This window comes from Condylostylus longicornis, unplaced genomic scaffold (genome assembly GCF_029603195.1).
Source record: "Condylostylus longicornis isolate FDR11 unplaced genomic scaffold, ASM2960319v2 ptg000018l, whole genome shotgun sequence".
Lineage (NCBI taxonomy): Eukaryota > Metazoa > Arthropoda > Insecta > Diptera > Dolichopodidae > Condylostylus > Condylostylus longicornis.
In genome coordinates this window covers 4,038,849-4,327,206 of record NW_026577987.1, presented here as the reverse complement: position 1 = coordinate 4,327,206, position 288,358 = coordinate 4,038,849, and the positions used below count along the sequence as shown (strand labels likewise).

Here is a 288,358-nt window from a genome sequence, read left to right as displayed (position 1 = left end):
TAAGCGACAGGGAAAACGTTGACCGTTTGCTTTTTAAGCATTCCAGCGTCGCAACTGTGTCTAGCTGCCACCAAGTGCTCATTATACCTCCACGTGGTGGCCCCCGGGCAACTGAACAGATTTCAGGCTAAATAATGAGTGCGTCTCGTAGCGTCTGTCCTACAATAGGCGGCTACAAACAGCGTCTGTTTCCTTAAAGGACGGCTGATTTTTAAGATGGAAAACTTTTAAACCCTTCAGAAGGCAACGGGAAACCACTGAAGTAACTTCCCTAGAAAAATCATATGACAAGTACAAAAGAAACACGGCCCTCAGTCTCCGGCAAAAAGAGGGTGCTAAGAATCCCCGGAGGTAAAACAAAAACAACACTCAAAATAGGTACTTGGAATGTCAACAGCTTATTTGAATCAGGTAAATTAGCAAATACGGTACAAGAAATGCAACGTTAAAAAATAGATATCTTGGGCATTAGTGAAACATGGTGGCCAGATAAGGGTGAATGCCGAGTAGAAGGAGCAAAATTTTATTACTCAGGAAACAATACCTCAACTCATCGTAATGGCGTTGGCATTATAGTTACGGATAAAATTATAGATTATGTAACAGAATGTGTATCGTATTCAGACAGAATCATGCTAATGAAAATAAATGCTAAACCAGTAAAACTCAACATCATTCAAATATACGCCCCTACTGCTGATTCATCTGAAGACGAGATAGAAGAACTCTACGAGCAAATTAATTATCTGCTCGTGGACATCACCCCAGCATAGCAGAGGAAACATTATTCGTAACCAAATTGATTACATATTAATAAACAAACGCTTTAGTTCATCTGTAAAGTCGGTCTGTACATATCCAGGAGCCGATGTTCCATCAGACCATAATCTTTTAGTAGCTAAAATAAACATCAAACTAGCTAGAACTAGAAGAGAACTTCGTCAACCCAAAATAGATGTGGAAAAACTAAATAATACGGATATTAAGAATCAATTGGCTACTGAAATTAACAACCAACTAAGATCTGTTATGGAAGAAAGCGAAAATATTTGGGTCATGTAAAATTAGTTCTAAAAGACACTTCAAAAAATATATTGGGTCACAAGAAGTACGTCGCAAAACAAAAATGGATGACACTAGAAATATTGCAGATGATGGAAAAAAGACGTACTTTCAAAAACAAAAACTCTGCAGAATATAGAAGTATTCATCACCAAATAAGATCTTCAATCAAAAAGGCAAAAACAGATTGGCTCAGTAAGGAATGTAGTGAAATCGAAAGACTTCAACAAAATCACAACGATTTTAACTTACATAAAAAAGTTAAAGAAGTATCTGGAGTGTATAGAAGATCACATACAACCACACTTCGTAACGAAAATGGGCAAATCATTATTGAAAGTGATGAAATAAAGAAGGAGTGGGAAAAATACATTAAGAACTTATTCTCAGATACCTCAAGAGATTTACACCCAACTGAAACATTCAATTTGTTATCAGAAGTCCCAATAACGATAGATGAAATTAAAAAAGCAATAAAATCCATGAAAAAGAACAAAACGCCTGGACCCGACGAAATACCATCGGAAATAATTAAGCTAATAGATGATTCAAATCTTAATCTGCTTAAAAGAATTTTCAATAGTATTTTTGAAACAGGAAATTATCCAGAAGATTGGCTGAATTCTACTTTCATTCCGCTCCCCAAGAAGTTCAATTCCAAAACATGTGATGATCACCGGTTAATAAGCCTAATGAGCCATTCTTTGAAAATATTTTTGAAGGTGCTACATAATCGCATATACACGAAATGTGAACCACATATGGGCAAAACACAATTTGGTTTCACAAAGGGGACAGGTACCAGAGAGGCTCTGTTTGGCATTCAGGTACTTGTGCAAAATTGTCGTGATGTGCACAAGGATGTCTTCTTATGTTTCGTCGATTATGAGAAGGCTTTTGATAAAGTTAACCATAATAAGCTAATGGAGATATTACGAAGAATAGGAATTGATGAAAATATTATGCTATGTATAGAAAATCTGTACTGGAAACAATCAGCAAGTATAAGAACTAAGTATGGCATGACCAACACCATACTAATACAAAAAGGAGTTCGACAAGGATGCATACTATCCCCTTTACTTTTTAACATCTATGCAGAGGCCATTTTCGAAGAAGCAGTTAACGACGTTGATGTAGGGATAAAAGTCAACGGCACTTTTTTAAACAATATTAGATACGCGGATGATACAGTGATTATTGCAGACAACTTAGAAGACCTACAACATATAGTCGACAAAATAAACCACCATAGCAAAACATTCGGATTAAAAATGAATACATCTAAAACGAAGTACATGATCGTAAGTAGAACAAGAACGCCGTACACAGCGGCCAGGATTGAGATCGACAACATTCCAATCGAACGCGTAAAATGTTATAAATACCTTGGATGCTGGTTAAACGAAGACTGGAATTGCGAAATGGAAATAAAATGTCGTATTGAAATGGCAAGAAATGCTTTTATGAAATATAAAAAGATTTTGTGTAACAGGCAGTTAAATTTGAACTTACGCTTACGATTCATGAAGTGCTATGTGTGGTCAGTACTCCTGTATGGAGTGGAAGCATGGACCTTGAAAATCAAAGACATCAATAAAATAGAGGCGTTTGAAATGTGGACGTTTAGAAGAATGTTAAGAATCTCATGGATGGATCGCGTTACAAACGAAGCGGTTCTACAGAGAATGAATACAAAACGTGAACTATTCCTGAGTTTAAAACGTCGCAAAATGTCTTACTTTGGCCATGTAATTCGCGGAACAAAATATGAGCTTCTTCAACTAATAATGCAGGGGAAGATTGAAGGCAGAAGAGGAGTAGGGAGGAAGCAGTTGTCGTGGCTGCGAAACATCAAAAACTGGTCCGGAATCAACAACATCGGAGATCTGGTACATGCGGCAGCAGAAACATCTTCCGTGATCTGGTCGCATCGATTCAATAGCTATTGACTGTATAAATATGATCGCCAACATCTGGAAACGGATAGGCAGCAGAAGAAGATGAACACTTCGCATTTGCAATTTGAATTTCACATTTAACACTTCGCATTTGAATAATGTGGTATCTATTGTCAATATGACGAACATACCAAAAATTTAGGAGAAAAATTGTTCTAAAAGTAAAATCTACTTGCTCTTCGATTAATATTACTTAGCATCTCCTAGTAAAACTTTTACGTTTCTAAAAACTATAGTTCGTTTTAATTTTCAATTTTTTCCTAAAATTATGCAACGAATGGGTATTAAACAATTAAATGATAAGAATTTTAAATTTTTTATTTCGCAGTGAACATGTTTACGATTCTTTCAGTTCTTCTGAACAAGTTCTGTAAAATTTTCGACCATTTTATAATCTATTAAACTTCCTAATAAATATAATCACTTTTGAGAATTCAAATACCAAGAAAAGGATTGAATTTTTTTACAAGCAATTAAATAATTTCATTAACTGCAATTTCATCGGAACTAAATTATTGTTTAGTCTTGTTTTGTTTTTAAAACTGAGAGGGTAGGGTTTCTAGCTATTGCTTTAATTTAAATAGATATTTTTCGATAACATTACCTTTTTATGTCATCCATTCTTTCACAGAATGTTTCATGAAGCTAAAAAATAAACTAACAGAATGGTATGTAGTTTTAAATGCAAAGATGTCTATACAAAACAAAAAAAATATTTCAAATTTCTAGAATTTTATCTGATTTCTAAGGAAAATCAATCAGAACGCATGATTTTCTTATATTCAGTAATCATTCACTTTTAAATAATAATTTTTTTTTAAACAAAATGCTTCAAGGTATTTTTTTTTTACTTACATATTTACATAAGATTGTTATATTGTAATATAAAAGACATCCTCCTTACTTTTTTATGCTCATACACCACAACTTACTTTTAAATTCTGTAAAATAATGTTTGAGAATTCTTCATATTCATGTACATTATAAATAATCGCCCATCTTAAAACATACTAAATGAAAAGAAAAAATAAAAGACATGATTTAAAATAAAGTTTTCCTGTCATGTTTAACAAGGATCATAAGAAAGATAATGTCAGTGGTAATTCTTATATATTTATATATATATATATATATAAATTTTATTTTTGTGTACTTATGTACGTATGTAGTTAAAAATCTCAAATTACTTTTAATTTATGAAAACCAAAATATGAAAAATTCCCTAATAATGTAAAACTTCCCTCCAGTTACACATGTTCTTGAAAGATAAACCCTTTGTTTTTTTTCGTTATTTTTTTTTCCTTAATTTTGTTTTATGTGTGTATTTGTATCAAGTTCCATCTTCTAGAGAATCTTTTGCGTTTTGTTATTATAAATGTATATATAGAATGAGCCGTAAGTATAAGAAAAATAAAGGACAAAGAAAAAATGAAGATAAACTTTCACTTCTTGGAAAGTTTTTCTTATACAAAATTACCATTTAGGACCCAACTATATTATATATTTGTACTACTTCCTTTAGTATTATTTACCCATATATACGAATATGTTATGTTATTCATAGATATATTGCGCACTATATATTCTTTTCCATGTCAGTTTATGAGTGCTATTATGAAGGATTTTATAAAAATTTTGATTTGTTTGCTCTTCAAAATGTTAAAGAATAATTTTTCATTTCTTATTTTTCCATATTTTATCGTCATCTTATACACGCAATATGTAGATACGTTATATACTTACAAAAAACACATAAAACAAAACCACAAATAAAGAAGAGTTTTTGGCCACCTTTTAAGAGTGTTTAATGTACTTTGGTGTTCATAAATTGTTGTAAATTTCATTTTTTTTTCTAATGCTTTGTCATTTTTGTTTGTTTTATTTTTTTGAATTAAGAAAATTTAAGGTTATCGTTAATCAAAATGATTTTGTTTCTTAAAACAAAATTTCCACTTCTCCTTGTGTGTTGCAAAAATTTACGTTAAATAATATTTGAGTTTCTTAATTCTTATGTGTTGATTATGTCATAGATATAGATTTTTTAAAATTTTAGAGATTGATTATGAGTCTTAGAGATTGATTATGAAACAGGTAAAATAGTTTTTAAAGGAAAGCGTGAAATTTGCAAAAACACTTTTTCCGTTATAGATTGTCGTAATAAATCCGTAAACCCATCAAAAATAATATTGAATTTGACCAAACGCTGAAAACCAAATTGAATAATGATAAAGTATTCAACTTTCGTTAATATGACCAAAAATATTTTTTAAAAATCACAGAAAAAGGTAAGTTGAAAAAACAGAAACTTCCCGCATTTGCTGAAATGCATAGCTTGCGACAACAAAATTTTCATAATGTTGAAAATATTTCTTCAAAAGAACACTAAGTCTTGGGTTGGCTCCATATTTATTTTGTCAAATCAATAAATGTACGATTTTATCAATATTAATGCTGTTCTTGAATCAACGATTTTGTTTCCTCGCATTCATTAAAGTTAAAGCTAAAATATGTTGGTTAACTTAATAAAATTAAATAAAACTTATATTTGAGTACAGCAAATATCGAATCCTATGAAAAATAAAATTATTGCATAGATTACTCCCATATCAAACACCACAAAACATAATTCACAGCTATATTCACTGACTTCTTTAAGGTTTTTTAAAGCCGTCATAAACTTCGAATACCCTATAATATTTTCATGCACATAATAAAAATTGTTAAGAAATTATAAAGTTTTCTTTAAATTTTTTTAAATTTTAATTTTGAACTTACCAGGATTTTATTTTCAGATAAAGTAACTTATTTATTTTTAAATTTTTCAATACATTTTTTAAAAAAGGAGCTACAAAGTATTCAACATGGTAGAAAACAACTTCTGGGATGCGAATGTAAAATAAGCTAAACTAAGTTATTGGAACGATTTGGAAGTGTTTCGTTTTCTGTGCCAAAATGCGCTCGTTATAATAATTAATGTTTGTCAGATTATATGAAAATTTGAGAGAGTTCAGAAATTGAAAAATAAATAAAACGAGAAAAAATAGAATTGGGCGTGTCAACTCTGTGATACCCGTACGAACATGTTATCCTGTGTGAATAAATATGTATGTCATAGCTGACAATGGGGAAGACTGTGACTTTAAGTTGTCGTATTACCATATTTATTTATGCAAAATTTAAGTAGCATATTTTCAATATTTTCTACTATTGAGGGTGTTATTACTATTAAAGTTGTATGGCAGCTACGACAAAATGCCATCGGCCCTACTAATACATATATTAGTAAAATAAATTGTTTGTGTAAATTTGGTGAACTTAGATCAATTAGTTTTTGTGTTATCGTTATGGACGGACGGACGGACAGAAAAAGCTAAATAAACTCAGAATTCGACGCTGATCAAAAACATACACCTGAGTCTATATCTCAGACCATTATTTCTTAGAGTTATCGACTTTGGTGTGTGATTTCTAGTTATTTCCTAAGTTGGAGGAAATTTCATTAGGGCATCGTATTTAATAAAGAAAAGAAAATTTTAATCTATTAACCATGTACCAGCTTTAAAAAGTGAGTCATACCCATATAGCAATTGAATTTTAATCAGTTTTGGTATTTAATTTTTAAAATGAAAAGTTTTAGGCAAAAATGTTTTGCCTATATTTTATAGGGTTTGCACTGTTTTTTTTTAGTATTTTGATTGCGTTTTTCTTTAAGGCTTATACAACTTTTAGCTAACTAATACGGTTATTATGGTAGGTGGTTTTAATTATTTTAATTTATAAAATGTACTTTATTGCTATTCTAAATAAGTTCTTCACCTCCTCACCCTAGTAATATTTTATATAACTAAATGGTAACACAGCAATTATGGTATTGAAAAACTCTAATCTTTTTCATTCTAGCAAAATGTTATTATCGATCAAGAATAAGTTTTTGCCTTGAAATTCCGTTACCTGAGGCTAAGTACCTTATATTATTTTTAATCAATATTTTTATATCTATGTAAAACCTTTTTTAACATATTTAATATTAGAGTACAAAATGGATCTTTTTAAATTCCCTTATTTTCTTATATTACATTTATGGTTAATATGAAATGTGGTTGTACAAAACATTTAAAATATCGAAGCAGCCTCTAGCGATCTTTGATTTAATTTTAATACTATGAACATTTTCTTGTTCTTTGCTCAAATTTATACAACGGAAAATCCAAAAATTTTAAAATTCTTAAAAATTTTTAAATTTTTTGTTAATTTCCTTTTTTAATTCTTAAGTATCTGAATGAAATTTTATTATTAATATTTGAGTTTTTTTTAGTTTTCTACAAAAATGTTATTTTAAAAAATTCTTTGGAAAATTATTGAATTATTTGGAATATAAATACTTATAAATAATAAGAATTCATAAATTTTTAAATAAAATATTTGAATTTATCATAAATCTTGACGAGGATATGATTAGGTTTAATATGTGAGAAGGATATTATCCAAAATTGGTATTCAACTTCAATCAACTGCCAATTTTTATTATAATGGTTATAAAACAGTAAATACATTCAATAATATTACTAATCTAAACAATATTTACGTCAATTACCAATAAAAATTTAATTAAAAAATTCATTTTTTTAAATACTTTTATCTTTGCTTATTATCAAGACCTTTTTCAGCGAAAACGCTGGATTTGGGGTAGTCTCAATATGCTTTTTCCCTCAAAAAATTAATTTTTATTCTTTTTTTTTAAATTCGTCTGCTAATCAAAAAATATAAGTGATGGGATTTGATTTATTAATTTTAATAATAAAGTAAAAAAATTTGGTGAGTTGAATACGACCGCATGTTTTTAATATTCCTAAAAAGTTGAAGAAAAAAGAAATGTATTCAAAAGTTTTTAAAATAGACACAAGAAACTTTCTGAGATTTTGTAAGTTTGTATATTGAGAAATGTTTAAAGTTTTTCATTCAAATAAAATATTTCCCAACACACGTATTAAAAATGTAGAACGAGTACATAATCAACATGCACCTGTACATATGAATTTTAATTCACGGGAATAAAAGTTTGACCATTAAAACAAAAACATATGCTTTACATAAAATTGTACAAAATAAAATTCTTAACATTATTAAAACGTGTTCCCTATGTTCTCTTCTGTTCGTATTTCTATAATTTAAAGTTTAGAACCAGTCATAATTATTTTTTTGTTTGTTTGTTTGTTTGTTTATTTGTAATCTCAATGAGCTGGTGAGCTCGCATAGAGTTTATAATACATATTTTGTTTTATATACAATATTTATGATATTATTTACAATTTAAGTTAATGTTAAAGTTATAAAAATTAAATTCAAGAAAAACAAAGAAAAAGCTAAAATTTGACTATATACAAAAAAATGTAAGCTGCAATGCAATTAATAAGATAAGAAATATTAAAATATACTATGGTACAAAGAATTTATGAAATGAAAAAAAATTAATAAGCAAAATAATCTAAAATCAATTATACAAAATACAAAATTGAATATAAAATAAAAGTTATAAGTTGTGGTTATACCTCTCTAAATAAATTTCTTTAATTTTCTTTCTAAATCTGGGTTTTGGCATATCTTTCAAGTGCATAGATAAATTGTTATACAGCATTATACCTGATACCGCAATTGGTGTGAGGCCATTTAAGCCACGACTAGTTATACATCTCAGTTCATTTGCTGCTCTAGTGCCGTAATTATGTATGTCACTGTTAGCTATAAGTGTGGTGTTTGATTTAATCTGGCTATTTTTAATATTATGGATATGACATAGTTGGTTCATTTCTTTATAATCCTGCAATTTTAGTATGTTGTATTTCTTGTGTATTTCATTAGTTGATGTTCTGTATGGTAAGCAAAAAAGATTTTTTATTGCCTTATTTTGTATTTTTTGTAAAGTATTTATATTTTTTAAAAACGTGTTACCCCAAATACCAATAGCATATGTTAAAACGCTATGAAAAAGACTATAGTATATTGATATTTTGATATTATGTGGCACACGCTCACCTAATTTTTTAAACAAGCCGGCAATTTTTCTCGTTTTACTAATAGTTTCATTAACATGTTGATTCCAATTTAAATCTTGATCGACAGTAACACCCAGATATCTGTACACTTTGACTTTATTTATTTTATTTCCGTTGAACTTGATATTAATTTCGGAGCTTTTAGAGTTAATAAGCATGTATTTAGTTTTGTTCACATTTACCGATAATTTATGCACACACATCCAATTATAAATAGCTTCCATATCTTGATTAATATTTTTTTGCATATTATCGAAAGTTCTTTCTTTATAAATTACAACGATATCATCTGCATATATTATCGGTTTACCGAGTAGTTTAATTTTAGAAAAGTCGTTAATATAATAAGCAAATAAAGCTGGTCCCAAGGAACTACCTTGAATGACACCATAATCAATAAAATTGATATTACTTTTTACAGTATCACACTCAGCATATTGTTTTCTATATTCCAAGTAATTTTTAAACCAAAAGTATTCTTTGCCTCTAACACCACATTCAAATAATTTGCGCAACATAATCTTACGATCCACAGAGTCAAATGCTTTACTCAAATCGAAGAAAACCAAACCGACCTTCTCATTTTTACATACAAGGCTTTGTACATAACTTACTACATCAAATAATGCAGTATTAGTATTTGATTGTTTAGTGAAACCATACTGTATTTCAGATAATAGATTGTTATTATATAAATATTCTGTAAATTGTTTATTTATGTATGTCTCAATTAATTTACTAAATACCGATGCAATAGAAATTGGTCTAAAATTATTTACATTATTTTTATCACCAATTCGCTTATATACTGGTATAACTTTAGTAATTTTTAATTCACCAGCGACACAGCATTCTTTTATAGAACAATTAATTAAATTGGTGATGGACTTTGCTAATTCTCCACTGCATTGTTTTATAATTATTGAATTTATATCATCTATCCCTGCACTATTTGTAGAAGAGAGTTTATTAATTAAATTTATTGTTTCTCTTTCATTAATTTCTGCAAAGTGAAGTCTGGTATTAGTTATTGTTTGTGGAACATATGTAGAATTAAACTTTGCAGCCATTACTTTACCTATATTACAATATGTGTCATTAAACTCATTAATTTTGTTCTTTTTCTCAGTTAAAGAGATAATGTTTGTAAAAAATTCATTCGTTTTTTTATGACTATCTGTGAGAATTTCATTAACTAAATTCCATGTTTTTTTTGGATTATTTAAACTTTTTTGAAAATTATGTGTGTCATATTGTTTACGTTTTTTTCTTTTTAGAGCAGTGAATTTATTGAGCCAGAAGTGATATTTTTCTTTAAAGTAAGTATTATTTGAATCTATACTATATTTGTGATACCAATAATTTCTAATTTTTATTAAGCGAATACATTCACTGTCTATCCACGGTTTGCTATATTTTAAATTTTTATTAATTTTTTTTTCAAATGTAGTAGATTCGAGACAGTTGTTCAAATTTTCAACAATTTGTTTATAAGCTACAGCGGTAACACTTGTTAAATTGTCAAACTTACAATTAGCCAGCTGATTCCTCAAAGCAACAATATTTGTTTTTCTTTTCACATATGTAATTTCTTTAGAGTTGTTTGTAAAATTATTTTCATCAATTTCTAATAGTAAAGCATTATGATCAGAAAAATTGGTTCTTAAATGTGTAATAATTATTTTATTTTTTAGATTGTTTTTGAGAATGTGGTCAATGCAGGTTCCAGAGCTGGGTCTTGTCACAGAATCATCACAAAAGAAAAATCCATTGGTTTCCACTATAGTTTTATATTGAGAAGTGTTTTTATCTTGTGAATCATGTAAATTAAAATTGAAGTCTCCTATAACTATTGAATCTTTATTTAAGTAATTTAATTGTGAATCTAACAGTGTGAAGAATTTATCAACAAAATTCTTATTGTTATTTGGAGGTCTGTAAATTGCAGAGATATTGAGGCTTTTGTTGTTTGTTATAATTTTTACTGAAACTATACTATTGTAGTCATCACAAAAAGTATCAAGAATTTCATACTTTATTGAATTATGAATAAACAGACCAACTCCACCTCCTCTTCTATTCTCGCGACAAGAAAAAACTTTATTATAACCTATTAATTGAATTAGGTCAATTTCATCTTGAAGAATCCAAGTTTCTGTGAAAAGAATCAAATGAACCGTCTGACTTAAGCTATCCAATAGGAAAGCTATTTCGTGCATTTTGAATTTGAGACTGCGTATGTTGAGATATAAGATTTTTAATGAGCAATTTTTTTCAAATATCATATCTTGTATTTTGGTAATTGTATTTATATGAACATTTAAAGGTAAAGTATCGTAATCTATACTATCATTAATTAGCATTACTCTTGGGTAAATTATTTATGGAAAAAATACGAATTATTTTTGACCTGTCATTTTCCCTTACGAATACTTTACCATGTTTAACCCAAGCATATTTTACCGCACCTGATCTTTTTAGATCTCTCGCCCTTTTATGTAACAACCCAAAATAAGGTGTTAGACGTTCATTAATAAATATAACGTCCGTATTGGTGCAATTACTTTCAGGTAAAATTTTGCTTGTTTTAAGTACTTTGTTCTTTCTTGCCTCAATAATTTTACTTTTCATTTCAATATTTCGGAGTTCTACTATAAGTTTGGCTGGCTCACCTGAATTTTTTGATGTTCTCCTTCCTACATATGCTTTTTTTATTTCATCAGCTATAATATTAACTCCCAATTCCTGGATAACTTTTACAGTAGTTTCAACAGGATTCATAACTTCTTTAATCCCAGATATTTCAAGATATTTTCTGTATCTTTTCTGCTTAAGCAGCTCGATTTCAACTTGGTTATGCTCAAGCTGGTCTCTAAGAACAACGTTATCATTGCGCAATTGAATGTTCTCTTCAACTAGAGAATCTAATGAGTCTTTAAATTCTCTAAGTTCATTTTGAAGTTGTGCTAATAAACCCTCCTGTGATAATTGTCTCGAAATGATCTCATCTAGTTTACTCACAACTTTAGAAGATTCACCTTGTGTTCCATTGGTTTTATTAGATCCACTCGGACTCGGCACATTGATAGTGTTATTTATTCCTAATGACTTGCGCTTGTTACGTTTTCCTCTACATGAAGGACAAAACCATAATTCATCGGTATTTCCTTCAAATTTCTTGAAATCTTCAATGTCCATATCAACACATTGTATATGGAACCATTTTTTGCAGTCACCATCACAATTTATAGCTTTTTCTTTTCTATAATTAATTAATTTATTGCAGTGTAAACAATTAACCTTACTCATTTTGACGTTTAAAATTTAAAATGTAGTTTTACGTGCTCTTTCACCTTGTAACAATCTTTAATTATTTTACTTTAGTTATCAAAATTTATGATCGTAATTAAAATTTATTCATTCAATTATTTTTACGCCTACTTCTTATTCTGAACTTTGAATTCTAAATTTTTGTTCAATTTAAAAATAAGACGGAAAAGATGAATTTTGCCTCAAGAGCAGAGTCTATTCACACAGCATCTATCATTCAGAATTAATTGTATGGGAATAAATATTATGTGGCTCAAAATGAATAATTTCAGCAGTAATATCAAGATACGCATCTGTTCCAAAATTTATCATATTTTAGTTTTAAGTACGAACACACAATATTTTGGAATATATTTAAATATTGTAGCCATTAGAAACTATATTACTCTTTTCTGAATACTTTTTTTTCGAAAGGTGAGAAGTTTAGCGTAAATTATTTTAGTTTAAAATTTGATTGAATATTCTAATTAATTTACCATACAGGCATCCTAGTAGCACTTCCTTTTCTCGTAGGATGCATATACAATTAAGCTTAGACTCAAATTTCTAAGTATAAAACTATAAATATAGAATAAATAGCGGTTTTTCCATAGATACTTGTATCCTTCGTTTTTTACACACACAACAACAACAACAAAAATAATTTTTTTAATGTATGAATCAATTATCGGATTAAAAGCTTCTTTTCACTTCAATGAAAATTTCGTATTACATTATCCCTTTTTACTGTGATTTCTTTGCTAATTCATTATTGTACGGATATCCTTTTTTTGATTTTTATTTTTTTTTTTGGGTTTTTATTTTATTTTATATATTTTGTTTATAAAAAATTCATTTTTTGTTCTGTGTTCTTTTTTAAATTTTCAGATTTTTCAGTTTTCTATAAAATAGATTTGTGATTATTCTCGTGCCCTACAGTTTTTCGTCTCTTTTACGCCTTACAACATTCATTTAACTTTGACGAAACCGTAAAAATAAGGATAACAAAACAAAAATCTTTACAAAATTTTTTGGTTTTCTTTTCCTATGATGGTTTATGCCCATTTTGTAAAAAAAAACCGATCTAATGCTTCAAATTTAAAAAAAAAATAAATCATTTACAAAAAATAGAAAATAATTTGCTATACAGACAAAAGCAAAAGAAAAGAAGATGAGACATAAGAAAATGGACTTCAAATTAGACGGGCTTAAAAAATCCAAGAAATGAGCGCAAACAAAAAAATAGTACATGAATTTTTACTTAAAAGGACATCCTAATCCTTTTGGAATTTAAAAGTGTTATAATATATGAACTGTAACCGTATACTGTTGTACATTATTTAACATGTAACATTAAATTTTAGTAAATAAATAAAATAACAGTACCCATTCTAAATAATTATTACGTACACATAACGAATTATTGCTTTTAAAGTGGAAAATCATTTTAAAAATGGTATTATGGAAAATTTAATTTCTTCTGTATTTCCCACAAAATATGAAGGGTAACTACTATGTTTGTTATCAAACTTTGTTAATTGCAGTTCCGATTGATATACAAATATAATTCGAAATATAATTCGAAAATAACTGATATATGCTTGCAACTTAAGCCTTCGCAAAATTTTTTGCACGAAAAAGGATAATAATAACGCCACCAGTCGAAAAGAGTTATTAAATAAAATGTTTCAGTTCTTATGTTAGCTCTCATATGACTTCAATAATAACTTATATATTCAAAATGTGGTGGTCAACATTAGAATGGTTTTTCGGGAAAACTGTACGTTTCAGCAAGAGGTTTCTGTCTTTTAGCAAGAATAGATTTATACGATACGGTCTATGCAAGTTTTAATTTCACTCAAATCTACTTATTTCAAGTCCCTGAACAGGGTATAAGGTTTTCGAATCCTATTGTATCTAATAGTTTCAAATGTAATGCAGACAACGAGGAGCTTTTCTTCAGCCTCTTGCTGGTTTAATTTGATAAAACGGCTCAGCATTAATATTTTAATTTGATTTTTTTATTTTTTATTTTACGGAATAAATAAAATTTGAAAAATATTAAATTCATTCATCGAAATTTCCAGCTTTAAGAACCCGACGTTAGCCAATTTAATTTAATTATTGCAATTTTAATCAAATCCCTTTATCACTCAAGATGAATCATTTTTTTTTTATATTTATACCGATGTGGTATAAAACTAAAAGAAATTTTCGCTCACCCTTTTCATGTGACAGATTATATTATCAAAAATTAAAATAACACAAAGAAATTATTAATGACAATAGAAAACCACAAAAACCAATATAGATGAAAAACCATTTAGTATCATCCCAGCCTATGTTAAGATCTAGATTTTTGTAATTTAATTTAATGAAAATTTTTATTGTTTAAAGGTTGTTTGAAAAAATCACATATACATATTATATAAAAAAAGTAAATACCGCCATTAAAAGCATTTGACTATTAATTGGTGTGTAAAAAACGGTTGTTTTTCCAACCTTAGGCTAGCATCTGTTTACATAAAGAAGTTTTTGTTGTTAAACCTCTTCTAACATTAATTTATTGATAGAACTTAACACTGTTTTCTCAAATATACTCAAACAACAATAACAAAGTGTCGACCACCTTCCCTTAGTCACTGATATAATTCGTCACCTTTATGTAACTTTGCACATATTTGTCACCTTTATTTGCCATAATCTATGAAGGACAGCACTTTCGTTGAGTATAAAACGGACTTAATTAAAAATTATTTGAAATATAAGAAATATTTTCTCCGATAAAATGAGAATGGGTCAAATTTGCAATGTCCTTTAAAACGCAATACCATTTAATGGCTTAATGTTGCGGTAAAAACAAAAATCAAGCGAAAAAAATTCCGGATTTGGAATTAATTTTCTTTCTCTTCTCTTTTTTTTTTTGGTTGAATAAAAAAGATTTTTCATTATTTTTCCTTTTTCGTTTAAAATGAAAAGATATTTTTTAATTTGTGTTGAAAGCTTTATAAGTCCTGCTTCTTCTTACATTATTTCTAAATTTTGAGAAAATTCGCAACAAGATATCATCGGTTTTTTTTTTGCATTTTTTCTTTTTTGTTTCCTTTCTCGTGGTCAAAGATGTTTATTTATAAAATATCTAAAATTTTTTAGTTAAAAAGCTGAAAGTAGCATATTTTAATTCAATTAAAAGGATTTAAATTTTTTGATTTTTTGTTATTTTTTATTATATTTTCAACCTTATATTTTTTAACTCAAATAATTTCTAAGGATCTTAGAAAAAATTACAAAAAAAAACAAAAATGGAACAGAGAAAATTTTCTTTTTCCCATTTTCTTCTTCTTTTTTTTCGTTCCTTTTTCTTATTTTATTTTGTGTGAAGATTTGATATTTTGTTGGAGATTTTGCGTTATCATTGTTTGTTGCTTTCTATGGTTAAATAAAAAGATTTTTCGGCTCGACTAAAAAGCTTTTAATGGTATTAAAATTAGGCTTTTAATAGAAAATTTTTTTGCCAAATTTTTGTTTTTATTTTAAGTAAAATTGAAAGAATTTTCAATAAAAAAATAAAATCTTCAATTATAATTTTCCCTCTTTCAGCAAAATTTTATTATCGTCTGTGCAGGATTTGATTTTGAAAATCAAAGATAAACAAATTTTTCATAGAATCACTTTGCAATAAAGATAATTAGACGAAGCTATTTGAGAGATTAACGAGTGATGTTCAATTACAAATTATAATTAATATTTTTTCTTTAATTTTAAATAAATTTCTATATAGTCGTATATTATGTAAAATTTAAAGATTTAAAATACCGGATACAATGGTCTACTTTAATTATGATTTATTTTTTTTGTGAATAAAATTAAAATTCCACTAACAAGTTTATTTTAATATTTTATTTCAGTTTTCTTCAATGCTTTATAATGTAATATATGTATAAATTGAGTTTGCAATATAACATATTAATTGACACTACATTACATTAAATCAACAGTCACAGTCATTGTTCAGAATGAACGAATTATTTCAATTCTTTTTCAACATGAATATTAATGCAAAGAAACCCTCTTCGTGAAGTTAAATCTAGTTGGTAGACATGATTACAAACTTACCAGAATATCAATCTGTATCAATAGTGTGGTTCCACTGTTAAGAACATGTAATTTGGTTTAAAAAATCGGAGAGGAAAGAAGCAAAATAAGAAAGAGGATTTATCTTATCTGATTTAGTTAATCAACTCTTAAATTGCCAAAAAAGACAAAAAGACAAGATTAAAAAGAATTTAAATTATGTGTTGTAAAAAAATCCTAATATTCATCCTAAGCATATGCAAAAATATGTAAAAAAATGTAATAAACAACATTTTAATTTTGTGTCTCCTTTATTTTTAAAGCTATCTGTCGAGCGTGTAAAAAATTTCATTTTTTACACGCTAGCTATGAAATTGAAATTCTAATCTATGGAAACGTTTTGTTGATATCTAAGAATAAACTTCATCAAATTACAATAATGAACTTATGAAATGATTTCTACATCTGACATGATTACAGTGTTATATTGAAATTGACTCTAAGTAGGTGTTTCTTCTTTTTTAATGCCATATGATTAAAGGTTTAATAAGTAGAACAAAATGTGTATTAAACAATTCTCTTTAGAAACATAAATATTAACACTTAACATATTTTTAACATATTACAACATGAGCAATTAAATGTTAATATCTCTAAAAAAAAAAGTATATATTTATTTAATGGAATTTTAATTTTACGATTTCAATATATTTAAACTTTTAAGTACAAATTGATTTTTATTCTTTTTTCCTTTTATATTACATTGTCTCTTAAAAACCTTCATTTAGCATATTTTTGACCTTCTTAAAAACTTTTAAATTTATTTAACATTCTACATATATTTTAAGATATTATTATATTGTTCTTATTCATGTTAAATAACACCTGTATTATAAAAATGATAAAATATTCACATATGTACACAAAAACCACTTGAAAATGTGAAAACTTTTTCTTCTTCAACTATCATTATGAAACCATTTTCTTATTTTTACCGTAATAAAATTTAAGACAACAATAAACAATATGTTCTTCATGCTTCGTGCCCCCTTATACTCGTATTACCCACAAAATATTCTTTACACAAAACAAAGAAAATTAACAAAAATATTATATTTTTCAATTTTTTAAAAACAGAAGTTTTTAAATGAACAAAACCAGTAAAAAGAAACTAAATAAACAAACAAAAAATAAAAAAAACATCAACATAACCTCAGAAATATCACCTTAACAGATAATTTTTCTCGCATTACACAAGTAAATACAAAGGTATACAATATATTTTATAAGGAAGTTTTACCGTTATGATTATAAATTTACAATATGAACCGAAAAAATAACAAAAAAGGAAACACACAAGAATGAGATGAAAGTAAATTATAAAACAAAAGTTATAAACGGTATTTTGTTATACTAGAGAACGAGCAACTCTTCTTAACTTCTGTGTGTTTCCTTTTTCTTTTCGTTTATAGCTCCCAGAAATTGTGTTGTTTCCAAAAAATATCACCTTTTCATATCAAGTGATTATAATTATACAATAAGATTACATAATATATTCATAGACGTATGAATGTGTGCATTTTCTTATAAATTATATTTTATAAACGTAACACCTTTTAAAAAATTTCTTACCTGAAAATGACTCCTTAAGAAACAAAAGAGGCAAAAGTGTATTATAAGTAGGTGTATACACAAATAAAACAAAGAAACCAAAAACAAATGGTGAACATAAGTAAACTTTATGTTTAGATAATTAATATACCAAAAAGAACATTAATTTTAATTCTTCATAAATAAACATACATACACATAAACAGAAATATAATGTACAGTTTACATTATACAAATACATAAATACTTTTTGAAGCAGGAATACCGTTATCTTTTGTTTTTCTTTATTAAAACAGTTTATACTCTTGTACCATATTGTTTTTTGAATATCATATAGAATTTTGGGTTTTCTAAAATATCCTGAGAAAAGCGTCAAAGAAAATGTATCCTTTAGCGATTAAAGGTGAATTAGGAAGAGTTTCTTAAAAAATGTAACTTGAATTAAGACCATAATGAATTGATTCTGACGAAACCAATGGTTTATAAAGAAGCAGTTTTTTCTTGAAAAAGTGAAAATCTCTTTTTTAAAAAAAATGTACTATCATTGTAAAAATCTTTCGATAATACTCCAAAACTTATGATGAGAACAGAAAAAAATCGAAGATGCTTCAACATAATGGTAGAAATCGGCGCTTATGTACTCGTAATAGAGTTAAAATAAATTACTGCTGTATGTTTTTTGACTGATGGAGCTCATGAATTTCTATTAAAGATGTTTTTTTCAGTTTCTTATCTTAAAAGATGTAAAAATTTTGTAAGCAAACACACGGACAGACGAACTGAGTGAAACTGGTAAGAACCTTGTTTTTCAATTTATTTTAGAGAAGTGCTATAAAAAGGACTATAAAATAAAAGAATATTAAGAAAAATTTTTAAAGAATATCCAGTAGGAGTAGCCTGTCCTCGAAATATATTATGACAAAAATTGTATCCACCACATAAGTTGTTACAATATCATTGTTATTTAGCAAATAATTTAAAACCTGTATTGTTTAATGGAAAAATAGTAGGATAATATTGACCCAACTTTATTTTAGTAAAATTTTGTTAAATTGCTATTTTAGCTTTATAATTCTGTCTACTTGTTTTCAGAATTTGTTAATCAGTACGGTTCAAACGTGACTGTATAACAACATCGTTTGCTCTACATCAGAAATGCTACTCCTGGAACTAGTGAAAAGGCTACAAACAATACCTTACAGATTTCCGATAATTTGTCAATTTGATTATGATTTGAAATATATCAAAAAATCACAATTTGTTAGAGATTATTTGATTCAGCTCAAAGTTTCAAAGAAAAAAATTGCTAAAAATTGGAAAAAGCTTTACCGTGGCAGACAGCTTTTCCATGAGAAAATTTAAGAGCCGAAAGAAAATAGAATTGAGATTTTGTTAAAGAAAAATATAAATATAACGTTCGAAAACACAGAAATAACGTTCGAAAATTGAAAATAATACATTTACATATTGCTCACAAGAATTTACTTCTACATATTATTTCAGGCTTTTACATCTGTACAAAAAAGTCTTGTAAACAGATGTACAACAGACAGAGTACAATTAACTGAAACATTATTTTAACATTTTATTAAAATATTTACTCAATATTAAGCTCTAAAAACTTTAGGGCTTTATGGCCGAGATTAAAATCCCAATAAAATCCCTGTATGCAAAGAAACAGTTTACGGAAATCATAAAACTTATATGCTCAAATCTGCACTGATTGAAAACTCAAGAGAACCGATAGCTTTTGTTCTGGAATTCAGTAAATTTTATGAAATAAATAAAAATTTTCGAAAATATTAATTTTTTCCTACTATATTGACCATATTTATCGATTCCAGTATTGCAGCAGCATTACACTTAAACTTTGATTGTTTATGCAACCATAGTTCCTTAATAGCATGCATAATAGTACATCTGTATTTCTAAAATAAAGATTGTATTACCAAGTTATGTTCAACTTATAAAATGTAATTGAATGTGATGCATTTTTTATAGTTTTGCTTTACACTAAAAAATGAAAATTTTTCTGTAAAATCATCAAAACTTTTTATAAAAATAAAAATAAAAATTCATAGTTTTTTGTAATAAAAGAATGAAAAAAAATTGGTTTTTTTGTTGTAGTAAGGAAAAAAAAGAAGGAAAATGTCCATAATATCGAGAGTACCGGAAAAACTTTTTTAATTTCATACAAAGTTTTTCTCCAACCTTAACTGATAAAAAAAACTCAATGTATAGAGTGAGACGAAAAATTGAATAGTTCTTTAAATTTTTTTTTTTATAGATTAATGAAATTCTTTTTTTAATATTATACGCTCTTCAGATATGAAAGAAGTGAACACTCGAAAATAAATTCTTCTACCTCATTATTATTAAGAATGAAGAGACGAAATATAAAATTTACTTAATAGTAAACAGGATACATATATAATATTATAATATGAACGAACACATTATATACTTACATACATACATAAATATTTACTGACTAAATATACTTGAGACCTATTAAGATAGTATAAAAATTTTGTTAAGAAACTTAAACTTTCTTGTATCTATGGTTTTCTTTTTCTTTTTTCGGTTTAATAATCAATGTTTGGTTATAGTTAATTGCTTTTGAGAGTCAAATTCGTTTTTTTTTTTCTTCTTCCTTTAAAAGAAACTAATGAAAAACTATACCATGTATTTAAAATATGAAATGATGAAATATGAAAGTTTAATAGGACCAAGAAATATAAACTAATAGATTTATTATAAAAAAAGAAAAAAGTTTTGCTCCTATAAGTTTTCTCAAGAGTTATTTCTGAATTTTTTAAGACGTAATTACTCTTGTACTCGTTTATTTAAGTTACAAAATTAAATAAGATATTTCTTATCTCCAAATATATTAAGAAAACTGAGAAACAAGTTATTTGCAGTAGATTCATAATTGTAGAACTTTTATATAACTTTCAAAAGTATATGGATAAGTTTAATTATCTATAATTGCAAAAACTAGAATAGTGAATGTTAATACTTTCTGTCGCATAGTGGGAATGATGGCGGTTTATTTCTCTACTTATGAACTCTGTTATCATTTGAAATTTATAGTCTAAAAAAATTAATTTGCGTAAATAAAAATTAAGGCACGCATACGTACTCGTACATTTATAATGAAATTGTTTTTATGCGGAATTACGGAACTTCCATACCATTATAGTTTTCTACTAATAGAATAGAAAAGGTCTAAATTAAAATTTATGACTTAAAATCTGATTCTTTGAAACAGATTTTTCGAACTCATTTAAAAATTTGACTGGAAAAAGCTTTACAAATCGATGTTAAATCACAGTGCTCAAAAAGAAAATTTTAAATATTTCAATTTTGCTTAAGATAATTTGCCCGTTATTTTCAAGATTTTAACTATGTTTCAAGTCAAAACATTTTAAATGAGGACTTTTGGTATTAACCTAGTTTTGTATAAAAAGTTCTGCACAAAAACTTCAATTCAACTAAAATGTAAACTTGCTAATTTTTGATAAAACTACAACAAACCTTGTTCGTTTTCTCATTTTATACAATAAATAAAAACAATTTTTTGGTTTTTTTAATAAATGTAAATTAAGTATGTGATTTAAAATTATTTATTGCATATATTTGGGATGGGAAACATTTTTATATGTTTTCTATTCCACACATAGTTTTCATTTTTTTTTGTAATAATTTAGACCGTCACTTATTTTTAAATACAAAAAGCACGATTAAAGTTTCCTTTTCAACATTCAAAGTCGAAATTTATAATACTTAGAATGTTATAAATGTTTCTTTCCGTTTAAGATACACACAAAGACAGCGTATATTTAAGCTAAACCGTATTTAAACTGATGTAACACTCCGTTATTTAGATATTGTAAGTATTGCCATTTTGATTGAATTTCCCACAGAAATATTAACCATTCAAAAATTTTATTGAAATTGTCAAAGTTCTTTCTGGATTATTGGTAAAATTTGTTTTCAAGAACATCAATTTCTATACTGTTAAATAAAAAACCTAGTAAGAAACTTAGTAAGTCAGCAAATAAGGAAATTAAATAAAGAGCTATTTTAAAAACAAATAGTTTTGTTTACAGCCACAGACTGATGTTGTTTGCCTAAAATAATCTTAAACCTTTTCAGACCAACTATGAAAATTATCGTTTTAAAAATTAAAATCAGTTTCCTCACAGAGAGGCAATTTTCTTTTGTTTGTTTTGTGGCCTAAATGACATACAATTTTACTTTGTACATAAATTAAGAAAATATTCTTTTCATTGCATGAGTCATGAGAACTTTTCATTTATTCCGGATTTTATTTTTTAATAATTGAAAACCTTAAGTTATGCCATAAAAATAAAAAATGTTGTCCCCTTACTAAATGTAAAACCAAAAAGAAAAAACAGTAACAAATGAAACGTTTAAAAAGTTGTTGACAAAAACTTAACTGCGCTGATTATTTTCCATTTTTTCATTAAACAGAAACAAAAGTTCTTGCATGCAATAGTAATCCTCGCTTTTGTTTTATTTCTGTTAATATTAAATAAAACAAAATTTTTTTCAATGAAAAAAAAATATTTAAAATCAAATAAATAATAATAAATTTAATAAAATAATAAACACAAAAAACAAAAAAAATAAAAATTAAAAGCCTTGGTTTCACAAAATAAAACTCTTGTTTCGAATAGATGCCATAATGGAAAAAAAAGGACCCATTCTTGATCTTTAATTTTTATTTTTATTTTTTCAGGAAGTTCATTTTGTTTGCCATTTTCCATAACTTTATTAATATAAAGTTTTTCCTTATGCTCTATGAAATAGCAAGCAAAAGAAAAAAAGGCTTAAAAAAAAACTCATTGTAAAGAAAATTTTCTACAAAAAAAAGGAAGAAAAAGGAAACTTCTCCATGCGATTTTTATTTGCCTTTAGTAAAAGCAATCAGTTAAAAAAAAAGTTTCGACTTTTTAAATTTTAAATAATTCAAAAAGGAAAATTATGTTTTCCCCGTCTTTTCCGGTATTTTTTCAATTGTTCTGTATTATTAATAAAAAAAAATTTTATAACAATGCTTTATGAATTGGTCAAAGAAAAGTGACCAGATTACAATATTCTTGAAATTGAAGAGAAAATAAGTGTTAGGAGGGAGGAGATTTTAGATATGGCAATGTCAATGAAAACATTCATATGCAAATGCAACCAGAAGTTGACACAAATTTCATATTGCGCACAAAAAAAAAACTTAAATAATTTCATCGGTGTACAATCGGTTTATATATGGAAATCTTTATAATAAATTTCATAACATTGTTTTATAAACACTGGGGAAGACGGGAGCTCCAATCAGGAACATTTTTAAAAGTTTTATATTAGATACTTGTTTCAGAACCTAAACTTGCGCATTATTTGAAATGTCGATTTACCTATTGGAAAAATGAACATCTGTGCCGAATTTGATGAGTTCATCGCATTTCATTAAAAGTCGGATGGGAGGAACATAAAACTTATTTTTGAGCATGATTATACATATATGCAGAATGGGATCGGAATAACGATGTGCTAGCAATAAGAGTAAATTGACTTTTTCGCCTTGTTTCAAACCCAACTATTTTGAGCAATAAGTAAACCCTAATATATTTTCTATAAGAAACGGTCTAATATTTTCTGAAGTGTTATTCTCTTATTCAATAACATCATTATCCTCAAACTTCGAGTTCTTTAAGCTCAAACTTTTAGTTTCTTAAAAAGCTCCTCAAAGTGAATCTAAAGTCGAATAAAAAATAATCTTATTGAAATACAAAATCTTATTGAAATACTGACGCGCTGAAATACCAAATTTTTCAAAATATACCAATATTCCGATTTTCACTATTTTATCTATTACAAATCATTCCCATTGTTTTTTGATAATTCCTATAAATATTAATTCAAAAGGATTTCTGCAACAACAACAAATTTGAAATAAATTTTTCTATTAATTTGATAGCCTATTGGTCACTTTTATAATTCCTTAGCCAGTTTTCAAATTTTAATAAAAAAACATTGCATGATGTGCGTTCAAATTTTCACTATGCATTTTCTTTTCAAAGATAAAGAAAACAAAAATAATTACATTAAGAAAAAGTCAAAGAGTTGTGGTCTCATTACATTAAAAAAAAATTTCTAGGGAAGTTTCTCGTTACTCGAATTAATTATATTAAAGTCAAATAAAAGAAAAAAATTTTAAAATTTAAAGAAAGACTTTCTAAAGGAAATCAAAATTTTCATTTTCTTATAATTATTTTTAATTAGAAAATCAAAAAAAAAATAAAAGAAAACGGGGGAAAAAAATCCTTCAACTTTCTGTCGCAAAAACTAATTTACAAAAAAGTTTTCCTCACATTTTCATATTAATTAATTTAAAATTTCTCCTCTAACAGAATTGATCTTTAAAAATTTGAAAATTTTATATACAATATGAATTATTCAAAATCTTTATGTTTGACTCACAACAATTTTAAAACTAGTAATAATGTCAGAAAATTGTCAAAACCGTTATATATACAGGGTGATTGTGAAAGGTATACAACAACATATTCTATTGGTTAGAGGATCGAAAATGGGTAAAACATTTGTTCCGGACTGGATGCCAAATCTCAAGGGTTCCCAGTCCCAGGGATTCTAACGAATTTTCACGAAATTTTTACTTATCCAAGTTTTTTTAATTATAACCTCCGTTCTGAAAAAGATGGGACTTAAAAGAAACAGTTTCTGAAAGGCTTAGTAAACGGTTTTAAATACACATGCTGCATGATTCTGTATGTTAAGTACCTTCGGAATAGTAAGCTTTCGAACCTTAGGGAAAATCAAATTAATTCATTGTTTTATTTTTTCAGCTTTTTCTAAGTAGATAATTTCGTAAGAAATTTTTTAAAAACTTGAAATTTTTTGTACAGAATTTTTTCCGAGCTGTTTAAACTTTAAAAAAATTAAAAAATTTTTATGTAACAGAAGTTGTAGTACAAAAACCACAAATATTGTGAGCCAATATTCAATTAAAATCGAACCTTGTCAAAAAATTTGGAAAATACAGATTCCTCAGCCAAAAATTTTTCGAATTTTTCAAAACGAACACCAAATTCTCCTATGAAATTCACCTAATTCGCTAAACATTTATAATTTTCTTCTTTCAAATATCTTTTTTTGCATCAACCGTACACCAATTTAAGTTTTTGTAGTCATTTGTCTATTACGAGTATCTAAATTTATAAATTAATTTAAATTATTTATTAACTTCATAATTTTAATACCCTATCATTTACATACTCCATTTTATGCAAAAAAATTAAATTCTCTAATTGAAAAAAAAAATTTTCTTTTAGAATAAATTTCAAAATTTGTATGGCATGTCTTTAAAAATTCGCTTCAGCTGGTTAATTTTAATGTCTTCAGATGCCAAATGGCGTCTAGATTTCGAAAATATTTTTTTTTAATTTTTAAATTGCACCCAATCTGAGAAAAATGCATTTAAAAATTCCAAACCATATAGGTACCATTTCTTACAAAAATTGGCAAAAATTAAAAACATACCAATTTTCTTTACCAAGAAAAGTTTCGAAAAAAATTTTTTGATTACTAGATTTTTTTTTTGTTTTTCCTAATAGAAAATTTTATTTTTTCTTTTCAAAATTTCAAATTTTTTAAAATCAATTTTTCTTTTTCCAAATAAAAAGTTTGTATAAAATTTCGTACCAATTTTTTTATTACTTGTTACATTTCAATAAAAACATTAAGATTCAGATTTTTATCAAAATAACGGCTTTTAAAAATGTCAGTTTCGAGTGACTCTTGTCATCCAAAATTAATGATAGTTGATAATTACAGCGCTTAAAATCAATAAAAATCAAAAATATTGAAAAATAGAGCCTTTAAAACCTTGGACTTAAGTTTGAGGACTTAAATTCAAGTTTAAGCAGCTAAGCAAAACCCTATAAAAAAATTTCTCACGAAATTATCTAGTTAGAAAAAGCTGAAAAAATAAAACAAGGGACTAATTTGATTTTTCCTAAAGTTCGAAAGATTACTATTCCGAAGCTACTTAACATACAGAATCAAGCAGCATGTCTATTTTAAGCCCTTTACTAGACCTTTCAGAAACTGTTTGTTTGAAGTTCCTATCCTCTTCAGAATGGAAGTTATAATCCAAATACCTTGAATAAGTAAAAATTTCGTAAAAATTCGTTAAAATCCCTGGAACTCGGAAACCCTTGAGATTTGGCACTCAGCCCGGAACAAATGTTCTATCCATTTTTGACTCTCTAACCAATGGTATATGTTGTTGTATATCTGTTTGAATCACCCTGTATGTATAAGTCATGTACAACATCATTTCATGGTGAGTATGAACATAACAATACTGAATCTTTATTTCTGAAGCTTTAAATAATATGTAATTGTCAAAATGTTGATTAAAATCTGCTACATTAAATTTTTAAGCTAAAAAATGTTGAGACTAACAAGGTTTTATATAAAAGAAATAAATGAAATAAGGTTTATTGATTTTTAAATAAATTAATTTGTTCTTACAGCTTATTGGCTAATTATATGATAGACAGAGTCTGAGACTCGGTGGTGGTTCCCACGTATCATAATAGAATGAATGGAGGCAAACATCGGAGAACTATAAAAAGAGTTATACTCATTTGAAAGCTCGTGGTATTTCCTTTTGAGGAATAAGAAAGGCAACCGAATTTTTTGGTTCGTTACACATTTTAGCGCTAAATCAAAACTTGTTGAAAATTTTACCAAGAACTTTTACGGTTATTTAATCATAATTATATATTACTAACCTATTGTGTAATTTTTTCCAGGTGTGGAAGCTGAATATCCAATCAACTTCATTTTTATCAAAAATGTTGACCAAAAATTTCCGAAATAACATCTAAATGAAACTACAAACTTAGATCAAATTATATTATTTCCTTGTTAATATTATATTGTGATTTTATTAAATATCAAAAAATACATTTTTCGAAATTCTATATAAAAGTACTGGGTAAGATATACTAACATTTCAAAAAAAATTTCTAGCCAGAATTGAAGTTCAAATTTTAGGCAATTCAAAGACCAAAACCTAGCTTTAAATTGTGCATTTTCAATAATTTTTTTTTAACATGAATCCTTGTTTTGCATTTTTATATTTTCAATTTATTTTCATTTCGTTCACTTTATTTTTTTCAATATTATAGTTTAATAGTTTAATATTTTAGTACTATGCAATTTATTTATCATCCTTTCATTGATTAAAAAAATTCCAATAAATTATTTTCCTTTATAAATTTTTTGTATGTGTACAAAGATTTAAAAATGTAAAAAATATTTCCACCAAAAGTCATATACAAAGTAAATTTTCTTGATTTTACAATATAAATTCAGCTAGCGACACTGATGGGATGCGATTTTTTTTATTTTATATTTAATTTTTTTTCATATCTATGCAGCTAGTTTTCACATACGTGTACACATATTTCGTTATGATTTCATGATATATTAAAATCGATTATAAACTTTTTTTTTATTTAATATTTATACCCATATTATATATTATATATGTATATTTGTGACGATGTGCATATACATATGTATGTAGTCATATAAGTGTTTCATCCACATTGCTGGTTATGTAAAATTTTTTTTGCACTCAATGAAATCATAAGATTTATCATTGCATTTTATCTTCCGCGATAAAATACATCTAACAAAAAAACCAAAAGGAAGAAATATTTAAAAAAAAAAACAAAACGATATATAAAATAAACAAAGTTTTAAAATATTTGCTTATTATAGCCATTAATACAAGTTTTACTATATTTTAAACTGTTTTCATTCAAATATGCGGCATGAGCGTAGTCGAAAAACTTATTTTTTTCTAAAGGAAATCCTTTAATTCTTGCTGAGATTAAAAAATTTTTAAATTTGAATATCGAACAATTTTCCATGCATCACTTACATTTCTTTTATATACTTATAAGTACGGTAAGACTTTTAGATGGTTTGTGTACACAATATTTCAACAATTTGTTATGATCAACTTCTGCGTAATAGGATTTTCAAAATACTTAAGATATTCTACGGATTATTGACCCAAATATTCAAAAGTATAGCCCAAAAATCAAAATGCGAAAATATAAATTAATTATAACTATTGCTATTTTATTCAGTAAAAAGTACTAAAAAAATTTCAAATTCTGGTAGATTTTTTGAATGTTTGATCACTGGTGACGCGAATGACATAAAACTACTCCTTCCCACATTTTAGTAGAAACTGGTGTGCTACAATTTTGTAACAAAGTAAATTGTCATGTATCAATAATCATACAAAAAAAAATAAAAATATAATAAAAAAACCCATAGTCCAATAATAAAATAAATTTTTCTCTCTAGAAATTTATGCTCATTTAACTCAATTTTTCCTTTAACTCCGATACGACCTAAATTCTCATTTAAGTCTATCCGTCCAGCTAGTCTTCTTATTAAACTATATTCAAATATTAAGAAATAATCTAAAATTTCAATAAGTGAACTTTCGTTCCTCCTAAAATAAAAATTCAGAAATCAAAATGGAAACTTTTACGTCATCAATATAAACTTAAAGCTTTTCAGAAGTGCTAACAAAACTTTGTATTTCAGTTTTAGATTGAAAAATGGTATTACCTTCTAAAGAGTCTTTCCTTGTCTAATGAATCTTGAAGAAAGATAATATACACATAGATTTTAGGTTGGGCTATTAATACTATTGCTTTTCTTTATATCTATTCTAATCTAGTTACAACTCTACGTTTATGATATACGAAGTTAAGATAATATTACGCTTAGAAAATGTGTAGTTTAGAGCGCTTCTTTTTCCACACTCATAATATATAAAAAAAGACAAAAAGGAAAAACAAAATTAATTTATGATGGTGACTTCTTTATTAAAGCATTACAAGATCGTTTTCTGGCTTATAATGCATGTACCATTCAATAGCTCAGTTTTTGCTTGCAATTAGGCAAAATGTAATTGGTTTTTATAGAGCAAAATTGTTTTGTTAGCATGGAATAAATATTATATGTTGATCTAATTTTGTTATTTGTTGAGGTTACACGAACAGCTGCAATACGATTTACATATTCGATACTCATATTCAAATAGCGTCACCAGTTCTAAAAAATATTTCTGGCAATCACCAGAAACCTAAGTTCGTTTATGTTCGAACTAAAGACAAAATCATTCTTAATTTATCAATACCTCAAATTTAGCAATTCAATTAATTCTTTTTTTAATTTTTCAGTTGAGGTTCGACCGAATCATAAAATACGACATCTCAGCTCAAAGTTATTTAACGTTTACAGTCAACAATTAACATAGTTTTTATTAGGTTCAAAAGTTTATCAAATCTCATTTACCGAATAACTCAACTGAATAATTTAAGAAAAAGAGAACGCGATCTGTGCACAATTTAGAAAAATAAAATAGCACCAACAGTAGAAAACTCAAAATAATTTCAGATTTTCTGCACCTATATTCACAAATCTACTAATACCGTTTAGATGTAATGGTAACCTCTATATTACTTCAATCCTCTTATAATTTTGAAATGTTTTCATTCATATCAAAGAGTTAGAATTTCATCGTCTATCATTACGATTTACTATTAAATGAACCAGAAATGAAAAAACAATATGAAATATAAAAAAAAAATATGAGAAACAGGACATCACGGTTTAAATTGGATTTCTCTAACAATAATTTTAAAAATTGTACTAAATTTAAAAAAAAGGGCAATTATAATAATTTGTGATCTCTACTATTTCCCAGTAGGGGCTTTTAAGAAGTCAATGTTAACAAATAACAGTATAGATTAGAGTTTGAAAAATTACGTAAGTATCACGAAATTAAATAATGAGGTAATGATTAAGAGCTCATATTAAAAAAGGCTTCTATATTTTCTTGAAGGCTTAAAAATTATATCAAATTTTCATTTGATCAGAATTTGACTATTAGTAAATTAATGGAAGATAGCGATGTTTAGCGACGTAAGTTCATTTTTTTACGTCAATCTAATCTTAACAGTGAATCTAATACTAAATTGTTGAAGCTCTAGCATTACCTACATATAAATAATGTTTTTTTGTAGCACATTAAATTTCAAGTCGGAAATTAAGTGTGCTATAAAAGTCTGATTCACTTTACAAAGTCATAGTCTATTATAAAACGAGAAATTTGTGATCCAGAACCTTTCCATAGAAAATTGCATACTTTCAGGCTAATCTTTTTAAAAATTTTCCTTCAGGAAATTCATACTCTTTATAAGGTATTTTAAGAAACCTTAGTTATTAATGCTAATTAAGTAATCAAATTTAGTTTGTAATTATAATATGAATGAAAAAAAAATAAGTTCTGGATGTCATAATTTATTTTACCGTAAGATCATGTTATATGAAAAAGTCAAACAATTTTTCTGCAAAAAATGTATAAAGTTCCTTAAAAATGGTTTTTTTTTAACAAATCTCAAGAACAAATAATAATAATCTAAAATAATTGAAAACGACCAAGGTAGGAATAAAAAATTAAGCACAATTTTTTCAAAAGAAATAATACAAATAACTAACAGAAATTTAATAAAACCGCATTGGAACCCACTTTAGTTCTAACAATTTGACATGTTAGTTGACATAACTATAAAATAAATTATTTTATTGAATGTTTTGTAGACTGTAGCAAAATCTACACAAAGTCGCAAACTATAATTTTCAAAAATGATAAAGAAAATCCGACTGGGCACTTGTTGTTTAACATGTGTACAAATAGTTAAGTTAATATATTGTATACATCACACATACACATGCTTAATATATTACATATATATAAGCATATATAACTGTACAGTATCACTTTTATCAACATCATCATTATTATTAGTATTACAAGTATGTTAGGGACAAATCACTGATGGGTGGTCTGAAAAATCTGTACAAGAAGTTCACATATTTTTTATTTATTTGTTTAATTTCTGCTTTTTTTTTTTAAAATGTGAATAACATAATATCAAAATCACCACCATATTATCATCGTTCAGTGGGAGAGAAAATATTTTTAAAATAAAATATAAAAGGTAAGTTAAAAGATAAACGCGTAGTTTGTTGTCTCTTAATTCCTTTATTTTTTTGTTGTTAATTTTATTTTTTGCTAGTATTCTCTTTTTTTTTATTTTGTACCAATTGGAGTTAAAAGATTCCAATTTATTAGGACCCATAGGGAGAAGTAATAAATTTTGTGCTTTTGCAATGCAATTCAATAGTCATTTTATATTTTTTTTAATACTTTATTTGTATTATTATTTTTCTCCTCTTTTTTCTTTACAAATAGTAAGTTAAGTTGCTCTTATTTCATGGCATATAAAAGATAGGAGAATAAAATTAAAACTGCAAAAAAAAAAGTAGTTAAAAAAGAGAAAAATTATATTGGCATGTAAGCGCACATATTACATGATTTAATCTAAATATTCACAAAATGCTGAATATAAAAGATGTAAGTGAAAATATCAGATATAAAAACGTTTTTGAATTATTTTCGATGCAATAAATTACTTAAAGATACCAACGCATTCAATAATTTCAATGTAAAATGTGAGATTGGGATTTAATGCCAATAATTTGTGTTTGATTTTTATATTTTAATATTTTTTGCATTCTATATTGACAATGTTAAACACAAATAAAAATATAATAAAAATTCTTCTTTTTAATTTAATTTAAAAAAAAAAGGAAAATTTTATTAAAAGTATTTCAAGATTTTGGAAAGCATCCGTGTTATTATTATAAAATTTAATAATAGAGAAAAAGTAAAATTGAAGTGACAAAACAAAATTACCTGTTTCTTTCCAAAATATTACGCACTTCGAACTCTAGAGCATTGTCTTTCACCAGAATTTGCTAAGGCAATTAAATAATGGTAATGAAATTCTGACTCTCTAGTAATTTCTCTTAAAGCGAAAATACGAGTTTTGGAATTTTTGGAAGTTTGTGTTGGGGATCTAAAATAGTTTTGATTATTTTTGAAAATAGACAAAATTTATTAATAATATTGTCTAATGTGGTATTGAAAAGCCTCATGTAGCATTTAAAATTGCAGTAAGGCTTACAAAGGAAATTAAAAACTAATTTTTAAGACTAATTATTATAAATATCAATGTTTTAATTTAGGTTTATATTTCCCAGGCGTGCGTAAATAGTTTTCTTTCTATATTGTATAGGAAACAAAAACTTAAAACAAACGGTAATCATTTGCTTATAGTTTTTCAAAAAAGAAACAACGGCAATCGTTTACAAAATTAAGCTTTTTGAGTCAAAAATATTTTGACTTTTCCAAGAAAAAAATTTTTTATATTGAAAATTAAAATTTCAATAAACTTTCAAAATGCTACTTCAGTAAAAAGAAGCATCTCTATAACGCTATAACACCATCTTTATAACGCTTTCTTTCGTTTTCTGAAATATAAACATTTTTTTTACAACTCCTACATCTCAAAAATTGCATACAGTACTATAAAATTCACAATTTCAAACTTCATTTCTTATATTTTTTTTAATTATTTATTTGATATTATCTTGAATGAGCGCCATTATCTCGAGTAGAGCCTACAGCTATGTCTGAACTATAGTTGACTTTGAACTTTAATCTCTTAAAACATTGGCTTTTAAAAGAATATATAGAATTTTATCCTTAATATTTTTCATCGAAAAAAAAATGCTAGAACGAAAATTGAGTACAATTAACATAAATTATATAAATTAATTTTAAACGTATGCTTATAAAAGCGCAAGCAAAATTATATTGAAAGCGAAAGCAATAATTAAGTAATAAAATTTACTAGACATATTCCATTTCACCCAGCAAAGACGTGACTAAATTACTTATCATTTTAAAATCGAAGTCTAGCAATTTTATTCAAAAAATGATGATTAACACATAATAAAAATTGGCTGATTCGTCTTACCTTGTTTTGCTCTTATAAATGTTATTAATATAGAGCACTAGGTGTTGGTTGCACAATATGCGATCAAAATAAATTATTTATTAAAACAATTTTATTCTCACACTTATTCAATTTTTCATGATTGGAAAAAATGAAACTATGCACAATGAGGTCAAATTTTGTAATTTCTGGCTACCTTTTTTTTCTTCACAATTTGTTATGCGGAAGCGATGAAAGAGCCATGAAAAGTTTATAAGCTTTCGAAATAAAACAAAAGAAATTATGCACTATATGTACATAAGCTTTTCTTATGTAAATAAATTTGATTATTATTGTAATCACGAGTAAATGCCATCGAATTCGAAGTAAATTTAAAATAATAAAATTTAACAATGTACACATTTATTTGTCTAAAAGAATATCGTAAACAATTATTTTCACCATTTACTTTGTTAGCGTATTAGTCACCATAATTTGCAAAGTATTTCAATAAATTTTATATTTTTGGAGCCTTTCGGTTATAAAATATTTTTACTCTCGTGCTACAGGATTAATATAAATTCTTTTAGATACAGTTTTAAACAAATTTATTAAATTAGAAAATAAATATTAAGAAACCTTGAAAATTCATTTTAAAAAACAAATTGCACTTATTCCAAGATTTACAGATGCACAAAAAAAAAAATAAAATTTATTTCTAGATTTATGCATAATGTGCATAATGCATATGGTTCTTCAAAATAAAATTTGCTGAAAACTGAGTGTTTTTTATACTTGTTCAAATAAAAAATTAACATAAAAGTTTTTTGAATACTGGCAGCGTATTTGAACTTCTTTGATGTATAGCTCTTCTTAGTTCGGGAATACAAAGCATCGCAACCCAAGAGGTCTAAAGCAATCCATCAAGGTTTATACCCCTTATAAATTCAATCCCTTAAGGTAACACTAAAACTACTCTCTTTCTCTAACTCACAACTTTCAGACCCAAGCATTCAAAATTGAAAATATCTACTTCTACAGTTTTTTCCTCCAAATTATTTAAACCGTTTTTTCCTCTTTTGCTTAATCCACTATTATTATTATACAAAATTCTAAACTCTTCTTTTGTTTTTATCCTTTATTGCAACTAATAAGCAAACCAATAAATTTCCTTCAATAATAATAATAATCAGATTTTTAATTATATCCAATAAATTTTATAGAAGCCCTCCTTATAATACAACAAAAATTTATAAATTTAAAACTTTTACTCTAATAATCAAAGAAAAATTGAGCGACAAACTCCACCAAAAAATTGCCATATGTCTACAAATTTTATACTGCAAAAAAATTGCAATAATAAAAATAACAATAAAAATATCTTTAGAAAGAATTGATAAAAAAATGCTCTGAAAAACTTAAGAGAGAAGGATATTCGCAAAGTAATAAATAAATTGACAAATAAATCTTTGATCGAGCATTTATACACCATAGCATCTGAAACATAAATATGGTGGTAACCTTTAATGTCAACATTATATTTTTCCACTATTATCAAGTTCAATTCTTTTCATCGGAGGAATTAAAAAAAAAACTAAACGTATTGCACATACAAACCCATTGTTTATAAAATGAACTCTTTTATTCTTATCGATGTTGTAAATTTCATTTTTTTATTTCCATTATATTAAGATATTTTAATTCAGTAAAATTCAGTTCTCTGATAATATAAACTGAAAATATTTGGCGGTTCGCCTTCATAAAAAACAAATAAAATCTTGAAGTGCTCAATTAAGGTACCGATTGTGACGTCAACAGATGATTCTTAGAAATTAAAATAAATTGTGTATTCAACAATGAACTTCTGACATTCAATTTATGGAAAACTACCCAAATCTCGAATAAATAAATTTCGAGCAACTTTTATTCTTTCGTTTATATCCTTGGAGGTACACTGTACCTCAAATTGATGACATATTTACCGAATACATATAGGAATAAAAGAGCTAAATTCGGATTATGGGTAAAGGTGATATGATGAATTTGAAATTTTGGTAGCAGTTTGTGTTTGAATTTAAATGATATTAAGACTCAGCGTCTTATATAATATACTTTTTTTTTCGCATAATGCTTTAACCAATGTAAATCGAAATTCATGCGCATATTTATAAAATTATTATAAGCAAAAAAATGTTAAATTAAGTTTTCGAATAACCTTTAGTCGTTAATGCAGATGGAAAACCCTCGCCAATCAGAAGAACAATTTCGATATCAATAAGAAATATTTTTGTTGTTCCTTTCTGTCGAACGATGAATACAAACAAGAAATAATAAAGTTGGGTCAAACCAATGGTTTGTATTGTAGCACTTTTCCCTTCAACAAGTGAAAATTCTGCTTTTAAATACAGTCTATGTATACCTATCACACTATTAAAATTATTTTCATTCATATACAAAGCTATTTCTAGGATTGCATATATTTAGGATGATGCATATATGCAGTCTTTAAAATAAAGCAAAAATTAATATAAAGAGGGGTTAACATAATCCTCGATTTTAAGGATTAATTGTGGAGTTTTGATCAAGTAGTCGTTGAGTACAGACGTGAAAACTAGAAGAAAAATTTAAACACATCACATACTTTTTAATTTAACTCTAATCGTTAGCTTATAAAAACATTAAAAAAAGAAGAAGTATATGTCCTATATACTTTAAAAAAATATTTATAACTTAATTTATTAGTTGTAATAAAGAACCATTTAGGAATTGTGCAATATACATTCTGATTGCATTTATGCAATCAGATTCAGCGCAAAGCTCTATAAAAAATAATATTGATAAAAATGTGACTGTAAGTGACATAATAAATGAAAAAATATATAAAATTGCTAATAAACCAAATTTAAAAACCATGTCACATGTGAAAAAAAAAGTACCAAAGGTGGTATCTAAAAAACAATATGATAATTTGGTAAATCAATATGACAAATTAAAAGTTGAATTTGAGAAACTTAAAAATTTTATACGTGCATCAAATAATAATAAAGGCGATTTGTCTGAGGACCACGTTGTGCAAAATACTTCACAGAACAAATTTCAACCTTTAATGGACATTGAAGGTGAAGAAGATCACATTGAAAGTATTAATATTGCTACAGAAGGCAATAATGATAAAAACGGTTTCACTAACTATATTGAAGTATTGAAACAAAAAAATAGAGAAAAAAAACAAAATAAAAAATCAAGCACTTCTGGTGTTGGCAATAATTTGAATGTTCATGAAAATTCCATTAATTCACTAAATTTAAATTACCAAAATGGTAATAATGTACCTAAAAACAATATTAATATCACAACAAACAATAATAAAAATGTATCACACTTAAATAAATCTAGAATGCCACCAATTAATTTATATAATACAGATGTGGTATACTTGAAAAAATCCATAAAAAATGATTTAAAAATTGATAATTTTCTGGTCAAAGAACTTAATGATAACCACGCGGTAATTTACACTAAAAGCTTAGTAGATTACAAAAACATTTGTGACATGCTTACAAAAACTGAGGCTAATTACTATACATATACACCTAAAGAAGAAAAAAAAATAACACTCATTCTTAAAGGTATTAATAAAAATTATAATTGTGATGATATTTTGCATTGCTTAAAAACAAAAGAGAATGAGAGTTTAAAGTTTGAAAAAGTTACCCAATTAGCAACTAAAAGATCAATCACACAAAATATTAGTTTACCATACTATATTGTACAGGCTTCGCCTAATAGTTCAATAAATGCTATTAAAAATATAAAAGAAATTGATAATAGTATTGTTACTTGGGAAAATATTAGAAGAAAACCTATACAACAATGTACAAGATGCCAGAGATTCTCTCACACAGCATCCAACTGCCACATGGACTATAGGTGTGTTAAATGTGGAGAGAGTCATAAAATTGGAGAGTGCAAAATTACAAGCGAAGACGGAAGAGACAAATTATATTGTACTCTGTGCAAACAGCATGGTCATCCATCATCATACAAAAACTGCACTGAGTATAAAAGGCGAATGCAAATTAAAGAAGAAATGAAAAATAGAATAAAACAAAACATTTCTCAGAGACACATGAGTTATAACAACTATGTACAAACAGGTATATCTTATTCTAATGCTGTTAGAAGCAATAATATAAATAATAATAATTATAACAACTATGTACAAACAGGTATATCTTATTCTAATGCTGCTAGAAGCAATAATGTAAATAATAATAATTTTGTTAGTAAAAGTTACAATGAAAATACTCGTAACATTAACAATATAGATAATAATAATTCTATTAATAAAATACTGGAAGAATTGCGAAATATGCAACAAAATTTTAATAAATTTGAAAAGCAATTGAGTGAACATTCCGTAATGATCGCTCAAATTATGAATTGGTATGGCATATTACCTAGTCATTAGTAATGGTTAATGGAAGTATGAATATTAATAGTATAAATTTAATTTCGATTAATGTTAATTCATTAGTATCATATAGTAAAAGATATTCTTTATTGCATTTTATAGAGAAAAATGACCCTGATATTTTGTGTTTAAATGAAACAAAATTACAATCAAAACATTATTTAGAAATAGATAATTACAATATAGTTAGAAGGGATCGTAAATACGATTCAAATGGTGGTGGTACAGCCATTTGTATTAAGAAAGGCTTAGCTTATGAAATTGTAGAAAATTTGAAATTTGATAGATTTGAATGCATAGAACCTTGCATAGTAAAACTTAATATAGGGAATAGAAAAAATCTGTACATTATAGCTATTTATGCCCCCAATGGTTCTAACAACAAATTTATTGAGGAGTTTGAAACTTTATTTTCTACGCTTAATTTAAATTGCTTAAATAATCTTTATGTTATTGCTGGTGATCTAAATGCTAAACATTCGTCTTGGCGTAATGAAAATATAAATAATAGAGGAACAAAATTACATAAATGGCTAAATTCAAATAAAATAATTTATAAATGTGCGCTTTACCATTCAGATACACCAACGTTTCCAAGATCAGGTGCTTTTATAGATTTAGTTTTTGCAGATGCTAGATTAAACACAATTAATCCTGATATGAATAGTTTAATAACAATACCGTACGATAGTGATCACAATGCTATCAAATTTAAATTTTCTGTAGCTATTCAAAGTATAGAGGTTGATACTAATAAGAGATATTGCTTTCACAAAACAAATTGGGAAAAGTTTCGCCAGTATCTAGATGTTAATTTTAACTTAGAATATATTGATAACATAAATAAAATAAGAGATAATATTAATATCGATATTTCAAATATTAATAATCATTTATTAGAAATTGAAAATATAATTAAAAAAACTATGAAAGAAGTAATCCCTTCAACCGTAAAGAAAAATCATTTAAAAAACTTTGAGTCAGTAAAATTAAAAAAGTTATGTAAAATGAAAAATAAATTATTAGGCGATATACATAGAATTTACAGCCAAAACCTAGATTTCACATCGTCAGAAATAACGTTATTAAGAAGTTTGTTACGAAACATAAAATGTCTGATTAAGCAGCAAATAAACATAGAAGTAGATAGGTATTGGACAAATAGGATACAAAATATTCAAACAAGTAACCGAAATATGTTTCCTGAAATTAAAAAAATTTTTTATTCTAAACAGGATCAGAAAATATCGAGTTTAAACATTGATACTGAGTCGTGCAATTTGCTTTACCAAAACAATATAGATATTAATTCACTTGAAAAAACTATTACAGATAAATATATAATTAGCACACCATTAAATATTTATAAGATTTTAGGATCTCATTTAGAAAATACCCATAAGAATATAGGCACTATTGATAATAATTTTCATAGAAGAGTTAAAGATCGCGTCAAAGAGTTTAAAGAAATCAAAGTTAGGAAACAAGATAACAACATTACTATTAGTAATTTTAATGATTCAAACAAATCTTCAGAACAAAATGATAGTGAGTATTTTATAACTTTTTCAGATTTAAATTCGAAATTAAGGAGTCTTAAAAATAAAACATCGTCAGGGATAGATGAAATACCTAATATAGTTTTAAAAAATTTAAGCCCGAAAATCATTTCACAATATGTTATTTTATTTAATAATGCATTGAACTACTGCTATTTTCCATCTATATGGAAAAAAGCGAAGGTTGTGATGCTAAAAAAACCAGGAAAAGACCCAAAGGATGTTAATAGTTATAGACCTATAAGTTTGCTTCCTAACATAAGTAAGATATATGAAATGATTATTAATGACAAGATCGTTCAAATTGTAGATGATAGGCGGCTTTTGCCCGAAAACCAATTTGGGTTTAGGCATAAGCATAGCACAGTTCATGCCATAACGAAACTAACATCTGATATATGTTGGTTCATAAACCAGAAGTATGGTGTAGGGGCTTGTCTGATAGACTTTGAAAAAGCATTTAACAATATCTGGATTGAAGGATTAATTTTTAAACTAATAGAATATGAATTTCCCGAGAGGCTTATTAGTATAATTGTCGATATGACATCTAATCATGAATTTGTAATAGCTAACGATTCGAATTTATGCAAACAAATTTTTAGGATAGAAAATGGACTGCAACAGGGCACCATAAACTCTCCTATTCTATTCTCAATCTACATAATTGAGTTGCTAGAAATGCTAGGACATGTAAAAGGAAATAGTTATTCACTAGCCTTTGCAGATGACATTATACTATATTCTGCAGATAATACGGTTGAGAAAATTCAAAATAGAGTTCAAAAAATGTTTAATCTAACAAAAGACTATAGCAAAGTATGGGCTCTAAAGATTAATTTTAATAAATGCGAAACTATACTTTTTCGCAACACAATTGATAAAGTTAATTTTAATATCAAGAAAAAATGGAAAAATTTTAGAATAAAAGTTGATAATAATAATTTATTAGAAAACAAAAAGACAGTTAAATATTTAGGCGTTCACCTACATCGAAATCTTAACTACATTGTTCATATAAAAAAAATAGTTGAAAAAGCAAATAAAGCATTTATGGCATCGAGGCGATTATTTTATTGCAAAAATGTTAGTAATAGAGTAAAAACTATTTCTTACCTTACATTAATCAGACCAATAATGACGTATGCTGCACCGATTTGGTATAATGTGAGCGCAAGTCTCATGGAAAAACTTAGAGTGTTCGAAAGAAAATGTATTAGGATTTGTATCGGGATAAATCGCAAACCTGAAACTGACTACCAGCACTATTTTTCTAATAAATATATTTATAAAGTAGCCAATATTAATAGGATAGATAATTTTTTAATAAAACTAATTCGAAGACATTTTGACAGGGCATTGAAAACTCCTGAAAATGGTCTAATATCAAATATATTTTACCACAATATGGAGTATATTAAAGAAAGTTTAATAACGGGTTTCATTGCGCCCGAACATTTTATATACTTAGACAATAAGGGTTATATCCAAGATAGCGCGCATGTCCCTATATTATATCATTATAATAGACGGGCTACATGCAAAACCATAGATTATAACCCATCCTGTTTGAGTTATAGTAATCTAAAATTTGATATGAGTATACCTATTAGGGATACGTTCATTAACAGGGGTTACTGGTGGCTAGAAGAACAACTTTAAACAATGAAATACTGTGTGCGAGACGTACTTCCAGTATTTTCTCTTTAATTTAAGCTTAGTTTAAGTTAGGATAGGGTTTTTATTTTATTAAAAAATAATTAATTTTAGGTTTTTTTACAAAAACAATTTTCCTAAAATAAAAAAAAAAAAGAAATTATTGTAATTAATAATCATTTTAATGAACTAACAATCCTCTAATACATTACAGAATACAACTAGCTACAAGAAAACAATAAGTTTTTAAGTTAGTTATACCAATTTTTTTTTTTATGTAAATAAATTTTTTTTTTTAAACTTTTTTGTTATATAGTTAATAAGAAGAAAATGGATTAAATAAAGTTTACAAACAAAAAAAAAAAAAAAAAAGGATTAATTGTGTGAGTTAAGAAAAATAATTATATTTTTAATTATAATAGAAAAATAAGAAATTTGAACAAGCTTGCGGTTTTGCAAATATAAATTGCCAAATATTTAAATTTTACAAATTTCGAGAGGCGATAACTCTTTATAAATGTTTAAAAGCTGTTAAAATTTCAGAATGGTACAACTTGGGGTTTAGGAGAAAAACGGCATCAAAAATTTGGAAAAAACGGATTTTAGATAACGGTAAATTTGAACGGGCATTTTGTTTTTTTAAAGTTCACATATAGTACGTTGCGATAGAAGAAGCAACCCACTGCTTTTCTGCGTTTGCAAAATGTAAAAAATGCTTATGGCAACAAATAGTTGAATAATGGTATTTTTAGGGTTTTGGGGGGATATAATTTTTAGAGGGGGGAGATAGGTAAAATTTTGTTCTACGGAAGTAAGTTTCTAGTAAAGATCTATGTACGTATTAAATTTCAGCTTTCTATCTTCAAGGGTGTAGAAGTTTTGTAAACAGACACACGAACAGACGGACGAATGGACGGACAGAGTGAAACTAATGAGCACTTATTTTCAAAAATTTTTTGGAAAATTGCTAAAACAAAGTTTTTAAAATATTTTAAGTTTTCTTGAACTTTAAATTTTTCTCATTTGTTTTTTTTTCTCATTATTTGCTCCTATTGTTTTACAATACAATTTTGGTTTTAGTTTTTTATAGCGTTCAATTACCATGTTTTGATCTTTTAATGTCTTTGATATGAATTTTAATAGTCGTAACTATGACTACACAATACACTATATTTCCAAATCAGGATTTATAGAACAATATATGTAAGTGAAATACTGGCCAGAAATTTGTATACAAGACAGCCGACTCTTAATTAACAAAGATAAATGAAGAAGATACATTTCAATCCCTTATAGTGCTACAATTTACAAAAAATAGTCAAATTAATTCCTTTATCAAATTGTATTGAAGCTTCAATCTTCTCAAATGAAATTAATGGCACATACTTATGAACATGGGCGCATTTTATTACTCGTATGTTGCATTATAGAAACCAATCTTTAAATTTCCGTATTTAAAGTAAACGTAACGAATATCAACCTACCTTTATCTTAAAGTTCATATATAGCCAAAGAAAAATTTGCAATAAGGTTCATAAATCAAATTAAATTGCAACATAATCCCATTTTTTAATTTTTTTTTATTTTTTGATTCAATAGATATAAGAAATATGAGTTTTGCCTTAAAACTATTAAAATTAATTTAAAAAATTTTCATATTTTATTTTATATTCAATAAAATCACTTCAATACTTAAAATATTATTCTATTGTTTATATAACACTCTATTATAGTTCATCCTTTCTCTTCAAGGATTTTCACAATTTAATAGTAAAACAATGTAACAATTATTTTAATAAATTTTTCTTATTTTTCTTTCAATTTTTATTTGAAATTTATGCTCATAAAATTTGAAACTTTCATCATCATATTTTTACATTTCGCTTTGTTATGCCTTACTATTACTGCTATGCTAATACTAAAACAAAAAAAAACAAGAAAAGAAAAAGAACAATTTAAGCAATCACAAACGATAACTTTTATACATTTAATTTTTTTTGTGTTTTTTTTTTCAATTTCCTTTAGCAGTGTTATCTTCTCTCTATCACTTAAAATGCTTTGCTACTATAATCATCATATGAAATATAGAAGTAATAATACCTTTTCTATAGAGAAAAAAAGTGAGAGCAAAAAAAATGTCTACCTATATTTTTTTCTGCATATAGAGGGTTATTTATTTGTCACTTATTATCCTAATTTAAGAAAATAAAATTTGAAAATCGAGTAAAAAATTTTTATATAACTGGAAAACAAATATAGAGTTAATAGTCACATTAAATTAAGAACAAAGGACGATATTTCCTTGAAAGAAATAAAAACTAACAACAAAAGGAAAGTATGTAGATTAAAATAGAAAGTTTTTATAGATAGCTATTTTTGCTATTTAAACTATTTAAATTTACTTCATATTGAAAATATTGTTAAAAGCAATACAGAAAACTACAAGGTCGGTCTTGAAAAATTCAATAAAGTTAAGAGAAATGAGGCAATAAGCTTAGATGAAATCATTGTGGAAAATTAAGGATATTCAATTTAAATAACAGATTTGCAAGATTCAATATACTTATAACATTTTAAATTTGAAAGATTCTCAAGAAAAAATGGAGAAAAAATGATCACGAACGCAACCTGATGAGTAAATTGCTACATCAAACAGCAATGTGTATCATTACTATATTTTTAATCCTATGTTCTTGCACCGACATGATATCGATTGATTATTATTTAATTTTCTTATGGCAGTCAAATAGTTTTACTTTCAAATTCATTCTAAATATTTAAATGCAATTAAATAACAAAGTGCGTTGTTGAGGATTTTTATGTGTACTGGTCACACACGAAACTAGAGCTGGATATCTACGGTATCATGCTTCTTAAAAATAGCAAAATAACTATTATACAAAATAATATTATACAAACCAATTCTGTTAAATGTGACCTTATATATTCTTTGATAGTTGAAAAACAGTCTAAAATTTTGAACTCCTTTTGATTTTATCTAGACTTTCAAAATACGTAAATATTAAAAACACTTCTCATAATTAATGTAAATACAGGAATACAAAAAGAAGTACAATGTGGACTTGCAAATCTTTTAAATGAAAATAACCAAAGTTTTTGAACTGAAGCCAATCACAATGATCTCAATATCAACGATCGCCCTATAAAGACAACAATATTTTTACTTTTTCCTTTTTTTTATCATTTTATTTGCTTTCTTTTTCTTCAATTTTCTTTCTCGTTTTTTCTTTTTCTGTTCTTTTTACCAACATTTTATCCTTTTTATTGTCCATAAATTCTGAAAAAAATTGCCAGCACAGGTGCTATCTATGGTTTTTCATTTTTATAAGATTGCCGCGATAAATATTTTTTTATTCGATAAAAAAAAGCAAAACAACAAAAGACAACAAAGGATATTTATAACAAAAAAAAAAACCAAGAAAAAAAAAATGATATTGTTTTTATCGTATTAATTTTTTATTGCTCTTTTTTTTTGTTTTTGTGTTTACTGAAGCTCTCGTTTGTTCTTATGTATAATATTCATGTATTAAAATTTCTCACATAAATTTACATCAGAATAACTTTAACTGCTACCGTACACAATGAATTTTTTCTTTTTTTTTTTACATAATCGAAAAAAAAAATGTTATAAAAAAATTTATGAATATTGAAGAAGAGTTTTTTCTGACAAAAAATGTATAAATTCTTTTAAATAAGCCGATTTTAACACGAGTTCTGTGAAAGTGACAATCCTTAATATTGTAAGTTTGTCAGTCAAATTGTAATTAAAACACACAATACATTTATCCTTATAATATTCGTGTACATATGTAGATATCTTATATATAGCATTCAATTATGTATACCTATAACATTTACATAAATTAAATGATTTTATCTTGTGGTATTTGCTCAATAATTGGTGTCACATTTGTGCATATTAAATTCAAATTATTTTACAATGAGGCTTGATAGTTATGAATGGCACAACAACATTAGAGTTTTTCTTGCCACTCGTAGCGTCCTACAGATTTTAGATTTCCCTATATGAATTTAAATGGATTTATTAAATTTATAAAAATTGACACTGAATTAATTTCCTAATGTTCTTTAAATTATATTGAGTAATAAGATTTTTAAATTATTTCTTTAAATTTCATATACAAAATTTTTGTAAAAAATTAAAAAATATTACGTGAAGCAGATCTGATGTTAAAGAAATCTTACTGTTATTTTGCCCCAAAAAAAGAACAACCTCGTTTTAAGTATACCTTGAAAAACACATTTTAAATTTCATTCTACATTTTGAAAATATACTCCAAATATTGTGTTCAGATTCAGCAACTTCGGTTTACACAAATTTATTGGTAAACTGAAAAATGATCGTGATAAATAATTGCAGCTCTTACAAGTGAAAATGCAGCTAATTTCAACAATTGCAGCGGATTTGCTTACTTAACTTATTTGATAATTTGAAATTCAAAAGGAAATTTAAAAATTTTTATACATACTTAATAAGTTTTATGCTATGCAATATATCCAAAAATATAAAAAAAAGTATTTTCCTCTTTCGATGCTAAAAGGCTTCCATTGTCAGTTTTTAGTTTTATTCATCATTTTCACTTTCCAATAGGAGAGCGACTAGCCTGCCATCTGTAGAATTTTGTAAAGTACGCTTTTTACGCGAAATTTCGTTGAAGATCATCGGCAATATGTTTTGAAAATTTTTCAGCAGCAAAGGGTATTTTAAATTTTAATGTTATGTTAGTGGATTTCTTTTGTATTCTAATGCATCACTCCTAGTGGTCGGAAGTTGACTTTTTTTTAATTTTGAAAAATTTATATGTTTTTTAATATTTAATTAAAATTTTTTAAATATATTTGAAGCAACGAAAATAAACTGTAGCTTCAAATCAATTATAAGCTTGTAAAATATCAGTCATTTAGTGTAACAGTGCACACTAGAAATTTAAATTTTGGTAAACGTTAACAAGCTTAACTTTTCATTCAGCTATAATGTTTAAAGATGAATATCTGAAACAAGATTTATTGCTTGTATAAGTAAATACATAATGTTTGTGTGCCTGTAAACGAAGAAACGATTCTTAGATAGCGACAATATTATTTATTTTTTATTTTTACTTTTTTTTATATTTTGCTCTTATTAAAAACTTTTGCTCTTATGGCATAGTGTCCTTATAATACAATTTAGTTCATAAATTTCTTTTTCATTTTGTATCATTTCTGTATTCCTCTTTCTGTTACTTATATTAGATTTTTGATAATCATATGTCCATGAAAAATTTCATAATAAAACACACATTCGTACACATATGATTATAAATGGTTATTCATGTAGACAAATCGTTCGGATGTCTTTCATTCTTTTCTTTAATTTTTTTGGACTAAAGACAATATTGCGATGGATATAATATGATAATGATCCATAGAGTATTTACAATGTGTAGATAGTGATGATGGTGATGAAAATGATTATAGTGAATAATCATAATGATGATTATGTTTATGGTTATTATTATGCTTTATAATAGTTACTGACGTGCCATTATAATGATTCCTAATATTGAAGAGATTAGAATTTGTATAAGATAATTTTGATTAGTAAATGATAACTGTTTTGAAGTTGTTTCAATTATGTTACAATGTTTAAGTTTTGCAACTTCTATGTATTTAAGGATTAAAAGTTCAGTTGTTTGGTTTTTGATAATATACGTACATACATACAGGGTGATTCTGATAAATTTGATAAATTAGTTATACTACAACATATATCACTGTTTAGAAGGTCGAGAATGGGAAAAACTTTTGTTCCGGACTGGGTACCAAATCTCAAGGGTTTCCGAGTTCCAAGGATTTTAACGAATTTTCACGAAATTTTTACTTACCCAGGTTTTTTTGATTGTAAAAAGGCTTAGTAAAGGACTTAAAATAGACGTGCTACTTGATTCTGTATTTTATGTACCTTCGGAATCCCAAGTATTCGAACTTTAAAGAAAATATAAAATCTTTCTCTTGATTTTTTCACTGTTTTCGTAAGAAATTTTTTAAAACCTTGAAATTTTTTTTATAGAATTTTGCCCAGCTGCTTGAGTCTTCAAACATTAGAAAAAATTTTTGTGGTACAGAAAATGTAGCACAAAAACCATTTCAATGTTAAGATTTTAAAGACCCTAAAGGTAAGAATTTTAAGTGTTGTAATTATCAACTTTCATTAATTTTTGGTGATAATAGCCAATCAAAAAAACAGTTGGCATTCTTAAGAGCCTTTATTTTGATAAAAAATCTGAATTTTAATGTTTTTATTGAAAAGTAACAAGTAATAAAAAAATTGGAACGAAATTTTATACAAACTTTTTATTTGGAAAAAGAAAAATTGATTTTAAAAAATTTGAAATTTTGAAAAGAAAAAACAAAAAAAAAATCTAGTAATCAAAAATTTTTTTTCGAAACTTTTCTTGGTAAAAAAAATGATAGGTTTTTAATTTTTGCCAATTTTTGTAAGAAATGGTACCTATATGGTTTGGAATTTTTAAATGCATTTTTCTCAGATTGGCTGCAATTTAAAAATTTGAAAAAAAATGTTTTTGAAATCTAGACACCATTTGGCATCTGAAGATATTAAAATTAACCAGCTGGAGCGAATTTTTGAAGACATGCCATACAAATTTTGGCATTTATTTTAATAGAAAAAATTTATTTTAATAGGAAAATTTAATTTTTTTGCGCGCAAAATGGAGTTGGTAGATGATATGGTATTAAAATTATGACGTCAATAATAATTTAAATGAATTTATAAATTTTAGACAAATGACTAATAAAACTTAAATTGGTGTACCGTTGAAGTTAAAAAAACATATTTGAAAGAAGAAAATTGAAAGAAGAATTTCATTAGAAATTTGGTGTTTGAAATTTGTAAGATTTTTGGCTGAGGAATCTGTATTTTCCAAATTTTTTGATAAGGGAATATTAAATTGAATTTAATTTTAGTTTTATCAACATCTGGTTTGATTTTAATTGGATTTGAAGCACTTAATATTTTTTTTTTTTTGTCTACATCTTCTACAACATATGTAAAAAATTTTTATGTTACAGAGCTGGGAAAAATTCTATGAAACTGAAAAAATAAAACAAGAGAAAAATTTGATTTTCCCTAAAGTTCGAATGCTTAGTATTCCGAAGGTACATAAACTGTTGAGATTTGTTACCCAGTCCCGAACAAAAGTTTTACCCATTTTCGATCTTTTTACCAATGGTATATATGTTGTTGAATAACTTTCAGAATCACCCTGTAATTTTATTTTTTTCGTATTTAGAAAAAATTTAGAATTTTCAGAAGTAGTTTTTCAGTAAACGCAGTCTTATAATATAATTCAGTAATAATTTTCATACTGCATAATTTACTAATGTTAAGGATGTGAAACAAAGATACAAAAATTTGCTTTGTCTAGATAGGCATAGGGTAGGAATTCGACTTTGTACATAAACCATCTTTTTAATTAAATTAAAGTTTGAAATAATTTTAACATGCGACAGAACCATTTTGGAATAAGATTTCGAAAATTTATTGAAAACTAAATTTTCGGCCAATGTTTTTTCTGAGTAGTTTGCTTCAATAAACTTTGACGAAAAGATCTCCTCATGCCAAAATACCTTATTCCAATTGAGCTGGCCATCTAACCATTATGTTAGTGCCAAATTTGTGAAATATTTTAATATTCTTCCGTAAATAACCAATCCCTAAAATATAAGAAAAGTTTTGCATTGTAAATATTGAAATTATGCTAATTTTTGATTTAAATTTTGAAAATGTGTCTACACTATTTCAGAAATTGTTCTTTAAATTCGATTAAATTGAAAATTGGTATCAGTTTTTCAACGATTATTGGTAATTTAATTTTTTATTTTACACCTATCGTAAAATATCACAATGTAATGCAAACTAGTTCATATTGTTGTTATTATTAGTTTTACTTTGTCCGGCAATTCATCTGTAAGCTTACAAAACTTTCACACTCTTTACCCTTAAAATATTATATATACGAAAATAGATCTTTACTAGAAACTTATTTCTTTAAAAGAAAATTTTTTTCTCTTGCACTTTTTGGAAGTTAATTGTATCGAAACCACGAACGTTTCTCTTACCAGGGTTATGTTAAAAGTAGTTACTTTTTTAAAGTCTGCTGCTTTATGTTATTTTTAATAGGAAAAATTAAACTATCATTTTTTTCATAGCCATTAATGTTGACTAAATTATACTAGAAGTCTGAAGTTCTAGCATAATTCAACTACTAACATATAAAATTTATTTAGTTTCATTTTTCTAATTCTAAATGTATAGAATAATTTGAAATACATGTTTTGTTTAATTAATGAAAGCAATTTAAATATCTTGCAGATATTTTTTAAAACAATTTTTACCTCTTTAAGAGAAAAGCGCTACTTTACTGAGCAATAGTTTCATCCGAATTTATTATCCAATTCATTTTATGTGTAAGTTTTAGTATAGGTTGTTTTTCTTTCAAATGTTAAGGTTGAAAGAGTTTCGAAATGAAGTTGAGCTTTGTTGAAAAAAGTTTTGTTTTTTATTACAGTCCAAAATACGAAATCTTTTACCTCTTCGAATCCCATATACCCGATGATTTCCGGTTTTGATAACATTCAAAGATGTTTTATATTTTAATGTACATAACATACAGTTGAAAATGGGCAAAACAATCAGTGGTCGGTTGCAATCGTTATTTTCGAAATTAATGGTGCTATTACATAGCTTAAGGTCACGAAGACAATTTAAAATTCTAAAAAATATTTCAAACGTCACTTTTATCAGAACGCGCGTTACGTGTGTAACAATTTGTATGTAATATTATTCAATAAAAAGCTTAAACTAAATTCCACTATAGTTTTCCAAGTTTAATGATTATTATTATAATTTTATGGTTATCGTTTATACCCTTCTACTACTTTCTAATTATTTTTTTCTTGATTAAAATTTATTACTATCAATTAAATACATTCAACAATAATTATTTATTCTGCAGTATACGAATAATGTATTATGATTATATGATCATATATACCTACAGCAGAATACATTCATTATAATTACATACTATAAATTGTTGCTTTTTTTTTTTGTAAGAGTCCATGGGCATTTCTTCGATATTAATTGACATACAAACACATTGTCTTATTGCCTTTTATTTTTATATCCTTATTTTAACCCCATTTTCTACAATAATAATGTATAACTGTAAAATACAACAATATAATAAAGGGATATTTCTCTATTATATACCACATAGTTTCTATTTAAAGATTGATATGTGATTATGACTTTAATAAATTGGCCGATATTTTAAAAATAAAATATACAATGATAACACACACCAAAAAATGAAATTCTATTTGAGTATAGCAATAACAATAAAAAAAATTGAATAACACACAAAAAAATGGACAAAGCTATTGGTTATATTCATAGTTACTCACAGACAGAGTGACACGAATAAATTGAATTAGTTAATTTAAATGTGCATTGGTATTCGACTTATTTAGAGTAAAAATTAAGTCATTCTTTGCTAAATTGTTGTCTATGGTGTTACAAGGAATTTCTTTATTATAATATTTTTAACGATCAATCAAAAGAGGCACTCAATTGTGAAATTTTGTACAGTTTATAAAAGTCTTAAATATTTTGAAAACAATAAAATAGAGAATTTTGTTATTCTAATAAAAGATCGAACGTTTGCTTTCATGAAATTTAAAGTAATGGCTAGTTCAATTTTAATACGTATTATCCTTTTGGTTGGTTGTTCAACAATCGCTATTCTATTAGAAATCTGCAAAGTTAAATTCATTATGAATATAATCAATATTTTCAAAATAATCCAAGATTCCAAAATGTTGTGTGCAATATTCAAGATTCCAAATAATGTGCAAATTATATCAAATATCAAAATAATATAATACCAAAACTCTTTATGCAAAAATTTATGATTCCATAGATAATTGGCGTACTATCAGTTTTCATCTATATCGTTCATCTATATTTGTGAATTTTTATCTAGTATGTGATTTTAAACGCATCTACAACGGATGTTAATTGATCACTATTTAAAAAAAAAACTATTTATTTTATTTGAAATTTTACTAATTTGACTAAGTACTTAAATGATCTAATTTAATTTGCCCACCCTGTATATTTGTGTATACATATACTAAAAAATAAACCAGAAATATAAAAAAATATATGGAGAAAACGTAAAGAAACAATTGACCCAGAAGAAAAACTTATACTTTGTGTGTATTCGTACGTATATGCATAGAAGTAAATATCAAAACCACAGATTAGGTTAATGCTATTACAATCGAATACACACACAAGTACACTTTACATAAAATATAATATTAAAGGTTTAAGTATTTTATACAAAAAGAAAAATGGAGGAAAACAAACAGTGGTTTAAAAAGTTCGAATGTTCGTTTTGTTATTTTATATCCCTTTTCCAATGGCTTCCGTTTCTTTAGCATATCATTTCACATCATTTAGATTAATTACGATTAATTTGTCTTAATTTAGTTAAAAAAAAGTACGATATGGCTTTTTTCGAATCAAATTACATTTTATTGGGTTTATTATATAGAGACGTTAATAATGCTTATACTTATAATGCCACAAAATGAACATATGAATACGGAAAAAACCTTATTTACTTTCAGAAAAGTCTGCAAATTTAAGTGAAAAGTTTTTTTGTTTTTTTTTTGTTATGATGTTTTTATAATATTATTGCGATTATTACGGTTTACTTGACACTCGATTAAAATTTCTTTGCAAAATACTAACGAATGTTGTATAGATTTTATATCTGTAAACAAACCGTTAAAAATATCTTAATTAGGTTAGTCAATTTAATAGACTTGAGAGTAATTACGTAATAAAGAGTAATTTTTTTTCAAAAACTACGCGTTCACCTGCGAACTTAAAATAGTAATCGCCTTTATCATTGATTTAACAACAAACCAGAATCAAAGTTTGAAAATTAAATAGATTATTATGAAAAGCTCTATTGCGTCTTCCATTTTCATTCGATTTTACACATTTTGTATTTTCTAAGCCGTTAGTTTCTCCAATTATTCACGGATTTTTTTTTTAAATTTTTAAAATGAAACATTGTCTCATTTCTTCAAATTAATGTAGATTAATTCAATAACTCCACTAATGTTATTAACTTTTAATCAGGAATTCGGGTTTAAAATAACTAGAAGTAGTCGTTTGTCTTAACCCTTTTTTGAAATTTCGACTAGTTACAAAATATCCGAGACTATAGCTTGCATCTTTTGGTTTACGTTTATATTCAAGTATTGTCGAACATGCTAAAAGATTTTCGTGCACAAAATACTCAAAGGCTGCAATATTTTATTACATAATATCAACAAAATTGGAATAAAAAAATCAAAAAATTTTATAAAAATATTTCTTTTATACAAGAAAAAAAATAAAAATTAATACAAAAAATATATTAGAATTCTTTAATAAATAATATTAAAAAAAAAAATAAAAAAATATCCTTTAAAAATTCACCATGCTTTAAAAAAAGCTCAAATATAAATTTTAAAAATTTCTACCTAAATTCTAGTAACACAATTACAACAAAATAATAACACAATTAAAATTATATAAAAAAAGAGAATAATTTACAAATAAAAAATACGAAATTTATTATTTTTCGAATTTCTAAATTTTACTGCTCTTTCCCTTTTATATGACATTGAACGTTGTTGTCTAACTGGTGAATGGCCTTTACCTATTTGTTTTATAAAATTCTCACCTCTATAACCATATCGTCTCTGGTAATAAGGACGCCAAGCATGCCCAAAATTTGGATCAAATTCTATTTTAACAACTTCATTATCCTGTGGTGTACCAAATAATAGGCGACCAAAATATTTTGCAACAGCTAATTTCTTTTGAAAATGCTGATCAATATGATCCCAAATATTTGCTTTCGGGTGTCGACTTAAATCAGGGAAATTTTTAAAAAATTTATGCTTTGATATATCTAAATTTGATAAATCAAAATCTGATTCATATAGAGTTGCTTGAACTAAGGGGAATCCCATGTACAGAAAGAGTAACAATATTATTGCAAAGAATACCTTAAAAGGATAAAATTAATTATAATATTGTAATAAATATAAATTAAAAATTACCTTAAAATTCAACATTTTTTATTTAATGTTATTTAAGGGTTTTAATATTTTTTTATTTTTTTTATATGGAAATTATTGTTAAATTATTCTCCTAACTTCTTCTAAATGTTTTTAACTACTAAATTATTTTTTATTAATGTACTTAATTCATATACTATTTGTACAAATTAAAAATAATTTTCATTTTCATTTTAATAAAAGCAACCGTAAAACACGAAAAAACCTGACCACTGTGTACATAATTTAATTAAAAAATTATTGTCGCAACTTTTATCCATATTATTGGCTATAACGGTTACTTGTCAAATATTTTAGAATATATACATATATTATATATGTTTTATAAATGCATGGTGGGTGTTTATATTATATTACTTAATTAAGAATTCATTGCACACACAATAAACCAAAGTTTTGAGTAAAATTTCATTTACTCATTCATTCATTTATTGCCAAAATACGAAATCATTGAGGTGATATTATTATTATAATTGTTATTTTGAATTCGGAAACAAAAGAAAGTGAAATAATAATAAAATTAATTTTCATGTATTACCTCCTATATATTATAATATAAGTGAATATATTATATACATTATTGTATAGGAAATATACCGATACTGTTATACGTATGTGTACCTGTACTATTTTGACCACGAATGGTTTTTGCTATCACACATGCATTTGTAAATAGGAAATTTTATAACAATGTCAATAAATATTACGTATGTATTTGGTGACATAATGATTTAATTTCTACACGTACAATATGAATGTATAACGTAAAAGTATGTTACAGAGTCTAGAAAATTACGTATAACGAGGCACGTGATTATTATGCTGAATACTTGCTGACTTCATAACAAATTATAATTATTATGTGCATTAAATTTTATTATTCTCAATTATTTTCATATATTTTTTTTGTTTGAGATTGTAGTTAATGTTTTTAATACTATGCACATACATTCATATACACAGTTATATGTATAACAATTAATTTGAAATCAATTTATAACAAATACATAATATTATAATTAATCGGTTACATAAGTTATTGAATATACCTGAATTGAATTTTTGACTGTAAATGACAGTTATTTATTGGATATTGTTATTGTGTTAATGTAAATTTTAACTACTGAACTAAATTTCAATTTATTTATGTTAAAAAAGACTTTTAATTTTATTTCTCTCTCTAGCATTGAATATAGTTCATTATACCTGTACAAAGGAATATTCGAAGGATGTTCTAAATTTACCAGTCCGTTTTTAACGCTAAAAAATAGATGTCCAACACGTAAACACAAGCATTTTTTTGTGTCATGATCAGTGTCGAATTTTGGGCTAATTCAGCAATGTCTGCCTGTCCGCTTGTTAGTACTGTGGCATCTCAAAAATAATTATTTAATTTAAGTTTAAACTACTTAATTTAGGGTTAAATCAAAGCAATAATTGGAATTGCCATACGCCTTTAAAAGAAATTAAAAAATATATCGGATTAAAAATTTAGTTGCGCTTGTTTAAGTCCTTCCTAAAGCTGTTATACAAAATATTAATATTTGATCTTATTTCGGGAACAGCAAAGCGTGTGGTATTCAAATGTTTTATAAATTAGTAGAATGGTAGCGCAACTCATTTTAATAAAATGTGATTGTTCCTATAATATCTGCCGTATGTTTATAAATAATTGGCATATAAACCATACAAATTGAAATATGTATGTTAAGCTTTCAAATAACTTTTCATTCGTACGAATATCTCAGAATTGACACGATCACCTTTTTTTTGCCTATTATCGACCGTATTGTGTATACAATAGGTAGGTTATGTGATGGCAACAAATTTTGCATATCCAGTTTTCGGTGGGAATGCACTTCTCCATAGTAGGGAGGTGTAAATAAAATATTTTTAGCAACCTGTCGGTCTGTCGGTCTGTCGGTCTGTATGTGCACGCGTGTATCTCAAGTTCTGCTGAATCGATTTTGATGAAATTTCATATGTATGTTTATTTCCACCATGGCACGGATCGATCAACTTTTGGGATATATCAGGCCTCGGGAACTGCACTTTTTAGCGGGCCTGTTTTACATTTTTGAACATTTTGAAGAAAATATTCAACCGATTTACTTGAAATTTCATATATGAGCTTTGCTCGACCGTCCGCGAAAATTCCTAACTTTTGGAACAAATCAGGCATCGGCAACTAGACGTTTACTACAGGCCAAAAATGCATTTTTGTGTATATAAGGAGAAATAATCAACCGATTTCATTGAAATGTAATATTTGAATTCCTCGTACTAAAACCATGAACATGTAAATTTTTGGAAAGATCAGGCATCGGCAACTAGACGTTTACTACGGGCCAAACATACACTTTTGTGTATATAAAGAGAAATAATCAACCGATTTTATTGAAATTTAATATATGAATTCCTCGTATTAAAACAATTTACATTTTTCACCATATCTACGGAACGAATTGATGGAATTTCTTGAAATTTGATATTTGAGTTCTGGTTGTTACCGAAACTAACTGGCGAGCATTTCAGGGAATTCGGGTAAAAACACAAAGCGAAACTCTATTAAGAGCCAAATTTACATTTTTCTAGGTATGTTAACTATAAGCTTACTAATGTCCTAGAAATTGGAAAGAAGTATTTAACAGACATTTTTATAATATTCTGTAACACTTTCACTTAATTAGACAATACACAATGCGGTTATGTGCTGACCACATCAGATTTTTTTTACTTTTGTTTTCAATACTCATTTTTTGCTGTACATTTTAAATTTTCAACTTCCTATATACATACATAATTATTAATTTCAAATTAGCAATTATCGAGCAGCACCCATATTCATAAGTCATACATGTTTATTATTAAAATCAATTAAATTGGTATTTATTAGTTAACACGACAGCTACTGGCACAATAGTAAATATTAAATTAATGTATTTTCGTAAGGTTATTATATCGTCGGTTAAAAAGCAGAAAGCACTAAGGGCATTTTTTGAGAATTCGGATTTCATAGATGAATTAAATCAGAATAATATAATCTTTGATGTGGCAAAAAATCATGCAAATCAAGAATGTAGTTTATAAATTTAGAAATTAAAGAGACCAATCCCATTGCACTAATTGATTAGTTTACGATTATGATTATTCAATTTTACGATTTTTTCAAATTGACTTTACTCAAAACACAGTTTCCTGACTTAATGCTTTCTGCTTTTTAACCGACGATATTTTGTACAGGAAAATATAAAAATGAAATAAATTATTTGAAATAATTTATTTTTTCAAGTAATTGCAAACTTGGTAAGCAAATGCATCGCGTAGAATAATAATGTCATGTTATGGGATTTTCCAAATTTCCTACAAAATGTTGAGGGCAATTAGAAAATTTTCATATCTTCAGGTGAGGCAGTTTATTAGAAAAAGATATTTATTTTAGAAACTATATCTTGAAAAAATTACAGACAAAGAAAATTAATTCAAAATGAGACAGTAAACGCTCAACAATTTCAGTTTTAGTAAAAACTCTAGTTATTTTTTTTTTACAGAAACGGAAGTGTTAAAGATATGGAAGCAACTATGAGCGCTCATTTCGTGTACGAATGGTAGTTATTTGCCATGTCTTCTTTTGCCTTTCTTATCCCTAGTGTATGTTTGCCTTTCTTTGCCCAAAACTAGTGTATGTACAGAGTGTTAGTTTAACAAAATATTAGATCACTGAATGAAATCAATATTTCTATACTAACGCAAGCATTTCGAAAGCTAGAGAACTGCCATTAAAATTTCTAAATTTAATTCCATTTATAAAGGGAATGATAAAAGCAAAAGCAGTAATTGGACATCAAACAGCAGGTAGTCAAAAAAATTGGATATAATAACATAAATATTTTTTTATTTTAAAAATGAACAACTATTAATTAAATGAAACAAATCGATGTCGGCGGCACGTTGCCGATTTCAAATATAATATTATATTGTGTAATTAATAAATTTAAGTAAAATATTAAAAAACCTAGTAACCTTCTATAGTTAAAATAATATCCAAAAATGTAAGCTTTGTCCTTAGTACAGATTCAACTTACAAAAACCGATTTCCTCGAAAAGTTTGTTGACAAGTTTCGTACATAAGCAGAAAAACTGACACTTAAAAAAATTGGTAAAATAGTTCATTTAATATGCTGATTCGAGTTCTTAGAACACTTTGCGATATTGTACTGCAAAGATTAATAACATTGAATTGTCGAACACAGTTTAAAATTTGAGAACTACGTTCAGCTTACGTACGAAATGTTACGTTTTTCTATCACGAAGTAATAAAATTTCGTTTAAAAAAACCGATACTTGATGCTGTCACATAATTATAACCTCCCTTATTATATGCAATAAGGTCAGTCAAAATGGTGGTTTGAATTTATTGAACAGCTCAATAGTTATCAAGATGGCGAAAATAATAAATCAAATAGGTAATAGGTATTCCCAAAATATTTCCAACTTTTTTGTACTGTCTAAAAGTTATCGGATTTCATAAGGACAAACCTCTTACTCTACAAGCCCTAAATTCAAATATAGAAAGTCAATTAAAATTCGTATTGCGTGGGAAGAAAATATTTTCTATATTTAGAAAATATAATTAAAATATTCAAACCAAAAGAATTTTTTTTCTTAAAATCTGTGTTTTTCTAAGTTATTTGTGCTCGTAAAAGTGACATTAAATATAAAAATTAATCTTTTTATTTTAAACCTAAATAATATCTTGTTATAATTATCACTCCATAATTATATTTTTCAATTAATTATTATCATTAATAGATGGATAAAATAATTGCAAATATTTCAAGTATTTTCACGTTATTATTCATGAAAAGAAATTTTAATATTCGAATCGCTAATCACCTGCAATATTCAACATTCTTTAAATGAATGTTTACATACATAATATATAATTATAATAATAACGGCATTAATTATCACAATTATTTTACTGATTACTATAAATGCTTTATTATTTCAAATATAATTTGTTAAATTACACATGTCAATTGAATAATACATTGTTATAAAGCAAGAAATTATTTTGCGTTTTATATTCATTTCGAAAAATTAACGATAATGATCAAAATATTTTCTAAAATCGTTAAAATTTTCCACATAATTTTATTGTAATAACTTTTAATGTCATCATAAATTTATTCTAGTCATCTATCTACACACATATACAGAAATATGTATATGCATATTTTTCAAAATTCTATATGAATTTTATTAAACTATAATTTATGTTTACTGCATATGTGATCAAATTAATTTTTATATTAATTATCGTAATGAAATCATCTCATAAAAAAATTGTTGTTAAAATAAGATAAAGATAAAAATAAATTTTTATATAATAATTAAATGCATGAAAACGTGTACGTAATCAAAAATTATATTAAAGGAACCGTATAGAAAACCAAACTACCTTTTGTGGCAATTTAATAGTTTTTCAGAATATCGGAATCCTTCTGTTTCTGTCACACAACAACATCACTGAAATTTGACTATAAGATGCTAGAAATCATTTGATTCTTGATTTTAGTTTATGACAAGCATCGACAACATTGATCAAAATTGGTAAATGAACAAGGTTTTTAAACGATAATCCATTTACGTTTGCAGGTTGCGAATTTATTAAAAAAGTTCATTAAGCATTATAAAAGGTTTCTTTATAAACTACTTATTCTAGCTCATAGCTCTTTAAAATAATTTTTAAAGGGTCCTGTTTAAAGTATTCAACATTGGTTAGCAAAATTTTTGTAAAATCAAAAATTTAAAAATAAAATTTTAAGATATTTGACAAAATTCCCGAAAGATATACCCAAATCGTAAATAGAAAGAATTCAAATTTTAATATATTTTAAATATTCTCAAATCTCACTTTCAATTGTACAGTACGAGATTTAAAATATATTGTTCCCTGTAAGTACCTACATACATGCAGTACAATCCAATAAGATGCAAAAAATAATAAAATGAGAATTTGTCAAAATTTCAATTAAAGTACACTATGTATGGAGAAGAAAAGGAGAAAAGAGAAAGTTAAATAAAGAAATTGTTATAAATCCATTTTACAATTTTACAATTTTAAATAAATTTTTTTATAAAGAGTTACACGAAATCATGAAAACATCTTTTTGTACACTTCTTTTGAAAAATTGTAAGTTGACATATTAAACTTCGACAAATTTAAATCAAATTTTTAACATATTGTTAACCCTTTTTGAAATTATCTTTCTTTTGCAATTGACGGTTCGAAAATAAAATTTTAAAAGAACTCTTTAATAATAAATATTTCAAAATCTAAAGTCAACTCTTAGTAAAAGATCAGTCCCTGGACTCTGATTCCCTCCAAAAACTTTTCAAACAAAAGATTTTGTTAATAAATTTGAACTCAACGATGTTTATATGAAAATTATAAAAATTCAAAACTAAAACCTTATAGCTTAAAATAAACGAGAGAGAGAGAGAGCGAGAGGGATATTATAGAGGAACTTAAAAAGGAAATAATGGGAACTCATGAATTAATTTCATATCTGATTTAATTTTCAGAAAATATTATCATAAATAGTGGAAATATTAGAAAATTAAAATTATTTTTGATCAAATTATTACGAGTATTAAAATTTTTATTATTATTTCTCACTATATTCAAATTAATTTTAACTTCATTTCCAGGAATAGCAACAGATTTATTAAAACTTTTTTTTTTATAATGCAATTCATAAAAAATTCATTTATTCAAATATGATTTCTACAATATTTTTTCAAATATAAAAACTTTTTATATTTTTTCTTAAAATGTACAAAAAATATAAGAAGTAAAAAATAAATTAAATTTATTAATGTACAAATAATTTTAAGAAAATTTTTACAAAATAAAAACAAATTTGGAAAATATTTTATTTTTCCTATGTTTGTTATCATTTAGTAGCCAGAAGGTGTTTAAAACTGTCGCCATATTATAACAGTTTAACATTGTTTTTATTTTCTTAAGGGTGGACTATTTTTCTTTTTCAAATTTATGTTGACAGTTTACTCCTTAAAATATGCAAAACTCATCAACAATAAACTTTTGTTACGAAATTTTCTCATTTCTATGTTTTTTGCTCTTTTTCTTGTTTATATTTTCACTCTTTTATTTTTTTTTCTTATTCTTATTATTTTATCATAAACAACTTTAGCTATGTCAAAATATAAAAATATAAAATCTATACATAAATAAGAGCTAAAAATATAGAAGATTTAAATGGAAACTGTATAAAGTCAAACTTTTTATAAGCTAAAAAAAAAAAATTTATATAGAATTATAAAGTTTGTGTACTAAAAACAGTAATAACCTTAAGTTTAAAATATGCAATACAAAAGAGAGAGCGTTAACAAAATAACAATGCTACAAATTTAAATTTAATTTTAGAAAATTATATTCGAATTAGCATAAAAAATAATTCACTATAAGAGTAACGTGTAACTGAAATTGTAATTTCTTTATTTTTTTTTTTCGATTTTTTAATTTTTTATTCATTCATTTCCATTTTATGGCATATAAGAATGCTTTTATTTTCGAATATAAAATCATAATAATAAGAACTTTTTTTTATAAATACCTAAAATTTATTACCTTTACACATATCTATAATATGTATACAGATAAGAAGTTAATAAATAAAAATAGACTTTACTTACTATGAGATTTAAAGGAGCACGCACACAAAATTCAACTGAAGTGAAATCGAAACCGGTGATGATGATAAATGTGAATAATCGTCCGAAATCTTAAGTTGCTATAAAAGGAAGAGAATTGTAGTATTTTGAGCATTTTTCTAAGTACTTCAAATACTCTTAATGTAAATTAAGACATATTAAAATTAATATGTTATTATCATTACAGAAACATTTTGTAAGGAAGACCATAATTCTTTGTCGGGCACAATAAATTTATATACCCAATATGATCTTTATAAATTTATTAATTTCTTATCTGAATTCATGGAAAAAATCATAACGTTCAGAAAGCACATTTCATTTAGAAGGTATGAAACAATTTTTACTCCATTTTTAACTTTTTATTTTGTATAACATAAATAACAGATTCTTAGCTCTTCAACAATATTCGCAAATGGGGTTCAGAATGAATGGAACAGGCGCCATGCTCTACATTTTTTATTTTTACCATAAGCATTGCCCACACATTCAATTATTTGAAAATTTCTATTTGTGTCATTACCTAAATAGTAAAGCTTAAACAATGCAATACTGTGGGTAAATATGGAGAAGAAAACATAAAAATCATTTTATAATTCTATAAAATTGAGTATCCTTTAAGTTCAAATTAGAAAATAGATTTGCCAATTTATTTTAACACAAAAACGAAAAAAAAAAACTGCAATGAGCTTCTAAAATTAATTTACCTCAATTTTCTAACAACAATTGAGCAGTAACTTTTATAACTCAGCTCTATACACATTATAACCTATTGATATGTACTTCTCCTTAAAGACACATTTTATAAGTTCCTCACAAATCTCCTATTGTACAGTAACTTATTGCGCACAGATTCTATTAACAGGACATTAACACAGTTATTAATATTATAGAAAAATAAAAATACATATAGGTACTGTAATAAAAGATGTTAGTCAAAGTTTTCCAATATTGAGATTACAAAAAATTGGAATACTACAAAGAATACTACAGCTTACCAATAATTTTTACAGCATTATAATTTTTATAGTCTTAAACTAGGCGAAAGTTTTAATAAATATGCAATTTGAATTTAGAATTTCAGAACATAAGCAACTATTTTGTTACACATTATAAAATTAATTGCATAAAATTCATCAAAACATAGTAAATTGGATATAAATTTCGAATAACTTTAAAATAAATTAAGATTATTGAACCACAACTTTGAACCAAATAAAAAGTTAGAAAATCTCTTTAAAATTCATTGCACCGTAAAGTTTTAAAAGTTAAGACATTGCTTAAATATTTTTCAATTAATAAAATTCATAATTTCATTTCTTAATGTCATATTTATTTTTATTTAATAGAATTTCTAACTAGGTTGCACCTTTAAAATTCTATCAGTATTAAAATTTAAATTCATTTATTGTGGTGTTTATTTCTTTACCCCCAATAAACCACAATACTATGATAGCAGAAAAAAAAACAATAGAAAGTATCAAAGTTACTTTTTCTCACTTAATATTTTCTTATTTTCCCCATTTCAGTTTGAATAAATTTATTCAAAAATACATAATTTTATCCTCTTTTATATTATATAATGAAACAAGAAATACCTAACTTTTACGAAAATGTAAAACTCATATATTTTGTATTATGGAGAACGAATACGAAACTGTTTTATACCACAACTGCTATTTGAAATGTATATAAGGATGCATAAATGGAATGAGATGTTTCGAAAATACCAGAAATTTAAATAAAAGAATAAGGATAATAGAATTATTTATAGAAGAAGAAAATAAAACGACTTTAGATATGGCTATGACAGAAGCTTTTCACCTTTTTATATTATGTTGTTACCAATTTTTAAATTTAAATAAACAAATAAATATAGAAATGAGAAACAATGTATAATTTTGTTTCATTTATATTCTCACAGGATTTTGTGCACAATATAATAAAGACCTTATAGTTCAATACTATTATTTTACATAACAATATTGTTGTTGTCTTTGCGTTTTCTTCAATACAAAATGAAATTTTTTTTTGCTGCAATGGAAAAATTGTTTTTAATGCAGGTATACAACAGAAATAACATTATTAACGATAACAGCATCCATTTCAATTTATTTTTTACTTTTTTTTTACATTTTGTACTGTGTTTTTTACTTCATGTCTCAACAACATTTACGTTGTCTTGTACTTTCTTCCTATACAACAGTAGTTATCTTCCAATCTTTGTATGTACCTGCATTAAGGTAAACAAATAACATTCAATAACAGAATTGTTTTATTCTTATCAGCATTTTAACATTAAAAAAGGGAATTGTAAAAATATGAAAAATTGCGAAAAATAAGAGTTAATTTGTAAATGGTTAAATATGAAATAGATCTAAAAATAAAATAGATACTTTCCTAACAAAATTTTTTTAAATGGAATAACATGAGTGATAATTTTTCTTTTTCCTCTTGTTGAGAAATGAATTTTTTTAATATTTTCGTAGCTAGTAAGAGCAAGAAAATATTTTTTGTTAATTTGTTAGTCATTTCCTATAAAACTATATTTTAGAAGATTTGATAATTTTTGTAAAACACTTATGTGGGAAAGCTGGTGTAAGACTTCCGCAAATAAATTGAAGACTCAAATATTATTCGTATACCATGAATTATCAAAAATTTTTAGTTTTATTAAAAAATGTTCATTAATGTTTGAGATTTTGAAATAGTGTGAAAACCTCTTACTTATACTCCATTACTTCAAACTACTTGTTGCGAATTTAAATCTCCACAGAATCAAATACTCATCCAAGAAATCATCTTAAATAAGGCCTTGTAGTTGATTATTATGACTTGACGTGATAAATCAAATAATATTAAAAAATTATGGACGAAATATTTGTTAAGTACGAACTGAAACTCTTAAATTCAATCCAGATCATCTAAATTTCAAATTGTTTTTTTTTTTTTTTAAAACATTCCGCATTTGGTAATTTCTGCAATTTAAAGTTCGCCTTTTCAGAACATTAACCTCAATAAAAATTCACTAGTTTTACTATATAAAAGAAATTGTTAATTCTGTGGAATAGATTTGCTTTTTTTCCTTACTCTGAGGGCATTGGGATCTTCTGCATTGAGTCACACAAGTTTCAGTTTCACATTAAAGATCACTAGATTAAAGATGCATTTTACTCTTCGCTGTGAGACATTCATTTTTTAACACGGTTGCTGTAAAAGAAATATGTTAATAATAGTCTAAAACCAAATTCTAATAATTCTTAAAAATTTTCCCATTTCCCATAATCATACAAAGAAAAAGTGATTTATTAGAGTACAAAGTGCTTTGTAATTGTACTATACTTAATTTTTTTTATAGTATAATTAAATTTTACATTGCAAAATTTTTGTTATATAATTAATTTAATTTACGCTTCAGGAAAATATTAACATTCTTCTTCATTTTATTTATTTTAATAATTTTAAATTTCCGTTAAAAATTTGTATCCATAATATTTCCGGTTCCCAAAAAACCAAAAGCATTTCCAAAAATTAAATAAATAATTTTAAGTTATTATGTTGAAAAAATTCTAAGTATTGTATTAAGCCAACAAACAAAAGAAAAAGTCAAATCCATTATTACGAGTACTACAAGATATAAATGAAATTTTTTTTCAAATTAACAAATCATTTCAAGAATTTCATAAAAATAAATATGTAGAAATATGCAAACACATACATATATACATATATTTACATCTTCCAACTTAATTTATTTTTGTTAGAAACGAGCAAAATTTTATAAAAACGAAGTAAAGAAATGGTTTGCACGTTTATAACATGAATGTTTTTATCATGAACAAAATTCTTATTTTTGGTTAAAATGTTGAAACACTTTCCAGACAATTAAAATTTTAGATAAATTAAATGGTATTTAACAGCTGCATGCTAAGCTACATGCTATCTATGCTTTGTCATTTTAAACATAACGTGTACAGGTTATTGTTAAATACGGCCTTTTAATCAAATTATGCAAATAATTGTGCTAATCATTAATTTTTTCGAAATCGTAAAATTTTACAAAGTCATAATTTCGGCCACACTTAAATTATTCACAAAATTATAGTTTTTCAGATGATTAAATTATTCGCCGTTCACAAAATAAAAACTTAGTTAGAGCAAATCAAACTTGTCTTCAAACTACAATAATTGGTATGTCCTTGTACATTTGTGAACATTTTACTGAAATATCGCCTTATAATCCATTTCAACGTTGCTTAAAAGTTTCAATTTTTACAGTTATCTTTTCTACTTATATTAAGAGTGTAAGAACAACAAAAATTACACAAATTTATAAGTATGTAAACGTTCACTCTATTGTAATAATATTATATGCATATTTATATAAAAACACTTCAAAAAAAAAAAAAAACTATAAGAAAACTTTACACTCTAGCCGTTTTCGGAAAATTTCAAACAGATTTTCTCATTATTATGTTAAAAATGTTTTCTTCATTTTTGTTGAATTCACTTTGTTTCCTCCAGTTTATATTTTCAATTTTTTCTATTTTTTTTTTCTCTTTCTCCTTCACACTATTATTTTATTATTTTTATGAAAAGAAAATAGGAAAATTACGTTATTTTCACTTCAAAAATTCATGAATTTCTAAGCTATTCCAAACAAAGAAAAAAGGTTAATAATATATGAGAAAGGAAAATGAAAAAAAACAAAATAAAAAAATAGTGGCAAACAAGCATTCCCTAAAAAGTCACAAAAAAAAAAACTTTTTTTTTACCATAAAACGAAGAAGGTACACAAAAAAAATCGAAACTAAATGGGTTTATGCAAAAACGGTTTAAAAAAAATAAGAATAATTTTTTTCTATAAAATTTTGTTATAAGTTACATGGATTGCCGAAAATGCCATGTAAGTGCCTTGAAATTCTCTAATACCAATAATAAACGGGAATTCCTTTATTAAATTTCTTGGTTGAAAAAATCAAAATAAATTAAATTGTAAGAACAAATATTTGACGCTATGTATGGATAGTAAATTTTTCGGAATTTAGGGAAAATTTTTGAGAATTCATTTAAATTTTTTGAAATTTGAACAGTTTATCTATGTGGAAATTAAGAACGAAGCTGTTAAAAAGTAAATTTTTTTTTCAAAAGTAAAATTCTAAATTCTAGTCTAATTTATATGAGAAATACGATCTTTCAAACTAATAAATTTTAATCGGACGGGCTAACGTACATTTCTAAATTAACACAAATTTTTACGCTGAGCAAGAATTATATAGATGTCCATATCACAGACAGCTTTCTACCTTTCCCAAATTTGAATTGCAGACTTTTAGGCAATTTTAAATAAAAATGGTTGAAACTACACTGATTAAATTAAAATTTAGAGATGTTCAATTGTACGAGTACTTATGTTAAAATGTCAATTTTTCAACGTACACAATTGGTAATTTTTAATGTGATTTAAAAAAAAACTTTATTAAAAATATTAGACACCCATATTTTGCCTCTTGCCAACTTTTTCGTTTGTATATCGCCAAAGAAGTGTAACAGTGAGAATACAAAATTATAATGAAGTGTAACAGTGAGAATACAAAATTATAATGTACTTAGCGTATCCCGCATTTTTGAAAAAGAATTTATTTTACTAGTGTTACCGTTTCCGTTTTATGTCTTTCTTTATTTTTGTTTATTAAAATATATGCAAAAATTATATTGTAATGCGAAGTACCAATATAAACAGCTACATTTAAATGAAAAACAACATGAAATTTTCAAAATTTTTACTGTAAAATAAAAGTTTTATAGTACATGATGTTATGCACGAGCAAACACAGACGTATTTGTGAAAAAACCCTAGAAAAAGACAAAATAAAAAACAGGAAAAGGAAAAAAATGGCATAAAGCAAACAAAATTAAAAAAAAAATCAACAAATAAATTTAAAGCAATTCAAAAAACGTAATAACTAGTCGCTTGTATTCCCACATATTTCAAGGCACTTAATTCCACATATCCTTAAAATCTTATATTCTCTATGAAATAGTTTTTCACTTAATTTTATAAAACTTTTTAAAGAGGATGTTATTCAGTTGATTCTTATTGAAATTGTAATTTATTGAGTAGGACTTGATATTTTTTTCTGATTCACCTTACACACATTAAATTCTTTACAGCTTAAATTCTAACAAAGTAAATCAATTGATTTAATTGCTAGATGATTATAAAAAAGGTTACAAAATTTTTGCAAAATTAACATTGATTGTATGAGATTGATAAATACCGTGCCCAGTTGTAACTTCCAACACGTAATCGAATATAGTAAAACAGCCAGACAAGAAAACTTATTTGACAAAACCAAAAAAGTGTTGTAAACATTTTCATCCCAAAACCATTCTTTTCTCAAAGAAAATTTTTAAAGATAGAAAATCTAATAAATTCACCGTAAACATATCAAGGATATTAAATACATTATTCAAAAGGAGAAGACACTAACATGAAAATAGAAAATCATAAAACAAAAATGGTTTCAAATCGCATATTCAATTACTGAAGTACTTAGTTGAGACTCATTTGACTTCTCTTTTAAGAGAATCGAGTTCAATTCTGTCTTTTGCATCTATTTTCTTTTTTTTACTTTTTTTTCTTCCTTACACTAAATTAGCTTATATACGTTAGCATAGCATGTGCATTTTAAAGCACAGAAAAAGATCAAATCTAATTTGTTTATTTCAAAAATAGTTTTACCAAAGGAGCTTTTCCGAATAGTTTTGCTGATTTTTCTTGTCCTTTTAGTGTATTAGATTAAGAAATTGGCTGAGTTTTTTATAGCCGTACGAACGTATGTTAGAAGGGTATACTAAATTTGCCTTACCGTTTGTAACGCAAAAAAATAATGGTCTGAGATATGGACTCAAGTGTTAGTTTTTGATCAGCGTTGAACTCTGAGTTGATTTAGCTTTGTCTATCCATCCGTCCCTCCGTCCGTCTAAACGATAAGTCAAAAACTAATTGAGCTACGTTCATCAAATTTTCACAAGTAATTTGTATTTATAAATGGCAGAAATTGGATATGACCTGAGTACTGGTTCGGGTAGTTGCAATACAACTTCAAAATTTATTTGACTATATTCAATAAATCGAATATAGTTATTGAAGAATATTTGACTATACAACTTCAATAGCAGTTTCGCCATATTTTAGAAATTAGTGAAAAGTACTGAAATTTTGTACACAAAAAGTACACAGTACTGAAATTTTGCATAAATTAATATGATAAAACGGCAACTTAAAGTCATAGTCTGTCTCATAGTCAGCTATGGGATATTAAACGCACATAGGATAAGAAATTCGTGCGGGTATCACAGAGTTGACACGGTCAACTCTATTTTTTCTCGTTTTCTTTTTATTTTTCGTAAAAGCTGAAAGCATAAAATTACTATGTATTATGTTTTTTCTATTTACAAGAAAATTTGAAATAGTATAAAGATGAGGATGAGAAAATTTCATAAATTAGAGGAAAATTGAGTGGAAATAATAATGATCCCGTGTACTGCTTAACGTTTAATTTGTTTCATTCATAAAATTTCTTTCATATACTTTTTTACTACTAGATCTGAACAAGTTGACAAAATTATTGAATTACAATGTTGCTTCAGAGAAAATTGAGGCTTACATGCAAATATGCTTTTAGTCCTTCCATCTATCTGTATCTGCATATACAAAAGTCTAATTAGAACTTTGTTCTCAACTAATAAACCACTTATCTGATCAATACAAAATTTTTAAAAGTTGTTAAGAACAATCACGCTATATTTTCTATATAAAAAAATTGTTAAAAAAGCTTCAAGTTCAAAAGTTGCAGCAAATTTTTCTAGACCTTTTAACCCCTATAAGTTGTACAAAAATTACGTTACAAGCCTTCAAGCTATATTTCATACGCGGTATTATAGGAAAGTTTTTGTCAAAATCCATAACTTCCTTTCGGTGAAAAATTTTGTTGCCACATCTCGAGAAAGGGTTTCTGAAGAAAAACATGTTAAATATATACATACGTATGTAATCAAATGCATAGTAAGTATTTTGTGTAACTCTTATTTAAAAATAGTGTTAAGAAAATTTTAAACAGAAGATCATTTGTGTTCACTGTTCACAGTATAGAACTTAAGCTCTCACAAACCTTTAACAAGAACAAACTTTGTGTATTATCATGTTGCATGCCAAAATCTCAATGCCTTTTGAGAAGCTTATCCAAGCACTAGAATAAATAAAAACTAATGCTACCACCTAACTTCCATGATCACAGCAATGCCCGATGGCTTAGCTAGTACCTTCATAAAAAAATATTGATTTATTATAAGTCGATTGAAAATTTTAGGGGCAATTCAATTAAATTTCTTCCAATATTTAAAAAAAATTAACCATCAATATTTTAAGAAAAATTGTTAAATTTTTTATTGATCATAAAAAATTTATAGATGTAATTAGATACAAAATATTATAATGTTGGAAATGCTGCTCTATTAAATCTAATACGTACAATTATTAATGTTTATAACCTATACAGAAAAGATTTGTGCTGCTTTCCGTTAACTAGTTCTCCGAACGCCGCCAAACGAAACAAGATTCAATTACTATAGGTTTCATTTAATAATTGAAAATTTTGTTCAGCGGATTTTTAAATTAGCGTGTGGACAAAAACATCAAGGATCTAACATGTACACAGATTATGTGCTGTCAAGCCAGATATTATTATATAAAGAAAAAAAATACTAATTATTAGCCTAAACTATTTACTAGAACTCATAACTCATAATTAAACGTAAAATAACTTTACATAGTTGTAAAAATTACTACATAAATTAAAATTTTTTGAAAATTGTTATTTTAACCAAATCGAAATAAGCAGTTAACAGAATGTTTACTAATTAACAGAATTAGTAATTTCATTTTTGCAAAGTTTTTTTAGATGCGCCTTACTATTCCGGGTCATTATATTATTGATCCTCCGAATTATAGTTTAATTTATTATAGAACAGAGTGACATTAGACAGAAGATTATCTATATCTGTCTAATGTTAGAATTCGCATTAATTAATTTAAAATGGTAATAATCGGACTCAAAGTTAAATACTTTTGAATAAATGTTAGGAACTAACAAAATGCGATCATTGAATAATTATAATCAAAATCTTAATCTTAAAGAATTTTTTCAAAATGAAATATTGTTTATGATTCTTTCGTTTCTTAAGATGTTCAATTTTCATACCTCTGCAGAGCTATAAAGAAGCAACTTCATAAAGCAAAGATAAATTTTCTTCGAAAAATCAAAATTTATTTACCTAGTTTCGTTATTTTCTCCTTAACTTAACTGAATCCTTGCAATATGAAACCGATGTAAACATAGTTAATCACTGGATTATCTGTGTACTTTCACTATGTATATATTTGAATAATACAGTAAAGATAGTAAAGGAATTTAAAATCAAGATTAAACTTCGTAATTTATTTTTTATTAGTTTGACAACTCCTCGGAATAAGAGAATTTGCAAATACGTTATAGTTAAATAAGTTTCCTTTTATTTTTCTTTAATATTTTCCTAATTTAAAACTTTCTCGTACCTACAAAGTTACCCACTCTTTGAAATAAAATTCCTTATTGATAGAAAAAAGTTGGATGTGCAACAGTGCTTTCAATATTGTCAGAATGCACTCTATGATTTTTAAACTTTTTCTTTTACACTTAAAAACAAATTTTTAAAAAATTGATGAGAAAAAACATTCAACGTCTTCTCAATTTATTTATGAAAAACATAACAACAAAAGGAGAAAAATTTCTGCTCCGATATCTACAAAAAAAAAATTCTTGTTTTTGTTTTTAATTCGCACCTTATTTTTGTATTCACCTTTACTTGCTTTTGTTTTGAACATTGGGTACGAAATACGAAAAATAATCTAATATGAACCTGCTACCACCTTTTCAATCTTATCGGATGAACAAGAATTACGGACGGAAATAAAAACAATGAAGTTAAAACTAAAATGGAAATCAGAAAAAAAAAATTAAAGTTAAAAAGTTTTCTCTCGTTCTTACTCATTTTATTCGGTGTTTCTCATATTGTGTTCCCGTTTTTGAAAGTTTTGCTCTTATTTTATACTCAACTATTTTTGTTTTTTGTTTTATCAAATTTTAACAATAATTTTCATCATCTGATATAATTAATCCAACAAAAAAGACGACAATGTGTACAACAAAATTAAAAAACTAAAGGATGAACAAATAAGATTAAATCAAAAAATGAATAAAAAAGGAGGAACAATATATTGTTCACACGTCAGGAAAATTGTACCAAAAAATTTAAAACATTTTCTTTGAACGCATAAAAAATTTAAGTAAAATACGTGTTAGACTCGTCAAAGTTCGACTTAATTCAGATTTTTTCAATTAACTTTCTTTAAATATACGCCAAAATTTAATAATTGCGTTAGGAACATCAGAACGTTTAGCAAAGTTTAAAATTAATTCCGAATTAAGTTTTATTTCTTAAAAAAAGTTCGAATTTTCTCGACAGAAAATCTAAATTGACGAACAATTCTACTAAGTTGAATGAATATTCTTAGATATATGTAGTAATGTGAGGTAATAACTAATCGTAGAAATAGCTAATTGTTAAAACGTTCCACAAATTTTTTATAAGCATTTTATTGTGTTGAAAAGGTCACCACTATAGTTTAAGTAAGAAAACATAAAAGCCAATGTCATGCACCAATATTACAAATGAAATCAGCATACACTTATGCATTTAGATCAACAAAGCAAATGAACAAAATTTTATACTGAAAAATAGGGAATTGTTTAAAGAGTTTTTATGTTTTCATAAAAAAAAACAAAAGAAAAAATAAAATAACAAACAAGGACGAAAATAAGAAGAAGGAAATTTGTCCCAAAGGAATATAATTGAAATGACAATCAAATTGATATTTTTGTCTTTGCTTCTTTCTCCATTATTGTTTTTTTTCTTTACTTTCTATTTTTTCTTTTTTTTTTTTTGAAAATGAAAAGTTTTTGTTTCCTATTTGATAATGTTTAAATATTTGAATTTAATCAAATGGAAATAAGACTACATGAAAGAGTTTCTTAAAGCTCATACTGTGAATTTTTAAAAACCGCTTCTATCTACAAAAATTATTTCAATTAGGTATATTGAATTTTAAGCTCCGAGTTTTCGAAGAAGAAATCATAAAAATAAATGACTAGATTTGATTAATTTTTGTAAATCATTGAATATAAATGAACTTATAAGATTTCTCATTGCATTTTAGTCAAAAGATTTAGGTAAATTTAATCACTGATTTAGATAAATTTAGTTTGTATTTTTAATAAGTAGGAATCCTCGTTCTATAAGAAATATCTACATACATAAATGAAAACTCGAATTAAATTTGAAAACAATAAAAAATTTGCAATATTTAAGTTAAAAAACTTAGAGATCTTCATAAAATCAGGATCATGTGTAAGTCAGGAAGAAGATCATCTCTTTCAAATTCTATTTCATCGGTGGTGAATTGTTAGGTTAATTGTGCAATAGTATATATAAAAATTAAAGATTTGGCATCGTCTGACTTTTGCATTTCTGCTCTAAGATTTAACGATTCATACTAGAAAAATCAAATGTGAATAAATAATTTCATGATATCCAAAAAATTATAGTAATTTTAAATTCACTTAAAAGTTTCGTTATTACAATTTATTAAGATGAAACTAAAATAAAAAGCAACTTCCGTCAATTTCCTCATCGAAAGCGAAAAGGTAAAATCTATCCGCAAAAAAACAATAAAAAAAAACAATGAAATAAAAAGATCCAACTTTGAACTGAAAAACGAACTTAGGTACTAAATTCTCTAAAAAAAAATAATACAAAAAAATTAAAATTGATTTGAAGGTTTTAAGACAAAATGAAAAGGAATGACATTTAAGGATTTTCTTTCTAACGTTAAGGAATAAAACAAAAAAAATATACTCACTCACTCTTGCAAAAGTAGCAATGAAAACCCAAATCAGAGAAGTCAAAACAAAGAAAAAATTTATTTAGAAAATGGTTATTCATCTAAAAAGAGAGATATTAGGCGGATAACTTTAAAATTAGTGAAGATTAGAAGACATTACTTTACTTTTCAAAGTTTACTTTTCAGTTATATTTTTTTCCTTTATTTCACTTTAAAGGATAATACATAAAGCAATTATTCAAGACTTAAATTCGCTGGCAGGACTTTCAGGTGAAATCATGAAAGTTGTAATAAAAAAAAAATAAACGTAGAAAAAGGTTAGAATAGAAACATAAAAATTTTTGTTCACTCTTCTATACATTAATTTTCAGAAGATTAATTTTATCGTCAAAAGTAAAAAGAAAAGGTCTTAAAATAACTACATTGAAAATTGGAAACAGGATATTTTTTAAATTATTATTAGAAAAACAACAAGTATAATAAATTGACATTTGGAATGATGATAATGCGGTTTTATAGTTGAAAAAGACTTCAAATAAAAAATAAAATCTATTAAGTGAGAATTTGTTCACATGAAGTTTATACAAAATGAAAAAATTTAAAAAATTTTGGAGTAGATTTGTAAGGAAAGCGGAAACTTAAAAGTAGAGACTACATAATATAATTAAAGTTAAGTTTAATTGAGTATTGAAGTTGGTCTTGAGTTTATTATAAAACCAATATGATCTATACGTTAATAAACGCTATGCTATAAAATTTTAGTGTTATACATACTCGTATGTGTTACTTACACAACAAGCAATGCTCTATGTAACATGAAGTATTGAATTTTCTTCACATTATGGCGCATAATAAAAATTTCTTTCTTTATAGATTTTCCCTCAAAGAAGTAATATAATTTTTCCTCATTTCAACTAAATCTCTTGACGAATGCTATTGATTATTCATGAAAATTTATTTTGCATAACAAAATTAAATATCAATTCATTTTGTTAATAAAAATAATTTTCTTCAGTAGAAACTCAGAATCTTAAATATATTTGTATACAATTTCCGCATAGATTCAATTCATAACGTTCTCACTAAGTCGCTGTTATCGTGTTTACAAATTTCAAAATTAATTTCAATAAAGTTGCTTCGAACCAGAGGTTTGCGGTGTAACACTTTTCCCTTTAGCGATGTACACATAACTACATTATTAAAATTATTTTCATTCAAATTCGAATATATGTATTTCAAAAATTGCATATATTCAGGATGAGCAATGTATGGAGTCATTGAAGTAAACCAAAACAAAAAAAATTAAAAAAGCCGTCGATACAATGCTCAAATTTAAGGGTTGATTTATAGAAACCAACCCTTATGAATTTAAGGGTCTGCATTTATAGAAATTTGGAAAAGCTTAGAGTTTCGGAAATTTAAGGAACCAAATATTCGAATTTTTACAAATTTCAAGAAACGATAAATGGAAACGGGGTTGAGATGAAAAAAAATTTTCTTCTAACGAAATGTGCTGCTTATTGGTATCTAAAAACTGCTACATTTTCAGACTAATAAACCTTACGGTCTGGAAGGAAAACGATATCAAAAATTTGAAAAAAGTCCATTTAAAATAATGATAAATTTTAACGGCCACTTGTTTTTCGAAAGTTCAAATTGGTATTCCGCGGCGAAAAAAGCTCGCCAGCACTTTTGTGTTCGAACCTTATGGTTTCGCTGCAATAAATAGTTGAAAAATTGTATTTTTGGGCCTATAACATTTAGAGGGGGAGACAGGTAATAATTTTCTTCTACCGAAATAAGTTTCTAATAAAAATCTATGTATGCATGAAATTTCAGCTTTTTATCTTCAGTAGAAGTTTTGTAATCATTTCCTACGACGGACGGACAGAGTGAAACTAATAAGCACTTTTTTCCAAGTTTTTTTTCTCGGAAATTTTCAAAAATCTGAAATAATAATAATTAAATATTTAAAATGATAAAATAAAACAGAAATTGGAATCACTCGTATTTTTCTATTATGAAAAAAATTTACGAAAAATTTTTAAATCGAAAAGTTGAGCAATTAAAAGTTAAAGCTTTAACAAAACAAAATTCAAAGGAACTGTTTGTATAAATTTTATTTTTTTTTTTGCTTTCTTTTCAAATTTAAGAGGCCACTGACTAGTCTACAATTTTCATTAACCAAAAAATTTTTAAAATGTTGCTTAATAAACCCCCTTCTACAGGAAAAGAAAAATATAATAAGAAAGAGACAAATGAACAATAACAAATAAACGAAATGAACTGACAATTTTGACAATAGATTTTGATCAATTCTGGTTTTTATTACCACAAAATGTACACCTACACACACATAATCATGTGAAAGATAAAAATAAGCTGCAAGAAAAATGTAACAAAAGAATAACTTTTTTTTCTTTTTTATAATTTTTAAATGTAAAACATCCTGCAGTTTTGATGTCAAATGTAACATAGAAAATTTTTCAATTTTCTTATATTTTTTTTTTTCTTTTCAAGGAACATTTAAAATGACAAGTATACCATAAGAAAGGATATGAATAAAATAATATTAACAAAAATAAAAGAATGAGATTCTATATTGTTTCTTTCACATTATATTCACAAAATAAAAACTTACATCTGAAAAATGGTTATCCGGAATTCTGTTTTCCTTATACAAAAAGCAGAATAAAAATTAAACTTAAATATCAACTTCTTACATGCATTGAACTTAAAGAATGTGAATACGAATGTGTGTGCACGGATGTGTTAGAAAATGGTTATTTAACATGTAACTTAACTTACAAAAAAAATTTGAAACATACACCTACATCTCACTGCATTAAGGGTTCAACTCCATATTTTACATAATCCGAGAATGTTCTCTAATATAACTTAAAGATTTAACGGATCCAGTTTCAGCATATAATGAATAATATTTGGAAATTATAATAATACAAAATAGAAAATACTCAACTAGTACTAACGTTTATGGTTATTACTTAAAACATGCATATAGATATTTTCTATGACACGAAGATGGCCCACAAACTGAATATTTCCAATTTCTTTTATTCCCATATACGTTATTCTATGAGACGAAAATTGAAACATGCTTCAATATAGAAGTGAAACAAATAATTATTTGAACGTAAACAAAATCCGCGCTAAGGATATTGTGAAATGACTAACATATCGCAACACTAAAATCCATTAAATAACGCCGCTTAACTTAAAGAAATTGAAATGTATTTTAGGTATTAAAGTTGCGCTCCTAAGTACATGGATAAATTTATCAACTTTAGTTCAACTTAAAAAGCCCATAGAGTTGAGAATTTCAACAACATGGCCCATTCAGGCATTATTTTCACTATTAAAATTTTAATCTAAAATTTTAATATTTTTTTTTGTTTAATTTTAAAATTATTAAAATTTATCACTACAACACCCAAAAATTTAAGCTTCATTTTGAAAAGTAAAATTTTTTAAGTTAGAAGCTTTTGTATTCCAAATATCATTTTTATTTTATTGTTTTATATAAAATCTTCATTTTTAATAGTCTGAATTTTTGGACAGATATGACATGTGGTAAGTATTTAAGTTTCGTAGTCTTACTTGCAAGCAAAATATTACATATGTACACATTTTGTATTTAGATTTTATATTATAAGCTTTTCTTTTTCATGGAACTGTCTGGTCTAGTCTAATATAAATTGAGAAATATTCTCGTGTATAAAAATAAAATAGGAAAAATGATAATGATTATACACACATTATGATAATAATGAAAATTATCCGGGAAAAGAAATATCCTGAAGATGACTTTAACATTAAGTTTCCTTACCATTTTCTTATATAAAGCTTTATTAAGTGAACTAGAAAATCTTGAAAATTAATTCTGAAAACAATTTTATGGTATATTGGTTTGCATGATTTTTTTCAATGAATTTGTTTCATTCAATATATACAATTTCATATTAAAGAGTTTAAAATAAAAGAAAACTGGAATGCCTTTAAAGGACATTGCAAAAAAAAAGGAAATCATTTGCTCATAATACGAGTTGAGTTATTTTATAACAGACTTTGAATATTTTAACCTCAATATGTTGATTTAGTTCAACGAATTTTCATATAAATTTTAATAAATTTGGTATTTAATAAACCAATATTAATAATTTACTAAGTTTTAAAGATACTCAACAGAATAATCATTGTATTTTATTGATAAAATGAAGAAATTGCTTAGTAAAATTAAATATTCCGCTTAATACGTGAAGATAAATCTTGATCACATTTTACGATTTAAAGATTAATATCATTAAATCGTAAAATGTGAAACTTCTAACCTGTGATATCCTATTATAAAAAACATTTAAAATTTGAATTTGAATAAAATTAGTTAAAAAAATATTGTTGGTTAGAACTTCCTCACCTTGGAAATTTTTGTTCACCTTCAAATCATTATGAATTTTTTTTTTGTAATTAAACATAAATGAACACAATTCTGTTAAAAATTGAAACTAATTTACATGTCACAGAAAATAAGTACGTCTGAAATTGTAATCACATCCTAATCTTGTGATCCAGGTTTAAGAACTCGATTCAGGCATCATATTTATTTTATTATCCCGAGATCATGCCGTATTCTTATAATTTTTTTATATCATATTTTAAAGAACAAATCGTTTTCTCTTAAATTCTCAAAAAATAATTCATTTATTACTTTATTATTTACTTTTTATTATTAAATAATTGTTCTTACATGTCGTTTATTTTTTTGATTAAAAGTTAAGCAAAATTTCATTAAATATTCGTTTTTATCCAGACAAATTTAGTATCTATTTATAAAGTACTCACGTCTCACATTTTCTTAGAATATTTGAAATTATTTTATCCTTAATACAAAACGAAATACATTTCACTCCAATAACTTGATGTTTAACAACATAAGTTAAACTCAAACAATACACAATTTTCAGTCGCAACATTCACTTACTAATAGAAATAAATTAACAACATTTATTTTATGTATTTATCCATGACATATTAAACTAACTAACTAAGTAAAATTGAATAACAACAAAAAAAAATCCATAAAATCCATTAGTTTCCATTCTATTCATCTTGTATCCTTTGTTTTGTTATCTTGTTTGTCATTATTATTTTTTTTGCTCGTCATATAATCGAACTGTATACAGAGGGAAAAGAAAACTAATTTACTATAAGATAAACATTATATACCGTAGAACTTAAAATATATATGAAAATAAAAATATCATACTTAATAAAGTATGTAGAAGAAACAAGACAAGGATATACGTTATCATCAACATGGAAAAATCTGAACGGCAACTACATCTACAGCCATCATTATCCAATTGTATACCAATTACCATAATCATATTTTGAATCATGCTAGTACATGGGCTTATATACCATATAGTTTCTTAAATTGTATTCTTTCTCTTCTATTGATTCAATTTACAATGTCTTTACTTCTTTCGATAAACTGACACTAGAAGGAGCTTAGTTTAAAATTATTCTTTAACTTCCAAATATTTTTACGGTGCCGTATTATATAAGGTAAAGAAGGTTATGTGATGACAACAAATTTCGGATGTCAGGTTTTTGTTGGGAACGCACTTCTCCGTGGTGGGGACGCGTAAATAGACTATTTTGGGAGAGATGTCGGTGTACCGGTTCGTCGATCTGTCGATCTGTTCGCCTGTCTATCTGTGTGTGCACTCGTACGGTTGAAACGATTTCGATAAAATTTTATATAAACCTTTATTTTGGCTAAGTTACGGATATCAGCTCTTGGGATATGTGAAGCTTCGGGCACTGGGACTTTTTAGAGGGCCGATTTTACATTTTTGAGAAATAATTAAACAATTTTCTTGAAATTTACAATTTAAATTCGGGGTGTAAAAGCATTGAACTTATAAATTTTTTGGAAAGATCAAGACTCGAAAAAAGAACTGGGGGCCAGTTTTATTCACCTTGTAGCCTTTGTATTTAGAGTTGTGGTTATTACCGGAACTAACTAAGTAACTTGTCAAGGGAATTCGGATGTCACAAAGCGAAACTCTCCTAAGAGCCTAATTTAGATTTTTCTATGTATATTCACTAAAAGCTCACCAGCTTCCTTAAAATTGGAAAAAGTGTTTAAGTCATTTTCATAATCCTCTGTAAAACTTTCGCTAAGCTAAACTGATTTTTATTTCGATCGGACATTTTATACGATGTATTTGCAATTGTTATATAATATGCAAAAATAATCTTATTATTGAATTAAGTGAGGAACAACATGTAAATGTCGAGGTCTCTCGACTTATAGGGAAGAGAGTTTAGACAAAAAGACTGAAGTATAAACGAGACCTCTCGAATTTGACTAAATTGCTGTGACAAGACTTCCGTACGTTCTTTCACGGAATATAGACACAAAAACACGATAGAGTAAAACTAATAGTTAGTCAGTTTAACAAGTTTAAGGAGTTTATGACCATCCAGGTGCATTTTAGGGTGGGCTAAAGTCCTCCGCTATTGACAGGTGTGATGACAGCTCGGGTCCACCTATTTTTGTCTTGCGATGAGTTTTAAAACCTTTATTAAAAAAAAAATAAAAATATAGAATTTTAAAACTAAGCCATAATGTTAATAATGCTTCTGTGAATTTAAGTCTGTCCGAAATTTCAAGTAATTGTAAAAACAAATCCGAGATGTACGTAAAATGCAGTAAGTAATTTTAAAATTTATAAAATTTTTATTCAAATGTAAAGTTTGAGTTCAGAGTTCGGCTAAAAACCGTTGCACATTAATTTTAGAATCTTCAGAGTCAGTGTTTCTTGCCTTTTGGGATCTCTGAGCGTTTTCAGCACTTTTAAAATGAATTTTAAAATTTCATAATTAACAACACTTTTTTTGATTCGCTTAAATCTGTTTGACATAAAAATTGTTTGGGTTTGCATTCCACTTTTCATCATTATTATTTGAATTTTCGTTATTTTCACTATGGCCTCAATTTTCAAAAATGTCCTCAATTTTTAATTATAAAACTAATTGGGGTAAAACATACAAATATTTACCGGATAAGTCCTCCTTCTACAAATATTTACCTGATTTTTTTGATCAGATATTGTTTGTTATCACGGCAAAACATTAATAAGATCAAAAATATTAAATCTTAATCTTAATCCTCTCCTCATTTCTGGATCAAAATATCTCCATTTGATTACCTCTTTTAACTCTAATATTATGTATAATTTGCGTCGTGTAATCGTATGTCTTAATGTTTCTCTTATGCTTAATGCATATTTAATATTATGTTCGATTTTGTTTTCTATTTTCGTATAATAAGAATTACACCACAAAATATCTATAACGAAACCATGAATTTGAAAACTTTCTTGTTTATACTTTTAAAACATGTTCTTTTCTTATATACCATTGAACAAAATTTGAAAAAGAAAACAAGGAAAACATTGTACAAATTGAGGGAAATAGAAAATAGGATGCCAAAAAATTCAACTTTATAACATGATAGCAACACATTGTATTCATATTCTTATATATATATATATATGTATATTGTATATTATATAAGTATATCTTGAGGTTATGTCCTTAATATTTTTTTATTATCTCTCTTATTTTAAATCCTCCTTCCTTCGTCAATTTTACCCACTGTTTCTTACCCCTGTTAAGTATACTAAATTGAATGTATGTAACGTATTTATTCATTATTGTTATTATATTTTTTATCATGTTTTTTTATATTCTTGAGCACAAAACAAGAATAAATATACATAAGTAAAACAGCAGCAGCTGTTCGGAAAAATAGATTCTAAATGTATAGAAGCACTTGCATGTAACGTAAGTAGAAAATTTTTATTTTTAACTTTTATTTTATAAAATTTCTTTTATTAAGTAATATTGGTTTGTATAGGTATAAAAAATAAGAAATATGTAATAAAAAAAATGCATGCATAGAACATGGAATATTGTAAAATTTGTTGTATTGTAAGAAATATTGTTTACCTATACATCATATATATATGCAACAAGAAATGAACATTTATAAATTATAAGACAAACAAACCCATTAAAAAGAAATAGAAGAAAACACCAAAAATTTTGTTTTCGATATTTAGTTTACGATTAGCGCGTTACAACAGACTGTGAAATTATTAAAACTATGAAATTTATTAAAACAGTGCCTAAGTAAATACTGTACAGTATGATTTTCTAATTTTTTTAAAACCTGATTTAAGAAATGGTGCTGTCTCAATTTTTTATAGGAATTCTCCATAAAACAAACAATGAAAACTATAAATTTTATAAAATCCAAAATTCGAAAGAAATTTGATAATTGAGAGTATGTAGAGAGTATTGCGACTAAAAAGTGATCTTGGATTGAAAATGACAACTGCACATTTCAACTTATAAGGTCTAACTGTGGAATTGTGTGTTAACACCTTAGAAGAATATCATATCATCAGTATGTGAACTTGGATTGATTCTATATATCTTAGAGGATGACTTTAATTTTCATATTGTGCAAGCTAAATTGCAAGCTAAAATTACAGATTTGATTTCATATTCGTAAGATGCACAATATTTTTGATTTCACTTATTTTTTCGGTAACTTCAACATCTTTCTTCCATATACAATTTATAACTTAATGAACAACATACTATTATTCTATTTTGGGGTTAAAATAGAATAACCAAATTTGTTTTGTTTGTTTCTAACTTATTAACTTAATAAAACCCACTATAGCTATACTTACAATAAATGTATTATTTTTTTTCTAACAAAGAAAAACAAGGATGTAAAAAACACCATACTGAACTTTAGAATTGAGTACTTACCGCATTATCATGTTTCTTTAAATATTTTGGAAAACAAAATAAAAAATAAAACAAAAACGGAAACTTTATGCCCACAGGACACGCTTAGAGGATGTAAACGCATAAGTGAGTTATCATTTTCATATTTTTGTATTTATTATTTTTTTTTTTTGTTTTTATTGTTTCTTATTGTTTTCTTTATTTGCTTCAATGAATTCAGCTATGAGATTCACAGTAATTTGTAACAAAAAGTTGGTTTTCTCTTTTGTTTTGATTTGTTACTAATTTTGTTTTTAAATTATATTAATTACTATCAGAGTAGGACTCAAACTGCAGGAATAGATATGAAGTGGTAGCCATTGTTTCGCACAGGAATTTTAATAATGAAAAACAAAATTTAATACAATTGCATATTGGGAAAGTATAGATTATAGACCATAATCGTAAATGTCCTGAAGAATATATACACGTATTTTTCCAAAAAATGGACCAAAAATTTACCAAAATTCCGCTCAATTCACCAAAATTTTTATTAACGTTCAAATATTAATGTGAAAGTGCTTTTAACAGTATTACTTATACGGTTTTTTACAATGTGAAATCTGCAATTTTTGTCAAAGATGAATATTTCACAACAATTTCATGTTACTTCGAAAATATTCTTGCAAACTATTCATTAAAAGTAAGTACTAACAAAAACAGCAAAATTTAAAAATTACTTTTCCTAGAGACTAACTACATAAATTAAACGCTAAGAAGAAAAAATAATTAGATAAATGAATGATTCTAATAATTAATATTCTAAATTTAGACAAATTCCTGAAATTATTGAATTCGAGTAATTTTTTAAAATATTCGTTTCGAATATTTTTATTAATTTCAATAAAAATCAAATTCTGGCTCCCCTTTCTTAAATAGTTATTTCTTATAAAGCAAATTATAATCACAAATTAAACAAAATTTTTAATATTTATAAAAATTGTAGGGTTTTATTGATAGGTAATGTAAAAAACTCATACCTTCATACATTAAAGAAAAAAAATTTTTAATGTATTAAATTGAAAATAAAAAATAATCTGATTTGAGCAACATATAGCCAACCAAACTCTGTATATTTTTTGAATAATATAAGCTCCAATGCACCTGTTTCAATTAGTTGCTAAAAATTATGAAAGCGCCCTCTTAACATTTGTGTATTTCTAATTATATAAAATTAATAAAGCAACATTTTTCCAAAAGTAGCTTATTTACATTTCTCTATCACGTAGGAATTACAAGAACTTTCTTGTGGTATGCAGTATAAAAAATAAATACATATATATAATATTAAAATTAATATACGAGTATGTAGTTCCGGCACAAATAAAATATTAACATTGGTGATCCTAATTTCGGCTTGTCAAAATCATTTTATTTCGTGTTTTTAATCACAACACTGCAATTCCAGTATACATGTTAACTGTTATCAATGGTGTTTCCAAGATTTTAAACTACATATAAGACATGTATATGCATATTTCTCGGAATGTCTATAAATTAATATTCTATTCTAAGAATATTAGATTCTTTTATTCAATTTTTTCCTGAAAACAGTGGAATATGAGATAAACATAATATCAAGACTTACTTTGTTTAGGGCTAATTACAAGCTTGAAGATACGAATTATTTTAATTTTAATTTTAAAATTTCTTTAAATTATTTTTCTTAATAAATACTTAATATTTTCTCAACTTTCCCTTTTAAATAGTAAGTTTATTGCATAGTAACACTTTTGGAGGGTTGTACATGTTTCATAGATTGGTTAAACAAGCCTGATTTCTCAAATTGTTATATTTGATATTTAGAAATTTTTTTAATTCTTAGCACATTTTCAACAAAATGGGAAGGTATGTATATATATATATTCCTTTCCAGGTCCGTCTGCACGTCCGTATCTTTTTACAAAACACTCTTTACAATAAGGGATGTTTTTTTAGAAAATTACTTCTATAAACAAATTTTTTACCTCCTCCTCAAGGTCCTAAAAATCCTATGTTATTTGTGTCGAAACCAAAAGCATTTTTTAATTTGGAAATTAAACGAAATGGACACCATTTAATGTGAAAACAAATGACCAGTGAAATGTTGTGTTATCCTTTAACAAATTTTTTTTTAATTAGCAATTCATATATCTAGTAAAATTTGCAAAGTTTCCATTTTCAGGACTTAATTTTTCCAAAACCGTAAGTTTTAACAAAATTTTAATAAAAACAAAAAAAAATAACGGTAAATATTTTTCATTACAAAATGCAATTACTCATATTAATGCCAACTGCCGAATTTTGGTATATTTGAAAACAATTATTTCTAGAAAATACGCCTTTTCACTTGTTGGATAAAGGAATTTGCTCCCAATCACACCATTGGACCTGAATATATTAATTACCTACCATATTGCATAAAATAAAGGCGGTTATGTGATCACACCAAATTTCACATTTTCGGTGGAAAAACACTTCTCTATATTTTACAATTAACAATGCTTTATTCACAATTTCCTATATAATAGGAAATTGTGAATAAAGCATTATTAGCAAGATGTCGGTCTATGTGTGCGTCTGTGTATCTTAAGTTCGGCTGAACCGATTTTAATGAAATTTTATATGTGATTTTATTGTCTCTATGGCACAAATTGAACAACTTTTGGGATATGTCAAGCCTAGGCTCTCAAACTCTTTCACCAACCGGTTTTGCATTTTTGATAATTTGAATAAAATATTCAACAGCATAACTTGAAATTTTATAAATGAGCTTCGTCCGATAGTAGGAGAAGCCATCTAAATTTTTGGAAGAAATCAGATGTCAGCAAATGGCCGCTTACTATACGAACCAATTTTAAGATAAATAATTAGCCATAACCCTTGAAATTTCATAAAGAGTATTAAAACAATGAAATTATAAAATTTTTGTAAATATCAAGGCTCGGAAACCGAACTAAGGCGCGAACTAACTGACGGAATTTGATGAAATTTAATATTTGTGTTCAGCTTCCACATTTTCATAATCTTATGCAACATTTTCGCTAAACCATACAATATACATAATTGCGGTCGGTCATGAGCTGATCACATTAAGTTTTTTATTTCTTTCGGTTTTCATAATTTTTTTAATAATGCTCATAAAATTTCGCATATTATATATAACATTTATTTTTAGATGGTAGATTATTAAAATTGAAAATAACTCAAGGCTATTAAAATGGTTGTATACAAAGAGTAATATTATTTTCTAAAGGCGCACACATACTTATATACAAAGCTGAATTTGAATTTACAATAAAGCTGAATAGTATAAAGAAATTCGATACATAGGTCGTCCTCGTGGTTTGTACAAGAAAAATTTATATTTTAATCTGAAAATAAAGAAAAAAATATTAAAAATTTTAATATTGGAAGAAAAAAACAAGTATAGAATGCAAAATATATCAGAAATATTGTTTTTTTTTTTTAAATAAAAGTTTATTAAGTAACAGGAAAATAGCAAAACAAAAAGCATGTTGCGGAGATGAATTTTAAAAATTATTGCTGATGCCTTTGTTGAAGTTTTCAACTTGAAAAAGCTAATGGGGATATAAAAGATTTTGTGTTACTTCGCTCTTAAAATCTCTTAATTTTTCTTTTGTTGGTTCTTTATTTAATAAAAAAAAGTCAAAAAAAGTTTGCATTTTTTTAATGAAAAATTTTAAAAATCTATTGGGTATCAAATTCTTAAGGAGGAAATATATTATTTATAAAGTTAATAATTTTGCGAAAAAAAATTTAAAAAAAAATTAATATGCCTAAAAAGTAATAAAAACATCAGAAGGATCTAAAAATTTACAATGGTATGAAAGGAATTGTAAAAACAAACGCTTTGCAATAACTTTTTCGTTTGTGTGAAGCAAATATAGAGGATTGGGGAATAAAAATAACTCTTACTTTTATTTTTATAAAATAATTTTCTATGTTATTAATCTTAATCAAGTCAGTGATAAGTATACAGAGTGATTCTGTTCTAAGTGCACTGATGTACAACATCACATATGCTCTTATGGGTTAAATAAAATTTTTAATTTGTAATGAGCAAGTAATACTTTTATAGATTTTCCAATAAACAGATTCGCTTGATACAATCTTTTCTAATTTTAATATCAAAAATCTTTCAAATCGAGACAATATTCAGTTACATATCATAACTTATTGGAACAAATAATTTTGTACACAGGAATAATTTTGTATTCAGGAGTTTAATCGATTTGGATAGCCACTGAATATTTTAAAAATCGACGCATTAATATAAGTTCTCAAGATCATAATGAGCTAGTAAAATTCCATGATGCAATATTATATTGTTGGCAGTGAACTTTTAACGAAATCACCCTAAAAATATACAAATACATGTACCTATGTTACATAATCCGGTTCACAAAATTATAGTGGTCTATATTATAATCGTATACATTCTCAAAAAAAATTTGATTAAAAATTCTTTTAGTTAAAAAGAAATTTAAAAAAAAAAATGAAAATATCTCAAAAATAAATTTAATAAAATTAAAAAATGTGTATGTATCTACTGAATTAAGGAATTTTTTCAGTAAAAATTAAGAAAATTCCGTTTTTGAAAAAATTTAGATTGAATCTACAAATATTCCAATTAAGTGGAGTTGCAAAAATATGTAAGATTATTGAATTCCATACTTATCTCAAAAATTATTAAAATACAAATTAAATCTACAATTCTCTCGTAACCATAAAGATCTTACAGGATATACAGAATAGTTACTCGTATATAATTTAGAATTCATGAAATACACTTACGTAACATTTTCTACAAGTTTAAATAGGTCCAAAATCGCTATTGGAGAATTTTGATTCATTTCGCCTAAAAATGAATGCGCCAAAAATTTTTTTATAGAATTCAAGTAAAGCTTCCAAGTTGGTGGTGTTATTCAAAGTCCTTACAAGAAAAAATTTTTAAACGAAAACCCTTAAGATTTATAAGAAAATACATAGGATAAGACCATAAGTCAATTGCAGTTTCAAACTCGTAAATAGCACATTTTATACAATTTTATTAAACATATCCATCTCTCTTGAAACGGATGTGTCAATTAGGAAAATATTGTGAATTAATAAATTTTTAGTAAAATTTTCTTGGAATCCTTGCACTTCGGAAATAGTTAATCTTTGGCTTCAACTTCAAAATAAATGTTCCAATTTTCGATTTTCTAAACGATCATATACATGTACACATGTAAATTTTGCAACTAGAAGTTTGTAATTCATGTAGTTTACAAGTTTAGAAAATTTCAAATTACATTCGAAATTAATGCTTTTTCTATGAATGGCTACTGTAAGTACACATTTCACACACTTTGAAATATTCTGTTTTTTTATTCTTATTAACGAAATCCGTACTACCTTATATTAACTGACCAAACACGGTACTCTTTTTATAAATAAAACCGTATCAGTTGCGTGTTAAATTGTCTCATTCCTTTTACTTCATCAGATCTTTTGATGTATCCATTAATTTCTAAAGAAATATTTTCTATCTACAATTCATTTTTATACATTCATATATAAACTGAAAGAAATAACATTTCTCAACAAAATTATTTCTACTCAAGGGTAGAAGATATAATAATAATAGAAAAAAAATATATAGATAGATATTTCTGCGTACTAAAAATTTATCAGCAAAGCACAAATACAAAAAGGAAGCTCAACTCTTTCTTTATTACCGTTACATGCTTTTAATGTACATTAGATTATCAAATAAAGCGTATAAATCACTAAACACGTTTCTATTTTTATTTTTTCAACAATAAAAAAAAAACAAATTCTCAACTTTAAAATCTTTATTTTTAAAATCTCTTGAAACTAAGCAAGAATACTATACACATACACACGTATTATCAACTAAACACTTATCCCGAATAATGTTTACATACAAAACATTCCTTTTAAATACACATTTTCCTCTGTAGAAAAATAAAATGTACTAATCTTTACCAGTTTTTTTTTTTTTAAATAAAACCATAAAAAATGATACCATTATAAAATTTTAAAGAAACGATTGGTCACATTGTTATAGCACACATATGCATTTGTACTCACACCCATACCATTTTGGCACTTACATTTTTATGGTTTTACAAATAAAAATTTATTGTTTTTTATGATGAGAAAAATCACATATGAAAGGATTTTAATCACACATTTTATATAACAACCAGTCAGTTTTTTTTTTTTTCATTTTTATTCTTTGTTTACCTAGCAGAGAATATTTTTTTTTTCGTCAGGCTTTTGCCTCTACTGCTACTATTAGAAAATCATACGTGGATATAGAAAAAAAGTTTAAAATTTTATACTTCTTAAGTGTTACACATTAATACAAATTTTTACACGCACATACATATACATATATATACATAAATTTATTCTATATGTGCATATAATAAAATGCTTTTAAATAGTAAATCAAAAGCCGATTATATAAGGTATACGTAGTTTCTTTTATTTAACAAAAAAAAAACAAAACATTTACAAAAATTTTTCATTCACTTTTATTTTCTATTTGAAACACACTTTTACACCCTTGTACACATTTGAATACGATGAGCAAATAAGAAGAGTGAGAGAGCAAATATAGAAAGAGAAAAATAACAATTCAAACTTTTCTACTCCTTTCATAAAAAGAAATGCATTTATTTTTTTTAAGTGCGGCATATTGATTTTAACAGAATGTTATGTTACCAGCAACATCTTTCATTATTTTCCTTTAGGGACATTTTAAAAGCTTTAAATAAGTTAGTGTTTTTCTTAATATCTGCGATTTTAAATTTATAAATATTTTTTACTCAGTGCTTTGTGTAGTTCTAACCTCAAAAAATTGAAGTCATTCTGCAGCATTAAAAGCAACAGAAATCATTTGTAATTGAATTTCACCTTTGCGTATGCGACAAGCATAGCATTGATATATAATGATAAGTTTCAAAAGAAAATGCATTTAAAAATTCGGCACGCTGCGCACGTTTCACACAAAAATCATTTTACTCGAAAAAAAATTTTCCATCAAACATTTTGTAGTAAATCAAAAAATTACTTTAATTAATAAGAGGTTTTCCTTTTCCTGAAGAAATATTTTAAAAAGGTATTAAAATTCTTAAGATGTAGATTGCATTAGCCCTATAAGAAATAAGTTTTATCTTGAGTTTGATTTTTTTTTATAAATATACCTTTTAAAAATTTTCATTAAAACCGATCATAATCCTGCCTTCAATATTTCCGCGGCCCGTTAAAATATACCCATAACACAAAATATTTATTTCTCGGATTCTCAGATGGAGTTGAAGTTTTTGAATTAATTGGACGAAGATAATTTTAACAAAAGGAAGGTGGAATGGCCATGTACTTTTGTTAAAATTGTTATTTTTTTTACTCGCAATAGTATTAATATTAAATTGGGTCCTTAAAATAGAGGTAACCTAAAAACATGATATGATTTTTCATGCTGTATGCACTTCTTTCAGGAAGATTCTTTCATTCTTAAATTTTCAGGATTGTGTTTATTACTATTTGAAAAAGAAATCAATGCCATTAAAAACAGTAATTTTGCTACAATTTTTAGAAAAAATAAATTTTGATGTTCACTTGAATACCTAATATAAAGTGAAGTGATAAAAATTTTCAAACAATCAAAATATTTAAGAAAAACACAAAAAAGTTCAATTTAAAAGAACACAACACAATCATCATCATCATCATATCGTGCTACAGTCCGGGGTTGTACAATTATTCTCCAAAGATTTCTGTCAGCTGCACAGCTTCTCCAGTTGGTAACGCCAACTTTTCTCAAGTCCTGTTCTATATTATCTTTCTATCTGAACCTAGGGTTTGCCTCTGCTGCCCGTGTTCATTGGTGTTGCCCTCATTATTGATTTTGGTAGAGTTTCTTTCAGCATTCTATACATATGCCCGGCCCACTTGATTCTTTGACTTTTCACAAAGCGTACAATATCTTCACCTCTAATTAGATTAAGTGAGCGTCCATACCTCGCCACCATAAGTTACGATCGGCCTAAATAATGTTTTGTACCTTTGAAGTTTACAGGTTCTGGTAAGTAGCTTGGATTTAAACAATTTCTCATAAGTGTAATAACATTTATTTCCTGCTAATATTCTATTTTGGATGCATGCATTTGTGTCGTTCATATTATTTATTTGAACACCCAGATACGAAAGCTCGCTTACGACTTCAAAATTATATCTCTCAATAACAATATTTTGTACAGTTCTTCTACTATTCGATTGCGATATTATAAGATATTTTGTTTTATTTTCGTTTATTGTTAGTGCCAATATTTAAACAAGATTCTTCTAACTCCGTGAAGATTTCTTTTAGGTCCTGTAATCGCTTCGCCATTATAATTATATCATCTGCATATGCGCCTATTTGGGTTGATCTATTTATTATATTTCCATTTCTATACAAATGTCGAATCGCATAATGTAGTACCAAATTAAAAATAGTCGGTGAGAACACAACACAATAGAGAAGATATTTTACATGGGGAATAGTGTACCACAACAGCGCAAATATTAAAGCAAAAAAACATAACCAAAAAAATTTATTTTTAATTTATAAATTAAAATAAATATTTTAATTTATCAAAATAGCAGACTTATCACTTTAGAGCATAATGGTGAAGTAGTAATATAATTAAAGCTTCTTCACAAAAAGCGTTAATAAAGCGCTCTCTCATGCAATCTAAATACTTCTGTGTGTCTTAATTAATTAGCACCAGTACGAATTTGGATTGCTGATTGAAATTACCAAAGAGAAATATGTGCTATTTTGAAAACCATTAAAATAATCAAACAATTTTTCTCGAAATATAACCTTCATAATGAAATTTATAAATTAAAATAAAAATATTTCTTAAAAACATAAAAAAACTTAAAAATTAATTGTTTAATTGTTCTTTCTAATTGGATTTTTTTTTCTAAAATAAAATTAAGTAATAAATTTCATCTTAAATATTTCTTTAAATTAATTTCCATAGTGAAAAAATTCCATCACGCCCTTAATATTTATCCAAAGGTGCTTTTAAACTTTTTTTATGGTTATTTTGTGTAAGAAAACGAGACCAGAATAAAACAAACCTGAAAATATTTATAAAATAAGAGAAAAAAAATATTAAATATTTGAAGTGCGTACACTATAATATTTACGAAAAAAAAATAAATAAATTATCCTGTTAAAAGGAACAGTCCACAATTACCAAGGATGTTTTTATTTTTTCTTTTAATTTTTTTATTTTATTTATAATAAAATAATATGTAAAATTCCAACATGAATCGTTAAAGTATGAGATTGCAGCAATTAAAAAAGTGAAAATAGCGTACTTTTGTTTTTTACTATTAAAATTTATTTTCAATGGGGAAATGTTGATTATTTTCGCTAAATGAAATGAGAATAAAAAAATAAATGAAATTCTATAGTATTTTACGTACCCAATACAGAAACTGTTAATATTTCAAGAAAAGTAATTCAGTTTACAATGTTACATTCAAATCGGAGATGAAAATCGTATTCTGTAAAACTGATTCTGTAATTTATGGCCGGATTAAGTTTTGAACGCAAGTTTTTGAATACAGTGCGCCTAACAACTTTATTGAGAAACACAAAGCATTTTTATACACATTAATTTTCATTATGTTTTACCTTAAAATGACCATATATAGTAAGACCATAACAATTATGAAAATTTGTAGTTCGACTACCTATTTCCAAACCTTAAGCGACAATTATTTAAAATTTGATTTGGCCAAAATATCTTCTTTCGACTATAAAGCATAAATAAATATCAGGCAAGTTGAAAATATCCTGCACAATTATTAGCAAATTTATTTTAACATCTACATCTTTTAGAAACCAATTTTTTTTTACATCCTATAGTTTCCGAAAACAACTTCTAATTTATTTTTTTTTTTTATAATTTTTTGTTTTTTGTATAAATTTTTTTTTAAGCAAATAGAAAAATATTTAAACATACTTGAAAGTCTAGACTATAATTGGTCAAGTTGTTTTGATTTTAAATTCCATGTCCATATTTGAACCCATTTACTTGCTTTCCATTTTTAAAGTTTGTATATACAAAAAACGAAACAACATGGGAAATTTGATATTGCTGAAAATAACAAAAGGACTTTTGCTGTTTTTTTTCTTTTAATTTTTATTTTCTCTGGTTCAATTTAAATTCATTTAATTAAAATTTTGAAATTGACTTTTCTTTTTTTTTGCTTTCAGTTGATTTTCATTCCCATATGGTGCATTTTAATTAAAGTTGCCAGTTAGAGTTAAATATAGACATATTCTTACAAAAATTCTTGTGTCTAAAAATGCGAAACAAAATTATAAAATTGTCATAAAATGTTAAATATTACAGGGAGTTGAATATTATAAAAACACACATAATATGCTTATTAGTTTCGCTCTATCTGCCCGTTTGTTTATAAAAAATTTTACACTTTTAAATATGTAAAAAAGAAATTTTTGAGAAAACAAAAATTCACTGTATTATGTGTTGGTTCGTTATCAACACTTAGTGTTCTTATTCCTGTTTCTTTTTAAAAAAAATCCGGGAAAAACCAATTGATTTGAGCTCAAAGTTCAAATCACACTTAATGAAAACAGTAATTTTAAAGTATTTACCATGTTTACATACTTCAATTTACTTAGAGATGGGCAAGTCAATAAAAAATGAATATAAAATCCGCTATCGTTTTGTTAAAATTATATCAGACATGGTTTCATCATATCAGGGTTTCCATTGTGATAAACTTAGTTTTCATATCTAATCTACATTATGTACATATTTTATGTAAAATGCACACTAGATTACACACACTTTTAATACAAATTAAAATTTCCCTTGGGGTAGGTGTAAATACATATTTTTCATTTTATATAAGAACCTGTATAAAGCTATATATAACGGTACTTTATAAAGCTCTTCTTCTGTTTCCTTTTGTACATCAAGAAATTATCCCAACATTTATTTATCAGGATCTCAAATATTATAAATACAAGCTCAATTTACTGAATCAAAAAACAAAAAGTCCTCTCTTCAAAGTCCATTAAAATCTCTTTAATAATAAATTAAACAATTATCGTTATTACAATTATATATGTATATGAAACTTTAAGTAATAAGTACAAGCACTGTTCAGTGTTCGGCTAACTTCCAATATTCTTTTCCATTTCGGTTTTTTATTACTGTGGCTTTTAAAAGTAAGAAAAAGTTTCGTATTTTAAATAATTTATTTCTTTCCCAATTGAAAACAATTTCATAACAGCTAGTCCTGCAAAATGTTGAATAATTTTTCTTTGCACTTTCTTATATTTTTGGTTTTTCATATTTTTGAAAATAACAAAAAAAAATTCTACAATAAAATGAAAAATTCAAATGATTATTAGATAAAGCGAAGAAAGAAAGAGAAACAAAAGAAAAAAAAAAACTTTTTTGGAAAAACTTTTCATGAAAATTTTAATGTTTCTCGAAAGAAAAAAGAAGTTTCTGTTTTTCATTTCATGTATAAGTAATTTTTGTTCCTTAAAGAAAATTACTTGAATAGTGTCAAAATTCGGCGGCCGTTTATGGGAACGGTTCTAATGTCATTTACATTGTTTTTGTTTATAATTTTGTAAATAAAAACCACAAAGTTGGCTCCGATTAATTATGGAATACTTATATAATTAAGAAGTCTTATGCCTAATCCACTTTGCTTTTTGGGTAAAAAAAAATATTTTTGTTAAAATTTAACTTTAATCAAATTTAATATTTAATTTAAATAAAATTGAAACTACAAGAACTAAGCAAGACTGCAAGAGTTTCTAGTAGGTCCATGTATAAAAATTAATTTTTCCTTCACACCAAAGCATATTCAGTTAGCGAAGAATCATTTGATATTCATGCAAAAACATGCATTTTTTTATATACCTACGTGATTTGATGCAAGTAATAATAAAATTCAAGTATTTAATATGTTGTAGGTCCGATTTTATAGCGTCGCGGTATGTTCTTGTGTAATACTTTACCCAGCTATTTTACTCCTCCTTTGGTTCTACTGTGACATTTGCTCTCGCTTATTAAAACTTTTTCTGGAATTCTTTGAGAAATTTTTAGGTTTCGTGTATCAATCAGTTCTTTATTTCTAAAAATAGCCTGTAAAATAATTTCATCTATGTTAAATGCCGTTTTAGTCATTCGTTAAAAATGTAATGAACTTATTGTAAAAATTTAAGAATCTGTTAGACTAAACACAGAACATACAATGGATTAAAAACAGAAATTCATTTTTTTATAGTTTTTAAGAATAGAAAATTGTTCAAATATTCGCACTGTTTAAAATTAAAAAATGGTAATTTCAAATGTTCTTTATGTTTGTATTATGAAAAAAAAGAAAACAATTTCATGTTTTCAGTCCGTCTCGTTTAACACATTTAGAAATTGAGTACGGCAGACTTATGTGTGAGTGTTATATATGAACTTTGAAATGACTAAAATAAACAAATAATTTATTTTAATAACTTTTAAGATAACGATTGGGTAACCATAGAAATTCAATTTTCAACATGTAAACATATGTGTGTCATAACATTAGCACTTAAAAATTATTAGTAAATTACACGCAAGGATAACTAAATAAAGTAAATATTTTAACTAACAAATAATTTGCAATTTAATAAAAGTTATTTTTTAAAATTTTAGCATTTTAATTTAAAATTGTAATTATAGTAATGGCGTTATTTGCAAAGTAGCAGGTATGTGCATATATTCGTACATTAATTAGAAAATTTGAAAATTTCAACAAGATTTAAAATTTAAAAAATACAAGTGAGAACAAATATTCAATGTCCTTATCATATTTACTAAAAAAAGTAAGCAAACATTTTCAAAGCACTCAAATAGAATTTCATTAACTAAAAAGCATAAAAATAAGAAATCGCCTAGAAAAATATGACCTTTTTTTAGTACATTCACTCACCAGTACAAAAACCAAAATTAAAAAAGAATATTAACCATGAAATCCTTGAAGAACATTTCTTTTTGAAATAGAAGCGGACGAAAATTAAAAAATAAAAAAAACTTTTGATTTAATTGAATTAAATGTTCCCCATAACAGTCGTATAAACTTTTTAATATACCCTTAGAAAACATCATTTCCACAATTCACGTAAATTTTGCTCCTTTTGTAACGTTCAAGAATCCGCCGAAAAAAAAATAAACAATGAAAAAGAAAAATAACAAGTAGCAGGAAGAAAATCATGACCTTTTCAAGCTGTTGACTATAAATTTTATTCTCACCATCCCATCGCCATCGTATATACAACTTAAACCTATTACTATTTGGCCAGGGGTTACTACTATATTTGAGCTATGGTAATTTCATACTGGGTGGTTTTTGGAATTATTCAAACTTAAAATTGCACAATAAATGAAAATTTGACGTGAAACCTATGTTTTGAAAGTGATTGAAAATATATAACTATTTTATCCATTCCTGAAGTTTTTGTAAGTGCATTGTCCTCACTCAATCCTGTTTCAACTACTGAAATAACAACAACTATTAAATTGTTTTTGAACTTTATTTTAACTATAAGAATTTAAGAAAATTCATAAAAATCCAGGACATTTTTTAAATTTTTTGAAATTTTGGTGCACGTATTTTTGGTGCACGTAGATACCAATTTTCACAAATTTTTCATATAATTTCACTGGAATTTGAAAAAGCTTAATCAATATAAAAAATTACTCTTAAAATCCAGATGCTTCCAATAAAGTGTGAGTTCCATTGCTTAAAAAATTCCATGAAAAACCATTGTAAGCCTCTCAATAAAATTACAACTCAAACGTTCTCCCAAATACCGAATAATCAAAATAAAAACCGTTCCAATTTAGAAGAAACTAAAATTGCTAGTAAATTCTCGTTATTAAAAGAAGGGAGAAAAATAAAAAAAAAAATTATAGAAATTTTTACTTTTGGCCATAAATAATTTTTAATCATCACTGGCCAACTTTTCTTATACATACTTAAAAACACGTTAAAACGTAACAAGTACTAAAAAAATTAATATAAAATTTTTTTTTACCATTATTAAAGAAATTTTCGGTTTCTTTTCGCTCGAGCAAACTAAAAAGGATCTATGTTAAATTAAAAGAAGATGCAGACATCTTCATAATTTCAGCATTTTCTTCTCCCACTTTTTATATTATATTAAAAATTTTCTTGAATGAAAAACTTTGGAGGAAAAAAAAATTATAATAACAAAATTTTTCTGCTGTTTTAAATATAAAATCAAAATGTAAGATTATATTGCATAACTACATAAATATTATTCATTGCGCCAGTATAATGTTGTTGAAATTCCTATAGCTCGAATGATACACTTGCAAAGTGTAATTTATAAGCTATGTACATATATAAAAACCTTGTCCTTATCATTCATTTTGAAAAAATCGGTCATTAATTTATAGTTTTACTATTTTTCACAATTTTAACTATCGCGAATTTTAATAAAATTTCAGGTTTGCCAAGGTTAATGCAATTAGTTTTATCCTCCACAATTTAATATTGCATTTTCTCTTGAAAAAAATGTATATAGCTCACCCAAAAGAATATCCTCTTTGGAAAATATTTTTATTGAATTTCAGGATATTTCATGAATACTTATCCAGAGTAGCAAAACACCAAATTTTGAATTGTTCCAGGAATGTGGTAATCCAGTATACAATTACAGTAATCACATAAAAATTGCGCGATTTCCCATTCGCATTCTCCAATTTTTGGTCTGATTATGATTTTGAAATAAGTTATTAATTTGTCCAAGCTAAAATTCACACTATGGACAATTGTTTAATACTTGTAGATCTTTGCTAAAACCTTATTTTCGTAGAAGAATATTTTTACCTTTCTGCTCCCCTCTAGAAGTTATAGTCTCTCAAAGTCCATTTTTAGCACTTTTCCAAAAAATTTTTGGAAAAAAGTGTTTATTAGTTTCACTCTGTCCGTCCGTCCGTCCGTTTGTCCGTGTGTCTGTTTACAAAACTTCTACAACCATGAAGATAGAAAGCTGAAATTTACATGTACATAGATCTTTACTAAAAACTTATTTCAGTAGAAGAAATTTTTAGCTATCTCCACCCCTCTAAAAGTTATACCCCCCCCCCCCCCCAAAACACTTAAAATGTAATTTTTTAACTATTTATTGCATAATACATAAGCATTTTTCAAATTTTGCAAACGCAGAAAGGCAGTGGCTTGCTTCTCCTATCACGCAATACTATAGTCAAACTTTAAAAAAACAAAATGGCAGTTCAAATTTACCGTTATCTAAAATCCGTTTTTTCCAAATTTTTGATGTCATTTTTCTTCTTGACCCCAGGTTGTAGAAGCCGGAAATTTCAGCAGCTTTTAGACACTAATAAATACTTCATTTTGTTAGAAGAAATTTTTTTCCATCTCTACCCCCTCTCAAGTTATCGTCTCTTGAAATATGTAAAATTTGAATTTTTGACACCTTATATTTACGAAACCGCAAGCTTTTTCAAATTTCTATAAACACAAAGAGCTAACGGTAAATTCCATGACATCAAAAAATATAATTACTTTTCTTAACTCACACAATTAATCCTTAAAATCGAGCATTATGTTAACCCCTCTTTATATTAATTTTTGCTTTATTTCAAAGACTGCATGTATGCATCATCCTAAATATATGCAATCCTAGAAATAGTTTTGTAAATGAATGAAAATAATTTAAACAGTGTGGTGGATATACATAGACTGTATTTACAACCAATATTTTCACTTGTTTAAGGGAAAAGTGCTAAAATACAAACCAATGGTTTGACCCAACTTTATTTAACTATAAGCTTTATAGTTAATTTTTTAACTGTAAGCTTTTCCAAATTTCTATAAATACAGAAAGCTAACGGTAAATGCCATGCAATCAAAAAATATAATTATTTTTCTTAACTCACGCAACTTACCCTGAAATTCGAGTCTTATGTTAAAGTAAAATGTTTAGTTTTTTATTTCAAATATTATGTTACATGCATTGAGTCATCCTGAAAAAATGCAATCTTCAAAATATATTCGTATATGAATGAGAGTAATTTTAATAATATATCCATTTATAATGTAATAAATTGCTTTTAAAAGCAATATTTTCACTTTGAAGGGAAAAGCACTACATTACAAAACATTGGTTTGACCCAACTTCATTCATTTGCTTTTTATGTGTCTTTTTTCGTAAACGCTCGTTTAATATTGGAGTTTATTACGAGCGTTTGAAGGTAACAGTGAAGCGAACATCATAACCATAAAACTGCCATCGAGTACAAATTGTTATTTGGGAAGGGATATAATTAAAACGAATGATTATTTAAAGAAAAAAATACATAATTAATTTTCCGTTTTCACATGTTTCTTGTATTCATTCCTTTTAAAAGGTTGCCCGGAACAAATCGAAATAATGAAGGAGTGGACGACAATAATTATTAAAATTTTTTTTTGCCATTTTGTTCTACGAACACAAAAAATGTGTTTAAATTGCTCTTAAAATTTTTTAATTCTATTAAAATTATTCAATTTAAATACAATCAGATTTTGCAATTTTCATTTTTAAAAAAGAAATTTTATTCACTTTGTATTAAAAATTAATTCAGAATTTTCAAAAAAAAAATAAAGAAATGCACAAAAGTTCTATGATCATTCTGTGAATTTTCTTTATGAAAAACGAAAAATAAAAAATCCTACTTGCTTATATAAAATAAAAATATAAAGAAATTTTATTTCATAATTTTTATAATCATAAAAAGCACATTATTTGCATCAATTTTCCTTTTTTTTGGATGACATTTTTTTATGCTTTTTCAATTAAAATAAAAAAATTATTTTGAAAAATTTTCTTTTAAATTTTTTCTTTTTCAAAGAAAATGTTTATCTATCTCAGACTTAATTTCAATAATCAAAGAAAATTATAAAAGTACTCGTATAGTTGGAAATTTAAATTATTAATAACATAAATAATGGACTTAAAAAAATGAAATTAATTAATTCATAAATTAAAATAATTCTTTGAAACGAAATTAAATTATTATCCAAGCGTATATTTTGAGAGAAATATAAAAATATATTTATATTTATAAAGTGAAGACACAAACCTACATTGGCTTAGTAATTTGGAGAATGTCATTTAGATTTTATTAGTAATTAACATGGAATTTTGTTGGTATTATACCAACTAATTGTTGGTAATCAATATTCAAACTATAGCGTTCTTGAAAACTTTATCAAATGACTGTAAACAATATTAGTAAAATGAAAAGGATAATAAAAGTTCTCATCGTTTACATGCAATTTCTCTATAGCTCTTAGCAATATTATGTAAAAAAATGTTGGCTAAAAGAAATGGCTGAAATAAACAGGCTCATTTTAAATGATTGTCCAAATTCAATTATTTTCAAAAATTATTAAAAGTTTCAAAATTATTTTGAGATTTGGTTATTATTTCTATAGAAAGTTTTTAGAAATTTGCACAGTTGAATATAATCATATAAAGAAAAATTGTAAAGTGATCAATAACAGTCGACCACATTGTTTATTATCTGAACAATACTCTGAGAAACTTCTATTGTTGTTAGTTTAACGTTTGCAAAAGATTGATAAAATGCAATTAAAAAACTTATTTGAGATTTTAAATAAACTAGTAACCTCTTTGTACTCCTCCATAAATTACAAATTGATTCGCAGTGATTTGGCTTCTGAAAATCTATTCTGCCAACTGGTGTTGTTAAGAAACTATCAAGGAATTGAGTTCCAAAAATTGTTTCAACAACCTATGTGTTTAAATAAAAAATTCCAAAAAAAATCGTTCCTTTTAAGGAACGAAAGTATATCTTTGTTTGCACTTTCTATATACAGGGTGATTCAGAAAGGTATACAACAACATATACACCATTGGTTAGTGTGTCGAAAATGAGTAAAACTGTTATTCCGGACTGGGTGCCAAAACTCAAGGGTTTCCGAATTTCAAAGATTTTAACGAATTTTCATGAAAGTTTTACTTATCCAAGTTTTTTTGATTATAATTTCCGTTATGAAAAAATAGGGACTTCAAACAAACAGTTTTTAAAAGGCCTTGTAAAGGGCTTAAAAAAGACATGTTTAATTCCGTATTTTATGTAGCTTGGAATACCAAGCATTTCAATTTTAGGGAAAATCAAATTTTTCTCTGGTTTTACTTTTTAAGAATTTTTTTTATAGGGTTTTAATTGAAGTCCTCAAACATTAAAAAATTTTTATGGTACAGAAAATTTAGCACAAAAACCGTTTCTATTTAAAGCCCCAATTTTCCACTATTTTTGACTTTTACATATTTTAAGCGAAAATAAATAAAAACAAATAAACAGTTGGCATTTTAAAGAGCCTTTATTTGATTAAAAATCTCAATTTTAATGTTTTTATTGAAATGTAACAAGTTTCAATAAAATTGAAACGAAGTTTCATACAAACTTTTAATTTGAAAAAGAAAAATTGGTTTTAAAAAAATTTTAAATTTTTGAAAAGAGAAAATAAAATTTTCTATTAGGAAAAACAAAAAAAAATCTAGTAATCAAAAAATTTTTTTCGAAACTTTTCTTGGTAAAGAAAATTGGTAGGTTTTTAATTTTTGCCAATTTTTATAAGAAATGGTACCTATATGGTTTGAAATTTTTAAATGCATTTTTCTCAGATTGGGTGCAATTTAAAAAATTGAAAAAAATATTTCCGAAATCTAGACACCATTTGGCATCTGAAGTTATTAAAATTAACCAGTTAGAGCGAATTTTTAAAGACGTACAAATTTTGACATTTTTAATATTTGAACGCTTAAATTAAAATTTAAGCAGCTAGAAAAAACTGTATAAACAAAAATCTCAAGGATTTAATAAATTTCTTACGAATTTATTCTAGTTAGAAAAAACCGAAAGTACATAAAATACATAATCAAATAACATGTTTATTTTAAGACCTTTACCAGGCCTTTTAGAAACTGTATGTTTGCAGCCCGTATCTCTTTCGGAACGGAAGTTACAATCAAAAAAACTTAGAGAAATAGAAATTTCGTGAAAATTCGTTAAAATCCCTGTATCTCGGAAACCCTTGAAATTTCGCACCTAGGCCGGAACAAAAGTTTTACCAATTTTCGACCCTCTAACTAATAGCATATGTTGTTGTATACCTTTCTTAATCAACCTGTATACTGACAAAATATAAATCTGGCACGTAGTACAGATTCAGTTGCTGAAGCGTGGCAAGTTCTATGGCCAATCAAATAAATATTATCATTAAAAATTTTTTAAATATCATAATAGATTCATATTATGGAGATTTCGCCGAAAATCAAACGTACGAAATTCGTAACGTAAGAGTCACATAACATAAGATTCATATGGAAAATATATGTACATATGTACAGAAAATTTAAAATGGAATTAAATGGCATGTAAGAAACTCATTAATTTTCTAAGAAGTACACCTCTTTAAGGAAGTCGATCCGTCCCTTGCTATTTTCTCGTTTCCATGGTCCTTTTGGATTAATAAAGGTTTGATTTATTAAAAAAATATAAGAACACAAATTCAAAGTACTTCTCTCTTTCTGACTGTTAAATGTTTTACCATTAAGAATGTAATTAAAAGTGTCCTTGTGATTCGACTACTTTACTTTTAGTGATTAACTTTTAAGTTTAATACAATATGCAATTATAATAATTTTAAAGAGTAGAAAGTTTTTCTCGAAAGCATTATTGTTTTCACTTGTCCAAGGGAAATTTTCTATTTTAAAAACTATTGTTCAATATTTATGTATACAGTTTCATGTTTCATGTCTCACAGTCTTCTCAACTGCTAACAATAAAGAACAATTTTAAATTTTTCAAAATGGACTGATTCATCCAATAATTGAAAATAAAATTACAAGGGCTTGGAAACAAATTTTCATTGATTCAAACATTTTCTAGTTAAAAGTTATCAATTATTGTTAAAAATCGTTTTAAGGCAATGAGATTTTGAAAAAAAGGATCATTTTTAAAAGCATTTAACAATTTCCTAATTTCTATTTTTAAATTTTTTTCTTCGCTTTGGACCCTAAACTTACTTAAATCCTTTTCTCATTTCTTTTCATTCATATCTAAATACTGAATAAATATTATTGTAGTATTGTAATTTTTTTTTGATAAAATCTAAATATAAAGAAATTTTTATTATATAAAATAAACCCCTTTCAAAACAATCAAATTTTTTTACAGCAATAATAAAAACGCAAAGTAAAAAATGGAAAAACTACTGTTATTGTTAGAAGTTTTTTTTTAAATAGAACTTCATTCGTGCTCTTAAATTTCGGAAAAAAATATGCTTTTCCTTTTCTAAATTGGTTAAAAAAAACATTGATAAATCACAGGAGTAGAACAGGGAATAAGGTACTGACTCATTTTTCATAGAAAAACGAAGTTCCAGAAGTTTTAGAATGTCAAACATGTTTGTATAATAGGGACCTGTTTAAAAAATTTGAGAAGAGTAATTTAGTACATTGTACATACTAGTTTGAATATTTGAGTGAGAGTGTGCGTTTCCGTTTATATTTCAAACCATTTTAGTTGAATATCTTTTAACTTTAACTTGTTTCGGTTGTTTTTCAATTCTAAAAACTGAGCTGCTCATATAAACTTTCAACTTAATCACAACCTCACACATCATTCGGTTTTCCTCGTACTTTCTCTTAGACAGAAAATTTTAACATATAAAATATGATATTTAATGTGGTTCATGAACCAATCAGTTGAATTCTATTCTTGTCGAAAAATAAATTTGACTAGCAACAGTTGGTATAATCACCCTTATTCCATATGAAACATCATACCATTACTCTGTAAGACTTTTACTCACTTTTATTTTACAAACAAAATGCTACATCGTTGAATTTTTTAATTTGCAGTTTTATTGCATACTTTTAGTACACAAATAAAGTTAAACTCCAATGATGTTATAATATTTCGCATCATCTCAGTGGTGCCTCTTACAATATGAGTGCGTGTATATCTTTAACTATCTTTAGACCCTGTTTGCAATATATTAATAGCAGTACTAAAAATGTTAAGCGATACACCGTTTGAATTAGTTCTACAATTATTTTAATATTGGTGTACATTTCAATGGTCTTATCTCCACGGTTACAAAATATTTTATTAATAAATTATATTCTTCTATGCCACATATAAAAAACCAGAAGGACTATTAAGCACACGTATATATACGCATACCTACTTTATATTTATTTTTTTTTTTTTGCAAGATTCCCATTGTTATTTTAGGGAATCAATCAAATTGAATTTTTTTCTCTATAACAATAACAGAAAAAAAAAAACAATTTTTTCGCAAAACATGGAAAATAAACAATACATTTCAAAAATCAAATAAAATATACAAAAGCAGACCAATTCAAAACATAGAAACAAAAAAAAAAGGCAAACGTAGTTTTTTTCGCATATTGAATTAAATCGCGGAATCCTTTTTTTAGTCAGAGTGCCTTTTCCCCCAATCTCCCCAACTCTAAATACATAGCTTTCAATATTTACATATCCTGCGTCAAATTCCCTCATTTATTTCACTTTTGATTTGAATAGAAATGTTGTCGTGGCAATACTAAAATGGTTTATTGTCTACACATTTTCTCCTATAAACATGTAACGAGATTGATATTTTGGGGGATGGAAGAGCAATTCAATATACAAATGTAAATATTAATTTGGAAAAGAGAAAAAATAAATAAAATTCTTTCCACAGTTTCTTAAATTTTTTAAAATTATTTTTTCAATTAATTTTTTCATTTGTTCAAAGGATTAAATAAAAATTTATCAATATTTTAAAAGCTAAATGATGCTAATTACAATTTCAAATTGCATTTATGTTTGATTGAAATGGGTAGATCAAAATGATAATAACAATCATTATTGATAAGTCTATAAAACTTGTAAACTTCTGTAATTTTTGGAATTAAAATGTAAATTAAAATGGAAATAAACCTGGCAGCTTTAGGACGTTATTGTAAAACATAGGACTATGGGAAGATAGGAACATACATTCGTAAGAACTACAATAAGTTAAAACAGATAAATGGTTTTAGAATCTGAAATAGACATCTGAGTCTGAAAATTTAGTTCTGTGTTAGAGCATTGCATCAAAATATTAAAATAAAAGAATAAAAAAAAAGTGAGTTTCTCGAAAGAATTGAATTAATGTAGTCAGCGTAACCGAAACTGAATAGCATTTCAATTACCACAAAACTACCGTTTTGTTACAGCTCCCCCGGAGAATTTAATGGGGTGGTCGTAGCCACTCCTTTTTTGCACGAAATTAACTTGTTTCAATAACTTAAAAGAAACTAAACTCTAAAACTTTGTGCACAAATTGGATGGGAATTATAATTCATGTCAGATGCATATTGTGAGATTTATATTGTATTTCTAAATATTTCAATATTAATGAGCTGTGAATATACTTTGTAAGTAGAAAATGTACTATAATTAGAAAAATTATTAATAACTTAAATAATAAACAGTTTTGGTGTTAAATGCGAGTATAAGTAGAATTAAAATAACTTATCGCACATATAACGCAAGTTACATGTGGTTCTAATGAAGGTCATTTACTACTCTTTGTTTATTTTATATTTATTACATTATTAGTAAACTTAGCTGGAGCAAGTTTTTTAATAGTAACATTAAAAGTTCTTCTTGACAATTAATAAATACATCATGTACGCGAATAATATTGATTTTAATTGAAATGCACACCAATCACTCTAAACATTCTAATTAAATTGTATACACTCAATGTTCTGTTGTTCTACTTCTCAATGTTCCCATACTATACGCATTTTTATGACCTATTTTATAACTTAAGTTTGAAAAGAAGTGAAATTTTATGAATCGAATTTTTAACTAAGGATACATTGTTGTTCAGATAAGAAAATAAAAGTTAAAAAATGATGAACTCAAAATAAAATTTCAATAAAATACAAAACAACTAAAAAAGACTCATCTTTTGAGTCCTTTTTCCCTTTTTTTTTTTGGTTTTCTTTTTATTGTTCTATTATTGCTTTCTGTTTTGTTCTGTGTTTCCATTTCTCAAGGATTCAATTGAGTTGAAAATTATGTTTGTTTTGATTTGTTTGTTTTTTTTTTTATTTTCTTTATAATATGGTCTTGTTATATTTTATTGGAAAAACAAAGAACTTAAGTGCAAGGACTACTTTTCATTTTTTTCGATTACTTTCTCGAGAATCCTTTTTTTTTTCGTTTCATACGTAAAGTTTTGAATATGATTGTCTTTTTCTATTAAACAAATGGAATAGGAGGGTTAAAGAAATTATCATTAAAAACAGGTTATTATAAAATACAATTGATTAGATAGGAAAGTTTTTGCCCATTGTATTGCTATATGACCAGAGAATAATTTAAGGATAGGGTCGAAAGAAGAACTTGAATGTTATAAACAGCTATATAATACGTTATACATATAATTTGATATTTTGTAAATGAAATGACTATCGAGTTATGGTCAACAATGTCTAGTCAATTGAATTAATGTTAGTTTAGGGATTAATCATTAAAAGCACATACATTTTACACTTAGAACGAGTTATAACGAGACGTCTAATCATGAAATTCTTGTGATTGTTTTTTTTTTTGTCAATTTTCAATTGAATACGTGAAATCATTTTTTAATATAAAATCATAAAGTTGATTTCAGAAAAGACCTTTAAAAATGAATGACGCTCGTTTTTGATTTCATTCTTTGATTTTATTATTGAAATTAGTTCTCAAAATTTGAAAATGCAGGTTATTTTCTGCTCCCTGTGTTGTACATCTCGCCATCTTATTAGATTATTAGATTTGAGAAAATTATAATATAACATTTATGCTAGAATTTTCCCAGTCTTAGATTACAATTCGTCACCGATACTGACATGTGATTCAATAAATGAATTATTAATTAGTTATTGAATATAGTTGCAATTACGATTCGCTTTTGATGAGTTTCCCGCTACTTATTAATTATTTTAAAATTACAAAATTCTGATAATAAACTGAAATCAGAAACATTGTTTTTGCCTCATCAAAGACAGCTTTTTTTTTCCTTATAAAACGTCGCAACGAGAAACGAAAAATTCGTATGAATGTATTCAATTTTTTCTTTTAAAGCTCACATACTTCAAATTTTAAAGATTTTGTAATATTTATTTTATTGCATCTTTCACCTTTTAATAAAATCATCTGCAAAAGTGGTAACTAAATTGTAAAATGACTGAATGTGTCGCTATTGTAAACTCCTTAAAGGATAACGACGAAAAATTAGTTGGTTATTATACTGAGACTCTGCTTTAATGGGTTTAAAATAAATTAGGAAAATAATAATTGGCCACTGAACCTGGAAACGTTAGTAGCTTTAGCAAAAATGGATTATTAATTAGAATATAATTAGAAAAAATTAGAATATAAATAATAGGATATGAATGTGAAATAGAATATAACGAACACTTTTCTACAACAAAAGTTACTGGAAAATGTAAACAAAATTTATAATTTTATTAAAAATTCATTTTTACTTAATTTTGTAAGAATTTATCTTGAAAATAAAATAATACTTCGAATTAAACAAAATTTCCATTGTTCTCATATAGTAAAAAATTCTTTTGAAAAATTTTTATTTTTTTTGAGCTTAACTGAACCCATTCCATATACTTATATAATGATCTTGCAGTTAAAAATTTGTGTCTGGCCTCACCTGTTATCAACTATATATACGTATTCCAAAAACGTTCGTTTTTAATTTTTTTTTGGTAGAATAACTTAAAATTTAAAAATACAATTAATTTGCTTTCAAAAAATTCCAGCATTCTTAAAGAATAAATTTAATTTTTTCTATTATTTAAACCGACCGCATTCTATGCAATAAGGGAGGTGATGTGATTACACTAAATTTTATATGTCGAGTTTTCGAGTTTTCCAGAATGCACTTCTCCATTGTTGGGAAGCCTAAATAAACTACTTTTAGAGGAATAACGGTCTGTCGACCTGTGTGAAAAGAAATAATTAACAAATTTACTTGAAATTTAATATTTAAATTTAGGGTGTTAAAACAATTATGTTATAAATTTTTTTGAAATGATCAGGGCTCGCAAACACAACTAAGGGTAACATTTTACATTTTTTACTATATTTACGAAACTAATTGAATGGAATCTCTTCAAATTAAATATTGCTTTAGTTATTAACGAAACTTACTTTTCAGTTAATTCGAATGGCACAAATCGAAAGTTTTCCAAGAGCCCAGTCTATATTTTTCAAGGAATGTTAACCAAAAGCTTACTAGTGTCGGTGAAATTGTAAAGATTTGTTCAAAATGCATTTTCATAATCTTCCGTAACATTAACTAGACGATACACATTGCAGTTGGTTTGAAATTACAAAAAAATGATAACATGTATTAAGTACCGAATGGACCTAGATAAACGTACTTATGTTTAAATTTCTTTTTTTGAATAAAATTATTGAAGCAACACCTTACCAATAATTCACTATAAAAGCCCACATATTTGCATTCTAAATTCATATTCAATATTTTCAATTTATTTTTTTAATGGTTTTTACTGGGAGGCCTAAAATTTGCAAAAATAATATAAATATTATAATACTTTTGTTTTCCTGTTATTTTTAATATTTATTTTTTTACTGTGTAGAAAAATACAAAATAAATTACATAAAAAAATTTTGAATTGATCATTTTTAAAATGTAAAATATTGCAAATTTTATTTTTATTTCATTTCTACCGGCCTAATTGCATAGAATAAGAGAGGCATTCTGATTGTATTAAACTGCACACACCGAGTTTTCAACAGAAGTCCATTTCTCCATGATAGGAGTTTTGTAGAGATGAATTCATAGATTTCAATCCAGCTGAACAACATTTGAGTTTACTGTGAAGATGAATTGAGTATTTCGTGTGGTATGTCATGTTTCAGCAAAAATAATGTGTTCATACTTAATACTGCATCCGATTTTATTTTGTACATAATTTCAGTTTGGTATTATAACAAATCTAAATTAGGTCCCCCAAAATCCTCTTATCGGAATTAGAGTAAAATAAGCGAATCTTTATTTTGAATTTACACTATTAACAATATTGAAATCCAAATATTCAGCGTCCCAATTGATCGATCCATGTACATTAAACAGAAGATTACCAATTTTCTTTAAAATTCAAACAAGGACAGTTTCATAATATTGCGGAACTATATTTTGTTAGAGTGATAAGAGTGAACATTTGCAAGTTTTAAAAAATAATTCTGAAAATAAATATTGTATACCTGGTTACTTACTGACCACATCAGATTTTTTCTTGTTGTTCTAAAAGACATAAAAATTTTTAAAATATTCTGTGTACACAAAAGTAAACAACAAAATGAATTTTAGAGAATGGTAGTTTTTAGAATTGTTTATTTACTTAACCTATAAAAAATAATGGAATTATTTATGAATTGTTTTTTTATTCAAATATGAATCGGAAATCGAAAATAATATTAAAAAGACAATATAAAAATTTAGAATAAAATAGGAAGAAAAATTTTGTGTTGCGTCAAACCTGTGACTTATTACAAAATAAAATTTTGTTTTCATTATCTATGAAATTTGTTGCAATAATGGTTATTCATTTTGTTTAACATGCTACAAAGGAGCCTTAATATTGCTTGATTATGTAACACATAAAATTTTTGAAATATTTTGTGCAACTTTTATTTTAATTTTTTTAATATCTATTATTTGAAAAAAATGAACTTATATATTTGTACATACTACATAAATATATACATATGTATATAAGCATCTATGAAAGTATGTATATAAGAGCTTATTTTTTTATGCAATAGGGAAAATACGTAATGAAAGGAAAAATTTTTTTCCAAAATTTAAAATTTTTCCATAATTATTTACCATTAAAATACAATTAAAAAAATATTATTTGGTCAACACATAACCAATCGCCATTTGTATTTTCTAATTTTATAAATAAATTATGAAAAATTCATTGAAAACCTCTTTTAGTTTATATACTTTTATCACCATTTAGTTGATATACCTAGAAAAATGTAAATTTGGGTGCTCTAGTAGAGGTTCACATTCCGTGATTTGATGTTCTTAAAAAATGTATCAGTTAATTTTGTTGGCAAGTAGAAACAAAATGTTAAACTTCGAGAAATTACATACCTTATTTGTTACGATATGGTCAAAAATGTAAAATCGGACCCTTAATGAAAGTTTAGTATCAGAGCCATGATATTCAAGAAAAAGTTTAAAGTTCATTGTTTTAATACCCAGAGAAATCGCGGTTAATTGTATCTCTATATACTTAATGTATGTTGACGAAAATCGACCATGCATGTGTATATAGTAAATTACATAGCAAATTTCAAGTTCATAGTAAATATCCAGTTTAGAATACATAGTAAAATTCCAGTTTCTGAGCAATGATTTCTTTGAAAAATTAGATCACTCGTTAAATGAATCATATAAATAATTAATATTGATTTCTCTCTAAAAATGATTTAATTACGTTTCCCTATCATGGCGAAATGCATTCCCATAAAAAAATCGAAATTTTGAAATTTGATGCCATCACATAGCCTCCTAACAGTATTGTCTCCAATGCGGTTATTAAAACAGTTTTAAAATTTGGAAAACTAAAATTTTTTTTTTTATAAAGGAGTTTAAAATATTTCAAAATGTTTTATCGTATTTTAAGCGAAGAGGCAAGCAATAAACACAAAACGCCTATATGCAATAGCCTATAAGCCTATATTACTAACAATTACTGTATGTGCAAAATACTTACATAGTTTTTCACACAATCAGTGTTTCGGGATAACGAAATGAGAATTCATATGATTAAAAAGAAATCTATATAATCTGGGAACATTATACTTTGGCTAAACCCAGAAGTATGCAATTTTTAATTTCCTCTTCGAAAATTATAATTTTTAATTTGTTTAGAAAATTTATTTAAATTCAACTGCATGAGTATTTGAAAATTCTTATATAGCAATTTAGTTTTGTCATAAATATTGTTCAAACTATATGAATCATTCTCAGGCCAATTCAACATAAATCAACAATATTACATTGATTTTTTCCGTTGTTTTACGATACATTTGGTTTGGTATCAATTAATTAACCAAAATTTTTTTAAACTTTAAAGGAACAACTGGCATATTCAATGCTTGGGTAACATTTTGTAGTGGAATATCTTAAACATAAAATATATCTAAAGTACCTTAAACATTTTTTAATTGATTAACTTTACAACAGTTTTACAATACTCACAAAAATTATTTACAATTTTATACAAAAAATTAAAATTTTAAAAATTAAACAGTTTTAAAATTTAAATGCCTTGCGTATTTTCATTATTTTATACATGCATTCAATGCAAAATAGTTATCCTTTTTCAATTTCAAATTTTGTTTTTCAAATATTTATTCCCGTAACAATTTCCTTACTTATTTAAATTGTGTAAGTGGTTATTTTTCCTATCTATTTATTCAGTCATTTGCACTTTTTATTCGTTCGAATTATGTTTACAACATCATTCTATTTATCTGATGAATTATTTTTGTGGCATTATCAGTTTGTATAATGTTCTATGTACAGTTCCAGCTTCTGATTAAATGAACCAAATTGGTTGATATACATCGAGTTTTTCTAAAATTATTTAGTAAACACTATACATTAAAATTCAATATTATTATATATTTTGTAAAATACATATAAAAAAAGGATATTGTACCTATTTGGTTTTATTGCCACAATTAAATGTGTCTTTTAACTTTTGCACCAAATGCAGATTTCTATATCTATATATTAAAACAAAATATTATAACTAAAGAAACATAAAATAATTTCAAAAATTTATGAAAATGATAATATTTGCTATTCACTTCTAACGCTTACCATAGTATGCTTTAGAAAACGTCAATTCAATGTTTGTTTCTTTTTTTGTCCAACTTTATTACATGGAAGGGAACAAGAGAGGTATAATTAATAACAACTCGTTAATATGAACTTTATTAGTAACACCTTTCATTGAGATATGTATGTTCCGTGCTGACAACTGACTTCCTCAAAAAGTTAAGTGACTTGTTATATTGTCAGATAAAGTCTATATAGAAAATTTTAAGTTTTTCTGCTGAATATTTTCCTAAACATGATCAGAAATATAAAATCGGCCTGCAGAAAAGTTTCAGTACCTGAGATCTGCCATATCTCAAAAGTTACTCGATCCGTGACAAAGACGAAGTAAAATGAAATATAAATTTTCATCAAAATCGATTCGGCGAAAATAACGCAGACCGAAAAAACAAAAGACCGACAGACCGCTGAAAAATAGTTTATTTTCAAATTCCTGCCATGAAAAAGTGCGTTTCTGAAAAATCGAAAGGCGAAAATTGATGTCATAAATACAATCTCTTATAATGTCCTTCGACCAAAATTTTAAACCATAATACTTATAAAAGGTTTAATTCTGTTTAAGTATTGGTTCAAAATTTTTTCATCATTTATCGAATTCTTCAGTTCAATAAACGTTTTCTTCTTAAATTTTCTGAAATAAGCTAAAATTTATTTGATTTTGTTTATATTTGACCGCCTTTTAAATCGGATATGAACTGTTCACATTGGATTCATGTAAAAACACCCTTCTTAAAAATTACACAGCATTCAATATTATTTTTTACAAAATCAAAGGCTTTGTTTGAATTTAATTACTATAAAACCATATTTTCAAAAATCATCATAAAAAAAATAAAGGTACATGGAAACAGCATAATTGTGAGTTTACTTTCTAAACAACTTATAAATTTTTAACAAAATCAATTTAGTTTATAAATATTTTCGATAAAATAAAATTTAAAAAGCTAAGAAAAATATTTCATTTTTAGTTTTATAAAATTAAAATTAAATATTTGGTTAGTGCTTATCGAGTTATATAGACACGAATGAGTTTGTTCGTGCAACAAAGAAGTTTTGTACGTACCTTATGTACATATTGCATACATATTTTGTATAGGACTGGTTCTGACTCGCTCGGCGTCCTACGCGGTTTTCAAGGGATGCGCCCCTCCTATAAATTGCGTTAAAGGAAAAAGTTAATTTTCAAAATTTAGTTTTTGTTTTAAGTCGGTCCTATATAACATAAAATTTTTAATTATGCATTATGCAGATGGACAAAGTATTTTTTTACATTTTGAAAAACTTAATTATTGAAGTTTAATTTCTTAGAATGATTAATGTTCACATAGAAAATGTGTGAAAAGTGTGTAAATTTTTTTGCCAATTTATTTTATTTCAAAACTTTGTAATTTTCACAAAGAAAAAGAAAAACCGTGGATTGTTTTTGCTAGAAAAACCGTGGCTTACTTTTATTATCGTGAAATAGCATAGACAAGCATCATAATTACAACATGGCCACTGATAACGGTTACTTGAAGCACTTTTCTTTTTAATTTTTGAACAACCTTTTTCTGAATTGTAAGGGTCTAAAAATATTAGCTTCTAGACATTGATAAATAATTTGTTTCACTGGAAGGAAACCTTTTTGCACCTCCTTTCTCTTCCAAATTATTGCTTCCGTTCCGAAATATTCCGCTCCGTTTTCAAAATTACAAGCTTTTCCAAATTGTCACTGCCTTGTCATCATCAAATATAATTATGTATCTTAAATCATGCAATTAACCGTTGAATTGGACAATATTAACGCTATTCTAATTTTTGTTTGTCTCCCAAAAGTATGCATTCATGTTTTGTTATTGTTGAGATTACATTCAACATACAATCTGTTATTGAACGCATAACATCTGCATATCTGTTATTGTTTTCACTAAAATAACATTGTGACGAGAAATTAAGACTATTATGCACGCGTAACACTTCTAATAAACAATAACATCAATTTCTTTTGAAAATTGTGGTTATGTTTTGATCTAACGATTAATTTCGTTAATCAACTAAATTTAAAAGAAATATTCAGTTTTGGCATCTAATATCTGAAAATGACATTAACTCTACAGTTAGATTAGACATTTGAAACATTCTTCCATAAGCGAGTATTATGCGCTTTAATGATAAAATGATTTCTTCATAATCACATGTAAAACGTTTCACAATTTTATAAAAAATAAGTAAAAAATAAATTTTTAAAAATTTGTTCGCATGTAGGAGTCTGGAAGCTTGTGGAGTAGTAGGAAGAATGAATCAAATTTTATTCTATAAAAAAAAATTTGAAAAAGTTTAAACAATTTTTGCTGCAATTTTAAGTTCTTGATTCTCTCTATATTTTTACAATAAAAATTAATTAATTTCTTGTCTGGGACAGAGTTTTTTTCTATTCGATTGAAATTAGAATTTTCTGTGAAATAAAAATATGTGCATATACAGTTAAGTATAAAATGAGTATAAAAGTTATCCCGTCTCTTGTTTTAAAATAATATTACAGTCATTCATAGTTTTGCATTAAAATTTTATGTTATTTTTTTTCACAAAAAGAGGAATCAAAAAATGAAATGCAATAACAAAAACTTCTGCTCTCCATAAAGTTGATTTCGATAATGAAGTGGCTTTTTTGTGTTTTACTAAAAATTTCAGTTACAATCATATTTGTTATGCCGTTCTCTTGCACAAGGCTATAATAACTGAGTACCAAATGCGACAAAATTTAACCCTATGGTTTCCATCAGAAATGCTACAACGAGTACTCTTTAAAGGTTTATTTTCTTAAAATTAGCGCAAATTAATCATTCCGTTCATTAAACCTCATTAAAACCTCATAGTTTCTGCGATTAATAGATAAGTGGGTCAAAGTGAAAGATAAGTGAATTTAATTTCTTATTGAACGCAATATTAAAAATAATAGTACAAAAAATGTCTGTCGTCTTTGAAAAAGAATGAACGATTATGTCACCTATTCAATACCATAATTGTTATAAACAGCGAAGACGGCCCGGGGCACTCTTGGTTCTTAAAAGCATTCACAATTTAAAAACACAGCAGCAGCACCAAATTGATCACTATGGTTTGAATTACTGGCTGAGTAGGTCAAATAGGTCGACCATAAAGTGATTGAAACAAGTGAAATACATTTGTAGGATGCAAAATTTTATGACAAAATTCACCATTTAGCAATTAAAACTTAGAATTTTGTTATCCTGTTATTATTTTGCGAGAGTTTGGTTTTGTTCTGAATTGCGTTTCCTTCCCAAAACGAATTTCAAATTTTATTAACTAAAACTTAATTTTATTATTGTTAGAGAAGACTATCCTTCCTTTAAAATTATAAAGAGCTAGACAGTAAAACAAGAAATTATCTACTCATTTAAAAATGGAACTTTTAATAATATGAAATGAGTGATAAAATATGCAAAGAAATTTCGTTCCAATGAAAAGTTTACAAAACACAAAGTCATGAATATTTTTTTAAACAATACAATTACTTTTAAAATTTTGTTTCTAGCTTTTCCTCATTTCTACTTTTTCATACATAGTGCACTGAGAGTGGTTCAAAAAGAAAATTTTTAATTCAACTTCAAATTTCAGAAACTTATAAACTTTTAAATTGTTTGTTCATATTTTTGTAATATAGAGTAAACATAATTTGCAGGACAAATAGAAAACAGTTCTATTAAGAACTAACAGAAAATTGTCAGAGGTGTGTTAACGCTCGGTCTTGTTTTCGGCAATCGCTAAAATGGTATTAAATTATCCGGGTAATTTTTACCTACTTCTCGTATTCTTTTAAAAAATCATTTGAAAATAAATTAAACCAGAGGATTATGTTAACAAGCGCAATTAATATTTGTATTATTCATAAAGATTCTTATAAGGAAAATTCCCCAATCCTATATACCTCTCGGCCTGCTGTTTTGCCTGTAATTAAATACTAATTCCAAAATTAACCTTTAGAACTGAAAACTGCAAAAAATTACCCGTTACAAATTTGTAAAATATCCATGGTCTATATTAAGTCATGCACATCAAAGAGTCAATACACTACTGAACAACATCAGAGATGCATAGTTATTATAACAGAAGATATTGTTAAACAAACCAAACTGAAAAACTTTTTAAAAATGAAAAAATTTCTTTGAAGTTTTCCTCTTGAAATTCCAAAAATAATCACATTCAATAGTCACATGCATATAGTAAATGATACACAGAACTTTAATATCTGGAATATTGCTGGTCAGCACTTGAATCACAAACAAAATATTTTGAATTTAGTCAAATTTATACTTTTGTTTTTATAATTTTTTTCTCTTCTTTCTAAATTAAATCTATACTTTGCTAGTTAGTATAAACATAAGATAAAATAAACTAACTATATTCGACACAAATGTTAAATAATATTAATCGATTTGATCTCGTTTCAACTCAAATGCAAAATTCTGATGTAACAATATTGTCTATGAGAAAAGTATCTAATATAGTCCGTTCCATTTATATCAAATATTTCAGATATTATACTCGTATCGAAGAGTAAAGAGAAAAAAAAAAGAAAATTTATTTGAAAGCAAGACTTATTTTGCATGTTAACTGCACATATTTGTTACATATGAATGGAATTTCATTTTATTTAAGCCGACTTCTCAGTATAGGTACATAACAAAGTATATTTAATATTCATAGGGTGCCCAAGATAAGAAGCAGAAGTTATTTTAAAAATTATACTTTGGCACTCGAATAATTTCCTTAGCAAAAAATCATTTAACTTAATTGTTACGTAAAAAAAGCTCTCTTCCTCACTTTTACATGTCATTCACTTTCCTGCTCAAATTCCAGTTAGTACACCGATTTCCGAACACTAGCTATATGCATTTAGAATTATACTTACATAAGTAACGTATAGATATTTTATTTATCTAAATTTTCTTGTTCTATAATAGTTTTTCTTTCGATTCTACACTCAATTCCGATTTGTTCCTTGTTATTGTTAGTAAATATCGTAATGAAATCACGTTTTGTATTAGATAAACTTTTTTGCAAATAATCAAAAATTGTGTGTGATAGTAAAACGTGCAGTAACATTAAGGTAAAGCATATTCACTTTTTTGTCCTTTTAATACTTCAACTTTTTTGCAGCAGAAATGTAAAAAGTAAAATGGAAAAAACTTTTGTATTTAGAAAATAATATAAAACACAAACAAAAATAAGGATCAAAAGAATAAAATTAGTCTATTGGAACACAGATATTATGTGTACTTTATGTAGAACAAAATATCCTTTGTAGGATCACTTGTATTATACACATGTGTGTGAAATGAAAATTGGAATATTTGTAAAATATAAAATAAAAGTAGAAAATAAAAAATCTCAAATATAGAGAAATAAGATTTACTCTTTTGGATATAATTAAAAGTTATATCAAATTTGTTAATAAAACTTTTACTTTTCCGGCATTTCTGATTTATAAAAATGGTACAAAAACTTATGTAAGGCATTGAAGGCTATAAAAGTGAAAAACAAAAAATGTGTGCTTAAAATTGTATGGAAATTGAAAAATAAAACAATACATATGCGATCATATGCCTATATACTATACACACCAATGAAAGTTATGATACACTGAATAAAATAATTATGCAGAAAAATTTAAGAAATTGTGGTATCTACATGCATTGCACTTTACATGTAACTATAGCGCAGATCAAGTGGCAAGTTACATGTAAATTGTCCGACGTCGCAAATGTTTTGGAAAGAGCTTCCTAAGCGTTCGGAAACTGCTGCCCAACTTTCTTGGGTATATCTCCAGCTTTATACTTGGGACGGGGATATTGTAGATGAGAACGTGGGGAGGCTACAATAAGTCAAGAATGACTGCGATGGCTCGGAGGATCCTCCTGTCCCACTCGGTTCCCTTAAAAATCTACAATCTACATGTAAGCTAGTGGAATATTGCTTGTAGATAATTATAAGCAGTATTTTATTCCAATCTTCAGTAATAACTTCTTTTAAATATTTCTTCACAGTAGCGCAGTTATTCTTTCTCAAATTCTCAAATAATCGCAAAGATGATCTATGGGATTTAAATCAGTGTTCTAAGTTGGTGAACTAAGCTGATTTGGAACGTTATATAATAAACATTCCTTCAAAATTCTCGCAGTATGTTTGGGATGATTTCCTTGCTGAAATACTGTTAATTAAGGAAAAAGCTAAGTTGAACTAAGTTTTGCTTCAATAATATTGTAAACCCAGTTAAGGAAAAATATTATATCGACACCTACTTGTCGCGAAACAGATCTTTAAAATCTACTGTATTATATCTCCTATTTCAAAAAATATCATAAATTTTCCATATTTTTCTTAAAAGCAATAATACAGAATGGTCCTTGCATTGCTGAATGTTTCTTGAAATCATAATGTAATTTTGAATAAACTATACATTGGTAAAATATTTGATTTTCCAAAATATTACGGTAGATTTACTAGTTATATGTATATTAAGTAGGTTTTTCTATTAATTACAAAATATTTTAAAAATTTTCTTGTGGTGGATAACGTATTATTGTCATAAGCACTTAAAACGGCATTTCCATGGAGCAAAGGCAAAATAGAAAGTTTAGTGCTTTTAAATTTCCTGAAAAACAACTATCACAGTAGCAACTATGACATTTGTTTTATAGAAAGTTAAAAGCTCCTATAAAACGCATTAGTTTGCACAACAGAATAATGTTCTATCTTAAAAGCCTACATTGCTTCAATTTAAATAACCTGCAGTTATAATGGCGAAGCTCTTACAACTTAAAGATTTATTTTTTTAACACAAATTATATTTGTGCTACTTTACGAACCATTGTTTAACTTTCCTCTTCTAATTTCGAAATTTTTGTAGGTAATAAGAATAAATTAAAGTAGAATATACATTTACACACACACACATTATGTCTTTTTAAAGCTCCTTTATTTGGAGATCATTAAAAAAATTTAATAAAATTTTAATCATAATTTTATAAAAAAGTTTTACATTTCTTTAGATTTTGATTAGTATAAAGAAAAGATTGTTCTGCTTCTCTTCATTTCAGTTATTTTACATAAGTTAATTATGTTTATATATATATATGTATATATATATAATATTCATTCACAAAATTTGGTCAAAAATTCAAAAAACAAAGTTTCCATCCAAAAAAAAAATTGAAACTTTTGAATTTTATGGTTTTTTAATTTATTCAAAAAATAACATCATTTAGATAAGTACATGTGAATGTTTTTTAATAAATTAAGTTAATTAGGAGAACTAATTATTTCTAAACTCTAAGTCCACATTCGTATATATATATATATATGTACATATAAAAAAGTTTTTGTATGAAAATAGGTCACCTGTGAAATGAAAAATTTTAAAACTTTTAAGGCTAAATTTCTTAGAAATTTAAGGTAAACTTAACCAGAAGCATTTTCTGGAAAAAAAAATTAAGTTTTTCGAAAAAAAAATAAAGTTAACCAAAAATATAATCTGAAACTTAGATAAATGAATTAATACAATAAGTTTGAGCTTGAAATATTAAAATTTGCATTAAAAGAAAAAGAAAACATAAAAACAAATTTCCTGTGTGCAAGAGTTTAGTATAATTACATAATGCATTTAGCCACAAATTTTACAAATGCTGGCCGAAAGAATAAATGACATAAATATAAACATGAAATAGAAACACCAAAAATTTTTATTGAAATTTGTCCCGCTTATTAAATGATAGGTAATCTAGTCCATTAGAAAATTTTTCAGAAATAAAGCTACGCCTATGGCAACTTGTCCGTACAATCCAAAAACTGATTCATGGTTTAGGCGCTCAAACATTGTTCATATTTGAATATTGAATTCTTTTAAAAAGTTCACTAGTTTTATAGTCAATGCCAAATATGTAGTTGAATAACTGGCCCTCTATGTTTATCCCACAAATTAAATAAATTTGTTTCTTTCAGTTCCTTTTCTTTCTTAATTTTGATCCATCATAAGCATCAAGACGTTATTGAAGTTAATTTTCATTTCTCCTTTTGGCAAAGTACCATTATTTACTCAGAAATACCTGTATTCAGCTACTCCTCTACTCTTCTAATGATGCAGCATCATTATACAAGTTCATTAAGAACAGAATCAGCGCCGATTTTTTTGGCCCAACATCTTATATGTAACACCAGTTTTAAGAGGTCGAAGGCGTTGCTGGAATATAGTAGGGCTGATCTTAGCATACAGATGGGACATTGTCTCTTATGGAAAATAACCAAGAGGTTTGGAGTCAATACGAATTATGTCTGTCGGTGCAGGATGTTCTTTGTGCAGGTTCGTCTCTGTTGTGGAAGGAGAAGCACCCGTGGGGCTTTCTTTTATAATGGTCTAGATGGTATGTCGGGGGGCTTTTGAGATTTGCAAAGGATATTAATTGATTCCGGTAGATGGCTTTTGGGATTGTATTATGAGGGTTACCGAAGAGTTATTGGGTAATTTGAGGGTTACCGAAGGATCTTCTTGTTGCCCAAGTGCAAGGGCTTCGCGTCGTCGGCCAGGCGGGCTCCTCTCTGTTAGTTTTACTTTTACTATTGCTAATACCATTTCTATTTTCTTTTTATACATTCAAAATATAATTTAAGTTTTCAATTCATTTTGATTTTTATCTAAATGGACCACATATTTTTTATCACTACAGTATTAACACCGTATGGTAGCTCGGGTATTTCCAAGTTCTTAGTTCCGGAGAGGCAAAAGAGTAACAAACTAACACAAAATAATAAACTTATAATTTTCTGAAATAATAAAGATTACAATGATAAAATAATTTAGTTCCCCATTATAATAAAGTGTTTTAATATTAACTCAATGAATACACACACAAAGGTATACTAAAGAATATTAAAATATTTTGTTAAACGTTAAAAGTAATTAAAAAAATATTATATGTGAATTATGCACTATATATACAATATTTAAGATTCTTCAACGAAAATATACGAAATAATTATAAAAATTGAATAAAATGAATATTTTTGCATGACTTATAAAATTCATTTATCTTCAGTCTTCTCTGCAATACAATATATATGCCGCTACCAACATACATGTGCTCTGCTGAAATAATTAAAAAGTTAAAAAATATTTCAATTAATTATTATTATACAATATGTACGAATACTTTTAATATACTACATATTTTTAATTTTAATTGATAATAAACACGTTTTCAGGTTTTTTTATTGTTTTGTATTATTATGAAAATTCATTTAAGAGCTTTACTTTAATTCTCTTTAAAATGTGTTTACTTTTTAAACGATACCTACATAATATACATATGTACATAATAATTTATGGAATATACACATATACATATGTATACGTACATGTATAAGAGCATATTATAATATTTTCAAAACTACAATACCTGTTAAATTAAATCTCATTTTTTCACAATATAAATTTGTAAATTTTATGTATATTCACTGTACATAATAATTATGATGAAAAGGATATTTCCAGGTTAAAATTATTTTGCAAAAAATTACTTTAATATAAGTAGGTAGTAAGCATATGATATAAATATTATCCTGTAGAACATTTTCATTATATTAAATATGTCGTAACATTTATTTTATACTGAAAACGTATACGTTATGCATGTAGTTCTATAGAAGTAATCAAAAATGCACTTATAAATAAAATAATAGAATATAAACGGAGATGGAAAATTTGCTAAATAAGATAGATTGTGTAATACATTACTCGTATATTTCGCGGATTTATTAAAAATTTCACATTATTAAATGTTTTCGCCAATTTTATACAGAATAAAGACGATTGATTACTGCTATTAATGTTTTCACAATTATACATGTTTTAATTTATTAGGTAAGCAGTGTTGTGTATGCATTTAGAAATTATAATTAGTAAAATTTTGATATAACACACTAAGGAAATGTTGTGAGTAATTTAGATGAAACTTCACTACTTTGAATGGAATTATTTGCTTTTTTCACTTTTAAATTTAATTTTTCACTTTCAAATTTAAATTTCTAGTAATGAATTTAATTGTTCTCCTTTTGAAATTTAATTATGGACAGTAATTTTCTTCAAAACGGGCTAAATATTAACTCGTAATAGATTTTCTAAAATATTTTAAAAATTTTTAAATTATATACGTAGTGATTTAACAATTAATGTTCAAGTTTTGCAAAATCCAATGCGAAATTCGACTATGAATATTGAAACATTTTTGACCATCAATGTATTTAAAAAACTATTTCTAAATCAATGTAATTAGAGAATATCCTTTAATTTCACTTTATAAATTTCACTAAATTTGTATCAACTAATTGATACTCAATATAATTTTGGTATATTACCAACTTTATAATAAATCGACAAAAAAAAAAATTAAATTAAATAAAGTTGATAACGATATACAATTATTATAATAATAGTTACGACTATAATAATGATTATAGTGATATAATAATTTAGTTTCATATATTATAATAAATTTTGTATTATATAATATAATATTTAATATAGCCCCAGTGAATACATTATATATAAACAAGTACCAAAAAATATTGAAATGTTCTTTTAAACATTGACTATATAATTAAGTTTATACACCTACCTACACCTATATAAACATATTTTAAAACGTATTCGTTAATATATGTATATAATATGGAAGTAAAAGTAATCCATCTATAGAATAACATGGTAAGTTGCAGCATTTTATTACCATATATGCATATATGTACATTGAAATGCAAACAAATTTATCACGGTTAATGCATTTATATCATCACAATATTTGATTAAAATTTTTCATTGTTACTCAATTTAAAATAACATTTTACATATTAATAATTTTATGCACTATAGTGTACAAGCCTATAAGTAAAAAATTAATTTTAAAAGAACAAATTTTTCATTTAATTTTAATATAGAAAACAATGATTTTAAAATTTCATTTAGTAAATATTGTAAATTTAAAATTTTGTAATTTTGCAAAACAATATTAAGTTTCTTAGAACTGTAAGTATGTTAAATTCATATATTTCGATTTTTGGAAACTATTAGTTTCATGAAGATTTTATTTTAGGAAGAATTATAAAATGTAAGCTGATAAATTTTTACACAGTATATTGCTATACTGAGGTTCCTGTTAATTTCTCGGTTACAAAACTGTAAGGCTTTTCGAAATAGTTTTGGCTTAACATGGTTCAACTTCAATTAACTATATTTATATTTAAAATTTAAAATAGCATTTTCGAAATATGTGGCAATTCAAATATTGTTAGCAAACTTCGAACATCATTAAAACAAATGTATTTATTAGGTCCAGCCTGTCTGCAACTGTATTTTTTTGTAACGAACTCATTATCTTAAAAGAAAACTTTTAAAAAGAGGATGCATATAATAATTTTTTATTCAAATATAAATTTAAACATTTTAAAATTGAGCTTGTAATTTTACTCAAAAATTTTATTTATTGTGCTAGCATATTGCTCAGAATCGTTCAACATTGCACTCAACAAACAAATTAAAACAATATACGAATACATATTTATATATATATGCATTTTTACAATATACTCGTATATGTATAGTGAGAAAAATATTGTAAATTGTTTCTGATCTTTTATAATGAAAATATTCACAAATTAAAACATTCATTCTATTAATTTCCTTTCCAATATTTTTACTTTAATAACACAAAAAAAATGGTTATTTTTTTAAGGATATTTTCCAGTATACATTATAAATGTGCATACATTTGCACGAATACATACTATACATTCATACATACAATATATTTTTCATAATATGCAAACGAGTTGATATATTTTTAATTCATTCGAAACCGAAAATACTTATATAATATGGTTACTATTTCATAGAAAATATTCTCTGTACATATTATTATAATTTTAATGAAAATTTATTAAAAGTTCGAAGGACAACAAAAAAAAAAATAAAAGAGAAAATTAAAAAAAACTAAACAAAAACGCAGAGTAGTTGACAGCTTACTTAAAATTCAATTAAGTTAAAGGACATGGAAAGAAATTTTATTTTTTCTTTCTTTTTTCCTTATTGTTTTTATATGGTTGCAATTTTCCTTTTGCACCGTAATAGTATAATACCCATACAAACACACCTCGTTCACAGAAATACATTAAAATAAATTTTTATATTACATTTTCTATATGGAAATAAATTGATTTTAGGTTTTGCTAAAATTTTAAATTTTTAGTTATAGTTGATTGATTGTTTTGGCTTGTTTTACTTTTGGTATTCATCATAATATTAAAAATTTATTGGTTAAGTTTTGCATGAAAGTATATGTAAAACATTTCTTTACAAAACAAGAAAATGTGCACAAATATTTTTAATGGTATATTTTAAAATAAAAAATCATTATCTGTGGTAGTTGGCAAGAATAAGACAATTTTGATTTTATTTTGAAATTTTATGATTATAAAGTTGAGCCAAACGAATAATTTTGCAAAATGTGCTCCTTGAAAAAGGAAAAAGTGCTCCTTGAACAAGAGAAAATGCTACCTTTAAAAACAATCTTTTATTAATTCATATACAAAATATATCAAAATATTGCATATATTCAGGCTGAGGCAAAAAAAAAAGCGTTATTATAAAGAAATTGAATCGAAGGTTATACTGGTAAGTTAAATGAAATAATTATACTTCATTGATGACATGTCATTAACCTTCACCTTTTCGCTTTGATAGAAAGGTGAGAAAGATTGCAATCATGAATTTCGAGAGGCGACAACTTACGAAGGATTGGAAATTTAAAGAATATTTTTGTTTTCTATAAAAAAAAATAATTACAAAATAGCATTCTCAAAATTTTGAGGGTTATATCTTTTGAAACGGGGGAGGGGAGGTGGGGTTTTTAAATAATGTTTTTCTTCTAAAGAAATAAACTTCTAGTACATACTCGTATTTGCACAAAAAACTTAAGCCATCTATTTTAAAAAGTGCAAAAGTTTTGTAAACAGACACACGGACAGATTCGTCTGGACAGATGGAGAGGAGTGTGAATGGACGTGTAAATAAAGAAGTGCTTAATATATAATATTCTAAAAATTTTCAAAAGAAATTTCGTTTTTGAAAATTTCTTCGGTTTTAAAGCTGACACTGAAATTTGCATTGATAAAAGTGCCTCCCTCCATGCACCGCAGATATATGAACTTATCAACTCAAACTTGAAAGGAAAGTTTAAATTAAATATAATTACTAAAGGTTTTTTCCAGTTATTCTTCCAGCATTTTATAAAATACTTTTTGTAGGAGCCACTGACAAAATCTCAATTTTGTAATATCTGGAAATGTCACATGAATTTCATCTTTTCACTTGAAATTTATTTGATTTTAATTATTTGTGCGCTTATATACGTATATTTTACACATGTATGTTTGCATAAATATTACCAATGACATTAAGTTTTACATTTCGAAATTATTGATTTGAAATAATTGTGGAAAACTGTAGTTTTTCCTCGAAAACCAATCTATTTACATACGTTGCATGTACTTTAGAGAAGATCCTTTTCAATTGAAAATAAATATATTATATAGATACAAGCTCCCACTCCCAAATTAAATTTAAATATTTTTAATTTAGATAAAATTTTTAACAAATGTCAAAGTGTACATTGGACTTTCCTTGTTAATAAAACTTAAAAATATAAATTTTAGTTTTCATCTTTTCACTTGGCACATTTTGTTACCAATACTCTAAGTTGAGACCAATTTTCTTTTCTTCAACGATACCTTCGTGTACAGAAATAAAAATAAAAGCAATTTAGAAAATAAAATCTATGTCTGCAAAAAATAAAAATTAAAGAGCATAAGTGGGTACTCTACAAATCAAACAAAAATTTCATTCATATAAGCATAGAAACAATATTTACACAATTCTTTTGCGTTTGCAAAAATTTGATTAGAAAATTTGGAAAGAGATGGCACCCACTTCTTTACTATGAAGCAATATTTTTATGATTAATTTCTTGCAGTTGTTTACGTGAAAAACTACTTCCATACATACATATGTATGATCTATACGATACTATAACAACATTTAAAAATTTATGAAAAAATAATTTGTAATATAAAATTTATTTTTCTGGCTTTTGAGTTAAAAATCTTTCACAAACTTTTATCAAAATTCAATTTTCAGTTCTCTCAAATTCATCAAACAATAAGGAAAGTGAAAATATGTAATATGAAAATACCTCCAAATGACGTTATTCAAATCCTCTATTTTCTACACTGATTTTTTTTTACCTTCTATTATTAACAAAGATTTGAAGCTCCTGATTTTTTTTCTAAATTTTAAAATCAAAAACTCATAAAATGCAGGTTAGAAATAGATTCTATCTATCTTCATAAATTTAATTTTATGCCAAAGTAAGAAGTGATTAAAATTAAGTAGGTGTCACCATTGTAATAGATAATAAAAGATAAATCCTGCCTTAAACATCTCAACAATAAATTTTGATGGTCAAGATGAAAAAGTTCTAATCTTATAATTTAAAATTTGTTAACATGTAAATTGATTGACTTAACTTTTCTAAAGTGAAATTGGTACAAAAAACAAATTTGGGCCAGACCAATGGTTTGTAACGTAGCACTTTCCCTTTCAACAAAGGAAAATACTGCCTTTAAAAATGATCTTGCAGCTTCTACATTATTAAAATTACTTTCATTCATATACGAACATATTTGACAAATTGCATATATTTCCAATGAGCAAATTTGTGCAATCTTTGAAATAAAGCAAAAAAAAATTTAAAGAGATGTTAACTTAACGCTCGAATTTAAGGGTTAATTGCGTGAGTTAAGAAAAATAATTATATTTTTTAATGGCATGGCATTTACCGCTTGTTGTCGTATTTTGAAAGTTTTCTATAGCTCGCAGTTTTGGAAACATAAGGTGGTCAAAAATTTAAATTTTATATATTTCGAGGGAGGATAACTTGAGAGGAGTAGGTGGAGGTAGAAAAAAAATTTCTTCTAACAAAATAAGGTATTTATAAGTGTCTAAAAACTGCTGAAGACTCCAACAATGTGTGAACTACAAGAAACACGATATTAAATATTTGGAAAAACTTGATTTTAGATAACGGTAAATTTTAACAGTAAGTTTTTTCTTTTACCGACGGGCGCAAATATTTTGGAAAAATGCTAAAAAAGAATGATTGTAGTGATAAGAAGCGTAAAAATAGTTCATTTGTTAAAAATTGAAATCTTCAAAGAATTTTAAGATTAAATGATAACAGGACCTGCAAAAATGATATCCATTTGAAGTTTTGATATTTAGTTGACTAATTTAATAAATATTTATATAGATATGTATGTTACTAATAAAATATTAACTATTCTCAATTTTAATCACTATACACTATCATTAGTTTTTAAACTTCCTTTATACATCCATACTCAATACATCCAAATACAACCATCTGTGTCATATATACAAAATTATTCCACTTACTGATATGAGTGCTCCTCTCCTCCCCCTACCCATAAATTTATTCAAATTAAAATGTTCATGTATTGGTTTTAATCAGGAATGTTGTTTTTCAATTAAATGTTTTAATTGTTTGCCATCAATTATACCAAATGAATTGGTATAAAAAGTAAATTTTCCTGTCATACAATTGAGAGATATTTGAGTATTTGCACAAAAACTCAAAAATGATTAAACGAGATGAAAACCTTAAAACAGAGAAAACAAATTAAAATTCAAATAAAATTTTTACTATTAAAAGTATTTTTTACATTTTTCTTCCCAAATATTTATATTCTAGTATCTAGATTTAATAAAAATATCCTTATATGTAAATTTATTTTGATGAAATGAGGAGAGGCTCGTAAAAAAAATTCTTTTAAACCTTTTTTTTTTATAAAATGTTGATTTCTACTGACTCTTATTCAAAAGGATATTTGAAAAAAACTCACCAAAATAAACTTACCTAATGTACACATGTACATATCTGCATACACACATTTTCAATATGTTTGCTTTTATCAAATATTTTAATAATGAAAATTTATTTTTATATGGTCGAGATGCTCAATGTTCAAAGAAACTATGGGATGATTAAAAATTTCGGATTCATTATTCCGAAGAAACTTTATTTATTGATTATTTTCTTCTTCTCTTTTTTTTTAAATAAATAAAGGATATTAAAGTAATTATTTTATCCTTTATATTGTTATTAAATAAATATTTTTGAATAAACTGAAATTATCGAGTATTTAATTTAAAAGTGATTTTAATCATATACATACAATCCGAAAATATTAATTAAGAAAATTTATTGCGGGCAATTGAAAAAATTATTGATGTTTTTATGTGCATATTATATGTATAATCTCTCACCTCAATTTGCGTGAGAAAAGTGTTTGATCAAAGACCAAAGTCGTTCTATCAAAGACTATTCATTTTTGACATATTTCTGCCCTCTTTAACCTAATCAAATTGGTTAGTTAATATTAATTTTTTTTGATTTTTTGTTTAATAATTCATATAACCCGGGCTCCACAAATTCATTACTCTTATACACATGCTTTAAATTAAGTTAAATTGTTTACAAATTTAATGGGCAAATTTTACTTCTCGCAGCTAGAACGTGTAGAATATACTATTTTTTACTAATAGAACCATAATGACTGCTAAAATATATGTTGACAAGTTGAAATAGGATTATAGTTTTTACGAAAACTTGTAACCAATTCTCAGAAAATATATATTGTTTAAAATGAAATTCGAAATCATAATCAAAAATTCAAACTAAAAGATTCAAAATTTTGACTACTACAGCTAGCATAGGAGTTGCAAATAAAAAATGCATCTACATATTATATACGATGGTCGTAATCAAATTAAGAAAAAAAATTTACGTCAAGTAAAAATTGAAATTCTAAATATGCAGCCAATGACATCCAATGAATTGGTGGTCACGGGATAGTAGTGATAAACAGTAGGTTAACAGTACGCAATTCACATAAATATGCAACTTTAATACTACTACTACTGGTCGCAGGAACTAACAAAACAACAAACTCTGCGGAAAAGCTAAGAAAAAAATTTAACAAGTTCGTAACCATACCTTTCACATAAATTCTAATTACTTTATATATGTGGAAATGTAAATTCAATGGTTGTAAAAGCAATTTAATAATTTTTTTCTCATTAATTAATACCATTCTTCCTATAACACGAGGTCGTTATATTGCTTTGTTTTATATGAATATTTTGAAAAGTTATTTTAAAGAAAAGTAGAGCACTTGCATGTATAGTATGCAATTAAAATTACCTCTCCTGCTTTTGTAAAGCTTTCTTCTACACCTGAAGACAAAGATTAAACATCATTTCTTTGTTTAAAATTTGAACTATGTATATATGTATATATATATATACGAGAACTGTCCCAGAATTAAGTAGCCTAACCAAGAAAACACGAAAATTTTGAAAAAAAATAAACCTGGCAGAGAGCCCTATCATTTTAAGGATTAACTGTCACACTTTTATTTTTATTTTTTCTTTTCAGATTACCGACAATTATTAATAGTGAAGCTTTTCAGTAAATTTTTAATATGGATAAAATTGGTTATCGTTAACTCAATATTTTTATTTGGAAGGTCTTAGTCCAGCCGGTATCAAAAGTGAACAAGATTCTACACTAGGGGAGTCTGCTCTCTCATATGCAATGATTAAAAATTGGGTAGCGCGTACGTATACATATTCTTCATTCAAAAAAGTAGAAGACTAAATAATAGATTTGCGATTGTACTCTTAGACTTGTAATGCACTGTCAGATTGATAGAAATATACGTATATAATTTCTATATGGAAATCCTTCGTAATCCTTGGAAATTCATCATCTTAATAAGCTATAGTCTTGATGTTATAATTCTCCAAAATTTGTTTTTCTGTTATAAAATATAAAATATCAAACTCTTCCTCTCTTCAGGTACCCTCTTTCCTGACTTTGAATTTCTTCTTTTTCTTTATTCTTAATTTTGTATCTCACAACTACTACTAATAATATTAAAAGAAGAATTGATTTTTTTTCACCAATAATACTTATAAATTTATAATTTTCCTCCTCATCCAAATACAAACTGTCTAACTTACACTATATAATTGTAAAGAAAAACCTTATTCTGTACTTGATCAAAAACTACGTTCGTATTTTATTATAGTTTGTGGCAAATGTATTATTATTGCATATTCTTATTAATTACAGTACTAACAAAATGGTTTATTAATTAAATTCAAAGCATATTATTCCCCGTTTATATTAATATAAATTTTATTTTGTAAGCAGCAAGTATAAATTAAAAGCAAAAAAAACAAATGGTTATAAGATACCTATAATTTATTTTAATTTCCAACAAGAATTTTCTTCCTCCCTCCCCACCTCCTCTATGGTATATTATAAACCATTAAAACACATTATTTTGTGATAATCAATTTTCTATATCCTTTTTCATTATAATCACACTTTTCTCATATTTATTATCATTCCCTTTATCCTCTCTAGAATCTCCTGACTTCAGGACGGCATCTCTCATACTTTCTTTTTATTGTAGTAAATTATTTGACCAAATAAATCGTTTTCAATATCTTCTCATTTCTCACACACAAACTGCAATATTACATACTTACATTACAAAATATATAGAAATTATGTTTTCGTTAAGTTGAAATTGAGTATTGAGACGAAAACAGAAAAAAAAACTACAACAAAAGCAAAACAATTATTCCTTTTAAATACCTTTAAACGTGGTATCCTGCCAACCTGTTAAAAGTATATGTACGTGTGTATAAGTAAACTTTTACAATATTGCCAGTTTAATTTATTCGATTATAATTCTTTTATATACGATCGCTCGTATTTTATATTGCTTCTACTTTACTTAGTGACTCTTTTTATTATTTTCTTTTTTTTCACTTTAATATTTAGCTTTCATTACTTTTCGTTTCTTGGATCAGAATCTAGTTATTTATATCCAATTAATTCCAATTCTGACATTCTAATTCTCTAATTAAAAGCTTGTACTTTCTGGTTATTTACGCACGCAGTAAACATAAATCGAACGTACTCGAATCTCCAAACTCCTTAAAAAGTTAAAGTAATACATAGCTTTTAGGAGTCTTACAATTTTTGAAATATGGGAAGAAAATTTTAAGCATAAAACATTTTAGTTTTCCTTCATTATTCCAAGTTCGGTGATCAAAAAATGAAGCAACTGTAAAATTATTGCAATGTTCTTTTGTTTTTGTTTTCATCTAAATTTATTTTCATTATTTTCTTTCCTATTTCTCATTTAATTTCAATAAAATATTCATATAGACAAAAATTTGGAAGTTAAAATGAAGAAAACGAAAAAAACCAAATGTTCTAATGGTCCTTTACCACAAATAATAATGACTCACACTTATGTACACGTATACATTTGTAATATACGCATAAATAAATTCAAATTCATATCAGATACGTGGCGAAAAAGTTAAGAACTTAAAAAAGAAAATCAAAATAGACGGGAACATAAATCACAGGAAGTAGACAAAAAAGGATTTAAACCAAAAACAATAAAATGCCTTTTTATTTTTCTCTATAAATTTTGTTGGAAAAATTAAACGAAAAATAAGAAATTTTAAACAATGATTTTTGTTTTTGTAAAACAATTTCTAATTTCCTTTACTTATTATTTGAATTAAGGAAATCTACAGTCTAGTAGGTTGCCCATAAATAAAAAAGGAAACGCAAAATATTTACCGTACCACCAAATATTGTTATTGAGAACTTACCACCTTTTCATTTAATAATTTTAAAGTAAAAAATGGCAAATATTATTGCGTGAAATAATTTGTGACAACAAAGATAAAAAACATAAAATAAAATTCAATTTTATCTATATAAAATTTTATATTCTGCTACACTTTTAAGGTAAAATAAAAACACTATGGCTATAATCAGTGTCGGATTTAACTATCAAGTGAAGCAAGATTCAGCCTAATGAATCAAAAAGATGAAACCAGTTAAAAAACACTTATTTTAAAATTCAATAAGAAAAAAATTTTGTGATTAAACAACTTAAGACACCATGGATTTAAAACAACAAAATTCTAAAACGTTAGACCAATTCCAAAAACGATGGATGTCTGACACAAACGTATTAATTGAAAAACGAACGAAAAAATTAATATTTGGTTACGGCTGATGAGGAGTTCGGTAATGCGCTCCTTGATGAGCTTTTTCGTGCGAAATTGATGTCCAGGATGATGTGCCGAATTATATTTTCATCATCCGTACATGCAAGTTTTAGGAGACTCCTTGTGACTTTTTTTTAAAAAAGGTCTACGAGTGTCGAAGACTGACTTTCTGATATTGGGGAGGAATGGAATTGAAAGGATCAGGGTAAAGGATCAAGATCGTTTTGTCTCAGAGATTCCTCTCCTGAGGCTCTTTAGGGAGTATAATAAGTTACTATAGACAGTTGCGGGCACTGTTACCCCAGTTCTTCTAATCTCGAAATCTGCAAATCTATACCAAAACCTTCATTAAGCTTTCTCTACTCAATTAAGGTTGTTATGAAGGCAACAATGATCGACGACTGGTATTACTACAGTTATAACTAGAATAAGCTGTACAATTTAAAAAATTAAAAGATTTTCAAAAAATTAGAATTTGAGTTCGTTGTTTAATTTGACACTTAGTGTTTTGCGTAATTTCCAGTTCCATAGTGACGCAATTAAAGAACTTGGTCGAAATGCTTGATAATTCTTATTTCGGAAAATTAAATTCTGTATTTAAAATTAGACCACCTTAAATTAAGGTAACTTTAACATATGATCGTAACAGGATACGTCATTTACAAGGTGGTCAAGTAAATAAACTTATTTAGCTATTAACATTTAGGTGTATTATCATCCGCATTTGACATTAAGTTGCATTTCGGATGTGTGACAATGTTGTATGTTTAAACAAACACAAATTTATGGTACTATAAAAATTGTGAAAGTCTGTAACAGTCACAAGACTGAAATTAACCCTGTAACTCAAAATTATTTTTTGTATGAATTTGTGGATTTTACTTGTTGACTAAGACATGTTTCGAACATTTTAACTATTGCTTATATTTAGGAATTCGTTATTTAAATCATGTCGATAATTTGAACTCACTGTGAATTATCTGAACTTGTAAACAATTTTTAGAGTTTTTAAAAATAATGTTAACATACTGCGTGTAAAACCGTCTTATTTATAATATAATAATATTTTCTTGTGATAATAATGAATATTGAAATCTAACTCTTAGGTAAAGCGAAAGTTCTTAGGTATAGTAGGATTGTTTATATGTAATATGAATTCGGGACTAACTTATAATATAATATTCTAACTTATATATAAATTACTTTCCCCATAAGGCAATATTATTAAATTAAAAGATTCCCGTACTTTTTCATCTTTAATATAAATTTGAAAGAATGTATATCTCACTTCATCTTACCATTAAATAGCACGTTTTATTAAATAATCTCACTTTAATGTTCTCCTTATTTCACCTTAGACTATGATGAGAATTCACAGGATTTTCCTTATTCCCACAAAAAATTTTTTCATATTATTTTTATTTTACCTGTTCATATCTACGACATCATCTCTATACCAATTCCAAAAACAGTGCACTAAGGTTCTTTTTGTACATGTAGTATACATTTATGTACATAAAATCTTCAGGATTTTAATTCATTACGAAGAACTTCTCTAAAGTCCTTCTTTTAGTTTGTTTTTCATTTATCCTTGTTTTTTTTTTTTTTAGGGAAGATTAATTAATGTTAACCACAATTTGGACAGCATAAATCTTTCAAGATATAAGCAAACACAGTTAAATAATATTGTGTATATATTAAAAGAAGAAGGATACAATGATAAGGATATAACAGTGGTATAGAAAAAAATAGAAAAGAAAGAATGTAAGAACACAAGAAAATCGAAAACCAAAAAAAAAAACTAAAAAAAACGAGTAAAAAGTAATAAAATCTTATCTTATTTATACCTTATTTTGTGGAGGCAAAGCACCCAAAAAAATGTAATTATAATTAAAATGAAACGAAAAAATAAAAAGGATAAATAAAAAAATTAAAATTAAGTATAAAGAATACGAAGAAATCCTACAAAACTGAAAAAGTCAAGTACAGAAAAGATTTTGATTTTTATTTAAAAAAAAAAATGCAAAAAAGTAAAAATGGAATTACAATTGAAACAATGATTTTGTGAAAAATTTTTTTATTCAAGAATTCTTAAGGTAACATTGTCATTTTTTAAATGAACATACTTTTTGTCTGAGTTATTGTCTGAATTCTCTTTATAATTTCGATAGGGAAAAGTATTTAAGAGTTCATAAAATATATTTAATGTACTTATTAAGGAATATTGAGATCTTATTAAGGAATTCGTAGGCTCCTCCAATTTCAATGCGATTCTTATGCTATATATATATTGATAATTTTCAACGTGATTTTTTAAAAATATTCAAATTGCATTACCATTATTCCATTACATTTTCACAATGTAGGTTTTACAAACTATATTTAGAAGATTTTAAATTTTTTTAATTGGCGTGTAGTAATACAATAACTATAAGCTTCAATTAATATAGAAATCTCACATAATAATTTTAACATATCTCAAATAGTGCCACTGTCTGGACGAACAAGATTCACCAAACAGAATTTTGCTTACAGGCAAAATAAATATTTGTGGTTATTCATCAAGCTCTATGTTAGACACAATTTTAATATTGTATTACCAAAAATTAAAATTTATTAACAAAATATTAATAGGTAACGCGCTTTAATCAGCAATGGTCAATAGCTCCGTTTTTTGCTATGTACTATTTTGTAAAATCGAAAGTAATTAAGTGTGTAATGCATCGCATAAATGTAGAATTGGATTGCTTTAAATATTCTTTAAATGTTAATCATACAAAAATATGCACACATTGTAGGTATAGAAATCTATAACTGTAAATTTAAGAACGCAACCTGAAACTGATAGTAATTTAAAAATTTAAGTAAAGTAAAAATTTTAAATTTTTTTTTAATTATTTTGTAAGGTGAAAAAAACTTGAGGAACCAAATGATTTATTTAAATTTTAATTCAGCTTTATTCGCTTGAAATAAAAATATTTATCCCAATTATAGACAATTATTTAAGCCAAATCTAATTGAATTCAGCATAATTAAGCGGATTAAGTAATATTTCTCCTGTATCTATGCAATATTTGTATTTTAATAGAATGTCTATTCTAAATGTATGCAATCTTCTAATCTTAAATAAAAAGTTCTATCCTAAATGTATGCAATCACAAGTAAGAATTTTATTTCTGATGGTATTGTGGAAACTATTTTTTCATATATTTTGGTACGTTCTTATTTAATACAACAATAAATAGCAATTGTACTGCTATACCACAAAACATTTCCTTAAATTTTTTAAATAAAATTTTTGTAATTTTTTAATACACAAAAATGTGCAATAGTTATTAAACTAAACGAGCATTCTATTAAACAGATTTGTGCTATGTGCTAAACACAACTCAGCAACTATACTAATAATTACATTTCAAAATTATATTTACGATATTTTGTAAAACTTATATGAATAATTTTTCAAGCACGTACTTAAAAGTTTTCTAATTTTTTTAAATATTAGAATTCGCCAATAATTGAAGTCCTTCCTTCTTAAAAGATACAAGTTTTTATTACATCAAATTTATTATCAAATTTAATTATAAATCATCCTGATTAAACTATCATAGAAAAACAATACTCAACATAACCTCATTTTATGAAATAATAATAATAAGTATGCATATTTATGAGGTTATCAGTTCAGCTATGAAACAACTTGCATTTTAATTTTATCCATTACATTTCAATGTACAATTACAAACCATGATTGTTTATGTAAAGATTACAACTGCAGAAAAAGTAAATTAATAGGTCAGGATAAGAGTATTCAATTAAAAGAAGAACAAATAGATTTTTTTAAGTAAATAAATATGCAGCTTACTTTTCAATAGAGTAATTCACTTGGAAAAATGTAAATTGTAAAAAATATATTGAAAATAAAAATTAAATAATATTCAATTATCTATGAAAAACTTGTGAAGATGAGTGAATAATTGCAAAGAGCTAAATATTATATGTTAAATGAGGCAGCACTCAAGCAATATTCTCTTGGCAAATACAAAAGTACTCCAAGCAAACTCATCTTAATTATAAAACTGTTTGCAATTTTATAATATTGAGAGTGCTGCTATTCCAATTTAATTTACTAAACTAATAAGACCATTATATAAAGGTTAAATTCTATTTCAAACTTGAACAGTTATTTTTTATTAGAATTGACCATGTGTGTTGTCTAGTTAAATCTAGTTACTATGGGACAACACGCACCTTTATATAACCCGCGGGTTAAATGTAACCACATCACAATAGTTTGTTAATGGAAAAATCTAGACTTTCTTAAACTCATACACCTGTAAAAAAACAAATTATCTTTCAAGTGATTACAACGAAATTGTAATAAAAAAATCAGAATTTAACAGCACATAACCGACCGCAAGTTTAGCGGAAGTATTCAATAAGATGAAATTTTCTTTTAAACATTTTCTCAAATTTAAAATATGCTAGTACGCTTTAACTAGAGTACCTAGTTATGAATGGCATACCTAGAAAAATGTAAATTCGGCTCTTAGCAGATGTTTAATTTATTTTATTTAGTTTGGTTGTGACAAACAGACTCCAAATATTTAATCTCTAGAAATTCCGTCACTTAGTTTCTCTAATATGAAAAAAAATATAAAATTTTGCCCTGGTTCAGTTTAAAGACAACACAAAAACAAATTTGATAACTAGTTCTGCCAAACTTGAGATATTGATCTACACAAGCAAAGTGACAAGCAAAAACAGATTAACATCTCTCTAAAAAGAGCTCACAATATAAAATTTGGTACTATAACAAATTTTCCTTTACTGTATGCAATGCGGTTGATAAAAATCTACTGCATATTAAAAATTGCCGCAATAAATCATAATTACTCGTATATTCTAATAAGAATGTAAAATTATTAAAACAATAATAAAATAATTTTCAGTCTGCAAGTTACCTTAATTTCAGCTTTTAGTTTGCCCTACAAGAAACTAAGCAGAGATAGCCGCACTTTAGCATAGTTATTACATGTTTACGCGTATATTAATGTGGATTGCATATATTGATCATTCTAAATGTGAATGTATTGGGAATGTGAATGTATGTGTGATGTTTGTAATATTCTTCACAATACAAACATCTCAACGAGAAAATTAATATACATTTGTAATATAAAATTTTCCACAATATATAAGAGTATAAGAGTAATGGATTGCATATATTGATCATTCTAAATGTGAATGTATTGGGAATGTGAATGTATGTGTGATGTTTGTAATATTCTTCACAATACAAACATCTCAACGAGAAAATTAATATACATTTGTAATATAAAATTTTCCACAATATATAAGAGTACCGAAAGTCGTATAAAGGAAGGAAATCCAGGACGACAATAGCAAATACGAATTCTATCAAAATCGTCTATGACTCCTTTTAAGTTACTTTAATAGCAGAGATTTCAGAAAGAAACATTCAAGATCGAACTGTTTAACTATTTTTTTGAAGAATACAAACAAGTACAAATTTCAAAGTAAATATTTGGTAAAAAACACTTCCTCTAACACTTTTTTTAATGTGGTCTTTAAAAACTTTATTTGAAAATCCACTTATCATTTATTTTCCATATATTGTAAATTATTGAAATTCATTAAACATCACCAGTAATTTCTGTATATTAAAATGTTTTAATTTTATTTATTAATTCTATGTCAAATTTTCTTCTGCTTATTTTTAACAAATTCATTCAAATTCACTGCAAATACGTAGGTACATATTGTAAATTATATAACAAGTATATATTATCATAAGCACATAAATGAGTACAAACAAGCTTAATTCAATTTGCCATATCCTTTTTCTTGAGATAAATAAAAAAAAATAAAAAAAATCGTAGAAATAGAGAAAAAACTGAAAAAAAAATACAAAAAAAGTAGAAACTTAAATAGTCTAGAGTACGAGAAGTATCCTTATTGTTCTTAAAAGTTTCCTGTAAAGCATACTCTCAGCTTAATGGAGTAATTTCCTCGAAAAGTTTACCAAAAACAAAAAAAAAACAATATAAAAAGCGTAGCTAAAATAAAAAACACACAAAAATTAAAGAAATAATGAAGAAAAATAAACTTTCAAACGTTATAATGTAAATGGCAACCTAAGAAGGATAATGTACTCGCAACACAATATAAGCCCATGCATAATTTATAAATTTGTTGCAACAAAACAAAACTCACAAAAATATGTGAGCTGACATTTTAAACAGCATTTACAACAAAAGCTCTACAAACAAGTATTCTGTGTTCAAAAAAAGCAAGGATACTTTATATAATTTTAATTTTGTTTACGTTTAAGAGAGCCAATTAATATCTCATATAAGCCATTCTGAAATTAGTCTAAACAATTTTTGAAATTAATTTGAATTTTTTTAGAAACCAAGTGTTTAATTAGACAAATTTAGAAAAATTTGTGATTTTATTAGAGCAAGACATTTGCACTCTTTGGGACTGATAACATAAAAAATTTTTTTCTTTCAAATATTTAAGGATCATGGATTTAGCAGTAAATGAATATTCTGCTCTACAATATTTCTTCATGGACAATATTACCATCTTATTCATACTTATATACTTTAAGGATGGGTTCATACATATGTATACGATACATGTACATCTGATGTTATCAGCATGTAATCCATTGACGTGGGAATTTTTTGAATAATATTTAAAGTACGAACCACTTTTTTTTAAATTTCAATTAAATAAATAAATACATAAATATTTTTTGTAATTTCTTATAGTTATAGTTGTTGCGGAAAATGCTGGAACATGCTGCAATTGCGTTGAGCTAATATGTATTTTAGCGGAAATTCTTCGGTTGCTTTTACCAAATTCAAAAGCATGATAAATAGTTTATATTCTAGAGAAGTAAAATACACCTGAGACTGACCATGGTAAAAACTATTAGGGTTTCATGGACAATATTTAGAAAATATTACAGCACATTTACAGAAGTCTCAGTATTTTCAAAATTTTTCTAATTCTTTACGAGTAGAAGTATTAAACTGTTTTATTTACTGTGATGAACAGCTAATAACAAGATTTGCCACAGATAACAAGCTTACTTTGAACTGAAACAAGCCATGTTTTTCTAATAAATGTCACACGTGCTCAAGTAAAGCAATCATAAATTTTACTCAAATTTTCAATAATTTTTCAATCTCCAAAGTTAGTTTTATTGTCTACCCAGTTTAGGCTTTAATATATGTAACTAGACTCGGACACCTTTAAAGTTTCCTATTTTATTTAATATAAGAGTGTAAGGAAAACAGATTTTTTAATAAATTTTCTTAAAAATAAAATTATTGAATGTTTCTTTAATCAACAATGAAATTTTTATTTTGAAAAACAAATGTTTTCATTTTGTTGTTTCTTAAAACACCTTAAAACCAGCAACGCACAATTCTAAGTAGCCACAAATATTTGGTCAATTTTACCTTAGAATAAAATAGAAAGTATCAATTTAAATTTTTAAAGTTTTTACCCTTTTTTAACTATGTTTATTTCAATGTTCATGTACGTATTTTTATTTATTTTTTATATTATTATTTTTGTATGTAATTTTTTTCCTTTCTATTATAACAAGTGCCATCTGCCCTTCAACTTCTCAAACTGTTACAATAATTTTTAGTACAAATTTACGATATTTATTTCGTTTAAAATTACAGTGGTTTGTGTCTAGATACCTTAACAAAATTTTTTAAACTAAAACCAGATTTCTGAATAATATTGTTTGTTTTTACCATTGCTCATTGCTTTTTATCAAAAATTGTGCCATCTGTCCCTATAATTCGCAAGAAATTTTTATCTATGTATAACAAATTGAAGTGGTTCGTGTCCATTATCCCGGATGAAAAAAGATATTATTAATTTCACACCTACGGTAAATATAATTAATTACGGTAAATATTGTGTTAAATTTAAATAGATAAACTTTCTTTTCAACTAAGAAAAAATTTAAATAATTTTATTTTGCAATAATTTCAAAAATATCTGCGCAATAATGCTAAATTATAAAATATTAACATTGCGGCAGTAACGTATAAAATGAAATTGAAAAATTTTTTGTTTAGATTCAGACCCCTCTTTTGGCTACATCTTGTTACGAATTTTTACAAAAATAATTTGCTTTTATTTAACAATCTTAATTTTTTGGGTATAATCTTGTTTCAAAACCATTTTCGAAAATAAGATAGCCTACGTTAGCTATGCTCTTTTTTGCTCCTGATCAAGTTCTAGGTTTTATATAATTTAAAAGAACGTTTCGGGTTTGTGAACTGAATAAATCTTTAAAGTTGGTAAACCTATCGTTGCTTGTACTTTGTGTTGTGAATGTAAAACAATGGTATGGTAGGGAATACAAATTTTGAAATAAAAATTTCTCATTTTTCGCTTTCGCAACTTTAAAACAAAAAAAGTACGTAAGCGCTACTCGTAACACATAGCATTACTAAAAATTTAAGACCTGAATAAAACCATATAATTAGCTGGATTTCGAACTGTCATTTTTTTATATTAAATGACCAATCTAGAACGTGAGCTGAGTCAAAAGAATACCGCTATAATTTCAGATTAACAGTAAAAATGGTGATAGATTGACAAAATGGAAATGGAATATGGATTAATTTAATCCATTCCATTTCTATATTCCATTCCTATATCATTATTTCCTCTTTTAGCCACTAGGTGGATAAAGGTCAATATATGAGATAGAAGTTTTTATAAAGTTATACATTTCCTTTACAAATCCGATCCCAGTAATGGAAATACATTTCCGCTACCAGCCCGATGGAAATGTTTTAGAATTGGCGTTATTTTAATTTTTACAAAGAAAATTTCTAAAACAAAATCTCAAATAAATTTTCTAAAAAATTTCTTATTGTATTTGATTATTAGCTTTTATTGATTCAAACACGGCAAAATGGTTAATCATTTGTATAAATTAGACTTGACTGTGTAATAAAAAAAACTAAGTGTAGAATTTGAATGCTGCAGGATGTCAGGGGTTCATGTTATCGAAATAGATCTAGTCAGAACTCATAAGTTGAAAGATAAAAATCACATAGGTAAGTGATGTAAGGTATTTTGTTTAGCATAGATAGCAAATCAATTTGAGCTTGTTCAGATAGAGAGGAAGGGTAATCGGATCATCCCAAGGAAGGCAACGTAGCGCAAGCTTTAAAACAATTTCGTTGAATTTAATTCTATTAACATGGACATTGTAATATGGTGACCACACTTGTGAAGCCTACTCGAGATGAAGGCGAACAAGGGAAGAGTACAACGAATGTACTCTTCAAAATGTACGGATCATTAAAATCATTAGATGATCTTCTAATAAACCCAAACATAGCTTGGTTTGCCAGTATAGTTATAACATGCTTAATAAATGATAATTTGACACCAACCAACTCATTAAATGAATCAACGATTTTTAGACTCTGTTCGCTTCATTTTTATATTAATGCGACTAAATGCTTTGTCTTGTATAAAACATCAGCTCGCATTTATTCAATTTGATTTTTACATTATTACATGTAATTACATTTAAACATCACCTGCACACCACATGCGAATGTTGTTCAAATCGACTTGATGGAAAATCGCGTCGATCATCACTAACTGCAATAATAAAAATTTTTGCTCCTAAAACGCTATCTTGAATCCACAAAATTAATTTGACCGTTTCAACTTTTTGACATTCATACGAATATTTTCAGGCCTTTGAGACAGTGACCAAAAACGACTTAAATACAATCTCAATATTTTTCCATCGGAATAGTGGTTCAACTACTCATTTCGTCTATATAAAACTTATAAATTACAGGATTTTATAGTTTTTCGAAGCATAGTTGAATGTTGTATGTTCGAGAAAATAAAAGTTTATAACTTCTCCCAAATTTTATCGGACTAATCGGGTTAAAGATCCTTATTACCAATTATTACTAAACTTTTAAAATTCTTATAGAATTTCTTCTTCTATAAGAAATACAACAATATTGCCGTTATGTGCGCAAAATGCGTCATAATTTCGAACATGAAGATAATGTAAAAGAAACATGCCGGACGATCAAACAGGTTTTGTCGGTCAATGTCACTATTTCGAACTTCGATAATAAAAAAGCGGATCGCACTTGTAGTTCTTTTTGAACGAACGATAAACAATAACATATTGTCAGTTTTTGATCGTAAATTCATAAAACTAAACAATCGGTATATTAACATCATTAAGTCCTTATTAATTTTTTAGGATTTGTATTCTTGACGCTATTATTTTGAAAAACATAAAAAAATAATATAAAAGGAAGAACAGAGACTGAATAATAAAGTTGAATTAAAAGGACACAAATTCGGACAATAGTCCGAAATAAATATAAGTATGTATCACGAAAGATTTATAAATAAACCTTTTTTCATTAGATCTTCATCTCTGGATTGTGCTGTGAATAAAACACGACATTGCAAATTTCAATTCACTGTAAATGCATTGAAAGACAGAACTCAACATTGCAATGCAATAATATTACTGTTATATTATGCTGTAGACTGTAGAGTGTAGAGAATACAGATTACAGTACAGTGTAAAAATCTACACATGTGACGTATGTATGTACTTATAATATTATGTAGTGCGAAGTCTAAAGCATTGGTTGTATTGTATTGTATAGTATGTTCAACTGTTTAATATTTTTTTTAATTTTCTAAATTCCCTCTCACCTCTTTCTCAATGTGTTTGTTATTTTGTTTTCTTATTTTTGGTTTTTTTTTGTTGTTTTTAGTTTGTTAGTCAGTCGATATAAAACTGTATTATGGGGTGTACGTGTATCGCGTGTTTTGTTTTTTCTTTTTTAAAGTAATAAACATATTGTTCATCGTAAAACTATATTTAAATTTCCGTTTAAACTACGTACATAAGAGTGTTTTAACTTAATTAATTCAACTATTTAACAAAATAAATGCGTGTCCTCTAAGGTTAAAATGATTGGAAATGAAAAAATAATTGATAAATGGTGAAGATTTTTTAAAATTAATTTTGTTTTCTTGAAAAAAAATTAAAAAATTGAAATTCTTAACCTTATCCTGTGTATTATAGTGAGAAACATTAATATTTATAATAATTTTATAAGTGAACTTTTGTAAACAGTGAGTAAATTTTGTATTAAAATTAAATTCGAATATTATTTTAAGGAAAAAAAAGTATTGTTTAGATATTTAAATATCCACATTTTATCGTATCTTATTGTAATTAACTAATTCAGCAACTAATTGCTTTAATAACGTAATTTATTGAATACAAGTAGTTATTCGAACAAATTGACAAATACCATGTAAGTATGAAAGGCAAATAATATTAAAAGTGATACTCTGATTAACATACATGTTTCAAAAAGCGGTATTTTGTATTTTTACACATTACAATAACAAAAATAACATTGAATTACAGTAAAAACAAATTGAAATAAAAATAATCTGAAAGTTTCATTCAACTTTACAGTGTTTACTCATTTCAAATAAATGAGAGAATTTTTTGTTTTGTCTATTATTTTTGATAGTCGTATCTCAACTCAACAAATCTATATGTACAATATTTTGCACACGACGTTGTACTCGGCCTAACAGAAACAAATGCCTGGACATTCATGTTTATACTTTTATTATTAAATTGTTTTGGTATTTACTTTTTAAAATTTGTTGTCACATTGTTATTATTTCAAACTTTTTAGAACTTATTTTTTGTATATTAATAATATATTCTTCTACATTAATTTTAATGCATTAAATCACAAAAAAATTGGAAAATTTTTATTTAGTCAGAATTAGATCAATATAATATTTATACAATATAATATTATTGGCTAGACAGGTTGTTATTTCTCTCTTCGCTCAGTTATAGCCTTGCATGATGAATTTAGCTTGATACAACGTCATGATTTTTTGTTTAAGAATTTATAGTACGCATACTGGTATATTCACTAGAAGGTTCTCTCTTGTTGTGTACAATATCTTTGTTTATATTTTCCAGACAACATCATAAAAAATTACAGTACTTACACATACTAATAGAAGCATGCGAATGTATTGAAATATTTTGTATTAAAAATTTGACATTTTGGTTTTTTTTGCAGTGTTGTCACTCTCAAAATTTTTCTTTATCTTAAAGTTTTTTTTGTCAAAATCTAGAAAAGAAATTTTCTTATCTAATTAAATCTGGTATGCTATTTTTCTATAAAAATTAATTCAGAAAAGTATACTCTGCTAAGATAAAAAAAGCAGAACGTTTTTCTTAAATACGGATTAAAATAATATAATTCCAGGTTATAATTTAAAATGAGCCCAGAATTGGTATTAAAGACCTCGAGTGTTGATTCTCTTTTGTTTTTTAGGAAAAAAGGGGAGGGGGGGGGTAATACCCTGTGTCTAAGGTAGTTTTGAAAATCTGTTTGACAAATATTTGATCAGCTTCGAAACTGTTTGCAACTTTTTTCACTAATTAGACCTACATGACGATAATATGTATGGTTGATGTCAAACTTACCGTTTTTGTGTAATAGTTGCTTAAACATGAAATATTTACTTATTTGAAAAACGTCTCAGAAAAATTTTTGTTCAATTTTATATGATGGCATTCCCTTTTTTTATTAGGTTATACAAAGTTGTATTTGTGCGTCATTACACCACATTATTTTAGAAACATATTCTTTAAAGAATGTTTTTTAAAGGTGAGATTAATATTTTTTTGTTAAATATCTTATAAGTATAACTGACGTACAAGTCTATTCCGTTTTATTATATTTTTTCTTTTTTCATTTCAAAATGTTGCAGGAAGAGCGAGAGTGCAATTTCATATATAGTATAATATGACGGCACAAACTATAAATCAACTGAGAAAATAACAATATCTAAACGAGTAATGTTAAGAAGACGGGAAACGTGAAAAACGAAGATGCAAAATATTTTTTTCAATGTATTGGAGAGCATTTTGAATTTCGTATTTTATAACTTTATGAAAGAGAATTGTAGAAATTAATATATAAGTACATATGTAAATATCGTCTACAGGTGTTCGTTAAAACAACTAAATTTCATAAGCTCATATACTTAGATTTAATTATGAAATATAAAATATTAAAACTTAAACAATTAAGTATTAAATATCGAAGAAATCTATGTGAATCTATCTGTGAAGAAAATTTCTAGTTTAGAACAAGTTTAACTACACTAATAACGTATAATATTGTTTTTGCAGCAATAATTTTTGAATATATTGTGTAATTAAAAATTAATTAAGATTATATCAAAACATTTTTTCCCTTATATAAAATAACATTTAAAATAAGTGTTTTATTAGTATGTATTTCTATTTCACACGTCCAACTTGAATTTAAATATTTTTCTAAGTTGGTATTGAAATGTGCAATATCTTAATTCGCGCTATTATCTGCGGTACTTACTTTTGATCATATTTATTCTAGCACTTTCCTTCTCTATTTGTTTTGTTTTGTGTTTGACAGTCAGATATTGCTTCCATATTTTGTAAAATTTACAAAGTGTTTTAAAGTTTGTTACTCATGTTTTAACTAAAAATTGCATATGCAAAAGCAAATTTTTATTTATCGCGAGTAATAATTGGTAAGCCTTGTGTTATACTTCGACTGGTGTTTTTACGCTTCTTTTTTGTGCCCCTTGCTACTTTTCTCCCTCTCCTTTTTCAAATTTCCTAACATAACACAGTACATATATTGCACAGGGCACTGTACGCGGCATCTGATTATCGAAACACCGAAATAGTAGCTGCTCTTTTTCTCAGATAATTTATATACTAATCGCTTGTTGCAAACCGTTACGTAACAAAGCTCACGTTTTAACATCAATTGTGGACCTATTCTCTTTGAGAACATTCATTTTCATTCTCGGTATTTTATTGCTGATTAATATGTAAAATTTATGAGAGCCCTTTTCTAAAACTAGTTGTCTGACATTATGGAAGTGGCTACCAATGTTAGTGTTATTTTCACAAATATAATGTTATTCTTATAGTTCAGTTATAAAAATAATCTTCTTTGTCATTCTTTTTGTAGTTCAGTTAATTTCACACCTATCGTTTTTTGTTTACTTGCTAATAAATAGTTGATTCATCTTGATATAAATATTTTCTTTATAGTCTAATCAGAGTAAAAGAGAGCGAAATAAACGATGAAATCAAATGAAAGCAATGTTTTACAATAATTTTTTACTACACTCATTCAAAATCATACACCTAAAAATTTAATCATACTGTATTGCTACACAATTCATCAATTACAACTTTTAAATTAAGTTTTGGAAAATCGTCCCCACCAGAGTCTTATGTTTCATATCTACTGAACTCCTAAATATAATCCAAAATTTCTTTATTATATTGAATTTATTTATTGATTGATTTTATTTTGTATGATTCAGCAAGCAAACGATAGTTCAATATACATTTTACTGTATCTAAAATAAAAGTATTCATAAAAGATTTAGTTTGATCCGTTATAATACAAGACGTATTCATATGCACACATCAAGCTAAAATATTCTTTTGCTCTTAGAAATTCGTGCTTATGTGTTTTCAAATGCAATTACGTTTATGCACTTTCTCAGGCATTAAGAAACTGTCGGAAAACGTTATTTCATTTTAAGTATACCCTTACTATGGTCGGCAAGCGATCAGCTAAACGAGTCGAATGGGCTAGGCGAATCGAATGATATTTTAAATTATGATCGGCGAATGCTTTTATTCGCCAGATCCAAAATGTTGCTACCGCAAGACGTAAGAAAACCTACCGAAAATAATAAGGTTAACACCACACATATATACTTACATTGTTTTTGCTTTTTTGTAAAAACAATGTTTTTGCTTTTGTGCATTTTTCTATCCCTTTAGTGATTAGGGAGTTGTTCTCTATTTATTTATTTAAATGCGCGTATTGTTTTTGGTTCGTCTTTTTCACGCTTAAATTAATATTAAACAATCAATATTTTTTACAATAATTTGTAGAATTTTATAAACTTACTTTACAGATAGTTTAGATTCTTTCATTATATCACTATAAATGCTATAATACCAAATAAAAAAAACACTTATGCATTAATTTGATTGTTGGTTTCATTCGCCAAGTTTGTTACACAGAATTTTCATTCGAAATATTTGACAGCTCATTCGCCTAAGATTTCGCCTAAGGTGAATTCGCTAATCATAATACCAAAAATTCATATTCGCCATAAATTTCATTCGCTTCATAATTAGTTTATTCTCTTTATAAGAAATCCTGGTCCATTTGACTGTCTTCTTACAAATGTAACTTGTATTTAACTAGAACGTATCATAAGAGAAGTATTTACTGTGCAAATAAGAAAAGAGGTTTTAAAAGCTAAAAGAGTAAAACTTTTTTAAAACTTAAGATATACTTATTAAGGAGTTTCATTAGGCATTGTGCCTTTTTTTTTGTATGTATTTGCGTTGAACGAACTATTTCAATTTTTAACATTCTTATATTTTATTAAATGAATAGAGGCTTATAAATATAAGAGCAGATTGAAGTGTGGAAAGGATCGCAAAATAATAATTTTTTGTTCGATTCATTTTATTTTTTACACTACAATTCACAACTAAATACCTCTATAATAAAATATTTAAACATCTCCTGTTTCAAAGTAAACCTTGAAATTAAGACAACCTACTATCAGTCTTACTGATCCACAATGCGTACATGTACATAAGTATATTAAGATTTGTCCAGCTTATTCCAAATTTTTATTTGAATATAGTACATAAAACATGTAAAAGCATAAAAAATTAGAGAATGCAATACTCATATGTACGTATTTGTTCATATGCATGTACTTAGTACTTACATCTAGAATAAACGGAATTAGCCTTTCAACATTTTTCATTAAAAAGCTAAGAAATTTTGGTGAAACTAATAAGTTAACGGGGTGTCAGCACTTTATAACAATAGTACACTTAAGTAGATTGTTGAATTTATCTATGCACATATGGAATACAGTATTGTAAAAGAATTTTTATGAAAATCAATCGATTTAATATAAATTGGATTTTTCTCGTCTCTTATATTATGCATAAATAAAACGCGCACACTTCTTATATACATATATGTACATGTGATTTACTCGTATGTATGTAGGTTATTTAAAATAACCTAAAGATATTCTTATTTTAAATATTACGAATTAAACTTATTCGATTTCTCCCTTTCTTTGCCAATATTTGTTTAAATTTTTTTGCGAGTTGCTTTTGACAGCCTGGACAATTGTAGCAAATCCTCTCATATTGCATAGCATTTGAGAGAATTCACTTTAAATAAAGAGACTAAATAAAATTATTTCGTTTCAAAATGTACTAACGCGAAGAAGTCAAATGTACTCAAACACGAACAATGTCCAATCCTACATCTATTAGTTATAAAATTTTTGCTCATATAACTACATACATACATATGTATTTTTATTGTAAAGCAAACTTTAAAAATAAAACATCTGTGTAAAATTATCTGGAAAATTACAAAGAAGATAAATTTAAAACAGCAAAAATGTGTATAACCAGTTTCAAATTGTGATTGTATTGTACATGAAAAAAATACAGTCGAAACAGTGTAAAGGCAACACGTGTAAATGCAAAACCCCGTTAACAGTGTAAAAGTTTTATGCTTTCTCATTTTTGTAATTTTTTATTTTATTTTATTTTTGAAAAATATTTAAAATAAATAACCGAATAATCTGTAGGACCGATTTAAAATAAATAGAATAATAATTAAAAGTGTGTTAATTAAAAATGTAAAGTAAAATTTATTTTTCAAAAAGAAATTTTCATATTTATGCCTAATGAAGATAAAATTAAAAACTGCACCTGTTAAATGCAATTATATTCGGAATTTATCCGGTGTATTAGAATTACTGCAATAAATCTTTTTGTTTTTAGTTTTGCATAATTGCAAAATTAAAAACAGGGTTGGACTGTGCAATCTTTTAATTATTTATCCAAGTTTATACACATACAAATTATTAATAATATTGAGAAAGAGAAAAAATGTATCAAAAGAAGCCAGATATTAAGAAATATGAAGAATTGGAAAAATACTTGCTTGCGGCTTTCTATTTTATTGTACTCTCATTCCTTACTCTCAATGTTGTGTGGTGTACTGGTGTCAGATAATACTTCACATGAGAAAAATAGAACGTTATCTGATGTCCATTAAAGTTTGTTTTTACTAACGTTACAGAAACTAAAAATTTAATTCTGTCATGGCTGTAACATTATTTTGAGCTTTATCCAAAACTTTGCTTTACCATTGTGTTAGAAAACTTAATATATTTTTTTATAAATGTACGGGTGAAATTAGATAAAACCTCTAAAAACAATTAAAATTTGTAACTCTGCAACATCAGACGTTTGAAATTGAACGTTCGTATTCAGTACGATGGTTGTACTTCTTATACTTATAATTTTTCATTAAACAAATTTTACTCGTATAAGCATAATGTTTTATACCGAAGACTTTATTTACTATATTTACATTAATTTTTTTAAAGTAAAATATTTTGTAAAACATTTTGTACATGAAAATGCGTACATATGTATGAATATATTTTTATGTAATTTACATACTTTCGAATAAAATCGAAGCAAAATAACTATGAAACTATATTCACCTACAATTGGGTTTTCCGAGCTCAACTAAAATTGAATTATAGAGGTAAGTTACTTTATAGAAAAATTAAAAACGATTTAATTTACAAAATTTACTGCTATGATGATTTTTGAACGGCAACATTCAACATTTGCGTTTTATATACCCAAATAAAAAATTTCACTTACATTGATCGAAATTTAATATTAACTTGATTTCAGTATAAAATATCATTAAATATTGGAATGTACGGTAACTGCTTACTTGCGATTATGCATTACTTAACACTTTATCAGCCGGTAGCCTATTTATCGGCTTTTCGATTGCCAGCGCTTATTGACCGGTAGCTTATTAATCGGGTTTTGGTTATCGACGGTTTTTGTCAGTGTGTTGCTCTTTTTGCGAGTATAACTTTTTATAACAAAAGGAATAAGCACAACACAATGCATAGTGAAAATTTAGCCGGTACTGGGAGTAAATTCGGGCGCGACTTAGCCGGTACTTACTGAGTGGCAGCCTCAACCACAACCGGTCGATAAAGTGTTAAAGATTCCGTGCATTTAAACTATTCATTCCTATTTTGTATTTATCGCACATATGAGAAAGGAGTTTCGAAATTTTCTATAAAAGGACTTTAGAGAGAGAAGATAAAGATCTTCGCAAAATTTGTAGAAAAAATTGATATAAATTTCGACCAGCTATCAAAATAATATCAATTTCTCCGTTCTCAACATACATACATACTAACATAATATATAATATATTAAGACTTTCATTTAATTATTTTGCACATCTTTATGATCTTAAAGACCTTCTGTACAACGCTATATTTGAATTATTGAAAATTGAACTTTATTTTTTTTACAAGACGTTTTGGTTGAATTTACCCTGCTTTGAAAATCCAGAAAAGTGTTCGTTCATCACAGTCATTTTTTTAACTGTTTAGTTTTGTTTTGAACGAAGGTTACACTTATGTATGAAAGAACTTATATCTATAAAGAAACACAGAACCCCAGGTGTTCAACAAAATAAATATTCAATTTTGATCTTTCTTCTTTTTATCTATTTTTTTTTTTTATTTTTTTATAACTTACATTGTTTTGTTGTTGGTTTACGATTGCTGTGCGTTTTTTTTACCCAATTATTTATGATTATTTAAAAATATTTTGTACACAAAATAAATGTATCTGTAAACTTAGTTTTAATTTCAAAATATAAGCGTGATGCTTAAAGTCTTTGAAAACTGGTTTTGTGTTATATTGAAACTGTATATATAGTAGACTTCATTTCGGTTCATGAAACAATTGTAGCAAATCCTTAAATCAAACATTTTTAACTAGGTATAATTCTTCTAGAAGGATTCAACTTTATTTCTTTTCAATGGAGATTCCTTTACGTTTTTGGTTTAACTACGAGCTCTTTTTATTTTAAAGCGAGAATGTCGCACTTTTCGCCAAATTAATTAAACTTTTGATTAATTATGGTCTGAAATTTTAATGTAAATAAACATAGATTCAAAAAATTTTATATTTTAGAAATTTTATTTCTTATTGTAATTTGTATAAAATTTGCTTTGCATATTTCCATTTGCCTTACATTTTTATATAAACTCTCTTATATAAATTCTAGTTCATCAGATCTCCTTCCAATTCTCTTTTTAAATCTCTTTTTTTTTATTTCTAAAATTTATAAGTATTGATATTTTTATTTATAAGTAATAATGTGTAGTCAAAATAAATCCCAATATTTTTTTACGTTCCCAAATAACTTCAATAAACTGTATATTACCTACCTGTTGGGATTTTATTCATTTTTATTTGTTACTATTTATTTCGTAAACGACCAAACTGAAAGAATAATGCAATAATTCGAATAATTTTTAACCGAAAAAATTGAGAACTGCAATTGTGAAACCTTTAACAAAAAAATCCAAATTGCTTTTAATATTTGCATGAATTGTATTTAATCATAAATTATGTTCAAGTTTATTTATCTAGTCCGTGTTGAAATCAATTTAACAACAGATTATAACTATACAGGGCTGGGACTCAATGGAATTCACAAGGCAGGGTGATAGAATGCATGCAGATGAACAAAAAATATGTTGCGACATTTTTCTTTTTGAACTCTCGTTTTCGAGTTATGGAGGAAGATAAAGTTTAAAAAATCCTTTAATCGAAGTCAAGAAGTGTGATAGATATTTTTTTTATCGATTTTGAACAAAGCACTACGTAGTATTAGAAAAATTGAATTTCGAAAATTTGTGCTATACTTACTCTCTTCCAATGAAAATTTTGCTCAATTGTGTTTGAAAACAATTCAGAATAAGAGTTGTCGCTTGATTTTTGAATGAGGCGCTAAAATTTTTAAGAAAGAAGCCAATTTCTGAAAAGAGGAGCCAATTTTTATATTCCAAAAACATTTTATTCTAACATTTTAAACGTAAGAACAAAATATTAAATACATAAAGTATAAATTTGAAAATTTTAAGCACACATTTTTAATTTTCTGAAAAAAGCTAATGTGAAAAACAAATATAGTTAAAATTTATGTTGGAATCACTTTAATTAGAATGCCAAAATTAAAAATTATTTGCAAACAGATTCCAAAACTATGGCCACAAGCCGCTTTTAAAAAATAGCATGGTTTTCATTATGGTTTTATTATTAAAAAAAAGATATGTGAACATTATGTAGGCTTGGTTTTGACAACAATCTTATAATATACAAAAAGTTTTTCTTTATTTAGAAAAAATAATCAAAGTTTTCTTAAATAACAAGATTTTCAATTGAATTATTTATCTGTTTTTGAGAAACAAAAGGGGCCAAAATGCAAAAGGGGCGCCGGTGAAACAAACTGCAATTGAAGTAGCAAAACAAATAGCTCTGATCTGAGCTTAACGACAACCCTGTTTATTTCAACAATTTCAATTGTTTCCTTATGTATTGATTCGTAGTAGTACAGAACAAACGTAGCACAAGCAAAAGTAATATTAATTGATTTCTCGTCGATGGTTTTGTTTGAAGAGAGAATATGATTGTAGAATGAGCGAAGAGAAAAAAATAAATTGTATGTACATATTTAATATACATACCTATATGATATATAAAAAATAATGAGATACATAGTAAATTTGGTTTTAAGGTTTGACGAAACTTTTGAAAAGATAAAAGGTAAACGAATTATTGTGTGTTTTTATATCCATATAAAATTCATTTAAACACAAAGATGTATTTTACCTGTAAAAACACAAATGTATTTTATATGCTACAATACATATTATACGTACATATGTATATGTATGAATAAATATATCAAATCTTATACAGGTATACATACATTCAAACACATTTATTCTATTACAAAGTGTTTTATTTTTCGCTTGAACTTTTAGAATATTTAAGTGAAAAAAATGTCTTATTTTTTAACAGTTCAGGTATCTTGAAAGCAACGTAGTTACTACCTACTTGTAGTAAATTTAATGTTAACTCATATTGCTGATTGCAAAATAAAGGGTGTCTTTTTATTGGTTTGATTTTATTAGACGGGAAAAACTCCTATCTATAATAATTGTCACGTTCATTTTTACTATTCAGTTTTTTCACTTTGCCATTTTAAAATGAAAAGATTTTAAAAATTTTTTGGTAATGAAGTAAGATGTGAGTTGAATGGTTTCATTATTAAAAAAAATGTCATTTTTTGGGTTAGGAAACTTACATATTCTCAAGAGCTCAAACTCTAGATTATTACATCACTTATCAAATATGTGTACGTACAATGTCTGAAATTATATTGTTGTATTAAAACTTAAATAACCTAAAATTCTAAGCCAAATTAAATTTATTTAAAAGAAGAAACACCCGATATTAAAAAAAAAAATATTCTTAAGTCTAAGGAAATCAAAGCTAAATAGAGTAAGCGGAATAAAAGTTGCAAAAAACTTTCTGATACAATTTCTCTTTACGTTATTTTAAATGTAGTAAGAATTAGAATTTTTTAAGCATAATTCGCTATTCCTCAAATTGGTATAACATTCAGATTGCATGTCAACATCGATTCCTTATATAAAGTAATAATATTTAGATACATATAAGATAATGTTCATTTTATATTACAATGGAACAAAAAGTTAAAAAGTGAAGAAACTTGGCAAGGGGTTCAAAAAGAAATCTACAGCACTTAACTATTGTTCTACGGTACTGTTAAAGTTAATAGCCTCAATAAATTTTTTCAGTGCCTGCATATGTATGTAATACTTGAAAATTTTTGATGAAGAATATGCAGGGAGTGAATCTCGATTCATATGAATTAAATTTCAAAAAATATTCTAAGTATAATAAATTCATATGTATGTGCAAACATACTTGTTTGACTGGAAGGAGATATCATGTAAGTTGAGAACGTTCTTAAAAATCTTGTTTCCTTGCTTCTTTTTTAGCAGATTTTAAAAAATATTTTGAATTTTTATTTTACGTTTCTTGAATTTGTAAAGTTTGTTAGTTTTATTTACAAAGTTTGAAGCTTTGGCAGTTAGCTACGACATAACGAACAGGCAAATATAATATACATTAATACTAGAGATGTTGATGCAGTAAGAAAGTCAGATTTCTATTTTGTCTTTACTTCAACTTAATATTCCTATAAAATGTACATTATTGTTTGGTTAAGATTGACCTAGTTTTATACACAGAATGGCATCTGTGCACAATGTTTAAATTTTCTTTATAAGTAAAAACTTTGTAGCAACGTTGTTTCTTTTATATTTCTCGAACTTCTTGGTGTCATCCATATTCTTATTTGTTTCACTGGTTTAAAAAAATATTTTCACAGACTATTGTATACAAACTAAATTTGTGATATGATAGTTTTGACAGCATATTCTTCTAAGACAAATTAAAACTTTATGAATTAAAAATAAAGAAGTAATTACATATTAAGTTTTTCGCGTATCAAGGTGCTTAAGATACATGATAGCAGTATTTTTCTTCAAACGATAATGATTTCATTAACTTGAATTTATTCTTAATGTTTATTTTTTTTAATGTTCGAATCCAGTAATTATTACTAAAATTTTTATATTAATTAGTCATTCTATTTTGTAGAAGGTTATATTTTGAAGAATTACTCGTTTTACATATTGATTGAGCTCACATTAGTGAACATTATTTTATATAATATGTTCATATAGATTTAAACAAGTAAATGTACTTAATAGGTGTTGGAATGATGACTTTTTTCCAATATTATTTATTTTTTCATTTTATATTTATAAAAGAGGTTCAATGGTTTTTTTTATTTTGTATATAAATAAATTAATAATTACATACATTTTTATACGGGGATTGTATAACGAATATATACATTTACCCGCAACTTAAAAAAAACTGAAATTACAATCAAGTGTTTTTGTTTTCATATAAGCTTAAAGAATAGTTTTAAAAATATTTAATAAAAAATTTTATTGTACAGAAATATAAATTTAAAATATTTGATTTAAAAACATACCTTAAATGTGTATGTTAGGTTTACCATGTGTACTTACTCTTAAGGCCTAAAACTTAACCTGCTTTGAGGTTTTTGATATTCGTTCGATTTTTTTTATTGAATGTTCTGCTCGTTTTGATTTAGAATCTAGTTTTCTAAATAAATAAGTTTTTCGACTTCGGAGTGAATTTCGACTTTTTGTCGTGACGAATCACATTAAACTCTCATAAAATACACTGTATCCTAGACTTTAATATTGCAGATAAATGCGGTATAACTGCAGCAGTACTACGTCTGATTACAATGTAGATAAAGCACATTGTTCGTATAATGCGAACACAGCATCGAAGTGAATTTTGCTTTTATTTTTATATATTTATGTTACTGTCCATCAGATGTGACAATGTTAAAGTTAAGCATGCGCAAGTTTCTCTATGTATTTGAAATACAAAGCACATTGAACTGAGTGCTTTGCAAATTTTTGTGCATATACTATATGTTCACCATTAGAAAGCTAGATTCTGTACTTTTGTGGTATGTTTAAGAAAATTATAGGTATGAGAAAGAACCAGGTGAGAGTCCTCATCGGCATTTTGACGGGTCACTGCAGGCTTAGGGGACACCTCAGTCGGGTGGGCCTTGAAAATGAGGATACTTGCAGATTCTGTGGGGAGTATGGAGAGACCTCGGTGCACCTCCTGGGGGAGTGTTGTACTCTTGCTCATAGGAGGGGGGAGGTGCTGGTGGGCTTTGCTCTAATGGTGGCGGAGTTACGGTCTTCTGGTCCTCACAATATGCTTGAGTTCATCAGGAGGGTGGGTCTTGAGCGTGTGTTCTAGAGCATGTACAATAGTCACGGTGCAATGTTGCCCCCAATGTACAAATCTACAAATCTACAATCTTTGTGGTATATTTGCACAATTGAAATGAGTACATGTTCAATATATAAGTTTCGACAAAAACGTTATATACATAGGAAGAAATTTAAAAAAATATAATACAAATGCACAATTATTGTAATTTTTCAAGTTATCATCCCAGTATTTTTCAAAATGTTAACTTACATTGTTAAATTGAACAAATTACTTTATATGAATGCATATGAAATAAATTTTATATATGAATAAATGATCGTGTTAAAAATTTGTGTCCTCTTTTCTATTTATGAAAGTCTGGTTACCCTCAATTTGTATACAGATACGTATGTATTTAATATATGAATAACTGTGTATATATTATATTCTAAAAATATATTTGAATGTGCGTATGTATGTTGTATGTTTTTTATTGAAATTGAATAATTAAATAACTACGTGGATGCATAAAGTAATATGAGTGTTCAGAGTTCAAGGGAATCCAAAATTCACAAGCTATTTGAGTACTTGATAAAAATTACTTCGAATATTCTTCATTTTTGCTATTTATATTATTTTTTGTTGTTGATTCTTTTGAATATTTACATAAATATTTTAATTATTTAAATAAAATACGTAAAAAATTAAATTAAAGGAAATTCTTAATAATTATTTAGTAATAATATGTTTTTTTTTTCACATATTAAATAGCCTAAAAAAGCTTTGACTTACAAAAATGTATGTACATATGTACATATGTATATTTTCCAAAGGTAAAATGAGTGCTTTTATTGTACATTTTATTTATATTTTTAATGCTGCTTTGGATGCATACATGGCTGTGTCGATATTTTTGTTGAACCAAAATGACATCGAAAATATTATGTATTATAAAGTTGAAACAGATGGTATGCAATTTATATTTACTTTAATATTTCATCTTATTTTATTTTATTTGCTCGAATGTCTGCACATTTATTTATAACGATGTTGGAAAAAAAAATTAAGTGTACTTTTAATTATTTCAACAGTAATAAATGGTTACATGAATTTTTAATCCATATTTGTTTGACTTTTATCTCTTGGGTTTAGAAAACTTTGAACTAAAATTAATTTATCAAAAATTCATTAATGCAGAATAAAAAAAACAAGAAAAAAATAAGTACAAAGTCATTTCTACGCTTCAGTAAGCACATTCAAGAAACGAAATCAAATTTTGAGAAATTTTTGGGGAATTTAATAAATTGCAAGAATATTTTAAGCGTAAAGCTAAAATTTGCTAGAAGGAAGCTAAATCACAGAAGAGAAATAAAACATTCTTTACCAATTTCTTCAAAAGATATTCTTGTTATGATAGTCTAGTTTATGGATTGTCTTATTTAAACGTCGAAAACTTAATCAATAATTTGGTTTATAAAATAATTTATCAATTTTGAACTACAGCATTATTTTCGGTGCAGACATTCCGAAAAAGCTTTTAATTAATTTCATTATACATGTTTAAGGAAAAGAAATATTAGCGTTTTATATTATAGAATTCGCAATTTTTCATAAATTCAATCAATTTTTGTACGCTTGACTTTACTGTGCTAGATGGATTCTTTCAATAATCTTTGACCACGACAGATTTCAAGACATTATTTTAGTACGCAAAATAACCAATTACATCATAAATCCTCATTTTTAAAACCACTCTTCTTAATTTTAAATTTCAAGCTCTTTGAATACAATCTATTATTAATCAAGCTATGTACTTTTCAAATTTCAATAAAAATTTTTTAATTTTTAGCATTAACTTTTTTGTAGCATTAAAAATCGATTATGTCGAAGATATTGATTGACATAAATTGAAATAATAAATCATAACATGTTTTTTTTTTGTATTTTACTGATTAAACACGCAATTTTATTTTGGTTTCTTTATAGATGTTTGCAATTACAACGCCACCAAGAATTATTTAGATTTTGACCTATAAAAGAAATACATATATCGTTAAAGTATATAAGTACATATAGGTGATAATGAAAATAAAACAAATTTATTTTTATTCTGTAAAAACTTTCTTTGGATGATAATTGTCCTATGTCTTTTCTTGTTGCATTTCTTATTGAACAATATATTTTAAATAAAGTGTTTTGTACATATTTTCTTGATCATGACACTTTCTTACTTCGCAAATAAAATACACGGGAACAATTAAAATAAAAATAGTAATACCAAAACACAAAAGGTCTTTGTAAGGTTCAAAAAGGCTTGCAGGGCTGTTCAAAAATTAAGTATATAAGCCAGACTTGGCCAATCTTAACTCAATAATTAGTTAAAAATAAAAATATTTAAAATTTCATTGGCAGTTCTTTTTTATATACAAGGTATCCTAACTCGAACATTTTCAACGAGCATTTTATAAACCTGTACTTTGGGATGACACTTAAAATCAATCAATTTCAATTGCAAAGTGGCTGGTAAAAAATATTTGGTGTTATAATACAAATTTGTAAAAAATATTTGTGAGCCACAATTATCTTGCAATGAGACGAAGATTGATGTTCTGAGCAGTACTCATTCTATATCGCCCCTATTAGGGTTTTTTTGGTAACTTAATAAGTTGTAGTTTATTAGGAGCTACCTAATTTTTCACAACTCTTTATTTTTAGTTCAGGCATAACTGGAAACTTGAATCTAATCAATCAATTCTATTTAGGGCAATGATTAATGACATTGCAATGTTAGTCGAAAAGTCAGAGAAATCGGAATTTGTGCTAGTTGCATATTTTAATAAATTGCAACATTATGGAATTTTTTATTTTATTTTAAATCACTCTTTGGTTCTACAAAATAAAGACCAAAAATGTATGGATTCAAAATATTGATTTAATTCTTTCAATTGCACACTAAAATATTTATTATTTGTCTAATGGAAAGGGAAACAAAAAGAAAAATTTCCGGAAAAATAAATTTATTGGCAAATTTTTATTATCATCATTATTCTCCAACCTGAAAAAAAATATTATTACGAAAAATGAAATATTTCCTCTTCATCATATTTTCTCTTTCTCGCTAGTTGAATAAAAATTAAATTATTTGTATTTTTTAATTCGTATTATAAGCAAAGATATGTAAGTAACCCGGAAACTCTTAAATGTTGTTACACCAGTTGATTTGGTTTTCATATAACATACCAAAGACACAATAACAAAACGTTTTCTCTAACTAAAGATACACGCTGTGAAACGGTATGGTGAGGAGAAAATAATTTTTAGAAGTACGTTAATCAGATCATTGATATCAGATAATAAGTAAATAAAACTTATTATAACTGAAAAATAGCTTTCATTTATATTTAAAAATCTTTAAAGTATTTTTAATAATTTGAAAAAAATAATAATTAAAAAACAATAAAATAAAATTGAGTGTAAAAACTTTTTCCATTTGTGAGCAAATTCGAAATTTTCCTAAAAATTACAATTTTGTTAATACTCGTAAGTATGGTAAAATTATTTAAAAAAAGTAAACGTCCACTTTTTAAGGCATCTTTTGTTATATTTAATGTCTTAGTAACCAACTACCACGCCAGGGAAAACGTCGAAAAATATTGCTTTTAAAATTTTCAAACTAAATTCATACAACTGTGGCAAACGTGGTAAATTGTTTTTCAATAGAAAAACGAATAACTATTTCATATGTACGTCGTTCTGCAAATCATATAACCTTTAAGATAGTCACTTAAAATTATTTTTACCTTTTCAAAAGAGCAGTTCCGCGAATTTGCTTATCGTAACAAATTTAGTATTTGTTACTTTTTAGTCATTTATTATTTTTAAAAATCAATATATTGAGTTGGAGTGAACAAATCAATTAGCACTTTGTAATTTCATAGACTGTGACGTCGTAGGATAATTGTTGCGACAATTTTTGAAGATCTGCACACAAAAAATTTAAAAAGCTCTTCAAAAATTCCATAAAATATTTCAAAATCTTTGTCTTGTCAAATGGTTTTTATGCTTTTGATGCTTTTGCAAAAAATGAAAGTAACACAGAAAGCTAGGTATTTTTGTTGTTTTTATAAACTTGTTGCTAAATATGGTTAAAGTTGAAATTTTAAATTAAAAACTACACTGCAAAACAATCAAACAAACGAATGATGACAACCTAAGACGGCAAGTATAATGAACACTTATTGGCGCAAGTGTTAAAAATCACACTTATTGTACGCATTGCAATCGAATTACTTACATATATATGTATGTATACAAGAAAGTGACGAATAATTGTGCATACGTGAATAAAACATTGATTGGAATTCCATCAATATTTTACAAAATCAATTTACCCCGCAAATCACCGACATTGCTAAAGAAAACGAAGTACCTTACTAAACTAATTAAAGTGAAGAGAGTTATCAAAAAACAAACTAAGTAAATTATTTTATAAAAATATCAAGAAGATTTTTTATTTTCCAAATAATGGCTACAGTTGTATATGTATAAAACTTTCATATTACAAGATTTTTATTAGTATCAAATTCAAAGAATCATTATTTAAATAAGAATCAGGCATAGCAACCAAATAAAATTTGTGGATATCATGTTAAAAAATTCCTCCTCACGGGAAAATCCTCCCGGTTTAGACCTGTTTCAAACTTTTAAATAATATTCTCATTTCTGTGATCACTAATATGCATGTATACTTTTTATTTTATATGTAAAACTGTAAGAATAACAGCAACGATGAAAAGAAAAGAAGGGAGGAAAACAAAAGATGAAAATTTTATTTTAAGAGTGAAGGTGGTGGATTGAATGGTGACTAAATGACGGCAACGACATTATTATGATGATGCCGTTGATTCAACAAATTCGGATTAAGTTCGTATAAAGTCGGCTTGGATTTGGATATACATAAAAAGAATGTGGTGTAAAAAGGGCAACAATATGATGTGCACTTAATAATATTACTTGCTTTCGAACATATAAGTAAAAAAAACAAATATCAGCAGAGGATATAAATCAATTACAAAACAACATACATAGAAAAGAAGAACAAGCAAATTGGAAATAAAGAATAAATGTAAAGAACTAAAAATTATAAAAAATGATATGGTAGCAACATTCGAGACGTTCGACGGTTTAATTTTGTTTATATTTCTTTTGCTCTTCTATCTTCTTCTCTTTCTTTCTTTTTCTTGTTTCTTCTCTTTGTCTTACTTATACTTCCAAATTAAATTTTCGTTATTAAATAGCTTCGATGTTGCTAGATGAACTTTTATAGCAACAAAACAAAGAACACAAGAAAAACACTGACAACAAAACGGTTTTATTTAATTTTCATTTTTGTTTTCTTCAATTCGGTTGGAATTAGGATGAAAGCGCGTTACATACAGGTCAATAATCTGGTTTTTATATTTTACTGTAAATTCGTTGAAAATGTCTTCTTTTCTTAAACAGTGAACGTATTTAAAACTGATGTAAAGTGTTGAGAAATGAGCTCTATTTGTATCAGCACGACTTGTTAAGTTAAAGAAAAATGAATCTCTCAAAAATAAAGAAAGCAAAAACAAGAAGAGCAAAAATGTAGTGAAGAAGGTGGAAAAATTGTTTTGTTTTTCGTTAGCTTTGTAAAATTTTAAATTATTTTACATAATGTAAAGGTGTAAGTCGAATGGTGGAAAGATAAAAAATTAAAATAAATTTATCGTTATAAAAATGAAAACGAAAATATTAAAAAAAGGCACAAAAAATAAATATACAATGTTGAAACTTAAAAAGGTGTCAAACTATTCATTTGTAAATGAAAATTTTTAGATATGCGTACTTATTTTTTGCTATTTTAAATTACGGTACGGAAAATTATTTAAATTAAAGAGTTTGCCTTGGTAAAGAGGTAGCAATACATATTTATTTGATTGTTGTTTTAAAATTCTCCAAGAACTCATAAACACATGCACACATAATATCAAGAGCTAAAAACGTTAATTATGATGCAGTCAGAAGGCCAAACTCTACTAATATTATATGAAAGTTTTTAGTCAGTGTTTCCTCTCGCTGGAAACCGAATGTACATATGTATGTATGTAATTTTTGACAAAACAAATATCTAAAATTTATCAATCGTTATTTACCGTATATTTCTCGTTTTAATTTAAATTAAAATCATAATGTGGGAGTTTAAAAACTATCAATACATTCAGTATCCATGAAGACGCTGTGAAGCAACAGCTTATCCATTTTAGCCCGAATAACGTAAAACACAAATAACGCACGAGAAAAAGTGAACAAAGATGAGCTGGAATTGACCCTCTTTTTTAGCGAGTAAGGATTTGTTTTTTTGCTTCTCTTCATTTTTAAGTTTTTAAAAACTTTGAAATACATTTGGAAGAAAGATAGAAAAGAACGCCCTAAATTAAAGCTGAAAAAAACATTATATATAATCAGTTCAAGGCTCGCCAAAAACGGCTCTTTTCGTGAAGTTTTAAATTTGTTCAACGTAGGAATTGGGACAAACTTTAGCGCTTTCCTAGAAGATATAAAATTATAATTTAACTTCAGAAAAAATTAATTAAATGGCCTGTAACTGAAACGGAACAAAATAAATTTATCGAAGGATATTCAATTTTTGGTTGGGATCCAATACCATCTGTTATACGATGTGTTGATGGTTATCATATTGCAATATTTATTCCGGAAAACGATGAAATCAGTTACTAACAAAAACAACTTCATTCGATCAATTCTTCAAAAACATTCTTAATTAACAATTTTTTTTAAGATATTTTTATTATAATTCAGCAAATGAATTTTTGATTTCAGGGGTTTTTGTGAAACCTAGATGAAATTTATTGACTCTTTTGTAGGATTTCCAGGTAGCTGTTATAAGGCAGGAGTATAGCAATTTTAATAAGTCCGGTCGGAAACGATTTAAAATGTGGCAAATGAAAATTACTTTCAAATAGCCTTCTACTAAAATGTTCAGCATACTCACCATCCAGCCAATTAATCGTGTCATATTGGAACTATGGTTACCTAACAGAAGCTCAGAAAAAATTTAGTTTTGTGCGTAGTTCGACACGAGTTTTCACTGAACAGACGTACGGACGATTAACAGACATGTCCAGAATTCTAAAATTCATAGATTGCAAACATATAAATTATGTAAAGTAAACTACTATATCATGCATAGTTTTAAATAATTTTATCATTGGAGAACATAGAGAAAATGCTTACGGAAACGTTATTAATCTTACGGAAAAACTTATGTGGATGGCGACGGAATAAATAATTCAAGAGATTCAGAAGATGCAAAAATTTTAAGAAACACATGTTAAAAAACACACATGGCTTTCACAGCCTCAATTAGCGAAAGTGATCCTAAAAATTAAACAATACATTTCATCATATTAAAAAAAAAATTTATATAGTAACCAAAAAGCTTGATTTAAAACATTTTCAGCCTTACAATTTATAGACTAAGGTGTTGGTTTTCAATTATTCTTTTTAATCAAAAATAATCATTTGCCGACTTCTCTCGCCGATTTTCTGCAGAACGATTTCATGGACTTCAAAGCACATAATCGTTCTTCTTTCAATTTTTTTTTTCTCCTCAATATGAACAAGGGTTCGAATTCGTTTTCCTTTTCATCATTGCTAGCTGTTGAAGTTGTTGTAGTTAAATGGGTCGTTAAATAAGTTGTTGCAGTCGATGGATTATATTGCATCCCATATATTCCATCAAATTTTTCATAGTATTTCCAACAGCTCACCTGAAGTCCACTCGCCTTGTTCTACTTTTTGATTTTTCCGTATGTGTTCAGCAAGTTGAAAAATATTCACATTATGTCTTTTATAGTAATTTAATATCCATGTTCTTTAATTTTTTAAAATACTTCAGACTACAAAGTACATAGTTTTGATATTTTCCAGATATCAAATCGGGTTCCGCTGATAAACGAGTTGTAATGAAAAGTTTCAAAATGCTTTTATTTCATTCTACGTGACATGAATTTGAGTCATTGCTGGTATTTCTATAAAATACCAAATGTGTAATTAATTTGTATAAAGAGTGTAAAATATTAAATAAAAACTTACAACATTTACGAAATTTAATTTGACAGTTAGCTGACAGTCAGTATTCATTGAAGGTGCATTCGTAAAAAAAAATTGTGCACATTTTTAATTTATGAAAACGAGGTATGTCAACTCATAGTTTCCGTAAGACCAAGTGCGTTTTATTATTATTTGGTTCATAAACAGCCATTTTTTTTTATGCAAGTACGCAATATTGGACTTTATGTTACCCAACGGCAGCTTTGATTTCAAATGAAATAGTTTAGAGTTTTTTCCAAATGGGAGCATTATTTAAGAGTTAAGTTGAAAAAAACATTAAAAAAGCATTCAAGCTTTCTCTAAAATTATTGTTTTTTGTATATAAGTAGAACGCCATTTTAGTAAAAATTATATGAATTCATTAATACACTCAATTGTTTTAACGAAAAACAGTACAAGTCATCGTGTAAATTGGACTGTATAGTTTTGTACATAAATTATGAATCACTTCCATTTTAGAAATGGACGCAACATAAACGATTGCTAAAAATTATTTTTTTTTATTTAGCAACTTACATTCTAATCCAACATTACAAAAAATTTCACCATGTTTTTCTTGAATCACTTACCCTAAATTAAATTGGAATATTTAACTAACAGATGTTTCAGTACATGCAATATTGAATGTGTTATATATATATACATACATATGTGTTACTAATCTCCATTAAGTGCATGCACGTACATATACAGAGTGTTTCGCATAAGAGGGGAAATAACTTTAGGAATGATTCTTTGATCAAATTCCAAAAATTGTGTGGTGTGCTTATATTATCGTTTTTGAGCTAAAGCCTGTTAAAAAAAAAGTTACCGGACTTTTCCTGTGTATCAATAAATGCTTATTAATTCGGAATTATACAACATAGTTATCATTGTGAGCTTGTTTTACAAGCGATTTATTGTTCCCTATTTTGATCTTGCAATTGATTTGATTTGAGCCATAGTTTTCAGAATTTTAATCAAAATTTTTGTTTTTTTTTTTTTAATTTTTTTTAAAAATTCGAAGTTTTTAAAAAATTTTTTATTTTTTGTTTTTTTTTCGATGCGCTGCGAGAAGATTTAAAGGTTAACCCATACAGCATTTTCCTCTATCTCTCATAGTTTTTTCAGTAAAACATGCTAAATGTATTTAAAAATATGCGAAATTATTTGTCAGCTTACGAGAAACACCCTGTATATGTACGTATACACAACTATATACATATGCATCGACAAAGTATTACGAAATCATGATTTTAATTTTTAAATTGATGAAAACGCAAAAACCCAAACTATTTTCATTAACTGTATTAAATATGAATACGAAAATTTTGGAAGAAGCAACTGCCAAATTTAATTATAAAGTCGCCCTCTATCAAATTTTTATTGTAAAACATTTTAAAATTGTTATTCACCCACAACTTAAAATTTGTTCATATTTTAAAATCAAATTCTGTAATACAGAAAAAGTGTAAAAGATTTTAACATTAAAATTCTACATATATAAATTTTGTTCATCTTTGTTTAATTTCAAGTCTTTACTTAAGAATTCCGTTTCGAACTTTTAATTTGTTGCCCACCTAATAAATTATTGTTGTATTGATGATTTTGAAATTTACTTTAATGTTTTTAAATAAATGCAACTTTAACTAATTATTTTAAAACTTGTAAATAATTTTTTATGTTACTCTCAATTAAATATTATGTAACATACATACATACATACATACATACATACATATGTGCTTTATAAAGCTAGGATATAAAATAATATTTTATTTACCAATTTTTCAGGATATATTTAATATTAATTGAATCAAAATAAAATTGAGTGGAACTTTTAAATTTAACATGCAACAAGAAACTAATTCAAGTGAGGTTGTGCTTACATAATGTAAATTTTATATATTTCTAAATCAAAGATGTCAAAGAAGAAAACGAAAATGAGAAATACCTCTGCATGTCAGAGGATGGAACGAAACCACTTCTGACAAGTAATCGGCCTGTCGATATGTCTACCCACTCGTATCATATCAATTTTGGCTGAATTCAGTTTAATTCAGAAATGAAATTAATTGATTGACTTTTAGGGTGTGGCATGTCTTAGTAAGAAGGCAATACGACTTTAATATTATTGATAACTTTGAAGAAAATATAAAGCAGATTTTCTTAATATTTTACAGATAACCAAGTTTTTCTAGGGAACAAGACGCCACAAATCGGCTTTTTATAATGGCCAGAAATTAAATTTTTCTGTCGTATACACACATATGTACGTATGCACATACATAAAGAAATAATTAATAAATTTATTTGAAGTTTGATATTTCACCAAAAGAATGAAAAAAATTTTCGGCAACGTTATTGGAATTTATTAAAATTTAATTTGAGTTTTCCATTAAGTGAGCCTCTACTGTGAATCAATTTTCGAGGTATTTTGGCAAAAGCTTTTACAATACATTCGCTGAAATTAATAGTAATACATAAATTGTTTTATTAATTATTTAGTAAATAATGTTTTTAGCCTTTCTGTAATATCTCGTTGTCAAAGATGCATTTGAATATTGAAAATCGAATCCGACAGTATTATGTGCGCGCTGTTTCGATTAGTCTGGTGAATAAAGCCAACTTACATGATTTATACCTCTTTTTGCAATTATTTATGATTGATACAATCCTGTTTTAAAGCAATAATTATCTTTTAATTATGTTTTATCTTTAACCTGAAGAGATTTTTAGCTTTGGTGAAAAATTGAGATATTTAAATTGTGAGACTGATAAGATTTACGAAACTTCTTTTGCGTCGGGATAGCAAACCAAAAAATTCTTTGAACATAGCTATTACTTAATTTTTGCGGAATAGTTGATTGTAAAATTTGATTTTTTTTGTTTCTATATTTGTGTTTCCTCATTTAGATTAAATTTTAATCTTTAATTTTTTTTTAAACATGTACATAGATATTTGTAGTTATTGATTACCACATACATTTGTGCTGTTTTTATTACCTACATAACAAAATAAAAAAATACTTTTACAGCGTTATTAGATAATATAAGATCTACGTACTATGTTTGTACAATGTATGTGTTTGTGTTTATGTGTCTGTATTGTAGATAAAGAGAGAAAATAACAGATTTTTTTGTTGTTGTTGTTTTACGCTCGAATAGCGCTTACTTTTTAATTACTCTTTTTTTTATACAACTTTATTTTTATCAATTTTTAAAATTCTCGATATTGTGACCTTGAGATTAGTTGTAATTTTACGCGGAATTATTAAACAAAGAAAAAGAAATGAAAATAATTAAATAAAATAAGAAATTTGATTAAAAGATAAGCTATTCATCAGCAATTAACTTCTTTTTTTGGCTAAGTTAATATTTGAAATTCAAAATTTCTTTAAAAAATTATTGAGTCACTTGGGCAGAAACTTTACTAAAACTATTTCAGTTTGATAAGGTTTATTTTGACCACCTATTAATTAGAACAATAATTGCTTAGTAAATAAAACTCTTAACGTACTCGTATGTTGGGTTATCTCATTGTATTTGTGTTCAAAATATAGCTGACAAAATTTTGCAAATTAGTAGCTCGCTTAAACATTAGACAAGTTAAAGTGCCTTTTCAAATATAACTTTACATGTGTATGTATGTACTTTTCACTATTGTTTGGCACCCTTTCTTTCCTACTTCTATCAAACTTTTTACGTAAAACCTGTTTTTTGTTCTACAATAAATTTGTTAACTTCTGTTGCGGTGCGTAGTGTATTATCGTCATTTAGGGTTTTCTTGGAATAAGATTAAGAAAATAACAATTTTTTGTAATAAGAAATCGGAATAAATTTGCCCCGTAAATTAAGTAACATACAAAAATATCTATGAACTACCAGTAATTGCTGGAACACTGTGAGAATTTATAAATTTGTAGTACGCAAATGCGATTTCACTCTAAATTTGCAGTATGAAGTTTTGAATTCTTATGTTTTTAGATATAACTGCCACCATCATATTAATTTTCATATATTGGTAAAATGTTTTGAGTATGACTAACTATTATAGCATTGGCAATTATCTCTATTGTAGGTATTCCCAAAGAAACTGCACCTTTATAAAAATATGAAGGAGCTTCATGACGGTAATGATCATGACAATACTGTAACACAATTCGCCATAAAAGACCAATATGGTATAAGAGAATTATGGTTGAGTAAATATTTCTTTGGTACAATTTAATCGAGTTTTCAAAAACAATTTAGACTTTCAAATACTAATTCGAGACGGTCGAGTTAGTCACACCTAAACCGGAACATCTGGTAAGCATACCCTAATTTAGTTTATTTTAGTTTTTTATTAAATGAACTTTTTATACTATATCACCATTTTCTCAAGTTCATAGAATTTTCGTTGATTAAGAACTTGCATTCACTTTTGATTGAAGCAGTGAAGTAACATTTTTTAAAACTCTGATATTTAGTAAAGTATTTTCCAAATATTGGAATATGGTTTCGCTTTCAAAGAATTTAAATTTTTAAAATCTTTCTCAATCACCTACATATTATGTTTAATCGATTAAAGTTTATCAATTTTTAGATTAACGAAAACTTCGTAAAAATGTAATTATAAAATGTTTCTTAATTTCTAACAAAAATTTATTTTTAATTTCCAAATCAAAACATTAAAAAATTTTATTACTAAAAAATAAATTAAAAGTTACCCACAATTATAAACCTTTTTATAATTCTTCAAATACTTGTGTGCAATTAATCCAATTTTCTAATATATGAAACCAGTTATTATAATGAATAGTAACTTTTTTTATCGATTCAACTATTCTCATAATATTGTGTATCTAAGTACATCTATATGTATGTTCGAATAAAGCTTGAAATCTCACGGTTTCCTCAACATTTTATAACTATAATAATAATAATTTTTTTTGCTTACATTTATTTTTGCAACCTTTTCTTTTTCTTTAAAATGTTTTGTATTTTTTTTTACAAACAATTCTCAAATGAATTCAACAATTCTCTCAACTCTAAATAAAATTTCAGCAATTTTAAATTACACATACGATGTACAAAGTTATTCTACTAAAGTTAATGGTGGGTTCAGTTTCAAATATGAATTTGCTTTGAAAAAAGAAATCTTCAGTAAATAAAATATACATGCATAAAATAAGAAGGAAAAAGAGAAAATTATAAATAACACGTGAAAAGTTTTCACGCGACCTATTAAAATATCAAAGTCTAAGCACTTTCCGTAAGTAACCTCTCGTAAGTGAATCAAAAGAAAACGTACTCGATCTTAATTTAATATCCATTAGGTTGGTATTTTAAGTAAAAGTATTTTCTCTACTTAATATACATATGTATATATGTATATATATTTCAATGGAGAGTTTTATGTATATTTTAATTTCAATGTGACTCAAAGCTGTTTTAAAAACTAGCTTATAAGAATATCTTCATTTCATTTTATTAAATTTTATTACATTTACTTTTTTAAAATGGGATAAGAATGTGTAGAAAATTAAAAGCTCTTATTCAAACCAACGAATATCAAGATCGCCTATAAATAAAGATTTTTGAAAGAAACCACTTTATATCGGAATACATTGATTATCAATTGAAAGTTGTTTTGGCAGCTTATTCATTTACAAAAAGAATAATTATTTAACTTAATGTTTGTACACGAAATCAATCACCAAATTGAAAATAATAAACGCATCGTAAAGGAAATCCTTTCCTATTAGCACTCAAAAGAAATAACATTCCAAAAGTACAAAGTAATCCTATAAAGATGACAACTTTTGAAGATTCGTTATTAAAAATTTATTATAATTTTGTAACATCCTATAAAATCAACTTCTTTTTAGCACTTTTCCAAAAAATTTTTTGAAAAAAGTGCTTATTAGTTTCACTCTGTCCGTCCGTCCGTCCGTCCGTCCGTCCGTCCGTCCGTCCGTCCGTGGACACTTTTTTTTGTTTACAAAACTTCTACACCCTTTAAGATAGAAAGCTAAAATTCCATACGTACATAGATCTTCACTAGAAACTTATCTCCGTAGAACAAAATTTTTACCTATCTCCCCCCCTCTAGAAGTTATACCCCCCCAAAGAACTAAAAATGGCCTTTTTTAAATATTTGTTGCAATGAAACCATAAGCATTTTTGAAATTTTGCAAACGCAGAAAGGCAGCGGCTTGCTTCCCCTAGCGCGATATACTATAGATAAACTTTAGAAAAACAAAATGGCCGTTCAAATTTACCGTTATCTAAAGTCCTTTTTTTCCAAATTTTTGATGTCATTTTTCTTCTAGACCCCAGACCAAATAGTTCATTTCGTTAGAAGAAAATTTTTTTCCATCTCCACCCCCTCTCAAGTTATCACCTCTTGAAATTCGTAAAATTTGAATTTTTGACACCTTATATTTCCGAAACCGCAAACTTTTCCAAATTTTTATAAACGCAAACAGCTAACGGTAAATTCCATGAAATTAAAAAATATAATTATTTTTCTTAACTCACACAATTAACCCTTAAAATCGAGCATTATGTTAACCCCTTTTTATATTAATTTTTGCTTTATTTCAAACACTGCATATATGCGTCATCCTAAATATATGCAATTCTAGAAATAGTTTTGTATATGAATGAAAATAATTTTAATAGTTTCATAGGTATACATAGACTGTATTTAAAAGCAGAATTTTCACTTGTTGAACGGAAAAGTGCTACAATACAAACCATTGGTTTGACCCAACTTTATTTTGTTTGGAGTCTTTTGATTAATAATATTTTTTCCATAAATTAATTATTGAAAAATAATTCACGTAAAGGGAGGATAATTACACAGGAGTTTGAAAAAGTGCATTTTCTATTCCTTCCTTGATTTTTTAGATTAATTTTATAGTATAAAACTGGAGCCCTTAGAAACGTGAAAAAAATCTATTAAAGAAAGAACCGAAGATAATGTACGTAAATAAAAAAGTACGTAAAAGAATACTTTTACTTCGAAAGAAAAGGAATTACTTTTACTTCGGCCACTTAAGTAACGTTATCATAGATTGCTGAATTTAAAGTACAATTTCATTTAGATCGGTACTAATATGGTTAAGAAAATATAAATGAAATTTTCTTAAAATACGCTGCTGCTTTCAAAATGTTGATCCTAATCTAGCTCTAAAAAAAATTGTACTCCGTTTAAATTCTCTAAGGCAGTTTCTCGGCGGTGTTTTATTTTTTACTCTTTATAAAATTTTCTCTGTACAATCAGTGAGTTCTTAATAATATCACAATTTATTTTTAGTAAGTTGATAAGAAACAAAAAAAAAACTGTAAGTAGGAAATTATGAAAAACTTTTTGATAATGACAAAAAATTCTTAAAACGAGCTTTGTTATCTGTTATATTTCGATTTTTAAAGCTTTTTGAATCAAAAATGAAGTAATTTTATTTGAATTAAGATTCTAAGTGTGTAGATTTAAAATTGTTAAGTAGCTAGTTCTTGAAATTTAATAATTCGTAGTAATATTGAAAATAACTGGAATCAACGTTAATCGAAAAATAATCAGAGTTGAAAATTAAAACTTATAAAAATAATCGGGTATAAAAGTCGCATGCTATAAGTGCGTTTTGTTCTGTGTTTTGTCGTTTTTGTTCACGATTTGAAAGTCTTTTTTGTCAAAATCACGCACCTGTAATCTTCTCTTTTTACTTTTTCAAATATCAGAAAGTTTTTGACAATATTGTTATAATTTACAAAATAATTTTTAACAATATTTCAAATAAAATTGTTTTACTCGGAATCTTTCCCCTTAAATTCTTTTATATTTAGAATTAAAGGCAGTTCTGAAATTTATGTAAATTTCTCTTCCGCAAATTCTTGTTTTATTTTCACAATACAAATTATATACATATACACATATGTATTTGTATTTCCAAACATTTTTTTCTTAATAATTATTTTGTATTGAATTTTAAACTACTGTCTACTTTTATAAAATTATCTTAAGCATTTTAACAGTTTTAGAGATAAAATTCTACAAAATTTTCTTAAACTGTTTTTAACGCAAAACAATTTCAGTTTTTTTCTTCTTTGCATTCCGTCTGTACCTTTGTGTATTTACTTATTTCTTTTTATATCAAAGAAAATTTCTTCCTACATCTATTAGCATGTGTGCGTAATCGTACTAAGAGAGTAATGATTTAATTTTGCTTGAAACCATCAATTTTATGGTGAATGGAAAAAAAAGGACAAGAACGCTATATAGCAAAATAAATAAGTGAAACTACATTCCACTGAAAAATTAGTTTCTACAATAGCACATTTACTTAACAATATGAGTTCAAAAACTATTCAACCTGATACAATTAACTTATTTTTTCAAAACTTGCGCGCAACTCTTGCTTGTCGTTTACATTTTGCTTGAGAGAAAAATGATCATGAAAGGGGTAGAAAAAAAGTTTTGCTGTTTAAATTAAAACATTGCTTATTGTCGTTTGTTGTCGACCTGTTAAAATTTAAAAGTCCTTTGATTTATAACATTTAGAACTTAGGCAGACATTCAGTTTTTCTGCTGCGTTAACTAAAAGAATATAGACCTACAAAATTCAAATAAAGAATCGAACAGTTGCAAAACTAAAAATTGCATGTCTGCCGGAGCTGTTAAAGAAAAAACTAATTGGCATTTGCCAACGTTTGTTTTTCATATGTTTGTTTCGGAAAATTTTTGTAGTTTAGAAATAATAAGTTCTAAAAAATGACATTTTTAAATTAAACTTTGTCTCGATTTTCCTACCAATTTTCACTCTTTTTCAAGGAAAGAACAGTTTCGTAAAGAAATGTAAAAAAATATCTGGAGAATTGGTAGGGTTAATTATTAAGAATATTATTTCCAATTTTTCTGAATAAAATACTAAACAATCAAAATGACGACGAAGTTAAGGATGAAAACAAACTATTAAAGTTGTGATTAGGTAAAACCTCAGGCATTTTTTTTGCTAGCAGGCCATAGCAATTTAAAATAATTTGCGATGACTTTGGTTGATTCACTTCAATTCCTTTAAAATCTTATATCTACTGTTCATACACATATATAAGTACATATTGAAAATTCACCAATTTTGTATATAGAATATATTGCGAGCAACTTGACAGTAAATGGGAAATAGACGTGTTGCAACCTTACGAAAAGGAGTGCAATAAAAATTAATAAAATTAAAAAGAAAAATAGCAAAAATAAATTCTATGTACATGTGCGGCAGAAAATTTTTTTAAACTCATCCGTTTCTTGTTTTTAAACTTAAATTCTGTTTGAATACTTCCTGTTTAAACCCTTTGAGCAAGCCATAATATTAGTGTTAGAAGTTATGTGTAAGGGAAGTGATCTTGCAAATATTTATTATTTAATTTCGAGTTGTTTTTTGTGTAATCAACCAAATAAGCAACACAAATATGTAAAGGTGTTAAATAAACGATCATTTTTGTATGTTAACTTTTTCTAGATTATTTGTTCACTTGATATGTCTCTGAAGAGAATGGTTTTGTAAAGGGTTTTTATTGCATTTTAATTATTATTTCCATTTAGTAGCGATTAAAAAGTTTTATTTAAAGGAAAAAAAACGAATAAAATTATTTGAACTCTTAATAACGAATGTTTTTTATACAAAATTTTTACAAATGCATCTTTTAAAATCTACTGAAGAAAAACAGTTTATGTGCTGTTGTCTCTTCACGTGATTTTCAAAAATCTGACTTTTTCTTTTAATGAGAAAAATTGATCAAATTTCAGAGATTAAAGATTTGAGAATAAAACTTTTATTAAGCAGATTTACAGGCAACAATTAATCTTTTAGACAAACAGAGTCATTATCTAAGAGAGTAAGCTCCTATATCGTCAGCGGAATGAACTAACTTATAACCAATAATCAAACGGCATGCATTTCTTAATTAATTTAAGCAGTGTGTTAGTCTTTTTATATTAACTTAAACTTAGTGTTCTATTTCTTTTTACAAAAAAATTTTTTTTTTGATCAACATGCTCATTGTGTTTGTGTCTTTTTAAATATTTTATAAAATTTCAAAAAAAAATTAAATTTTAAAAAACCTTAATAGCTAATAGCCACACAATAAAAAAATTTAACTGATTTTCAAAAATTTAAAAATTATTCAATTATAATGAAGAATATTGCATGATATTAGGAAGTTTGCAAAAGTCCATAAAATCAAAAAACAAAGAAAAGTAATCGTGAAAATCCAGTATATTTCGGAATCGATAGAGGAAAAGACGACAAAAAGGGTAATCAAATTTTCATTTCTGTTTCTATCGTCTTGTTCGTCGTACATTTAACAAAAAGGTATGCAATAAAGGTGACCATATCTAATACACAGTAATATGATGACAGAATTGTGGAGCCCAAACCGATCAATATGTATTTCATACCATATTTCATTTGCACATTTATATGTACATATACATATATACAAGTATGCATATAAATTTAGTGAACCCTTCTACAAATTAGAATAATTGGGAGAGTGGACATTAAACTTTCACAGAATTTTAACAGGATTTGCATCTACTTTTTTGTGTATCATTACAAAAATGATATGTCGGGGATAAAAATCAATATTCAAATCGATGATTAAACAAAATAAGACCACGAAAGGAAAAACTTAAATTAAAATATTTTAATTCATAAGATATTGTATAATACATATGTATGTATATTTATAAAGGCAGCTGGTATCAAGTTATAATAAGAATATGGGACATGGAATAAGAATATGGGAATTTGGAAGAATGAGGTTACTTTTGCGTATGTACGTATATCATCTTTAATTTTCAGTTAAAGCGAAGTTCTGATTTGATTTTTTAAGTTGTATATAAGTTAATATTAGAGAGATTAAGTAATCTTTTTGTAAAAGATTATTTACTCTTTTTTTTTCTATAGAGTATTTAGCGTCCGCTTTTGCCATTTAATTACGTCATTTACTAGTTTTAAATTTTTCATTTATGCGCAGTAGACTGCTATTAAAGATACATATTTCCGAATACGCGTAGTTTTTTAAAACTTTCCATTTACAGTCACTGTATTGAAATTTTGAACCTTATCGCAAATCATTGAAAGCAGATTGAAATTTTTAAAATATTAAATCAAAATATCAATTATCTTTGAATGTTAATAAATTTAATAGAAAAATATAATCAAAATATTTAATAGAAATGTGAATAAATTTTGCGAGAGATCGGATTTTGCATAGAAGTCCCAACTTCTTGCTTTTTAGCTCGGAAATTGAGTCTGATTAGATTAAAAATTGTCAAAGCACATTTTGATCTGATCAGATGAAAAAAATGTAATCAAAGGTTAGATTTAAAAAGTGAAGAAAATAGAGCTGTCTCTTTTAATGGCTTTTCAAAGTTGAATAAAAAATGCTTAAAATAAAATGAACACATAGTTCAAACTTTGCGAGCTCGGTGAAATCTAAAATATTTTTCGAAATACAAACATAACTTGATTGTAGGAAGAAGAATTTTCGGTTTTCAGGTAAAAACTAAAATCCCTATTTCATAAACATTTTTGAATTTGTGAGTAAGTTGTGGGATAAGAAAAACATAGTCTACACATTAAATTTTTTAAAATGGAGCCTTTATGCAACCTTAGATTTATTACATAATTTATTACATTCAAGCAATTTTTTTTTCTTTTAAAATTAAAATTTAGATATTCAATAAATTTAGAAGACGTTTTTAATGGACTCTTTTTGGAATCGCTAATCGAATTAAAATTAATATCGACGAAATTTTTGTTCTAAGTTTTTGAAATTTAATTCAAACAGAATAGGTTCCTTTAAAAATCAAGAAGCATATGATCACCCTTATTTAATAAAGGCACAAACGTATTATTACAATAATAAATCGGGGGCACACATCTCGTGCTAGTTCGCTTTCCATTATTCATAAGAAGAAGAAAAAATAATGTGAAATATAAGAAACAAACACAGAAATCAAACTAAAAGTCAAAACATAAGCAAAATACAAAAATACAAAAAACATAAGCGACATAAAATCTTAAAAAAATAATTTTTAAAGTTTAACTCAGCAAAAATATCGAATCATTCAGCGATATTAGAATCGAATGAATATTTTAAAGATTTTTTCACTTCTTTTTGTTATTTTTAGTATTTTAAAAAAAAAAAAAAATATTGGAAAAAAATTTTACTATCATTTCAGTCGTCCGTCCATCCTTCCGTGTATCTGTATTGCAAGACTTCAATACACCCTTCTACATCCTTTTAGATACATAGTTGAAATATTGTGTACAAATAGATTTTTGCTTATCTCTGTGATAGAAAATTATTATCTACTTCCCCCTTCTGAAAGTAATAGCCCCTCAAAACCCAAAAAAGCGGTCTTTTGACCACTCATTGTATCGGAATCACAAACAATTTTAAATTCTGCAAGCAAAAGAATAGCGATTAATTTCTTCTGGCGCGAATCAATATAATTAAAAATTACAATGGCAAAATGGCAGTTTAAATTAGCTCGTTTCTGGAATATGCTTTTTATAAAAGAAAAATTTTTTTATTAAAAACTTTTATAAATCTTTATAAAAGTAAAGATCTAATCATAACCACTTTTTGGTTCATATATTAATAAAAATAATATTAATATTTTGTAGACCGTTTTTAAAAACAGTATGTTCACTTGTCGAACGGAAAAGTGCTACTTTATTAGCCATTGGTTTGATACAAATTTATTTAGTAATGGTATCGCCAAGTTACATATGCATGTATACATACATACATAGGTATATTTATAAATAATAATAATATATTGAAGCTTTTAAATGCGATCGCGATTTTCTTCCTCTGTTTTGCTTCGAATTATATTCTACAGCTTGTTTTTATACATAAATGTATGTATATGTATGTACGCAAGCACATACTTATAACATTTCGCTTTAATTTTTTTGTTATTTACTTTTTGGAATAATTTCTGTTTTATTGTTGAATTGTGGCAGTCGTTAATGGTTTTAATAATATGCTTACTTCAGAAACAGATATTGTATGTTTTGTATGCAAATTTTTTTACTTTATAATATTTATTATCTATCTTGAACATATAAATATAGTTATAAACATATTGTATATCGTATACTTAGGTATATTACAAGATATTCTTATATACATATGTGTGCGTGTAAGATTACGTTTTTAATTATATGTAAGTTCGTAATTTTATATAAATATCACTATTTAATAGTTAAACTATACCTACGTATTTTTATAATGAAATTCAAATATAAGTATGTAAGTAAGAGGTAATTTTAAATATATCTATGGTACCATGGCAAAATTGCTTCAGAATAAGGTTTTGCTATTTCAATTACAGTAATTAAAGCCGAGTTTATCGAATTTAGAGTAACGAAATTTAGAGAGAAATTTCATTTTTTATTAATGGCTTAGATCTTTTATTAACTTTATTTTAAGCTTGCCGAGGTTCACAAAATCGCATTGAATTAAAAAAAAACAATTTCGTCAAATTTTTTAGGTATTTCTCGCTTTCAATTTTTTAATATAAAAAATTTTCAAACCAAATTAATTTGAATTTTAAATTTAAACACGGGAAATTTAGATATTAATATAACTCGATTTTATTCAAATAACTTCCAAGAAGTTTTCACTTGTACCCACAGATAATGTGTATTTCAATGCACAAGAAAGTAATAAACAACCAACGCTTCTACAATAATATATTTTTAAAAGAAAATAATCGCTTACATTTGTTTGAATTCTTTACAAATATTGCATAATTATAAAGACTATTCAATAGTTTTACAAAAATTTGATATTGAAATTAAATATTAAATTAGAAATACTAATGAATATTTTGTCTCGAGTTTTTATAATGCTCGAAAGGACTCTATATAAAAAAAAACATGTGCATTGAAACTCAAAAATTAAATAAAGATTTTGTGCTAACTTTGTATTAAAGTTGAATATTTCTTTTTTATTTTTCAGACATGTAAACACACTGCATATTTAAATGAATAGATATTGCAACGCAAAATGAAAGATTAGATTAAAAATCTGTGGCAATTATTAACGATTTTCGAAGCTCTTATTAATGGAAGCATGTAAGTACCTTAAAACTTTATCACTTTATATGCTTTTACTTTCAAAATATATTTTCCAACTTTGAGAACACTCTGGAATCTAGAGATGATTTAGCTTTAAAAATTGTTATCACAAAGTTTAAAACAGAAATTAGAAAAGTGGTCAGATTCTTGTCAACATTTTACATTTAGCTGAGGAAAAAATTTTGACATAATGCAAGAAATTTTGACATAATCATTTCCTATTTTGACATAATCATAAGTCTTTTTCTCTTTTTTTAAAATTGATTAGCATTGCTTCATACATAAGATAAAGCAATAATAATTGTATAAGATTTGTAAGCTTTGCTCTGACTGAACTTGAAAATAGAAGCATAACGTAAAAGAGTAGTCATTCATTATAGTAAGTTGAAAATAAATATGCCAAAGAAACATAGAAAATAAATATGTCAATTGAAAATATATATGTATGTCAAATATCCATTTTTTAAAGCATCCCCTTTTTATCAGTTTAATTTGCCTCTCATCATTTTATAGTAATTCAGTTCGGCGGACAGTTCACCATAATTAAGATAATATTGTAAATTTGTGAAAAAAAAACGAATCGAATTTCAATTGCAAATCAATTCTGAGAAGCAAACACTTGCTTTCTTTCTTGCTTTTGTAACAATTGGCAGTTTAAGCAAATATTTTGTATCGGTATTTAAACTAAAAAAGGCCTTCAAGGTGTTTCTTTGCAAGTTTTCACTTTTAGTTTGTACTTGTTTTAAAAATTATCCGCCTTAAGAAAGTGAGCAAGTATAATAAATTCTTGTTACTTAAGTATATATATATTTTAAACATTAATATTATGTAAAATTTTTTTTTCCAAATTTTTATTGCTGCTAACAAAAACACAGGCCGAACATCGGAAGTTTTTGACATTAGAATAAACAATAAAAACTATGGAACTCGCTATTTAAAATACGTTGCATTTCTTTCATTATAGTTATATGGGAATAAAGCAAGAAAAATGAAAAACTTCGCTTAAAAGTCCCCATCTAAAAAAGCATTTTGAAAAAAAATTGATAGGCACCTTTTTCTCTCTCAAAACAATTGCTATGCACCGCAAATTTCGGAAAAACTAAAATAGTTTTTAGGATTTTTAACAACAAGGGATATTTGTATGATGGTGTGTGTAGAAAAAAATGCATTAGATTTGTGTAAGCCGTGAGTCAAATTACTTATTAGTAGATATACTTTGATAGCAATTAACAATTTAATAAAAAGATTATTTTTTAAAATGTAGAGCAACAAAGCAAGAACATAATGAAAAACAATATTTTAAATTATACATGCATTTGCACATGTACGTACATAAGATATACACCCGTCTTATGAGTCATTTTGCATATTAAGTAATATACTTAACGTAAAAAATAAAAAAATTAGGAAGTATTTTAAAAGTTTTTAAAAGCTATTCTTTATAACGAGAAAAAAAATGTTCCATTTATGCAAATAAATGATTTTTATGAATTTTAAAAACGTTGCACTAAACAGAAGAAAATAAATTAAATACGATGGTGTAAACAAATCAGGTCATAAAATTTGAAAATTTCTTTTTCAATCAGTCAGAAAAACTTTTAGCAATCTTAAGGAGTTACGAGCTCATAATGAACTTTGTAAATTTAAGTCCAGTAAAATAATTTAGTTAAATTTTAATTTATAAGCACATATTTTTCACCATATTATGTGACTAAGTCAATTGTGCCTCGAACTTTATTTTATATTAATGACAAAAATATTAAAACAAAACCAATGAAAATAAATATTATATTTTTAATTTTGTCGTATTCTGCAATTTATGAAATATCTATTTTGATGAGCAGAGTTTTCGAAAAAAAAAGTGATTTTTCTAATTACGTATATTTCCATATCAATGCTTTTACAAATTCCTATAGTGGATTATCCTATTTAACGGTAAATAATATCATTTACACTTGACCTCGAAGAATTTCGTAGAGACTTTATCATGATGTCACTTAACCTTCAGTGGACCTTGAAAGTTTCAACTTGTTATTTAAAAATTTTGCAAAATTTTACCTTTAACTTTAGAAGTTTTCGCTTAAAATGCTTTAAAGCTTTCTTGACTTTTATGACTGGCTTTATCAAATTCAATTATAGTGGTATTTAAAACTCCTGAAATTTATACTTCTCTACTTATTGTTCCAATTTTGATCCAATTGACGGTAATCAAGTACAAATTATTTGTTTGCATCGAATTTATTCACTCTAATTTTAAAAATCTTATTGAAATAGAAATTGCAAGCTAAAATGATAGAAAGTAAAGTTTCTCACCGTGAGATGTGTTTCACTATCTATATTTGTAACGGTGTTACTCCAAAAGAACATACATACATCTTTTATTTTAAAAACTTTAAAAAAAAGTAAAAAAGTGCTTGTTTCCCTCTGTCCTTCTGACCGTTGACATGCTTACAAAACTCCTTGAAGATAGAAAGTTCAAATTTCATACATAATAAATACTACATAGATCTTTACAAGAAACTTATTTTCATAGCAGAAAGTTTTTATCTATCATCCCCCCTCTAAAAATTATAATCCTACAAAATCCTGAAAATACTATTTTTTTAAATAATTATTGTGACAAAATCAGACACATTTTTTTAATTCTGCAAAGGCAGAAAAGTAGCGACACGTTTCTTTTACCGCGACATACCATTTTTTTTTTTACATCCTACTTCGCTCCTGGGAGGTGCACAGGGTTGGTGCATGATGTTGGTGATAACCTCGAACCAGTTTCTTATGTCATTAAATTTTCTAGGTAGGTTACAAATTTACCGTAGGCATACCATATTTAAGCTTTAAAAAATTACCGTTGAAATTTACCGCTATCTAAAATCCGTTTTTTACAAATTTTTGATATCGTTTTTCTTCTAGACCGCATGTTGTAGGATTTTAAAATTTTAGCAACTCTTAGATATTTATAAATATCTTTTTTCGTTAGAAGAAAGTTCTTTTCCACTTTCACCCCCTCTCAAGTTATCGCCTCCCGAAATTTCTAAAATTTGAATTTTCGCCACCTTATATTTTCGAAACTGCAAGCTTTTCCAAATTTCTATAAATGCAGAAAGCTAACAATAAATGCCATCCCATTAAAAAATATAATTATCTTTCTTAACTCGAGCAATTAATTAACCCTTAAATTCGAGCATTATGATAACGTCTCTTTTTTTTGTTTTATTTCAAAGTTTACATGCATTACTCATCCTAAATGTATGCAATATTTGAGACATATTCGTATAGGAATAAAACTAATGCTAATAATAAAGTACACAGGTTGTTTTTAAAAGCAGTATTTTCACTTGTTGAACGGAAAATTGCTTCGTTACAAACCATTGGTTTGATCCAACTTTATCTTTCCTCTATTCTTTGTTAAATAAATAATTAAATTTAAACATGAATAAGTTGAAAAGAATTAAGAATGATTCATTTCTAAGTAAATTCTAAATCTGAATATGCACATGTACATCTGTGCATTGCTTGGTTTAAGCACGATTTGTTGCTTAACAACTGGGAATTGATTTTTTAAAAATTAGATTATGACGAAACTTTGATATAAGGTTTAATTAAGTTCACATTACTTACATCATGTTTAAAAAAATTTCATCTAAAAATCTTCTTATTATGCTTTCTATAAAAAATAATTCTTGCAATTCAATAGTACAAAGGAATTTACATACTTACTATAATTTTATTTTGCATTAGATTGCTGTATGAAGAAAAGAATTGCTTATGTGTTTAGTACATTCTAAATTAGAATTAACAGAATTGTGATACATTATTGTATGTAATATTGTATAAAATTATTTGAAAAAAAAACTTTAATTTTCTGCTCTAAAATTAAAACTCTAATAATACTTGTAAAAAACACGTTTCATAATAAAAATATTAATCAAATGTACAATAAAAATCAAGTAAAGTCAAGCCATTTATTTGATTCCCAATCGCGTATTTTTAACTTGGCTTTTAAGTTATTATGCAGCTTATCTTGATTTCAAATACATACATACATATGTACATACATAGGTAGTACATAAATTTGACACATAAACTTAAATGCTTCTACACATAAGTACATATAGCGTTTCTTTTATATCGTATTGTAGTGTTTCGTAAAATTTAATGTTTTGGAATATAGATATGATATTCACTTTAGAATGGGTGAATGAGTAATTTCCGATTTTGAAATTAATTACAACAAAAATGAAAACCAAATAAATTAAAATCATTTTAAACTGTATAAAATCTGAAGTTTTAACAATGAAAATAAAAAATTTAGACAAAAAAAAAAACAATAAAATACTAAAGTCAAATCCCCCCTCAAAACAAAGAAACAAGTTTGAAGTTTGAAAAATGTTGTTGATAGAAAAAAAAATAACAAAAATTATAAAAGGGGGAAAACAAAAGGAAGGCGGTAAAACTTTTTATAGTGCTGCCATTATAACTTTTTTGATAAACGAATGTGCAATAATATTTTCACATCCGAAATTCCTGATTCGAAATTTTCTAATTAATTAAATAGATGCAAAAAAAGGCTGGTCGTGGTGCATAATGTGTATACATATGAAAATGTATGTGTATACATACAAAAATGATAGATATAATACAAAATGTCATACAATATTCTGTAATATACTAAATAATATACAAAATTCTAAACTAGTGACATTGGCAAAATATTACATAATTGATTATTTTAATGTTAATATGTAAAGTAATTACGAAGCATATGAAAACACAAAAATTTTTCCTATTAAATACAAGATGGCGTGCATTATTTGTATTAATACCATACATTACATGATTTCTTTAGTTCAGAATTCATTAAAAGTAAATCAATTGTGTTAATGACTCAGCAATGAAAAAATGACTTAAATGCCCTATTTTCCAAAAAGGAATATGAAAAAAATATTAGGAAATTGAAAGTTTATAACTTTTTTTCCTGGAAAATTGGTAAAAAGATACATATATTTTTGAAATATTTAAGTTATGTCTGGCAACGCTATAAAATGTTAAAGAAGGTGAACGAAAAGAAGAAGAGATATGACAAAAAAAAGCGAATGCAAAGTGCGCGCTTATATTCACGTTTAAATAAAAAAAAATGTTTTTGTTTTAAATGATTGGAAAGAAGCATTCACTGGCTGTTTGTTTGCTTGTTTGTTTGTTAGTACAAAATATTATCAGGTTAAGGTTTTTAAACCTTTTACAGAATTTTTTTCTTGTTTTGATTGTTTACTGTTTTTTCGTATTTCTTTAAGTTTAAAATAAATTAGGTAAATTTTTGTTGTATTGAAGATTTGACTTAAATAAATTACTTCAATTATTTGCATGCAGCAAAATGTAACTTAATATTCTTGAGTTTATTTTTTTATTATTGAACAGTTTTTAGTGAAATGTTGATATTATCCCTATATACAATAACCTTAAATTGAGTGTCAAATAGTTTCTGTCATACGATTACCTCACTATGTTTTTGCAGTTTTTTAAAGTAGGGAATACGAGATACCTATACCTCGCTATAATATGATTGTTCGTGTCACCAAAAAGTTTTAAAATTATGTTATTTTTAAATTATACAAATAATATACATACATTTTTTTGACCTTGATAACTCTTAGCGAAGCTTTCAATTTTCAAATTCCATTCCGATAGTTTGACAACTCAAATAAAAATATTTTCTGTGTATTAGCATTCAGCATTCATTATGTAGTAATTGAATAATACCCTAATATTTTAAAATGCATCACTTAAATCATAAGCAACCAAAAGTTTGATTTATGATTAACAATTTTGCCAACTGTTACAAAAGATTGTATTCTAAAAGATACACACCGGGAAAAAGAAATAAATTTAATAAATATGCAAATATTTATTAAATTTATCTTTTTTGATCACATTGACCTATAAATATGCTATTGTTTCCAGTTTTATTTTGTTATTTGATAAAGAATATTTTTATTTCACATATATTTGGGATTATATAAATAAGGCTTAGCAAACATGCAACCCTTCACATAATTAGTCTCGATATGTCACATTTTTAACAACATAGTTCACAAAGACAAACATTAATTGAATATTAATTTTGAATATTAATTGATTTTGGAACCTAAGGGTATTCACGGTAAAATATACTTATGAGAATAATATTTAGGTATGTATATGGGTGTTGCCAAAAAATCTCGCCTTAAACATGTAAAACCGAAGACAATGAATGATAATTAACTAATTAGATTTTGATTTTTTTGATCAGAAGTCATCTTTTCGGCATATTTTTCCTAAGGAAAAATTAACTCACAATTAAGACCACTGACTTAATTAGTATGTTTTTTAGCTTAGCAATCTTAAATGTTCTTTAAAAGTTTCTAATATAATAATGGTTTTACGTTTTAAGGCTCGAATACAATTTTTATATACACTCTTTAGGTATGTAAATTTCCCTGAACGATATCAAAAGTTAATAATTTGACTAAAAAAAATTAATTTCTTTAAATTTTAAAGAAGCTTAATTTTTAATCGTCGAAAAAACAGCATTTAATCAAAAAAATCAATATTAAAAGAAAAAGTGTAAATTTATATCGTGCGCCTTGATTTATCTAGTCACAGAAATTCTCTACCTGAATTGCTCTTCACGGCATTCTTAAGACTTTTATGGGTTTTTATTTATGCATGCACACATATACATACACAAAACTATGTTTTTAATTTTTTTTCATTATATTTCTAGTAATATAAAGCAATGCATCGGAATTCTACTGCTAAGAAATGCCGGTCAAAATTAAGAGAGGGAAAAAAATTGAAATGAACACATAATTTAAGAGGGTAAATATTTTTTCATACGCCTGCACCTGCGTACTCTTTCACGATCATTTTGTGTATATTGTTTCCGTGTGTAATTCTAAATCTAAAGATCTACACAAATACATTAGTGTGGTACCGACTTTATGTTCTCATATTGATTACGAGTATAACGATCATGTGTTAGTGCATTTTTAACTTATTAGTTATTTTTTCATTTTATGTTAAGGGTATTTCTATTTGAATGTTCCATTTAGAATGAACTTTAATGCCTTAGACATTAACGTTTTTAGAATTTCTAAACTATTCCAATAATATCCCGCTAGACTGCATATGATAGCACTTTTTTTGTGATCTGACAACCCGAAAACTGTGCAAAATATTTGTTTACATGGGATGTCAATGGCATAAAACTTTCCAGCCGATCTAACCCGATTGAATTATACTCCACCTATACCATGGCAATATGTCGTGATTATATAATAATGTGCACAATTTTTGGAAAATTATTTTAATTACTGTGTGTTCTTTTCTAAATTTATATTGAGTATACGAAACACAAGAATAAATAGGAAGCTTCTGCCTTTTGCTTTAATTAAAGCGATATGGATGTTAGGTTCGTATTTGTCATGCAGAAACATGGACAGAAAACCAGACAGATAAAGGAATATTGTCAAATGATTTCCAATTTGATTTTCAAGGATTTAGATGTGTTGCGTTTTTACATGCTATATTCCTTGTGACAAATCAACATGTGAATAATTTTGAAATAACGTAAATTTCTAATTTATTCAAGTATAGGTAAAGTTTAAGGTTTATAAAAAATATTTTTGTTTCATTAAACGTATCATGTATCCTTGAGTTACTATGTATATAGATTATTTTTTAACAATATTTGTTTGTATCTGTTTCTTTTATGTTGCAAATAAGACTTCTTTATTGTACTGTGAATCGGTGTTGTCAAATTTTTGGAAATTCCCTATTTTCAGGAAATTGAAAAAAGGGAAAAGGCCTTCGGAAATTTCGTTAAAAATTTTTTATTAATATACGAGTATTATTTTTTTATTTTTGATTCTCTAGTATTGCTTATACTAAAATTTGAAAGTACCTATTTAAGGTATCATTATTAAGGTATGCAATTGAAAAAATTATCAAAAACGTACATACATATGTATTTTATTTAAGTACAATGCAAGATCTATAATAAATAAAAAACTTCTTAAAAGGAAATTATATGGGAAAAAATACGGTTTGGAAAGGAAAAAAACGGGAAGTTTTTGACAAAAGGTGGTAAATTGAGCAAGAAAGAGTTGGCAACACTGCAGTGATTAGTGAAATTATTTGAGATCTTCAAACGTCATTAAAAGAGTAAGAATCCGTATTGAAAGGGATAATGTAAAAGAGTTTTACTTTTACGAGAACATCGAGTTGCATTATGTGTTCCATTACAAATCGTTTTATTTGGAGATTTTAAAATTTTTAAATCAATGATTCTTCAAAATTGTCGTGATGAGTATCACTTTTAATTTGGTTTGGTAGTTTTGTTTTTTATTTTATTGTTTAAATCTCTAAGGAGTTTTTCAAGGTTTTATTGTCATTGTTGATTAAACAATATGTTAGGATTTTTTTTGTGCTGAAGATCTCTTCTGAGGATATTTAATGAAGATGGTAGGTTGCTTTAGTTGTAAATTGTATTTTGGAATTTATATTTCCATTCACGTTGTAATGTAATGTCATTGTTGAAAAAGATAATAAACAATTTTTTTTTTGTTTTCTTGTTTTATGTATGTATTGACAAATTTCGCGTTCTTTGAGCTATTCATCATATTTCATGAACTACGGCAAAAGCAAAAGCGTCTTCTTAATTACTAAGCTATTATTGAAAATCGTACAACTTTATCATTTCAACTTTATGTATACATATCTTAATAAGCAATTAAGAATGAAATTATAGATAAAAACTGTAGAGTTGCAAAAACAAAACGGGAGTTAATTATTGAGATGCATTAGGAGGCGGACCAAGATTTTAATTAATTTTCTTATGTTACTATGCAGGTTTGCGAAGTATTTGGGTAGAGTTTGTCTCGATAAAGAATGGATAATTAAGTATATTTTCTACAATTAGACTGCATTTATTCGAAAGTGTCCCGTGTGCTCTATTGGACTTTTATGGCACTCAATTTCAAGCGAATGAAAAAACTTAACAACATTTTGTCTCTCCTTAATCTTTAAGAAATTTCAGTCAATTATTTGAATTGGTTGGATCAGGTTAACTTATTTAAAAAGTGACAAATATTATTTAGTAATAAAGTGTTCTTTATATGACTTTCCTTACGTCCTTTGAAACTGCAATTCCTGAAAGTAATTTGATTTTCAGTATTTATATGACGTATTTTAGTATTATAAAATGTGTTTGTACTACCAATCAATATTTACTTCTAAAAATGTATATAAGTATTTATACATCTATAACTGTATGTTATTGAAGTATAACATTATAACTATGATGTAATTTACTTCAACAGACGTAACACAGAGTACGAAATAAAATAAATATGAAAAACTTCCATTAATTCCAGGTGTTTCTTATACGAACTCCTTGCATTCTGTTTTATTCATCTTTATTAATACTAATACATGCTTGGGTATGAAAACATATATGTTTGTGCACATTATGTGTGTATAATAAGTGGTTTTTTTTAACTTTCACAATATTGTCTATATTTGCATGATGTCTTGATGGTTTTATTTTTCATAAAAATTTTGTGTCTTACAGTGCCAAAACAAAATTTATTTTTACGTACCTATTTACTATGAAAATATAAAAAATGTGTATATAATACATACACACAAATTTTTAAAGATTAGACTGTGTACATTTACCCAGAGCACCCAGACTGACTTTGCGGTTTATGGTTATTTCGTTCGGTTATTTACTTATCATTCTTCGTGCTGGTGTTTTATTGCATAATGAACATTGAGTTAAAATACATAGTACATTCATTTTCAATAATTTTAATTGTTACTCTTGTCACTATTTTAAACTGTTGCCAGATATATAGATACATAAAAACCGTAATGGTTAAATTTTTAAATTAATTTCAATAATTTTTTCATTGTTGTATATTAGATTGTGTTTTGGTGGAAGGGTTTTAAATTGGTATTATTAAAATTGCTAACTAGAAATTTTATAAGTACAATAAAAACATGCAAATGTAATCTCAGCTTATAGGTGCATGAGTGATTGATTAACAACTTTTTTTATTTTTTTGCTACAAAATTACCAGCATAAGTTTTTATGGCAGAATTACGATCTGCTCTTAGTAGCTCTGTTAAAAACGTTTGTCACACATCATCAATCGGATTTTCAGACGTTATTCTTAGGAAATTTAAGATTTTCCTTGTATGGTTTCTAGTAACCAAAAGATAATTTTTTAAGAACTCCGAAAGTTTTTATAAGTAGAGAACTTTAACTGAAAGTGGCAAAAATTTGCAGACATTTGTATGTATAGTTCCGCACAATTTATCGATTGATTTTTTACTTTAAAGTAGTTTAACGTTTGTTAAAGAACGTATTAATACCTTTTTTTGTAAATTAGATTATGTATTTTTAACGTAATTCAGAAGTCGCGGCAAACTACAAAAATATTCAATAAAAAACGGTTTATTCAACCAGCAAAACATGCTCACTTAAGCTCAGATTTCTTTAAGAAATTTAGATTTCATACTTTAACATTTTTTGTATAAACGTTTTAAAGAATGTCAAAGTATATGACCTGAAAATAAATCATAATTTATTTTAAACAAAGAACTGCAGAGCTTGTGCGGAAAATTTTCGTATTCAATGGTTTTTAAAATTTGTGTTTTTAAAGGTACTTTACTGTATTAAAGCTATTATAGTAGGTAGCTATTACATATTTTTTGTCAAATCTTTTTAACTATTGTTATTTGGTTAAGTTTGGTGAAATGTTATTTGGGTGTGTTTTAATTTCTTCATTTATTTTGAATGAGTAAACAGCTACTTAAGATAATTTATTAAAAATTAATTAATTTTATTTTTAATTTCTAGCCACATCGTTATCTGTCATCTTTAAATGTCATATATATTAATATATATATATATAGATATATATATATATTTGTTTTTTTTTGTGTAGAATTCTTTACCTTTTCTACGTGGAAGGGTCGTTTAACGGAGGTTTACAAGTAGGTTATTTTTTAGTTCAGACCAAAATAGTCCTGGATTCTGTATGCCGTATTATCCATATGTTCTTCTTATACGAAGACTATATGCTGTTGTACAAGCTTCTTTTTCTAAAATATTTCAATTCCTACACTTTTTTTGATACATACTTTAATTCCTATACTTAAGGTTATTATCTCTTTCCTTCACTTCATTTATTTTACGCCTGTAGATTATATTTTCGTGAATATGAAGAACCGTGACTTCAATAAAGCTGTATAAAAAGTTTAAGTACGGTAGTACCGTCTTATAGCTTTCAATAGCTTTACATTGTAAAAAAAAAACTATTAAAGCTTTTGATACATTTTGGAATACAATTTTTACAATATTAACACATACTTTGACGTTTGTTTGAAAATTTCAATTTAAAGTTCTGTGCAAATCTTAATTTTCACCAAACGTTAGCACATCATTAAAAACATAGTATTTTTTAAAATTTAATATTTAGCACTGTATTGCTGAAAATATATGCTAGTTTATTTAATTGGTTATTTCTGACAACGTTTGTATGCCATGTATAAGAAAATCGTGCTCGATTTTTTCGATACCCAAATTACTTTTATTTTACGTATCCACTGAGTGCATTTAGGAAAAGTGTAGAATGTCAACAGCTTTTATTAAACTTTTTGGAATGTGATATTTTGTAAAGTTTATGTATTAAGCGCATTATTAAAGGCACTGTGGTGGCAGAGGAGTGATATAGAAAGAGAAATTTGTTCGAAAGATATAATTTTTCCACTTTCTTTTGCAGTTTTAGATTTTAAACAATGACGGGGAGTAAACAGGATAAAAATAATAGCATAAAAAGTTCCAAAAATAGCCATTTCCAAAAGTTTTAACGTAACATACACATCAATTTCAATGTAAAATATTGAAATTTCGACAGATATTCAAATTAAATAATTTAAAAAATTGTCGATAAACTTTAAATTTTTTACACACACATTATTATATGTAGTTATAAAATCAAAATTTAACACATTTACATAAATACATACATATATTTGTAAAAGTCCATAAAATGCCTTTATATTTATTTCGAAAAGAAAAATCAATTTAATTACTGCCCTTGAAAAATTACTATTCAATATTACTTTATTTTGGCTTGTATTTGTTTTCAGTATTTTGTATAAAAATAATTATATACAACAAAAAACCACTGAATTACAAATATGTATGTCCGGCAAGAGGTCGTTCGATGACCAAAAATAATTCTACACAAAATTCGAAATATTTCCGCCATCTGCTCGCCAAATTTACAAAACTTAAACAAGTGTTTATTTTCTCTTATACTACTTGGCTATAATAACGATTTTTTATTTTAATGTAGCTTTTAGTCTACTGGTTTTTTTTGTGTTTAACGTTAAAAACCTAAATAAAATATACATGTAGGTATACATTGGGTTAGATATGTAGTCAAATATTATTGAGAAAATATTGTTTTCTTACTCTTTCCTACCACCTACTGCTTCTTTTACTTTTTTCTTTGATTTCTCCCATATTTTGTTACTTTATGCTTCACATATGAGTTCATCATAGTACACTCAATAAAACTGTACGTACATACTTATATGCATATTTCATGATGTATAGAAACTGAATTGCAATGACATATACAAGTATGTAAGTACATATTAGAATTTCGAGGTGAATAATGAATTTTGTTTTTTAAAAGATGACAAGATTTGAAATTTTTGCATAAACTCTTAAAATTACAAAAGAATTTTTTTTTAAAACTTACAGAATTAGGAAACAAATATTATTTATAAATTTCAAAAACTTTACACACATCATACACCTGACTAAGAGTGTTTCTCACTCTCACAGATAACTAACGAAAAAATTAAATTTTGTCAGAATTGTATTTGCTCACTTTTAAAGAGTTTTGATCAAGATTCGGTATACTGTAATATCTTAAATGGACTTAAACTTTGCCTTCAAATTATCCGAAAATATATTTTCAAAATCATTCTTGATTTTCGCACCATTCGTATGAAGCCCTGTACAAAAATCTTTTTTAAAAGTTCAACATCTTCAAAATGTTCAAGTTTTGACAAAATCACCCTATATTTGATAGCATATAGCGTATGCTCGTGTGGATGCGTACAAACCTTCATGAAAGACACAAGTGGATTTTTTTTCATCATCATTTTTGATTATCATCGAAACTCAGTTGAATAATTTAAAACCCTTTCTATTATATTATAAAAAATATCAAAAATATTAAAAAAAAAGTAAAAAAATAATTTATACTTGTACATACATACATACATACATACATATACTACATTTAAAGGTGTATATATATGTATTAATAAAATAGAGACGCTAAAATTTTTAGGTATGTAAAAATTTTTATACTAATTTTAGTAATTTTTTAAGTAAATTTGCGAAAAATTATTTTTCAATTCCTTTAAATAAAAATTTAAAAAAACTTTAATAAAAATTTCGCTTTAATCGTATATTCGGACAAAATAACACTTTTAGCATTTTTCTGAAAAATTTTTGGGAAAAGTCCTTATAGTTTCCGTTCGTCCGTCTGTGGACTGGTTAATAAAGCTTCTACACTCTTGAAGGTAGATATATGAAATTTCATATGCACATCTTTACTATAAACTTTTTTTCATAGAAACTCGTTTCCGATAAATATTTCCTACCGATTTCCTCACCTGTAAAAGTTATAGCTCCTCAAAGACCTTAAAATGCCATTATTTGACTATTAGTTGTAACAAAACTATCAGCATTTTTGAAAGTTTACAAAATCAAAAAACTAATGGCTTGTTTTTTTTATCGCGGCATAATATAAGAAAACTTTAAAAAAACAAAATGACCATTAAAATGAACCGTTATTTAAAATCCGTTTTTTTTTTTCAAATTTTTGATATTGTTCTGCTTCTAGACGATAAGCTGTAAGAACCCGAAATTTTAACAACTTGTAGGCCACCACCCCTGAAGTTATCACTCCCCGAAATGACGCCTTATGGTTTCGAAACTGCAAGCCTCTTCAAATTTCTATAAATTCAGAGATCTAACGGTATTATGCCATTAAAAAATATAATTAGTTCTCACATAGAATTCGGCCATTATTTTAACGCCTCTTTCAAATTTTTTCTACCTTATCCTATGCAATTTATAATTTATGCAATCTTTGAAATATTTTTTATATGAATGAAAGTCATTTTAATAACGTATTAGATTATTTTTACAAGTAGTACTTTCACTTAATGTTGAAGGGAAAAGTGCTACTATACAAATTATCGGTTTAATCCAACTTTATTTTTTTTAGCTTTTTACGTTTTAAATTATTCAAAAATAAATTTAAAGTTTAAGAGGTTTGTTACGTAGTTTTCGTTTCTGCATAAATTTTGTACAATAAAATGTACCTAAAGATTACAAAGCCAATATTAATAGCAAATTGTTCTATGTATGTACATACATTTTTGTCATTGCATTGAGCTGGAGACACATTCATAATAAACTGAAAACTCATTTATTTTTTATTTTTTCAAATTTTAAAGTTCATTGGAAATATTCGTAGAACATATAAACTGTATTTTTTGTACTTTTCCATATTCCGCATCGTTTAGTTTATAATATAAAAAGTCAATATATTAAGGTTGTTATTTTTGTTAAATATATTTAAGTAGTATTCTATATTTAAGGAATAATTTTTCTATTTCTAATATTTTGTTTGAATGAAAACAAAAATATCGTTAATGAGAAATGTTAACAAAATACATACAACAAAGCAGAAACGTGAAATAATTATAGGGAGACTTCATTCTCACAATTTTAAGTATTAATATTATTTAATGTTGTAAATTTTTCAAAAATGGTTCAAAAAAATACCTATCTAAATTATGTTATTAAATTAATGCTCGTCATGAATTTTTTTACACAATTTCCTATGGAACGATATTTCATGAACTATGTAGCGAATGACGTTTGTCATTGAATTTCACTCTGTCTATCAGTCAAGATGAATATGACCAATTAATTAGCAACAATGCTTAATCAAGTTTTATACAAGTGTAATTTTTTGAAAATTATTGTAATGTGATTTCTGTTGAAGTTGTGGAAAGTTATGCAGAAGCAAGACAATGAGCTTAATATATGACTTTCACTGCTTAGACCTACAGCTGTTATATATTTGCCGAAATTACAAATATATAACAGCTTAACTTGTTGCAGAAATTGCAATGCATTTCTTATACATAACGTCGTTTTTTAAATAAGATCAAATTATTTATTATTTTTTTCAAGTGTATTTTCTTATTTTTTCTCAAAATATCCGTAATCATTTTTAAATATCGTTAACTTCAACAACAATGTTAGTTTCGAAAACAAAGTGGATAGATGTTATTTCAATTTTGTATATTTTTCGAAGAAGCGAGATCCATATTTTTGGAGAAAGCAAGTGGGTTCTCACCCTTAGTACCAACCACAATTTATTCTATTAAAATTGAAATTAATTAAAAATAGTTTTCGTTTATTCAAGGTCTATTTTAAGAGCGAAATCTTATGATCTAAATCTAAGTTTAAGTTTACTTATACTTACATCAGAAATTTTAGACGAAGGATTTCAAAAATGTAGTTTTCCCATGCTGCTAATAGAATTTTCAACTGTCGATATAAAAAACCAACAGTCAACACATCATTTCAAGAATAATTATGATTTGTGAGTTTGAAATTAACCAGTAGTTTTCTTATTATAAATAGAAATAGTCTCCTTATTTCAAAAAATAAAGTAAATAAATTTTAAGCTGCCATATCCTTTTAGAATGAAATCTCTTTTGATAATCTTCTATTTTCTAATCAGCATTCGAAAGAGTTTTTCATCTATTTGCAAATTTTTTTTATCAAAAGTTGTTCAGAGCTTGAATTTTTTACTTCTAATTTTCTAATATTTTCATCCTTCAGTTTTGATGTTAATTTTATTATTTTTTCTTCATCTTTTGCTTTTTATTTTTTATTAATTTTCCGCTTTACTTAAAGTTGGTTTTTGTTGTTTTTTATAAGTATGAATTGAAAATTTTTTATATTTTGCTTTTCTTCTTATAATGCTGAATTGTTGCTGTATGTTAGTTTAGTTTAATTCTGTTGATATTTTGGTCACGTAACAATTTTTTTATTGCATTTTCTTTTTGTATTTTCTTTGTTTTATGGCAGTTTTCTTAGGTTAACAACAGCTTTTTATTAATACTCGTAGTGATGTCACCTTCGTAAAATTTACATGTAGTCGGCATAACGGAATTCAATACTATATGTACATTTATGTTTATTTTGGAATAAGTTGTTCTTTATCTCATTTGTGTTGTTTTTTAAATTAAAATGTTAATAGATTGGCTATATCCATTGGTAAATGACACTTTTATTTTCATAAATATACTATTTAAACAAGTTTCTGCTAAAAATCATAAATACTTAATGAATCTTATTAATACCGAAATTAAGAAATTCTAACATAAAATTATATTCTATTTCAAATTTGTGTATCTAATATTCAAGTATACAGACTACATAACAGTCTGCAAAGGTCACTTCACTATTTTATTTTAAACTATATACACCTATTTTTATAGAATTATTTAGCATATATGCACACTTTCTGCTATATAACTTATATAATGTTTCTAGGTTCTTTTGCACCTTTTATATATAAACTTACATTTTCATAGAATTCGAATAGATTTTATACAAGTTTTTTAATGTAAATTCTAACAGCGTACATATTATACTATATTTTTAATATTTAACCCTTACTATCTATTTCTACATATATACATACATGCGTACATCGACATTGATATAAAAACTTAAACTTGCAATAAAGAGATAGGTAGATTTTTAACTAATTTTAAAATTGGGAACGGTTCCTTTTTTTTATATTTTGAAAACCAAAACAAAATTAATTTTGAGAAAAATGTAGAATTATTTTCCCCTCTATATAAAATACTCTTAGAACCTAAATAGTAAAATATAAAATATGTTTTTTATTTCTAACATAATATACATAAGAGTTTTGTTCTCAAACCAACTAAGTAACAAACTAACTATTAACCAATACTTTATAATTAATAGATTAGGTATAGCAATATGTTAATCATTTTTAGTATTTTTCATGGGTACATAATATATTAATTTTGGGGTATTATGTATTTATACGAAAATATAAATAATGCTGGTATTCCTTATAAGGGTATATGGCATTTCTAACACTGCCAAACCATATAATGGGATAATTGAGAAGATTGGTTACACAACTTTATTTCGATAGGTAGCTTTAAAATTTTCAATGAAATTAAAATACTAAATTCTCATTATTAAAATTTATCGATTACTTTCACTTCACTTAAAACATTGTCTGTTTCCATTTCCAAATAGTTCTCTAACTCTCAGAGAGAAATTATTAATTGCCAGTCCTTGCTGTTTACAAAAATTCCACACACTTTAAAATAGAAATCTAAAATTTTATGTAAGTACCAGAGAATTTTTACGGAGAAACTTATTAGATATTATCGCCTCTCAAAATTAGTAAAATATCAATTTTCAGCTACTTACATTTCGAGAACAACTAGGTTTCCGAAATTCCTACCAGATACGGCAAATAATTAACTATTTCAATTCAACTAATTTAGCAATAAAATTTGTCTCTAAAAATATGCAATATTTATTCATTACATAATTTATTTTCGATTAAGACCAAACAGTTTTTGGGTTGTAATTCAATCAGCATTGAAAAGATAATATGTTATTGAAAATGGTTTACAAAATTTACGCAAGAAATTTGGTAACCCTGTTTGAAGATTTTTTACATATTGCATATTTATAAGATTTTAGATAGAAAAACACAAAGAAGAAATGCTGCAAATGTGGAACAATTCAGTAATATGTCTCTATTTATATTGTATATAATTATGCATTAAATTATGTAGGTACTTATATGTGTGCGGATGATTACAGACGAAACCCCATATTCTTTTTTTCTCTCTGTATAATATTTAAAAAGAGGCCCTGCATGTCATGTTATTTGTTACATCGGTTTGCAAATGAATATAAATATAAACGTATACATACATTTTTTATATAACATATTCTTTATTGTTCATATGTTTGTTTCTTTTGTAATTTAAAGAGTTGTAAGAATTATTCACTTGCATATAAATAAAATATTTTAACTCTTACAACATTCTCGTTCTTATTATTATTTATTTTTATGTGATAACAGAGATTGCTTTTGTTATATGTACATGTAAACATGTGTGTGAGATAATATTTAGAATTAAGACACATGGTAAGGCACGCACACTAAATCTAAATAAAAATAGCGAAAAAAGAATGTTCAAATTCTTTGTTCTCTCTGTTTTTATTAAGAACTCTTATATAATTCTAAGATGTAGTTATCACAAGCTATAATTCAGAGGTGAAATAAGACAACACTGGATGAAATTCTCTTATAAAATATAGGCAAAATGAAAATCCAAATTTGTATATTAAGCAGAACCGAAATTTTTACTTCAATTTTGATTATTTTTTTGTTATTTATTTAAAATCACACTTAAGTTTAAAACTCTCAGGCTATCTTTAACACAATTAAATAATATTTTATTTTATTTTAAAAGAAAAACCAGATAACATAAATGTTAAAATTTCTCTTCTGAGAAATGAGAAGTTTAAATGTAATTGCCAAAATACAATATTATATTAAAAAAAAAATTTCTTCTATGGAAATAAGTTTCTGGTTAAGATCTATGCACATGTAAAATGTCAACTTTCTATCTTCAAGGGTGTAGAAGTTTATGTATAAGTAAATATGTCCATGGAAGCACGGACGGGCGGACATCAGACAGGCGGATAGTCGGACGGATAGAGTGAAACTAATAAGCACTTTTTTTCAAAATTTTTTTTGAAATTTTGAAATTTTTTGAAAAAACTAACAACTTGCAAAAAAATAAAATTTAATGAAGCCCAAAAAGATCGATTCTATATTACAATGAGAAAAAATAGAGTTGAAAGTGTCAACTCTGTGATACCCGTACGAATTTGTTATCCTATGTGCGAGTAAATATGCCATAGCTGACTATACGGCAGACTATGACTTTAAGTTGTCATATTACCATGATAATTTATGCAAAATATAAGTACTGCATTTTCAATATTTTCTAAGGTATGGGCAAACTCCTATTGAAATTGTACGGCAGCTACCACTACGAATCAAGAAATTTCAACGAATTTTATCACAGGTAGCAGCCCTGATAATAATCTTGTTTTCGCGAGATTTTTATATTATAATTTCTGAGATAATGCCAAATAACTTTTGGAGTTGTATGGTAGCTACCCGAACCAGTACCCCGATCATCAAGGAATCATTTGTGAATTTGGTAAACTAAGCTCAATCAGTTTTTGAATTATCGCTGGGACGGACGGTCAGACAAAGCTAAATCGACTCAGAATTCGACGTTGATCAAAAACGTGCACTTGAGTCTACAGCTCAAACCATTATTTCTTAGCGCTACAAACGGTAAGGCAAATTTAGTATACCCTTCGAACATACGTTCTTTGCGTATAAAAATGGCCGTTAACTACATATATAATAAAAAACAAAATGGCCGTTTAATTTGCCGTTATATAAAATCTTGAATTTTTGACGCTTTATATTTCCGAAACTGTAAGCTTTCCTAAATTTCCACAAATGCAGAAAACTAACAGCAAATTCCATGCCATTAAAAATATTAATATTTTTGCTAACTCACGCAATGAATTCTTAAATTCAAGCATTACATTAATGCCTATTTCGTTTTTTTCCTTTTATTTCAAAAATAGAAATATATTCGTAATGAAAGTAATTTTAATAATAAAGCTATCACACATAAATTGCTTTTAAAAAGCAATATTTTCAATTCTTGAAGGGAAAAATGCTACATTTCAACCCATTGGTTTGAATCAACTTTATTTATTTTTCTATCAAACTAAATCTAATATCTTTCATAATATTATGAGCTAGCTAACTATAAAGCTAGTTAATGTAAGTGATACAACAAATAAATTAATTATGCTCCTTTATTAGAGTGAAGTTGTTGCAATCAAATTGAAATATGATGCTAGAAATTAACAAAATCCTTTGTCATACGCAATTTAGGTATTGACAATTAAGTATGACTACCATTCTGAAATGTACAGATGCATTTGAGTAGCAATAGATACCAATATACCGTGCATGCTTATAGCAATAAATTGCTTACTACTTTTGTATAAAAAGCTCAATTTGAAAATCATTTAATGTCAAAATTTTTTTGAACACTCACTTTAAAAATTCAATTTAAAAACTAAAACTTTTTTCAAGTCGAAGTTTTTTAGCTTTTAGTTACTTCTTACATATACTTAAAATCAATTTAAAATTATGTATTAGAGATATGGTGTACAAAAACGGTTCTTATCAATCATATGCAAAACGAATTATAATTGTACAGCATATAAAGCCGAGTACCTCTCTTATAAGAATTTTGATCATATAATTTGGACGATAATTTAATAATGCTAATGGTTTGTAAGGAAGCACTTTTCCCTTCAAAAAGTGAAAATATTGGTTCTAAAAACAATTTATTACGTTATTTAAATTTGTTTCACTTTATAATATTAAATTACAATCTAAAAATCTGGCATACAGTTTGGATGAGAAAAAAAATTGAAAGAACTATTAACATCATGTGATAGTGTGGTATTTACCGTTATCGTTTTGCATTTATAGGAATTTGGAAAAGCTTGTAATTTCAGAAATAAGAGATGAAAAAAATTCAAATTTTTCAGATTTCGGGTGGGTGATAACTTGAGAGGAGGTCAAGTTAATTTTTTCTTCTAACAAAATGAACTGTTTATTAATAACTAAAAGCTTAAAGAAAAAATGGATTAATGAATTTTAACTAATTTTAACGGCCATTTCGTTTTTTTTTTGGGGAAAACAAAGCTATGTCGCTGTAGTAAGAGCTCTTTATTACTTTTTGGCCCTTACAGAATTTAAAAAATGTTTGTGATTTCGTTACAGTGAAAGTCAAAAAATAGTATTTTTAGGGTTTTGGGAGGCTATATCTTTTAGAGCAGACTTTAGAGAAAATTTTAAATTTCATACATGTATAAAATTTCGGCTTTCTTTTTTTAAGGCTGTAGACGTATTGACGGACGGACGGAAAGACAGAGTGAAACTAACAAGTTTTTTTTCAAATTTGTTTTGAAAAAATGCTAAAAAGTCTACTCTCTCAGATTAATGTACCCAACATACAAAGTGTGCCATATTAATATTCTTATATTATTTATATCAAATTGGTCAAATATTTTTACGCTAAGCCCTTTCGTCCCCTAGGCCGCCGATTCGTCTGTGCTTCCTTAAAACTCCTTGTGTTCACTGACAAAATTACTATACACACAAAACTCAAACATCACGAGCAAATTGATCTTGCAATAAAATGTATTTCACTATAATATGTTTCTCTACTTCCTTACAAGTTGTAGCCTACGCCTCAATGCTTTTAAAATGTTTTTTTTGTCAGTTTTGATTTTACACACGAACGGCAAACCAAATTATTTAAAATTTTAATATAGGTTCTAAACTAGACAACCTTTCGTTTCATTAGGGCAGGATATTATTCTTTTATCATGTCGCTTTCAAGTTCCTTTTTTCATTTCGAGCCCGAGAACTGGGGCTTACGCATACAGGAAATTTGTTTTTGTTCTTTTACTTATTTTCTTTTTTTACTTATCTTATACTTATTTTATTTTACGAATACTGAGTTGCTTAAAACTTTTCATTGTAAATGACTAAATAGTTGAGTATCGATAGAGTTTATGATGATCTCTAGACTTCTTGTTTCTTAACTAATTAAATAACTATTAATTAAACTACTAATAACTTTCTAATTAAATTGTAAAAATATCTTAAATAAGTTCAATAACAACCGAGCTAATGGCGAGGATTAAACTAGTAAATTTTGAAGACTTTTTAGTTAAAACACACCGCTTATTTATTTTATTAATAACTCGACAACTTCAATACGAAAACCTAAACACTTATTTTGCTCAATCCAAAAAATTCAAAATAGAAAATTTCTTGTTAACAAGAATAAAAATTATTACTAAATTTAAATATGGCAAATACATTTGTGCTAAAAATATTAAAAATCTAGCAAAATAAAAGAGAAAAAAGTAAATCGTTTGTAATCGTGTTAAACCGTTACTAATATAAACAAATATTGGTTAATTTTTAATCGACCATTAAAAAAATCCAAATATAATATTTAACATGCTTTATTCTTTCGATTTAAAGTTAAAATTATGCTTTTGACGTCAGAAATGTAACGCCAATCTAAAGCTACATGTGTATGTGTATATCTATATAGTCAATCTGTTTTGTATATTCTACTAAAAACAAACAAAAAAAATAACAGCAATAATTTAAAAGTAAAAGAAACAAAACAATAATAAAATGCGATATAATAAATTTGAAAAAAATTTCTAAATCTTTTTATGAAATCTTATACTGCACATCAAAAGGATAGAATTGAGTTCAGATTCTCAAAAACGCTTCAAAGTACAATTTCGTTATACACAACATAAATCTGTATAATTACATGTGCATACAAACATGTATAATATGTGTACCTATTAGATTCTATATTATACTCATAACAAAACTTAACTACTTATTATACAACCTACAATATTCAAAGTAATTCAAAGCTATAATAAATATGTTACAAACCAACATACTTACGAATAATATTTAAAAGCATTTTCATATTATTATTTTGACGGCTATTTAGCTGGCTTGTCCACTTGCTAAACTTAAATTGCAGCAGTCATATTCAGCTTGGAATGTAACTATTAACGGCTTATTTATAATATTGGTTAAAGGATGGTAAAAAAATTAAATGACTGCTTAATATTGAAGCTGGAATATTTTACTTTAAGTCGGCTGCTTATATTGCTGCTGGTGTTAAAATTTTCTATATACGATATTGTTGTTGCTTTCATTTCATACAAGTATAAAAGTTGGAAGTATTGTTATACTGTTAAAACATATTTACAATATCGTTTTTCTAAGTTTTTACAAGTAGTAAGGATATTGAATTTCATGCCTTAATTAGCAGATTTTTCATCAAAGATCAGATCTTTCATTACTAGATTAATTTGGGAACTTCTTCCGGTTCTATGACTAGATCAAATCTGTTAAAATAAAATTAACCTATCAGTTTTAATTTTCCAAGATAAAAAGAACAGCGATTTTAAAGGATAACATGTATGTTATATGAAATTACATATAAAAATGAATTCATTGAAAGAATTTTATTAGGAGTTAAGAATTTGTGCAAAGTTGCAAGCTAACAAAGCAAAGCACATAATTTGAAATAAGATTAAAGCACTTGAAATGTTTCAACAAGAGTACAATTCCAAATGCAAATAACTTAACATTATTGAGTTATAAAATTATTGTTTTAGCTAACTGTTGTCCAAAAATCAAATCCCCTCCTTTTTCATTTAAAATTTACTTAATAGCTATTTGTTAGCACTCTTCGTGTTTCGTGCATTCATAATAAGAACGTAATGAGAAAAAAGAGGAGAACAACTTCAGATTATTCAATATTTATATGGTGTTGCTGTTATAGCTAGCATTTTGTGCTTAGTAGCTGCTTTTTATATTTCTTATGTTTTCATTTTATTTTTATTTTTCTGTTTTCTTCTGATTTTTGTTGTTTTTGGGGCTTCATCATTATAGTAGTAAAATGTTTGTTTCAGAATTGAATCAGTCAGTCATCGACATTAGACTGTGGTAATCCAGTTTTTTCTCTTTTATAATATGACAAACAAAAATAAAAATTTTATATAAATTTATTAAAAAAATAAAAACATTTGAATAGAATAAGAAAATAACGAAAATATTTATAAAAAAAAAATTCAAAACAATAAAAAGAAAATTTTTACTTGTAATTTTTCCGTACAAAAAAAAAAAAAACAAAAAGAAAGCAAAGCAAAAAAAAAAAAGAAAATGTTTTCGTAATGAAGTAACGTGTGGCGCTGTTTGCCATTTCCTTTATTTATTAAAGCATACACTCGGCTTGCTTGAAAGTGATTTTCTGGATTTCTGGAATTTAACCGTTCACAAGAAGATTTTATTTTATTTCTTTGTTGATTTGTTTTTATAACAGTTTGTATGAATGTAATTAGTAAAAGAAAATCTAAATTTACTTTAGGTTTAGAATTGGAGGTGCGATGAATAACCTGAGATATTTTGGATTTCTTTTAAGCAATTTTAGTTTTGTTATTTTTGTGGGCATACACCGCTATTTGAAATTTTGGGGCGAATAAAATGCTCTCCACGGACAATTTTTAGAAATACTTTTGTGTACAATTTTTGTCTTTATACGTTTTATTTTTTTTTTTTTGTGTTTATTTTATTGCTTTTAACATTTTTAACATTAAGTGACTTCAGCAAAATTAAGAAAGTAACAACAAAATTTAGAAGCTATTTGAAGCAACCGTAAAACATCAGTGTGAATCTTGGCGGTTTTTTTTAATTTTGTTATTCAAATAAAAATAAAAAAAAAATTCTTAACAAGTGGGTTTAATTTTCTCTTTATTTTGTTTTTTTGTTTTTGTTTTTATTCTAGCATTTTTAAATAATCTAGCTTTTTTCATTTCGTATAAGAAAGACAAAACTTTAAAAGTTGAAATAAAAATTATTTAGTTTTAAAATTATAAGAACAGTTTAAGATTCATTTCTAGCGTAATTTTACTATTTTTGGAAAGCTTTTTCTATTTTAAAATGTTGAATGAATAAAATTTCATTTTTTTCTATTTTTTTATTATTTTTTTTTCAATTATTAATTTCGTAGTTAAACTCAAAGTTTAATTACCGAAATAAGATCTGATTTTGAGGTTAAATTAATTATTGTTTAAAAGATGATCGTAATTAATAAATTTAAGAAATAAATTAATTATCGTATTTATGTTTTTGATTAAAATTCATTATTATAAATTGAAGCTAGAAAAATAGATAAAAAAGAGTAATGAAGGGAGCAAAATATAAAGAATGAGAGCGATAAACGAGAGAGGAAAGAATTATTAAAGACAAAGAAATCTAAATACAAAAACAAGTACGAGCTTTTAATTTGAGTGAATTTACTGTTATGGAATATCATTTTTACAACTTTAAGACGTTTTTATTAATGTACATGTACATAATATGTAATGTAGCGTGTTCACGATTAATAAATATTTCATACTTAAAATTTATGTCACCCTACAAAAATAAAATCATTTTAATAACGTATTTTATAGTTATATGTTCGTATAAATGTACTAAATAATTAGTCAGAACGCGAAGCTATAATCGGAAAATATTAAAATGCTGATGCTTACAGAAATACATATGTATGTATGTACGTTCATATAAATTTTCATAATTCAGCATAATACATAATAATAAAAACTAAATTGTGCATCGCATCCCAGTCTGTTTGTATTCCGATTAAAACCATTATTAATTTCGTTAAGTTTTAAAATTAAAAGTTCAGTGATTTTAAATTTTAATTAAAAATATTTCAAAATTATTAATTTGCGTCATATATGCGCACAATCAATTTCTGAAGAAACTATTTATTGTGGTATTTGATATACTTATGTGTAAAATAAATCATCTGCAAGTTGCAAATATGTAAGCTCAATACTTAGCATCCGATTTCATCCTGCGCAGATTTTGTTGTTCTTAAAAATTCTTGAATAAAATAATTGCCTACTTTTAGGCGCCAAAAATGTTTTGCTTGTTTGATATGTAAATAATATTGTTTTTCATCTACAACGTCTACAAAATTAAATCAATATCGGTGTTATATTATGAAACATCTACAATTAATATAATATTTTGCTCAACAACTCTAGTTTATTAAAATATCACTAAAAAAAAAGAGTCTACGTATGGCATATTTAAAAAAAAAAAAAATATTTTCATATATAGCTAGACAAATTTTGAATTATAATTTGAAAAGTTATATTTATTTGTGTCACGTACATTAATGTTGGGCGAACATTAAGTTATCAAAGTAATCTCATTGCTTTATTTTGATTTTTGGTTTTTCTTATTTTCAATTCATTTTCAAATTCAAATAGGTTCGATGTACATTTTATTTCAAAATATGGTATAATTTATTGTACTTAATTGGAATAAATTGAAATTAACATTCTCATCTGTATGCTTTACTGAATTTTTTCTATTGTATGGCAGTCTGTTACTGATAAAAGAGATTTGTTTTTAATACATACAAATGCACATGTATATATACTTTCTTTTTTTCTTGTTTTTCTTTTATTTTTTTGTTTTGTTTTCAGCTCCACTTAATGACTACGCGATAAGAGGATTTCCAAAAATAAGTTTTCAAATAAACAAAACAGAATTTTAAAGAAAAAATTTAAACTGGAACTGATATTGCGTATTTTTGTGCTTGTATTTTATTAAAAAATATTAAAAATATATTTCGTTAATAATTTTAACATTTTCTTTTAAACTACGTTATTCACCATAGAATAAAATACAACAAAAGCTTCAGAATACACAACACCAAATAGTCCTTTTATCGTAAAATATTTCAGTGCGCACCGTATGATGCGCACTTAAAATCAACATTGAGACTATACCAAGAACATCGAATTATTTTACTTTAGTTCAATCTTCTTTTATGTTGGCTCCGCAAACATTTTGTAAGGAATGTTCAGTTGATGCGTAATAAATTTTGTTTAAACAAAGACTAAGTGATTTCTTTCGCAGAAAACTTCACACAACGCCATTTTGCCGCTTAGAAGGTTGTTAAGAGAAATTTTTGGAACGTGATTATTATTTTTTTTATTTGGCTTTTCAATTTATTATGAAAAAGATTCTATGGTCTTTTTAAATATCATAATTTAAAAGGTTTTTTTTAAATAATTTTCTGACAACCTCAAATTTGAATTTTTGTACACTCCAATTGGTTTTTAAATGTATTTTAAGATCAAACTCTCAATCATAAAATTTTTTTTTTAAATTTTCTCTTTTGAGCGCTTCTTTCATTAAATTTTTGTATTAAGGCCAGACTTCAAATTCGTATTCTGAAAATTATCAAGAAAGTTTATTTATTTGACACTAGTCGACAAAACTTTTATTTTTGTATATTTTACTCAAACCTCAAACTTTTCGACGTTTCATAGTTTGACAGATAAAAACAGGAAATGTCTAATTTAAATATAAAATTAAATATTTTATAAAATTAATTTGGAATCATAATTAATCTCCAGCAATATTAGGATATTAACTTTTGAACTGCGTCAAATTATTAATAATCAAAAAAAATTTTTTAATTCTAAATTTAAATATTCATTTAAAAATATCATCGAATAAAGAAAGGAAGCTCAAATTGCTAAAAATTCATTCTATTATTTTTACTCTATTGTGTGTGTATACTGTATTGAAAATGATTATCTAACCTTGGGTAATTTAAAAAAAAAATATGTTAATTGAAATTCCATGTTAAGACTTAAATAGTCACATAGATAATCAATAAGTGAGAGTGCGTGTAACTTATCTTAACTTTTTCTTTTTTTTCTTTGTTCTTTTTATTTTATTTTTAAATATTGATAAATGATAAGAAACAAATACAGCAAGTGATATATGAAAATTATTTAATTTGAGTGTTTTTTAATGATTATTGAGTAAAATTTAAAGTAGTACAAAAAATTTTTAATTTATTTTTCTTTTGCAAATGCTTTTTTCCATTGAAAATTTTAAAAAATGTTATGCTTAGCGATAAATTTTTGCATCTTTATTAATTTTGAATCCAGTCATGAATAATCATATTATTATTTTAAATAATGTGTCTCCATATCAAGATGCTCGTTTGGCAACCAAAACAAAATTTTCTTTAAAAAACATGTGCAAATTACTAATTTTTATTGAATTTTCAAAATTCCAACATAAATTGAGTAAATTTTAAATTAAGGTTTTATGGTATTATTGCGCTCACGATTTCTTAAAAATTTCAATAAAAATAATTAAAAAAATTTTTGCAGAAATGATAAACTGTAAACTCTTTTGTTTAAAATTATTCCTAAAAGTTCCCTGTCACCAGTGTCACAAGTTTTATATATTATTCAATAATTTTTGTGTTAAAAATATTTATTTCTAATTAATTTTTACTAATTTAATTTATACAATGTTTTTTTATTTCAGGTATTTGCTAAAAAATATCGATTACGATACAGAAATTAAACTAAGAAAAAAATTCTTCAATGAGAAAAATTCAACGAAATAAAATAGGAAATTTCAGGCAGATTGAAAAGACGCCAAAACTTTAACAAAATGAACTACGATCGAGGGAAGCTTATCAAAGCTTTCATTTTTATTAAATTATTGTAAATTTCTTAAAAGACAAAGCAACCAGTATTCCAAGTAATTTAATTTAAAAGAAAAAAAAAAACAAGAAAAACGAAAATTATTTAGTTATTAGAAACAATCAAAGCAAAATAAAATTAATAACTTTCCAATAGTTTTTAAGAATACTTTTGCCTAGCATTAATGACGTTCCAATTTAAACAAAGTTACAAAGAAAAGACATTTTTTTTCAAAAGCTGAATTAAAATAATTTCAAAAGATATCATAAATTTATATAAAAATTAAAACAAAATTTGGTTTTGAATAGATCACTTGGCCAAAGGATAGAAATAATTAATTTATTTTGAAAATAAGAAAAATATTTATAACGATAAGTTAAAAACTTAAAACTTTTCTAAAACTAAAAAAAATTATTTATGGATGCAGGAGGTCTTCCAGTATTTCAGAGCGCCAATCCGGCTGCCATAGCCCAACAACAACAACAGCAACATCAGTCAATAAATAGTCATATGCAATTGCAACAGCAACATACACAATTAACACAACAACAATTACAACAGTTACAACAACAACATCATCCACATCATCAACAGCAAAATTTACATTTACAACAACATCAACATCAACACCAGCATCAGCATCACCAGCAATTGCAACAACATCAACATCAGCATCAACACCCACATCAGCATCAACATCACCAGCAATCAATTTCGCAACAGCAACAACAACATCAAACGCAACAGCAGCAATCTCAACCACAACAGCAACAACAACAACAGCAAACACAATTTCAAAATGTACAACACCAAAATCCATTCCAACCACAGAACGAAATTATACCACCAAAACGTCAAGCAGTTGTTGACCGATTACGTCGTCGTATAGAAAAATATCGTATAAGACAAACGGAAAGTATTCCAAGATTTGATCAAACATTTACAAATGTATGTGAGCAACAGAATCATGAAACGTCTGTATTGAAGCAAAGATTTTTAGAAAGTAAAGCTAAACGTGCCGCCAAAAAGACTCCAGCCGAAAAGAAACCAACGGAAAATATGATGACCGGTAATTTACAAAGTAGCGTACATGTGGTAAGTTTCAAAGTTTTTTAATTTAATTAATTATCATATTAATATAATATCATAAAAATAAACGGCCACCCCTATTTTTTTTAACCAAATAGAAAGATATAATTTTTTGGTTTTTGATTTTTCAATCACTTTTTGGCTTCAATGGAACGAATTATTTATTCATGGCAAAAACCATGAAATTAAACAAAGATCACTTGTTTAAAGAAAATTTTTTAATATTTCATTCAAATTTTCCAAAACAGAATAGAGAAAAATATTCATCTAACTTAATTTTAACTATTATAGTTAAATATGAAGGTGCCTAGTTAAGATTAGAAAAAGTGTAAAAATTAAGAAAAAAACAATCCTGAAATAAATACATAAAATCGTTTTTGACGCCTACTTATCTTTTTGCCCTTCACCCACCTGTAAGGATTCAAACAAGTTCAATATAAATATTCTTAAATGCTGTTTTTGTATTTTTATTATTTTTGTTAAAAATTTTCTTTATAAAAGAAATATGATTGTTACGACAAAAAATCGAAACCCTCTCTAATAATTTATTATACTTAACTTGGTTTGCATTGATAAAATTAATTTGTTAACATTTTGAAAACTTCTTGCACATAGAAATATTTTTGTTCATAATTTCATCTGTATATCTACATATTTGAACAGGTCCACACAATACTTTAAAATACAATGGCAAATACCATTCATCTCTGTTCTTTTTTTCATTTTATAAGCTTGTCGCTTGATTGAATAATCGTACGTTGAAGAAAGTAAATTATATAAAACATTTTTATTATAGACGCGAACCATAAATATTTATTGGTTTGTGTTTCTAATAACTCTAAATTTTTCCTCAAATTCTTTACTCAGTACATTTATGCTTGTATAAAAGAAGATTTATGAACTTCTCAGGAAAAATCAAATTTTCAACCTCATGTCTAACATTTTAAACTTTTCATAGTATATCCTTCGTAATCGAAGCTGTTTTTATTTTTTTTTTCTGTTTTTATTATTTTGATTTTCTTGTTTATTTTATGTTTTTTTTTTTTGTGACGTAGATGGGATTTTTTCATTAGGATTCTACACTCGAATGCGTAGGCGACGCAATTTATATTATTTTTATTATACGTCTATATATAGAGTACTCTACTTGTTATATACCCCCGCGTCAACATTTTCAAATGCATTCTAAAAATAAAATCAAACACAAAAATATCTTATACTTTTATTTTTGTATGAAAAATAATTATTTCTACTGTTATACACTAGAAATGATGAGGTGAAATGTTTGTCTTTCACTTATTTTTATGTATAACAAATTAATAATATGTAATAAATAATTTGCAAAGATATTTTTATTTGATTTCTAAGGATATTTTTATATGCAAACATTAATATCAAGAAAATTTTCTTTAGCAAAATAATTTCCTTATAATTATTTAGATTAAAATTTTTCACATTTTAATAATTAGCGCGAATTTATTCTATTACGTATAGGAATTTAAAGGTGGCAACTTTGAGTATTTGGGGTACATACAAACGTACATATTAACTTTGATCTTTTGTTTTCGTTTTATAAAAAAAAATTAATTTTAAAAATGATTGTTAATGTTTCTATTTTATGAGTGTACAAAAATTTCCACCATTAAATTTTCATCGATTTCATTAAAACATTTATTGATATTTTACTTCTAAATTTAGTTTTCTAATTATTTCTTGTATTTATTTTTTAAGTGAAAATTAATAAACTTGTAAGTTCTAAACTATATTATTGATTCTTTTAATTTTATAAATAAATAAAATTAAAAGCTTCTCGTTGAAAACATATCCATTTGAGTAGGCAGCCAAAAGTACATACGATTTGTACATGAATTTGTTAAAAATTAATGAATATTATTGAAAATAATTTTTAGTTTACTGAGAATAGGAAAATTTTATTAAAAATATCTGTGTTTTTATGTCGCGTTGCGTTGGAGTTGTTTCCCACTAATACAATATAATTTAATTAATATAAATTTCTTTGTCTTGGTTACAACAAAAAAATTTATTACAAAATCTACCAATTTTGCTTTCGTTGTTTTTCATGCTCATTTTCACACGGACTTTGAAACGAGTTAAGCTTTGAGTTTTTTATTTTTTGAAAAAGAAAGTAATACGAGTACAATGCTGTTCGTTGACAATTTAGTATTAATTTTTCAGTTGAACCAGCATTAAAAATTCACAATTATTTATTCTTCTAAAAAAAATTCTGAAAAATTTGTATTAGAAAATCATCCAGCTTGATTAGGTTGCCAAAATTTGTATATAAAGATTTTTTCCCTACACTACGGTAGGGAAAGAATCTGATTTTGGTATATTATTTGTTCCTTTTTTTGCCAATTAGATTAGAACGGTACCCAACCAATAATAAATTCTTTCTCTTGAAAATTCTAGGAGTTTAAATCTCGTTGCTTAATACTTTTTAAGTTCTTTGGCGACACTACATATTTGAAGACTATATTGGCATTTCATATTTTTATAAAATAGATCTGAGTAACTCCTTTTCTTTTGTGTTTTGTAGAAATTTTTGGATCATTTTAAGATCATTCATTGTAATCAGTAGAAATAAAATAGTTTTAAAAATAAATTTATCCGTTGCATTTTTAATTTTTTTAATCCCGTAAATAAAGTGTTTAAGTAATATTGTATAACCAGTTGAACTAGGTTTATCATTACAAAAATACAATTTAAATACTTTTGATATTTTTAAGAGAATTACATTTAATTTATTCAACTTATATAAAACACACGAAGGATAGCAAACTATAATAATAAATTTAAGTGATATTGAAAGTTCGCATGGAGTTTTTAAATTGAGTTTATTAATTGAAAAATAACAAATTTATGTTTTTACTAATTTGATTGAGTATATTTACTCGTACTAATTCTTAAAATTTTCATAAAATTTAAATGAAAATGCATTATTGCATTTACTATTTATTTCCTTCATATAATAATTTCAATCATTACTTCATTCATAACCTATCAACTTATTGGAAATGTATGCTTTATTTTACAAAAAATTCATAAAATTTTTGAAAATAAAATTGAAAATTCACTTCTATAGAAATCTATAGCTCGTATCAAATTTAATAAAGTAATTTAAGATTATTTCACCTATAACATTAATAATACGTACAATAAATAATAAATTACTTGGGGCTTACACAGTTACGTACATATATAATACAAACAAATGTACATTTTAAATAAAACAGAAATAATAGTAAATAAAAACGTAAATAAGAATAGAACTTGTAAATCTATTTTTAGTAATTTTAACTGCATTAAAAATTTCTTCAATAATAATGTGTTTTATAACTTTTATTCAACTTTACACATAAATGCCATTTTCATGCATTCCATGACACTGAAAATACAGTTAATTTAAAACAAAAACAAAAAGTACAATAGTATAACATTACAGCTGTATTCCTCACCTGACCCTCTCTCATTGATTTTTACTCTTTTTTGTTTTTTTTTTCTTAAATTATTGTCTTTATAAAAATAACAGCTATATATATTCTAAATATCCTTAAAATATCCTTTCTAACTAAAAATAAATATAAACTGAATGTGAAAAAAATTAAAGAAATAAAAACAAATAGTACACACAAACAATTATCGACCACACATAATATTAACTCCCCATATAGTCAATTACACCACATCAATTTACCACGAATAACAATAATAACGGTACGATAATGCCTACCTACCATTACCAATCAACACATTTCTTTTGTAACACCACTCATAAGGTAACCTTAACGTTTTTTTTTTTGTCCTTACCTTTTTCAACTCCCCACATTTCATTCCCTCACCCTACGAACTTTTTTTTGCACATGTCACAATCACCCTGTCTCTCTTCCGTTTCTCAGTCACTCTTTTACCCGTAACACAGTTGTATGTATATTATAATGTTTGCTGTTTGCATTATTTAATTTTCCTTGCACTCTTATAATATTTCATAATATTTTCAAAAAAAAGCGAAAAAATATTCTCGCTCCATTTCGTGTTTTAAATATGAATTATAAAGGAGAAAATTAAAAGAGGAGTAATTGCAGTGACTTCTTGAATATGAACAAAAGCATATAAAGTGAAAAAATATTTGTTTGATAATACTTTATATGTAAATATGTATATATATAAGAGTTTGTATACTTATCGTCGAGGAAAACCTTTGTCTGACATCTGCAAAAAAATATTATTTATTATACAAGACGCTTTACTAACAAACTGAATAGAATAGAAAATTTTATTTACAAAATTGTAATCAACGGATTACAAACATCATTGGTAAAATAGTTTCTTTGGGATCAAACATCAATTTTGTTTTCCAGTCTGATATCTTTCGATTTGTTTAGTATACGATTATTGGTTAAAGCCGCTAATTCCCTCAATTAAAAAAATTACATTTTTAGCCATCTTCTAACAAAAGTATTCTTATTCTGTGTCCTTGTTGCATACTTCTAGGAACGTAACAAGAATTTAAAGAGTTTCTAGTCGCAAAACAAAATTTTCCTTTTGAAACGCAATAACTTTGAAGGAAAAGAGATCAAATGAAACTTTGTATCTAATAAAATGCCTTAATTGTTTGTGTGTTTATAAATTTTAAATTGAGAAGAAAGATCAGAGAAAAAACAAGTTGGTCCAGGCAACAGTTTATTTCAGCCGCCATTTTCCACATAATATTAGAAAAATGGTATTATTTTTTCTTTTTGCGGAATTTAATAGATATTTGATTTTTCGACGCTCTTTTAAAGAATTTCCGTTTTAAGAGGCAATGAGACAACTTAGAATTTTCTTCGTAAAATAGGTTGTTTGTTAATGATACATTGTTGTATAACATTGCATAATTCTGTTTTAGAACTTGTGTAAGTTTTTAAGAAATAGGGAATGAATAGGTAGAGCAACATTAATAACTAATCATGTTTTTTTAATTTTTTTCAAAAAGTCCTACAAATACAAAATAATTTAATGTCGAGTTGATCCGGTACTGTATCTATTACATGCTGAATTGACTTGTCACTAAATAACCTTTTGAACGCGACTAATAACCTAAATTTGAAAATTCAAATATTTATATTTCAATAATATTTTATAAAAATAGAAAGTTTCAAATTTATTTTATTGAGTTCCTAGTTCATTAAAGAAATTTTTTGAAATGATTTCAATCACAGCCTTAGAAATTTCTTTATGTTTTTGAGAATAAATAAATTTTAAAAACAGATTTGTTTTTTCATATATTTGTGTGAAAAACCTGGTTAACTTTAGCATTGATGTTGGAAAAAAAAGCATTAAATACAAGAGTAGGCTTTCAAAGTACAGGTATTAACACAATTTTGAAGAGCACAACCTTTAAACTTAGTTGAAAATTTGTAAAAGTGACAAAACCTGATATTGCAAGCTCCTATAGATATGCAATTTTTCGGAGATTAAAAAATGTTAAAATTTATTTTTATTAATGTCAGTTTGTCAACAAGTCAAATTGTGCGTATTTTGTTTTTGTTCAACAATTTTTTTTTATTGTAGTTCATAAATCTTTGGTTGCTTGTTTGTGAGTTAATGAGCCAGTTTTTCTATTTCCATCGGAAATTAAATAAATGACTTCTGTTAATTCTAGTAAAACTAAATTCGGTTCCTTTTTGTGAAGAAAGAAATATTTATACTGAAAATTCAATGTCTAAAATTAACGCGGCCAACAGTTCTAAACGGATGGTTCACCAACGCCGCAGGTCATACACAAAAAACCTTGTAAATTTATTTGAATTCTAAAAAATTAATCGTAAACTCAAATATTTTGAAAAATCAATTATTTTAAGGACATATAAGTAGCTATGTATAATTTTATTTTTTTGTTTTTTTTTATAATAAAAATATTTTAACATAGTTGGTGATATAGAACTGTGTAAATTGCGTTTAAACTTTATATTATTAACGGAAAATTGCAGAACCAAATAGAAGTCGCTTAATTTTACGCATTTAAAAGTTACAACTTTGGGTGGAAAAGATCGTAATTTTAGGGTTCAATCTAAGGATTCCTTAAGCTTGTGCAAGCTGCTGCGCAGACTTAAAGAATCGCAGATTTCACGAATCAGTTTTAGAACAATTTAGAATGAGTAATCTTGGTGCCATTTCCTGCATTTCCAAGTTAAGCTTTTATGCTTCGCTAAGTTGCACGAATTCGCGCACCACTATGTGTAATTGCTAGTTTTATTTACATACTCCAAACGATTGTTTCCCGATACACAATATTCGGATGCAAAGAGCTCATTACTAAAGGACATATATACATACATATAACATGTTCCCAATACAAAAGGTTTAATCTGTTTGTGTACAAATTCATTTAAAATCACTCAAATCTACCTCTCAAAAATACCATAATCCATAAATGTAGAATTAAAACTTTCTGTTTTCTTTTGTTATAATAAAGTTGTGTATTTGTTTATGTGTATCAATAATAGAAGAAAATCTTCACTACTAAGTTACTATCTAACTGGTTTTTTTTTTATTTCAAAGAGTCATAAATTTCATACTTCTAATAGCAATAATATAACACATCCAGCAAACGCCAAATCCATAACAAGTAAAACCAATAATACCAAAAAAAAGAAAACAACGGCGACATGCATCACTAACAACAACAACAACCAATTAAGTTAGAAAATATATTTCGATGAAATTCACTTTAGAAGATGGAAAATTGAATTTAAGAATGCCATCATCAGTAATGATAATGAACAACAACAATGATTAAATATAAGCAACAAAATGTTTTGAAACCCATATCGTATAAAAGTATAGAAATTTTTTGTTTTATTTTGATGATAAATTTTATAATTTATGTCTGTATGGAGGCATGCCGCTTCCAACTATGTGTACGTGTACAGAACGTACGTTCACATTTAATAGATTAGTTATAAGTGAGGTAATCCACAATTTACATTTATACACATCAACTTTAAGATATTTAAGAGAAAATATACGATTTTAATATTAACCACTTCGAAACAAATTAGATATTTGTGTTTGTTTCGTAAATTAGTATTAGTAAAAACCAGAACACGAGTAGAGTCTGAATAACGGACTAAATTTAAATATAGTGATAACATTACTGACAACGAGTACAGAATCAATTTGCAAAAATATTATTGTTAATAATTTTAACTTTTGAAAATCGCTAAAAATAATCTGCTATTGTACTTTTGAATAAGTTAATTTGACGTTAGTTCTATACTTTCTTGAACGTCTATCATCTGAAAATTGAACTTTTACTACAAATAAATTTAATGAAATTTTGTGGGTGGATTTCAATCAAGGTTTACCAAAATTACAAATACTTACAGCAACTTTATTTGTATTATAAACGAAAATACAAAGTAGGTAGGTGCTCTGAAAAATCTCGTATAAATATATAAAAAGCAAATAAACAACCTGAATTTTCTGGTCTATTTTAGGCACTTCTCTTTACTCTTCACTCTGCTATTCGTCTATAGTTATTTGAATTTCTTCTATCTTTTTATTTGTCGTTGTAGTTGTTTTGTCGTCATCATCGAAATCGTCAATGTCGTATTGTCGTTATTTAGTTTCTTTTTTTCTTTCTATTTTGCATTGTGTTTTGTTTTGTGAAGCATTTTTTTGTTTTTCCTTTTTCTCTTCTGTTCACTTTGTTTGAAAAGATTTACGACCGCAACAAAATACTGAGATGAAATTTTTGTTGCTTATGCCTGTGCATATTATTTTATTTTGATTTTTGTATATTTTCAACTTTTCATTTATTTAATGTAGGTACATATTTTGATTTTTCTTGATGCAAGCCCTCTCTATATGTACATATACGTACATACACTAATAATAATGGCAAATTGCGAATCATGTTGTGCAATATATTTTTGTTTTTTTTTGTTTCCACTTTACTTTTGTACTTATTTCGTGAATAATATTTACCTCCCCTCCAAAACATAGACCATATTACGTGTAAAAAACAACAATCTAAGCTATAAAGTGAATATTATAAAGGTTTTTTGTTTTTCTTCGTATGGCGGTACAAATAAGCATGTATGAACGTATTTGTTTCTTTCAACTTAAGATTACTTGTAAATGAGGAAATAAATTTGTGTAGGTAAGTTAAATAAATCGAGTGATGAGAATGAGATCAAATTTTAAAGTGAAAACGTAGTGCCAAATAAGGAAATACTATTCCAGAAGTTTGGTTTCAATTATGGTTAAAGTCTGAGAATTTAATATTGCCTAATATATTTTTGGGGAACACTTGTTGTTGCACAGGGTTATTGGGATAAAACAACAAGCTTTGGTTATGGACATCTAACGAAATAGAATCTTATTAATTATTTGCAAATTCATTGGAAAATTTAAATAAGTTTGTACAAATTGTGCTTATAATGATTGGTAATAATAATAAGTGCTTCCAGCTATCAAAATTTTTTAATAAATTTCAAAATCAAAACTTGGATTAATTTGTTTTGTCCTCTTTTCTCCATAGGCGAAACAATTTGTTTGGAACTGGATTCTATTGCAAAGACTTGTCCTGAATCTTTTAATTTAAAATTTTATTTTATGTGTGACTTCTCTTTTTTAGAAATGCAGGTAACAAATATTTCGATATTTTTCTTTAGTTTCGTTTTTTTTTCATAATTTTTGCGTAAAGTTTATCTAAAACAATTTTAATAACAACTGTTAGTCATAAAAATGCTAATTAGGCTGCTTGACATTATCCTATTAGTTGACAAGACTCAATTCACAGCATAATTGGGTTTGGGTAGCTGTTGATATATCTGAATTATTTAAATAATTTAGATTATAGTTGAACAGAAATTTCATGCCTGTATTTTGTTGGTATTTTGGTTGACAATTTTGTATTAATCGGACATAAAATGACTTGCACTCTACCTCAGATGGGTGTTCTCAGGTGAATACCTAAGAACACCCATTTTCAAATAAGAACAGTTACAAATTGTAGGTAAAAGTTTTCCTCAATCAACGAAAAATTGGTTTGACTTAGATCAGCTTACTTTATTTTAATAAATTGTAAAATCAAAGTTACTGAAGTAACCTTCAAAATGTGGTCTTTGGTTCTCTTGGAGACGCATACATGCCTTCCTTTTTCTTTATTTTCTCTAGTGATTAACTTAATGAATGTGTTCAACTGTACCAAAACATTTTGAATAAGTTCGTATATCTACCTATAAGAATATTTCTTATTTCTTTAAAATCAATTTATCAATATTTCACATTTTTCATTCCCCTACACTTTATTATCGTTGTCGTTTTTGTTTCACTGTTTGTTTTTTTTATTTCTTTCCTTCCATTTCACTTTTTTGTAAGTTTTATGTATATACGGCAGTTTTGTGACCCTTCTTCATTTACGACAATTCCATTTTTATTTTAATTGTTAACATTTTTATTTGAAAAATCATCAATCATTTGAAGGTAAGGTAAGATTGCCGCACATAATTTTCATTCAATATTTTCTAGTAAAGATACTCGTTTTTCCGTTCTCTGAAATTATGGACCAATATTTACATACGGTGAATTCGATACATTAATATTTTTTTGATATATCAAATGAATTTTTCCATGTCATTTTTAAAATTAAATAAAATTTCAAATTTTCTGTAGTAAAAACAAAAAACTATAATTATGATTAAAAATATTAAACAAGAATACCGTAATTGTTAAAAACAAACTCTAATTGAATATGATGCATTCTTGCTATTTTTCATATATGAAACAAAAATATAAGTGGAAAGTGTAAGATTCCTTTTTACCCCCAAAAACAAACCAATCAAATTTTATACTTGACTCCTAGAAGTCCCCCATTCATACACGTTATAGTGATAAAATACCTATATTATAACAACTGAAATTGAAAAAGAAGAAGAAAGAAAAGTAGACAAACAATTCCAAACGACGAAATTTCTGTAAATTTGACTTCCATTTTCATTCATCAGAATTCAACCTCAACTCAAGTAAACGTCTTTTCTTCTTTGTTATATAGAAAGGATAATGGCTTTTTATGTTCTATAATAAACTCCCTAATGGATAATGTCCTATAATAATATAAAAGAGAAAGATAGCATTTTCGTGTCTTTTGTTTCACTTTTATTTTTATGTTGTATTCTTTTGCTCTTGTTATAGCATGTTTTTTTTGTTGTTTGAAGTTGTTTTCATTCTTTTATTTTTGTTTTTTGTTTTTTTTTTTTATATTACTTTGGAGATGAGATTTTTTTATTTTGTTCTTTTCTTGCACGCTCGCACACTACACTTCTACTTCAACTAATATAAAAAGAATCAGTTTCCGACAAATTTAAATGTCCTCTCTCTCTATGTTGCTCTGAGTAATGTATAAAGTACCTATGTGATAACTTATGTGCGGATAATATTCTTGAAACTAACTGTAAGATTTGCTTTTTCTTGCTTTATTTGTATGTAAAATTGAAAGCAACAAGGGTACAACAATGTTTTCATTTAAAACATTTTTCTGAATATTCCCATTTAGCAGCTTAGGGTTAATAACGTGGTAAAAAATATTTTTGTAGTATTTTATAGTTTTAGGAGATGTTAGTTTTTGAGATATTCAATATTTAAAAAAATAATTAACTCATAAGGGCATTTAATAAAAATATTATCCATTCAATTAGTTGAGAATAAACTGAATTAGAAGATGAAATTCACGAAACTGATTTCACTAAAAAGCATTTGCTCTTTAATGTTTATTAACATAGAAACACCTAGGATTTAAAATTTCTTCAACACTTTCCACTAATTCACATTGTGCTGACCATCAATATAATACCTATTCTGAGTGATAAACTTCTTGCAAAATATATTTTGTTCCGATAAACTTACAAAAATTCGCATATTCCTTCATATTCCTTGCCGCAATTAGATAAAAAATATTACTACTTAAATTACTAACATCTGAAAAAATCCTTTTATTTCAACATTTTTTTGTCCAATATTTAACACTTCACAAATTTCTATTCCTGTATATAAAAAAAAGCTAAAGGAATCCAATTAAAGCTTCTATTAGTTTCGTGAATTCGTAATATCTTTTATTGCTTGTGATTTTTGCATTTTTATTTATTATCTGTCTGAGCAAGCCTTCATGAAAAGGAATTTATAAAACCAATTAATTTAATTTTGACTTTTTTTTAATAGCTTTTCTACTCTACTATATATTCAATATTCGTTGAATATCAAATATTCAGCTGAAAGCTGTTATGAATTTGATAGTATTTTCTAAAAAAGCTAACTTTTATATTGTAACCTGTCGCCATCTGTACAACCATTTTCAAAATAATTTCTGTCAATTCGATATTTTTCTTGTATCAAACAATATACGCGCTTAACTTTTTTTTAATTTCATTGAATTAAAGTATTAATAAAGAACTTACCCATTTTAATACTTTAATAAGGTATATTATTAACAATTATGAAATTATAATATAATACAAAAGTACAGGCAACTCGCAAACCTTATATTGTATAAATGGAACCCTTCGACAGCAGTCCAGCAGTCAGTACCCTCTTTTATTTAATATTCTAAACGTTCTTTTTTTTTCTTGAACAAAAATCAATCTAGACAGACTATACAAGATCATTTTTCATTTTTACAGTTAAAATACAGTGTTAGTAGAGGCACAAACAAACATTCATAGATACAACATACATACATCTATCCATAAATAATATTGTACCATCATAACATCTGAAAAACAGGAATACGGCAAACGAAAATAAATTATTATCCTAATGGAGTATACGGCGACGAATATAAGCGAAAAAAGGGAAAAATAAATAGTGGGAAAAAATACAGTCATACAAAACTTTTTTACACACGCACAATTAAAATGCAACGATACGAGACGGAAATATGAAAATATATTGAAATAAATGAATAAGAAATGTAGAAGTAAAAAAAAAAATTTTTATATAGAAACGGAAATTTTCAATGCGCCAAACCACTTATTGTTGTAGTTCTATAAAATTTTGAACCGAGAAGAATATTTGATTGTTTTCTTTTTTGTTCCACGAAAAATTAATAGCCTTCGACAAACTATGTTTGAATAACATTCTGTGCAATGAGGGTTATCGAATTTGCAAAAAATATATTTTTCTTTATTTCACAATTATGTTTATTAATGAAAGAATTTTCAACACTAATGTAATGTTAACAATAATAAAAACATCTTCATAATCAGCTGAAAACTTTGCAAATCTTTGTGTGCAATTCCTAATTTGAAGTCATATACTCTTTCTTAGCAAACGTAGTCTCGTATTTGGATGTACAGCAAAAAAGAGTATATACACGAATTGTAGTTTAAATTTAATTATACATTTTTAATCGAGAACAGTTACATTCCAAAAAATTATAAAAATTATGAAAATTTTAACAAATGAAAGTATTTTCCGCTATGCCAGAAAGTCGGAAATTCATAATACATAAGCAAAAGGTACTTGTAATATTCATAGATTAAGAAATTGCTTCACTTGTATGAAATTCTCATGTGTTGCAACAATCAAAGTTTTTAATTTAAAAGCTACCTCTAATGTCAATTTTAGGCAAACACTTATCTGAAGGAGTAAAAACGCTGTTTTCAGTAAAAATCTAAAGGGGTCCAAAATCTGTCCCCTTGTAAAAGGGGGATATCTCAATATCGAAAAAAAATTACATTTTTTAATTAGTTTAAACTGCGTTATTAACTAGCTTAACCTACTTTAAATTTATTCTGCTTTTCTAATATGCCTCCCAAGTGTATGCAATAACATTAGGTTTTAAAGGAAATTACTTGCAAATTGAAATTTTCGCGTTAATGTCTTTTAAGCTCTAACTAAAGTGTCAATTTTCTACTCAAGTGATGAAAATAAAATATGCTACTCCACCAATAGTTTGATCACTTGAATTTTTGTTATTTCAATCAGTTTAAATATTAAACTTATACGATTACATGAGCTTCATATGCATATTTGTGTGATGTAAATTTACATATTCATTTATTTTGTTTATATTACTTATGTTCCTGCGTCACGAAAGTCCGAAGTATAATTATTGGCGTTGCAGTGGGGAAAGATATATTCAGTTCAACATAAAAAGTTCCAAAAAATTTCATTACGCAATGATGAAACTTAAAATAATTAATATTAAAAATGCCAGCAAAAATGTTTGTTTTAAGAGCTCTTTAAACGATTATCGATATATGTATGTATGACAGAAATATGGTATTTGCGTATTATACTTAGATACATAATACTCAATTTGTTTTGCAATATTTATTCTTTTTTTTTGCTTTTGTTGTTTGTTGTCTGAGTATATGAGCTGTGCATATCATTTTGTATGCGACTGGTGAAAATATATACCCAACATGTCACATGTGTATTAAATAGCTTTACAATAATTTTTATAGTGAAAATTTGTGTACAACTGAATATTTTTGGTTTAAATGTAAAAAGAGTGTAACGAAAAACGGGTACAGATAAAATTTTAATATTAAATCATCGTAACAAGACATTTGTGAGTTGCTTTCTAAAAGGTCAAGAGTAACTTATTTTATCGAAAAATTGTACTGAAAGTGTAATAGTAAGCATATAACCAAAAATCAAATGATTCAAACGAGTTTTTCGACATTTACAGAATATATATTGTATGTTGCAAAGTTATATGATAAGAAGTTTGATTAAAATTTGATATTTGAGTTAATGTATTCAACAATAATTATACACGATCATAAGAATTATTATTAAATACAACAAATTTGGGTCAACCAAGTAGAACTGTTCTTTTCGAGGACCTAAAGTATTGCTTTTAGAAACAATCTACTATATTATTATAATAATATTATAGTAAATATATAAAAATATTTCAAATATTGCATATATTTAGGATAAGCAAAAGAAAATTTAAAGACACGTTAACATAATTGGCGAATCCAAGGGTTAAAAACTAATTATAATTTTGAATAACATGGCATACACCTTGTTTTCGGCATTTATAAAAAATTTAGAAAAGCTTGTTTTCAGAAATACGTACTTATATGAACCCGACATTCGCGAGGCAATAAATTAAAAGGAAATGGAGATGGAAAAAAATTTTCTTCTAACGAAATAAGTTTTATTTGTGTCTAAAAATTTTAGACTTTTGACGAAAGAAGAACGAAAATTAGAAAATGGGTTTTTGGTGGGGATTAATTTTAACGAACATTTTGGCATTTGAATGTTCAAATACGCAGTTCCGCATTAGAAGTAATACTCGTATTTCGCTACTTTTATGCGTTTGCGAATACTATTGTGATGGGCCAATAACCTTTAGGGGGTAGGGGGGAAAGAAAGTTTTCTTCTATGGAGATGAGTTTCTAGTAATGGACCTGTTCATATATGAAATTTCAGATTTTTATCTTCAAGGAGGTAGAAGTTTTGTAAATAGGTCCACGGGAGGAGTAAAATAATAAGCATTTTTTTTAATTTTTTTGAAAAATTACTGAAAACTAGTTAGAAAATATTTCACAAAAAAAATAATTCATTAAATATTTAAAAAATATAAAATAATTATGAAATAAATACTTAGCCAATTTGTTAATATTTAAAAAATGTCACCAATTTTGACACTAATTTTCAAATACAAAATATTCCAACACAATCCAAATAAGTGGTGTTTAAAGTAGCGAGAACTTTTACAAATAAATTGTATCTATTTTCTATGTGAAATTAAAATGGTGGCATCTGATTGTAAGAAAAAAACAATAACAAGAAAATTATTTAACGATAGCGATGAACATTCTTTTTTAACAGTTATTTAATAAGTTTAGAAAAAGTTTTATAAAATAAAATAAAAATTAAAAATTTAGAAAAATTGAAAACTTTTGAAAAAATTAATGTTATTTTGTTATTATTTATTTTATATACTTCTAATTATTCTTCAATAATTAAAGAAAAATTTCTATATGATATTTTGCAAAATTACATATTTGATTTACTTTTTGAAGCAACTCACAAAGAAGTCAGTCGCTCGTTGTTGTTTTAACAAAAAATTATTTTCAAATAATTCAACAGCCAGTAAAAATTTAGTTTAATTCGCTTAAATATCAAGTAAACTGTAATGTAGCGAGAGGGTAAAATCATGGCTTGAATTTGTTGAATTGAGTCTAAAAGTTGTTGCTGAACGGAGTAGCATTGGTAGTAGCAGTCGCATTATCTTTTTTTCGTTATTATATGTCTTTATGGAGTAGAATAGTCCGCGCTTTTGATTCCATAATCTAGCTTTAAAATACTTGAAAAGATCGATAAACACACAAAATACTTTTACAGTTAATTTATGTAGGTACTGAGTAAGTTAATAATTGAACAAACAAATATTTTTAACTGTTATAAAAGTTTGCATGTGACATAATTATTATTTGGGTACTAGTTGGCTTATTTATAACAGAATAAAATATTATTTTCTGTCAGTTTTTAAAACTTTTGATACGCTAACTTTCACAAATTCTTAAATAAAATTTTTGGTATTTCATTAAATTTTCTAGTTTTAATTGAAATCAAGAAGTTAAGAAATAATTAAAATAAACTGCTTTAATTACAATATATTCTCTCTTCGATATTTGACAAATAACTTTAATAATTACGAATAAAGCTTTGTAGTTTTAACCCTTTGTTTGGTTATTTCTGATATACGGTTATCATTATCATTAATTTTCATCCCATAGGTCGCAAATCCAATTCATTTAATATTTAAGTGAATTTTTTTTTATATTTAACCAAAAACTTATGTGGAAATTTTTTCACATAAAACCTAAAAGTACACATCGCTGTTGTTTTACCCAACTGCATCCTTTTCTATAATATCGTAGAATAAAAATTACACTTTGTGTGAGTAAACCCGTTGGGTGTATTATTTCAACAGTATATGTGAACAGAAAAAAAAGAGGCTCAAAGAAATCAGGTTGTTTAAACTTTTTGGAATATATTATAGGAAATGGAGGATGATAAAATTTAGGGAATTAGGGAGTAAGTTTTCGGTTTGCTTTGAAAATTTTTATATATTTGAATAAATTTCTCGGTATAAAAATTTTTATTTACTTGCTTTTGTGAAGCATAGTAAAATAATTTTTTTTTTTGGAATTTTTTTAATGTTTGAATCAAATACATTTTTAAGAAAATTCGTATATGTGTGTGTTTTTGTAGGTACCTTTTAGTACTTGTCATTTTTTCAATTTTTTTTCTGTTTTTTTTTTTTTTGAAATCATTGTAAATTTTGACAAGGACAAAATACATCCGTACACACAAACGAATTTCACTTAGATTTCTGTGTGCAAAAGGAGAAGATTTTCATTTTAAGATTTTTCAGATTTTGAAATTTTCTTATTTCTTTCTTTCTTGATTTTCTATTAGATTTCTCGCTTATTTCTTTGTTCGTTGACGGTATTATACACGATATTTTTATATTTAATTTGAATATTTTCCAGGTGGTGTACACACTTAATATAAAATATTTTAAAATATTTTATAGTGTAATTAAGAAAAGAAAAAAAAAATTTTTGTACTTATTAATTAAAAAACTTTTCATATTATCGTTATTGCAATGAAATTTTTTTTTTTTTAAAGTTTATGTACATTCTTAAGAGAATCGTTTGCAATAATAAATAATTAGAGGGAAAATATTGTAAATATAAAATTTCTTTTTCGTTTTAATCGTAATAACAAATGCACTTCCAAAAAGATTAAAAATTTATTTTAAGAGGAAAGAGACTCTATTTTTCCTTGTTTTATTTGTAATTACATAAAAAAATAAAATGTTTAATCAAAATTATGAAATTTTAGTTTATAATAAAAAAATATTTTTTAAAGCGCTTCAAATTTATGTTCCAATTAAAATTTAAGGTTGAGCAATTCAATTTTAGGATAGTCAATTAATTTTTCAAGTTACAAATTTAAAATTCACTTATACAAATTCATTTCTTAATAGCATCATCTCAAAAGATAAATTTTTGCTATAAAAATTTTTATTTAAATAAAAAACTTGAATACATAAGATTGTCATTGTATTAAATGTGGATATTATGTGTTACTAATTACCTACACAATTTGCTGAAGAAAATTTTTGAAATTTAGGAATTTATTAATAAATAGAACAAAATTTAAAGTTGAAATTCGATAGAACGCATTGGAACATACCAGTTTATTCTATTGACATCAAATCTATTAAAAATAACAAAGAGACTGCGATATTTTATTTGAGTATTACAAATTAATGTAATTAAATATTTAAACAAATTTTCTATTAATGTTGGGAAATATCGTTTTTTATATTTCAATTGAATATTTAATGTAATCCTGTGCTTATACATATTTCATAATTAGTTTTTTTTATTCTAGAGACTTATACATTTTTATTGGAATTATTGAGTCGCGATAGACATACCCGCCAACAGTAATAATTAAACGATCTTGAAAATCTTGAAATTTTCCAAAAAATTCTATTTTTTAAATCATTAAAAAAAATATAAAAATCATAGAACAATTGTTTATTTCATCATTCTCATTTGATGTACTTATAAATTATTGATTTTAACTTTTTGTTCAAGGTAGGACTTTTTCTTTCAAAAACTGAAAAAAGAAATTTTTAAAAACAATTTTCCATTTAACCAGTGCATACTTTTTATAGAAACAAGAAAAATTAAATTATTTATTAATGCCTAAAAGTTGGTTATATATCAAACTTCGTCAGCTTATCCTCTAAGAGAAAATTAATATCAAATGTTCCATTTGAAGAAACTTTTAATTTCAACTGTAATTTTGTTATTGTACTCTTTGACTATGCTCTAACTCGATAGAAGAAATCAGTAGCTAATTTTTTATACTTTTTTCGGAAATTAAAAATTTTTTACAGATTCGTACTTTGTGATAGTGTTATAAATTTTAGAGGTAGGAAATGCAAGGGTAAATTGATCTTCTATAAGAGGAGATATGTCAAAATTGTGTTGAGAAGTTTCCAAAAAGTGATATATAAGACTTCCTAATGAAATTGTTGGTTGCATTTTATCCTTAGGTTTTCAAATAAATTAATGGACGTACGAACGAACAGAGTTAAACTAATAGGTACATTATTTTACTAATCCTGCATAAAACAATTCACACTCATTAAATTTTTTTGAAATCTTTTATAAAACTTTTAATATGAAATCAAATCAATTTGGTATTTAGAAGGGTTAACAATATATACAAGAAAAAACTGCAAAAAATATGATTTCTTTTGTAAAATAAAAAAAAAAGTTTAAGATTCGAGGCTATGGTGGATCAACTTGTCAACTAATCAATACCTAATCACTATATAATCCAACAGTATTATTTAAAATTCATTTATTTCATATTGAATATTTCTTTATGAATATGGAATGCTTTGGAAAAATCGAATATTAACTTTGTTTATAACTTTTATAGTGAGCAATATATTATATTTATACATATATGTATGTATACAAATAAAATTTCATATATATATTTAAAAAAAAAGAAAACCAGTGTCTTAACATTAAATACAAACAAATTCATAAAAAACACAAAAAAAATTTTAACAAAAGAGAAATAACATTGAAAATTAACGTTTTAATTTGATTTATTCCTTTTAATCACTACATACATACATACATATATACAATTTTGTATATCTACTACATTTAATAATACAGATAAATGTGACCCTTTTTCAAACATTTATCGCATATTTATACTACACACATTATTATGTACACATATACCTAAATATATACACATACTTTTTTATAATATTCGTGCATTTACATTTTATATACTCGTAGTTAAAGAAAATCTATAAAATAAATTATAAGGATAATATATTATAAAAGCGATAGCTGTATATTCAGATTTATTTGTAGTATGTATACATGTAGTTTTAGATACTTACATGATTTTCACATAATTCAGTAGTTTTTACATTTAAATATGCATGTACAGTGAAACTTCAATTATACAAACTCTTGTAACTCAGATTCATCCTTTTGAATTAAATTTATTTTTATTTATCTGCATCCTTACCAAATGTTTTTTTTTTATATTTCTTATAAAATTTTTTTTATTCAAAATTATTTTGTAACCCTAAAAATGCTTCCATTTATATCTAGGTTGTACTGTATATACAATTGAATATTTTAATATTAGTTCATGTGGTTACATATACATACGTGCATATAATAATTTTTTTAAATGAAAATCACTTTATTCCATAAGAAATAAAAATATTCCTCTACAAGTTTATATAGCAAGGATTCATAATAATAATGCAAACTCTTTTAAAATTGCACATATGTACCTAAAATATAAAAATATATCTACCTACATATTTACATATATGTATGTAAATTTCGAGTATATAAATAATAAAATAAAGATGAAAAAATATATGAAAATGTACAAGAAAAAGAAAATAGGAAAAAAAACAGAATGGCATACGAAAATTAAATTGGCACTACTATACCGCTACCTTATTCCTTTCTTCACCCCAATTCTATATATTTTAATGAAAATCTGATGTGGTCAGCACATAACCGACTGCAATGTATATTGTCTAGTTAAATGTAAGTGTTACAGGAGATTAAGAAAATTAGTTTGAAACATTTCTTTACAATTTTAAGAAAACTAGTAAGCTTTTAGTTAACATACCTAAAAAGGTGTAAATTTGGCTCTTAGAAAAATTTCGATTTGTGCCACCCGAATTATCTGAAAACTTCACCAGTTAGTTTTGGTAAGAATCAGAACTCAAAGAATTTCAAGAATTTTCATCAATCCGTTCCGTAGATATGGTAAAAAATGTAAAATCAGCCCCCAGTTCGGTTTCCGAGCCCTCATCATTCCATGAAAATGTATATGTTCATTGTTTTAACATCCTGAATTTAAATATGAAATTTGAAAAAAAAAAATTGGTTAATTATTTCTCTTCGTACACGCAAAAATGTAAAATCGGCACGCAGTTCCCAAGGCCTGACATATCCCGTCAAAAATTGATCAATCCGTGCCATTGCCAAAATAAACTCACATATAAAATTTCATGAAATGCACGTGCCAAATTTGTTACCATCACATAATCTACCTTATTGTATACACTATATTGTATTCTTCATTTAAGACAACGGACAGAGTCGACAACGGGGATAATGATGATGATGATAGCGATATTGACGACAACAACGACGACGACGATGTCGATATTGAAGTTGACTATGTTCGGTGATTTTGAATACAAAAAATATTATATGAAAAATGCATATAGAATATACCTAAAAACTTCCTTTATCAACTTATGTATGAGGATAAATTGTGTTTGCAATACATGTAGTTAAATTTATATACCTACAGTTATTCCAATATACTTAATGGATTTCCTGTACTCCCTTTTTTTCTGTCTCCTTGTGTTTTTTTTTATATATTCCATTTCTCATATTAAAAAATACTGTCTCCTTATGCCTTATATTCCAATGTATCTATACATATATATATATATATATATATATATATATATATATATATATATATATATATATATATATATATACAGAGAAATTGTACATGGCCATACATTTATACACACACTTGTACAATAAATATACAGAAATATGAAGTTCTCTATATATTTTCTTTGTAACTCTTTATTTTTGTGGTGAAACATTTAATAATGAGAAAGAAAAAATAATGCATGTATGTGTATATGTAAATATATGTATTAAGTTTTATCCTTGTTTAAAGGATCATTTACGCTTTGTAAAATAATATTTTTAATATTTAGTTGTAATTGTAATTTTAAACCACCTGACGTGTATAATTGTATGTACATTTACATATATTAAATTAAAGGATTGCAAAAAAAAATGCGAAAATTTAAAACTTATTTTTTTAGGACATTATAAAAGTATTGCCTGATGAAAAAAACGTTTATTTTTTCTTTCGTTTTTAACATAGGGGTTAATCTTCTTGCTGTTCATTAAATTAAGTCGAAAAAAGTTAAAAAGTGTATGGCTACACTACCTTATATTGTCAACTCAACAAATCTAGATTTTTAAGTGGCATGCATGCTGTTCTAGTCTCAAATGATTACTTAAATAAAAATGTTTAAAAGCAAATATATACCCTTAAGTCTCGAAATTCAGTTCTTATTCATAAACTGATTTTTTATCATTTTCTACAATTTGATTTAGAAAAGAAAAGACTTAAAATTGAATCTCATAAAATTTTGACTTAAAATGCAACTAAGAATTTTATTGCATTTTCTGACATACTCTGTTTGTCATAAAAATAAATAGTACAAAAAATTTTCGGAATCAAAGTGAAATGTAGAGAATTTGTAAAATATTAAAAAAAATCGATAAAATCCAGTGAGAGTACTTCTAGTTTGCTTATAATATTTTGGAGTTTAGTAACAAGACGAATACTTTTTTCTACAAATTAAAGTTCAGATTTTAGGTTTATTGTTTTAAAGTTTTGATAAAACTTGAAAAATAGAAATACTGTTATCTTTTTAAGACTTGATCTAAATATCTTATTAAGTCATTAAAATCAGATGTAACTACATAATTGATAAATTTGTTCCACTTGAAACCCATATAGTTGAGTCTTTATTTTAAATATAAAAATTTAATCGTGTTATTTCAAATTTCTCCTAAAGTCTCTCTATACGAAAGACAATATGAATGTTAAGAACTTACGTGACGGTAAAATATCTTTCCTTACATGACACATAAAATCAATTTTTTCACATTTACATACATACATATATCAAATAAATTTTTATTAATTTGTTTTATAATTTTTTTCTTTTCAGGTAAGTGTCATACTCTAATTTGAGAATTATACAGGTTAAACACTCTTATGTAAGTCTAAAACTATATTCATTCCCGAATAATGTTATTTTTTATTACAAGTATATCTAATTATGCTCGAAGATGGTAAAAAATTTTTAAACATATCTTAAATAATATTTACTTTTGTCCTTTTTCTTTATTTGGAAAAATTTGCAATTGCTCAAAAATTTATAATATAAAGTTAGAAATTTTATTTTTAAATAAGAACATACACATACACTTAATGTATAATGTAACACACACACCTATTTATTTACATTACTAAACCCCAAACGGCCTATAAATTTATAACGATATACTTATAATGTATTCACTATATTTACTACAACAACAACGTATGTATGTTGTGTTAAAACATGATATACACATATGTACATATATACGAAAGTGTTGTGATATAAAATATTTTCAAAAATTAAACAATTGCAGCATGATTGTATGGGATGCTGGTTGATAATGAGGGTTGAGGTAATTTTTAGTTGTACAATAGTTCCTTTTTTGTATTTTATAAAATTATTGTTATTGTTTTTTTTTTTTGCTGTTATCACAATAATTGTTGTTATTGTATGTAAGTACAGAGCATAAGGAAAAAATTACGCCACAACAATTGAATTTTGTTAAAAAGGACCTAAATTTCGAATAATATTTTTTCTTTCCTTTTGCATTTTAGTTTTTATGTTTTATTTCTATGTATTCACCGTTTATTATAATTTCAATTTATATATAAATATTTGTTTGAAAATCAGTTTTGTTGTTGGAATTCCATAAAATTCGATAAATTACGAATTAAAGGACCCTCTATTTTTAAACTTTTTATAGGATTTTTTGTTCTTTTTATGAAATATTTTGGTTATTAAAAGTTTTAGAGTGGAATTTTGATGTGTACCTACAATAATCTATAAAAATTATTTGTAATTTTATAAGTACATATTAGTGTAACACATTTGAATTTCACCAATTTAATAAAAATTTTGTGCTAATCCATGTTACGAGAAAGTAAACTTCCTATTTAATTTTGTGCATAACATTGGATAGAACAAAAGGTAAAATTCGTAATATTTTTCGTTCCAGAAGCTTAAAATGGAGCCCTATTTTAACAGTTTGTAAAATATAGCATATAATAGTTTTATAACAAACTGCTTCATTAACTATTTTTTATTTTATAAAAATATAGTCTTCTATTGATATTGTCCTAACAGAAAAGAGTAGCTGATTTAGCCAGCTAAAGTTGATTTTTACATATAATTTAATTTTTCTGACTGAAAAATATTTCCCGTTGTTAATTAAGATTTTGCTAATTTTATATAGAAACTATAAATATCCTAGATTTTTGTGTTGCCATTAAAAAAACAAGAAACAATATGACTAAGAAGAATATTTAACATTGGAAGCAATATTTTCTTTTCATATTACCTACTTTTCGAAGTTTGCAGAAATTTATTAGTATTTGTGCCTTTAACTCACCTATTTATTCAAGAATGCACTTTTAGAATTTCAAGTACCCAAAAAATTAGATAGTGCGGTACCCAAATTAATAAGTATATTTCTTTGATTTATTTTTAGGAAATGTGCTTAATGCTCAATTTATGCTAATTTGTTTTTTAAATTTGCTAATCAGAAATGAAAGTATTTCACTTCCTGATGCCAATTTCAATTTATTTCAACAATTTTTTTTAGCAAATCTTCGAAAATAAATGGAAGTTCAATCATGAAGCAATAATTAAGCACATTTTCGTCCCAACTCATTTCAAACTTATTGAAAACCAATATTTGTACACTTTTAAATTAAATATCGCTTAATAATAAAACAAAATAATTTGAAATATGTGAATTAGAATATAAAATTTGGAAAAATTTTTTACCTATTTGTATTACTACATAAGATCTAATGTGAAGCAGAAATGTGTGTGCATGTTAAATGTAAAAATTATGAATGTATATAGTGGTGATTTGAATGTGTTCAAATTATTGAAAGGATTGTAAGGATAATGTTTGAACAATACAAAGGATTTGTAATTTTATTACAAAATTATAATTTATTCTTAAACTGGAAAATTATTATAGGTTTGAATTCCAAAAGGTTATTTTGTCAATTTACATATGACAACCGTATTTTTTCTTGATTTTTTAATTTTAACAATTTGAATTCGCTTAATGATTTAAATCAAAATTAATTCAGATCAAATTTAAAATAGAAATATTTTTATTTCGTAGGTCAAATCATAAATTTCAAACAATCTTTAAATAAAATTCTTGACTCTGCAATAAAACTTTTTCTTTTACAGAATTATGAAAACTATGAAACTTTTTCTATTTTTAAAAGAAAATAAATTTTATTATTAAATTTTGAACTAAGTACATAGAGAAAACATTTTTTTTTAAATTTTAAAATACTTTGAGGAAAAAGTGAATTTTTGGACAGAATTAAAGTTTTTGAAATTTATTCTTGATCGTACAAGCAAAAGCTGCCGTTTTATAAATGTTTTTTGATAAAGCATAAATAATTTTTTTCAAGTAGAGTACAAGTTTCAAAAATTTTTTTTTACAGTTTGATGAAAATTTTTTCAACAAATTTTCATTTATACATTCAATATTTATTCAATAGAAAAACATTGGAATTCTCGTACAAGAATGATACTTTCTAGATTTAAAAGAAACTTCAATGAAATGGGAAAATTATTTTTGTGTATTTGAATTTAAAAATCTATTCAACTTTTTATTTCTTAAAAGTGTTCAAATTTGAGTTCATTATTTTTATATTTAATCTTCATTAATATTTAACATTAATATCATACTTATATAATTTTCTATATTTCTTCTACATACAAATACACATATAGTTCAAATAGCAAAATTTAAATTTTAATCTAAAATTAAAACCAATTTTCTATAATATTTGATCATAAAATTTTAATAACAAAATGGAAAAACTTTATAAATATAACGTATGAAAGAAAGTTCTCCAAGAATAAAGATTCATAATATTCATTATATTCAATCGCTTGTAAAATGGATTTCATAGTAGAGGAAGAAATGAAAAATATTATTGAATTACTGCAAAATAGCTAAAAAATGTATTCAACTATAAATCTGAAGTTTTTTTTTAAGTCCCTCTTTCCTTTTATTATAACATTTCATTACTTTCTTCTTCTTATATATTCTTGGATATAATGTACAGACGCAATACACGTATATACACAATATTTTGTATATCAGGATTCGGTTGTTGAATTCCTTTCAGTTTGGTTTCAGTTTTTGTTTATTCCTTTAATTTCTGCTCTTCATTACATAAAAAAAACTAATTTCAAAATTATACAGCTTTTGGCTTTAAAGTTTTCTTTTTATAGTTTGTGTTATACAGTTTGTGTTGTATATACAGGGTAATTGGTATATGTACTCGTATATGGTGATGTCAAATATAAAATCCTTAAACATTAATTCTTCTATTTTTTGCTTACTTGATTTTTTTTTTAAATACACACATACACAATGAAACATTTAATAAGAGAAAACGAAAACTAAAACAAAAGGAAATCAAGGCAATTTTTTAAAGAAGAAGTGTGGTAAAAGAAACAAATAAGTGAAGCAACAAGAAGAATAAAGTAATAAAAACAATGAGGATAAAGAAAAATAATAACAATAGTAAAAATGTATAGAGAAAGGACTAAGAAATACACAATATAGAAACAAAGAAACTCTTACTCTTGCGACACAAGAATAAAAAGGAAATTTTCAATTTAAGAAACCTTTGAAAATGTTGTAATAAACAGTCAAAAAAATTCAAATAATCTTTGAGGAAAAACTTTCTAAGAAATCTAAGTAAAAAAAAAACAAAAAAATAAAAGAAAAGGTTTCTATTTCAACTCTTTTTTAGCCCCATTGCACGCATAGTTTATTACATTTCAAATTAAAAATGAGAATAAAGAAAAAAGAAATTGCCACATATTTAAAATAATTTTATGTCTAATTATGTAAGTTTTCTTGTGCCAGTCATCTTAACGTTGTCTATTCTTAGACTTCTGAGCATATTTTAAAATTTTATTAAAATAATTAATTGATTCATGTGGCAGTCATTGTTCACTTACCAGTTGTTACGTTTAAATTTTGTTAAACTTGCAAATTTTTTATGCAGAAAACACATCTTCTCATCTACATTCTTCAATATATTACTTCAATAAGGCAGCATACAACTTAACTTTTAAATAACAACAGTACAGTCATCCCTCGCTTTACGGAACTAATTTGTTCCGGAAATGTTGTCCGTAAATCGAAACTTTTTACTTATATTACGTTATAACTACATAATTTTTTAACTAAACTTATAGAGGGTATACATATAATTCCTGTTAATTTACAAAAGATATAATATTGTGTATTTATATAATTTTGAAGCACGATACAAAATTGTCAGTTAGTAAAAGAGTATTAGAATATTAACTGAAAAAAACGCCGATTTTCCCATTTCATCAGTGTACAGCACAGAATTTTCGGAATAAACCTCATTTATTCAAAAAGATCCATTTAATTTGCCGTTTCACAAATCGTGTGTTTGATTGACTACACCTTTTCTCCTCAACAATTAATATAATTTTGGACTGACAGAAGTCAAATCATAGGCAATCAATTTTCAAAAATGTACAAGTTGATTATAGGCATATTAAACCTGGTTTTCAATCTCCTGCTCTTAAGTTTTTGGTGCGACAGGTTTTTTTCACTATTTTATGTGTGATTTCTTAAAATTAATAAAGATTCTATAACAAAGTTTTAAAAAATTTAGATTTAATTGTTCTTTAATTTCAATTTTTAATTTGCGTAAATTAAAATTTGTTTTCAAATCACTGCCCTGGTTAGTACGATGACTGACAAAGACAGCGTTGAAATTAGCCATTCCGTCTTGAATTCTTTCCTTGGAATGATTTCCACATTTTACGAATTTATTTCATTAAGAAAAGAATTGCAAATAACATTTAGTAATATTGTGTAATTTATTATATAAAAAAATATATTTAAAATATGAGTAATGCATAAACTGGAAGAACCTTAATATCTCCATACTTAACTTAAATCTGTCTATATATTTAATAAGAACTTTTATCCATAATATTTTTATTTGTAAGCATTTTTATATAAATTTTCATTTCAAATGTGAAACTTTTAACATTTTGCTCCATTTCTTCCGACATATTCGTCTGTCTGGAAAATTTCTTTGTAAAACCTTTATCCATCTCATTGACATAGGCATTATTTTTACTACACACATATACATTTATATCCTTAAACAATTTGAAATTTCAAAGCGTTCCGTTAAATTTATATGTAGGTACATGTAGCCAGTCCAATGAGCGCTTTCCACTGATTCCTTTTTAAAGTATCATTTTTAAATTTATAAAAGAATTTTTATTTTCTTGTTTTTTTTCTCCCCTTTTTCATACATTTGATAAAGACTTTTTTAAATAAATTTCTACGTGTAATTTTATCCTTTTGATGTATAGAGAATGTTATATTTTCCTATTTCATTTCTATAACGTGTACTTGTAAAGAGATAGGAATACATTTTTTTCCATTGAGGATTATACGGGACGAAAATACTTTAAGTTCTTATCTGTATACACAAATGTTTACTTACTTATGTATATAATAATAGTATATTTGTTATACCAGTTGTCCCATTACAAAACAAAAGAGCAGAAAAAATGAATTGTTTTTTAAATGAACATGTACTAAACTGAGAATGAAAAATTGAAATGAGAGTTCAAAAATATTTGGCAAAAATCGAACCTACGGAAGGTCAAAAATATTCTCCTTTCTTCAAATAACAGTTTATTTTTGTTCAATAGACTTTTTGATATGATTTTTTGGGACATCTTATATTCTTGCTACGTTTATATATACAAAAGTATATCGCATTAAAAAGTAAAAATACCATCGAAAATTGAGGACACAACCTGGAAAGAAAAATAGAAAGATTTTGAATTTTTTTTTTAACTGAAGAATCAAAAATTTTTTAATTACATATTAAAAAGTATTAAAATTAAAATTCATAATAGAATAGAAAATTTTATTAAAAAATCTGCCGTGCGGTTAATGTTTTTTTTTTCATTTGGAGCTCTTATTTTTTTGAAAGTTTGCAATTTGTAATTTTAAATTTCTTTGTTTTAATTTTAATTTTTAATTTAGGTGTTTTTGAAGGGATGTACATATAAAAATGAAATTTGATTTTTTTTCAGCCATTTTTTCCAATGTACGTCATTGTCCCAAAATCGAAGACAAATATTTATTTACTTATTATTGATTCCGAAATACCCTCAAAATTTACATTAACTCCTATAGAATGTAAGATAGTATTTAATTATAGAATTAATTATAAATAAATACTTAATATTATCAAAATTAATTCAAACTAAATAATACAAAGGTTATTTTATAAGGCGAAACTAAGTGATTCAAAATAATGTAGAGTGCAGACAATTTAAGCCAGCAATACATATAGATTATTCACATATCGAAAAAGAAAATATAACAAATTTATAAATTATTTATCCAAAGTAATAGACTAATTGACAAATTATTTTTGAATATTTTTAAATTTTTCTTTAGTTTAATTACCAACCGCCTTGTGTTTGGCTGAAGTTCGATTTTGATGAAATTTTATATGTAAATTTATTTCGACTGTGGCACGGATTGGTCTTGGGATATATCAGGCCTCGGGAACTACACTTTTTAGCGGGCCTGTTTTACATTTTTGAACATTTTGAAGAAAATATTCAACCGATTTACTTGAAATTTTATATATAAGCTCAGCTCGACCGTCCGCAAACCTCCTAACTTTTGGAAGAAATCAGGTGTCAGCAACTGGACGTTTGCGTATATAAAGAGAAATAATCAACCGATTTCATTGAAATTTAATATTTAGGTTCTTCGTATTAAACATGAGCATATAAATTTTTTGGAAAGATCAGGGATCGGAAACTGTTCTGAGTGCCAATTTTACATTTTTTATCATGTCTACGAAACGAATTGATGGAATTTCTTAAAGTTTGATATTTGAGTACTGGTTGGTACTGAAACTAACTGGCGAGTATTTCAGGAAATTCGTGTAGCACAAAGCGAAATTCTAAGCCAAATTTATATTTTTCTAAGTATGTTAACTATAAGCATACTAATGTCCCAAAAATTGGAAAGAAGTATTTAACAGGCATTTTTATAATATTCTGACAATACACATTGCGGTCAAACCGACAGGTTGTTTATTTTTCGCTGGGTTTTTTGGCTGTACTTATTTTCGTTTCATTAATTAACTCATATTTCATAGAGTTTTTAAGAATTTTCATTTAATTTCTTGTTGCATTTCTCTTTAGTTATCGTTTGAATAAAATAAATCATGCCTGCATACATAAAAATTTTTTCGCTCAAAGAAAGTTCCGCTAACTCATCTTCAAGGCAGTTGAAGAGTGTAGGGCTCAGTGAACTTTCTTGAACAACTACATTGTCAATTGCTGAAGTCTCACTGTGTGTTTCCTGATACTCTGACAAACTGTGTTTTATAATATTGCTTCAAATCTCAATAAGACGGAATAGAGTGCAGTGTAGTGTAAATAGTTGAAGTGATCCAATCATTTTTTTTTACAGTGCAACCTTTATTAATATTTTTCTTATTTATTCCTTACTTGATCTGAAACAAACCTTGTTTACCTGAACATATTTTTAATATTCATAAGTAAATTAAAAAATATTCACAAAAATATTTTAAACAAAACTTTGGTTTTTAGCACTTTTCCAAAAAATTTTTGAAAAAAAGTGCTTATTAGTTTCACTCTGTCCGTCCGTCCGTCCGTCCGTCCGTCCGTCCGTCCGTCCGTCCGTCCGTCCGTCCGTCCGTCCGTCCGTCCGTCCGTCCGTCCGTCTGTCCGTGTGTCTGTTTACAAAACTTCTACACCCTTGAAGATAGAAAGCTGAAATTTTATAAGTACATAGATCTTTACTAGAAACTTATTTCTGTAGAACAAAATTTTTACCTATCTCCTCCCCTCTAGAAGTTATACCCCCCCAAAACCCTAAAAATGGCCTTTTTTAACTATTTGTTGCAATGAAACCATAAGCATTTTTGAAATTTTGCAAACGCAGAAAAGCAGCGGCTTGCTTCCCCTAGCGCGGCATACTATAGTTAAACTTTAGAAAAACAAAATGGCCGTTCAAATTTACCGTTATCTAAAGTCCTTTTTTTGCAAATTTTTGATGTCGTTTTTTTTCCAAACTACAGCCTGTAGAAGCTTGAAATTTTAGGAGCTTTTAGACATTATCAAATAGTTCATTTCGCTAGAAGAAAATTTTTTTCCATCTCCACCCCCTCTCAAGTTATCGCCTCTTGAAATTTGTAAAATTTGAATTTTTGACACCTTATATTTCCGAAACCGCAAGCTTTTTCAAATTTCTATTAACGCAAAAAGTTAACGGTAAATTCCATGAAATTAAAAAATATAATTATTTTTCTTAACTCACACAATTAAACCTTAAAATCGAGCATTATGTTAACCCCACTTTATATTAATTTTTGCTTTATTTCAAAGACTGCATAAATCATTCATCCTAAATATATGCAACCCTAGAAATAGTTTTGTATATGAATGAAAATAATTTTAATAGTGTGATAGGTACATAGACTACATAGACTGTATTTAAAAGCAAAATTTTCATTTGTTGAAGGGAAAAGTGCTACAATACAAACCATTGGTTTGACCCAACTTTATTAAATATTAAATTTCCAATGAACAACTTTTGAATGCGGAATAAAACTAAGCAACTGGTTATGTTTTTCTATTATAAAATTAATAGTTACAATAATTCATAATAATGTCAAGATGAATAAATAATATAGTGTTCTAATATACAAACTTACATTTGTTTATACTTGTACATCACAATATAAAATAATTATTAATTAACCATCCCATACACATTTTCATTTGTAAGCTTAGAGATGACATTAATTTATTCACTTTATTTTTTTTTTACCCATTAACATTTGATTATGTACTTGTAAATTAAAACATGATTATAAAATATTCTTCATTTTTTTCGAAATAAAAAAAAAATAATTTATTTGTTAGTGAAGGTCAAGCTACTTTCTAAATTTAAACGTATTGTTTGGCATTCAAAATACATTTTTACTCGTTTTCAAATCATGTATGCAGGTACTCAAAAAAACTCTCAAAATATTTTTCATTAAAAATGTTGTTTAGATGTAGAACTTTCTCTCTAAGTATAGGTACCTATGTATATCTTTGTTAATTTTCTCTCAAACTCTCCAATTGAAAATCTTTTTCATTTCTTTAAGAGAAATAGCTTCATTTTTTGTTTTTGTAATTCCTATTATTTTATATTGAAATAAAATCTTTGTGTTTTGTGGGTTTTCTGCTTCTAAACAAAATTTAAGAATATTTTTACGATCATTTATTTATCGTTCTCATAATAATAAAACAAGCGTTCTCAAACGACATTTTTCTGAGAGGTATATTATGTTAATAAACGTATGTATGTATATATATACATATGCACACATATCAATTATTATTATACCTATGTGTATAGGAAATTAACGAATTACCAACTCAAAAAAATAAAAAACAATAAAAAGGCAAACAAATCTTAAACACAATGTATTTGAAAACTAATAATTTGTATCCCAAGTCTAAATATCAGAATTCCCTCATTTTTATACTATCTTCAAAAACTAAATCCAGGATAAGAAAATAAAACAAAAATTAAAACCAACAAAATATGTGTATGTAAAAAGACAAAATAACAAAACGGGAATTTTTATAAGAAATCCAGAAAACAATGAAATAAAAACAAGTAAAAACGTTTCAGTCGGTATAAACCGATTGAATTATACCCTGCACCTTTCGTTATTGTGTAGCAATTACTCGAACCTGTGAAGTCATTCTATAGAAACTTCACGGATATGTCTGACCTATAATTGGACATCCGACTGCCAAGTTTCATGAATCTGACTTTATAATTTTTCCAAATATTTAAAATTAGCTTTTGGAGTTGTATGGCAAGTACCTGAACCTGTCAAACAATTCCATCAAAACTTCACAAATATATCTGATCTATAATCGGACACACAACTGCCAAGTTTCATGAATCTGGCTTTATTATTTTTCCAAAAATTTAGAATAAGCTTTTAGACTTGTATGGGACCTACTCGAACCTGTAAAGCAATTCCACCAAAACTTCAGAAATATATCTGACCTATAACTCGACATACAACTGCCAAGTTTCATGAATCTGACTTTATTATTTTTCCAAATATTTAAAATAAGCTTTTGGAGTTGTTTGGCAAGTCCCCGAACCTGTCAAGCAATTCCACTAAAACTTCACAAATATATCTGATCTATAATCGGACACACAACTGCCAAGTTTCATGGATCTGACTTTATTATTTTTCCAAATATTAAGAATAAGCTTTAAGACTTGCATGGGAGCTACTCGAACCTGTCAAGCAATCCCATTAAAACTTTAGAAATATGTCTGACCTATAATTGGACACACAACTGCCAAGTCTCATGAATCTGACTTTATTATTTTTCCAAATATTTAAAATTAGCTTCTGGAGTTGTATGGCAGGTACCCGAACCTGTCAAGCAATTCCTATAAAACTTCACAAATATATCTGATCTATAATCGGACATCCAACTGCCAAGTTTCATGAATCTGACTTTATTATTTTCCCAAATATTTAAAATTAGCTTCTGGAGTTGTATGGCAGGTACCCGAACCTGTAAAGCAATTCCTCTAAAACTTCAGAAGTATATTTGACCTATAATTGGACGCATGACTGCCAAGTTTCATGAATCTGACTTTATTATTTTGCCGAATATAAAAAATTTGCTGTTGGAGTTGTATGGCAGCCACCCGAACCGGTGCAGCTATCCCATTATATATTCTAGAGCATGTGTAGAATATAATTGGACACATGTATACAAAATTTTATATTTATAGCTTTATTAGTTTTTGAAATATTTAAAATAAACTCTTTGAGTTGTATGGCAGCTACCCGAACCCGTTGTCCGAATTAGTCCAATAACAATAGGGCTCGTCCTTGGCACAAAAGAAAAAACTTGTGAAAGTTTGGTGTCGATTGCGTTATTCGTTTTTGAGTTATCGTGCGATCGGACGGACGGACGGACGGACGGACGGACGGACGGACGGACGGACGGACGGACGGACGGACGGACGGACGGACGGACGGACAGACGGACATGTCTAAATCGACGCAGAATTTTACGCTGAGCAAGAATATATATATATGTCCATACCGCAGATGACTCCTTCAAGTAGTTACAAACTCCATACCAAAGTTAATATACCCTTCACGAAGTGCAGGGTATAAAAAAGGTAAAGGAAGCAGAAAACGTAAAAGGTCAAAATCCGGAAAATAGTTTGCTTGCAGCCGTCGCGCTTTAGTAGTATTTCTCTTTTTTAGTCTGTACTTTAAAAATATTTTGTATTTGAATTGTTTTCATATAATATTTTAAGCTGTAATATAGCATTTTAGTTTTCATACCCGATGATAGTATCCATCATATCATATTTTTTTGTTTTTATACTTGACTCACTATTAATGCATTCAACAAATAAAATATACATAAACATTTTGTAATAAAGAACGTATATGTATGTATACACAAAGATGTGTTAATGCAAGCATAAAAAAATACAAATATGTATATGTAGAAGCAATATTAGTACATACATGTTTGCATGTATTCTTGCACAAAAATTTATTGAAGAAAAAATGTCAAAATGATTTTTACGGCGAAGGCAACGACACAACGATAACGACAACAACAATAGCTTCTGTTAAAATAAATTTCATAACAACTTCATATTGATACACATTTCGTACTTGTAAATATTTTAATTTTCGTAAGACCTTTTCTTATATGGTGTGTAGGTATATTCGAATATATCTAAATTGCACTCTTTATTCATTGGAAACTTAATTTGTCTTTAATGTTAAATTTTGAAATTACATTGTATATCGAAGTGATGAAGAAAATACAATTGTGTTAGTAAAGTTTTGTAATTTACATATTCCCCGATGAGTCAACAAATTAACAACATACTGTTTTGTAAATAAATGAACGCATTTTGTAATTACATGGGCTTAAAAAACTTAAAAAATATTGTATAAAGTTACGAAACAAAATTTTTTCACTGATCTCAAAATAAAATCATTTTAAAATTGGAAAAAAAATTTTAAAGCAACAGTTGCCATGAATTGTTACGAAATTCCAAACGAAAATTTGACATGTTTTATACGAGAGTCTGATTAAGTTAAGGTTTTGACATTTATTTATTTGTGTTACTAAATTTTAAATTAAGATTAAGTCAAAAATTTTCCTACATATTTTAAAAATGTATCATTTAGATCGATCTGATTTTTGTAAGAGAAAATTAGAGATATGCAGTTTTAGATTTAATAAGTTCATTGCTTAGCTTATGACATTTTTTTTCATCTCAGATAGGTAATTAAAAGTGCGAACATACTTTAGTGCAAACCTCAGTGTATTGTAAACTATTTATGATAATTTTGCAATGGACACAAAATATTTTATAATAATTGAAGACGACGCTTCTAAGTGAGCTTCAAATGAACCTGGGGGAAAATGTTATGAAATTGAAAAATAATACTTTTCTTAGCAACGTAAAGTACAAGTTAATTCATGTGATATTTGGCAAAAACTGATACAAAAGGCGATTTTAAAAGATGAAAAGCAGGACGAAAATGATTTTCGCGAATTAGTTAAACACATGAATAATCACTTGAACTCAAAAAGATACAAAAGTTTTGTTGGAGGAAAACGAAATATTTATTGGTATCTATAAACTGTTTAAATTTAAGGTCCATCCGATTTGAGTGGGAGAAAAATTGCGTCCAAAATTAGCGAAAAAAAGGTTTGAGATAGCATTTAGTTTTAAAGCCAAATTCGGTAATCTGCCATTTGGGTATAGTTTTTTAGTGACTCAAACACTAACTATGCTGGCTATTCTGCATTTGCACAATTTAAATTTTGGACACATTAGATTTGCCAAAAACTTTCATATTCAATATTTTAGAAAACAAGCGAAAAAAAATGCATTCTAGAATTGTATCTTCGTGATGATCAGGCTGACAGATAGATAGGGCAAAACTAACAAACACGTCCATATTTTGTCAGAGAAACCTTATAATTTGTACCCGGAATTGAATTTTCAAAAATATTGTATTATATTATTTCCTTAAAAAAAGTTAAACGATAAAAAACCATTCTAATCACAGTGATTTAGAACTCTATTTTAAAAGGAAAACGAGAAGAAAGTACCTTAAATCGTCAAAAAATGATTTACAAGTGAGATTGTTATGATTAAATCTTTTTGAAATACATATAATGAAGTGTGTTGTAAGGTTGAATGTACCGAAAATTCAAGTCTAACAAACTGGATCAGTTCTAACTTACTGTTCGCTTCTTTTTAGCATAATGAATTTGTCTGTTCTCAATTTGCATAGTTGAATGAAAAATGGTTTTTAAAAACCATTGAAATGATACTGTAATTCGTATTTCTTTCCACAATGTGAAGGAGACAGCATTTTTTCACGTATTTGCATCAACTATATTTCAATAACAGAACAGAGTCACATATTCAAGCGCTTTCCTTTTTATGCATAAAAGAGACATTTGGTTCTTTAACTTGAATATGAGACTGAAATTACGAAGTTTTCTCACTATTTATAGAGAACTAAAAATTTTCTGATCATCTCTACGATTTCTATTACCTTAAATATGATTATTTTGTAAGTTTGCTTCTTATCGACAGTATTGCATAAAGAAAAGGAGGTTATGTGATGACACCAAAGTTCGGATGTCAAGTTTACGGAAGGAATGCATTGCTCAATGGTAGAGAATCGTAAAAAAACTATTTTTAGAGATATGTCGGCCTGTCTGTCTGTTTGTCTATCTGTCTGTTGGCCTGTGTGTGCATGCGTATATTATCTGAAGCTAGATTGGACTGATTTTGATGAAATGTCAGTTATATATTTATATGTAAGTTTATTTTGACTTCTGAGCTATATCAGGCCTCATGAACTGGACCTTTTTGCGGACTTATTTTACATTTTTGCGTAGATAAAGATAAATAATGGAAGTTATATAAGTAGGAACTTACATGCATAAGTTTCTTGGAAAGATTGGGACTATGAAGCAGAACTAGGGACTAATATTTAAGTTCAGATTGTTACCGAAACTTAGTAGGTGAAACTCTACTACAAAAGCGAAACTTTATTAAGAGCCATATTTACATTTTTCTAGGTATGTAACTTAAGAGTTTACCAACTTTTTTAAAGTTTTCGTAATCTATGTTCTTTCGTGTGTAAATATTTGCAACACGTTTGCAAAAATAAACAATACCTATTGCAATCGGCTATGTGCTGACCACATTAGATTTTTTAACTTATTATGTCGTTACTATTTATTATCAACCTTGGTTATTGCTTTTATAAAATTCGAATTGCAATCAATTGTTGAAAACCACAATCATAATTTACATGATTACATTATAAAATATTTTATTGGCCAAAATTTTTTCGAAGTGAATCAAACTTTCATTAATTCAGCCATTTTATAGACATTTTGTTTTTGCGGGCTTTAGATTGTATTTAATTCATAAGTAAGAATATTAGAAATATAGTGTAAAAAAACCGAAATATAATGTAGTTTTGTTGTTGGAGTAAAGATTGCCCCAAAATTATAGAATTTTGAAGAATATTTTTTCGCATTAAAATTTTTTAGTTGTCCCTGATGTTTCCGCTTAGGTTTATGAGATTTTTTGTTTCATATTTTGTTATTAAATTCTATAGAAAAAATGTCGATTTTCAAGTGAGACGAGATTGGTATGGTAGTTAGGAGGAAGGCAAAGTCTAGTTGAAGGTTGAATTTTTGTTGTTTTAAATTTTTTCTACCTGACGGTTTCACTTGAATGGTGATGGTATGTGTTCTCTTGTTTATGCTTTACATTTTTTGCCTTTTCTTGTTGTTATTATGTTTATTGTGTTACTTGTTAGTTATAAAGTTGGGGATGGTGTACATTTTTGTTTCAGTTATTTCCTCTTTCAGCGTTTATTTTTTTTCTGCTTTTGTGCTTTTGCGACAACAGGGGAGATTGAACTTGGTTCTCTCATCTTTTTTTTGTCACTATTCGTTTTCTTTTTCTATTATTTTTTGTTTTTAGTGGTCGAGTAGATCTATGTAAATATTTTTAACAACTTGTTGTGTAACCGTTAAACTTTATAAAAGAGAAAACAAAATCAAGTAAATAAGAATAGAAAAAAAAATTATTGACAAAATGCTCGGATAAATGAGTTAATCTAATATATATTGTATGTGTATAGGTAGCTGCAAGTGTTCACAAGAATTTATTTCGAAGCAGAAATGTAGCAACAAATGAAAATAGCTATTTCAGAGAGAAGGGTAAAACGGAAGAAGAATGAATAAATAAAGAAAAAAAAACATTTTTAAGTGTTCGAAAAAAAAAAGAAAAAAGGCACAGGAAATGGTGTGGTGGAGGTGGTATGTGTATGGAAAATGACGTTATGAAATTCATTGTGGTGTATTGATTTAATTTAATTAAATGGGATCCATTTACTTATTCATTTGTTTTTTGTTTTTATCTTAGTGTCTGCCTAATTAAATGTAATACTATCGGCATTCGGCTTTAATTTATTCTCACACTTTTCTCTTGTAGTTCAATTGATTTCGATTTAATTTAGACTAAGATATTATGGTGTTGATAGTTAATCAAAAGAAGTTGTCTAGAATTTTTAACATTCTTGCCAAAAGTTATTCATTGTTATCAATTAACTAAATATGAATAAAAGTTATAGAAAAATGAATATTTGCGATAATTATTTAATTTTATTCCTAATAAAATAACTTATTTTGAGATTTAAAAGCCAAAAATCGGGCGCGAAGCATTTACGGAAACAATACAAAATACATAAGTAGTTCTATAATACCTGTTGTATTATTAGGCGTGACTCACTGTTCAATTAAATAGTAAAAACTATTTAGTAGGAGTGGAGTTGTAATTTAAAATGAGGTAGATATGAGACATGAGTCAAAACAATCGGAATGTAAGATTTTCATATGATTTTTTAAATTAAAAAAAATTGAAAAAACAATTTATTACATAAACGTTGTAAAAAAATATTTGCTCTATTTACCATGTTTTCAACAAAGTATAAAAAATCTCCTGTTGCTCTAGATTCTAGAAGAATTGGTTTTGCTTAATTTGGTTCGATTTGCTTTCATTTTATTAAAAGAAAACTCCTTAAGATATGCAATTTTTTGTTTACGTTGGTTGTAAATATTTCAAAAAATTTAATTTAAGTTAAAGCCCTTGAAACAGTATAGCAGTTAAGTTTTGTGAATGTGGTTTAGAATTTTTATTAAAAAAGGTAATGAACAAAAAATTTCAAAATACAAAAAAAATATTGTAAAAAGCAATTTGAAAATTTTTGCTTTATTTTTTTTTTAATTATCCAAATGCAGAAATATAGCTTCTGGTTCCTTTTATCGCGATACAGCATATGGAAATTTTTGCTATGTACGTTTGCAATTTTAACGACTATTAGACACTATTTTTTTCGTTAGAAGAATTTTAGTTATATTTTTGTTGTACCTTTATCTCGTCAAAAACTGTTACTTCTTAAAGTTTGCAAGCTTTAAACATTCGGCGCCTTATATTTCTGGAGTTGCAAACTTTTCTATAAAAGTTCTATAAAAGCAAAAAACAAAAATTCATGATGTCAAATATGTATATCTTAACTCTTGTTAATGTGTAGATGTGTTGATGCCTCTTTAAATTTTTCGTTTTTTTTTTTTCATCCTAAATTTATGCAATAATTTGAAATATTTTTGATGTTAATGAAACTAATGAAATATTTTTGATATTAATGAAAAAAAGTATTTTCAGCAATTCAGGAGCGAATTTAGTTTTAATAGAATGGCAGAGGGTTTTTTAACATTCTCAAGCATAAAATTTAACTGACATTTATTTTAGTACCTTCTGTGTTTTAAATTTTATATTACAGAGAAGGCTTTTGCGTTTACGAATCGAGAAAATTTTTAATTTAAATTAAAAATATATTTTTATGCTATGCCTCTTTGTGTACTTTAAAACTTAGTTATAGGGCGAAGTTTTTATTCCTTTATATTTTTTATTTAGTTTAAACCCATTTCAGAAAAAACCTTTATTATAAAATATTATGAAAACCTTTTTGTTTCACAATAACATCAAAACAAGAATAATAACAAAACAAAGTTAAGAAATTTAGAATATCCACTGCTATTCATTAATACGTTACTCCCTCTCTGTACCCCCACCTATATAGCAAACTATACATTTCATAACAAAACCAATTTAAAAGTCACAAAAAAGTACAGTTATTTGTTATACATGCCATTATTATAAATACATATTTTTGTGTCTCCTCCACCATTTATTAATATCGCAAGTGTAATATTAAAAATAAGTATACACGCTTATAAATACATTCATATGTATATATGCATATATAAAGAGTATGTTCCATAGCTATGTATGAATATACAAACATACTTTATATTCTATTTTGAAATTTTTGCCTTTCTATAATTTTCTCATCCTTTTGTGAATTTTTGAGTGCGTGCTGTATGGAGTTTTTTAAGCTTATCTAGTAATAGAGATCCCAAAGTGTAATAATTACGTGACATCCATAACATACTTGTTTGTTATACTACCGTATGTTCCTCTTATATACCACCCGTTATATTTATGGTATATAACAAAACAATGCAATTTAAATTTTGTTTTCAGTTGTTGTTGCTGTTGTCTTTATTTTTACGTTTTGATTTTCTTGTTTTTTATTTGTTGTTCACGAATATGCTAGCACTTCGTCTAACGGTGTGTTTTTATTATTATTACCGTTTTATTAAAGAAAAATTATTTTATATATATATTATGGCGAATACATCGAAACTATCACTGTTACTACATTACTTACACAAAAAATGTCGGGTGTACAGGAGATGTGTAGAGGAGTACAATAAAATATTTAGAGTTTATTTGTTATTTTCTATATTTGCTGTTGTTGTTTTTTCGCTTTTTTTCTGCTATTGCTATTCTTCACCCTCAAACTCCTATTCTGTTATCCTCTCTAGTTACAGATTGTTTGTATATTATTGAAATGGGACTGAAAATATTTTCGTTTTATGACATCTACTAAACCATTTCATATAACAGTAAAGAAAAAATAAGGGAGTGGCATAACAATATGGAGTTCATAATAACAACTAAAATTGAGTATATGGAATCAAGGATAATTTGAAAGTAACGTAGAATCGTACAAGTTTTTATATAAATAAAATCTACATATTATGAATATTGTACATATCTGTATATATACAAATAATAACTATTAATAAGAGATTAAAATTATGGTAAGATTAAAACAGCGACTTTTCTGAAGACTGTAACTAAGAAAAAAGTGAAAATTAATTATAATTAATATGTGTATAGCTATTAGACTGAAAGAAAGTTAATTCCTTCTGTCGTTTTAAATTCGTATTCAAAATAAACGCAAATTAATAGAGGTACTGAATATAACTGTTTCTATCTGACTATGCATAATATTTGCAAAAAAATGAAGAAAACAAAATAAAATCTAATTATTCATTAGAAAAATTCGGAATCAACATGGTGTTATGATGAGCGCAAATCCATTAAATAGTTTCAATATTAAGTTTACATTTTAATTAACATCGACTTGAAGATACATTACTTTCGAGTCACAAAATTATGACTAGTTAGTGCAAGTTCGTCATTACTTAAATTTTAATTTCCTTACAAATCAAATGCATGCCTTATTGTTATAGAAGTCATTTCAAACAATGGTATCGTGTAATTCAGTTGTACGCTGTCGCAATATATTAAATTCATAATTATTACTTATTATTATTATTATAATAAATATTTACATGTTTCCGTTACAATGGTACAATATTTATTGAATATTAAACTAAAATTTTATAATGACCAAAAATTCAAAAAGAAGCTTTCAGAATTTGTCAAACTTCTTATAGCTTCTTCTGTATAATATATTTTAAACCTTGTTTTTTAAGGAAATTTGTGTCCCTTTTGTGTCTTCTCTTTTAATTTTGATTTATTCTAATTTCAAAAGAAATTAAATTAGTTTTGCAAATGAAACTTATCTGAGTGTTAAAGTTGTGTATCTTAATGGGAATTTTGTACACTAGTACATTTTAATGAAGTGTTCATCCCTACCCAAAAATTTTGATGTTACCCATCTCTCTTAATGTTATTACTCTTCAAAGCCAAGAATTTGCAAGTTCTTGATAGATTACTGCTTCCAAAAAAGGTTTTGAAAAAATAAAAACGTTAGTCTGTATTTTTCTGATTTATGGAAAACTTTTATCATTTTTTCGTAAAAATTTTGGTTTTTCACTTCGACAAAAATCATATTATTACGAAAGGGTTAAAATAAAGTTGACTCAAAACCAATGGTTTGTAAAGTAACGCTTTTCCCTTTAACAAATGAAAATTCTTTTTCGAAAAACAATCTATGCACTTCACTATTAAAATGACATACTTCAATTCAATTATGAAATTTTTTCAAAGATTGCATACATTTAGGATGACACAGAAAAAAATTCAAAGAGGTGTTAACATAATGCTTGAATTTATAGGTTAATTGCGTGAGTTAAGAAAAGTTATTTTATTTTTTAATGGCATGGCATTAAACCTTAACTTTCTGCCTTTATAGAAATTAAGAAAAGTTTGAAATTTTTGAAATATAAGGTGACAAAAAATTAAATTTTACAAAATTTTGAGAGTTGATAACTTGAGAGGGGATGAAGGTGAAAAAAATGTTTTTCGAACAAAATTACTTATTTATTAAAGTCTAAAAGCTGCTAAATCTCAATCCTACAACCTGCACTTATTTCAATCAAAATTCTTTGAAAAAGTAGTAAAGTGGGAACGAAATGTTAATTGTTAGTGCTTTCTACAATAAATATAAACCCTAAATAGTTTTTGGAAAAATTATCGGTATAATTTGTAATCTATAAACGCTCGATTATAAATCGTGTCGGCTAGGAAAGGTGATATTGAAATTAATCGATAAATGTCAGCAAAAAAGGTATCGATATGTCGATATTCCAATATTATTATCCCAAACCCTATTTCCGAACCAAATATAATATTTAAATTCTTAAACGCGTTAAGTTCAAGAATTTCTTCTTCTTTCTTAAGAATTTCTTAAACAATGAAAAACGCATGTCAAGCTGTCGAAGTGATTCTTCAAACTAAGCATTTTCTCAAGCCGATTGTTTTGTTCGCTATTTTTATTAACTGGGATGTGTCGAAAATTTCAAAAATTTATAGTCATCTAAAAGTATTTGATTTCATTACAAAATTTCAGAATTATAAAAATCAAATCAATATTATTTAGCTATATAGTTTTTTCAAATAGGAGACGAATGTTATTTTGTATATGTATATAAATGTGGAAATAATTAAGATCTAAATTCAATAAAAAAAAACAGTACATTTTCTTTCTATATATTTTTGTGTTTATATACTATTATTTTATCTCTATACTAGATAGATGTATATGTACTATAAATACACGGATACACCAATGTTTATAACATCCTTTAGAATATAAAGTAAATTGGTAAAAGGAAATGAAACTTTCAAAAAGCAAATTTAGGTTTAACGAAAATGTAAATATATGCATGAAATATATATACAAACATAATGTACTCGTATATATTTGTACATGGCAACTAATGTTCAAACTATATGTAGATACATATGTGTGCCTTTGTGCATTTAAATTTATTGATATAAAATTTTTAATATGTTATGTAAATAAATTTAGTTGAAGTAAAGAGAATTTCATTTTCTAAATATGCAAATTAATACCTATAATATTCAAAAAGGGTCCGATTCTCAATTCTAACAAAAAGTGTATTTGATTTTATAATACGATGAGCTTATTATATAATACGGAATGTTCTACTATTGGTGCCAACCGCGTTTTTTTCCTTGAATTCATTTTCACTAGTAGATGAAATTTGTATTAAATGAAATGAAACTTACAACTAGTTACATTTTTAATATCTAAGGTTAAAGTACATGTTAAATGATTTCTGTAAAATTTAATACAATAACATTATTTCTCAAATTACCATAAAATTTTTAATTTTTAATTCAAATTTCGCACTTTCAGAAATTTTGTGCATACTATAACTTATAACAATGCCGAATTAATTCTGGTTTGGTACAGTGAACACCATAAAATCTATTTTAAAAAAAGTTATAACCAAAATAGTTTTTTAAAGCAATATCTTGTTTGCTTATAAATCCAATAATTGACTGAAAATGCAAAAAAAAGATTCAGCTAGATCTTAGAGTAACCCACTCAAGTTAGTTGCGCTATATACATAAAAAATTAAATTTCCGGGAAATTAGGAAATTCTATAATTTTTCAATTGTTTTTACACATCCTCTTTGAAAATTCCTTGTATTAAACTTACAACATCTATGTTTACAACAGTTGAGTTCTTTGCTCAACTGTTGACATACTTTTCATTTCCCTTGGCCACAACAAATTTTATTCGTGTAGGCAACGAAAAGTGTCACATGAGTATATTAATTTTTCTTTTGGAAATAAAGCTCTATATTCTCGTTTTTAGATTTATTATAAATTGTAATTTTTAAAATTTAGAATTCACAATCATATTCTCCATTAAATTAATTACGAATATAATACCGTTTTCATAAAGCATAATTGCCTCTTCTGTTACACGCGAATTTGCAAAGAGAAGAGTGCTCAAACCATTAAATAAATTTAATAAATTCATTTAATTTAAGTAAAAATTAAAAATTAAATAAACTAATTTGTTTCTTTTAATCTATATATTGTTATAAATTTTGTACAAGAGAATGTCGTTCACTTTCAAAAATCTGATCATTTATGAACAATTTATGCTTTTATTTTTTAAATATTTTTTCTATTAAATTCGTGGTTCTCTTTAAATATTTAAAAAATTTAAAAATTTATTCTGTGTAAAGAATTTTTAAACTCCAGTTGTTGAAGTTTTTTTATTTTTTGCTTTTATTTTTATGTATTTGTTGTTTTTCAACATCCTATGAAACCTCACCTCATGCATAAGCATCTAAATCTAATGCTCATTACTTTAAAACTTCAAATAAAAAATTTAATTTTCCACATTTCTTTCATTCTATCAATTTTCTTTATGAAATGTTCAAGTGAATTTGTCGTTGATCGAACAACTATAAGAAATTGAATAAAAAAACGTCTGCTAACAACTGAATCGGATTTGTTATTTATTTTATGTTATGAGAATAAACTGATTTTATGAAAGTCTAACATTATCTTTAACAACTGAAATTCCAAAGAGTCTCAAATTTTAACAGTTTATAAACAAATATTATATTTTACGAGAACAAAATTTTATTTTATTTCTTCTTCCATCTTCTTTTGTTATCACTTAAAATTTACAAAATGTAATTTTTTGTTTGAAAATTTCATTTTCATTAAAACTTGTATAAAATTAAAAGTATTACAAAATGATAAGTAAATAATTTCCAGGTGTTCAATTTTGAGTTACTTTTTCGCACATTTCAGATAGATTACCACCAACCCAATAATACGCGTTCCAATATTATATTTCAAAGCAGCAGCAACATAGAAAAGAATATTAGAAAATAATATAGAAGCGTCAATCACATAATCTTTGGAATAATTACAGATAAATTGAAAACGTTAAATTGATCGTTCACAATTATAGAACACACACTAAAGTAAGACGACTTAACGATTACAACAACGTAATCATTGAAAATCGGGAAACATCTGATGTTTATGCATGCGATTCTAAAAAACAATTCAATTAAAAGTCTAATAAAGCATGGAAATTGAACACAAATTAACCACAAATTGTATTGAAGATTAATTCTTAAAAGCTCTTGAACTAAAAACGACATTCATTATACCAATTTCAATATATACAATACATTTTTAAAATAAAAAAAAATTATAAATATACCGGTATTTTTTTCAAAACAATATGGACTGCATTGCGCATCCTCCCAAAATATAAAAAACAAAAAATTCATCAAATATGCTATAATGCTGCGCAAGCTTTAACTTTTCTTTATTTATCATCTTTTATTATCAAATCCTCTTTATTTTCATTTTTCCGAATCGTAAATTTATTTCATACCTCATTCTTGATTCTCTTAGTTTGATTGCTTTTGAAAAATTTTTTATTTTCCAGTGTAACTGTCAGTATAATTTTGATATCCTCCAAAAGATATGCTCCTCTTTTGGATATAACTACAATATTATATTGTAGACCCATTCTAAATGTTTTAATATACATTTATAGAAATGAATTAAAAACTTATCCAAGAATGTAGAAAAATTGTTCAAATTTTTAGAATTTTTGCAAATAATTCTCATGTATATTTTGTACATATGCAATGAAATTGTCGAAGATTTACATTTTTACATTAATACATACTCATAGCTATATATTTATACGAATCCCTCTATTTTTATGGAATTTTTTGATATGCAATAAAATTTATAGGATACTAAAATGATAACAAAAAGCAGTAACCGTTACATTCACTGTTATTATCATTTTTCTAATAGATTTACAGATAACGCCGATATTAAGAAAAGATCATTTGTAATTTAATTCACAAAAAACAAAATGAGAGCACAATGCTCCAAAATTTAAAAATTTTACATATTTTTTTTTTTTTGCTTTCCGTTTTACTCTTAAATTATAATGGATTTGTCTTTTATTCCAAATAGTTTATTATCCTTTCTTGAGTCCTTTTCAAAAAAATACTTTCTATTATACTATAAAACAGTTTCATAGTAACGCTTGTTTACTAAAAATAACTGTAATTTTCTATTGTGCTTTTAAGATTTAATGTAGAGATGTGATGTGAAGAAAATACTTGTTTTATCGTTATAAATTTTGTTTCTATTTTTTAATACTCTCCACTACACTTTGAAGTTTAATTTTACATATTGAGTTCGGAGGGGTACCAGTGATTGTCGTTCGCTTTCTTCAAACTCTTGTTTTATAATCGTGAATTTCATTTTTATGATTCGAAACATATACAAGTACATGTATGTTTGTATATAAAGATACATGCATATATATACTCACTTACATTACATATTATTTATGTTTAATGCCATTAAACGCTCTAGTGATGTATTAGTTTTCATTTTATTCCATAATATCTTGTTGTTACTTTCTCCTTTTCTTTACAAGTGAATGACTGAGTAAATCGCAAATATGTTAAACATAATTTTTTAATGCGTTTTGTCTTGTGCTTTCATTTATGTCTTCTCTTATAATTAGAAAATATTTTCATTTTTAAGTATTTTTGCTTAAAATAAGTTTATTGCTAACTTTTATACTGTATAAGAATTTTTTATTAAGTTGGAATTTATAATAACTGTGCATTTATCTCTAGAGAAGGACCTATATTAAAATTTTATCCCTATATCAATTTGTTATTTTCCTTTTGTTTTTATTGCTTTAGTAAGCATTTTTCTAGTTTTGCATATGTGTGTATAGAATAAAGTAATAAAAAGTAACTTAAAATATTGTGAAAGCTTTTAGAAAAATTAACTTAAAGTAAATTAACTTAAATCTAACTCAAAGTAAATGAAATTCTATGATGAGTCAATAGTTTTCCTCTTAATTAATCTATTCAATTAAACTTAATGAAAATTCATTAAACTTTAATATATACACTGTTTATTAAAATGTCTGATTGCAAAATTATTTTTTCTCAAACCTAAGCTATGCTTTATTATTGAATTAATTAAATTTAAAATTTAATCTTAAAATGTGTAAACACCTTGAATTCTGATAATTGCTTTTAAAACAAATTGTTTGTAGTGGAGAAACTTTTAAATGAAATTTATATTTTAGAGTTTAACATTACAATTTGCCGAAGTACTTTTAATATCCTTGTCTTGATGTCGGGTGAATACCAATAACAAACAATAGCCAAATTTATGCAAAAACTACTCAAATTAATCAAATTAATTACTACTCAAAAAGGTATCAAATTAAATTACTCTGTATTGCTAATTATTAGGTCTAAAATCGATGTGTAATTGAAATGTCTATGAAATTGCTCTTACACACTTGATTGCAACATAACTTTAATTCGTTGGCATTTGTAACAAATTTCTCATTCCAATCTTTAATTTTGAATAGATTTTTCAATTTTCTAAACAAAGTTATACATATGTCCATAAACTGTTTAAAATTTAAATTTTGAGGCTTATTCTGAGAATCGAATCACTAATTGATAGTGATAATTATCGTAAAAATTTTAATATTATTATTGTAAACATAAACGAATTCATATCCAAATGATTCGTGTCCATAATAAAGTTTTTCAAAATTTTTACGATAAACATCACTGTCACTTGCCCAATATTTGTTCACCACCATTGCTCAACATTGAGTTACTTTGAACATTGAGTTCTAAACTGCTTAGAATAGAAAATGACGTAAACGTTTTGTTACTAAACTGTTTTTTTTAATTATAATTAGTTTTTTCCGATAGAAAGGTTCAAAATAGAAACTTTTTTTGAATAAAATCGTTCGCATAAATGTACATAATAAAAAATTCACAAAGGAATTCGAATATTGAAATCTATTTTTTGCTTAAACTAAAAATTTATATAAAAACTTATATAAGAACATGAAAATTTTTGAAGAAAATTACACACCTCCCTGAATTGTCTAAATTAATAATTGTATTTTTTTTTTATTTTTAGGTAAGTCAAACATCATTTACACTCTTATAAAAAATTGATTGAACATGTAAGTACACTTTTTAGTCTTCAATTACTCATTTATTCAAATTCAATTTCATGCCTTCCAGGAAGATTTCACTTTTTATGCATGACTTCAAATGTAGCTTCATGTACAATAGTAAAAAATTGGTTTTTAAAATCAAAATTTTACACAACTTCAAAAATTGCATTTCATTTTTCCAAAATAAATTGAATTAGTGATTCCAAAGAAATGAAATCTTAAACTTTCATAATAAAAGTTGTTAGTATCAAGAATATTGAAAAAATGCTGAAAATATTAAAATTTTTAATTCTAAAATTTTCCAGTTTTCTTGATTGATTTATTTCTTTAGTTACTCGTATTATTCCATTCATCCGTAGCAGCAAATTGTTATTAGTGTTTTGAATTGTAGAGTAAAGATATCGTCAAAAAGCAATATTTTGGAATATTTGGCTTCTTCAAAACTAATCTTTTTGTTTTTTATTTTTTACCAAGGCTCTTGGTATAAGAATTTCACCTATTTTTACGTGAACTATTTCAAAATAGATGCAAAACACAAAATTCACCTATTACTCTCTTGCTCTTACGAGTATATTCAGTTCTTTTAAATAATTTACAATAATTTAAAAAGCATTTTGTTAATATTTAGCTCCAATAATTTTCCTCTTAATTATAAAAGATTTACATACATATACATATTTACAGATATCCTGTTTTCTCTATTATTTATATGTGCACAAATACAACTAAACATACTTATTTTTAATGGTGTATTTAACTAAAAAATATCCTAGTTTCAATGCTTACCCCATCCACCTTTCAATACATGTTCCTATTTTTATTTGTTCTTTTTTCTTTAATTTTATACTTGTGAGTTTTGACGTACATTATCGTGTTGAATTGAAATTTAGGTGAGCGAACAGCAATCATGAACGGTGCCAAGAAACGAGCGAAAGAAAAACTTCCTAAAATAGGGATAAAGAAAAAAAAACATTTTTTTTATTGCTTTGCTGGTTGAACTTTTCTTCGTGAAAAAAATTTTTTTTAGATGTTTTACTTCTTTTTGTTTTGTTTTTTTGTTTCACGAGTTTTCCAAAAAGGAATTTTTTTTTATTCAATTCCTAAGTTTTTCTCTTTGAATCCCTATGTAAATGTACACATATATACATATATACAAACAAACATATAACCTTTACTCTTGTTGTGATGCGATTTTCATCGCTTAAAAAATATGTGGTCAGGAAGTCAAGGATATTTAAGGATATTATACACATTAAGGAAAGTGAGTAAAAGCGTTCTTGTTATTTTTGTTATTGTATTTGTTTTGATTTTTCTTTATATTTTGTTTTCTTATATTTTGTTTGTCACTTCTTTCAAATTCGTTCTCTTGAGCGTAATGCAAGTGTAATGTTGTTTGATGGTGTTGAAATCCTTTTTAATGCTTATTGCTAGACGTTTAACAGGAATATTTAGAATAAAAAATAAATTTAATTAAAAGATATGTGATGGAAATAATGGAAATTAAGAATTTTTTGTACTTTAAATTTAAATACGTGAAAAAAGTAAATATATTCTCTTTTCTTCGTGGAGTTTCGTTAATTTACTTAAGAACGAAAAGCGTTATTTAAAATAATTCAATGTTGAGCACTCTTTTCATTTTGTTTTATGAGTTTTCAAATTTTGCAAAATTAACGAGAGAATTTTTTGTAATATAGTTTTTGACAACGATGGCATTCAAATAATGGAAGATTTTAACAAAACATTGCAATTCCTTTAATGTTAGGGCTTCTTTCCTTTATCACGCTGCTAGTGACTCATTTTTGTCACTTAGACATAATTGAGCTTAATTTTAAATATTAAATCTTAATTTAGCCCTAAAAGTAAATCTCTTTTATTCTTATAAATCAAAATGAAAAAAATGTCAATATTTGGTAAGAAATATTTTTTTTTGTAATCATTAGAAATAAAAATCTATATGGTTACGTGCTGCTTTACCGAGTAATTGATTCATTAGCTGAACATTTCTGAATACAATTCAAATTCGGCAATCTATTGTGATTCCTGAGTTTTATTTCCTGAGATTCCTGAGTTGATAATTTATATAAATTTCATTGCTTACTTTTTAAATTAATTAATAATAAAAGCAGTTTACTTAAATTAAGTTGAATTGAACATCAAAAAATTGGAAGTTATTAAAAAGGAAATTGTCTTTAGTTTCGTAGAACAACCGAAACAACTTATATTCAACTATTAAATATTTATAACTAATTTATTTAAATTATTTTACTTTGTTATATTGAAAGTACTTACCAGTAAAATTTCAAAATATACCGCATGAATAATAATTTTTTTTTCACATGAATAATAATGAAAATAATAAAAATTATAATAAGTGATCGCTATGTTAATTAGAATCCAACTTCGAACTCATACATAATTGTATTAGACAACATTGTACTGTTGCATATTATTACAATTTAAGTTGAATTTCTTAATAATGTGTGTGTATGAAAACAAATATGGCTGATGAAATAATTCATGTTTTATATTTAACAATTTTTTTCCTATCTACTTATATACATACACATATACTAATTAATATCTAAATACTAATACAAAATTAAATAATAAGAGTAAGGGTAATTTTGATTCAAATTATATGAATTAAATGTTATAAATTTTAATATTTATGCTTACTAATAATTTGTTTTGATAATTTACCTTACTATTTATGTAAGGTAAATTTAAATTATAAAACAGAAGTGTAATTATATTGTCAATATATAGCAGCTATTGAAGCAGTCAATATATAGCAAAAAAAAGCTTTTAATTACGTAAAATTGCCTTCATTGTATTAAAATTACAAAATTATATTTTCATTCCAGTATACTTATAATGTAGCTTAGAGATTCTAGTTTCTTTATACATTTTTAAAAATTAAAATTTTATAATCAATAAAAGTAGCATTTTTTCGGTATCCTTTTGTCATGCGTCTTTTACTTTCTCTTACAAATTAACTTGTTCTTTTATTTTTTCAAATTACCGCATTTAATTAAATTCAAAATGACAATAAATTTTGGTTGCAGCTTCAACAAAATCTACTTAAGTTATTTGAAATTTCATATTGGCAATTTTGCAATGACAAGCATTTCTCTTTAGTTTAATATCGTGAGGTTAATACTACAATTAGATAACTCGCAATTATTGGTTTAGAGATATTGACTTTTAAAGATACAAAATTTAGCAATAACAGATAATTTATTACGAAGATATGTGATTTTGGTATTATCATTTTCAGAAATTTAAGAACACTTTTAATCTAATTTAGATATTGGTCGCAAATGAATGAGAATTTGATTTTATGATGTCTAGGTTAATTATCTGAAAATTTAAAATTTTCGAGTTATCTAGTTATAGCACTAACCTAACGATGTAATTGTTTAAAATTTAAGGCATTTATATGTTAATTTTCGAAAGTCTATAGTGCTATATGATTCTAAAACGATTCCGTTCCAATGCAAATTTTCGAATATAATTTATAAATTTATAGAAAATTTAGATTTATCATATATTTCGAAAAACTTTAAATAATATTGAAATTTAAACTTTAAATGCAATATATGACTTTAAAATGCTGTACTCCATTGTTTTCAAATACACACAATGATTTTTTAACCAAATTAATTTTTAATTTCTTAAAATGAGTGCATATTAATATTTTAAAATAACTAGATTTTCAAAAATGCAGTACACACATGTAAACGTGATCATATTAAGAAATTTGCTCTTTAGTTTAGTGCCATAAATGTGAATATGAAAAAAAATTAATTAAAAATTTTGTCATTGAACTTTTATCTAAACTTTTAGAAATCGAGAAAAACCCGGAAAATTAAAAGTAAAATAATATTAACAAATTTATAAATAAAAAAAAACTTAAACAGAATATTTTAAAAATATACGTAACAAATGTATTCATTCTTATACATATGTATATTGTATATATACACATACATATAATTACATATTATGTATATAAAAATATTTTTTCCATTAAACAAATTTGAAATAATGAAAACATGCTACAAGTAAATTTTTTACTTACATTTTTATTACGTACACACTACTAATCGCATAACAATTTATTGGTGGTATACAAAATATAATTTTTATATACAAAATGAAAAACCAGTTTTTAATACAAAAATTATTTTCAAATTGTTGAGTCACCAAATCAGTCATATCGAACCTTGTTTTTTTTTGTTTTTGTTTTATACAACTGAAATATAGGTAAAGAGCAGATTAAAAAGACAAGCCATATTCAATAGCTTCTTATTGTTTGCAAGTATGAATACATAACGCATTATGCCTGTATTCTCTTTTGCATAAGTCGTTTAAGGCATGCAATCATTGACTAATTAAGAATTATAACACTTAACTTACATAATGCCACAAATAAATTAAAGAAAAATACAAAATATTTTTAGTAATACGAAAAATCTGTATACATATTTTAAGCGGTTTTAAGAATCTAAGTATAAAAGCTATAATTTCGACTTTTATTATTTACCAGTTTTTAATACAAAAATCAGTCGCGTTTGTTAATATGCATTTCTTGTTTAATTACATATTATGTGCTTATGTATTTTCAACTTTAGAAATTTTGAATATTGAGTTGCTTTAGGCAAAATTGAGAGCAAAAAGGAAAATAAGGAATTGTTCAAAGAAATGGAAAATAATTTTTTGATTGCAAGAGTCTTCGAAATTATTTTGTGATTGTCTATTTGTCAATTTCAAAAAACAAATTCTCAAATTTTTTATGAAATAATTAATTAAAAACTACATGGAAAATCGATTTTTTTGGAATGTTATAATTAATAATATATAGGGGTTTTCATTTATTCAGTTCTAGAATAGTTCTAGAATAAAAAAATCACTCTACATACACTAAAAATATATGTAGATCGTTCGGAATATACTGCCAGCAATCTGTAATTAAGAAATAGAATAAGTGTAGCGCAGACCTCTAGTTTGAATTTTGCCGCTGCCGCATGAAACTTCTTTTTCTTTTTTTAAAATTAAAAAAAAAATTTAAATTTCAAAATAGCAGATCCAGATATTGAAGGGTTATTAAAGTAAATTGGTTTAAGTCTTTAAATCTTGTTAAAATTTCCTTGTTTTGCAGTGAATTGAGAGACGAAAAATATTAGGATACAGTTAAAGTTAATGTATCGGACATAGAGTAGATTACATTTACGTAGTTCAAAACTTTTTGGAATTTTAAATATTTTTCATTATTAAGTCATGCTAGCAGCATATTCAAACGCTTTCACTTCATTTGCAAATACCTATACAGGGATTCACCTTCGCACGTTGGGATGAAAATTTCATATAGTACCAGTTCCCTTATCAAATTATACATTTTAAAAAGAAAAACAAATCTCAAAATAAATTACTTTACTTATCAATCAAATATGTACATAAGTTTTGTCAAAATTATGATTTCATAAACAATGTCATTTCTGTTATTTTCGAACGGCTGATTATTTAAAAGTTTCAGAATTACTATACAGCGTAAACAAAACTAACTTAGCTGAAGTTTTTTCATACTGTTTAACGCGTTGCGTCTTAGAAATTTTAGTTTTAATGTAGAACTTTCACCGCAGCGTGTATAAACGAAAAATCCCACAGTTTTTGCAGAAAGATTGCATAGTGAGAAGAATTTATAGGAAATCTTCTTGGATCTAGAAATGTAGCAAGTTATAAGATAAATTATTATTCAAAAACTCTTGAAAAGTCGAGTTTTCTTTCTAGATTCTATTCTAAATTCGAAAAAATTGTATATTTCATAGTACAATGGGACAGATTTCAATAAATGTTAATAGTAATACCATAATTCTAAAAATACGTTTCTATTTTTATTGGTACAACAAAATAATATCAAATTTATTGTCTAGAAAAGAATGTTTTTTACTTGTACGAAGAAAAAGTGACTTATTAAAGAAGCAAGCAATTCTATTAAAATTTTTATTTGAATCGTATATAAAATTTTTCATTAAAAACCTTCAATTCTCTTACTGCACACATTTTTATGAATTTCCCGTAAGATTATTGGTTTTCGGATATAATTTTTTCATACATATATATATATATATAAATATAAGTATGAATGTAAAAATACTTGTATAAACCCCGAGAAGTATGTGATTTCAAATTATTATCATTTTCGTTTTTTGTTTTTCTTGTTTTCTTTTCAATGTTTATTTGTATTAGTTTTCTTTATGACTTAAATTTTCGACGATATTTACAGAAATATGCTATAAATCGAATATTCGATTTATTTTTCAATCTAATAAATCTATACCACCTAATCAGATTCAGAATCCATAAATCCAATAACAACATTTTTAAGTACAATACACTTTATACACGATAAATTTCTCTTGATTTTTTATGTTTTTTAAAAGTTTTTATTACATACACATACGAGTATTTATACAAAAACTCCTTTTGCAGTATTGCCCTATGCTAAGAAGAAATTATTCTCGAAAACATATAAAAATAAACCACATACTTACACATTATATACGTAAAGGTAATGCGTCACCTTTTGTATAAGAATTACTTGTATACAAAATTCGAGCAATATAGAATATAATAAATATCTACTCTTATATTGTACATGTATGGTTATAAAATGTATAAATGTTTGGATGAATGTAAACTAAATAATAAAAAGAATCTGCGTTCAAGAGCCCATGATTTAAATAATGTAAAAGAAAAGGGTCCAAAAAAAGAAAAATAAGAAAATATAAAAAGGACCAATTTCTAACTGAATTCTTCTATTAACTATCGACGACGTACTCGTGGGAACAAAATCCTTTTTTTTTTTGTTTTGTGCCTCCTTTTTTGCATGTTTATGAGAATTTATTTGTAAATTTATTTTTTTTTTTTATAACACCGTCAGTTAAATGACGTTTGATTCTCTGTTTTTTCAAAAAGTTGGGGAAAATCGATAGCTTAATGATATTTGATTTTTTTTCTATTCTTTCTATAACAAGTGTGTCATATTTGAGTGTGGATTATATAAATTTTGAAAAAATAATTCATAATTTTAATTAAAGAGAAAAATCATAGTTAGAATTTTAGTGGATTATTGATGACATTTTCTTTCTTTCTTCATTCTTAATTCGACACTACACTTATAATTTTGAAAATTTTAAAACTTGGGTTGACGGCAGGAGAAAGGAAACAATTATATAATCTATAACGAGACTGTTTCTAAGAAGTAACTGATTAAAATTTTTTGGATTATTCATTTAATATTAAATTGAAATAGAAATTAAATAAGTTTAAAGAAATTTAAGCTTAATTTAAATTTGCAACTAGTTTTCCCTTAAAATTAGTAGCTTTATTGAGTTTCTAATCAAGTAAGGAAGCAGCAGAAAATATCTTCAAATTTAAAACAAAACTAAATTATGTAACTAAATTCATCAGCAGTCTCTATATCTGAATGTTTAATAAATTCTCCTCCTAAATGTATGCAGTAAGATTTTGTTATAGATATATGTAGTTTATTTGAATTGAACATATTTTCTAACATACATACATAGCATTTAAAGTTACAACTTAAAGTTTTAAAATATCGGTAGAATTATTTTATGTTTTGTTTGAAAAAACATAAAATACGTAAGTTGCTTTTAAATTCAGAAGAATGATATTTTAATAATATTTCCAAAAATTTGATTTTGCAAAGAATTATGAAAAAACCAATTATATGTTTTTAAATTATTTACCAAAATTTTTTTTTAAAATAAGATCACTGCAACTAATTCATTATACTCGTACGAACGTGTGTTCGAAGGGTATACTAAATTTGCCTTTCCGTTTTTAACGCTAAGAAGTAATAGTCTGAGATATAGACTCCACTCAAGTATATGTTTTTGATCAGCGTCGAATTCTGAGACGATTTAGCTTTGTCTGTCCGTCCATCTGTCTGTTCCAACAATAACTCAAAAACTAATTGAGCTAAGTTCACCAAATTTTCACAAATGATTGATTAAAGTAAATGGCCCGAACCCATTTTAAATTGGATATGATCGGGGTACTGGTTCGAGTAGCTTCCATACAACTTCAAAATTTATTTGACTATATCTCAAAAACTATAAAAGCTGTGGTATTGAAAATTCTCACAAGCAAATATATTAGTAGGGGAAATGTATTTCATATAAGTCGTTGAAATTGCTTAGTTCCTTCTAGTAGCTGTCACACAACTCCAAAAGTTATTTGGCATTATCTCAGAAATTAATGGAGCTATAATATAGAAATTTCGTGAAAACAAGTAAATGTATTATTAGGGCTGTTATGTGTGATAAAAATCTTTGTTTCTCCAAAAATTTCTTGACTCCGTGTGGTAGCTGCCGTACAACTTCAATAGGTGTTTCGCCATATCTTAGAATATATTAAAAACACAGTACAGAAATTTTGCATAAATTAGCAAAATGCATAGCTTTCGTATATGCAGTCAATAATCTATCACATTCGTCTTAATAAAAATAGTTAATCTTTTAATGAATATGCAATGAATAATACCCCACTTTCAAATGCGTCAAAACAGATATCAGATAAAGTTTGTAAATTATACCAGTATTGTATTGAAATAATTTCGAATCGAATAGCTTCTAAAGGAGCGCTTTTCACTTGAATCGGAGAAAATACTTTCACTTAAAAGCAATCTACGACAGTTTCTTAAATTACTTTAATCAAAATACCAAAAAATATCAAATTATTGACATTTAGAATGAAAGAAAAAAAAGAAGATTTAACATAATTGTCTAATTCGACGTTTAAGTGAGTTGACGTAAATTATTATATTTTTTTGATTACACGTCATTTACTATTAGTTTTTTACTTTTTCAGAAGTTTGGAACGGTTCGCAGTTTTAGAAATATAAGGTAGCGAAAATTGAAATTTTAAAAATTTCGAGAGTCGATAAATCATCGCATTAACCATTGATTTTTTCAATAATTTTTTATACCAAGGTCCAAAAGCTAGACTCGCCACAGATGAACGAAAACTTTATTCAAAAACAAACAGAAAATATCCTATATTACGTTGTTTTTTCGTTGATTTCACTAAACTCAAAAAAAAATCAGCTTAAACTAAAATATCCTTTTGTTAAAACAGTGCCCTATTATAAAAATTTAACATTTGCCTAACGTAAATTTAACGTAAATTTAAGTATTGCTTAACCATTATAACGCCACCCAAATATAATTAAGTTTATCTAAAAAAGAAAAGAGTAAATTTCGGTAAATTTCAGCTTTACATTTTTACAACATTTTCCATAACAAACACTGCAACAAAAAATAATTATAACTCTTTTTAATAGGTACCTTGAAGTAGAAAAACAGCAGAATTAAAAAAAATTATTTTTAAAATTTTTGACTGTCCTTGTAACATTTTGTAAGTTCCTACTACTTTTTTTTTGTTTTTCTTTTGAATATTTTGTGTTGTCCGCTAAATCAAAACTTCAAACAAGATTTTTTCATATATGTATGCAGGTTAGTAAAAAACTTTTACAAAACTTCTACAAACGAAAACCCAAAAAAAGTTAAAAAAAAACTTTAAAATTAAATCAAAAATTGCGAAATCTTTTATTTGAAAAATTTAGTTTTCATTATATTTAATTCATTTTTTTTTTCATTTTTGTATATTTTGATATGAACCAAAATGAAATCACTAATTTTGAAAACAGAAAACAACAAGTCCGGAACAAATCTTAAAAGATGACCATGAGTAGTAGTAGTAATAGTTGTTGTTCAACATCAGCAATAGCAACAAAACAATAGTAGAAAACGACATAATCAGGTCACTGCAGAAAAATTTTTATTTGAAAATCATGTAGCCCACAATATAAAACAAAAAAGCAAAAAAAAACAAAAATTACAAAAACAAATCAATATTATTTTTCATTGCGCTAGTGTTGTAGACCATACTTTTACTGTCACTTATTACTATACAAGCTTTAATAGCGAGTATATTGCTAAATTAAATAAGACAAAAAATGCTGGCATAAAGTAGATGTTTCTTTTTTTGGAATAGCACATTTCATTTTAGTTTCTTGTAGGATTACTTGAGACAATTTTTAAATTCCTAAAATATCCAAAAATTTTAATAATTTAGTTAAACGAATTAAAGTACGTTTACTTCCATCGAATTCTAGCTGCGCTGTTATATTTACAAAATTCTTCTTACAGGTTTGGGACCAAAAACAATCAAAATTTAATATCATGGATAACAGAAAAAATTTTTGTTCTTGTTCTACGGTCTATTAAAAGTTAAAAAATGAGTAGCTAAAATGTGTTTGTTTTTTAATAAATAGGAAAAATATAGACCAAGAAAGTTGTTAATAGAAAGTCACAAATAAAAAAATACGTCACTGTCAAATCAAATTTTGCATTGTATATGTATAAATTCCCGCTGCACTTCAGTAGAATCAAATTCATTTTTCAAAAAATTAAAACTGTGATGAAAATGACGAGAATTTTTATTCTAAAGAAATGACTTTCTCGCGAAAATTTTTTCTGGGCTTCAAAATTTCAAAATTTAATTTTATGTTAGGTTAGCTCGATGTGGCTATCGAAGAGAGCCAATCCAAGCAAATGTTCAGTTGTAACACCGCTAAATTTCCATATCACCAACTTCACTTAAACAAGTCCGATTCCTTTAATCCGATTTAAATACCGCGCATTTGCATTCGCCAACTCACACAGGCGACCCGAGGAATCTTCGCCTTCTCCATGCAGATTCATTTTCTGCACTCATGCCCAGCTGTGGCATGGAAGGTTTAACTGACATTTGAACGAACGGAGCATACTAATAAGCACAATATGTTTAAAAATATGCTAAAAAAATGATTGTTTCAGATATGCTTATTTTCTTGATTTTTAATTATATTGTTTTTTTCTTGTTTTTATTCTGCTGTTTTACATTACTTATGCTTATGTATATATGTATGTAGTTTAATCGTAAATTGAACATTACTATACAATTTTCAAAAAAAGAAAAATAATGAAAAATACATGCAAGCAAGTTATATGCCTTTTCATGTACATACATATATAAATAATGTGAGTTTCTATATTTATTATACGTATTATAAATATATTTAAGTTTAAATAAATATAAAATAAAAACGGAAAAAACGAACTCTGTATAAAGTACTAAAATTATGACGTTATTGAAATGTAACATCAAAATGGTGCCCAACTGTGATATTTTTTTTTAAAGTAACTATGAAGCAAAAGATAAACACTACCTAATGGCACATTATACGCCATATATATATTATGTACATAAATATGTACACATATGCGTATACAACAAATAGATTTCATTTTGTACACAGTTCATTTTTATCGCAGTTAAAATGAATATTTACAACAAGTTGGTAATGTAACATTACAATGTCGTCACCTTAACTCATCGTTCATCTATACTCGTATTTATAGTATGTACATAACTATATACAAATTAATGTGTATGTGTGTCTCTACTTTATGCATTAACATTCGTTTATATTCGTTTCAATTCGGTTTAGTAATGGTCTCGTGTTGATTTTATAACTTAAAAAAACAACAGAATTCAATTTTTTTTCTTACAACACTATTTCCTTATTATTAATTTCAATTGAAAAATTTATTTTGTATTATGTATTGTATTATGAATTTGTCTTTCGGAAGTTTAAGAAAAAAAAGTTAAAATTTTCGACTCTACTAATTGAGAGAAAGAAAAACGAAACTTGAGGGAAAGAAAAAAGTTCATAATATATTTATTCATTACAAGAATATGAAAAGAATTTTATTGTCATCTCTGACATTTTACCATCCTAAATTCTGTGAAAGACACGCTAAAGGTGATCTACAGTGAGAGCTCCATGGAAAAGCCTACAAATCTATGAAATATTTCAAACTTTTTATTTTATATTGTACAACTTAAATTAATTCCCAAATTTAAATAACTTAACCAAATTACTTTGTTTTGATTTTAGACTATTTTATTGAGACCAATATAATTCGATTAGAAGATTTTTTCCAATACTTCTTATACAATAATTTATTGTAACAAAAAGTATGCCCATTAAAACTATTCTAATTGTATTTTATAACTTCTTTTCAAATGTAACTTGTTGAATTTTTAGTAATTAAATTTATTTTGACAAATAGAAACTTGCGATATTGTATATTGTATAGTACAAAGTAAAAGGAAGCGCTATTTTAAAAGTTCTTGAACATTTGACTTAATAGTATTATTGATTATTTTCCGTAATATTTATCACGAAACATCGAAGAACAAATTCAGAGAGAAAATTGAGAATTGAAAACAAATTTCCAGCACTTCACTCTCCTCTTTTCCAATTCTTCTACAAAAAAAAATAACAAAATAAAATGTGAAGAAAATTTGAATTTTCCTAAAGTGCAAATACTTGTATTTCCGAAAAACACGTAAGACCAAATAATGAATTGTTTTTGATTTAGAGTTCTTTGATAGCCGTGTCAAAAACTTATTTGAAGTTCTATCTTTTTAGGAACGGAAGCTATAGGCCAAAAAACTTAGGTATCTTAAACTTATGGCGAATTTTGTTAAAATCCCTATAACTCCGAAACGGTTCCTATATGGCACTATATTCCGAACAAATATTTTACTCATTTACGATTGTCTACCTGTGGTATATCGCTCTTAACTTGTTGCTGCATTCACTGTGGATAAACAGCAAATCATATTATGATTTATCCAAATACCGTACCCCAATGTTGTAAGTAAATACTTTTATCATTTTCTAAATTGTTTTAATACATTTTTTTCCGTTTTAATAAAATGTTCGGGGAATAAATTTTCTCTTTCTCTCTTATTAATTTCAACTCGTAGCTATTTTTTTTATATTGTTTTTTTTTTTTATTTTTTTTTTCTTTATTTCTTTTTTGCTTCATAAACGATATACTAAACTATGCTTAACATAGTTTTAATATTATAATTAGCGTTTAAAAAGCTACAATTTATTATCATTTGAAATAAATAAATGCTTTTTTCAGATTTCTATACAAAATTATCTACTCATACAAAAATTAATAAGTGTGTGCTGTCAAAGCGCGAACATTTAAATTTTTAATTTATAAATAAAAAAATTCATAAAGAGAAAATTGAAAAATTTTCATTGGGAAATAGATGGAAAGTGAATTATTTTTTTTTTCCGTGACATAAAAAAAATTAAGTGAATATTTTACAGAATGTTTGAATATAAAGAAATTGTTGCGAAAGTATAACTAGATTTTAATATTTGCAATATAAATACAATGTAATAGGGTTAATATATTTTTGATATAACGCACATACATACATATATTACTAATGTGTTAAAAACACATACGGCATAAAAGTATTTCCGAAAATTTTAAAATAAAAAATAAATATTTATCTATTGTGAGCCCAATTATAATAATTGAATTGAGCGCCAGATATGGCGAAATAAATTCATTCCATTGTACAGAACACAAGTATTTGAAATGGAAGTTGACTTTCAGAAATTTTTTTCTAAAATTTTTTTTCTAATGAATCCTAATGAAGATGTTATAATATGCAATGCTATGTTCATAATGTAGTCTTCAAAATGTCTGCTGGTAATTGATCGCAAATAAATTGTCACTATTTCAAATTGTCGCAGTGTTTACAAACTGTGTGTTTTTTCATAATTACATCTTCGAAACCATGTGGGAACCAAGTGACACTTGCACTTGATTTTAGTGTTTTAAAATTTACCTAAAAACTTAGTAACTACATTTTTCATTATACAATATAAAACATAATTCATTCTAAAGCCCTTACGCCTTTTTCACAATATACGAGTCAAAGTTTATTCAACTCCTAAAATATTATATGCATCTTGTATAAAACTATACTAAATACTTTATTCGAAATTTAATATTACAGGTATTTCAAGTTTAAAAAAAAATTAAACGCGTCCTGAATTTTTACCTAGTAAAGAAATATGCATGAAATTTGAAACATACAAGTATGACTTAAAAGTTGCCATTTAATTTTAAGTTCAACTTTGCGTGACATACCTATAATGGTTATTATTGATTTAGTCATATAATGGTCATTATTGATTTAATGGTTAGCATTGATTTGAGTGAGATTTTATTTGCTCAGGAGTTTTTTGATCTCTGTTAGTTTGATCAAATTTTACTAATTTTTTTTAAGTTATCATTCATGTTTACTGGGTTGAAATATTTCATAAATTTACTTCTGTAATAAATTATCAAGCAAATTTCGTTTGAATTAACACCAAAAGGGAACAAAACTGAAAAATATGACTGTAATTAAAACGATTGTAAATATTTAAAAAACAAAAACATTAAAGAACTTGTGATACGCCACAGATTTTTTTCTCTGTTTAAGGGGCAAAATTAAAATATTCCTGGTTAAATATTTTCATTTTTGATTTTAATCAGATTCAATTTCTAAGAAATGAGGACAATGTAACAATCTCACAAAGTAGGTGGTCTTTTTATACCAATATTTTGTTCTACAATTACATTATTACTTTACTGGCTTTTTTTATTGGTTTTTTTTCTTGTTTGCCTTCTCTCTCTTTTCCTTATCATCTTCTTTGCGATTTATTTTGTTATGATGCCTGATGTGATATCGTTCACATTACAGTTATTTTTATAACTGCTTCTTCTGTTTGTCTGTTCTTTTTTTGTTTTTCTCTCTTGCTACTTATTTCACTTGCTCCTGAAGCCCTGTTCTGCTTTTTGTCTTTATTTTTCATTTCTTCCGTTGCATCTTGATATCGATTAAATATTTGTACAGGTAGTAAAAATTGAGTGGCGAAGCTACGCACTATGCTAAATCCAGAGAGTAAACCCAAATTGATTTTTGTATAAAATTACGAGTTTTTAGCACTTTTTCAAAAAATTGTTGAAAAAAAGTGCTTATTTGGTTCACTCTGTCCGTCCGTTCGTGGACATGTTTACATAGCAACTTTCAAATTTTGTAAAAGCATAAAAATGCTTATGGTGGCTGTTAAAATTTACCGTTATCTAAAATCCCCTTTTCCCGAATTTTCGATGTTGTTTTCTGGTCTACAGGTTGTGAAAGTCTGAAATATAAACAACTTTGAGACACTAATAAATAGTTCATTTCGTTAGAAAAAAAATTTTTTCCACCTTCATCCTCTCTCGCCTCAAGCTATCGCCTCGAGCAATTTGTAAAATTCGAATTTTTGGTACCTTATATATTTCCAAAACTGCAGGCTTTTTTAAATTTTTATAAATGAAGAAAGCTAACGGTGAATTCCATGTCATTTTATAATTATAAAATATAATTATTTTTCTTAACTCACACAATTAAACCTTAAAATCGAGCATTATGATAACCCCTCTTCAAATTTATTTTTTCTTTATTTCAAAGACTGCATAAATCGTTCATCCAAAATATATGCAATTCCTAATGAAATAGTTTCGTATATGAATAAAAGTAATTTTAATAGCGTAGAAGGTATACGCAGATTATTTTTAGAACCATTATTTTCACTTGTTGAAGGGAAAAGTGCTACAATACAAACCATTAGTTTGACCCAATTTTATTTATTATAAAAAAATTTAAAATAAAATTGTGAGAAAAGGTTATACAATCTGTTTTTCGCTTAACAATAGGAAAAATGCCAACGAAACTGTTAGTACTTACCAAAGAATTATTAATCGAAAAGAATTGTAAATAATATAAATTGACTAATTTTTCAATTATATATGATTAAAAATTTTTAATATAAACATTTATCGCAAATATAACTGGGTTTTCCCACTTAAGAGTTACAGCAGTTAAAGATTTTTATAACAAGATTAAAGTTGCTTCCTAAAACTGACTTCGTTCGAGCCATTCAAATGATTTTGAAATGATTAACACTCCGACCAATACCTGATCCCCTGTTTAGAAAAAAAAGCTAAGTAAAGTATACATATTAAATAATGTACGAATATGATGAACAAAAAGACCGATTACTATTTTTGACGTGATTTCAAATTACATAGTTTACATTCTAAATACAAAATGGAAAAGCAAAATAAAAGTGGAAAGGAGAACATAAAAACACATAAATCATCACGAATAAAAATAATAAAAATAAAATTTTTACATTATAGAAATGAAATACAAAATGTTGTGGAAAAGAGATAAAAATATTTTTAAAGTTCAAACATAATTCCGTATAATATGCCTTTAAAGGAAAACAGAGGCAACAATACATATATGTAATTGTCAATTTAACGACTATAAGAAAGAGTGAATGAGAATGAAATATTGCAAATTGTTTTATATTATGCAAGGATACCTTTATCACTTAAACTGATGCCAACAAAATGTGTTTTCTCTATAAAATATACCCATGCATATACAACATATCAGAGTCGAAGAAGCTGTTTTCATACAGAGTTGAAAAAAAATTTATTCCAATGGGAAATCAATAGAATAAAATCCTTTAGCATAACGACTAGAAAAGGAGATAAACAAAAATTCGTCCTTAGGTAACGTATTATAGTATTGGAAATCTATAAGGCCGAAACGATCTCTTTGTATATAGAAAGAGCTTTAAAAATGTCTATATGGCATAAAAAATTGTTTTGATTGTTAAAAATATTTTTAACAATATATAAAAATAAATAAATATTTTTGAAAGGCATTGTCAGACATGGACAGTATCTTTAAAAATTTTTTCCAAATTGATTTCAACAAAAAGATTTTAACATAAATTTATATAGCATATAACTAAAAATTTAAATTTTAACATAACTAATCAATTATTTTTTAAAAATTTTTGTAATATTTCTAAGACTATACAATGAAAATTGAGGCAATGAGAAAAATTGACATACTGCAAATTTGCAGTTTAAATTTTCCAAATCTTGTTGTAATATACGCGAATGAAAAATCCATATGAATTTTATTTTCTTAAATAAACAGCAATTTGTTTTGGTATTATTTGCAACATCTTTCTCAATTAAATTTATTTGAATTAGAAATTCCGAACATTTGACAGTAATAATCGCAAATCTGCAAATCCTATCAATCCTATCGTAATGGTATTGTAATTTCTTGACACCGGCCAAAACTCCGAAAAAGGCCTGAGAAAAAAATGATCAAATATTTTCATTGAACTTAATTATTTTAAATGGTTGTTGATGAAAGATACACAATATTTGCCTAACAAAGGTCAAAATTAATTGTCTATAGTATTTTAAAACTAAATAATATGTTTTTACTTCCTACATACGTGACTATTTTATTATATTACTCGTACATCAAATCCTTATACTAGTTTTAAAATTTGATTTTTTTTTGAAAATTTTAATTTAAAATTCAGCTTTGTGCATACTACTCCCGTAATATAACAATATACCTTGGAAGAATCCTATAGGATAATATCAAAAATACAATAAAAAATAAAATCTCCAAATTTTACAATAAATATATTCTATTTTGCAAAAAATTTATAAGAAATATTTTTAGAACTCAAATTTTTGACTAACAGAAGTAATGCGAGATTTTCAAACATACTTACGTGAACATTTTTTATAAGACATTTTCATTAAATACTGCCTCTCTTGATTTTAATTTAATAAATTAGGGTCTCTGTTAAAATACTGATAAAATGTTAGCAAATTTAAAGAAAAGTTTTAAAAATAGGAAAAAAAAAATAAAATAAATAAATAAATACAAAAATAAACAAATAAAATGTAAAAATACCCTAGAATTGTGGATATTTTTAAACCAAAGTTATTATCCATAATAAATTGATTTGAGATTTCAATTACCGATAACCTCTTATTACTCATGTATTAATGCATTTATATACATAAATATATATGTATACATAATACCCACATATATTTATTTTAAGTATGTACCTATTTGCTTCGACTCCCTCTATATATGAGCATATTAAAGTACGTGTTCCACAATATAGAGAATAAGTAAAAAGCTCCCACTATTTTATTGTTTTATAATTTAATCGAGTTTACGTCACATATTTTACTTTGCTATATTATTGGAATCTCATCTAATGTATTGCAATATACATGCATAAAATGTAAACACATCCGACATATCCATGTATGTATGTACGCGTGTATATCTAAAAATAGTAATAAAAAAAAACGGAAAGTCCTTTATTATTTATCCTGCGGTAAAAACATAAAATGAATACATTGTAATCACTGCTTTATCATCATCCACTAAATAACTATTTACCTATACACAACTATTAATCACAAGTAAACGATATTATTCTAAAATTTAAAAAAAAAAATAAAGTGTTTTATGTTTTCAACATTATTGGCGGCTTTATTTTTACCGCGTTTTCCTCGCTTCGTTGTAGTTTTTGTTTTTCTTTTTTTATTATATATGTAAATAAATTACTTTATTATAATGATTGCCGCCAATATTACTGTACTGTGTATTCATAACCGCCCATTACTAAACCACCATTTATGTATACATATATTTATATTTATAATATATTTAAAATATTTATTTAAAAATACATATACATAATTTTTTTCCACTATAATTTTATTTAACACCGAATATTTAAAACATTTTTTTGGCACATTTAAAAAAAAAAAATTGAAACACATTTAATATCGAAAATCATGAGCATAATTTATTCGTTTACTATTTATGCATGTATTTTGTTAAAAAAAAAACAGGAGAGAAGCAAAAAAAAAATATGAAAAAACAAAAACCCTTTTCATAATATTATAAAATTTAATATGCTAATATATTAATACATGTATAATAAGATACTAAATAACATAATATTAAGCTAATGTATTTACATATTGTTTGTATATATCAACATAAGTAGAATGAGAAAAAAGTTTAAAGTTTTAGGGTGGAGTATAACATTACCGACCCATTTGCTAACAGAATAATTTGAGTAAATGGAAATTTCTTTAGTTTATAATATTTATGTGCAATTAAATTTGACAAATTTAAGGAATAGGTACGATGTTTACCAGGAGGAATTTTAAGCTAAACAACTTGTTTAAAATATTTTGTTATTATATTTCGTGCAATATCAAAACTTTGTTATGATTAGTAAATGACTTGACCACAGTAATTTCCAAGAGTTGTGTTAATATAGTCATAAATTTCTATAGTCAAGTTATGCGAAAGATTTATTGATGAATGGTAATTTGAAATATTTCAAAGATTTCCAAAAAGCTTTTTATTATTCAATTTTGGAGTACTCGTTCTTAAAGGTTTTATATGTCTCTGTAAGTTAACTTCCCTTAAAACTTTATTTCGTCTTTTTCCAAAAGCAAAGCCTTAATCCCTTGGCAGGGTTTTATTTACAAACTTAGTTATTATACCTGACAATTAATATATAAATTTACTTGTTTGAAAATTTTTCAAATAGTCGTGTTAATTTTAAAGTTTTTAAAAGTTTTAAGAAAATCTGTTCATTATTATGCTGCAGGACGTGCTCTTTTTCAACTTATCGGAAAGTTCACATGTTCAAATTAAACTCCTTGTACCCTTTTTATAAGAATACTACTTGTATTCTTATACAACTTGTGTAAATTACTCTTGCTCGTGTTTCTTTTGTATGAATAGTTTTGGTATTTTATTTTACTACATAGGAAAAATATCTAATTGCATTTGAAAATTATACATTGAAATCAGTTAATGAAAAATAATATATGTTATATGTACTTTAAATAAATGTAAAAAGTTCTTATGAAATATTATATACCTTGTCTTCACTCCATCCAAAAAAATGGGCGAATTCTGTTTCAAGTAAACTCTTCTTACAGTTTTTGTGTGTGTTTTTATTTTAATATTAATATTATATAAGTATTAAGTGTTATGCAGATTCAAAATTCAATATTCAATCGATCGAACGGAATGGAATCGTTAAAAATAACATAAATGGCCAATAATTTAGCATATTATTGAATTATACATGTATGTAATATATAAATGTATGTGAATGAATGTATGTACTCATAAATTTTTCTATACAACAAATAAGAAAAGAAAAAAAAGCGTGATAAATACTGAAAGCGAAATAAAAAAAAAAATTAAATTTGTTAAGGTATTAACCCCTTTTTTTTCTTTTCAATAATCCACAAAAGATTCTTTTCATATCTTTATTGTCATTCTAAAATAAAAGAAACAGAAAATGTGGAGGTGAAATTTAAAAGGGTAATATTGGAAAAAATACTGCATGTATTCACACAATTTCAAATAAGAATTCTATTTTCTTATACAAACATTTTTAAAACAATTTCTAAAGAAATTAACTTTCTACAGGGGATACAAACGGTCATATCTAAGTACATATAGTTATACAAGAATATTTATAATCAAATAGGTGATTACACACAAGAATAAACAATAAAAAGTCTAAGGATTTATAAAGATAAATTTTCCATTTGATTTTATGTCAAGATATTTCTGATTTTCTCAATTGCTAGTTAAAGAATACAAGAATGTTTGTAAAATAATCTAGGTCTTTTCCATATTCCCATTAAAAGAAGCTCTCCTTATCTATAAACTTAACTTTAAATGAAAAATAGTTTTTTAAGAAATAAAAATTTAATGTGTATTAAATTTCGATGCTTACCCAGAATTTATTAAAACTCATAGCCATGAATACGTACTTATCTTCTTTGAGCACAAATGTATTCCAAAAACGAGAACAAAAATTTCGACCTCACTATATAAAACAAGAGATTTTTCGTTTTTGCACTAAATTCAAATTACAAAAGTTGAAGAGAACAATTTAAATTTGAATTTTTTGCCTTTTTATTAATAAAATATGTAACGTATATGTAAATGGTTTAATTTACTTCTTTGTCTAATAAAAAATTAAAAGTTTCTTATAATTTGTACATTTGTACAACCGTTCCTCAGACACATTCCTTCTCATAACAGCAACACTTATTTAAAGTCTTGACCAACAGAAAAACCGATTTTGCAGTTTGCTAGTTCAAAACATAATTTTACTAAAATTTTTTTATTAGATTGTAAATCTAAATATCATATAGCTGCTTTTCAAAATTTCACGGAAAAGTCGAATCTACGCCAAAAATATAAGGTTTCTAAGTTTTTCATTAGTTTATTTAAATATTTAATTTTGGGGAATAATTTGTTAATTTATTTTTCAGGCTGTCTTTATAACCTTAACTGTACGGCAAATCGCAAAGCGCATTACACAATCAAACGTCTAGGAACATGTACTCAGAATTATAAAAATTTCTGTTGTTTTCATTTGTAAATAAAGTTGCGTCAAACAAATTGATTGCAATATTTTCCCTTCAACAAGTCAAAAAATTACAACTTTCGTTTACATAAAAAAAATTCAACGGTTGCATACATTTAGGATGATGTAAAAAAAAAATGAAATAGGCTTAATATATTAACATAATGCTTAAATTTAAGGGTTGATTGCTCGAGTTGAAAAAAATAATTATATATTTTAATGGCATGTCATTTACGGTTAAAATACAATGAGCCGAAAATTCGAATTTTACAAATTTCGTGAAACAATAACTTGAGAGTCTTGATGGAGGTGGGAAAAAATTTTCTTCTAACAAAGCGAAATTTATTAGTGTTCAAAAATTGCTAAAATTTCACACTCCTACAATCTGAGTTCTAGAAGAAAAATGTTATCAAAAATTTTGAAAAAAGGGATTTTAGATAACGGTAAATTTTAACGGCCATTTTTTTTTTTTTTTTGAAGTTCAAATATGGTATGACGCGGTAGAACAAGACAGCCACTACTTTTCTGCGTTTGCAATATTTAAAAAATTCTTATGTTTTACAATTCTCTTCTTATTTCTTCTTTCTTATGTTCTTCTACAATGAATGGTTAAAAATGGCATTTTTAGGACTTTGAAAGGCTATAACTTTTAGAGGGGTGAGGAGGAAGATAGGCGAAAATTTTCTTCCATGGAAATAAGTTTCTTGTAAAGACATATGTACATATGAAATTTCGTCTGTTTATCTTGAAGGGAGTAGAAATTTTGTAAGTATGTCCACGGACGGGCAAATTGAAACTAATAAGCACTTTTTTAGAAAAGTGCTAAAACAGGATTGTTCCGTTTCTTTTAACTTATTTTTGAGTACGTTAAATTATGAATAAATTGGCGGCACTTATAACAACTGCTTTCTTTATATTAACACACATGAAATTTTAAATACTTGATTATAATTGACGCTCGAATTAAAATCGTAGGATAATTCTATTGCTTAAATGAAACGCAATACCGAGTTAATCGTAAGAAGAATTTGTTAGTTAAGGAGAGAAAAAAAAAATTCCGATCAAAAACACAAAGAAAATTGTGACACCATACGTACCAAAAGTTTAAACGTACAAAAAATTTCTAATAAAAAATATTGGTTACATTTTAACAAAATTTGGTCACTGCGTCTCACTTACATAGTTTCATAACTATTTCTATCTCACTTACATAGCGTCTCATTCACATAGTTTCATAAAAATTCAGAATCGATTTAACAAGTTGGGTTGCCCCTGGGACTCCAGATTTTAATTACTTTTTAATCTCTTAACTTTTTTCATTTAATAATCCTATAAAAAAAATAATTCAATTTGTAAAATTTCGAACTAATTTTTTTATTAGAATTTTAATTTTTTTAAATCGTTAATTGACATGAACTCCAATATTTTTATTTCCATTAAGTCTACAATATAGAATGCGAAAAAACAAGCTGAAATTGAATACCATTTCGATATGAATTTCCTTTTGAATAATATTTTCAATTTTATATAATTATTCACATAAATTTGTTTACAATCGTATCAGTGGAATTTTTTTGTCATTGGAAGTGTATTTTTCTTTTTTTTTTTTTGTTTCAATTTTTGTTTTTTATTACAATATCGTTTTTTGAACTCGCATTTTTCGTAAAAGAATTACGAACAACAAAATTCTCTTTCCCCCAGCATTTTACACTTCCATATATTTTCAGCTAGCTACATTATAAATTGCTCATTCTTATTACTCATACATGACAATTTTCATATATTGAACCGATAAAAATTAAAACCGATTAAATAAATTTTTTCAATATTCAATGTTTTTTCTTTTCTTGGAATTTCTCAACAGTTTTTTTTTGTTTTTGATTAAATGTCTGCGTTAATAGTTTGAAGCTGTAGTTAACCATAGAATAATTTACCTACATCTACACCCTTTTGTATGAAGTTTACCTACATCTACACCCTTTTAGAAATTAAACTGTAAAATTTTCTTCGCTTCACATTCACTTAAAACAAGATTTCTTCACTTAAAACAAGATGTCAATTTGGCTATAAAATATTTTCATTAACTAGGAGTTTCGAATTTCCGGAACATTTCAGTATTTTAGTGTTCACTGTTCCCGTTTTGCGAATATTTAATTCATTTATCATTTCCTGGATTTAATCGCTTTGATAAATCGGTGCCACTATTGAAGTCTCTTAAAGTTTAGTATTTTAAAAAAAAAAGTTGGAATTGATTTTTTTTTTGTTTTTCCTTTTTATTTAAAATATGCATAACCATGAGACAGAAGGAAATATTTTCCATTTATTTCAGTTGACTTTATAATATTGAAATATGTGTGATATTGTACAAAATGAAATGACTTAAAGTGCGAATAAATTAAATTCAAAAAGCCGATATAAAAAAATTTTACTCTTTGATTTAATTTTCAATTATTTTACAAAAATATAAGTTGGACTCAGTCTCAATTGTTATGATTATTATATGAAATCTGAGTGTATAAAAATATATACATGTCTACTGCATTTAAATTTACTAAACATAAACATAAAAGCAGATAAGTTTAAATATTTTATGTCTCATATTTCAGCTTACGCAATGTACGTTATAAATTCCATATTTTTATATTTAGTCCATCGCTAAATAATTCCAAAATACAAAAATGTTATTTTCTTCGGGTTTTTGTAAGCGAAATTTTGAAACTCACTTTGTAAATTTCACTTGGATAAACTTTCGACATATGTATAGGCTTTTGACGAGATCAAATTAGTTTTAGTTTAATATTTTCTTTCGATAATTTTGCATTAACTAACATTAATTAATTCAGATTATATTGGAAAATGTTAAATTTTACGCAGAGCCAAACTTCAGGCCATAATAGTAGATTCAGGAAAGTAAAGAAGTTAATGATTACTAATTAAATTTTCCTTTTTGATAAATTTAATATAATCTAATTCAATATATTCAGCAAACTTTTGGAAAAATTACAAGAACCTGCAGTCTCCTCTTAACAATCATTTGTCGAATTCAATTAATATTGATTAATATTGAACCTACAAAATTGCTTTATAACATTTGAATGTACAACTTACAATTTCTCCTTTTGTACAGTTTTTAGTGACAAGATGCGAATTTTAACACAAATCTCGTTAAATGACACAAATGAAAATTGACATATTAAAATTATTCGGTTACTAAATTATGACTTTCAAATGTAGTTTATATAGATCTAATTAAGCAGAACTAACAACTAACAATGTATAAGCTAGTGAAGTTTAACAGAAGTCAACTTGTTTTATTTTTGATATACATGTGTGTCTCGCTTCACTATTGCTGAGCGAACTTTAATAAAACAATAAAATTCACGTTTTACATTGTTTAATTTGGAATGACAAATTTAAAAAAACTAAAGCTGAATTGAAACCGATTTTGCTTTTTAATTATTTATTGTTAGTTCTACAGGGGTTCACAGTTAATACATTTTGTTTCTACACAAACTGCGTAGTTCAATAAGCTTCGACAATATTATTATTTATTTAAAATATAATAATGTACGTTATACGACAACAAAAATATTTAATTATTAAGCATGCAATGAAATTTGTGTATTAATCACATTTCTCTATATATTTCTCTATAATATTGTCTCAAGGGTAAGAACATTTAATTTTTGGGATTTTCCCACTAATTATGATTTTTTGTATTTTAAACTGGGCACGAATGAAATACGCGAATCACCAAATTTATTATTAATTTTATTTACGTAAATAAATATTCTGTTTCTGTCACAGTATCTGAAAATAAATAAAATTTTACGGATGTTTACATACGGGCATACATTATGCATTGAATATTTTAGTATAGTTGTTTAATAATACAGATGGGGTTTTAGTAATTTATACTTAAAAAAAAAAAATTAAAAAAATAAATGCAAAAAAATAATTATTGGAAAAGGTGGTGCTTTAATACCGTTTCATTAGAATCATAATTGGCGAAATTCTAGTAAAAACTTATGAAAAATGTTTGTTTTACAAAAATAAATAAAATATTTTTAAGAACAAGAGTTTAAACAACTATCAAATAAGAGAAACGCTTTCAACTAACAAAATCTGTAGGAACAATATCGAATCGCGATAAAAATCCTCTTATTTAAAGAAAAAAGCAATTTTTGAGAAGTGTCGCGATAATTTTGGGCTCATTTATAGGTTCATCAATAACAAATATTTAAACTAATTTTACCTGCCTTTGATACATTTTGATGAAAATTTTATTTTTTGCAGAACGTTAAGTAGAAATTTAATTTTTCCCAAATTTGAACCTTCGTGTTTTGGAAAATTTCCTCAGAATTCTATTATCGTAAACAAGAAGAGATAAGTGGGCAAAGAGGTTAACTTTCATTTGCATACTGACACTTGTTTTCATTAAAAAATTGTAAAAATATTATTTTTTTTTGATATTTAACTCCTATGTACACTGACATAGGAATAACTCCTATAAAAATCTCGCCTTCTATTAAGTTTCTAGCTATAAAAGTAATCATAGTTGAAAATATATGAAATTTAATGATGTTCTATCCGAGCAACTCGATTTTCGTCAAAATGTTAGTTAACCCCTTTGTCAACTTACCTCTTCAATTCTTTCCTTTTTAGCTAACTGGACAAGCATATTATCGTGTGCTGGTTCTTAAAACCAACTTAAAAACTTGTATTTAAAATTCTACGAGAAAAAGTACAAAAAATGCCCTTTCACTTTAGGTGATACTTTAAGAAGCAACCCTTGGAGTTGTGCTTGCAATCCTTATAGTTGTACTGAAACTATTTTGCAGAAATGTAAGCAGTTATTAAATTCTGAATTTTTTTTTAATTTATGCAATAATTTTTTTTTTAACGTTTAAAGTTTCTATATTACATAACTAATTTTTGATTCATTTTGTTTATTTAAATTGAAAATTAATTCACTCTCTTTTCTTTTATTTCAGGTAAGTTTCATCAATTTCCATACAAATTTTAGATATATTTGGCCAAGTAAGTGTCATTTTTCAATTAATATTAAATCTGTAAAAGTTAACATAGTTCAATGCAAATATGCAAACACTTCTAAAATTTTGCATGTTAAAAGTTTGCACTAAAACGTGTTACTTGTACTTACTTAAGATTTACCGAGTATGGTGGAACTGACTCTCCATTATACGCGAATACTTTTAGTATATTTGAAAATTTAAATTCCAGTTTTTTATGATTTTAAAAAAATCTTTAAATCAGAAACAAAAAAAATACTCATCTCGAACCTTAATATCTAATACAAAAAATTAAAAATTTATTTTTCAAAGTTTCACTAAGTTTTTGCCTTCTTAAATACTTTTATATTTGAACTTTTTGATTGCTAAAGCATAATTTTAACATAAAAAATTTTAAATTACATTAAATTTTATCTCCTTATATAGAAAATCTGCTAATTACTTACATTCTCATTATGTTATAACAATTTGTATACATACATGTGCAATTGATCCAACCTACAGTTGAATTTTCACACATTGTAATACAAATTAAAAATTTCGTTTCAATAAAAATACGAAAGTAAAATAAAAAATCCTTTTAAATATCGCGTAAACTTACCTTCACAAATATCAAATTTTCCACAAACAAGAGTAAAGTAAAAAAAAAAGGTAATCTTTATTTTGTAAAATAAAAATCCTTTATAAAAGTTTTAAAATAAAAATTTACTAAAATATATGAACTGGTCCGTTTTGTCACCTGAAAAGCTATAAAAAAAACTGCCCAATCAATCAATAACAAAAATAAAATTTTAAAATTAAGTTGATAAGTTTCCTACTTTGACTATTTTCTTGTTGAATGTATATAACAAAATTAGTTGCAGTTGGTCCAAAATATAAGATCCAACAATGTAAAATTGTTCTTTCCTCTTCCTTAACAGAAGTGTTTCAAATTTCATGAACTATATGAGCCCCATAATATTATTGCTTCCAATACAATGGGTGCTTTTAGGAAGCGTATTGTATTATGGCTTTGAAAGTAAAAAGTTATATTTGTCATTTATGAATTCATCAGTTTTAGGACAAAAATGAAACTCTGTTCCATACAAGAAAATGAAAATTTTTGGAAAATACAAATTCATAGAGATGATTTACTAAATTATGGCCTGCTGAATTTTATAAATTGTTCGAATTCTTTAAGTGGAATAAACCTTGAGCAAATGCTATGAGAGTCCTTACCTTCAAAATATAATGATTACACGTCATTACGAAAATAAATTTGTTTTTACGAGCACTAAAATTTACAATCTATTTTTTAATTTGGGCTGAACTGAAATCCTCCCATTCTGTATTTCGTTTTTTCATAATACAACAAAACCTGAAATTCCAATAATACACACAAATAAACCATCATAAATCTGTACAATATAAGTATAAAATGTAATTATAGAAATAAGAATTAATAAAAGGATAACATAAAAGTTTGCAACAAAGTTGTATTGACATAACTTTGGAAAATGTTGCAAATATTTTATTGTTTATTTCTTATTTTTTTTTTCGTTCCTTTATTAAATAACTGTAAAATAACGGAAAAACGTAAAAATATTACTGTTGTGAATGGAAATAACGATGGCTAAAATGATAATAAAAATGGAATTCTTTACACGAAATCATTGAGATTTTTTCCAAAGTGAAATTTTCCTTTTTTTTTCTTTTGCTTTGTTCATTTCTCTTTTTATTTACGATATGCTTTGAAACGCAATAGTAAAGTAAAATAACTGTTTTTTATATATATATTATTTTTACTTTTTTACTTCAATTACATAGTTTTACTTTTATAGAAATGAGCGATTTAAAAAGTATAAGAAAATATTTTAATAAAAAAGTTCCTTGTATTTTAGGAAAATAATATTGAAAAATTATAAATTATTAGAAATCAATAGCACAATTAAATCGAAAATTGAAATTTGTTAGCTTGCATTTTCAAATTTTCAAGATATAAAAAAAATCATGTATTTCTAACTTTTGTTTTCAATATTTTAAATGACTCATGTTCATTGAGTAATATGCTCGAGAAATACGACCTGAACAATTTAACTTGATGTTTAAAATTTAAATTTAGTCTTTCATTAGTAAATTAAATAAAAATACATATTAAACACTCTACCATGTAAAAATGAGTCCACCTTGCATTTATTTATGAAACTGCTAGAAACGTTATAGAAACCTACAATTTTGATACACAAATAGATCTTTGTAAAAAATCCTTTTTGTCTAGAAAAAAATTTTCATTTACCTTCATTTAGTACACAAATTTTGAAAATGAAATATTTTTTTAATAATATCCTCAAGTCACACACCAAAACTAAAAGCCCTTCGAAACCATAGGCACTTTAAATTCCACAAAAGTAAGAAAATATGTCAAACTGGCCGCTGCTGTGGTTGTAGTTATCTTGAACTCGTTTTATATTCTTGGACGTCAAGCTATAATTTCAAAATTAACCACATTTTAAATTTTGACAAGTCCTTTGAAACTATTACTTAATTAATATTTCCATGGGCAAAAAGTAATGTAATTAAATCGATTTCATTATCTTGTACACAAAAACATTAAAAATCTGACCAAGTTCATTAGTATTTTATAGCTTGAAAATTTACATGATGAAATAAAAAAAAATAAAAAGGCGAACTTTTTTGCCGGAATAATATTTCATCTGACAAGATTGTACCAAATGGTAAAGTGAAAGAATTTTTTTGCAGCATCAAAGGTTTTACTATCACTTTTCCTTTTCTTTGATCGTGCCCCCACAAGACTATAAAATTAAATAGATTTTATGAATAACACGAACCAAAAAATTTAAAAAATTTACGAATAATTTTAAAAATTTTACAGTTTAAACTTTAAAATATTTTCGTTTTATTCGTCAAAGTAAATTGCTAAGATTTCCTGAACTTCAATTATAGAAAACTCAATTGATGCATTGAGACAAAGCTCTAATATTATTAAAACAAAATAATTTCCTATAATTATAAAGAATTTTAAAAAATCAGATGAAAATTTGTCAAGCGCTTTTTTTTGGTTTTGTCCAAATTATAACGAAAAATCGATTTCCGTTAGATTTTAATTGTTGTAAATTTTTTTTTAATTTTTGATTAATCTTACTAATTAAAAGCAAACCTTATTACAAAAAAAAATGATGTTATTTTTTCTTAACCAAAAATTTAAAATACATGCATGTTTGTAGTTTAGGATAAAGAAATCTAAGGTATTTAAGTATCTTTTATGAGCTTTTATTCCCTAAACAAATTTTCAAATTTCATCTGTTGTTCAGTTTTATTATGTCGTATGGTATTCTTCATTAATTTGAAAATAATTTTATATGTATAATAAGCTAAAATACAATTTACATATTACATACGTGCCCCCATAACTAAAGGCACATATTATTTATTTATAAACGTTTATATATAAGTAGGATGTATACATTTTGGTATATATGAAAAATTAAATAGATGTTTCTTTGGCAAACATTGATATATGCATTCACATATTCACAAGCAGAGAAACATTTGAATCGACTCGACATACTCGTACTTATAATAACATTAATAATATTTGTATAAGAAACCGTTATAATTCTTATGTATTATGTAAATGAGGTTGTTTTTTTTATTCTTTTTCTCCACTACCCCTTCACGAGAAAGTGCTCATAGGATTGGTATAAAAATTTCCAAACTCTGAATATTTAAAATTCCATTTAGAAAATAACCTCGCTCTCTATAAAATGTTTTATAACAAAAATTATGTAATTGTATTTTCTTTTGTGTATGTGTATAATTTTTACACAACTACATTTGAATTTTAAACCGATTTATAAAAAAGCTTTATATGAAATATATACATATACATACGCACATATATATATATATATATATATAAATATATATATTCTATACACATGCACATCCATATATATATATATATATATATGGATGTGCATGTGTATAGAATGCGAAGATATTTTAAGAGAGCCGTAATCTAATAAAAACTAAATTGAGTCACAGGGAGAATCAAAAAGAGCATAAAAGAAATAACGGGCCGGTTAAGTAGCAAGCAACAAAAAACTATTAGGAAAATGTAATAAGCAATTACAAAAACTGAGAGCGAAAAATGTGGTGTCTAATGAAACCTTAATTTTTGTTATATCGAGTTGATATAATATGTATGTACATACAGTACATACATATATGAGTCCAAATATTTAGCTTTATAAAAATAAAACTTCATCAAATTAATCCTTTTTCGAAAAATAAAAAAAAAAACTTTTCTACTCTATGCACTAAAGTAAAAAAGAATTTGAACAGTTGTCAATTTCAGTTTTTGTTAATCAAATAAGTGAGCATTTTTGAGAAAAGTTTGGGTAATTTTTTTTTTTAAATTTCTCTAATTGTGAACTCTGTTTGCCTTCAATCAACTTAGACTGTTATCAAACACGATTTCTAAATTTTTAATCACAAAATTTTAAAATATTTGATTTTGACATATTAAAGCTAACATTATCCCCTGTCTAGGTTTTTGAAACTCTAATATATTATGAAATTATTTTTTGCCAAATATCGCAACATTTTTTTTTTTTACTCCTACTCAATTTGTTGACTTACAAATTTTCACAACAAATATATTTTCGGTCTAATACTCTTTTCGTACAAATACACTTCCAGTATTATAAAAAAAGAATTTGATTTAAAGGCATCTAATATTTATATGTAAAAATGCTACAACTGTAAATAGTGCAACTAGTTTTCACTTATAGAGGAAGGAAAAAAGTTTTACTTATTAAAAGTTCTTGTCATTAAATTGTAGAACCACAAAAGTAGTTTCACTAACCGAGAAATCCTTTTTATTCACTCACAGCTGTAAGCAAAAATTTAAAAAAAAAAATTATTCCGTCTTAAACTTTTTCACAGCACTGTATGAAACATACCTGTACATTCTCAAATATTGTATCTGTATATAAAGATGTGTGTTTCATGAGCACACATTAGTACATAGCCATTATAGGGATAAATGCTTATTATATAAATTCAATTGTGTTATATGTATTCAAGAATCTTATATATTTGTTTATTATATATATTTATATATATGTATATATACAGGAGTACGAGTACACAATTTGTTATATTATAAAGAATTTGAATTAAGTTAAAATATTTAGGACATCAACAAGGATAGTCAAAGGCATATGCAAAAGAAAAATATTCAATTATAAATTAATACTTATAAAAATCTACAAAAATACATACATATTCATACATAAACATAGAAACAGCAGTATTTTGATTCTTTTTATACATAAGAATAATCGTATATAAACTTTTTGAAAAATACACTCAAAAAATTATGCCTCCATATAGACAAAAAATAATATTTATTTGTATATGTGGTACTCTAGAGTTGGCATATAAATTAACAATATTAAGTGGAAATGTTAGTAATATGAAATGAGGGCTACAAGTTGTAACAAATGGGAACAAGGTTTGATTTACTTACTTACATGTGTATCAAAAAATTTCTTTCTATTTTTTGCTCTTCTTCTTGTTAATATATGGGAACTACATTATTATAATAAAGTGTAGTATAAAATATGAAATTTTAAAAAGGACAACAAATGCAAAAAAAAACTAAAAAAAAAAATAAATTGATAAATAAAAAATAAAAAAAACATAAGAAAAATTTATTGAGGCGAAAAAGTTTTTAAGTTTTATCAATAAAGTCATGGATTTGAAATCAAATTAAAATAATTTTATTAAACAGTCGAGTAAATTATCATACACACCCCCTGTTGCATAAGGGTTGGCTTATTAAATTTCACATTTTCCTATTTTTGGATAATTAAAATAACTATTTTATTTGAAACTTCTAATTAAGAGTTGTAATTGAGTGTGTCCAATGAAAAAAAATTAGAAATTTTAATTTAAACATAAAAACGTTTAAAATTTTTTTCTAAAAGTTCCTCCAATGGATTAAAATAAAATTAAGATGCCGTTTTATTTCAGGATATATTAAGTATGTGAAAACATTAAGTATATAGAACTTAATCCAGCCATAACACTAAGTCTAACTAATAACACGTTAATTTAAACTTAAGCTAAACGTAAATTTCAATTGCACAAAAAAAAATTGAATCGAGTTCTGATTTATTTTTCCAGGTACCACTTAAGGATTCCTGTACCCCATAGAGTTTAAGTATAAAGACATAATGTAACAATAACTTGAAAATTTTTCTTTTGAACAAGTAAAGCTGCTTTTCTTAACAAGCATATCTGCTAACTATTTGATATTCGACATTTTAATAAATTACTTTCAAATTATTGCATATATTCAAGATGACAAAAGAAAAAAATATTGAAAGAAGTTTCAGGAATACAAAGCTTAGAAAATTTATATTTCACAAATTACGAGAGGCAAAAAATTGAAAGGGAATGAAGGTGGAAAAAAAATTTCTTTTAACGAAATAAATTATTAACCAATTTTTAAAAGCTGATAATTTCTTACTACTTACCGTTTAGAAGAAAAACAATGTCAAAATTTTGGAGAAAAAAAATAAGTTTTAGATAACGGTTAATTTTACCGGTCATTTAGTCAAATGTTTAACTATGCTATGCCACTGTAGAAAAAGCGTGTCGCTACATTCCTGCATTTGTAAAATTGAAAAAATATTTGTGGTTTCGATACAATGAAAAACCAAAAAAAAAAATTACATTTGCATAATATTGAGAAATACTTTAAGAGGGGAGGGATATAGGTAAATATTTTTTTTACAGAAATTATTTCTAGCAAAGGTCTATTTCCACACAAAATTTTATCTATCTTTTAAAGTTTGGAAGTTTTATAAGCAGAAACATAGAGGACGGACAGAGGGAAATTAATAATTTTTTTTTTGATTTTTTTGCAAAAGTACTAAAAAGGAAAATAAATTACACATCACAACAAAATTAAATATTTTTATGCTAACAAGTTCAACGCGTCAATCAAATCAAGTAAAAATTTTTGATCTTCAACGACATTGTAATGATGAATTGAATATTTTCAGATTAAGAATTCCGAATTATTACGTCAATAAATGTACAATTACACTGAAAATAGTCTATTGTTTATACTTTCTTATTCAATTAGAAAATTAATGTTAATTTTACGTTTATTGTATAAAATAA

At 26.0% G+C, this 288,358-nt stretch overlaps 3 protein-coding genes across 8 annotated transcripts; 2 read left to right on the top strand and 1 right to left on the bottom strand.

Annotated features, from left to right (window-relative positions):
• The first annotated feature begins 36,454 nt into the window (after positions 1–36,454).
• On the top strand, positions 36,455–37,528 carry LOC129606455 (putative uncharacterized protein DDB_G0286901). Its single transcript, XM_055516792.1, has one exon. It carries the CDS (start codon positions 36,455–36,457, stop codon positions 37,526–37,528), a length of 1,074 nt encoding a protein of 357 aa, XP_055372767.1.
• Positions 37,529–47,023: 9,495 nt separating this feature from the next.
• LOC129606454 (uncharacterized) lies at positions 47,024–52,887 on the bottom strand. Its single transcript, XM_055516791.1, has 3 exons — positions 52,513–52,887; positions 47,996–48,053; positions 47,024–47,031 (listed from the first exon to the last, which is right to left on the bottom strand). The coding sequence occupies exons 1-3, from the start codon at positions 52,885–52,887 to the stop codon at positions 47,024–47,026; spliced, it is 441 nt and encodes a 146-aa protein (XP_055372766.1).
• Positions 52,888–142,183: 89,296 nt separating this feature from the next.
• Positions 142,184–281,392, top strand: LOC129606335 (neurogenic protein mastermind-like). Of its 6 annotated transcripts, none has more exons than XM_055516601.1 (4): positions 142,184–142,432; positions 177,214–177,329; positions 205,655–206,910; positions 281,123–281,392. In XM_055516601.1, exons 3-4 carry the CDS (start codon positions 206,233–206,235, stop codon positions 281,270–281,272), a joined length of 828 nt encoding a protein of 275 aa, XP_055372576.1. In that variant the 5' UTR covers positions 142,184–142,432; positions 177,214–177,329; positions 205,655–206,232; the 3' UTR covers positions 281,273–281,392. The 6 variants fall into 6 exon arrangements, with proteins under 6 accessions (XP_055372576.1, XP_055372582.1, XP_055372581.1 ...); XM_055516607.1 differs by lacking the exon at positions 281,123–281,392 and adding an exon at positions 254,785–254,852 and having other exon boundaries at positions 142,185–142,432; XM_055516606.1 differs by lacking the exons at positions 142,184–142,432; positions 177,214–177,329 and adding an exon at positions 201,431–201,461.
• The last annotated feature ends 6,966 nt before the right edge of the window (positions 281,393–288,358 follow it).

Coding starts and splice junctions, on each gene's coding strand:
- LOC129606454 (XM_055516791.1), bottom strand. CDS start 52,887: ATGGGATTCCCCTTAGTTCAAGCAACTCTATATGAATCAGATTTTGAT. Junction 48,054..52,512: donor CATATAAAAGGGAAAGAGCA/GTAAAATTTAGA, acceptor ATAAAATTACAG/GGTGATTCTGAAAGTTATTC.
- LOC129606335 (XM_055516601.1), top strand. CDS start 206,233: ATGGATGCAGGAGGTCTTCCAGTATTTCAGAGCGCCAATCCGGCTGCC. Junction 206,911..281,122: donor TACAAAGTAGCGTACATGTG/GTAAGTTTCAAA, acceptor CTTTTATTTCAG/GTAAGTTTCATCAATTTCCA.
- LOC129606455 (XM_055516792.1), top strand. CDS start 36,455: ATGCCACCAATTAATTTATATAATACAGATGTGGTATACTTGAAAAAA.